This window comes from Callospermophilus lateralis, chromosome 2 (assembly GCF_048772815.1).
Source record: "Callospermophilus lateralis isolate mCalLat2 chromosome 2, mCalLat2.hap1, whole genome shotgun sequence".
NCBI lineage: Eukaryota > Metazoa > Chordata > Mammalia > Rodentia > Sciuridae > Callospermophilus > Callospermophilus lateralis.
In genome coordinates this window covers 131093301-131381658 of record NC_135306.1, presented here as the reverse complement: position 1 = coordinate 131381658, position 288358 = coordinate 131093301, and the positions used below count along the sequence as shown (strand labels likewise).

Below are 288358 nucleotides of genomic sequence, written 5' to 3'. Positions count from 1 at the left end.
TCCACCCTGAGCACACAACATTCTCCATTGCTCTTCTGGGCTCCAAGTTCTGGGGCCCAACATAGAAACTTCTAGCAGTGTGGGGCAGAAGAAACAGCATTAGCTTGATAAAGCCATAAGTCAAAACCAAGAAATTGCTACACAATGATTGAACTTAACTTTATGAAAAAAATCACTCCCCTTTCCTCCCTAAGGTGATCAAGATGCGTCCCAGGGAATGTAGGATTGGTGTGTGATGGATGCTAACGGTGGCCATTATCTACTCAGATATGTTCTTCTCCTCAGTAGTCTGAGGCAGGGGTGTAAACTCAGATGACTTTATAGGCTAGGTAGATAAAGGAGGACTATCTGCCCTGGTATAACCTTTAGGGAGTGGTGGACACTGTGGGAACCTGGAGATGCACAACCTACTAATGGCATTCTGTTCACTGTAAAGCAAAAACAGACATTGTGCCAAGCAAACTCAACCAACTCTCTGCTGGTTCTCAAACTCTATGGAGTCTTACTGCAGATTGGGTGGGAATTACATGGCATCTGGTGAAAGGAGAACCACAGTTCTAGGATTAGGCAATGTGAGTCTTCTGGGCTAGGGGAAGAGTATGCTGGGTTTTCCTTGGGATAGTATTGTCTTTGGTGCAAGTGGGTGCACCTGATCATCACAACTCTATGACTCTAGATATAAATATTGTTCAGCCTGATTCCCTTACAGCTGCCATTTCATGAACACTAACCACACACCAACATGGTACAAGTCATTCTCTATGTGATTTCAGACAATGCTCATCATAACCCAAGGTGCTGACCATTGTCAATATCTCCATTTTACAGAAGGGAAAACTGGGACTTAGCGAGGTGAAGTGCTTGACCTAAGGTCTCCCAGTTGGCATGCTGTGGAGTGTGGCTTCCAACCTAGCTCTGTCTGGCTCCCTTTAGCTTGCGTGCCACTTCCTATAAAGACAGAGAAGGGAGGGCTGGGTTTGTTTTGCCCCTCTTTCTGGCAAGAATATTTCTCTTTGAGATAAATAAATGGATATTTGGTTTGTCAGTCAAGTTTTTTTCAGTCAAGTTTTGGTGGGCTTAGTGTTATCCAAGGTTCCTGAGAAATTTTACATTATTCCCAGACAAAATTCAGGTCCTGATCTGTGATGCTGCACATTAGATCATGGTCAGAACTAACCCATCCAAGGCATGGCCCATCTGAGCTGCTACCATCTGTCTTGGACTTCTATTAGGCTTCAACAGATGAAGAGTCCAAGACCTCCTCCGATCCCTTGCTATGTCATAAACTAGCTCTAGGCCATAACCTGACCCTATTGACTTACATCTAACTGAGCCTTTTTAAAGTCTCAGTTTTAAATCTCTAAGTAAAGGATTAAAATATATAATATTGTAGATTCTTTCCGGTTCAAGCAATCTGTTCCAAGAGTCATATACAGCATATATATATATATTTTTTTTTTCACTCTGAGTGAGTTTGCTGTGTGGGAGGGCTGAGAAGGTGAGAGAGGAGGGGAAGAGAGTCTTTAGGGACTGAGAATCCACTCTTTCCTTTTCTCTTGCTTGTCTTCTTGTCACATGGCTGAGATCTTAAGCCCAGAGAAGAAGACTGGGAGGATGCTGAAAACTGTGTATGATAAGGGTGAATGTCTGTGGAGGACAAACAAGAGCTGTTGGAGATGAGGTAGAGAGGGAAGATGGGAGGGGAGGGGAGGGGGGATAGTAGGGGATAGGAAAGGCAGCAGAATACAACAGTCACTAATATGGCATTATGTAAACATTGTGAATGTGTAACTGATGTGATTCTGCAATTTGTATTTGGGGTAAAAATGGAAGTGCATAACTCACTTGAATCAAATGTATGAAAGATGAAAAAAAAAAAAGAGCTGTTGGAACCATTTGGAAGAGATGAATGCTAATGATTTCTCCAAGCACCACCTCGGGGCCTTGCTTGGTGCTACTAGCATGCCGGGATCCAAGGCGAGACGTCCAGAATGTAGCAATGATCTCAGGACAGGACTGACAAGGCTTCATGTCAACTGGTCACGCTGCTCTACTGCTTATGAAGTTCTGGTGACTATTATTTCTCTCTCTGACCTCATTTCCTGTCGATTCTCCCAAACATTTTCCACACAGCCTGGCTGCACAGGTTTCTTTACTGTCTTGGAGTCATCAAATATGTTGCCAACTCAGGACCTTAAAAACACACCATTCTCTCTGTTGGAAGTATTCTTCCCTAAATATCAGCATGGCTCATTCTTTCACATTATGTAAGTGGCTGTTCAAACACTGCCTTCTCAGATAGCATTTGACCACCTGCCTCTTCCCTTACTCTATTTTTGTTCTTCATAGTACTCACACCTGATGTGACAATGTACAATGACTCATCTATGAGCCATTAGAATGTATGTCTGGTGAGAGAAGAAATTTTGTCCGTTTTGTTCACTTCTGGGTCCTATTAGCCAGGAAGAGTACTAGCCCATAGTACATGCTCAATACTCGAGGGTTGAACCCCTCAAGGGTAAGAACCCGGCTCAGCGATGTGTCACACGGCTTTGCTGCAATCTGTGTTTTAGTACCATTCCCTACCTCTTCTTCACGTGAGCAGCTCATGCTCCAGCCATACCCAGCTACAGGTTTTCCCTGAGCACATCTTGCTCTGTGATGCTCCTGTGCCTTTGCAGAACTGCTTCCTCTTCCTGAACACCATCCTTCCTTCTCTGCTTGGTGAACTCCTACCAGTTCTATATGTTCCAGCTCAAATACCTTCTTATCTGGGTTGCCTCTCTTGGCTTCTGAAGGTAAAGCCAGTTCTTTTCTCTTCTGCAGCCCCCGGACCTCTGCTGCATCAGAAAACACTTCCAACTGGACTAGGATTATTTGCGTGTCTGTCCTTTGGTCTAAAGGAGCATAGATACCTCTGATAAGTTAGGCATACCTCCACCTATTGCAGTCCTTCCATCCCAAATCAGACCCACACTTAAGTTGGGTCTTAAGTTGTCTTTCCTGATGGGTTTGCTGAATTTGCAGATAATATTGATGGAAAAGAACCATTGGTTATATGTAAAAAGAAGTTGTTGCTCTTGTTCTCAGTCTATAGGGTACCCATTTCAATTTATTGCAATTCTGATTTGGCTTGTGGCTCCAGAAAAATAGCATTGGCATTGGCTAGGCTGAGATATCCACCTTGCTGAAGTCAGAGGCTGCCATCCAAAAATACTAGAGGGAGGCTACAGGGGACTTCCCCACTGAGATGATGTCCTATTGGACATGTCCCTACACATCATGGTTATGACTGATGAAGGGCTCACCCTCAGTGGTTGTCCACCCAGACGGGAGGGGTTGGGAGTGGTGGCTCAAGTGGCCCTGGTTTTTGTCTCATCTGAAAGCAGAGCAGTGTCTGGAGCTGCCTTCTCATGCACCACTGTGCCCTGTCTCTCTGAGTCATGGATATGCAACAGGGCTTCTGCTGACATGTGCTTCTCATGCATCAGATGGTGTAGAAATGGAGAGAGAACAGGGTTTGGAGTCAGAAAGGCAGTGGAGTCCCAGTTCTGCCCTGAAATGCCTATGTGACCATGGCCAAATGACTTAACTTGCCTGGACCTCATTGCTACACTCAAAAGATAGAGGTAATGACACCTAACACACAAATATGGGGAGCAAATGAAATAATATGTGTGTGAAGATATAATACATTATAAATATTTGTGCAAATGTCCATTATTATTAATACTATTCACAACAACTTTATATATCTTACATATTTTTTTTAAATCAGGGATTGAACACAGGGGTGCTTAACTACTGAGCAACATCCCCAATCCTTTTTTTTTTTTTAAATTTTGAAACAGCATCTCATTAAATTGCTTAGGGCCTTGCTAAGTTGCTGAGGCTGGCTTTGAACTCACAATCCTCTGTGATCCTGAGCCACTGGGATGATAGGTGTGTGCCACTGCACCCAACTTTTATTTCTTATATCCTTAAATAGTTGTAAGCAGGGAACTGATACTAAATATTGGAGCTGATGTGTGTTATATTGTTTTTGGAGTATTACCCCTGGCTTGCTCAGGCCTTCCTTATGTCAACCCACTGCCCTTTCTTCCTTCATTTAGAGTTGGACTCTGTAGAGATGGATGTCACACCTTGCCCCCAGCCCCATGCCTCCATTCACTCCTCAGCACTCTGCAGCCTAGGGCCATTTCCACAGGACCCATCCACTTGGGACTGGAAGTGCTGAGATGCAGAGATGTGGAAACTTGTAGCCTGTGAAAGAGGCTCTCTCTCCATATCTGGGATTGTGCCTGCAGGGCAGTCTCAAAGCTAACAGCCTATTGTTCCTTGGCATCTTGATGCCACAGCTATTACTGCTGCATTCACATTCCAGAAGAACTACAAATCTTCATAGGAAGAAAGAGAGTGTGGGGGATCTGGGGGACACATTTGTAAAAGGCGACTATGCAGCACCCAAGGTTGGCACTTTTAATAAAAATATGAGCAGACAGTTGTTCTCTTGAGTCATAATAGAGAATGTTAGGGCTGCAAAGGGCTTTTGGAATTCAATCCTGTCATTTAGGTAATATAGTCTCAGAGAGTTGAAATGATCTTCTCAAGGTTATACAGCTAGATAGTTGAAAATAACAGAAAAATGTTAAGTCATGTTCACAGACATTATGTTGACTCAGTTGATCCCTCAATGGTCCAATGATAGAGACATCATCAATATATACCTGTTTAATGCATTTGCTGCTGAACATTCTCATAGAGAATAACTTATCTGTCTGAAGCCATACAGCTTGTAATGGGGCAGCTGGTCCTTGGAATCTACCATTTCTAATACCTTTTGGCCTCAAAATGTTTAGCAGGAGAAGCAATCCCAAGTGCAGACTTTATTTCACACAATCTGCCCCTTGTTCCTCATGTGTTCAGACTTGCACATGCTAGACACACACCCTAGGTTTGAGTTTGGACAGCATGGCTGCTGCACAGAGGTTTTTAGGCCAGCTGTGCAGCACCAGGTCATGGGGACTTGCTTTCCACACTAACTCTGCCCTTTCTTACACAGAAGCACACAGACTTGCTGCTACCTGGTCAGCAGGGGCTGCAAGTGCAGACACATTGCATAGTCCCTCCTAGACATGGCACAGGTAGCCTGTAGCAGTGGAGTGGCCCTGTGGCAGGGTTGCAGTTCTAGAGAACACTGCCGTTCAGCCATCCATGATTCTGGGTGATTCTGGATGGGCTCTGTTTCCTTCCAGAAAGCAGAAGATGAACTTTCAACAGCAGTAAGTTCCAGGCATACTCCTTATAGGACCGTGTAAGAATCTAACCATGGCAAATTTGCTTTTCCCTGAAGCCCCCTTAGTGAGGAAGTCATTTGTTCTTTAGATCTGAAGGTAGAACCCTTTCCAGACTCCTCAGAGGCCCCTCCGTGCAATGGTATGCCTGGACTTTAAGGCAGGGAGCTCTGGGCTCTTTCTTTCTGGCTCTGGATTGTCTCCTGCCTCCCTTAGTCTGGAAAAATTGGTTCAAATATCCTCAACAGGAGTCAGCATTGCCTTCTCTGGAAGGCGTCCCCAGAGAAGGAGGAGTCAATCACCTACTCACAAAGTTGCATCTACTATATTTAGGTCCTCTCTGGGTCACGCCTGACGACCTCTGGTTGGTGTGTTTCCACTGAGCTCTGGGAGAGGGTTGTGAGTGATGTGGCTGCTTGGAACTAGGCCTGCTGGACAGGCCACCAGCAGTGTGCCAATGTGTGCGAAAGGCCCAGGTCACTGAATGGGGAGGCTGGAATGTCCCTCATCCTCTTGTCTTGTACTTTGCAGCTCTGCTACTCAAGGCCCTGGGACTACTGATGAGTCACCCTGCGTCATTGCTGGGGCGGTGGGGCCTCCCAGTTGTGCTTTGGTCTTTTCCATCTGGCCCTGGTCTCTTTGTGAGGCAAGGAAGGGAGATAGATGGTCCCCTCTTCCTTATCACCTACCTCTCTGGGTCCTGAAGCTGTAATGTGACAAGAGATAGATGAGGAGCAGCCACAGGGCACTTGCCCGGAACCTGGTCACCCATCACCTAGTGGGATGAGGCAGTGGCTCTGCCCCTAGCTCTACCTGTGCCTGTGATAGAATGCCTCCTCTGCCTTTGGTCTTGCTGCAGTCCTTTTCTGCTTGAGAGAGCTCATTTCCCTTTGATCATCTACCAAGTTTAATTTTTCCTAGATGGTGATGACCAGTATCTTTCTAAAACCTCTTGAGAAAGTGGAACCCTGTCATTCTATAATGAGACACTGGCTCCAGAAACCTAATTGTATCATACTTTGGAACTTGTGTTGGCTTTGAAGTGCTCTCCTGTGCAAGAGGTGAACATCATAAATCACTTCTTTACTTTTCATATTGTGACAGGTACCAGTCAACATGGCTCACCTGGGACAAGCAACAGTTAATGGTTACTTTATTTTTCCTTCATTCTTTTGCCTTAAGACCCCCTCACGTTGCTTTTTCCTATTTGGTACTGGAGTTTGGACCTAGGATTGCTTTACCACTGAGCCACATCCCCAACCTTTTTTATTTTTTGAAATAGGGCTCACTAAGTTGCTGAGACTGGCCTTGAACTTATGATCCTTCTATCTCAGCCTCCCGAGTGACTGGGATTACCGTGCGCTGCCATGCCCGGCAGAGACTCCTTTACTTTTTGGCCATCATACCCAACCTCCTCCCAGGGTTCTCTGCTTAGTTAACAGTTTCATTTAGTGTGTTCATTGATGAGGCTTGGGACCAGTGGCAGCAAGAAGGAGTGGGCAGTAATGGTGACAAGGAGGAGGTGAACTTTCAGTCTTTGGGTCACTGTGGTTGTGATTGCTAATGTGGAGTACATCTGCATGTTGTATCTGGGCACGGTTTTGCCAACAGAACCTCTGAATTTTTTCTCAGTCTTAACTGGAGATCTTTCCTCTATCAGTGTCCTTTATCAAACTGTCACCATTTGTTCAGTAAACATGGGCATCTGCTAATGCAAAGGTGCTGTGCTAGTTGCTTTAACTGTGTTATTTTACTCCTCCTGATTGCAGTTTGTCTATGTAATAGAAACAACGACACGGCTTACCTACTAGAAATAATTATTTTTTAAGAGGTTATTAGTTATTTGGTCCCCCAAGCCCTTGACAGGTCTAAATAGTCTTTGATGGGGAGGCAAGAGCCCCTCAGCTACTCTGTGCTCCCCTTCTGCTTGAGGATTCTGCCCTGTCTTCCTGCAGCTTCTCCTTCCCTGGAAGTAATTTTGAAGAAGTCACAGAGCCAGCTGTCAATATGGGGACTTTTTTCATCCTGGTACATTAGAGTGTGAACACATCAGATTGCCAGCCCTTTGAATAAGGCTTGTATTTGGTGGCTTTGAACCTGATGCCCACAACTAAGACCCTGTGATCTGTTCTTTGGTGACTGATGTGCCAAATATCTCTTTGTACTATTTGATGGCTCCCCCCAAGAGCTCACAGTTTATAAGGATCAAAAATAATGGAAATTTCCTCCAAAGAGTAGCGTTAACACCATTCCCCAAGAACCTACCAGGAGAGATGGAGAAATCTCACTCTCCATTTGTGAAACATGGACAGAGGTAACAAGACAAAATTTCAAACAGGTCATTTACATAGGTGTTTTATACATAGATACATATACATAAGACGATTTACATTTTTAATCAAATTTTCTGATCTATAGGAAGAGATTTCAAATATGTTTAATATAGAATATAGGATCCAGTGAGTATATCATTCTTTTACATAAGAGAAACATGAGCTTATATTGAATAGATGGAATATATGGAGCTTCAACCAAAGTGTGTATTTTTTTTTCACTAAAATAGGAGTATTACACATGCACATGATCATCTCATGTTTATATATGTTGGCATGTGAAACACAAGGCAGACCCACAAATTTTCAACTTGTTAGAACATCATGGGGGCAGGTCTGCCCCTGCCTGACTTCAGTGATCCAGGTCCTTTGTGTCCAGACACTGATCTCAGTATGTGGAGGAACCTTAGAGAGGTAACAGTTAGCTGACAGAATTATTAGCACAAACACCAACATATGCAGAGCTTTACCTGAGTTCTATAGAGGTCTCTCACATTTCCAGTTCCACCTCTCTCAAGAAGTGGAACACATGCATAGTCAGGGAAATGGTTTCACTGGAGTCCAGTCTGTTTTTCTTCTATCAGGACTTCTTGATACTCTTCTACATTTTCCAAGCTGTGCATGTTTTATGTGCCAAATGACATATCTTTAGATAGTACAGCTTAGCTCTGCCAATTACTAGCTGTATGATTTTGGATAAGTTACTACACTTCTCTGAGCCACAGTTTCCTTATCTCTAGAATGGGAATCATAATAATGTCAGGATTACCTCATAATTCATAGGATGGTGGTGAGGATTCAGGCTTCCCTTCCTGATACACATAAATTGTATTTATCAACAGAAAGGTGCTAGTCACAAAGCATGAGGTGCAGATAAATGCTCAATAAATGCTACTACCCACTTATATCATGCTTGGTAGTGCTGACGACTAAGTACTTAATAGTGCTTTCTGAGGAATGGTTTATGATCATCCATAGCATTGACAAGGGTTGACAAGGGGGCTGGCTTTCCCCAGTGTGCCCTGTATACTGTTGGAGCCTGACCACGGCTCTAGGAAGGTAGCTCTTTAATCAGAGTGATTGGCATCATGATAGCATTCACTGCTGTTGTGGAAGGAATGTTAAAGCTTTATGGACAGAGAAGAAACTTCCTGGTTAAGATTCAAACAGAAAATGCCTACTGCACCATCTAGAGCCTTGAATACCAGCACAGCTCTCAAGAAACATACTAAATACCTGCTTCCTCCTTACTTGAGACAACTTAGGGGGCATTTCTATGCCTCCTGTATAGGGTCAGTTTTGGGTGGTGGAATTTAGGTTGAGCATGAACTCTGAAACTGTGGACGGGTGATTTTGCATCTCAGTTGGCCACTTAGTTGCTATGTAATCAGGATTAGTTAGCCTCTCTGGGCCTCAATTTTCTCATCTGTAAAATGAGGATGATAATAATATCTACAGGGTTATTGTGAGAATTAAGTGAGATTACATATGTGAAGCAATTAAAACCATGCCTGACACAAACACTATAGGATATTAAGATTAAACATCCATAATAAGGTCTCCAAGGGGTGGTGTTTTATGCTTCTAGAATTCAGTGAGCACTCCCTGTTAGAGCATTGGGAAGGAATAGTGAATGTGTGCAAGTGATGTTTTCATTGCCTAGGGTTTATGATTCCTTTTCTGCCTCTCTTGCAGGAAGGCACACCCATGGGATTAAATTCTGACCTGGAGGATGCAGGCTGATGTGATGTATGTATGCTCCCTCCAGGCCAGACCCATAGCAGTTCCTTACATGTGATTCTTCACCCACCTCTTTTTTTTCCCCCTTGTCTGCCATCTAGGAGAGCCACAGAAGTTCTCAGCTCTATCCTTGGTCCTACCTTTCAAACAGAATCACTGTAGTTCATAAGCCTTTCCAAGGTGTGTGGGTGGACTCATGACATTCACATTGCTTCCTCCTCTGCAGGCATTTAGAGTTTAGCTTTTGGAGTGGGGATATAGCTCAGTTGATAGAATGCTTGTCTTGCATGCACAAGGCCCAAGGTTTGAATCCCCTGCACCAAAAGAAAAAAAAAAGGAGTTTAGTTCTTTCCCTGCTGATTGCCTCCCACATTTCCATTTGCTTTCCGTCTTCCCTAAATGTGTTTATATCATTATAATCTGTGATCTCATCTCCTCTTCTTTTATCTTTAAAAATTATTTTCTGCATTTTCAGAGAGAGTTTCCAGGAAGCAGCTGAGACAAACAGGTACAGTTCTTCATGTTTAAACAGCAGTCCTGTTGGATCATTTTCAGAACCAGTGCTGGAGATGCAATACTTCAGAAATAGCAACTTTTCTTTTATTAGTTACTCTTGGATTTTTAAAACAACAATAAAATGGCAGGTTATTTTATTTTGATAAAACTATTGCTTGGAAAATATTACATTGTGAATGTGACATTATGATTTAATCTTCTTTTTAAAAGAAAGTTTTCTAAGGAAATGGTTTGGAGCCTACCACATTTATCAGGTATTTTTCATTATTGCAATTCTGTATCCAAATTGCATAGCCCATTTTGGCAGAAGAGCAGAGATTATAAGACTAAGACCCACAGCTGCAAGATACAAAATTAGTTTTTCCATCAGTTCCACAGGTTAAACTCCAGTTTGCCTTTTTCCAAACTGGTAGGGAATTTAGAAAAGGAGACAGCATTTTCATCCAGGAAAGTAAATCTTACTTCTTTTCCATGATTAGCAATGATTGCCAACACAACCAAGGTTTCTAGAAGAAATTCAACCCCATTCCATTGCTATTTCCTTATTGAATCCTTCCAGTCCAAGTGTCTGAAAGCAGACGTGATGATGAGAGTGACCTGAAAGTTGCTCATCTGCACCGATTCCAGAGAGAATAACCTTTCTCACTGCTCTGATACGATTTCACTTCATCCTGGGTTACTAACCAACCTCTTCCTCTAGAAGCAAAGCAAACTGCAAGTGGTTTGAGTTCTTGAGAAATGTTAATTTCAGCAAAACTTCAAATGTGAGAAGGATTTACAGATTGCAGTTCCTTTAGTCCTGTTCTTCCTCTGACACTATCTGGTACATTATCGTCGGGATTATCAACAGTAGCAGCAGCAAGAACCTTAGAGAATTCTTCAGAAGGTATTCCACAGTGATTTTTGTGTTCATTTCTTTTTCTTTCTTTTTTTTTTAAATTAAAGCTAGTTGGTAAGGCCTTATCTTTACTCATGAACACTACATTAAGAAGGTTGATTGGTTCACCTAAAGGAATATGATGATCAGTAAGGATTGCAATCATCATGGAATTGATGCCTCCAGAAAATAAGATTGCGACATTTGTTTTTCAAGTTTTCGAAACTTCACTTGGTGCCAGGTTTTTGTTTCCAGGTAAATACAAGACACGTCTCATGATTGCAAGACGTCAATGAACTACCGAATCCATCTCTAAGAAAGACCTGGGGGCTGGGGTTGTGGCTCAGTGGTAGAACACTTGCTTAGCATGTGCGCACCCTAGGTTCGATCCTCAGCACCACATAAAAAGAAATAAAGGTATTGTGTCCAACTACAACTAAAAAATAAATATTAAAAAAAGAGAAAGACCTAGAATGTCTCTTTTGAAGGTGGTATGCTGGAAAAGCTTCTACAGGGTTTCCGATGGAGCTTGTGGCAACATCATATCTAAAGGAACAGATATGAGTTTGGTTTCATTGCACTCCTTCTACCATAAATGTTGGTAAGTTGCTAACATTTGAGTCAGTCTATTAATAAATAATTCAGTAACATTCTCCTTAGAAACACATTTCCAAAGATGCAGTAATCTTTTCCGAAGATCCAATTATCTCACTCTTCAGTATATATCTGAAGGACTTAAAAGCAGGATACTACAGTGACATAGCCACAGCAATATTTATAGCAGCTCAATTCGCAATAGCTAAGCTATGGAGCCAACCTAGGTACCTTCAACAGATGAATGGACAAAGAAATGTGATATAGATACACAATGGAGTATTACTTAGCCATTAAGAAGAATGATATCATGGCATTTGCTGGTAATGGGTGGACACTGAGACTCTCATGCTAAGTGAAATAAGCCAATCCCTCCAAAAACAAAGGTTGAATGTTTTCTCTGGTATTTGAAAGCTAACACACAATTAGGGGTGGGGGAGAATAGAAGTTCATTAGAGTAGACAAAGGGGAATAAAGGGAAGGGAGTGGAGAGGAAAAGGATAGACAGTGAAATGAATCTTACATAACTTTCCTATGTTCACGTACACCACAGTGAATCTCACCATCATGTACATTCACAAGAAACTAATAAAAAAATCAACTATGGGAAACTGGCAGAAAGATAATAGAGGAAAGGGAGCAGAGGGAGGGGGAAGAGAACGGGAAGGAGTGGTACTTGGGTCTGAATTAGAATAAGATTATATTCATGTTTGTATAATTCTGTCCAAGTGGATTCTACTATTATGTATAACTAAAAGAACCGATAAAAAAGAATGTATGGTAAAAAGAAGAAAGACATTAGAATCAGTAAAATGTATGTAAATTTGTCATTTAGATGGGCAAACTAACCCATGTACCCTCTCTGATCTCAATTTTATCATCTGTAAAATGGGAGTAATCATGATTATCTTGATGATTGCTGTGACAATAAATGTTACAAGGAAAGAAGGCAAAACAATTATTATGGTGCCTGATGCACAGTCTTTACTCAATAAGCAGTAGTTTCTATTAAGTAATTATTTTTGCTAATCCCAGTGACTCAGAAGGCTGAGGCAGGAAGATCACAAGTTCAGTGCCAGCCTCAGCAACTTGGTGAGGCTCTGCGAAACTTAGTGAGACCTTGACTCAAAATAAAAAATAAAGAAGGCTAGGAATGTGGCTCAGTGTTTGAGTGGCCCTGGGTTCAATCCTTGGTACCAAATAAATAAACAAATAACAACAACTACAACAATTTATTTTTGCTTCTTTTAAAGATTAGTAAAGACAAATTTAGAGTGAATTTGACCTTTTTAAGCTCTAGTACTCCCGAGTAAAAGAAGATACCATGACTGAAAGGCCACATCCCATTCAAGTCCTGCAAGGAAGTAGATCATACTTGATTTCTGGGTGATGAGACCATAAGAGGGAGCCTAGGTCTTAGAGAACAAAGAACTCTGGAAAGGTGACGAGAATGTCTAACAAGCTCAGCAGAGCAAATGTTTTAAATTTTACTAATATGGAAATATTATACCCAAGAGACCACATTTCTATTTCCAGAGGGCTCATGGACAAATCCATTACCTCATAAGGGTTCTTATGAAGCAATTAGTCAAGTTTATTATCATTTGCTTTCACTGTTATATAAGTATTTATGATGATTTGGTAATATTAATTATAACTAATAAAATATTTACTATTAATGACTTATTAGTAATCATATCTATCAACCATCTGTTTTTAGGAGAGCAGAGAGACATGTGACAAGAGTCGATAAGAGGGGACCCTGAGCCGTCCTGTTAGATTTGTGGGAGGGTGGTGGCTGGCTCCAGCACTCAGCAGGAGCTCTGCATGGATGGGATCTGCTTAATTTGCTTAGTCAGTCTGGTCTTGAGTGAGGAGTTTGGATCTTTATACTTATATGAATGAGTAAAGCAGATTAGTAGAGGGAGGGCACAGGAAATCTGGGGAAGTCTAAAGCTTTCAGGATGGGTACAGCACGCAGAAAACACTGCACCGTGCTCTCACATGTGCCTCCTATTGTTCTTCCAGCAAAAAAGGAACCAGGGGCCCATTTCTTTTGATGTGTGGAGAAGGTAGGTTGTAGTGATGACATGCATTAATCCCTGTGATTTCTTTTGATCTGGCCCAGACTTCTAGTTGGAGGCCAGTCAGGGCCTTGGTTCTCAAGCTGAGTCATAGCACTGGCCCTCTGTCTCCTGCTCTCTCCATGGGCTCCAAGGGAGCCAAGACGTAACACTCTCCCTGCTTGGGAAATCCAAGGCCACATGGATTTTTGCTGTCTGGGGTCAACTTGTTGCTCTACTGCTTCACAGTCAGGTTGGCTGCAATTCCATCTGGATCCATCTATTGACTTACACATTCAAGATGTAACTTCATGGTGCTAGAAGCAATTCATGTGCAAAAATGTAAATATTTCTAGTAAAAAATTATTTAAAAAAATACTGAAAGATGGACAGGAGGTTTGGGGAGCAATAGGCACACTCTGGGTGCCATTGTTGAAGGTACGGAAGGCAAGAGGAAGAAAGGGAAGTTGGAAAAAGACCCATTCAAGCCCTTGCTCACGGTGCTTTCTCCTAAAATCTCATTTTACTCTCTTCTCTCTGTCTACCTTCCACTGTACATACTGACAAATGACACTAATTATGTTGTTCCTTGTATTCTCCCTGGCATTGAGTATAGAACTGAAAATTGACAGGGGGCTTTATAAAAACTGTCTGATCTATTAGTGAATGTGTAAGACTCCGCCCACATTAACTATGCTTCTTTTTTCTCATGCCCACTATCCTTACCCATTGACTTACTCCCTTCTCCCATGGCTCTCCCCCTGGCCCTGGATCACTTAGCTAAGATGGGGGAAAAGATGATGCCATTAATTAAGTCCATTCAGAAAGAATCCTCTTTATGACTTACAAAACAAACCAGGTTCAATCTCCTAGAATTTGCTCTTCCTCTCCTGGTCTCAACTGCTCCTGGAGCAGTAGCTTATGGTGCATTATGTGGCCAAGTCCAAGAACCACACCGTGCACAACCAGTCCTGAAAATGGCACAGAGATGGCATCAAGAGACCCTGATCACAAAGAAATGAATCTTTTAATGGGGTAGACTGCAAGTTCCTGAGAAATATGCATTTTTCTAAGAAGCACAACAAGAAGGGCTTAAAACAGATGCAGGCAAACAACATGAAGGCCACAAGTGCACATGCTGAGGCTACCAAGGCCTTCGTAAAGCCTCAGGAGGTAAAGCCCAACGTGCCAAAGGGTGCCAGCTGACAGCTTGATCGCCTTGCCTTCCTTGCTTACCCCAAGCTTGGGAAGTGTGATCATGCCCACATGGCCAAGGATGGCAGGCCCTGCCAGCCAAAGGCCAAAGCCCAAGCCCAATCTCAAGGCAAGGCCCAGGCTGCAACTCCAGCTCCAGTATTGGCTCCAGCTCTGGCTCCTGCTCCTGCTCCCAAAGGTGCCCAGGACCTTATAAAGGCTTCACAACAAAAGCCTCTGTCTACAAATGTGAGGACAGAGGGACAGGTGTGGCCCCCTGGTCCCCTATCTGAAGGGCACTGGTGTCCTCCTGTGCTGTTTGAACAAATAAATTTGAGGCAAGGAAAAAAAATCTCCCAGACTCCCTTACAAGGGTCCTGAGACCCCGTAGTTATCCCCTTAATTCTGAGTGATAGAACCAACCTAGCAGGCTGGTTATGAGAGCCCTTTTTCCTCAGTCTTCCCATATGCATAATGGTGTTAATGGCACCTGTCTCTTACTTTCCTCATAGGAACACGGTGAAATAATGTTGTAACGTGCTTTGCAGTCTTCAGATGAAAGCTACCATATAAATACCAACTGTTATTAAAGGCCCTTGACCTACAGAAGACCATGGAAACTTCATGATTGTGGTGTTCACAGCAAGATGGATAAAAAATCTCAGGTTGTGCCCAAGGACTCCTTGTTGCTGGGGCCTAGGAGCAGCTCATGAGAATTAGGATCTGTACATCAAATAAGAGCTTAAAGGAAATTTGGAAGTGGGCCCAGAGGAAACTTTAGAATCTTTTAAAACAACTTTATAAAATAACTTACCCTGCTAATAAGTCAATGGTACAGGGCTCTCTCAGTGAGAGACTGTGGTTTCTGACGTCATCCTATCCTCACTGCCATCCTTTTCCCCAGGGAAGCTGCTTTTCAAACTTTTTATTGTTTCTTTTGATGTTAATTCTCATATCTCTAAATAAAATGTTTATGCTTTTGGTTTTTGATGGATCCATTTTAGATATTAGCTATTTGATTTCTGCACTGATCGATTTATTTACCACTCTATCTCCTCATTCTCTCTACTTTTCAATTTAATTACATTTCTCTTTCATTTATTAGCTTCCTTTGAAGTGTTGCACCATAAACTTACCTCTTTCTTTCTTTCTTTCTTTCTTTCTTTCTTTTATTTTGTACTGGGGATTGAGTTCAGGGGCACTCAAACATCCCTAGCCTTTTTTTTTTTTTTTGTATTTTATTTAGATACAGGGTCTCACTGAGTTGCTTAGTGCTTTGCTGTTGTTGAGGGCTGGCTTTGAACTTGTGATCCTCCTGCCTCATCCTCCTGAGCCCCTGGGATTACATTACAATTTTTCACTATGATTACATTTTCTCTCTTGCAGGGCTTTAGAGTTTTCCTATCACTTCACATTCCTTTTTATTCTGGCCTTTTAAAAATTACGTTCTTTTTAAATATGCATGGCAATAGAGTGTATTTTGATATATCATACATACATGGGGTATAACTTCCCATTCTTGCGGTTGTACGTGATGAGGAGTTATGTTTGTTTTTATTACATTCTTAACTCACATTTGAAGACTTGGTCCACAAAGGCATTCTGTTAAATGTCCTTCCCTGACCTACAGCTCCTTGAATGATGTACAGCCATTGTTCTAGAACTTCCTCACTGCCTCAGGATTTTAGGGTTTTGTATCTTCCTTGTTTTGGGGGTTTCTCCTTCATTTTGCTGAACTTCCCCCCCCCCAAAAAAATGTGAGTTTTGAACACTTGGACACGTTTTTATTCTGTGTTCAACTTACATGATAGTTTGGGTAGAGAATTCATAATTGAACATATTTCTCCCCTTGGACTGATGAAGCTATCATTCCACTGTCTTTTACCATTCAGTGTTGCTGGCAGGAAGACTTGTGAGAGTCTGGATCTGTTCCTTTGCGGGTGATCAGTTTTTTTTTCTTCTCCTCTTTAAAATACTTTAGGTCTTTTCATTTTCCTTATTATTTGAAACTTCACAACCATGTATCTAGGAAGACTGTTTTATTGTGCTGCAGGCTTGGTAGGCCCTTTCAGTTTAGAAATGCCTATCTTTGATCTCTAGCAAATTTTTTCATTTAAGTTCTCTGATAATTTTCTTTCCTCTGTGTTTCTGAACTCTCCTTTTAACTCTTACTGGTTATTATGGGCTGAATGTGTCCTTGTAAAATTCATTTGTTGGCTCCCAACACCTGATACCCCTGAATGGATGGTATTTGGAAACAGGGCCTTTAATGTGGCGACTAGGTTAAAATCAGGCTGTTAGGGTGGGATGTAATCTAATCTGGGAGGAAATTTATACACATAGAAATACCAAGTATGTACATATAGAAAAATGACCCTGAGGATGCAGCAAGAAGGTGGTCATTGGTAAGCCAAGGAAGGTGGCCTCAGGAGAAACCAAACCTACTACCACCTTGACTTTGGAATTCCAGAACTCTAAGAAAATACATTTATACTGCTTAAGCCACCCGGTCTGTGTTATTTTGTTATGGCAATCTTAAAAAAATTTAACACACTGGTCAAGTTCAAGTGTTAAATGTACAAATAAATAAACTCAGATGGATTCCATTTAATAATGAGAACTTATTGGCCCACAGAACTAATAACTCAAGGGTGGAAGGGCCAGCTTTGGCCGTTGCTAATTTTAGGGAGCCAAGCAACATCACTGGGTTGATCTTTCTTTTGGTCTTCTGTTTTGTCATTCATAGGCTCTAGGATGGGATCATATGCTCTGATGTTTAAGTCCAGTGGTAATGAATCCCTACTTCTTTTTCTATAGCTGCATTTAAAAAAAAAGTCTTCTTTTTTTTTCATTGTTCCCATTTGAGGCATATGTTCTCAGCCAATGACTGAGATAGAAATGTACTCTGGTGATCTGGTTTGATATCATATACTCCCATTTTGAGCTGGGAGTGGAGACAACACCATCCAAACTCCACAGAGTAAGAATGGGCGAGGGATGATTGCTTCACAAAAGAATAAATACCAGAGAGCTAAATAACATCAAAGGTTGTACATGCTAGGTTAAAATGTGAGTTTTGATTTTAAATGCATATAGTAATAGGAGCATAGTTTCATTAAATTAAAACAATTCTAGGAGTTTAATAGTGAGAGAATGGTGCTGGATGGAATGAATTTAATTAAATTAGTATTTAGTGATCATCTACTGTTTAGTTTAAAGGTAAGTGAGGATGAGGACAGAGCATATTTAAAAAAAAAGACTTCAGTGAATGTGTGTGTGGACAGTGATTGTTACAGTTTCCATGTGTGACCAACTGGATCATCATATACGACACTAGCCCATGACCACCACTACCTTTGTAATGGGGTAGGGAGTTAAGGCCCAACTTATTATTATTATTATTATTAGGGTTTGAACCAAGGGCCTCATGCTTGTGCTTTACCAGTGAGGTCTCAGCTTATTCAATCTATACTCCAGTGATCCATGAGAGCAATCTGGGAAGATAAATATTATTTTAATAAGCTTATTCTTGCAAGTTGTCATAATGTTAATTTTTTGTTTTATTCTAATCCTTATGTAACCAGTGGGCATGCCCATGGGCCTTTTTTTGGTCAATGACCTTCAAACTGATGTCAGGATAGAGAAAGTGGGACACTTTCTTGCTAGGAAGCCTCATAAGACTTAAGATTCTAATAACCTTTGTAACTATCCTCAAGAACTCCATTTCTTGGCTTGGTTCCAGGTTCTACTACTTACTCACTGGGTGACCTTTGGTCTGCAATCCCATAGCTCATTGCCTCAGTTTCTCCATTTGAAAACAAGTTTCAACAAGACCTGTTTTTTTCCTCTGTGATGTTGTGATATATAATTAGAGTTTTACTTTTCTTCCTCTCCTAAATTTGCTTCTTCCTACAAGCTATTCTCACTGTTGACTGATCTCAGGTGGAAGAGAGATGGTAATAACAATAATTAATAATAATAATAATAATAATAATAATCTATCAACAATAATAGTAGCTTATACTTATTGAGTACTTTTTGCATATTAAGAACCCTGCTAAGTGATAATTTTTAATACTCACAACAACATTTTGTGGCAAGTGGTCTCACTGCATTATCTCCATTTAAAATATTGGGAAATTGAGGCATAGAGAGGCTTATTTGAGTCTGTGCTGCTCTGACCTTAACTATTGTACATTGCCATCTTACTAAATGGCATCAAATCCAAGAACTCGTGGATCAACACCCTGCTGCTAATCAGCACTGTTCAAATTTAGTGGACAGAAAACTAGAACTACTTGGGGGATTTGGAAAAAAACTTTGTGGTCATGGGGCCTAACACTCAGTTCACAGTGAGGAAATCGAAGGAAAGAGATTGAGTAACTTACTCAAGCTTATACATATCAGGACTCCCTGTCAACAATTATTTCAAAATGCCTTTTATAGTCAATAGAGCTCATACATTAATTGTTAATTAGCAAAGGGTTTTGCTTCTCTAATATGGGTTTTCAGTCACAAATAGAAATATTGCAAGTACTTCTTTTTGATACGGGTACTTTCCATTTCAAGAGCTGAAGCCTGCTTTTCATATCAGTATCTGTTATCCATCTCTTAATCAAATTTGCTAGTGTGAACATGGGCTTCTCATTGTTCTTCCAGAGTATATGTGGATGATGTCATCTGATACCAACAATGTCATCCGATATAGGAACTTTGTCATGATCTCCTCTGCTTTTTCTTTAAACATCATGTTGTCTTTCTGAACTTTTGGACCAGTTTATAAACTGTTGGAAGTATTTGACTGATTATTTTTGCTATGAGGAATACAAATTTAAATCATGCCTGTGTAGTTTTTTTTTATCTTCTTCAATGATTAATAAATTTCTTTAAAACCAAGGTCTCTGCATTTTGAACATGGAACAAGAGCATGGAAAGCCTTTGTATCTGAAAAGTTTCATAATAGACAGTGCACCAGGTACTGGAGTTGGGTGAATTGCCCTGCCAGGAGGTTGACTTCTCAGATAGCAATGATGGGATTTCATATCCATTAACTTCCTCTTTCACCTCTTGTGGAAAGTCATCACATTCAGAGACTCACCCATGAACCAGAGCCTATATTTATACTAGCATCTTTTCCATCATTTATATTTATGACTTTATTTGAATAATAACTTTTGTTATTATTTTAATCATGGCTTTTATAATTCTGTGAGCCACATTTGAGGCTTTTAAAAAAATATGAACTTTTTAATTGTGGAAACTTATAACATAAAATTTACCATCTCCATCACATTTCAGTGTTACAGTTCAGACATGTCAAGTTCATTGACATTGTTCTGAAACTGACCTTAGACCTTTTTCATTTTGCAAATGTAAAATTTTATATCCATTAAATAATGACTTTCCTTTTGTCCTTAGCCCCGTCCCTGATAGCCACCATTCTACCTTCCGTCTCTATGGATTTGATGACACTGGAGACCTCAGATAATCATATAGCATTTGTCTTTCATATTTGAGGTCTTGATCCAATTTTAAAATTATGAACATGATACCATAATTAAAGTAAGCTAATTTGGCAAATATTAACTGTAGCATGCAAATTATGTACAATACTTTATCTGTGATAACCACTTTCTGTTGAACTAATTAAATCCTGGTTAGAACAGGTCAATAATCCTTGTAGAGGGTGAACAACCTTGAAAAATCTAACTTTTATTGGAGATGTTATGAGATTCCTATGACAATAATAATCAATCCTTCAATCACCAAACTTCAAAAAATAAATAAATAAAATCCATTGCTTTTCCCTTCAAATGACCAAACCATCTTCAGTCAACTTGACAGAATGCTGGCTGACACCTGTGTCTGGTGGGACCCACTTTAAGACACTGTGAGTGAGGGGTTTGTTCTGGAAAGTTCCAATTGTCTTTTGGGAATTCAATCATACATTTTTTGCATTTTTATAATTTTTATTAGTTCTAGATGACAATAAGATGTATTTTGACACATCATACGTAAATGGGATATAACTTCTCATTCTTCTAGTTGTACATGATATAGGATTACACTAATGAAATTATGACATTTGCCAGTAAATGGATGGAGTTGGAAAATATCTTGCTAAGTGAAATAAGCCAATCCCAAAGAACCAAAGGCTGAATGTTTTCTCTGATATGCAGATGCTAAATCACAATGGAGGGTGGAAGTCTAAGGAGGATTAGAGATGCTTTGGATCAACCATGGGTTCATACACCTCAAACATCCTGGGTTTTTTCACAATGTCATTTTAATTTGTCTCAGAGAGAAGTTTTATTCCTTTAAATCTGTGACTAATATATAGGTGCAGGTGGGAGATTCAAGTAAAAACTGTAATAATCCTGAAACTGCAAATAGTACTAAACCCTGTATACCATGCCTATATTCTTCCTGTGAAAAAACAAAAACCAAATCAAAACAAAAATAACCCAACTAGTTTCACTTAAAAAATCCTGAATACTGATTACTAATTTTGTTAAATCATAACCTTTCACTATTCATCTTCTTCATTTTCTGTGTGATAGAATAGGATATATGCATACAGTATTTCTGCTGCATATCAAATTACAATGGTTGACTCAAAGAAAAACACCTGTATTATTATTTGAGGTGCAATTTGAATTAGCTTCTTTATTTCACAGAATAACTTTTACCCCCACTGGGGGTTTAATCCAGGGGTGCTTTACTACTGTAGAGTTATATCCCCAGTCCTTTTTATTTTTATGTTTTATTTTGAAACAGTGTGTCACTAGGTTGCTGAGGGCCTTGCTAAATTACAGAGACTGACCTTGAACTTGCAATTCTCCTGTCTCAGCCTCCTGAATGGCCGGGATTACAGGCATGTGCCAGTATGCCTGGATAGGGAATAGAATTTAAAACAAAATTTTTGGTACCAGGGGTTGAATCCAGGGTTGCTTAACCTCTGAGCCAATCCCCAGCCCTTTTTGGATTTTATTTTGAAAAAGGGTCTTCTAAGTTGCTTAGGGTCTGCTAAATTGCTGAGGCTGGCTTTGAAGTTGAGATCCTCCTGCCTCAACCTCCTAAAACACTGGGATTACAGGCATGGAAGGCCTGGCTTGAAATACCTTTTATACATGAAAGAATTACTGACAGTCAAAGTATAATTATGCTGACTTTGAGACATAGCAGGCATTTTCTTTAAAATGATCAAAGTAAGTTTGTTACTTCAAGAAAAACAAGAGTGATTTTTTTTTTCGCCAATGGTAAAATTCAGCTTTGTAATGAAAATTGAAATTTTGGAAAACTGATAGTTATCATTGTGAGTTTCACAACTTTACAAAAATTAAAAGACTCTTACAATGAGATTAGTTATATTAGTAAATGTGTATTTTTGATATCACATGGACTATGTCAAAATTTAGAACATCATCATAACTTATTGAACCAATGTTTTCCAAGTGATTAAACATGTATGGGTAAAAGATCCGTTCAAAGTTAAGCTAGATTAGTGGATATGAAAAGTTCAATAATATAGTTTCAGATTCCACACTGAAATTAACCTTAAAGAAATTATCCCTTCCGCAGCTTTGATTGTCAAAGAATATCCAAAATTCTCCAGAGATTAGGATAGTGATTGCCAATGACTGGGAGAGAGAGCCACAGGGTTATGCTATTCAACAGGTTTAGTTTCAGTTATGCAAGATGAATAAGTTCTAGAGATCTACTCTCCAAATTATGCCTATAGTTAGCAATACTGAATTGTGCACCTAAAAATTTAAGAGGGTACATCTCAAGTTAAGTGTTCTTACTCTAATACAAAAGTAACTTAAAAAAAAGAAAACACAGGAATTCATGTGGATTTACTTTATATACAACCAGAGGTATGAAAAATTGTGCCCTATATGTGTAATAAGAATTGTAATACATTCTGCTATCATATATAAATAAAAATAAAAAAGAGATAAACTATTATCCAAGTCAAAAAAAAAGAAAACAAAAATTTTACAAGAGTGGAATTATCTGAGAGGCAATTGAAACACTTTATGACATCTTTTCTTCATTTTTTTCAAATAAAAACATATAGCTGGTGAGGTGGTACACGTGTGTAATCCCAGCTGCTTAGGTTGAGACAAGTGGATCACAAGCTTGAGGCCAGCCTTGGCAATTTAATGAGATCCTATCTCAAAAAATATAAATTTAAAAGGGCCGGAGGTGTAGCTTGGTGATAGAGTGCCCCTGGGTTCACTCTCCAGTATAAGCAGGGTGGGGAAGGCATGTCACAATGAAGTGTTTTTATGTACAGTATTTCTAATATCAAATGTATGGGGTTTTTTTGTCACACACTAAGAACCAGTTCTACAACTTTTGGACACTAGCTGGGTGTCCTACAATTCAAGTCAGTTTTGACATTAACTGCCCAGTTAGTGCCAGACTCCTCAAGTTTAATGACTTAGTCCCACAAGACAACCCTCACTTCAGATTCTAGTTACAAGTATTGGGTGCCAAGTTATCAAATTTCAAGTTGGTTATAATTTTGGGGTTCCCATAATCCCCTTCTCAAGTTTGACAAGTGTTTGACATGACTCACAAAACTCAGGAAAGCATTTTGCTATGGTTACTGACTTATTATAGAAGATACAACGCATAAATAGCCAGATGGAAGAGGGCAAGGACTGGGTGAAGTCTGGACACACCACCTCCCAGCATTGTGATGTGTTCACCAATCTGGAAGTTCTCCAGCCCTCTTTGAGGGTTCTTAAAGGAGGTTTCACTATGTCCATAATCATTGGCGATTGGTGATCAACTCAATCTCAGTCTCTTTCTGGTGTGGATTGGAAGCTTCAACCCTCTAACCATGCCTTAGTCTTTCTATGACCAGCTTACATCCTGAAGCTCCCCAGGGCCCCAGTTACCAGTCATGCCATTGACATATAAAAGACATTCATTACTCTGAAGATTCCAAGGGTCTTAGGAGCTGTGTGTCAGGGACTAGGAACAAAGACCAAATATATATTTTCTATTGTCCTAAACAAAACAAATGGAATTCAGTAGCAGATATAACAATCCATTCATTATCTATCACATCAGACATTAAAGAGACTTATACAAATACAAAATACTACTCATTAATTTTGTTTAGAAATTACAGTTATTTTCATTAAACATATGCTATTATATTAGCATGTATGAGTTTATGATTTTTATTTTCAATGGATTTTAAATGTCTCAGTTTTAATTTTAATAGAATAATAGTAACAGATTAAAACTGCATAAACAAAAACTCTTTAGAGTCATCAGTACTTTTTAAGAGTGTAAAGGGGTTTTGAGACCAAATTGTTGGACATCCTTGCTTTCAGGGATGGTTCTTATGCCCAGGGAGTGGGCTTCCTACTGTTTCAGGTGGACGCTCAAGGTGTTAACTAGACACTATGGAGGTCACCACTGAGATCGCTGGTAGGACACTGAATATTCTTCTTACTCCAAATTGCTTGACTTCCAATCTACCTGTTCCTTTCTCAGACTGGTCAAACCGCTCTCTGGTAAGCCTTGTGTAGTGTTGCTCTGCACACACCCTCTTCAAAGCATGACAGCTCATGAGTTGGATTCAGAACAGTCCTGTCTTCAGTCAACTTCTATGCACTAGAGTTTGTTTTGTAGTGGGGCGTCACAGTTAGTCCCAGGAGGTGTCCTGGATGTTCAGAAAACTTTCTGGTGCTAACTTGCCTGATATCAGGAAATAACCCAGGAAAGCAGGCACTTGAGGCTTGGTGTCTTTGTTCATGAGGCCTCCTTACACCCAAGAATTCTTTATTTTTCTTACTAATATGCTTATCAAACTGTATGTGATAAAGGATGGTTCTTATTCATTTTAAAAATTCTCCACTAGACTGTGAGATCCAGGAGGGTGGGGTCATATCGAGTTCCCTGTTCCCTCTGTCATTAGCACAGAACCTGCCATATTGTTAGGACTTTTTAGTCTCTTTTTTGACTAAATGAAAAAAAAAAAGGGTGTGTGTGTGTGTGTGTGTGTGTGTGTGTGTGTGTGTGTATTTGAGGTTGAGAGACATGTTTTTGGACTGAAATTTATAAGAAAACTTGTTCTAAAACCATATTAGCTCAGCACATCCATTAAAAAAGAAATTCCAGTGGTGAAGACTGATGTTCTGAGAGTGCTAATGGCATCTAGTGAAGGCTTGCTTGGACATGGAGAAATGCTAAGTCATCTTTTAGATAGAATGCTGACAGCGCTGCCTATATAAATAGCTGCTTTGAAAACAAGAGACCTTTATTGTAAAATGCTTTTAGGTAAATGAATCCTTTGATGAAGGTGTGTCCTTTCCACAAATGACATGGAAGATGACATGCCAGATGTGGTCTCACACCACATGAAAAACATCTGGAGGGAGAAGTATCAATACACGAACACCCTATTCTCATCTCTACGTCTCTTTCATGAGGGTTTATTATAGTATTGACTGCTCGTTCACAAGCATTTATGAAGCACAGCAGAGGTGTTGTTGGGAGATATAAAACACTGAGCAGGCTCAGCCCCTATTCCATGGGAGCTGGCTAGATAGTGGGCACTCAAGTCCTGGGCCCAGAGCAGCTTACACAGAATTATGGCTTTACAGTGAGCATCGATGAGGGCAGAATCCTATGGCAGGGACTGAAGGCTCAAGTCATTTGGGGTCTGGGAAAGGGGAGGCAGGGCTGATATTGCTGTGGAAATATTTCTGGAAGAGCTGGATGTGGCTATGTAACTTGAAGAGGTAGATGCTGTGACTAGAGAAAAGAAATCATGGGACTCAAGGAAAGGAGTGTTGGGGACAAGAATAAAAATATAAAAGCATCCAAGTGGAACTGACCAAACATTTGTGTGATTAGAACATGGGCGGGGTGGTAGAAGACAGATAAGAGAATGGCTGAGGTGTGGGTTGTTGACAGGCAGGGGCTGCATGGGCCAAGACAGGGTTGGGGAGTCCTGACTACAGACTGGGAAGGTTAGACTGGATATGACAGGTACCTGGAAGGTACTAGGTGGAAAACTGAATATAAATAATAGAGTTTAAGAAGGGTCTTGAGAAGGGATAGAGAAAAGCTTGGAGTCTCTGGAGTTAAATGACAACTTGGAAGTTATAGTCACTGTAGGACAGTACTGCCTATTAATATAAATAGAGTGCAAGCCCACATATTTAAAAAGTAAAAAAAAATGTGAAATTAATTTAAATAATGTATCATTATATCCAAATTTTATACCGATTTATACAAATAAGATAAACATTCAACCCACATACAAATTATTAATAAAACACTTAACAGGTTTTACATACTAAGTTTTTAATTCCAGAGTGTCATTACACTTATGGCACATCTTAATTTGAATGTTAAATTTTCATTAGAAATACTTGATCTGTGTTTAGATTTTATAAAATTTTCATTTAAAAAAATATATTCACATACTCAATCCAAACATGCTTAAATGTTTCACAATAACTGAATTGAATATTAGTTATTAATATCAGTTGTTAAGTTAAATTAATTAAAATTCAAAAATTAATTTTCTACACTGTACTAGCCATGTTTTATTTTTTTATTTATTTTATTTTTTTTAAAGAGAGAGTGGGGGGGAGAGAGAGAGAGAGAGAGAGAGAGAGAGAGAGAGAGAGAGAGAGAATCTTTTAATATCTATTTTTTAGTTCTCGGGGGACACAACATCTTTGTTTGTATGTGGTGCTGAGGATGGAACCCCGGCCCTACGCATACCAGGCGAGCACGCTACCGCTTGAGCCACATCCCCAGCCCCTAGCCATATTTTAAGTGTTCCATAGCTTATGGAGCTAGCAGCTACCACATCGGACAACTCAGGTGTAGAAAGAAGCTTGTCCTGGCGCTGTAACTGGAAATAAGAGCATGAGTGGAGGAAGTTTTCGATTAGAATTGTATTTATCTCCATACACTGAAGAGCAGAGTTTCTTCACATGGCCTGGATGGGGAGGGATTAGGTAACTATTGAAGGTACGGGCAGGTTGAAAATAACAGCTAGAAAGGTAATATTAAGAAATAATCAGAAAAGACCAGGAATATATTAAAAGTGAGGGCATGACGGGTGGAAGAAACCTGATGGGTTTGATCCTAACAAAGGGAAAGGCCTGCAAATGCTTTATTTATGGTGGAAAACAGCAGAGGGATGCAGTAAGGAGCTTCTTCAAGAAAACGGGATAAGAGTGGGGAAAATAAGTTGTTCGGGGCTTGGCAGGTTTCGCCTATCTCCAGGCTGCTGCATTTCAACCCAGGGCTGTGAGGGAAGGCAGGGCACCAGCGTGATCTGGGAAATTTTACCCAGTAGTTCCCAGAAAAGCAGCTTCCCTGCCTAATGATGGCTCAAACAAAATCCCTAACTCATACACGGCTTCCAACAGCAGAGGGAGTGAGTTTTTCCTTTGTGCAGAGAGAGAAAGAGAAAGAATAAAGGAGAATAAAGATTTGTCTTTTTATATCTAAAAAGGTTACTTCATAAGTTCCCTGAGACAAGGGGAAGGTTCTGCTCCTTTTTATTTTTTTTAAATCCTTACCCAGCACGGTGCCTGATATATGGTGTTTATAGTCCGGTACTAACTGAGCTGAGGAAATTATGTTGATCAACTCTTGAATTATTTTTTTTCCAATTTTTATAGATGAATTGTAATTTTACATAGTAGTAGGATTTACTGTATTCAATATAATGATATTATTTGGTTGTTCCCTTTTCCCTCCTTCCTCCCTCTTCCTGGTCTATTTCTTCTATTCTAATGATCTCTCTTCTATTTTATTATTATTATTTTTATTTGTTCTTATTAGTTATACATGATAGTAGAATGTATTTTGAATATATGGAGAGAGAGAGAGAGAGAGAGAGAGAGAGAGGGAGAGAGAATATAACTTCTCATTCTTCTGGTTGTACATGATGTAGAATTACATTGGTTGTGTAATCATATATGCATATAGGATAGTAATGTCAGATTCATTCTTTGCTATTCCTACCCCTCCCTTCCCTTCATTCCCCTTTGCTAATCCAAAGTACTTCTCTTCTCCCGCCACCCTCCAACCCCTTTGTAAGTTAGCATTTACATATCGGAGAAAACATTTGGCCTTTGGTTTTGGGGGATGGTTTATTTCACTTAGCATGATAGACTCAAGTTCCATCCATTTACCAGCAAATGTCAGAATTTCATTCTTCTTTAAAGCTGAGTAATATCACATTGTGTATGTATACCACAGTTTCTTTATCCATTCATCTGTTGAAGTCAACAAGTATTATTGTGTTGTGGTCTACTTGAATCTTGAAATCGAGAAGGATTTGTTTGATGAACATAGATGCTCCATTGTTTGGGGCATAAATATTTATGATTATGCCTTGTTGACATATAATTCCCTCAAACAGTATGCAATGTCTCTTCTGATTAACTTTGGCTTATCTGATATTAGAATAGAAACCCCTGCTTGTTTACTTGATCCATGTGAGTGGTGATGTTTTTTTCCATCCTTTCACGTTCAGTTTGTGGGTGCCTTTGCCTATGAGGTGAATCTTTTGGAGACAGCAAAAGATTCCAAGTGGTGTGGTGTGGGTCTGTTGTAATTTTGTATATTTAGGGTCCAGTAAGTCTCCTCTATTTGATTTTCCATTTCATTCTTTAGGTTTGGGAATTTTTTTGATATTATTTAATTGAAAAGATTGTACATTCCTTTGGTTTGTATTTCCATGCCTTCATCTATCCCAATAAATTTTATTTTCAAAATTATATAATTGTCTTCATTGTCTGAAACTCTCTCTTTCAAGTGGTCTAGTCTGTTGGTGATGCTTTCCATTGAATTTTGAATTTGACTTATTGATTCCTTTATTTTGAAGATTTCTGATTGATTTCTTTTCAGAATCTCTATCTCTTTATTGGAGTGATCTTTCCCCTCCTGAATTTTATCTTGATTTCACTCCTTGCATTTACCTCATAAATTAGTTTAACTGTGTACATTCTAACCTTTTTCTTTTACATTTTTTTCCCTCTGTGGTGTCAATGGATTCTACTATTGGTTTGTCTGGGGTGATTTGTTCCCTTGTTTTTTCATGTTGTTTGTGTGTCTACCCATCTAGTGGTGTGGATCTGAGGCAGTACAATTTCTACCCTGTAGACTTATAGTGTCCCTGGAGGTTTCCATTACTTTACCTTTAAGGAGGAGACAAATAATGACAGTGACCAATGCAGACAATACACCACCTTAAACCAAATAGCTCCTACTAAGATGTCAACTGTTTTGTCACAATAAACAAAAATAATGTATTCCTTTATTGCTTACATTAAAAGTAGTAAGTTTGCAAAAGGGCTTACAATTTCAAATGGTGGACAAAGTGAGAGGAGAAGTAGAATATGATGTGATGTTTTTGAGGAAGGAGGAGAGAGAATCAATGTAAAAAATTAAAGGAAGAGTGAAAGATGGAATAATAGAGCTTGGCTGTTATCAGGAGATAAGAGAAAGAAACAAGGGAAACAGATAAGTTAGAGAAAATGTATACATAAAGTAAAATTTAAAAAAAAAACATTAAAAATAGAAAGAAAAAAGTAAAAATAAAAGAATATAAAACAAAACTGAAATATACTATTCAGACTTCTCAGTCCTCAATAAACTGATGCATGAAAAATAATTGGTTTCAAAAAAAATGATAGAAATGTGAGTTAAGAAAGAAAAAGAAAAGAAAAAGAAAAGAAAAAAAACCTCAGTGAAAAATTGAACAATTGTTACCATTAGAGTTCAAACATTTCTCAGCTTCCCTTCTCAGCAGTTAGTTGGGAACTGTCTGGTGTATGATCCTGGCTCCAACCTCAGGGTGGCATTGCTAGGTTGAGAGGGTTAACCCTGGAGGTAGAACTCCTGGAGGTGGGGTTCAGTCTTAGGTAAGCTCCAGTCTCTTTGCTGAATGCCAATTGGTCTGGAGATTTTAAGTCAGCATATCTCCAGGGTCCAGCAGTTGTCTGTCCACACTGGAAGACTGCACCCCAGGAATCTCCTTTGGATTCCACTTATGTGGTGAAGGAGACAATTCTTAGCCCACTACATCGCCTGTGGACCCCACCCCTATCTTTGATTCAGTCTCCAAACTCAATCTGACTTGTCGCTGACCTTTTGTATTCTCAGTCAGATGCTTCTCTCTGAGCTGGTCCTAAAAGCAGCTGGATTAGGAGGGGAGGAGAAAGCCAGGGGGGGTTTCCATGATCAGCATTACCCCGGGTAAAACCTCTGTCCATGCTTACTTGATTTTCTCCTAGTCACTTAGGCACACTCTATGCCATGCAGCATGTGTTTCCCTGAACTTGTGTTTTGAGCCAGACTTGGCTCTGTCAGAAATCAACTCTCCACACTTCAGCTGCAAAATGGTTCCTTCCACTGTCCACAACACATAGCAGCCGGAGATGGTGGCTTCTTTCCTGTACAAGGATATTGTGCAGTGCGACTTATTGTTTATTCAGGCAGTGAGTCTCATCTCTAAACTCTCCATGCCCGACACACCTCAGTCCTCCTTAGAAGGGGGTTCCTTTAATTCCCTTATTGCTTTACTGCTTTTATGGAGGGACCAATCTGGCTTGTGCCTCCAGCAGCTACTGTGGCTGTGGCGCTAAGGATTTCTTTCTTATTATATTCAATCTCCTAAGTTCCTCATCTGTTTTGAGTGTCCAGCATTAAATTCTAGTAAAGTTTCCCCAATTCTGTTCACTCACCCATCTTACCAAAAAGCTGCCTGACTGCTTTTGTTGGTTTCACAATGGAACCTCCATGGAAGGGACCTCTCTATTCCTCTGCCTTCCTCGCTGGCCCAGTCTCCCTTCTATTTTCATGATATTCCCACTCCACACCCCCTTTTTTCTCTCTAGCTTCCACATATGAGAGGAAACATGTAATGCTTGATGAGTATGGCTTTGTTGCTTAATATAATGTTCTCAAATTCCATACATTTTCCTGTAAATGACATAATTTTATTCTTTTCTTATGGCTTAACAACTCTCAAAGGCTTCATGGCTTTTTCGGAGTACAGTGATTTGTCTGCACTTACAAAACCACGTCTACCTTATAGTCATTACCAGCCTCTAATCATACTGAGGACATGGAAGTACACCTGAGTTCAGACCTTTCAGGTCTCAGAGAACCTGGAGCAGAGATTCAGAAAAGCAGGCTGAACTGAGGTGGGTATTCCCAGTTTTCTTCTTGTGGCCCTTTGTTACCTCCTACCCTGTTTCTTCCTTGTGTTATGACTAATCTTTGCAATGAATGTGGAAGATTGCTCCACAACTTTATAAAACTGAGATGTCAGATCTCATCCAATTACATCTGCAGAAAGCCCTGGATCCTGCTCTGTGAGAGGTCAATGATAGGATCAGGACCCTTCAGAAGGTTCTTCTGTCTTCTCAGTGACTACAGAGTGTGAGAAAGTGTCCTTTACATTAATGCCAGGCTATTACAATCACTGTTGCATCCAATTAAATGACTGTACTACCTGTGGTCTGCTATTGGAATTTACTGAGTGGTTTTCAAAGAAACCTTCAGGGTAAATATTATACTTTTTTGAGATTTTTCTTAAGTACAGTTTCTGATTTACAGAATAAACAGGTAGTTTTAGTACACATCTCTCCCACTCCATCACCCTTAGCACAGTTTCCCACTCTTAACATCTTGCATTAGTGCGATACATTTGTTAAAAATAATAAGCCAACCTTAGCACATTATTATGAAAGTCCATAGTTTCCATTTGGGTTCACTTTTTGTGTCACATAGTTCTATGAGTTGTGACAAATGCATAATGATATGTTTCTACCTTTATAGTTTCATACAGAATAGTCTCACCACTCTAAAATCCCCTGCATTTAACTTATTCAAGAAATTGAAAGGATGAAAATATTCCATAACTTGAAAATTACATGAAATTCAATTTATAGTGTCCAAAGATAATATATTCCATAACTTGAAAATTACATGAAATTCAATTTATAGTGTCCACAGATAAAATTTTATTGGGACACAGTCAGCTCCTCTCTTTACACCTTGTCTATGGATGATTTCACTCTACAAGAGAATTGAGTATTGTCACCAGAACCTCTGGCCTGTCAAGTTGCAAATATTTACTCTCTGACCCTTTTCAAAAAAAGTTTGCTGATCCCCTAATCTAGTTCTGAGAAGTTCTAGTTGTCTCTTAGCACTTGTTGAGGGCATTTGAACATAGCAGATGTTTACTATAGCTCAATTGACCTAAGATACAAAATGTCCTCTCTAAAATGTTAACCATTAACTGGGGATACTAGAATTCCTTCTACCATTTTGCTGATGAATTTTTGTCACTTACCTCTTGACAAAAAGAAAAGTGAATCTTTGACAAAAGGATGAATTCTATATGTTCATAAACAATAAAATTATAGACTAAGGAATTCCTGCATTTGTTCATACATTGTTCTTCCATCTCTAAGACATTCTTTCTGTTGTGCGCAGTGCTGGGTAGCAGAGATGAAAAAAGCAGCCCTAGTCTTTAAGGAGGTCAGAAACAAGGGTGGCGGACAGACAGATAAAACAACTAGAATGCAATGTGGCAAGCAATTTAATAAGGCTCTTGCACCAGGTAATAGAATCACAGACCCTCCAATCATTAATTTACAAGCATTTAGTAGGTACCTGTTAATTTCCAGGTATTATGCTCCGTGTTGGGAATATGATGCTGGACAAGAAAGATCTTAAAGAGCTAAGTATAGCTTGTACTTATCATAAATACAGGAGGATTTTGGGGGTCATCTGATGCAATTTTCTTATCTGCTGGCAGAATTCTTGCTATAGCACTCTTGAAAAATGCCATTTACATTAAGGGGATCTCTCTTTGGTGATATGAAAATCATGAATTAATTTATGTCTAATGTTGGATGATCATAAATGTTGGTTGTTATACTTTGAGTGAAACTTAAATAGAAATTATGCATTTCAGGGCTGAAAATTGCCTGCTAGAAAACCTCAACTCATTTTTTTTCACATATGGAAAAAACATACTATCACTTACTAAAATACAATCTCTAGGAGTATAGGGATTTTGTCTTTTGTTTGCTGTTTTACTCATAAAATCTACCTTAGAGTTTGGCACATATATTAGGATTAATTCTTATATTAAGGTTCATTTCTGAAATGAACACAGAAAGTTGTTTCAAAGGTTTAGAAAACTCTAAAAACTTCTGATCTTTCCCTATTATTTCTGTAGAGGGACATAAATAATAGATTAATTATTTCCATTAATAAATAATAAAGCATGTGTGTGAATGAGTAATAATAACTATCATATACTGAGCACAGAGGATATGTCAGGCTCTTTACATAATCTCTCATTTCTCATGATGAGATGAGTGCATTTGTTAATTCCCACCTAAGTGGTGGGTTGGCTCATGTTTATGTGACTTGCTGAGGCTAATAAACTTGGTACATGGTAAAGCTTAGGCAGAGGCTTTCTTTTTCTTTTCTTTGGTACCAGGAATTAAACCCAAGGATGTTTAACCACTGAGCTTCATTCCCCAGCCAGCCTTTTTTATATTTTATTTTGAGACAGGGTCTCCCTAAGTTGTTTAGGGCCTCACGAAGTTGCTGAGGCTGGCCATGAACTTGTGATTCATCTGCCTCAGCCTCCAGAGCCAATGGGATTACAGGCTGCACCACTGCGCCCAGTGGTGGACTTTCTTTGCACTGTGTTGTGGCCAGTTGTCCTTCTTGCCTATACTCTGGAGACTTTAATACCCTGACACAGGAGGGAACTGGACAAAGGCAGGCAAAGGAACAGTAAGGAAACAGTGAAGCACCGGTTGAACCATCTTTGTGGTACCACTGAGCCTAGATGTGCTCTGTGGAGATCATTTGCATGCCACATACACTAAGGGCAGTAGTGTACCTGTGGTAAGAGACCATGGAGGCCACTTCTCAGGTTGCTCCCAAATCCATCTTCTGCCTTTTGCCTGGCGTTTTTCATATTACAGAGAATTACCTTTCACAGTATTCCTTTGCTCCTGGGTGGGGAGGTCAATAGGATGCACAGGCAGAGGAGGGCAGAAGTCAAGATATTTCTGCTTTTCCTGATCTCCCTTTGGTGCCATTTTTTGGCAGTTGCTATCTTCTCTGAGCCCTGGCATTTACAAGACTGCCTCTTACTTTTGTGTCCTAGATCACTAGCAACTTTCACTGTGGTTCTTGCTTCAGCCAGATCATCAGAACCAGCGTTCAGGTTCTGATGACACCACCCTCTACTATCCTCTGACAGGCGGAGATGCAGCAGTCCCTGCTGTTGATAATCGCAAGGTTGCCTCCCTGCCTCCTGTTCAGCTTCCAGTTCTTGTATTAAATTCCCTCTTTTCTGAGATTTAAGAGTTATTTCTTTTCCCTGACTGGATCAACTTGACTGACTGATATACAGTTAAGTCCCTAAGTTTCAAGGGCTTAGTACAACATAGACTTATGTTTTATGGGCTTAAAGTCCAATCAGTGCTCTGCACAATTCAGGGCCCATGACCATTCTTCCCTGTGACTCTGCCTTTCTCTGGGGCATTGCATCCTTCTCACGGACACTTTAACAACATAGGAGAAAGTGTGAAATCATATGTGGAGGGGTTTTATGGATCAATCTTGGAAATAATGAACACTTCTGAAATTTGAGGGATGTTGGCTGATAAACGTAGTCTTGCCATGGGTCAGGAGGAGGAAACAAGTTGCATGATCAGCTAGTCAGTCTCTACTCTGTTGGGGAAGACTGTCTGGATACCCGTTCAAGTTGGTCTGTATGTGTATAGATTGCTCTCCACTCCTTACCCCTCCCATTTTCCTTTCTCATCTTGCTGTGTTCATACATAGCTCAGTTGGAAGACAAGCTGATATCTAGTACAAGGGGATGCCTATTTTTAAAAGGTCAGGATGAGGTATATATATTAACACTTTCTGAAACAATCTGTGAGACTAAAACATGCCTCATGCTGTCTGAGAAACTGGTACTTGGAAGTAGCCATAGGCAGACTGGCAATATCTAGAAGATCCTTTCATATACTTCACCAAAAAGGGTAAGCATTGCTCCCCTGTGTACTGGTATGGTGTGTGCTTTGTTACTCAAAGATGGGATCCCATTGACCATGGACATCAGCAATATCTGGGGGCTTATGGAAATGCAGAAAGTCAAGCTCCATCTCAGCTTTACTGAGTCAGAACCTTTAATTTAACAAGATCCAGGTGATTTGTATGCACACTAAAGTTTGGAAGCACTAAGGTAATTCATAAAGTTAAGAGTTTGCTCAGCTGAAATCACAGACTTTCCAGGTGGAACTTCTGCATGTGGGACATACTGCATTGCTTCCTGGCTTAGGGAAAACTTGTTGAGTTCCCAGGGGGTGAATACATCTTGCTTTATCTCTTTTTTTTAAAAAATAATTTTTTAAATATTTATTTCTTAGTTATAAGTGGCCACAATATCTTTATTTTATTTTTATGTGTTGCAGAGAATCGAACTCAGTGCCTCACACATGCTAGGTGAGCACTCTATCTCTGAGCCACAACCCCAGCCCTTGCTTTACCTCTTAAACTAAGAAATTGGACTTCTAGAGCATGATTTTGGCATATCTAACAACAGAAAGAGGGAGGAGGATGAGGGGGTAAGGAAGAGGAGACGAAGGAGGAGGAGAAGGAAAAAGGAGAAGAGAAGGAATCAGAAATACACACACACACACACACACACACACACACACCACTCACACAGACACACAGACACAGAGGAAGGAGGCAGTCAGGCAAGCCAAATTCATCAAACTAGAGTGGACTCCAGGTCTGACATTTCCAGACTATCAAGAGTTGGAACTTTCTGAGAGAAACCCTTCCTATGAAGCCAGTGGCTTTTTGCATAAGGTAGTATGCATAACTACCTATCTCTTGCTGTCAGATTTGGGTTGTGAGCAATTGGCTAATTACTAGCAATCTCTGAAACATCTAAACTCTGATTTTTATTTATTTCTGCCTTCTCTGCTTGTATGCAAATTCATATTTATTCTTAAGCTCAGCTGAAACTCTCCTGTCATTCCCTGAATCCAAAGCTCACCCCAGGTCTCAGTATACTCCAAGGTCTTAAGCTCTTTAGCTTTTCCAATGTCTGCCTTTTCTGTGCCCTTTCAGAATCTAGGCTGGCCCTCTTTGTAGGAAGGAAAGTGCCACCTAGATCAGATTGACCTTAATTAATGTGGTTGTCCTTTGGCTGTGTGCCTCAAGGGTGAGAAAGATCCCTGAAAACTGTAGCTCTCAATTCAGAGTATGGGGGTAGTGAAACAGGAATGTGTTCTTAGTCTTATGGACTCAAGCAAAAGGACTAGTAGGTTTATGTGTTTTGAGAAAAATTCCTTGGTGTTTCTAATCTACTTAACTATTGATAATTGCCTTAACATATCACAGGATCAGTTTCTCTCACATTTCATCTACTCTTTCATTCATATAGCAGATAGAGTGCAGTGTGCTGTACATACAGAGATCACAAAACAGTCCTAACCCTGTAAGTACTTACAGTCCTGCTTGTTTTAGCCTCAACCATTTATGAATTTGTCCAATTCTTGCCTGTGCTGCCTCTACCCTACTCCTACACTGGGAGGATTCTGCAACCTCCTCTTCTTTTTTAAATTAATAGACTTCATCTTTTTTTTTTTTTTTTTTTTTTTTTTAAAAAAAAAACAGTTTGAGTCACAGAAAAATTGAGCAGAAAAGTACAAAGTTCCCATATATTCCCTCACTCCCCACCTGGTTTCCTCTATTTTTAACATCTTGCATTAGTGTGGTACATTTGTTACAAGTCATGAATCAACGCTGATATATTATTATTAATTAAAGTTCATAATTGAAATTAGGGTTCTCTGTATTTTGTATTCTGTGAGTTTTCATAAATACATAACATAACCATCATTAGGGTAGCACACAGAATGTTTCCCTGACTAAAATTCCTCTGATCATGCACTCTCTGGCTTTGCCCTCATTCCTCCTAGGCCCATGCAGTAATAAAGGTCACACTCACTTGGGTTGAAATCAAGGTGGAGCATATATTTAGGTTACCTTGCCCCACCCCAGGATCTTAGCCAATTTAGATACAACTAAATCATTACCAAACTTGACAAGAAATCCACACTGCTTACCTCTGGAAAAATCCAAAAGATGAGGGGAATGTGTCTGTAGATTCAGAAAGTTACAAAGAATCCAGCCCACCAACAAAGCAAGTTAATTTGCTGCTCAGCTGCCTCGGGGAATTTCCCAAGAAATACAGAGATTTTAGAAATGACTTTTCTTTAATCTTCATGACTCATTCCTCCTGAAGGAGCCGGGGCCCTTTAATGGAGCATTTTGGGGATATAATTTTAGTGGTGCTACAGTGTGTCTAATGAAGTGATAATTTATGGATGCGTAGGGTATATGAGGCAACAGTGAGGGCCAGTTTGGTGAGCTCCAAGGCAAAGCCAAAACATCAACCTGATTTAGAAGCTGCCCATTTCTCAGGCCCCACACACTGTTGTATGCTGGTGCTGGGGAATCTATGGCTGGGAAAGAACTTAACAATATATTATATTTCATTTTTGTTATCTTTAAAATCATTATTGCAAGAAGGTAGCAGGATTGACATCCATCAAAATTTATGAGATTTTTATATGAATTTGCTGACAACAGGTTCTACCCAGGTCCCAGCTGGGCAATCCCTCCTTAGATGGGCACTGGTTTTTGGGAGGTAATGACAAGGTCCCCTGGGTGCTTCTCCTTCATATCTGCCCTGCCACCATAGAGCTCAAGTACTTGTTTCACCTGTCTTCTCATTTGTCCAAGGGCTCCACTGAGCTTTAAGCTCCTTACTCACTGAGGGCTCTCTAGCTCCTACAGTACTAGGCACAGGGTACAAGTTAGGTGAATGGTGAATGGATGGGGGGTGACTCTTAGTTGCCACCAAGGGCACATCCATTTTAAAACAGAGTCTCACTCCATTTGGTTACTAAGTCCTATTAATTTTAATCCTAAAATATGTCTGGAATCTTCTTTATTTCTTTGTACCTAGGTTGAGTTGCTGAGTATCTCCTGTCAGAATTGTCAGATAAAATACAAGATGCCCGGTTACATTGAATTTGAGGAAAGCAACAAGTGTTGTTTTTTTTTTTAAATTTAAGTCTGTCCAAATATTTTTCATAGAATATTCTTAAGTTAAAATTATTTGTTGTTTTCCTGAAGTTCAGATGTAACTGCATGATTCTGCCTTCCCTGCCACCCCCACCCCCAACTCTTCTCTTTCTTTCTTCCTTCTAGTACTGGGATGGAACTCAGAGCCTTGCACATACTAGGTAAGAGCTATATCCCTGAGCCACATATATCCCCAGCCACAAATATTTCATTGTGGTAGAATACGTAAAACATAAATTTTTCTGTTTAAACCCCTCAAGTGTATAAGTCACTGACATTAAATATGTTGTTGTGCAACCATCACCACTATCCACTTGCAGAACTTTTCAATCATCCCCCAAAGAAATTCTGTACCCATTAAAAAATAACATCTGTCTCCACCTTCCATGAATTTTCCCAGTAATGGCAGGATATATCCTCTCAAGCAGTGGTTCTCAAATTGTGGTCACTGGCTCATTATCACCAGCAGTACCTGGGGAGTTTCAATTCCCAGGTTAGAATATGGATAATCTGGCCTCACCTAGATCTACTGTGTCCGAAGCTCTGGGATGGTGCTCAGCAGTCTGTTTGAACAAATTCTCCAAGTGTTCATGATGCTAACATCATGATGAGAACTACTGCTTCATAACAATCCTGATGGTCTTCTTTCTTAGACATGCCAGGCATGGCAGTTCAACATAATATTAGAGTATTCATTTAGTTTTCATGTAATTTTAATTGTTGTAGAGTTGCTACTTATAATTACTAACCTCTTATCCATGAGGGATAACTTCCAAGTTCCCTAGTAGATGCCTGAAGTGTAGAATAGAACTGTATATATATATACACATATATATCGCATATACTGTATATATATTCCATATACTTAAATGTGTGTATATATATATATATATATATATATATAGAGAGAGAGAGAGAGAGAGAGAGAGATATCTATCTATCTATCTCACATATACTGTATATATATTGCATATACTTACATACGTGTGTATGTGTGTGTGTGTGTGTGTGTGTGTGTGTGTGTATATATAATATTTCCCCCTATATACTCATGATAAAGTTTCATACATAAATCAGGCCTAGTAAAGAAATAACAATAATTTAGAAAGAATCATTATAACAGAAACTCTAATAAAAGTTATGTGAAAAAATGGTCTGTCTTTCCAAATATTGTACTGTAGTTACATTTCTTAGGATGAAGTGAGATGATATAATGTCTATGTGATGAGATGAAGTTCAGTGAAAGACAGCCATTGTGTGAGGCTACTGCTGACCTGCTTACTTGAGCATAGGCACTGTGATATTGCAGTGGTCCACTTGAGAGCCAAGAGGGCTCTTAGGTGACCAGCAGGCAGTAGTTTTTGTTAATACACTGGACAAAGGGATGACTAATGTCCTGGGCTTTATAGAGTGGGATGGTATGAGATTTTATTATCTACTTGGAATGAAACACAATTTACAACCTAATGAATTTCTTTATTTCTGAAAATTTTCATTTAATATTTTCAAATCATGATTGACCACTGGTAATTGAAACTGCACATAAGGGAAATGAATGTGTGTTAGACCAAAATCTGTAGCCATTCCTATCTATTGACCTACGTCTGAATTCTGGGGCTAGACAGAATAGAAGTCTACACCAGAATTCTCTATGTATTGATGAGGCTAAGTTTTATTTATGAATAGATATATATGTGTATATGTATATATACACTGTACTTTTGAATATTTAAAATATGCATAAATGGCATAATCTTGCAATATTCTTTCACCTCTCTTTTTTTTCATTCAACATTATGTTTTCAGACTCTTCCTTATTCATATACATAGTCTGTTAATTTTAACTGCTGTATAATACTAAATTAGATTTTAAATGTTCTGTAATTCTCTTTTAACTGACAAATTTTACATTTATTTACTTTTATTATTGATTGTATATAAATTTCTACTATCTTGTTTTGCTCTTTCTATTTTCTATGGGAGTTTCTTTTTTTTTTTTTGCTCCTTTCCTGCCTCTTCTTAGATTAATCAAACTTTATTTATTTCTGTTACCTTTCCTATAGTTCCTCTGATTCTGCTTGTATTATTTTTACAATTGCCATTAAAATTCCCTATGTATTCAATATCTCTTCTTTTCACTTTAACAGTACAAGGACATTAAGTCACTTTACCTTATTCTTTCTTTCCATTTATACTAATATTTGGAAGCATTTTTGTTCCATATTAAAAATATATCCCCAAATAGTCCTATTATTATTATTTCATTCACATAATCCTTGTTCAGTGTTTTCCTTTTATTCATTTTAATTTTGATCATTATGTATCATTCCTTCCATTTGGATTCACTTTCTCTACTACTCAAGTACATACATTCCAAGTTCTTTTTTTTATTGCCTTTTAAAAAGAATTTTTATTGTTGGTTGTTCAAAACATTACATAGTTCTTGAAATATCATATTTCACACATTTGATTCAAGTGGGTTATGAACTCCCGTTTTTACCCCAAATATAGATTGCAGAATCACACCGGTTACACATCCACTGTTTTACATATTGCCATACTAGTGTCTGTTGTATTCTGCTGCCTTTCCTATCCTCTACTATCCCCCCTCCCCTCCCCTCCCATCTTCTCTCTCTACCCCATCTACTTAATTCATTTCTCCCCCTTGTTTTTTTCCCCTTTCCCCTCACTTCCTCTTGTATGTAATTTTGTATAACAATGAGGGTCTCCTTCAATTTCCATGCAATTACCCATCTTTCTCCCTTTCCCTCCCACCTCTCGTCCCTGTTTGATGTTAGTCTTCTTCTCATGCTCTTCCTCCCTACTCTGTTCTTAGTCGCTCTCCTTATATCAAAGAAGACATTTGGCATTTGTTTTTTAGGGATTGGCTAGCTTCACTTAGCATAATCTGCTCTAATGCCATCCATTTCCCTGCAAATTCCATGATTTTGTCATTTTTTAATGCAGAGTAATACTCCATTGTATATAAATGCCACATTTTTTTTTAATCCATTCATCTATTGAAGGGCATCTAGGTTGGTTCCACAGTCTAGCTATTGTGAATTGTGCTGCTATGAACATCCATGTAGCAGTGTCCCTGTAGCATGCTCTTTTTAGGTCTTTAGGGAATAGACCGAGAAGGGGAATAGTTGGGTCAAATGGTGTTCCATTCCCAGCTTTCCAAGAAATCTCCATACTGCTTTCCAAATTGGCCACACCAATTTGCAGTCCCACCAGCAATGTACAAGTGTACCCTTTTCCCCACATCCTCACCAGCACTTATTGTTGTTTGACTTCCTAATGGCTGCCAATCTTACTGGAGTGAGATGGTATCTTAGGGTGGTTTTGATTTGCATTTCTCTGACTGCTAGAGATGGTGAGCATTTTTTCATGTACTTGTTGATTGATTGTATGTCCTCCTCTGAGAAGTGTCTGTTCAGGTCCTTGGCCCATTTGTTGATTGGGTTATTTGTTATCTTATTGTTTAATTTTTTGAGTTCTTTGTATACTCTGGATATTAGGGCTCTATCTGAAGTGTGAGGAGTAAAAATTTGTTCCCAGGATGTAGGCTCCCTATTTACCTCTCTTGTTTTTTTTGCTGAGAAAAAACTTTTTAATTTGAGTAAGTCCCATTTGTTGATTCTTGTTATTAACTCTTGTGCTATGGGTGTCCTATTAAGGAATTTGGAGCCCGACCCCACAATATGTAGATCGGAGCCAACTTTTTATTATGATAGACACAGTGTCTCTGATTTGATATCAAGCTCTTTGATCCATTTTGAGTTAACTTTTGTGCATGGAGAGAGAAAGGAATTCAGTTTCATTTTGTTGCATATGGATTTCCAGTTTTCCCAGCACCATTTGTTGAAGATACTATCCTTCCTCCATTGCATGCTTTTAGCCCCTTTATCAAATATAAGATAGTTGTAATTTTGTGGATTGGTCTCTGTGTCCTCATTTCTGTACCATTGGTCCACCCGCCTGTTTTGGTACCAGTATCATGCTGTTTTTGTTACTATTGCTCTGTAGTATAGTTTGAAGTCTGGTATTGCTATACCACCTGATTCACACTTCCTGATTAGAATTGTTTTTGCTTTTCTGGGCCTTTTATTTTTCCATATGAATTTCATGATTGTTTTCTCTATTACATTACAAAGCTCATGATAAATCATCTTTCATACATTTGACTCAATTGGATTATGAACTCCCATTTTTACCCCAAATACATATTGCAGAATCACATCGGTTACACACTCAACTTTTTACATAATGGCATATTAGTGATTGTTGTATTCTGCTACCTTTCCTATCCCCTACTATCCCCCCTGTATTTTATTTTATTTTATTTTTTTTTGAGGATATTGTGAATGGAGTGCTTGTCCTCATTTCCATTTCAGAAGATTTGTTGCTGATATACAGGAATGCCTTTGATTTATGCATGTTGATTTTATATCCTGCCACTTTGCTGAATTCATTTATTAGCTCTAGTAGTTTCTTTGTCGACACTTTTGGGTCTGCTAGGTATAGAATCATGTCATCTGCAAATAATAATTTAAGTTCTTCTTTTCCTATTTTTATGTCTTTAATTTCTTTCGTCTGTCTAATTGCTCTGGTCAGTGTTTCGAGAACTATGTTGAACAGAAGTGGTGAGAGAGGGCATCCCTGTCTTGTTCCAGATTTTAGAGGGAATGCCTTCAATTTTTCTCCATTCAGAATGATGCTAGCCTGAGGCTTAGCATAGATAGCTTTTACAATATTGAGGTATGTTCCTGTTATCCCTAGTTTTTCTAGTGTTTTGAACATAAAGGGATGCTGTAGTTTGTCGAATGCTTTTTCTGCATCTATCGAGATGATCATATGGTTCTTATCTTTAAGTCTATTGATGTGGTGAATGACATTTATTGATTTCCGTATATTGAACCAGCCTTGCATCCCAGGGATGAATCCTACTTGATCATGGTGCACAATTTTTTTGATATGCTTTTGTATTCGATTCGCCAGGATTTTATTGAGGATTTTTGCATCTAGGTTCATTAGAGATATTGGTCTGTAGTTTTCTTTCTTTGAAGTGTCTTTGTCTGGTTTAGGAATCAGGGTGATGTTGGCCTCGTAGAATGAATTTGGAAGTTCTCCCTCTTTTTCTATTTCCTGAAATAGCTTGAAAAGTATTGGTATTAGTTCTTCTTTAAAGGTTTTGTAAAACTCTGCTGTATACCCATCCGGTCCTGGGCTTTTCTTAGTTGGTAGTCTTTTGATGGCTTCTTCTATTTCCTCAATTGATATTGGTCTGTTTAGGTTGTGTATATCCTCCTGACTCAATCTGGGCAGATCATATGACTTAAGAAATTTATCGATGCCTTCACTATCTTCTATTTTATTAGAGTATAAGGATTCAAAATAATTTCTAATTATCTTCTGTATTTCTGAAGTGTCTGTTGTGATATTGCCTTTTTCATCCCGTATGCTAGTAATTTGAGTTCTCTCTCTTCTTCTCTTCGTTAGCATGGCTAAGGTTCTGTTGATCTTATTTAATTTTTCAAAGAACCAACTTTTAGTTTTGTCAATTTTCTCAATTTTTTTTTTGTTTCGATTTCATTGATTTCAGCTCTGATTTTAATTATTTCTTGCCTTCTACTACTTTTGCTGTTGTTTTGCTCTTCTTTTTCTAAGATTTTGAGATGAAGTGTGAGATCATTTATTTGTTGTTTTTTTTTCTTTTTTAAAGGAATGAACTCCAAGCAATGAATTTTCCTCTTAAAACTGCTTTCATTGTGTCTCATAGATTCCGATATGTTGTGTCTGTGTTTTCATTTATCTCTAAGAATTTTTTAATTTCCTCCTTGATGTCTTCTATAACCCATTGATCATTCAGTAACCTATTGTTCATTCTCCAAGTGATGCATGATTTTTCCTTCCTTCTTTTATCGTTGATTTCCAGTTTCATTCCATTATGATCAGATAGGATGCATGGTATTATCTCTACTCCTTTATAATTTCTAAGAGTTGCCCTGTGATATAATATGTGATCTATTTTTGAGAAGGATTCATGTGCTGCTGAGAAAAAAAGTGTAACTTCTTGATGTTGGGTGGTATATTCTATATATGTCAATTAAGTCTAGGTTATTAATTGTATTATTGAGTTCTATAGTTTCTTTATTCAACTTTTGTTTGGAAGATCTGTTCAGTGGTGAGAGAAAATACATAATTATTAATACATAATTATTGTATGGTGGTCTATTAGACTCTTGAACTTGAGAAGAGTTTGTTTGATGAACATAGCTGCACCATTGTTTGGGGCATATATATTTATGATTGTTATGTCTTGTTGGTGTATGGTTCCCTTGAGCAGTATGTAGTGTCCCTCTTTATCCCTTTTGATTACCTTTGGCTTGAAATCTATTTTATTTGATATGAGTATGCACAATCCTGCTTGTTTCCGAGGTCCATATGAGTGATATGATTTTTCCCAACCTTTCACCTTCAGTCTATGTATGTCTTTTCCTATCAAATGTGTCTCCTGTAGGCAGCATATTGTTGGATCTTTTTTTTTTTGATCCATTCTACTAGCCTGTGTCTCTTAATTGGTGAGTTTAAGCCATTAACATTTAGGGTTATTATTGAGATATGGATTGTTCTTCCAGCCATATTTGTTTATTTATGTTACTTAACATGGTTTGTTTTTCCTCTTTGATTATTTTTTCCCTTTACTGTACTACCTCCCGCTGTTGGTTTTCATTGTTATTTTCCATTTCCTCTTCCTGTAATGTTTTGCCGGGGATGTTTTGAAGATGTTTCTAGCTGCAAATTCTTTTAACTTTTGTTTATTGTGGAAGGTTTTAATTTCATCTTCCATCCTGAAGCTTAATTTTGCTGGATACACAATTCTTGGTTGGAACCCATTTTCTTTCAGCGTTTGAAATATGTTGTTTCAGGATCTTCTAGCTTTCAGAGTCTGTGTTGAAAGATCAGCTGTTATCCTGATTGGTTTACCCCTAAATGTAATCTGCTTCCTTTCTCTTGTAGCTTTTAAAATTCTCTCCTTATTCTGTATGTTAGGCATCTTCATTAGAATGTGTCTAGGTGTGGATCTCTTATGATTTTGCACATTCGGCGTCCTGTAGGCTTCTAGGATTTGGGATTCTGTCTCATTCTTCAAGTCTGGGAAGTTTTCTTGTATTATTTCATAGAACAGATTGCTCATTCCTTTAGTTTGGACCTCTATACCTTCCTGTATCCCAATGACTCTTAAGTTTGGTCTCTTTATGTTATCCCATATTTCTTGGATGTTCTGCTCATGGTTTCTTAACAGTCTTGCTGAGCTGTCTATGTTCTTTTCAAGTTGAAATACTTTGTCTTCATTGTCTGATGTTCTATCTTCTAAGTGTTCTACTCTGCTGGTAGTACTCTCATTTGAGTTTTTAATTTGGTTTATTGCTTCCTGGATTTCTAGGATTTCTGTTTTTATTGCTTCCTGCATTTCTAGGATTTCTCTATCTCCCTGTATAGTTGATCTTTTGCTTCTTGGATTTGTTTATGTAATTCATTGTCGAAGTGATCTTTCATTGTCTGATTTTGCTGTCTAATATCTTCCTTGAGACTCTAGATCATCTGAAGCATGTATATCCTGAATTCTTTATCTGACATTCCATCTGCTGCAGATATTACCTCTTCTAAAGTTGAGTTGATCTACATTGTTTGTGGTCCTTTCTTTCCTTGTCTTTTCATTCTGCTCGTGTTTCTTTCTGCTTTGTGAAACTGTTGAGTTTTTTAATTTTTCCCCTATATATTTATATTGCTCTTGTATAGTTGCAAAGTCTCCCTTTTATGGAGAAAGACAATGTTAACAGTTCTCAATATCAATAGTACATCATCTAAGCACACGTTTTCCTTATTACTACATTTATAGCCAGACTCTATGTCTACAAATGTTGGTTTCGATTATCGTTTACAAATATAGTCATTAGTTTCATGAAAGGCATACCGTTTCTGGTAGTTTGAAGAAAACTGAATTTCAGGTGTAGGATGTTATGTTTATGGGGAAAGGAGTGAGGGTATGGGGTTAATCTAACTTAGTAACTTTGGAGAGCTCTATCTAATAGATGGGTAATTTATGGAAGAATTTATAGATTCAAATTCCTATCTGTATTTATAAGATTACCCTACTTATGAATATTAAAATTTAGGGGGTTGCAAGTGGGATAGAGGGAGTAAGAGGGAGGAAAACCAATAACAAGGAAAGGAAAAGAAAAAAGAGAGCGGGAAAAAGAAAATATGAGAAAAAAGAAAAGAAATAAAAAGGGGGAAGGGAGGTGGGGCATATGCAATTCCTCTATAGTGTATTATTCTCATGATTCAGTTGTTAAAGACCTTTTTCGTGTACAATTTTTGGTTTCACATGTGTTGAGTTTTCGAAGACCTGAGGGGGAAGGGTAGAGGAGACTGGGTGAATGGCTGAAAAGAGAGAGAGAAGAGAGAAAAAGAAAGAAAAAAAATGTCTCTCAGAACTCTGTTTTCATTTCTTCCAGTTGGTGGCGTTGTCTATTCCTAGCTTGAGTCTCTGGGTTCAGGATGGTGGTGGTAGTCAGTGTGAGAGGACTTGAGCTTCCACCTTGGCCTCTCTACTCTTATTCTCTGAGATGTAAACCAGGTGCCTGATCTGTTGCAGAACCGCACTGGTAGCCACGCCAGCCAACCGGTTGGTGTGTTTTCAGGGTTGGTGGGATTTTCCAAGAAGATTCCATCAGTTTTTCTCATAAGGGTTTGATGAGGTGGGGGTGTTGGGGAAACCTTATGTTTGTCAAGAGCTTGGTCAGGTGACCGCATGGGCGGGCGGCAGGGCCCCTCCTCCAGTTGGAGTGGTCTGTCTACCCCACTGGCAGGAGGCTGGAATCCTCCAACTGGGGAGGTTTGTCTACCGCACAGGCGGGCTGCTGAGCCCCTTCTCCGGGTAGTGCGGTCTGCCTATTGTGCAGGTGCAGGCGGCGGCTGGGCCCCTCCTCCAGTTGGGGTGATCTATCTACCATGTAGGCGGCGGGCCGCTGGGCCCCTTCTCTAGACGTGTGGTCTGCCTACCTTGCAGGTGTCAGCTAGGCCTCTCCTCCAATTGGGGTGATCTGTCTACCACACTGGCAGGCCGCTGGGCCTGTTCTCCAGGTTGCAGCACATTCGAAGTTCTTTAAATACTGCTCTCCATTCATCTGAAAATGTCTTAACTTTAATCTTCATATGATAGTTTAGCTGGGTATACTCTAATTTGACAGTTTTTTAAAAAATATATACTTTGTTTGTTTTGAGATGGGATCTTCCTATGTTGACCAGGCTGACCTTGAACTAATTCTTTTGCCCCAGTCTCATAAATAGCTGGGTTACAGGCCTGCACCACTGGGTTAACTGTGTATTTTCAAGATATTTTTTAGCTTATGTTGTTACTGTTTGGAAGTGTACTGTCAGACTAATACCATTCCTTTTTAGTGATTTGTTATTTCTGATTTCTTTAAATATTTTCTTCACATCTTTGATGTCTTATGCTCTCGATACAATATTCCAAGATATAATTTTTTAAAAATATATTTGGATATGTCATATTCATTGTGGATTTATGTCCTTTTTATTTCTGGAAAATTTCAACCTTTATAATCAAACATTTTTATTTCCTTTTAGCTGGGACTTCTAGTAGATATATGTTAGGCCTTGTGTTTCTATCTCAATCACTCTTTCATATTGATCATTTTAAAAATCTCTTTTTGATGCATTTTGTTAGCTATTTTTATTTCCAACTATTTTATTTCTTTAACATCTTTTTAAAAAGATTCTCAAGAATCTAAGGACCATTGATAAACATACAGTTTCTCATTATTTACATATCACATGAGTATAGGTAGCAATAATATTATAAACATTGCTATTTAATTTTTTAGGATTGGCTTATTTCACTTGGCATGATATTCTCCAACTCCATCCATTTACTGACAAATGCTATAATTTCATTCTTCTTTAAGGCTGAGTAATATTCCATAGGGGGGAAAATATATATATATATATATATATATATATATATATATATATATATATATATATATATATAAACATGTTCTTTATTCATTCATCTATTGAAGGATCCCTAGGTTAGTTCCATAGTTTAGCTATTGTGAATTGAGCTGCTATAAACATTGACGTGGCCGCATTAATGCAGTATGCTGATTTTAAGTCCTTTGGGTATAAACCGAGGAGTGGGATAGCTAGGTCAAATTGTGGTTTCATTTCAAGTTTTCTGAGGAATCTCCATACCGCTCTCCACAGTGGTTGCACAATTTGTAGTCCCACCAGCAATGCATGAGTGTACCTTTTCCCCGACATCCTCGCCAACATTTATTGTTGCTTATATTCTTGATAATTGCCATTCTGACTGGAGTGAGATGATATGTGGATGCTAATTCACAATAAAGGGGAGCACTAGGGAAGAATAGAGTTACTTTAGGTAGAAGGGAGTGAGGGGAGGGGAGAGGAGGGGATATGGGGATAGGAAGGTAAGTAGAACAAAAAAGACATTATTACCTTATATACATAGATGACTGCATGACTGATGTGATTCTACAACATGTACAATCAGAAAAATGAGAAATTATACCCCATTTGTGTATGATATATCAAAATGCATAAATGCATTCTACTGTCATGTATACCTAATTAAAACAAATTTAAAAAATAAAAAATAAACATTGCTATTTAAGAAGCAGGATCAAAGCATTATGTCAATCATTGCCTCTTAAACATCAAAGGGAAATGGACATGCTCTCATATTCCAATTCCCCATGTTACTTGTTATGCTAAGAAACAATATAGGCATCTGAGAGATTGGAAGACTTTACCAATCACGAATTCCAACACTTTCTATTTTATGTTTGATCTTATTTATTGTTTTCAAATTTTTTCATATTAAAAATTTCTTTGTAACTTCATTCATAGCTAAACAACATTTGCACTGTTGTTATTATAAGCCATCAAACATAAACCATGTGAGGTGCTAATGTCCACAGTCTAAAATACAAACAAAACTGTCAAGACTAATAGTACAGGATATCTATTTAAATCCACAAAATTTCTCAATGTCCCATGAGTAATCTAAGTTTTATTTAATGAAGATATAAATTCTTTAATTTTCATACTCTGGACAGTTGTTTTTTGGAAAAGTATATGAAAAAAAATGACTAACAAAAGTTGGAGTAATTGATATCTTGTAAATTAATTAAGAATTATAGACAAAAATTTTAAACTATAATTTTATTTGTATTTGAAAATACATTGGAAATTCTACATATGCTCATAATCGAGCTCATTTTCAACAGATATTACTTCCATTTTGATGCTGTTGTTTGTTTTACATGTACATTTTCAAGTTGACCATCAAAATGGGAAACTCCCATAGATTTCCAATTGGCCTTGATACCAGTGATTCATTACTGCTTCCTTGCTAATAATGAGGGATAGCTTTCCTCAGCCTATTGTCTCCTGTTCAACTTTCTGAGCACAATAGTACCTACAAGCCGATGCAGTGTAAACATATTGGTATCTGAAGATAAACACTACCCACATAATTGAAAATCAGAGCTTCCAAATAAATTGCTACCAAGATGAACTGACTGTTATGTTTATCTTATTGATAAATGTTGGCTTTAATTTAGTGGTGGCACAGCAAGGATTGAAATACTTAGCATGTGTTCTTGGTGTTGGAAGGGTTCAATGTCTGACATAAAAATGGCAGCAATCAGCTTTACATCTTTTGAAATTATCATATAATTAAGTGAATGTGGAATAAGATCTGCATAAGTCAAGATGACATGTGGTACCGATAGGTATTTTATCATCAAGTAGATAAAGAACACTTCTCAAAGCTTATATTTGATTGGCCTGATTCTGAGCAATAAATGTAACCAACAAATCAGCTCACCCAGCTAAAGGAAAACTTATAGTGTAATAGTAAGGTCTCTAATAATTAAATATCCCAAACTGAGGCTAAGAAAATCCTACTCAAAGGCAAGATATTTGGAGCTGTCTATGGGTTTTCATGCAGACTTGGTGTACTCCCTGGGTCCTTAGCAGGGTAAGGAGACTACCTTCCCTGTGATTGGGTTGTGGTCCCTCCCAGTTAAAATTTTAAGGGTTATTTTTTTTTGTACCAAGGATTGAACCCAGGGGCACTTAATCACTGGGCCATATCCCCTGTCTTTTTTATATTTATTAAATTTTGAGACAGGGTCTCACTAGGTTTCTTAGGGCCTTGCTAAGTTCCTGAGGCTAGCTTTGAATTCATGGTTCTCCTGCTAAAATTCTCACATGAGTACCTAGTCCAGAATCTGGCATGTGGTAAGTAGTAAATGGTCAAATAATGTTCACTTTCTTCTTAAACGTATAATGTACTGTGGCTACTTTATACCATACTCTGCACATGTAACTGAAGGAAGAATTCAGGGTAGCAAATACATGATCCATGAAGGCATCCATTAGGCAATATGAATTGATATTGCTGCTAAGGGAAGTGATTTGGAAGGTGCATTTTTAATTCACTCTGAAAAGTAAAAGTAAGCACTTAGAAGAATTATAGAAGTAATTCTAGTTGGCAAAGGTAAGCAGTTAGGAATAAACCAGGGCTATGTCAAAGTAAGCTTTTTTTTTTCTTTTTCTTTTTAAGAATTTCCTCGTTGATTTGATCCTTGAGCCCTCCCAGAAGATGGAGGTATTGTTGTGCATTTTCTTAAACTTATCTCTTATGCCTTCCTTTATTCAAATTCTGCATTTGAGAGTAGGGGTGCAGATGATCACTTTCTAATTTTATATATATAGATATTTTTAGTTTTAGGTGAACACAATATCTTTATTTTACATTTCTGTGGTTCTGAGCATTGAATCTAGTGCCTCATGCATGCTAGGTGAGCACTTTACCACTAAGCTACAACCCACAGACCTTTAAATCTTTGTTTTAAATGACATTGAAAAATTAGACAAACATTATTAGAATTCTAAATAAAATAGAAACTATATTCATGTACAATTCCATAGTTCTAAAACATAATTTTAATTGTTTATGATCCTTGTTTACTTCTTTTTTATTTGCATAAATTTTCCATCATTTTAAAATATAGTCTAAATATCATATTTCACTCTGCTCCTTTATATCAGAAATATTTCTCAAATTATATAAAAAAGACTACATGAGAAAATGATTGCATATGCTCAGTCCAATTCTGGGAGGACACAGAAAGAAAAGATGAAAAGGTTGCCTCCAGGAGAGGTAACTGAATAGCTCACAGACATCAGTGGGAAGGAAGATTTACATATTGCTGCACATCACTTCTTATAAATTTTATACTTTTTTGCATAACCAATGCTTATATTCAAAACCCTTTTTTCTGACTTTTTTTGTGGTGGTAGAATAAATATGTTTAACTTACTGTTTTAAGTATACAATTCAGCAACATTAAATACATTCACTTTTTAAAAAATATTTATTTTTTAGTTGTAGATGGACACAACACAATGCCTTTAGTTTTTATGTGGTGCTGAGGGTCGAACCCGGGTCCTGCCTATGCTTGGTGAGAGCTCTACTGCTGTGCCACAATCCCAGCCCACATTCACGTTTTTATGCAACCATCACCACTGTCAATCTCCAGAACTTTTTTATCATCCCAAACTGAAACTCTGGACCACTTTGGAACAATAATACCTATTATCTCCTCCCCTTAGCCCTGATAACCACTATTATATTTTCTAACTCTTTGAACTTGTGTGTTCATGTCTGCGTCTGTCAGCTTTCTGATTCCATAACAAATACCTGGGATTATCAACTTGTATGGAAAAAAGGTTTATTTTGGCTCATAGTATTAGAGGTTTTAGCTCATTGCTTTTGGGCCTGTGGTAAGGCAGCACATCATGGCAGGGAGTGTGAGGTGGAGCAAATTCCTCACCTCATGGCAGGAAAGTCAAAGAGAGGCAAAGAAGAGGCTGTGGTCTCAATATCCCTTTCAAGGACACACAGCCAATATCTGGAAGACCTTCCACTTGGCTCTACCTCTTAAATGTTCCACCATCTCCCGATAATACTATGGACTGGGGACCAAACTTTTAACCCATGTGCCTTTGGGACACACTTTTACAAGCCACAGCGTAACATTCTGTGATTGAAGAATGCAGTTTACCTCTGGAGTGCCCCTTAAGATCTCATGTTTTGGAGGTTTGGTCCTCAGCTGGATCAAGGTGGAAACTAGGAGGTAGTGCCTAGTTGGAAGAGGTGGGTCACTGTCAGTGTGACTTTGGGGGTTTATTTTATCCCTGGCTCCTTCCCTTCTCCTTCCTGGCCACCATAAGGTGAGCAACGTTGCTCTCCCACCAGCTTCCCTCCATGAGGTTGTGTCTCATCAAAGACCTGAAGCAACAGAGCCAAGTGACCATGGACTTAAATTCCTGAGACCGTGAACTCAAATAGACCATTCCCCCTTTAAGCTGTTTTTATCTGGTATTTTGTCAGCACCAAAAAACCTGACAAATACATCAGATTATTGTATTATAAAAATGATTCCCTTAATTATTGTTTCTTATGATTCTTGGTTATGATAAATTACGCTGTGTTGAATATAATTTTACATAGTACTATCTCATTTGGGGCTGATTTGGATGCTTTTTTGGGTGTGTCTAGCAACATGCTCCCCTTATTACAGTCTCTGAGGCATTATGCATATATTTAGTAACACCTCCCCAACGTGAACTGTAGAGTACATTCTCAGTATTCCTTGCTGCTTGAGAGATTTGGGTCCTGCCACAGGTGTATTTGTGAGGGACTCTAATTGGAAGGGGACATTGTGAGTGGGTGGTGTAGAGTCTGCCCCTTGGAGTCAGCAGCAGCGTGTGAATCATCTGTGAAGGCAGAACCCAGGGAGGCTGAGCAATGGTCACTGTAGTGCTTTTCCTGAGTATCCCCTGGAGGCCCCAACATGCGGTCCACTGTTACCCCTGAATGCTCAACCTCCAAGCCTTTTCTCTATTATCCCAGAGATTCTGGAAGTTTTCAAATGACCTTTAATAAATTTCTTCTTTTTTCCTTTATGGTCTTATGATCTTCATTTTCTCTTCTTTCATCTCAAAAACACATTCCCCTTTTCATTCTCTTCTCAGCTACTGCAAAAAATGGACATTGTCTAAAAACAAATGATCTTCTCACAGTAAGGAATCTTTTAATAGAATCTTTGATGTTGTTTAATCTGACAAAAAAGAAATCACTTCTTAATAGAACTTTAATAGTATAATGCTATTTACTATAATTAATTTTATTTTCACAAACATTGTTTGCCAATATTCATCAAAGGAAATAACTTTCATGATATGGTATTATTTACCTGAATATTTTAAAACATACATGTGATTATTATCAAAAATTCTTCTAATCTGGAAAACCTGAGGACATTATGCTAAGTGAAATAAGTCAGTCACTGAAAGGCAAATACTGCATGATTCAACGTTTTGTGTTATTATAATGAAATACTTGATGTACCTGATTTATAAAGAGAAAAAAGTTATTTGAGATCATAGGTCAGGAGGTTCCAGCCCAAGGTCAAGTGGCCCCCTTGGCTTTGGGTCTCTTTTGAGGGTAGTACATCATGATAAGAGTATGTGCAGAGAAGCAAACTTCTCCCTTCATGACCCAGGAAGCAGAAATGGAGGGAGGAAGGGAGGGAGAGAGAGAGATACCCCACAATTGCTTTCAAGAGCATCCTCCCAATGACCTAAAGACCTCTCACTAGGACCAACCTCCTTAAGGTCCATGGAACTTTCCAATAGTATCACCCTAGGAACCAACCTTTAACAAATGGATCTTTGATGAAAACAACCTATATTCAAACTCTAGCAATAGGTATCAAATTAGTAGGTATTAACCCACCCCAACTGCTAAAAGTCTAATCAACTCTAAGTTTTGAAGATGCCACACTCTAAAGCAAGGAATGTACCTCTACATTTCAATTAGAATGAGATCAGGAATATTTTGTTAACCATACTGGAATTTGATAAAAGTCATAGCCATAGGGTCATTTTGTGGGTTAGCCTTTTGCCTGTCTGTAAGCGTATGTTAACAATAACTTCGAATCTTAGAAAGAAACAAGGCTCTAGAAGCACAAATGCTGGCCACATATTTTCCAGTGGTCACATAAAAAAGTAAAAGGAAATATGTAAATTTAATTTTACTAGTATATTTTCTTTAATCATACTGAAATACTGCCATTTCAACATGTATCAATGTAAAATTATGAATGAGACATTTTATATTCTTTTTTTTTATACAAGGTCTTTGAATTTTACTTTATACAGTGCATTTCAGTTCAGACCAGCTGCATATCCAATATTTCATGGCTACAAGTTGGCCACTGGCTACCATATTGGATCCTTTCTCCTTCTCTAGACACCACAGAGGAGCTATGGAAGAGTGTCTAAGAGCTCGAATTTCAGATGCTTCTTAGCTAATTCTTGTTTTTTTTTTCCTAACAAACTTTTATTGAAGTATAACACACCTGTAGAGAAGAGCATAAATCATGAGTGTGTGACTTGATTTTTTTCAACGTTCACACACCTGTGTAATCAGCTCTATGATGAAGAAACAGAATCAGCCACAGCCCAGAAGAGTCCCTTTTGCTTATTTCTGGTCATCTCCCATCCCTGCCCACCCAGGATAACAACCACCTTGTCTTCCAACACCACATAATTATTTTGCCTGTTCTTGAGAGATCCCAAATGGAAATTTACATTCTGTTTCATTTCTGCCTGTTTGCCCTCAACTTTAGTCATGCTATTGTATGTGTTCTCATCTCTGTACCATATTCCACTATATGACTACCACAATCTTTTTATCCTTTATATGGTCAAAGAGTATTTGGATTGTCTTTGGTTCTACTATAAACATTCTTGCATATGACTCTGGGGGAACATAGGTATGCATTTTTGAAGGGCACATTCTGATTTCCTTCCTGATGTAAGAAATAAAGGTTTGCCACCATTTACTTTTCTCTCTTTTTTCTGGCACTTGAGAGTTTGTTTTAGTAAACTGATGGCAGCAACACTCTTTATTATTTTTGTAGGAAGTGATTATTTCTTTCATGCTTTGAGTCTTTTTAATTTTGTTTAATATCTATTGAAAGTTTTTTATGATACTTCATTAAAGTGGATCAAGGACCTAGGAATTAAACCAGAGACCTTGTGTCTAATAGAAGAATAGAAATAGGTCCTAATCTCCATTATGTTGAATTAGGCCTCAGTTTCCTTAATAAAACTCCTATAGCACAAGAATTAAAATCAAGAATCAATAAATGGGTTGGACTCAAACGAAAAAGTTTCTTCTCAATAAAAGAAACAATCTGTAAGTGAATAGAGAGCCTACATCTTGGGAGCAAATCTTTACCCCTCACACATCAGACAGAGCACTAATCTCTAGGGTAGTAAAGAACTCAAAAAGTTAAGCACCAAAAAACCAAATAACCCAATCAATAAATGGGCCCAAAACCTGAACAGACACTTCTCAGAAGAGGATATACAAGCAATCAACAAATATATGAAAAAATGTTCATCATCACTAGCAATTGGAGAAATGCAAATCAAAACCACTCTAAGATATCATCTTACTCTAGTCAGAATGGCAGCTATTATGAAGACAAACAACAATAAGTGTTGGTAAGGTTGTGGGGGAAAAGGAACACTCATACACTGCTGGTGGAACTGCAAATTGGTGCAACCAATATGCAAAGCAGTATGGAGATTGCTTGGAAAACTGGAAATGGAACCACAAGTTGACCCAGCTATCTCTCTCCTCAGTCTATACCAAAAAGACTTAAAAAGAGCATATTACAGGGACACAGCCATATCAATGTTTATAGAAGCACAATCCACAATAGCTAAACTGTGGAACCAACCTAGATGCCCTTCGTAGGTGAATGGATTAAAAAAATGTGGTATATATATATATATATATATATATATATATATATATATATATATATATATACACACAATGGAATATTACTCAGCAATAAAAGAGAATAAAATCATGGCATTTGCAGGAAAATGGATGGAGTTAGAAAAGCTAAGTGAAGTTAGCCAATCCCCAAAAGCCAAATGCTGAATGTTTTCTCTGATATAAGGAGACTGATTCATAGTCGGGTAGGGAGGAGGAGCGTGGGAGGCTTAGAAGAACTCTAGATAGGGCAGAGGGGTGGGAGTGGAAGGGAGGGGGCAGGGGGTTAGAAATGATGGTAGAATGTGATGGACATCATTATCCAAAGTACATGTATGAAGTCACAAATTGGTATGAATACACTTTATGTACAACCAGAGATATGAAAAATTGTGCTCTATATGCATAATATGAATTGTAATGCATTCTGCTCTCACATTTAAAAAATTCAATAAAAAAGTAAAAAGAAGAAAGTGATTATTTCTTTCATGCTTTGTGACTTTTTAATTTTGTTTAATATCTATTGACAGTGTTTTATGATACTTCAATAAGGCAGACATTAATAATCAGTCCAATTTAGTATATTATAATGTACATTTTAAAATTGTTTCTTCATTAAATAAGAAAAAGATGCTGGGCACATGATTACAGGCACATGCTTGTAATCCCATGGCTCAGGAGGCTGAGGCAGGAGGATCAAGAGTTCAAAGACAGCCTCAACAATGGCAAGGTGCTAAGCAACTCAGTGAGACCCTGTCTCTAAATAAAATTTAAAAAAGGGATGGTGATGTGACTCAGTGAGTGCCTCTGAGTTCAATCCCCAGTAACCCCATATATATGTGTGAGTGTGTGTGTGTGAGTGTGTGTGTGTGTGTGTCTTTATATATATATGTATAAAGACTTCTCTATGTAAGTATTATTTGTTTAGCCTGAAACATTTTAGCAGCATTGCCTCAGGCTATGAGGTAAATCTTGTCATCTCAGCCTTCTCAAAATAAATATAGATAGATAGAGCTTGACAGCTCTTGGTAATTCCAGTGACCTGTATTTACCTATAATTTAGAAAGCAGAGCTTTTTATAAATTAGATCCTTATCTGAAGAAGAGTTCTGTCTATCTGAGTGGGAAAAGCAGGTATTGGAGCTAAGAGTACTAAATACAGGTGTCTTTGTTAATGAAGTCTGACTTACAGCAGAAACCAATTAAGGGAGAGTATTGGCATGGCTAGCAATTCAACAGACCCCAAACAAACCCTTGATCAATGACAAGGGACCTGCCAGGAATGTGGCCAGCATTTGGGGGTATGGTAAGCTGGAGTGTGGGCCCTATTAAAGTGGGGCCTAAGGTGCAACTTGGACTCTGGGCTCCTGACATGCATGCCACCAGACTCCCAGCATTCTATTTTCTCTAACAATAGTTTTGAAAGCACAAATTTGCTACTGGTAATATTTTGTTTGTTTTTGTTACTGGGAATCTAACCTAGGGCTTCACACATGATAGGCAATGGTATAGATTTCATTCAATAATCAGGAGACCCTGCCTTGTGCCAGGCTTTGTGCAATGGGGTGGGAATGAAAAGACCAACATAAGCTCGCCTGCCGGCAGAGAGCCTGAAATAGCAAAGGCTTCCCTCAGGGACAATGGTTCCAGGTAATCCTTTCAACAATCTGATGAGATAAGTATGAAAGACTGAGGATCTCTTATCCAAAATGCTTGGGGTCAGAATTGTTTCAGATTTTAGAATATCTGCTTATATGTAATAAGGTATCTTGGGGATACTAAGACATACTAAGGAGAACTAAGTCTAAATAGGAAATTTATGGCTCATATACTCCTAATACAGTCTGAAGGTAATTCCATACAATATTTTTAGGCACTTACATTTTGACTATAACCTGTCATGTGATGATCAGATGTGGAATTTTGAGTGTTTTATGTCATCATTCAAGAGAGTTCCAGATTTTAGAGCATTTCAGATTTCACATTTTCAGATTAGGGATAATCGACCTATTTCTCAGTTAACAACTAAAGAAACACCAAGTCAGTTGTGCCATAACAACCGTTCACATAACTCCTGGTATTAGGCCAGTAACAAAACTGAAATAAGTAGACCAGAGGAAAGACCACAGGAATTGATGAGCTTGTAGAAGGTGTGAGCATGCATGATTTACCTGACGACATTCAAGTTCAATGCAGATCAAAAAAAAAGTAACCTTCTAGTATCCACAAAGCAAGACTGCAGGTCAGATCGGGGGCCAATTTCTAATGTCACAGCCAAATGCTGAAGATGGGAAAGAACATTCAGATACCCTGACCACTGTAGCTCTCATTGTTCTCATGAGAAGTGGGAATGAACATATCAAAATCATTTTAGATGAGTAATAATATTCTTCTCACTCTAACAAATTATAAGATGTTTTTAAAGTAACAAAGATCGAAACCATATAGCTTGTAAATTAAAAATTCATTGATGCAATAGAACAGAACTTGTAGAATTTCAAAATTCTATTAGAACTCTGTAACATGCTAGAAATGGCATTTAAATAGGGAAAGAATCACTATTCAATAAGCATTTTGAAGAAACTAGGTATCAGTCAGATATTAGGAAGAGAATTAGCTCAGACAATAACTCAGACCTAGACTCTTAAATAGATTCTTGATGTGTCAAGAAAATGAGCTATTTAAAATAATTTTCAAGAAGGAGCTTGAAGAAAATAGATTATCATAATCAAATATGGCTTAAGACTGTCATAAGGCAGCTTAAACATTAGGATCTCTAGGGGCATTATTCATACACAGAAATCTGTGGTAGCAGAGAATGCTGTAAACTATGTATTAAAAATAAAATGAATATATTGTGAAATGTGAGTTTTTGTTTGTTTTTGTTACTGGGAATCTAACCTAGGGCTTCACACATGATAGGCAAGCACTCTACCACTGAGCTATATGCCTAACCCTAGATCTTAGAAATTTATATCTGAAGAAGTGTTAAGACTTGGTAGAAATGTATAATATTATTACTTGGTTTCTACTTTATAGTAAAAAATGAATAGATGTTTTGTTCTTGGTAAAAAAAAATGATAGTGTCTCATCATATGATAAAATGTTGCTCTTTGCTAGTAACTAAAGACAGGTGAATGAATAAAAACAATTCAGAGGTAACATATCCCCATTAAACAACAAAACCAATGAAAAAATCTGATTAGGACAAATTTTGTAAGAAATGAATTCATGTGGGCTAGAGGCGTACCTCAATATTAGAGGCTTGCCTAGCATGTGTGAGGCACTGGGTTTGATCCTCAGCAATGCATAAAATAAGTAAAATAAAGGTATTGTGTCCATCAACAACAATAAAGAAATATTTAGAAAAAAAATGGATTCATGAGAAATTGTGTATCAACCCTGTCTTTTTGGAGAATAGTGAAAGAATCTCTCTCAAAGGTTGTAAAGGTGTGTGTTTTGACCAAAAAATTCCTGCTGCCATAAGGAGACACTTTTTTATAAAATTCAAAATGTTGTCATTGTTTTTTAACAAAATCAATTATAAAAGTATAAGGAGAATAGAATAAACCTGCATACGGTTGTTAAAAATAAAACTGTGGATGATGTAAAATGAAAGATCAGAATGTGCAATGATGTTCCTTGCTGACTACTATGGCAGTAACCTGTGCATGTGCACTGACAGATAATAGAATTTTGAGTGATATAAAGGGTTAATTCAAATTTTAGAGCACTTGCTAGTGACCAGGAAGTCTGCCAGGTTCTTGGAGACAGAGGAAAAACAAAAGATGTAATCAAACATACATAGGTCGGTGCCCAATAATTTTTTGGTTGTAAGTGCTACAAAAATAAATAAATGGATAGAATGTAGGAAGTGATTAATATGTGACAGGCACTATTTAAGTAATATATCTATATATAGACATAGACTTATCTATATATCTTGAGCAGTTACCCTGATATTCTGAGTATATGAAACTGTTATTCTGCTACAGATGAGGACTCTAAGGTAAGAGAGGTCAGGTCCTGTGCCCAAGGACATATGGCTGTGGTAGAGTTAGGCCTGGGTTCCATGGGAGCTCTAAGGTGTAGCAGGTAAACCAACCTGGAAGGAATGGAGATGTTTCCAGAGGAGGTCTCACCTAGTCTGTGTCTGGCAGAACAGGAAGTAGGTAGAGGGGCCAGGGACTTCCCAGCAAATATATGGGGTGAGTAAAAGCAAAGAAATATGAAACAGCATGGTACTGTGAATGCAGGAAACCAGACTGTATTGCTGGAATAACAAGTCTCAAAGAAAGAGTGGCAAAATTCAGACGAGGGCAGGAATCACATCAGTAGGGACCAACATGCTGTGCTGAAAACATTGGACTTGTTGAAATTGACCTTAATGGTAGAAGGCAGAAGAACTAGCATTTATTGTTCATGCCCACGTGATAAATCCTGTTTGAGGTGTTCAACTTGGATTATTTCAATATATTTTCTTCTTCCTGTGAATTTTTCTTTATTACTAAGAAGTAGGGAGCACAGAATATTTACTCAGGCAAGGCTCTGTAGATAACCTGTCCTATTTCATGTTGACACTATTAAAGAGATGCTACCAGAATTAATATTACAAAGGGGTACTGTTTCCAATTAAAGTGATGAGAATATTATCCTTGCATTATTTATATTAGATAGAAGCTTTATTAATATCATGTTGTTAACCTCAAAGTGGCAGAGCCAAATTCTACTCTATGATTCTGTTTTAAAGGAGAAATAAACAGAAGACAAATGGCAGTTATTTTAAAGATATTCTAGAGAAATATAACTTCAAGATCAAATCCTGAGATTAATGAGCATTCATCCCAGGTCAAGATCTCTACCCTTCAGAGCAGAGTGAGACCTGGCATCTGGTTGAAGACCCCTGGCAGGACTGCGATCCTCAGTGGTGTTCATTATGCTATACTAATAAGGCAGAGATATTTAATAGGCAGCATAGAATGATTTTTTTTTTCAAATAAGGGAGTCATTCATTTATTTAACAAACACTTATTGTATGCTGAACTCTGTCCCAGGCCTTTCCAGGAGCTGAGGTTTCCTCCTGAAAAAGGAAGTTCTTCACTGAAACAGTGTGGAGTTGTTAGGTAGCAAGAGGAAGGAATGCATTCCAGGCTGGGAGAACTCCAAACCTCTGCTGCAGGGCCTCTGAACCCCACTGTGCAGGCTGGGTTTGGAGACATACAAGGAGCTCTCCATAGTGGAGGACAAAGTTGGAAAGAGGTGTGTGAGTCGGTGAGGCAGGATAGGTGCTCAGGGAATGGAGCTCGAAGGGCCTTTTATGCCAAATAGCAGGTTGAGTGGGATAGATCATGGTGAGATTGCACAATAGGAATATTACTCTGGGGCAGAGCAGAGCCATGATGGAGGGCACAAGAGGGGCTGTGAGATGAGTGAAGAAATGAGGATCATCTCCTGAAGTGTGAGATAATGACTGTCTCAATGAAGGCCTGTTACAGAGAAGAGTGGTTAGGTGAACATGCCAGAAAGCAAATGGAGAGGGTGTAAGAGGAATTGAGATTCTGGCCTGGGCTCCCTGTGGCGGTACCTATCACTAGGACGGATGCAGGAGGAGCAGGTTTGGGAGTTGAGATATAAATGCAGATAACATCAGTTCCAAAGTCACCTTTGGATAATCACAGAAGTCAGTTCCTGTTCCCAGTGCTTTTTGGTGGGTAATTCAAGTCCACCTGATCCTCTGTGTAATGTAAAGGACTCGCAGGACCCTTCACACTCCCTGGCCCACTTTCTGTTTCTCTCCAAGGAGCAAAAATGGAGTCCATTTAAATATATATATATATAATTATACAACTTATAGAAGACTATACACATGTTGCTCAAGTAATATAATTTATCTTTTCTAGGTTTACTAGGTCAGTAGTTCTCAAACTTATACATTCAAGACCTCTTTATACTCTAAAAAAGAGCTTTAGTTTATGCCAAATTGTACCTATTGATATTTACCACATTAGAAATTAAAACTGAGGAGTTTATAAAACAATTCATTTAAAAATAATACAAACATTAACATTAAACCTATTAAACATTGACCTCAATAGTGCTGTTTTTAAATAAAACATTCCCCCCCACGCCCCGCAAATATTTAACTGCATAGACAGACAGCTATAGTGATCTGTTCAACGAGAGGATTACTTGTAACTGCTTCTGCTTTCAGTCCCTGTAATCTCACACATCACTTACCTCTGGAAAACCTCAGTGAACCCTGGTGAGAGAATGAGAGTGAAAAGCAAACAATAGCTTTTTATCATTATAAAAATAAGTTTAATTTCACAGATCTCTGGAAGCATCTTGTGGAGCCCAGAGGCCCCAGGCTGAAGTTTGAGACCCCTTGAACTAGTTCCATTAGGAGAGTGACATAGTCACAGTGTTACAGAATTTGGATGAGATGCTGGGCAGGCTTAAGTGGGTCCTCCAAGTCCGGCTACCTGCATTCCACTGACTGCAGCCGTGCCTTGGAGCAGCTCTGTGGTGTCACATAAATCAAGCAGCTCTCTGGGCCACGGTAACACCATCTGTGAAATGAAGTGGCAAGACCAGAACATGCCCAAGCACTCGTCCTCCTCTCATATTGTGTGTTTATACCTCTGCCTATAGTAGGTGCTCTGTATGTACTTTAAAAATAATGTATGAATAAACAAATAAGTAAATAATGCGTGATATCATTGAAGGGACTTTTGCATTAACTGGAAAAATGTCCTAGAATTCAGGGGTTACAAATACAAATACCTGCAGGCCAGGTATACTGAACGGGTGAAGCAAAACTGCAGGGAGTGGTAGGGGCCTATGGACTGGATGAATCATATAGAATTCAGATTTTTATTAGACATCATTTTAGACTAAAAGAGCAGGGTGGAGTTAATCTGTGGGCTGTGGATCAGGACTTCTGAACTAGATGGTTGTCTGGGTTCCTTCTGACTTGAAGCAGAGTCTTATTCGTTCTGCTTCCTGAAATGCCAGGTGCCTCATTCTTCCTCTGTTCTCCCTCTCAGTCTAAACCTATTCATGGGAAAAGACCTAATAAACTCATCCATTGAAGGCAACTGCGACCAGTGAGACCAATAAGATACTTTAATTTTTACAGGGTAAGTCTTAAGTCAAAGTAGGGATGCTCTGATTGTGGAATTCAGGCATCAGTGATCAGACCAGACAGGCATCCTTGGCTGTGATCCAGAATCCATACCGCATGTGTCTACTTGTCCACTCCTGGGAGACAGGAGCTGAAGCCCTACCTACAAAGCCCTCTCTATAGAATGGCTGGGTACTTTGATCATCTGGAGTGCTTCTCTTGGGAATCCATGTGCCTGGGAAGTGTTTGCTAAAACAGCTCCCAACTGGAGCTTGGACCTTCATTCTAACAGAAATTCACTTCCTATAGCCACCCACACCTGGAAGTTGGCCACAGCTAACCAGCATCTCTGATGCCACCCAATAGGTTTCCCAAAGAGCTCTGCTACTCAGGTGGCATTTTTAAGAAGTGCTGAGATAAGAAAGCTGGTATACAGAAAACAGATGGGGGAGTCTGTGAGCCCCTTCCTGAGTGTCCTGCCCAGTCCCTCTGCATCCCACAGGCCTACGTCAGGAGGTGTACTAAGAGCAGCTCTATGGAGCCATCGCTGGAAGAACATGGCCAGGTGGGAGAAAGGAGAGCTCCTCCTTCTCCTAAGAAGAGGGATCTAAATCTGGGTTGAATTCAATTGATTAAATCTAGGTAGTGTTGACTTACATTTATAGAGACATTTCTCTGAATTCTGGTCTGGGACCTCAGACAAAAAAAATAAAGAACTCTTTCTAACTCTTTAACACTTCTTCTCTAGCCACTAATGATAAAGGTTGAAATTTCTGTACTAGTATGAATTAATGAGATTAAAAGCAAGATCATTATAAAACACGCTCTGAGGACCCAGGAGTATCCATCTATTTAAAAGGGGTATTACATTCACACACAAAAGAATTCCAACAAAAAATTCCAAGATTTCTGTTGCAATGAAATCCAGGTAGTTGTTTCTGAACTGTGAAAAATAGGAAGCCTCAAGAGCTCTTGGTGACAGGGTTTAGAACAAGGTATGACCATATTGTGTGCCCACAAGTTACAACACAGCTGGTTGTGAGATTTGACCTGAGAGCTAGCAAGTCATAGTTAATATATGCAGAAGATTTTGAAGGATAACCCTGTCCCATAGAGGACTGAATGAATGCCTGACCTTTCCGTCATATAAAGAGACTCTAGATCTTTCCAGTTCTTTATTTTGTGTTTTCTCTTTGATAAGAAGCATATAGTCCTAATGGCTCCAGAAGTATTACCCATGAAATGCCATGGAAAACCTCATGTCTAGACCTTAGGGAGCAGCTTGGGCTTGCCACACCTACCCTCTCCTTCTCTTAAACAACAGCTCCAAGCCCTGGACCTGTGAGGAGAGCTGGATGGCTAGATGCCTGAACCCAGTCTTGCCATTAGGTCAAGACAATGAAGTCTCTGTGGCAAGCTGCAGCCCTTGGTGGGTCTCTTTCTCTGAGTGCCTCCCTCAAAGGTGTCCTTCTGGTGGAACTGTCTGGGCCTAGAAAGGTCGAGTGGGCAGGTTGCTCTAGCCCAGACAGGATGTCCAGATAGGCCTTGGTCTCCATTCTCGTTTTTTCCTTGGGGGAACTCTGCTCCTCTAGCTTGTGCACAGGGTTGACCAGGGCCTCTGCAGCTATATTATGGGCTTGTCTCGAGGTCTTCTAGGAGATGCAGCTTCCACATAGGGTGGTTTTGTAAGTGGATTGTTCTGATTAGCAGACATGATGTTCCTTTTATGGGGTTGCGTATGATTGGATTATCAGAGTGGTACTGATCCTCAGATTTAAGGCTCCCTCTGGGTATATATGGGCCAGAGGAGGCCTTAACCTACCAGGATCCACATGTAAAATATTAGTGGGGGCTGGGTACAGTCCTGAAATTCCAGATCCTTGGGAGGCTGAGGTAGGAGGATTTCAGCTTTGAGGCCAGTCTGGGCAGCTTAGCAAGACCCTGCCTCAAAATAAACACTAAAAGGGCTGGAGATGTAGCTCAGTAGTAGAGCACCCCTGGATTCAATTTCTGTACCACAAAAACAAGAACAAAACAAAAGCAACTCCCTCCCTCTGTATGCTGTGTGTGTTTATGTGGAAGGAGGGGAAGATGGGGAATGAAAGGGAGCCAGTTCCCTCTGCTTTTCTTTTCACTCTATGCATAACTGAAGACTGGCTTTTAAAAAAATTGATTCATTTAACATTAGAAGACATTTGGACATAATCACAAAAGCAAAGAATATATTTACTCTAATTCAGTCCCTAGCACTTTCTTTCTCCTCCCCTTCTCCCTCTCCTGATGCTCTCCCTTTACTCCACCGATCTTTTTGCAATTTACTAATCTTTTTTTTTTTTTAAATACAGTGTCTTGTGGATATACTTGATGTTGAGATTCACTATGCTCTATTCATGTATGTACATAGGAAACATTTGGTCAGATTCATTCCACTATCCTTCCCTTATCCCATTTCTCTTTCCTCCCCCATATTCCCCTTGTCTACTCTACTGATATTTCCTCTATTTTGATGGAATTACCTCCCCACTTCCTTCCCCTCCTTCCTTTTTTCAAACCACCACCCCCTGCCCCTATTTTGGATTAGCTTCTATATATCAGAGAAGACATTTGACCTTTGACTTTTGGGGACTGGCTTATGTCAGTTAGCACGGTAGTTTCCAGTTCCATCCATTTACCAGCAAATGCCATGATTTCATTCTTTTTATGGCTAGGTAATACTTCATTTTCTTTATCCATCCATCTATTGAAGGGCATCTAAGTTGATTCCATAGCTTGGCTATTCTGAATTGTGCTGTTAGAAACAATGATGTGGCTGTATCCCTATAGTGTGCTGATTTTAAATCTTTCAGATATATACCAAGGAATGGGACAGCTGGGTCATATGGTGGTTCCAGTCTTAGTTTTTTGAGGAATCTCTACATTGCTTTCCAGAGTGGTTGTACTAATTTACACTCATACACTGTATGAGTGTATCTTTTCCCCCACATCCTCACCAACACTTATTATTATTTGTATTTTTGATACTTGATTGCCATTCTAATTGGAGTGAAATGAAATCTCAGTGTAGTTTTGATTTGCATTTCTTTAATTACTGGAGATGTTAAACTTTTTTTTCCTGTATTTTATGACCATTATATTTCTTCTTTTGAGAAATTACTTTTTAGTTCTTTTACCCATTTGTTGATTGAGCTATTGGGTTTTTTGGTGTTATTTTTTAATTTTTTAGTTCTTTGTATATTCTGGATATTAATGCCTTGAGGATCAAATGGCAAAGATCTTTTTCCATTTTGTAGGCTCTTCAGGCTCACACTCTTGTTTCCTTTGCTGTGCAGAAACTTTTAAATTTGATGCCATCCCACTTTTTATTTTATTTTATTTATTATGCTTTAATAGTCTTCATAAGGAAGTAGATTTCTGGGCTATATGCTGGAGTGTTGGGCCTACATTTTTTTTCTAGAAATTGCAAAGTTTTGGCCCTAATTCCTTGGTTTTTGATCCACTTTGAGTTAACTTTTGTTCAGGGTGCAAGATAGGAGTCAAATTTTATTCTTCTACATATGGATTTCCAGTTTGCCAAGAACATTTGTTGAAAAGGCTGTCTTTTCTCCAACATATATTTTTGGTGCCTTAGTCTAATATCAGAAAACAGTGTTTATGTGGTTTTTGTCTCTGTGTCTTCTATGTTATTCCACTGGTCTTTGTTTTATTTTGATGCCAGTGCCATGCTCATTGTGTTACTGTAGCTCTGTAGTATAATTTGAGGTCCAGTATTGTGAGGTTCCCTAGCATCATTCTTTTTGTTCAAGATTGCTTTAACTATTTGGGGTCTTTAACTATTGGGGTCTCTTATTTTTCCAAATGTATTTCAGAACTGCTTTTTATAGTTCTGTGAAGAATGTCATTGGTAGAGTGATCATTTTGGCAATATTAATTCTGCCTATCCTAAAACATGGGTGTTCTTTCCATTTTCTAAGGCTTTCTTCAATTTCTTTCTTTAGTGTTCTATAGTTTACATTGTAGAAGTAGTTCACCTCTTTTATTAGATTGATTCCCAAGTATTTTTTTGAGGTTATTATTGAATGGAATAGTTTTCCTAATTTCTTTTTCAGAAGATTAATTATTGGAGTATAGGAACTCAATTGATTTTTGTATGTTGATCTTGTATCCTGCCACTTTGCTGAATTCATTTATCAGCTTTAAAAGTCTACTGTGGAATTTTTTGGGCCTTCTAAATATAGGATCATGTCATCAGCAAACAGATAATTTGAGCTCTTTTCCCCCCTATTTATATACCTTTAATTTCTTTCTCTTGCCTGGTTGCTTTGGCTAGAGTTTCAAGGACTATGTTGCATAGGAGTGGTAAAAGCTAGCATCCTTGTCTTGTTCCTGTCTTTAGAGGAAATAATTTCAGTTTTTGTCTATTCAGTATAATGCTGACCTTGGGTTTGTCACATATAACATTTACAATGTTGAGATAAATTTCTCTTTCCCTGGTTTTTCAAGTGTTTTAAGCATGAATGGATGCTATACTGTGTCAAGTGATTTTCCTGCATCTATTGAGATAATCATGTGATTTGTTTGTCTTTAAGTCTATTTATGTGGTGAACATTTATTGATTTCTTACAACCCTGGATTGAATCCCACTTGATCATGATGCACTATTTTTTAACGTGTTTTTTGTATGTGTTTTCCAATATTTTATTAAGAATATTTGCATTTATGTTCATTAAGTATATTGGCCTGAAGTTTTTCTTCCTGGATATGTCTTTGTCCAGTTTTGGTATCAGGGTAATATTGGCTTCATAGAATGAATTTGGGAGAATTCCCTCTTTTTTTTTTTAAATAGAATCATTTGAGTAAGACTGGTATTAGCTCTTCTTTTAAGATCTGATAGAACTCAGTTCAGTCTTCTGTATACTCTTGGTCCAATTTGGGTAGATCATATGTTGATAGAAATTTCTTCAAGATTTTCTAGCTTATTGAAGTATAAATTTTCAAAATAGTTTTTGATAATTTCAGTAGTGTCTGTGATATTTCCCTTTCATCTCTAATTTTGTTAATTTGAGGGTTCTTTTTATTTTGGTTAGTTTGACTCAGGGTTTATCAATCTTGTTTATACTTTCAAAACATCAACTCTTTGTTTGTTGATCTTTTGTATTTTTTTAATTCTCAATTTCATTGATTTTGGCACTGAACTTAATTATTTACTGTCTTCTACTGAATTTTGTTGTTGGTTTATTCTTCTTTATCTAGGGCCTTGAGGTGTAATGTTAGATTATTTATTTAGTATCTTTTTATTTTTTGGATGTATGAAATCAATACTATAATCTTTCCTCCTAGAACTGTCTTAAGGCTGGCTCTCTTGAGTCTTGGATACCAGTTTGCCTTAGGCATGTGGGATATAGGATAGCATCAGGAATTCCCTAATGAAGATCAAACCATTGCTGAAAACCACCACAGGTAGTGGCCCATTAACTTTCCTCACAAGGTGTCTCTCAGGGCTGTCTTTCTCTCTCTCTCTCTCTCTCTCTCTCTTTCTCTGGCAGTGGGTGGGGATTTTAGGGCCAAGACTTCTATATGCTTTATTCCACTCTATAAAATATAAATGTGCTTTAGAACACTGCTGGGTCACCTCCCTAAGCTCCTTGACACTCCCTGGGCAAGGTCCTGAGGCTCTCCCTAGACCATTCACACTAGGTTTAACCTGAACTTCAACTTCACTGAATGTATCACAACATTTAATTAACATTTAAAATTTGTCTGTTGCTTACTATTTATTTCCTTCACTAGAAGGAAGGACTCTTTGAGGACAAGGCTGTCTGTCTCATTCCCAGAAGACCAGCCCAGTGTTTGGCACAAGATGAGTTCAGCACAGAGCTTTCATTTGGTGGAGTGTCTGATTAGCTGCTTTCTTCAGTCTGTTCCTTTAAGATTCTTAGATTTTGTTTCTGTTTGAGGAAACCTCTTGAATACTACTAACATTTCTTTCCTTGAAAGCGTCTCTGGACCTGGCATTGGCTTTCAGTTCTGTCCAATTCTGCTACTGCTACTTGAGTGTGATTATCTAGAGTGTAGGCTTTGGGGTCAGACAGAAGAGTCTGTGGGTCAGCCATTTTCAGGGCATGTGACCTTGGCTAAGTTATTAACCTCCTGAAAACTGAGTGTATAATATCTCCCTTGCAGGGTATTTTGGTTGCGAGGATAAAGGAGTTGACATATATAAAATAGTATACTGCCTGACACACACTAAATGCCACAGTTGTTAATATTATTTCCTGTATGCTTGGTTTCATGCTAACCACTGAAGATGGAGATGAATAAGATGCCTTTTCAATCTCCTGGTCAAGATAAGAAATATCCCAAGCACCAGCCCTGGACATGAGGATGAAGTATGGTTGACTCTCAGATTTCAGCTTGGAGTTGAGGCTTGCATGAAATATAGCATTGTGGGGGCATGGGTGAGGCTAACTCCCCCAAAAGTGCAACCCCCCCTTTTTTTGCACTTTTTGGGAGGTTAAAAGGGTAAAAATTAAAAGGGGGGGGTGTTAAAAGGGTAAAAAATCTTGTTAAGAGCAAGAGTACAGAGCCTGGGGACCCACAGCTGAGAAAGGGAGGCTGAAGCAGCCCCTGAATTTCAGATTCTTTTAATAAAACTATTAGACTGCAGGTGAAATAGGAACCAGATATGGCAGGCTGGTGGGTCATGATTTTCAAGGAGTTTACAGTTCATAAGAGAGAGTAACATGGAAGTCATCAATAACATAAACAGGGATGAGCCTGTGCCAAAAAGTGATTAACTACTGGGGAGCAGGAGGGAGGGTGTGGTGGGTGTGGCATTAACCAAGGAGAGAAAGAGCATATGAGGATTTGGGAGGATGAAAAGGAATTGGTGTAGGTGGAGGGTGGGGTGGGAGAAGGGGTGGGACATAAAGTGAAGGAATGAAACAGAAAGTATGTTTGGGCGTTTGTAAGATTCTGTGATGATGAGAGTTTATCTGAATGGTCGTTAAGGGGGTTGCTGGGCTGAAGGGGCATTTGCGCTCCTCCTTCAATAGATAGTTCTTGAACAGCCTGAGCCCATGTTTCTTTATAGAGGTGCGTCCCAGCAGTGATATGGAGCAGGCAACCATAGTCCCTGGTGCCCAGTCTCCCTCACTGGGTGGCCTGTTGGAATACTGACTTTGGGGATGCACAGAACTTCTTTGTTTATCAGTTTTGGGGCACTAAGCAAAGTCACCAACCTTTCCAAACTGGAGCTTCTTCAACCATAAAACAGGAATCATCAGGCTGTTATAGTAAATAAATTAGATAACACCTATGTGAATGTCATCAGAATCAAAATGGAGTCACTTATGTTAACGCCCCCTCCTCCAAATAAATAAAGTCAGGAGGTTCAGAAGGGAAGTCCCTCATGCATATTTATTTATCTGATAACAAGACCTATCATAAGAGACTCTGCCAGAACTATAACTTAGCACAGAGGCTCTCCTTACACAGAGAATACATCTACATAGACATCTACCTTGGGTTGATGACACCCTTGTGATTAAGTCTTATGGACTTAATTTTGTTTCAAAAAATTTATGTAATCCTCATATTTGTCTTTAGAGTGTACCCTTAGTAGTAGAACCCATTTTTAGCCTTGGTTTGGTCCCTAGAACATACCCCAGAGAAAAGATAAAAGATGTCCCTTGCCTCAATCTTAAACTCATACAGGATGTGCTTATGAACAGTCATAGCATGCATATCCCAGAATTGCAAATCCCTGGCTATTTCTAATTACATTCTTTTTTGTTCAGAGATCCGCTCTCTGCATTTGTTATTTAGGTTGACAAATATAAAGGACTTGGTACAGAATCTGCTACCAAACACGTAGTTGGTGCATAGCAGTAAGCACCTAGTGTTCATGTGTTCATCCGTTAACTCACTCAGACATGCATTATTTTACCAGCGCATATTTTTCAAACACTAGGATACTGAGAAGAACAAGACCCAGTCCCTGCCATAGAGGCCTGTGTTGAGTTGTGTGTCATGGGTGTGGGAGGGCAGGCAAATAAACAGATGGTTAATGTACTCTGTGATAAGTGCACGCAAAGGCGTGCACAGCACTGATGGGAGCGTAGATGAAGGACACCCCAGTTGCCATGAGGAGGATGGTGATGATGATGATGATGATGGGAAGGTGAAGAGTCGAGGAGAAGCCCCTAGACCCCAGGAGCCAGCCAGGATAAGCCTTGAGAGTGAATTAAGGCCACCTGCACTTATTCTGAAGGCTACTTGGAGCCCCTGAAAAACCTCAAGCAGAGAGAGATCTGGTTCTGCCTGCATTCAGGAAGGTCACTCTGGCCCCAGTGAGAGCAGTTAGAAAGCTGCAGGGCTTCAGGTGAGAGATCATGAAGTACCATCAACAACTGGCGGGCTTGACGAGGTCCAATGGAGTTTGAAAGCTATGATCTACTGGAACAAGGGAGTGAGAGGGTTGGGGCTGATGGAAGTTTATAGCTAGAATTTTGGATGTCAAGAGTCCTTTAAGGATTATTTAATGCGTATCTCAAAAATTGCAAAGTCTCAAGATGGGTCAGTCAATTTTGTCACTCATATTTTAAATTGTTCTTTAAAAGGACAAAGAGGCTAAGGCCTCCTAGAAGATTATTTGTCTGATTTGGCTTCTTTTATTGAAAGTTTTATTTAAATGTCCTGCACTACATTTCAGAGAAATATCATTTGATCCAGGTTTATCTTTCTTTTCTATTAATGCATGATATCATATTATCATAGCTCAAACTGGGTGAGTGTATTGAGAAAATCATGGACTGAATACCTGTGTAGGACGGGATACCTCACAGAGTAGGTCCTCCCTAGTGGTGCGTTTCTCTACTTTATTTCTGTCCAAATGAGACTGAGGAGTCCAATGGAATTGACAGTAATTATTAACTTTATTATTCACAGGTTTCCTAGTCAACTTCTAGATATTCCCAATCACATCTTGTGTGGTCAATCACACCAAGTTTTCAGATGAGTGCTCTTGAAATGCTGCATTCTCTTAGATCTCTCTTTGCTTTGCTCTTATATAATTTAGGAGGTGATCTTTGAATACTGTTTAGATCTTTGTCTACTGTCTAGAGTAGGAAAGACTCTAAGAGGGTTTTCCAGCGATCCCACTTCATTGTTTAGGTTAAACACTTTCCCTGACTCTTTTGCCTTTCAGTAACGAATTTCTCTGCTGCAAATGCGTTAAATGTATTGATTTCATCTTCTATAGAAACTCTCAAGTTTTGAGTCAGAAGTTAGTTGATCCCTCTCCAGTACTGTCGTGATATGTCTTCAGTATCCTGAGCAGGAAAGTTAACTCTTTTTTCTTTTTGATTCTGTATAATTTATGCTTCTTGTTTCTCCTATCTAAAAGAATTTGGGTAGAATATATCCTCATAAAGTTTTTGATAAGCCCAAAGTAAACTGCTCTCCTGATTATAACCCAAAAGTTATTTGGTTGGGGATGTTTCCAGATTCCAAACAGTCTAAGCCTCTACTTCTTTTTGAGGTCATACTCAGAGATCATTATGTGAGTTCTCTACAGAGGCTGTTGATGTGCCAAACTCACATAAAGCTTCCAAGCTCATAGACTGAAAAGCAGATTTGAGTTAAAGGAAAACATGCTAGGGCAATTATTCTACCACTGTCCTTGACAGAAAAACAAATCAATAAAGCAAAGACATTAAGAGCCTGGCAATGAAACAAGAGTACTGATGTATATTTTATTTAGAGAGATTACTTCAAAATCTGTGCTATGGAACATCTATAGGTTATCTACAACTTAAAGAAAAAAGAACTCCCTTCCCGGAAACTGGTGGAAGGAATGGTGGATGGGACTTTGGGAAAGAGAGGTGAAAAGAAAGAAGAAGGTTGGTGGAAAGGCAAGTCAACAGGCACACAGGATGCGTGGTCTTCCTCCTAGAGGGTGTGGGTAGAGATGAGGACTTTAACATCTACTGAGCCCCACTCTGTGCTAAGAGGCTGTGCTTGGTGCTTTGCAGCAGGCATCATCTTTTAGATCTTAAGAATCCCTCGATTTCAGAGAGATTAAGTGATTTCTCAATGCCATGACATTGGTAAGTGGTGGGACTTAGAATTAAATCCAAGTCTGTCCAACCTTAAAGCCCATGAGGCTGTTTCCGTCACTCTGTGACTGCTGCCTCAAGAGCAATCTGCCTGAGGATCAGACTGGCTCTCTTCCAAGGTTGAATCAGGTCTCTTTCAACACTGAGATTCTAGGTCACGGATCAGAACACATGGAAGCATGGCACACCCTTCACCTCTTTACCCAAGGACCTGCTGGTGCATCTTGTCTTCATGTGCCCGAGGGGTACTCCTCCTCTGTCATCATCACTCATCCTGAGAGAGGCAGCTCATTGTTTGGGGATGATGATGGCTTCTAAGATTTTGGCTGAACTGGGTAGTTAAGCCCCTGGGTTTTGTCAGTGGGGTTGGAGAGGATTTGGGGGACATGGTGCATGAGCTAATGTAGCAGTAGTGGGGTTTTACAGTGTTGTTATGAACTTTATGATGTGGCTTGATCGTTTCATGTAGCCTCATAAAACAAGCTGCAGGGTGAATACAATACTCCCTCTGCTTTCCCGACAGAAATGAGACCTTCTTTAGTGCTTAGAATATTTCCTGATGCTCCCACTCAGGTTAGCCCACTTTTCAGATAGTAATAAGGTTCTGTAATAGTGGGGAAAAATAAAAGAGGTAGGGGGAAACCCATCAGCTCAAGTTGTTACACTACCATTTCTGGCAGAGATGAATAACTCATGTCAGAGCAGAATACCAAAACTCACAGAAACAGGCCTGTTTAGGTTGGGCAGTAAATAAATAAGTCAGTTACACATTTCTTGGATGGTTGGCAAAAATGTTGTCATCATAGCAACTCTCTCTTCAGGCTCACTCTGCTTACACAAGTTATCAGCCTCTGTTCCAACTCTGAACTACCTCAGGAGGAGGAGCTGGGCCTGGTCCATTCCTCATTTATAACTAGGTCTGAGTGAGGGGGAGGGACCAACAGGGTTGTCTCCTGTGCAGGCTGCTGCCTGAGTTACATCCACCAATGCCTCGGGAGCAGCCGGCTGGCTGCATCCTTCTCCTTGCATTCCTGGGTCTGTCTGGGCTGGTTGGTGCAGTTACCAGAACGTACCACATTGGGATTCTGGAAGAATACTGGAACTATGTACCCCAAGGGAAGAACGTTATTACGGACACAAGTTTTTCAGAAGACAAGTGAGTGAATTTGGGGTGCCCACAACCTAGATTTGGCCTCTTTTTGTCTCTGTGGGGGGAAGTTTGTATTCCTTGGGTGGTTATAATGGAGGTGGGCTGATTGAAGAACCATAGTATGGGTGGACCTTCAATTTGTAAGAGAAATTCTTAGCTCCACATATTTGTTGAGCCATCTATTAATGTTGTCTGTGAAGAGACAAAATTTACCATGTGTTTTGAATAATAGCTTGTTCTATAAAAGGATAATTTTCACTAACAACTTCTAGGGGGTTCAGGACTCAGTTTGTTTTAAAAAAGGCAAAAATAATGGCAAACTTGGAATGAAAATCTGAGAATTTTCATGAATTATTTAGTGTTAAAACAGGTAGTGCTCTTTTAGTTTTCATTTTTAGAATGAAGCATCATAATTGGAAACAACTATGCTGTAAGTCGTTATGTTCAGGTTTTATTTTGCAATATTTAAAATAGGGGGAAGTTACAATAGCTATGACTGGTATTTTAAGAGTTTCCTTGAATCTACTTAGAAATGGCTCTGGTGAAAGGTTTGGTCCATCTTGGATTCAATTATAACAGTGGTTCAGAAGATGTTCTGAGAATCACAATATCCTGAGGGCAATTCTGAGGGCAATATCCTATCAGAGCCTGTGGCATAGCTGGAGAAGATAGTACTGGAATATTCTATGCCCCCAATTTTTAATTTTTCCATAAAGTTCCCTTCCTTCACCCTCCCTGCAGAGTCTAGCATCTTCAATGTCTTATTTGTTTCATGGATCTCCCTCTGAGGTTACCTCCTGCCTCTAGAAACCAGCATGTGCATTTTCAGGTTTGTGGTTCTCAGAACATCTTCTGAACCACTGTTGGGTAATTGAATGCTTGCTTCTTTCTTGACTGGCAGAGCACATTACATCGATATTCTCGTTCTGTTTCCTAAAGGTGAGCTTAGTTGATAAGATTCAGGAACAACCTGGTTCTGCCAATAAGACTTTAAGAATCGTTCCCCCTCCTCTGGAAGAAAGAGCTAAGATCCATTTGGCTTGGATACACAACTTCTGGTTTTTCTAACCACACAATGGTGGCATAGTCATGTTACATTTATAAAAGAACAATGATGCTCCTGTCAACCAGGTTGCCAAGAGCTTTTCCTTGAGCTTTGTACTGGGAAACTTAATGTCTGTAGGGTTATTTCTGAAGAAAGCTCTCAAGTTCTTTCAACCTCACATCTGCTGACCTTTGTTGGTGGTAGTCTTTACTGTAACAAGTGGATATGGCACTAAAAAGTTATCCTAACTGCGCCAGCAGCTGACTCTAAAAATAGAACTCTGTGGCCTCATAGAGGGGTCACTAGAAAATGCTCAGCATGAGCAGCTATAGACAGAAGAATGCTTAAAATGTGTACCTTGAGTGCAGTGAATTCAGTCTTCAAGCTAAATGTGATGGTGGGCTGTCTCTCCATACAATCAGTAAAAAGCACAGAAATTGTATCTTTCTACAAAAATGTCCATGTCAGTATTGCTGTTGTGGGAATTTATTCTGACCCAAGAATTCCACTAGGGACTTTCAGTCCACTACTGCTTGTAGGTGTTATTATTCCCATTTCATAAACCAGGAATGGAAGCTCTCAGGTTAAATTCTTGCCAGAATTTACTGAGAAAATGGACACACACCAAACTCATATTGCTTTGGTCCCAAAGCTTATATTTATTCTTGCCATGCAACCTGTTTCTTGGTAAAGGTGACCCTTTCCCACTGAATTAAACCTAGCTTTGAGGGAAGCCAGAGATCCCAGTAGTAAGAATCTTCTAGAAAGTCCCAATTCTTACCAAAGTCACATTTAGCCTCTCTTCCCTGGGAGTTGTTGAAAATAATCACTAACGATCTTTGACCAAACCAGCTACTTGGTTTATTCAAAATCCCAAAGCACTTAAAATACTCCTATGCTAGAATACTATTTTCACAAAGGTGGCTACAGGAAAAAACTGAGGGGCTCTCTGATGAGAGAACCAGAGAGGAGGTGCTTTGAAGAAAGTACAACAAAACATATGAAAATTCTTGGGGTGAAAAAGAAAATAGGCATGATGAAAACAATTAGGTATCCTAATAGAATGAGGTGGCTTGGAATGCCTTGGTTCCGTATGAATAAATCTCTGTCTTTGGGAGCAGCGGGCATGCTAAGATGTCACACTTATAGTGTTAAAGTTCCCAAATGTATCCTTTTGGAGTATAGAGGGACAGTATTTGTGGGGGGCTGACTACTGACTCTTGAAGAGGGAGTCTCAGTGAGCAACAATATATGCTGGATTTTATCAGTGACCACAACAGGGAGATTCTAGTCATTGTGGCAGATGATTCAGGGAAGGTCCCTAGAAAGTTGGTTGCTATAGGCTGCTGACCTTGCTTGTAGACCACAGGATACACATGCCAGTTGCACATGAAGATGCCCTGATGGAGGATTTCACATGGAGCTCGGCAAGTGTACTATGCACTGTGCCACTTTCCCCAGAGCAGGAAGGAGCCATCTTGGGTGATTCATCGTCCTTAGCTTCCTGCAGTTTGAGTAGACTGCTTCGTGACAGTCTGCTGTTTTGGATATTGAGACCCAGACAAATGCTGTGATACAAAGAGGACAGACAGACAGGTGCCCAGTATTCCGCAGAGAGTGAAAAGACCCTGAAATAGAGATCTGGAGGCCTGCCTTCTAGTTTGACTTTGCCCTAACTTGCTGTGTCGTCTTGAACATGTGACATTATCTACCTGAATATCACTCACCTTAATTTGTGTAACATAGGAACTGAAATATAGCCACTAAAATCACTTGAGAAGTATAATTTCAAATGCAGTTTTGAAACTGAATGAAAAACATCTTATCCAATCAGAAAGATTTTTGCAATGTTGAATAAAAGGAAAATGATTTAGAAATGTTCAGTCCTAGGAATGGAAGTTGGAGAAAGCCTGGGATGGTAGTGGTGATATGTGACAATTTTTAAAGTATTCTGTAATTTCCATTTTTTTCTCGTTTTTTAAGACCCCCGTCCCCCGTCATTTATGCATAAAACTTTTCTGCAACTCTGGCTTGTTCTAAACTATTTCCTGACATTTTTTTAAACTATGTACTTGGTCTTTATCATTTTTCTCATCTCTGCGTTACTCTCTAAGTGATTTATATCTCTTGCCTCTTAGCTGGAATAAAAACACTGTGGTGATAGGGAAGAAGATCCAAATATATTGAATAACCTCCTTTCTCTACAGAGAGCTTTGTCACTGAGAGTATCCCATGGAGGACAGAGCAAAAAGCCAGGCATTTGGAATCACTAAAGCAAAGACTAATCATTTTATCACTTTAGTTGTTTTGATTGTTTTATTTTTGAATAAGGGGAACAGGGAAAATAAGAGAGTAGGTGCCAGTGTTTCAATTATATAAAAACAACTGGAAACAGAATTTGGCAGTATCAAGCACCTAAGAGAATCTGATGCATAAGAGCAAAATGGGAAATAAACCATTCCACCAAGACTCTGTAACAAAGAGATGATGCGATTTCACTTTTTAACTTGGTACCTTTGCTTGATCTCAAGGTTCAAAAATATGATTCAGACATTAGTCACTCATATTTCCCAAAGAGTGCAGGGTTTTGGAGTTATATGCTATTTAGAAGTATGTTTCTCTACCTAAATATCTTCCTCCTCCTCCTCGCTGGGCTTAATGGGGACACCAGATTCCTTTGATTTGCCTGGGGATGGTGTCAGCATTTTGATCCACTCATGCCCATCCTGCTTGGGCTCATAAAGTACTTAATTAGAGTGTGACTGGGCTTCAGTGGTAAAGCCTGGTCTTTATTGGGACTAGAGTGGGGTCACCTTAGTTAAAGCCACAGTGTTCACCATAGATCTCATTAGGAACCAACACAAACACAGATTATTTTTTCCCTTTAATGAAATGCAGGGTTCCCATGGATGCTAGCTGCTGGGCAGGACTGGCCTTGGACATAGTGAGGCTGACCCCTGCTCAAACCCATGGCTGCAGGACCTGTTAGAGTTTACCTAGCGAGATCACCACATCAACCCAGTTGGTGGGAAGGGATTTTGAGCACTCCCTAGGAGCAGGCTCTGTAAGGAGTGTGAGGGAGAGACCCACATGTCTCTGAAAAAAGGGCCAACTGAGGGATGCAAGTAAGTGAGATAGAGTGGCTCTTGTAAGCTTTAAAGTGAGGACAGGATATCATCTGACTAGTCCTTAGACTTTCTAATCTGAACTTCTATCTGACCTGCATCAAAAATCATGTGTGGATCTAATGCTGTGTGGATCTAATGCTGTGTGACTCTCTTGGAGCTGCTGTCATGCCCTATATCAGTAAGCAATTGCTTTTAGCTGACAGGAGAGTATGAAATGTAGCAACTTAGACAAATTAGGATTTTGAATTTGCTTGATTAGAAGCCGAGAAGTGGGTAGCCCACAGCTGGTGGATAGATATGATAGGGTACTCGGAACTTTTTATGTCTCTGACTCAGCCATCTTGGAATGTGGTTTCCTTCCTTAAAGATATGCATAATCACAAGAAGGCTTTTGGTACTCCAGCCATCATATCGATGTTCCAGAAAGAAAGAGAAGAAAAAGTAAGAGGAGCATAATTCTTGCTGTTTCATCCCTTTAAAGGGCTTTCATGGAAACCCTGCCCAACCAATTCAGCTCATACCTCCTTGGATTCTCATAGCTGCAAAGGGGGCTGAAAAATCTGCTATGTGTTTGTCTATTAAAAAAAGGGGGGGGGATTCAATTCTGTCACTAAGAATAAATGGGAGTGTGAGTGTTGCAAGGTGGTTGTAGCCCTCTCCCACGTTCTTCCTTCTCTCCTGCTTACCAATATTCACAAACATCTTCTTAGTCTCCCTCTTCCTTTTTTCACCTCCACATAGAAGGGCCCCCAGGCCTGGTTGGTGGTTTCTGGTGAGCTCACAGACACTGTCACAGCATCCTTACTGTGCTCCTTACATTGTTCTAAAAGCTTTACATGCCATGCAGAAGGGTGACTGATCTGTCCCTGGTCAAGGGGATGAAGAGGTGGGAACAAGGAGGGCTTCCTCTGCCAAGTGTGGTCCCACAATGGTCTAGCAGAGACTCGAAGGCAGCCCAGTTTTCTGATGAAGTCTGGAACTCTGCCATCAATTGAGAAATTCAGAATTCTTGCTCTACTTTCTAGACAACTGACCAAATCTCTCTTTGCTTCCGTTTTCTCCTCAGTAAAATGGAAATAGTGATATATTGGGTTCGTGGGTACATTAGTGTCCTGCTGGCTGCTGTAGCAAATGCCTAAAAACTGTGGCTTAAAATAATAACAATTATAAAATAAAAACAAACAATGTATTCTCTCCTGGTTTGGGATACAGAAGTCTGAAATGAAGGTGTTGGCACAGCACACCCTCTGGAGACTCTGAGTGAAAAGCTGTTCCTTGCCTCTTGTGGCTGCTGGTGGCTTTCAGCATTCCTTGGCCACTCTGATCCCATTTATTTTCATTTATAATTCCCTTTCATCATATGGCAGTTCTCCCACCTCAGAGAGTTCTAGAGAGCAGGAGCTTTGTGGAAAGAGATGCCAAGTGGTCACTTTTTTGCTAAGAGAGCTTCATCAGAAACAATCGCGACTGGCATGGACCGAGCACCAGGCTCCCCGAGGCTGAGTGTGGGCTGCACACCTCCTCTCACTTAATCCCCATGACAGCTCTATCCTCTATGCTGGCTACTGGTTTGCAAAGAGGCAACTGGAGTTCGGAGAATGCAGATCACTTCTCCAGGTGGAAAACTGGGATTCAGGCTCATTTCTCCTTCACAACGTGGATGTGTTTTTTGACACAAGTTGCCTGTGTTCAGCTGGATGGTGGTGGTAATGAAGGGCGAGAGTGAAGGACCCAAGGCTTAGGTGGTGCTGGGCAAATCAGGATGAAAGAGCTGTATAGGAGTACATCACCTGGATGGCTTGGAAAATTATTAATCTAATTAGGGAAGGTGTGGCTGCACTGAGTTATAATGTGTAATCTCCATCTCCACCCTTTTTGTCAAGTGGCATTTGTCCTGGATCTGGTCTTGTTTCCTCTTCAATGAGCACCATCTCCTCTCAAGCTCAGACAACGCTGCAGCTTGCTCTTGCTATGACTGTAATGATGTCACACATTTGTTTCAACCACACCTCCTGCTGACGTTCCTTCTTTCCTGGCTTCTCTTCACTCCATGTCTCCCCACCCCAGACATTCAGGCTCTTTACAGCACAATTGGCAATTAACATATAAAACTGTGTGTTGCTATTTATTCTCCAACGTGTATGTTTTGATTTCCCAACCAGATGGGGAAAAAGTCTCTTGAGTTCAGGGACTGAGATTAATATCTTGCTCACCTATTTCTAGTTTCATGTCCCATCAATAGTAGATGTCCAACAGTTGTTCCATGGTGAGCAATGGGGAACATAATCCTACTGAAAGATCTAGGGGAAAGGATTGCTGGTGAGGTGCACACCTCGTGTATCTAGGAACCCCTCAGGATCTATTCTGGAATTCCACTTGCACTGTTGGGATGATTTCCATTAGGCTGGTTCTTTCAGATACTGGTTCACCTCACCTGCTTTTGGAAGGTATCTGACATCATGGTGTTGTCCCTTGATGATGTCAGTGTGGTAGTAAATCCCCAGCTGTCATTAAGGCTGTTGCTAGTGGGAAACTTCCCCTCTTCAATGGATTCCTTCACAGCAGGAAATAGACACCTCCTTAGATTAAGTCAATGTGAGACTTAAGTTGGGGATGTTCTATTCAGTGCCTCTTATGGCTACTGGGGGTAACAAAGTTCACCGGGGCAGGCATTCTAAGAGTGCTCTCTAAGTGAATTGGAGGTTGCTTCTTATGAATAGCTCTTTGGAAGTGACCCCTCTGCTCTGTTTCTTGGGCAAGACTTGCATCTTCTAGAAGCTGGGGCTTCTCACCTACTATTTCAAATGTATCATGTGTTCTCAGAGGTAGTTTGCTTGAATAGACACTAAAAACTGCTTTATCTTTCTTTTGACCTCCCATTTTTAAATTTTGTATTATTTTTATTAGTTCTTTTCAGTTACTTACAGCATTAGCATCAATTTGGACATAATTATAATAGAATGGAATATAATTTGTTCTAATTCAGTCCCCAGTCCTTCCCCTTTTCCTCCACTCCATCCTCCCCTGTTCCTTTTTCTCTATTATCTTCTGTTTTTACTTACAGTTTTTTTTTTAATTAGTGACTTTTGGACGTACATGATGGTGAGATTCACTGTGGTGTATTCATACATGTACATAGGAAAGTTAGTTGACATAGCTAACTATGTTCTTTATTTTGTGCTATATATTCTAGAAATGTGATCCCCAAACTTAGGTAAACACCAGAATTGTGTTAATCCAAATAGGCCAAGTTTATGTGGGAGCAACAAACAATCCCCAAATTTCAGGGACTCAACATCAGAAAGGTTTATTTCTTGCCCACTGGAGTTCATAGAGGGAACTAACTGTCTTCCAGGACACTCAGAAGTCCTGGCAGCTTTGGTCCTGACGCTTCACCATCTTAACAGGAGATATTCATTGCAGCAGAGGCACAGAGGGTCTTGCAGTGACAGATAAAGGCCCTGACATACTTCCACTCCAGACCTTCGGCAGGGAACCTTGAAGCTCCAACTAACTCAAAGGACAGGTTATTTGCATTCTCTTTATGCTGGGAAGAAAGAAGGATCAGAACCAACAAGCCCTGGACAGCTCTACTATAAGAATTGCTTGTGAGCTTAGAAAAAATACAGATTCTAGGTCTTGCCACCAGGAAGTGTGATTCATTGGCTCTGAAATGGGGCCTAGGAACCTAAACATTTGGCAAATATCCCCAATGATTCTAGTGCAGGTGGGACTTGGGTGGACATTTGAGGAAAACCAGTTTAGAAAACCTAGTCCCCTCTTGGGACAACCATTGACAGTTGGGGCAATGAGATTGACACATCTCCAGGAATGTGCAAAACAAGCTGTTTAACTCAGAGATAAAATATGCAGCATGTATAATAAGTGCTGTGGGAAGTCAGCGAACACTTCACCTCCCTCAGATGCTCCATTTCGCCTCTTGTTTGGGTGGCTTTGCCAGACAAGTCATGGTAACACCTGGAGGTGATGGAGAAAGGTCTCAGACGGGGGTGGGGTCAGGACATTTTAGAAGTTTAAAGGCGGCAGTATGTGTGTGTGTTCACGTGTGTGTGTGCATCTTGAGTATGTGTTTTCATGTGTGCTCACGTGTGTGTGTGTGTGTGTGTGTGTGTGTGTGTGCTTATGCATGTGCTGGGAGAACAAGGTAGAAAAGTTCAGAGGGTCTTCCCTGTAAAGGGAAGCTGGGGTGAGGAGGACCTATAAAAATAAATTACAGCTTTTGATCCATCAGGCCAAGCCCAGAGAGCACATCAGGGGTTCTGAGTCTAATACTTGCTCCGTCACTATCTTATTGGGTGGCCCAGTGTCACCCATAAAACTAGACAACTCTGCCTGTTCTGGTGCTAATTAGGTAGCTTGTGGATGATTCATTTCTTCCTCTTGCTTTTTCCTTCTCCTTTTTCTTCTGAACAATCTGTTCAATCAAGAGTTGTACTCATCTGCTAGTTAATTAACAGAAGCCTAAAGACAAGGGGTTTAAATACACTGGAGATCTTCCTTCCTTCCTCCCTCCCTCCCTCCCTCCCTCCCTCCCTTCCTTCCTTCCTTCCTTCCTTCCCTCCCTCCCTCCCTCCTCTCTCTCTGCCTTCCCTGTCCCTCTCCCTCTTATTCTTCCTTTCCTTACACAAAAGAGACCCAAATGCTGGCAATCACCTGGTCCCAGATTCCTTCCCACTTGACTGTCTGTAGGGTGTGACCCTCTTCCTCATTATCTTGAAATAGTTCCTGGAACTCTAGTCATCATATCTTCATTTCACATACGAATAAGAGTAAGAGCAAAGGACAAAAGTGTCTCTGCCAGCTACATCTGGAGAAATGCCACCAAATGGTGTCTGCTTATATCTCATTGGTCTTATGTTGCATGACTAACCTAAGCTATAAGTTAGACTGACGAATACAACAGAGTCTATTATAAAGCCCCAGGATCAGGCACCCAGACTTTTTTTTTTTAATCACATTCTTGTGCACATGGAAATATAAACCTCTGCATCATAGAGCAGAAGAGGGCCAACTCCTGCTGCTGGGAAGACCCCATGATCCTATGACCCAGAGGCTACACTTTTATGGCTTCTCTGGTCACCTTTCAGTTATTTACTTTTCATATGCTTATACAGATATTGCTTTAAAACCCACACAAATAGGTCATACTTTGCATGCTATTCTACAATTTGCTTTTTCCAAATCATGCTGTACTGGCGCCTATGTGGTGTGAATATGCCATCATTTATCCACTCAGTCACCAGTTGAAAACCACTTCTATCTTTCCAAACTTCTGCTATCACAACCATTCTTTTTCCTTTTTCACATGATTCCTGTCTCCAGATGGGAGAACCCAGGAAGTTGGGAGGGAGGAGAGTTTCATAGCCTCTGTGAGGTCTGGCATTGGATTTCCTGGGTTGCCAACCTTCTCCAGGCACATATACCCTTGGCAACTCCATGAGCAGCCTGAGCCCATAGCTCCCCACTTCATCCCAGGAACCCCCACCCCCCATACTGATCACATCACAAGGAGGTCATGGTTGATGCATGCTGAGTAGCCTGGACAAGTTAATAATCTGGTGTTCCAGGACATAAGTGATACAGGGCTCATTCAGCTGATTATGTGAATACTTCTTCAGCTCCTACTTGGTTCAGAACAGTGGAGAGGAGAAGGTGGTGACAGCTTTCAACCTCCCTTTGGATACAGTAGAAAAGAGCCCACCTTACAGTCTACTGGACCAACCCACCCTCCTTGGGAAAGGTTTTAGTGACCACCTGCTATTACTGAAGCACAACCCTGGGTTCCCCACCTGTCTCCTAAACCCCACATCAGGCAACTAATCCAATCTCACACAACACTCACCTTGAAAAAGTTCTAGAAGTTGTAATTTTCTCTGCCTTCAAAATCATTTCCAGTGAATTTTATTCACCGCCTCTGTGATGCTTCTGGCTTCTCAGTGATGTTTCAGGGCCCTTTAGAAGTGAGATCCAGCTGCTTCACCATCTGGCTCAGTTGGGGACTCCTGAAGGTTCTCCAGCCTCTGAGCCCAAGGCCAGCTTTGTTAAAAAGTATTTAGTTGCTGGTGAGTTTGACTGGCCTGTGATCATATCAGGTGGTCTGGTGCATGCCAGATGGCTCAGCTGATTAGAGAGGAAGTGATGATCATTTTTTTAAGCTTGACCTTGAAACTGTGCTATGCTCTGTTTAAATGCTTTTCTTTTTAAATTTTGTGGTTCGGTCAGCTTCCATTTATAAATTACAAAAAGGCAAGGTGGCTATAGCCCTTCTTGCCAGTGGGTCCCTGGGAAGAAGTGAACTGTCTTTGGAAGACAAGTGCAGCACAGCCAGGCTCATAAGGGCACATGCTGGAGTTCTGAGACATGATCACCACATTTTTTCCTGATAACTACAAACTATACCCTGGAGTCAGATATCACTGGGTAAATGCCTTGATTAGATTGATTATAAGGGGGGCCTAGTAAATAAACATGGGTGAATTATTCCATGTGAGAAAAAGTGTGTGTTCTGCCAGTGCTAAGGTGTTATGTCACCCAGTTACGTCAAGGGTCACTTCCTAAGGCCCTAGAGTGTTGTGCTGCCTGACTGTCTGCAACGAGTGAGAGGGGCAGCTGGGTGTCGGGTGTGCTCAGTGCCACCTGCACAGAAGATGTCCCCATCCACTTTAACTCAACTGCGACTCCTTTTCCAAGTAGCCACTACCAATCCGTCAGATTTGGTGCATAAAATGAAGCCTATTTGCTATCCTAGGCCTAGAGAATACTTAGAGTCAAGCATGGGAACATATGATTTTCTGCAAATACAGTTTGCAAAATGATACCAGCTTTAACTCGCCAATATGGGGCAAGTTCAAAGCTTTTAAAATGTGTTTTCTTTAGATTCCAAAGCCATTGAGTTCCAAATCTTTCAGGCAATTGGAATAGGAAGTTAGGTAAGGCATTAGGAATAAGAAAGATACCTGAAGGAGTTTTGTCTTCAACAAGCTTCCAAACCAGAGACGTACACATCTCCCCTTAACACATTTTGGCAAGTGCCGTTGCTAGTACACAACAGAGTATCATGTTTACAGAGAAGAAGAGAAGAGGGAGTTTGAACTGACTTTGAAGGATGCTTGGTAGGTGGACAATGAGGAAGACAGCTGAGGCATGGGGGAAAGAGTATGTGGAAGTCCTGGAATGCTGACAGGACCTGGGAGTGGGACAAAGAGGAAGGCAGTGAGTCTGGAAAGGAAAGCAAGGTCTGGTTGCTCTGAAGAGGACTTCTCTGCTTTAATTTGAATCTCTGAATCCTTTCCCCCAGCTTAACTCAGGTACCCTCTCCACCATGGGCCTAAATGGTTCTTCTACCATTGAGAAGGCATCCCATGATCTGTCTTCACTGCGGGATGGATTCTGGGCCATCTGACACATTGGCCATCTTCAAAGTCCACCTAAAAATTGGGAAGGATGGGCATCATTCATATCTGAGACTGCTGGGGAGCTTCATAGTAGGAACTGCTCAGGTGCCTGAGTCTGAGTTGCTTAGGTGCTTGTGTCTGAGTCGCTGATGTACCAACAGGTCTGTATCATGCTTCTTTGAGAAAATGAAGATGAAACCCTGAAAATCTCTCTCTACTGTTGGCTCTATAGTGCATTTCCCAATCTTAATGGTTTGGGAAATGAAAATCCATTAGTTAACACCAAGACCGTCAGACCTAGTGTGACTCCATCAACAAAAGAATGTCTCTGCTTGGATAGGACCCAGAAAGAGGGGAGAGAAATCAGGAGTAGATGGCATTGAAGTGAAAGGAGACAGTGAAATTTGCCAAGTTGCTGAAATCTAACCAAACCAAAAAGCAAATCCAAACAAAGAATGAAACAAAAACAAAGCAAACCCCAAAACACCCAGGTTAGATGATGCAAGTGAAAATTACATCTGGGCCACTAGGAATGGGAGATTCAGCTGAATCAGTTGCCAAATAATAGAATTTCCCAAGTCAGGCATGGAGTTAGATGGGGCTTTAGTCAGCTGTACAGTTGTAGTGACTCAGCACGCAGAAGTGGAAGGTTGGGAAAGGGATTGGTCTGATGAGCAGAAAGCAGATGGAAAAAAAAAAAAAAAAATCACATGGGCAGATATGACGAAAAGAGGCCAGACTGGGATTCTGCCAAAATTTTCTTTTCCAAACACAGATCCAAATTTCCCTGCTCATGAATCTTCAGAGACCTTTAATTGCAGGTATAGTTATTCCCCCCCGCCCCCCTAAATCCCATAATGCAGCTCTCAGATTTCTCCACAGCTCTAAGTGTTTTGGCCATATAAAGCTGCTTGTGATTCCCTCGCTGACCTCCAATCCCTCACCTTGGCACCTTGTTGAAGCTGCTCCTTCCACTTGGAGTGTCCATTGTCTCTTCCTGACTCCAAAATTTCCCAGAGCTTGGTATTTTCTTCTTATATTCTTAACAGTCTCTTGGGTGTAAATATCATCGACTCTTCCTCTTAATCATAAACATACTTATTCAGGGCTTGTATCTTGTTCATTTTCGTGTCTGACACACCTATCCCAGCACCTTGCATGCTGTGAATCCTTGGTGTGTATTTGTTGGAAGTCATCAGAATAGTTTTCAATCTCATCCCAGGATTGAACCAGGGAAACGTGTGTGAGATCTGCTGGGAGAGTGCTCAGAGGACTTCTGTGTGCTGATGGAGGCAGAGCCTAGCACAAGGCAAAGCTTCACTGGTCCCCATCCAGAGTGGTCAGGTATCTTTACATTTGTCCCAGTGTGGTGACTCAGTCACACAGATGTATAAACTTTATATATTTTGGTCTAAGAAATACATCTACTTCAGGAGGAGGACTGTCCTTGGTTCTATCTTTGAGCAGAAGGGGAATGTGTCTATGTCTAGCTTCAACCTCCACCTATTAATGTCTGAGTCTGGGGCCTGGGGCAGCAAGTGCTTGGATCTTCTTAGGATTCTGACTCAGAGAGGAGAGAGAAGAGTCAAAGGGTATCATCGTGCCCTGTGCTGAGAGAGATGAGGTGGGGGAAGAACTGATGCAGATCATTCTGGGAGACTTGGGTTATCGCGTAAGGCTTCCGGCTGACGTTCCATAGGGCAGATCTTTTAGGGTCTTCTAGATGCCACTGGTCTACCGCTTCTAAAATCACTGGATACTCATTGCAAACCTGAAGTGATCAGAGCTGCATGAAGTGCTCATCCTTGGCCAGAGTGGACTGCCTAATTGTTCTTTTAAAGACACAGGGGCATATCCCTTAGGAAAGGTTGGGACAGATTTCACTGGAAAAATAGTGGGGAAGGAAAAAAAAATAAATCATAAAGGATTGGGGGAAGCAGAGAAATAGAAAATAAATGTTGGATATCACCTGATAAGCATTTGTCACATTTTTTTGAAAAATGAATTAGATGAATGATTACATTCTTAAAAGTGAGTAAAATAGAATAGGAGGTATAAGAAACGGGAAAGGTAAAAATTAAGAAAGTAGTCATGATAATGGAAGCAATTAGAGGAAGTGAGAGGAGATAAAGCAAGTTTAAGTGATGAAAGAAACACCCACCTCTCAGGCAGACTCCCTTTGGGCCTGGCCAATTGGTGCCCCAAGCTCTAGAGCCACGTCCTCGAGCATGAAATAAGGAGCTCCTTCACAATTTCTAGATCCCCTAGATTGCAACCAGCAGCCACCCTGTGCTGTCCTTGAACTAATCAGTGTGGTCCAGGGTGGGCTGGAGAGGGCATGATGGCACTGATTGGCCAGGTCAGGATCACAAGTCCTGCTCCGACAATGATGTATTAGGGGAACATGGGGTTCATGGGTTAGGCCCAGTCACCTGCTCCATCACAGGAGCTGGAGCTGGAGTTCCAACCAAGCACACAGGATGAGAATGGGGAGGCTGTGCTCTTAGACCCCAGAATGGAGTATAAGTGCTGCATTTCCAGAACTCCATAATGCACACTACTTCAGTCTTTTCCATCTTTTTGGAATTTTCAATCCATCTTTGTTCTTTGAGAGTACATTTAAGCATTGCTTCCTCTAAGAAACCCCCCATGACCTGTCTTTCATTCCAGAGTGAATGCCCAGAACGTAATCTGTGCATCTACTCTGGAGTGGACTTATAATTCTTTCTTCCAGAATGGGAGCTCCTTCAAGGCAAGGACTTTGCTTCTCTCTCTGAATCCCTAATACTGAGTACAGGATTCAACATAATCAATGTTTGTTGAATGACTGAGAAGGAATGCATGCATGGATGCTTGCATCCTGTAGCCCACTGTGTGCTATGGCCTCTCATTCCCAGAGCGTACAACAGCTACACCAGGAGCAACAGAGCGCTCGCTCAAGCAGAAGCTGACACTTCTAGGGTTGCAACTGCAGGCTAAGCATGAAGACTGAGTGGGAAAGGAGGCTCACCACTCTCATGGCATGGTCACTCTGAAGTGTGTCACCAGTGCTGCTACTGTCTTGGAATGCTAGACCCCAAGCACTTTGTCTCCTCCCACCCCGAGGCCCCAGGAGGGCATCTGGTTACATCAAGTCATAGGATTATGTTTTCATTTTTCCACAGCCATTCCTTTCTTTCTATTGCACCCTCTTCTAGACTCCTAATAGTCTCTCTGCACCTCATCTTTGCTCTCCCTTTTGCCTGACATCTCTAAAATTTACACAATGCTGGCATAAGAATGGTCCTTAAATCCCAATTATTATGTCTCTCATTTCATGAGAAACCTCTGTGTTTCCAAGGTCTTTTAAGTTCTTGAACTTGAAATTAACATTCATTCTCAGTGCATCTCTAGAATTCACATGCATGCACATGTCCTGCTCTTCCCCTTCTCTGGCCTGTGCTCAGCCTCTAACCCCCTTCCCCCTGCTACGTGCATGTTTGTCTTCATGCTGCTGGTCCTCTGTCCCTGTGTCTCAGTGTCCTCACTTTCTCCTGTTGTTATCCAAGCCTACTCCTTAATACCTACATTTGTTATGAGTATTTTCTTATATCTTCTACTCACACTGATATTTTCCTTCTTTGAACTATTTTATCTCTAGAAAAGTTGAGCCTGTATCTGTTGTATCAATCTATCAATCACTCAATTGGCACTTAATCATACACTGCTTTTTACAGGTATTTAGTCTCTCCATTATTAGGTTAAAAACTCTGTTGTTTCCCTCCACAGCACTTAGCAAAGTGCTGGGAATGCACTAAATGCACAATAATTGTTAAATGAAAAACTTAAGGCTGTTGAATGAAAAAGGAGCAAATGAGTAGAGTGACTTTAGAATTCTTTGATTTTAGTTTGGTTGTGAATTCTATTTGTACCTTTTGTCACTTAACTGAGCCTCATTTCCACATTGGTAAATCACAGATAATCTTACCAGTTCTACACAGGGTAGATTATGTTGAACACTAAATAAGAAGTCATACATGCAATCTCTAAAGGTAAGTGCTTAGTGTTTCTCTTTAAATCTTAATTTTAAAATATTTTTCTTCTTACTTTTAGACTTGCAACCTTGTTTCTTGAAAGAGGGCCCAACAGGATAGGCAATATTTACAAAAAGGCTGTTTACAGACACTTTACAGATGGGACCTATTCCACGGAGATCCCCAAGCCCTCCTGGCTTGGGTTCCTGGGCCCCGTCTTGAGGGCTGAAGTGGGTGATGTGATTGTCATTCATCTGAAGAACTTTGCTTCTCGACCTTACTCTTTGCATCCACATGGTGTTTTCTACAATAAAGACTCAGAAGGTAAGTACCAGTTCTCTGTTATTGAGGTCCTGTTTCCATTTCAGAGGAAAGGTAACTGTCCATTACAAGTAAAGGGATTCTAAGAGCACAATGATTACACACATTAATTTGCCTTCCTCTCCCTCCTTCCATCTTTCCCTATCTCCATCCATCTGTTCCCCTTTTTTTCCTTCCTTCCTTCTTTCTTTCTCTTCTTTATGTTGACACAGAGCAGGTAGGTTGGGTGCAGACACATGTCCCAGGGCAACCAAGCTTGTCTGGCAGCTGGACTCCCTTGGCATATGTTCACTCCACTATGCCCCCAGAAACACAGCTTTCTTCTTTCTAATGCCCCTCAGCTGCACCTAAACGGCAAGCAGAAAAGCAGCCCGCGGCTGTCACTAGTTGCACCCTTGGCTGAGGGGTGGTGTCTCAATATGCTGATCTCCACTGCTCAGCTAGGCAGTTGTCTTGGTGCTTGCTTTGTGAAACAGGCCTGTTTTCTTGAGTTTTCAGGGGGTAGTTTCTGGATTCCTCCCTAATTAAAAAAATTCTTTAATACTCTTAGACTTTTGAGATAGAAGCACTTCTTAGACATCAGAAGTATTTTCTGCCTGTGTTATTTAGTTTTCCATCATTATAACAAATACCTGAGATAAATAAACTTAACAAAGAGAAAAGGTTTATTTTGTCTCACAGTTTTGATGTTTTAGTCCATGATCAATCAAGCCTATTGCTTTTGGGGCCATGGTAAGGCAGCAAGCTCATCATGACAGGATTGTGTGGCTCAGCAAAAGTGATAAGAGAAAAAGGAGATTGGACATCTCTAACTAGTGCTTCCCTGGGGAACAAGTCTTTAATATTTGGGAGACATTTCGGATTTAAATGACAGCAGCACCCCTTGGAGCAGTCTTGCTCATAACCAGGTGGAATGGGTTGAATGATGCTGCACCTGCTGGGTGACTGTATCTGGGAATGTGTCGACACAGTACCATTAACTCTGATTCCACCCACCTTATCGTCAAGGAGGAGTTTGGGTGCAGACACATGTCCCAGGGCAGCCAAGCTTGTCTGGTTGCTGTCCCCTCCAGGTCTGGCTGCTTATACCCTACCAGGTATACACAGCTAGAGGAGAGAACTCTGGCAGTAAACATGATTTTTCCCTTTGTTCTCAGTTCTTTGCTAACAACTGACCTGTAGCAAAGACTTGGTAGTTCTTAGTTGTTGAGGATGAACACATTAAATTATGCCAGGTAAATTTTAAGAAGTTTTGCAAATATAAGGGATACTTTTATGACTTTTCTTTAATTTTTTAAAGTATTATTTTTGCTGCAGGTTGAAAGTAAGGATGTGCCAAGATAGCTGTGACTGTTTTTGTTTTTTAATATGGAGGAAATAGGACATCTTTGAATCTTTGTCTTCATCACTCCATGTTTCTGGAAAGCATACCTTTATAGAGCTGATGGTGTTCTAAGATCCACTAGTCCACTGCCACAAATCCTTTAAAAGTTGTAGTTAAGGTAAACATAAGAAACAACTTACCATTTTAACCATTTTCCCAGGTACAGTTTGGTGGCATTAAGTACATTAAATGTTATTTAACATTCAATACTATCCACTTCCAGAACTTTTCATTACCCCCAACAGAAACTCTCTATCCATTATGCAAGACCTCCTTTTTTTCCCTCTCCTTCCTTGGTAATTTCTATAGACATCTGTCCAAGAATTTCTAGGGATCTCCTGTAAGTGAAATTATTCAATATTTGTCCTTTTGTGTCTGGCTTATTTCACTCAGCATACTACTTTCCAGATTCATCTATACTTAAGCATGTCAGAATTTTATTCCTTTTTAAGGCAGAAAGTATTGCATTCTATGTATATACTTCATTTTGTTCATCTTCTCATCTCTTGGTGGATGCCTAGGTCATTTCCACCTCTTATCTGTTGTGAATAATGCTGCTATGAACACTGATGTGCTACTGATCCTTATGAGCATCTGTGAAAGTCTGGAACCTTTGCATTGGAAAATATGTATGTGCACAAAATCTGGAACTCAAAGTTTAGGGATTCTTAGAGTCCTTGAAATCAGCCATGGATCCCTAAATTAAGGACACTTACATATTGTTTACCCAAAAAAAAAGCCTTCTCTACACCCTGTTTCAAGAACATTTCTCCCATGTTGAGGAGCCTGTTGGTTTATCCAATAGCACTTATCAAAATGGCATAGCAAAAGGAAACTTTTTTCTTTGCTTCTTTGTTAGTGTCTGTCTCTACATTAGACCATAGATTTCCAGGGAGCAGAGATTATCCTGGGATGTGTTGGACACTGTCCCCAGTGCCTGGCCTAGGTCATGGCATGTACCAAGTGCTCTCTCAACACTTTAGTACCTCCCAGATATATGATGTTGGAATCATAAAGGTAAGAAGTCAAGACCCAGAGAGGGAAAGTGCCTCCACAAGTTCTTCCAACTGGTTAGGTGCTGAGTTGTGATAGACATAGGCTACTTGTCACCCATTCTCTCTTCCATTCTGGGCTCTCCCTAGCACTCCATACTGATCTTTTGCCCTTTCTTTACTATGAACAAATCTCAGTAGGCCATCATGAGGCCTTGACCCTTAACCTTACTGGATCTGCCAGAGGAGTGATTGTTAAAATTCAGAGCAATGGCCAGGTCCTTACCTCATGTGACATAGGGGCTATAGATTGACTTTTACTTGATACCAATACCAATACACATTTTTAAAAAGGTTTGCATTCAATCATAAGTCTTCCATGAAATACCCGGTAGGTGTTAGAGATTGACACTGGGTCTTGGCAATAAAAGATGAATGAATCTTAGATTACTGTAAAAATTAATGATAAGTGTAAGGGATTTATTTTAGGGTCTGAGTTCTATCCCACTGATCTATATGTTTATCTTTGCACTGATGCCACACTTGGTTTACCCAATAGTACTTGATAAAGTTTCCAAGTTGAGGAGTGTAAATCCTCCATCATTGTTCTTCTTTTTAGGACTTTCGGCTCTTCTAGTCCCTCTGCATTTCCATATACATTTTAGATCATCTTATTAATTTTTACCCCCAAATAATTTTGTTAAACATTTATTTTTTTAGAAGTAGTTGGGCACAATACCTTTATTTTATTTATTTATTTTTATGTGGTGCTGAGGATTGAACCCAGGGCCTTGCATGTCCCAGGCAAGCGCTCTACCTCTGAGCCACAACACCAGAAACTTGTATCTTGATGAGGATTGCATTGAATGTATTGATCAATTGTGGAGAAATTTCTGTCTGCATTTTAAAAATGAATTGACATATTAACAATATTGAGTCTTTCAATCCATGAAATGAACACGAAATTTGGATCTTTAATATTTCTCAAAAACGTTTTAGATTTTAGTGTCCATAATTTGCATTTTTTTGTTAAATTTATTCCAAGGTATCTTATTTTTTTCTGATTCTCTTATGAATGGAATAATCTTCTTAATTTCATTTTTGGAGTGTTTTTACCAATGCATAAAAATACAACTCATTTTTGTGTGTTGATCTTATCTCAGCTTGTTAAACTTGTTTATTAATATATGTTAGTAGGTTCCTTGGGATTTTCTCTATGTAGGTCATCATGAATAAAGACAGTTTTGCTTTTTCTTACCAATCCATATCCTTTAATTTTTTTCTTTACCTAATAGGCTAGTACCTGTGGAGCATTACTTAATAATAGTGACAAGAGCAGACATTCTTGCCTTTTTCTCAATTTTAAGAAGAAAGCACTTAGTTTTTCCCCGATTGAGCATGATACCAGCTGTGGATTTTCTTGGTTACCTTTTATCACATTGAGGAAATTGCCTTCTAGTCCTAGTTTGTTGAGAGTTATAACTTAAGTTCTAGATTTTGTTGAATGAGTTTCTGCCTCTGTGACCCATGTAATATTTTTCCTTGATTTTCTTTCTATTCATTGATTTGCAACTTTAAAATCTGATTTTGTCATGATATAAATCTTCTTAAAATGTTGCTGGATTTGATTTGCTCATATTTTGTAGAGGATTTTCATGCCTGCCTTCATGTGGAGTGCTGGTCTGTAGTCTTCTTGTGATGTCATCATCTGCCTTTGGTATCAAGGTAACACATCATAATAAATCAGGAAGTCTACCTTCTTCTATTTTCCAAAAGACTTTGTAAAGAATTTGCATTATTTCTTCTTTTTATCTTTTTGTAATCAGGGATTGAACCTAGGGACACTTAACCACTGAGCCACATCCCTAGCCCCTTTTTATTTTTTATTTAGAGACTGTGTTTTGCTAGGTTGCTGATGCTGGTTAAGAACTTGTGATTGTTCTGCCTCAGCCTCCTCAGCTGCTGGAATTACAGGAATGCACCACAACCTCTGGCTTCTTTTTTCTAGTTTTCTAAGGTGAAAGCTGAGGTTATTGATTTGAGATGACTCTTCTAACCTAGGTGCTTAAAGATCTAAATTTACTTTTTAAGCACTGATTTTCCTGAATCCCATAAATTTTGATATGCTTTGTCCCCATTTTATTTCAGTTCCATTTTTTTTACCATTTCTTTCCTGATTTTCTTTGACTCATGGTTATTTAGATATGTATTTTCTTATTTCCAAATATTTGGATGATTTCCAGGATTTCTCTCTATAGATGATATCTAATTCAATTCCATTATGATTGAAGAACATATTTTGTGTGATATCAATGCTTTTAAGTTTACTGAGACATCTTATGCTTGAAATATCATCTTTCTGTGAGAATGTTCTGTGTACTCTTGTAAAGAGAGTATATTTTCCAGTAGCTGGGTAGAATGTTCTATAGATATCATTTAGAGTTGTTTTATAGTGTTGTTTGGTTTTCTGTATACTTGCTGACTTTCTACCTAGTTGATTTATCACTTATTGTGAGTGGAGTATTGAAATCTACAAAATGTATGTTTGAGTTGTCTATTCATCTTTTCAGTTGTGTCAATTTTTGCTTCATGTATTTTGAGCTGTTTTGTTAGGTGCAAATACATTTACAATTGGTAATTTTTTTCCTGATACATCTATCTTAACAAAATAGCTATCATTTTCTTTAATAATATTTTTTGCAATAAAATATATTTTGTTTGTTATCAGAATAGTCTCTTATTGTTTCTATTTGAATTACTTTACTTTCAACACATTCATGTCTCTGAGTGTAAGACACAAATATAGACAGTGTAAAGTTGGATCTTGCTTTTTCCTTCAGTTTGATAATTTCTGAATTTTAATTGAGCTGTTTAGACCATTAACATTAAATGTGATTGTTGACTGGGTCGATTTATATTTGTCATTTTGCTAATTGTTTTTATATGTTTTTTGTCTTTTTTGTTCTTCTGGCTCTTATTTAATGTCCTCTTTTGTGCTTAATACATTTTAGATATATTATTTTATTTCTTCTGCTGATTTTTATTTTTTTATTTGTTCTTTTTAATGATAGTAGAGTATATTACGTATACATGAAATATAATTTTCTGTTGAATTTTAAAAGCTGTATATCATTAAGTAATTTTCTTATTGGTTAGTCTAGGAATTGTAATATGCACCTTTACTTATCACAATGTATTTCATATTTTTACCAATTAAATTTTGATAAAATATATAGGCTTTGCCTCAATAAAGTTCTTTTCCTTTCCTGTGAGATTTATATTTTTAAGATATGCATTTTTGATATATATATATCCTATGAGATATATATTTATTATGTACATATAATATATTGTACTTCATACTTTGTATTGCCTTATGACTTTTAAGGAAGTTAAGAAATGGAAAATTTGCTGTGTGATTTTTTATATTAACTCACATATTTCCCATTTCTATTGCTTTTTAATTCTTATTTTGAATACAAATTATTTTCTCTAATGACATTTTCTTTTATTCTGAAGTGCTTTTTAAAAAATATTCCTTGGAAGGCAATTTTGGTAGCAACAAACTCAGTCTTTGCTTTTTATAATGTCTGTATTTTGCCTCTATTTTTGAGGACTGGATTTCTGGATATAGCGTTGTCTGCTGATTTCTCTTTCCCAGTACTTGAGCAGTTCCCAATGAGCAAATGACAAATCAGCCATTAACTGTGTTGATTCTCCTTGTGTGTGATGAGTCTGGTTTCAATATTATTTGTCTTCTTTCTGCAATTTGACAATAATGTATCTATGTTCGGATCTCTTTGTATTTATCAAATTCCCCACTCTATTAAAAATAAGATAATTTCTATTGATCTGTCATCAAGGTCACTGATTCTTTTGTCATTTTGAATTTGTTAGTAAGCTCCTTAATGAGTATTTTATTTCATTTATAGTACTTTTCAATGTCATAAGTCTAATATGCTTATTTTTTAAAATAATTTCTGTGTCCTTACTGAGATTCACCATTTACTGAATCATTTTGTCTGACTTTCCTTTAATTCTTTAAATATAATTCTTTTTAGATGTTTGTATGTACTTTTTAATAGCTGTTTTGAAGTCTTTATCTGCTATATTCCACCTTTGTGGCAGTTAGGAATAGTTTCTGCTCATTCTTTTTCTTCTCCTGACTATGAGTCACACTTTTCTGTTTCTTGAAGTGTCTGCTAAATCCAACCTAGTATTTACTGTGAACCAGACACTGCTGAAAAATTGGGTTGCAAAGATGAGTAAATACACTGTTGCTGCCTCCAAGATATTTGTCCAGGGAGGGGTAGAGAAAGGAAATTAGAAGTGGATGAGTGAGTGGAACTAATGCTGATTGAACAGCTACTGTATGTCAGCACTTACACTACAGTTCTTATATACAGTCTTTCATTTAATGATAGAATGAAATAGTATTTTCTTGATCTTCTTGTAAAATTTGTTCAAGTATCAGGACTATTCTAGTATTTTAAAACAAACTTTATTGTTTTTTAAAAAATGCATGACACTATAAGGGGGGATGTGTAACACAATCTGATTCTTAATTAGTTCGAAATTTAAACAAAATTGAAAAAAAAATTGCATAAAAAGGTGATTAAAAATTCTTGAGAGTACAGAGAGGTATATATATATATATTTTAAAAAGTCATTTCAACCAAAGATTGTGAGGTACAATCTTTGTATTTCGAGTATTTATATTTTCCTTCCTCTAAGGAGAATAAATATCTTCACATACTCAGAGGTCTGGTTCAAATTGGCCTGCAGAAAGTTTCATTTTTTCTTCCAGTTTTCTATTGTGTGTTTGAAGATCATATAGATTTTGCACTCTGTAACATGCTGCTGTAGTATGGATTGGTTTGAGTGTGTCACCTATGGTTTCATGTGTGGGAGGCTTGGGCCCCAATGAGGTGGTGTTAAGAGGTGGTTGGATCTTTAAGAGGCAGAGCCTAGGAGGAGGTTTCAAGATTATCCCCTTCCCCTCATTTTGTGTTCCTATCTTAACATGTGATCTCTCCCTCTCTCATATACTCCAGCCATTGTTGTGCCCTCTGTCACAATGTGGCACAGTAAAGGGGTCTTTTGCTAGAGACAGTGCTATGTTGTTTGTTGTTTGTATTGTTAGCCTCCATAAAAAAAGAAAGAAAGAAAAGCAATCTCCAGTCTTTTCTCTCTTCTCCTACCCAAAAAGCAATCACCTTAACAGGTGCTTTTAATTTTTTATGAAGAAATTTATATACATATTTTTGCATGTGTGTATGCCTATGTATATGCATGATCATATCTTAATTAAGTTATACATAATGGCTTAATCTATAATACTATGTTCTTTCTGTTTTTCGCTTTTTACTTTCTTAGAGATTTTCTCACATTAGTACATTTAATAGTTGTGCTGTATTTCACTCTATGAATATGTAATTATTTGAGATGTTTCCAGTTTTTATATTTTGAAAACATTTTCAAGTATGTTTTTAGGATAAATTCTTAGGAGTGAAATTTATGCTATATATTTTTTTTTGGTAGGGTGGATAGGAGTTTACAAGTTGTCCTTCAAGAAATTTGCATTTTGTACTCTTCCACAATTTATGAACAAGCATTTCTTCCCAAATGTCACTAACCCTCAAAATTCCCAGATTTCATGGGTGGAAAATTATAATTTTTAAAAGCCCACATATCCTAGAAGATACTTAACTAAATGTATAGTTTATTTATTCTCTTTTATGGTTAATGTTATCAAACTCTGTTTTTGGGAATGACTTTCAGAACAACTTAATATACTATCCATCCCAAATCACTTTGCTACTTCATATATGTACTTTATTTTGGATCCCAAATGATGTTCTTCATCTTGAAAAGTGACATTGAGGATTTGCATGGAACTCTAGCTCCTCATTTCAGTAACAGCCACCAGCAACTCCCAATAATAATAACAGTAATAAGAGTAATAAACAGTTTATTCAATGAATTATAAATAATTTCTAGAAAATTTGATGTTTGTATTGATTTGTATCATACAATCAAAACAAAATGAACGGTCTCAACTGAAGTTTCAAGTCAAGTCGTCTACCCATCCAATTTCCCCCAATTCTCTACCCTCAGCCTCTCTATAATTAAATTCAGATTATTCCAAACCATGCGTTTCATTCATAAGACTTTTGAAAAAGAGAGTATAAGATAATGCCACTTATTTATTATTTTACTCAACAGGTATGTATTGAGCACCCTCCATGCCAGACACTGGGGAAGACCCTGTGCATACAGGTCATGATACAAGGAAAACTGGAACTTGCTTTCATGGAATTGTTGTTATGGTTTAGATAGATTTTAGGTGTCCTCCAAAAACTTATGTGTGAGACAATGCAAGAAGATTTAGAGGTGAAATAATTGAGTCATGAGAGCCTTAACAGAATGAGTGAATTAATCCCCTGATAGGGATTAACTGAGTGGTTGCTGTAGGCAGGCAGGGTGTGGCTGGAGGAGCTGGGTTGATGATGGTGTGCCTTTGGGGTATATATTTTGTCCTTGTGGAATGGAGTCTCTCTGCTTCCTTATCATCATGTCCTGAGCCACTTTCCTCCATCACACACCTCTGCCATGATGTTCTGCCTCATCTCAGGCCCCAAGGAATGGAGTCGGCCATCTATGGACTGAGAGCTCTGAAACTATGAGCTGCCAAATAAATCTTTCCTCCTCTAAAATTGTTCTTGTCTGGTCTTTGGTCATAGCAGTGAAAAAGCTGACTAAAACACTTAGAGTTTGACATGAGAATAGAAATTAATCAAGCCATTACACACACATATGTGTATAAGAAGTACACATATAAGTAAACACTTAAGCAAATACTAGGAATAAATGATGACCAGTGTTTATTGAATGGGTGCTATTCGTCAGGCACTTTGATAAGTGCTTTGTAGATATTGTATCATGGCCTCAACAACTCTGTGAAGTAGGTGTTAAAATTATCATTGTCTTCTAGATAAGAAGCTAAGACTCATGGAAAAGAAGTGAATTCCCAGATCATATAACTAACAATTCATGGAGATAGGATTTGCTTCTAGTCAATCCAACTAATTTCAGTGGCTGTGAGGTTAACTACTGGCTATCAGCTGCCCTCTCTCTGTATGAACGCACTTTAGAAAACTGACCTAGTCCAGAGAATTCACGATTGCTTGAGTCAGACCATACTGTAACTTGAAATCCATGGCACACATATTTGACCTTAATCCCAATACTATGGGGAGCCATAGAATGAATGACTAAGTAGGGAACAGCATAATTGGACTTGAGATTTGAAAGATCACTCTTGCTATAGCTTTGGAGAATGGATCAAGAAGCAAGAGATGAATGGAAACCAGCAAAGAAGATACTTCAGAAGCACAGGTGAGAGATGATGGCAGTTTGGGTGAGAGTTGTGATGGTGGAGATGGACAGACATCAATGAATTTGAGAAGCAGCAGGAACAAGGTCTGGTGGTGGTTAGGAAGTCGGAGGGAGGAGGAGAAGGATGACAAGAAAGTTCCCTTTGCTTTGGCTTGTGGCATTGAGTGCTGATGGTGACTTCCCCTGAGAGAGGAGGCAGTGACTGAGGAACAGGCTTGGCAAAGGAGAGGTGAAACTCTCAGAGAAAAGCTATGTTGAGATCTTTTGAGATTTCCAAGTGGAGATGTCACATAAACAGTCAGGTATCAATGCAAAGATGCTCTTAGATAATGTCCAGGCTGGAGATTTAAGTTGAAGCCACTTGCGTGTGTGGCTGATTTGATGGAACTATGTGAATAGGTGCCTCAAGGAGGAAGCACCGGGCAGGAAAGGAAGGAGCCAGCATTGTAGCTTGACATTAGTTTAACCTTGAATAAAAATTGTTTTTTCAATATGTTAATCAGTGTTATACTCTTAGCTCGTATTGAGAGAAAAATGTAAGAAATTATTTAAAAAAGAATATTTTTGCATCTTTTGGAAGCCATTCTTGAAAACATTGAAGACCTAATTCATTACATTATTCAATAATGTATATATAAGGTTTTCTTGAAAATATTCTTCCACAAATCAGTACTAGCAAAATGTCCTCTCTCTTAAGATATGGTTAAGTTTCCTTTAATGCACAAAGAAATAATGAAACTTAATTATATTAACCTAATATACATTAAACATATATCTAACAATGTAACCTAAATATAACCAGAAATTTAGAGCTATACTTAATGCAGAAGGATTATAAATAATTAAATTTATTTCCTGCTTTGTCTGTACAGGTTTTTTTTTTCTGAGTTTATCAATATAGGTGTCTCTGACTTAATTTTAAATATAATTTAAAATTAGTAAGTATTAAAAATACTTAATTTGTAAAATGATTCATATTCTTTTTAGAATAAAAGTCATTAAGAGCTAATATGTGAAAGAAAGTGAAGTGAATAAATAAGTTTTTTTAAAAAAGTCTGTACACTCTATTCTCAATAATTTTGATGGGAAGTCAAACACAAATAGATCTGAATGTGCCTCAGCCACATGTTAGCATTGTTAACTTAATCTATACAGTGGATATGAATACCTACCAAATCGAGTGGCGTTGAAAAGTAAATGTGATAATACAGAGTACCCTGTACAATCAGCACATAGTAGGGGCTTAACGGCTATTGTTTTCTTGTGGCATCCCTCTCCAAACAGCAAGTTATGTTTCCATGGTGGAATGTGCTGACAGATCACATTAGATTTCTGTTCGTGTCTTTTCTTGGACTTTCCTTGGCTACACTGGGGCTTGCTGTCTTATTCGAATTTTCATTCTTGATGCCTTACATTTATTAGCATGTGGTTTATGCCTAATTCATGGTGTGGAAAGAATAAATTGGAAGAGTGAGTAAGTGGTGAACAGACCAGAAGTGCATCCAGTCCTCTCCGTCCCTCACCCTCAACCTTCTTTTTAATAACAGTCCAGTTGCTCCCAGTCCTTTGATGCCCCTCAAATGCCACCTCCACAGGGAAGCTTGTGATAATTATAATGTGCACAGAGTGCTCACCAGCCTTCTACCCAAGTGGGTTTTGCACTATTTTTAGCAGTGCAGTTTCCTAATTGAAAAATCATGCCGGGCAAGATGGCTCACACCTATAATCCCAGTGGTTCAGGAGGCTGAGACAGGAGGATGGGGAGTTCAGATCCAGTCTCAGCAACAGCAAGGCACTAAGCAACTCAGTGAGACCCTGTTTCTAAATAAAAAATACAAAAATAGGGCTGTGGATGTGGCTCAGTGGTTGAGTCCTCCTGAGTTCAATTCCTGGTACCCAAAAGAAAAAGGAAAAAAAAAAATCACATGTGATTCTAGTTTATAAGACAGAGCAAGGAACTTCCCTGTCTACCTGTCCTAACCACTCTGTGAAGGCCCTTTACCTTGTTACAGGTCTCCTCCATCTTGCTACAGGTCTTCTCTGAGGTCCTCTAATTTGACCCCAAATTACATTCCACACATGAGCATGCTTTTTTCGCCAGTGGTCCCGTGAGTTCATAACATACTTTTTGGTCTGCCCCACAGAACTGTAAGATCCCTAGAAGCAGAAAGAGATAATACCCTTGCTTTCTATCTCTTGTGAGACCTACACAGGTGCAGAATGTAAAATAAGTCTTTAAGAACTGTTCATTATTTCTTCCTGTGGCTACTTCTCCTTCCTTCTCCAGTTAATACCAAGTAAGGCAGATGGAAATCTTTCTGTCTGGTGCAGTAGGCCTAGCAGAAAATCTTTATCATGAGCATTTATTAAGTTCGTATTTCTGGGCGAAGCCCTGTGTACACATTGCATCATTTAGTTTTCTTCACTGTGGGTAGATACTAATATTTTAGTCTCACTGATGAACAACAGAGGCGTTGAGAAGTGAAGTGACTTGCCCCAGGTCCCTTTGAAATACTTTTTAAATTGGTCATGTTTGATTCCACAGGTCTGGTCCTGTCCACTACAGCAAGGGAGCTCTGTGTTCTAACTATGCTTTCTCTTCCCTTGGAAGGAGCCTTATACCCAGATGGAACATCCGGAAGGAACAAGGATGATGACATGGTTCCTCCCGGCAAAAACTATACCTATGTCTGGCCAGTGAGAGAAGAATATGCACCCACTTCTGCAGATGCCAACTGCCTGACCTGGGTGTACCATTCACACATTGACGCCCCTAAGGACATTTGCTCTGGGCTGATTGGCCCCCTACTGGTGTGTAAGGAAGGTGAGGATCCCCCAACCCCAGGAGCCTGTGCCTACCTGGTGTGTTCAAAGTGTGAACAAGATTCAGGCCTTGGTTCACTTTCTTTTCTTGTTTTACACAGAATGTGCTTCTTCTTCTGAACTTCCTTTAAGACTTAGACAATTATTCTAACACAGAAAATCAATCTGACACTGTAGCAAAGGGCAATACTTCAGATTCTAAGACTCATCACATTCTTCAGCATTCTGAAGCAGATGGTTTTGTTTTTTTTTTTAAAAAAAAAAAAAAAAAGATAGAAATGAGCTGGGCCTCCTGGCACATGCCTGGACTCCTAGCTACTTAGGAGGCTGAGGCAGGAGGATTGCAAGTTGGAGCTAGCCTGGGTGGTTCAGTGAGACCCTGTCTCAAAAAAAAAAAAAAAAAAATTAAAAGGGCTTGGGATGTAGTCCAATGGTAGAGCATCTCTGGGTTTAATCCCCCGTACCACAAAATAAAGTCTACCTTCTTGAGAGACAGCCAGGTTTCTAAGACCATGACTGTGAAGGGTTCTGTTGTATGATTTTTTCTCTTCTATGTTTGTCATTTCCACCAAAGTCTTAGGTCACTTTATATTGTGGTCTATCCTTGGGTATTTAGGTCTTTGGCAAGCTTCAGACCTACCTGATAGGAAGGAAGGAAAGCTCACTTTGATTTCATTCACCTTGAACTCTTTACTCTCTTGAATGTACCCAACAGGTATTCTGAACAGGTACTCAGGGACGAGGACTGATGTGGATCGAGAGTTTGTTATAATGTTTACACTCGTGGATGAGAACCAAAGCTGGTACCTTGATGAAAATATCCAGCATTTCTGCACTAAACCCAGTTCAGTGGACAAAGATGATGCTGTTTTCCAGAGAAGCAACAAAATGCACGGTGAGTATCTTTTGTCTTCAAACACAAACCAGGGACCCTTGTGTTGCAAGGTACTACCCAGGAGGCAAGATGCATGGGAATGCCAAACCTGGCTTGGCAAGATGTATAACTCAGTGATGGTAGTGATATGGGACATGATATACACTGGAGCCTGCACAATCGGAGGGAAGACAGGCAATAGATGTGAGCTAATTTGTTTATGAAGAATGGACAAGGCTGTGGGAGAGATAATGGAGAATCCATGTTAAACTCAGGAAAGAATCAGTGCCTGATGTGAGCCCAGAGGATTGACAGAAAGGAGAATAAAATCTTTACCACATAATAATCCAACCTCTTGCCTTGTCCATCAAGCATTTTATGAGTGGCTGCTAAATTTTAAGATCTTTCCTGTACATGGAGTTTAAGTACACACTTGCGAATTTGTTATGTGTCCCAGGCATTCTTTGAAAGTGCAAGATTTATCAAGCATTTGTTGTCTACCAGACTTTGTATTTGTTCAAAATAGTGAATTTCTGTAGTTATGCTGTCAGGTGAAACAGAAAAATTTCCCATGTCTCTTTTGCAGAGCAGTGGGTTAATGAATCATCTTAAGATGTTGGGAATCCAGTGATGTCTTTCAGTCTTTTCCTAGAGAGTGCTAGTGAGCATAAGGGAAATCTTCAACATAAACATTTCGCTTCATTTGTTGCTAATGATCCCCATCTTCTGCTTGCCTGTCTCTCAGAATCATCTTAACAGAGGCAGCCTCAATGTAGTCCTAAAATCATAAAAGAAAGGGAAGGAACTGAAGATCATCGGATCTCCCCACAACAGAACATCAATGACTTGTATAAAGTCAAAATGATAATTAGTGACAGATTGTTGCCTGGGAGAACCTGAGAGAATTCTCATAGTAAATAAAGTTTAATTTGGCTATGCTTGGGTCTAAAGCTGGTTGAGACATGATCGTGGGTACTCTATGTCCATTGTACAACATACCCTTTGAGTTGTTTGGAAACCATTTTTGGATGAATGAAAGTGAGGGAGAGGAGAAAGGGGAGGGAAACAGAGAAACATTGAAGATTGAAGTTAACGAAGACCTAAATTCAAATCATTGCATGATCAGCTTTACTCCTGTACTTTACAAAATGGAAGTGAAGGTCTCAAATGTTGCTGGAAACTACTAGAGTAACATGATGGCTGCAGACTCGGTTCCTCACATAATCCTTCCATAGTGTTTATTTTTTGAAGTGAGAATGCACCCCCCCTCCCAAAAAAAGAATGAATTACATAACCAGATATAGACCATATTTTACATAAAAACCAGCCTGTGTGCAAAGAGGTGTTGGAAAACAATCAATCCTTCTTCAAGACTGGCCAAGGAGATTTGACCAAGTATATTTAAGAAACAAAACAAAACAAAAAACCTAATCCATGTAAGATGTTCAATTAATACAAGATTTATCAGTCAATTTATTTAAATTTACTAAAATGACTTAGAATTAAGTGTGCAACCTAAGTCATTATTATCTTAGTAACAATAGCTTTTTATCTCAGTTTGAATTTAAAAAAAGAAGGGATGCAGTGATTTTTCCTAAGATCTGAATTAAGTTCTTTACTGCACTGGTCAAGTCCTGGCTGGCATTTAGATGTTTTAAAAGCATTCAGTGCTGGCCTAACGGCATAAGCTCAACTGATAAGATTCTGCCCCACTATTGTCTAATAAAAGCTGCCTTTTCCTCTCTGCTTTTTAAAGTAATAAAATATAAACATCTCATACGAGTCCTCTAACCATTTCCTTTCCTTTTTATCTTAGCATGCTTTTGTCATTTAATTAATTATCATCATAGGAAAGTGGGGGAGCTAAAATGCCAAAACTCGATTCTTGTGTTCTGAAAAGAGAACATTTAAAGTCAGACACTAAAAGCCATGCAAAAGGAATGCAAAGTAAAAGCAAAGTGAGGCTTAAGCAGAGAGCAATCTCAAGGGAGAATCTCTCAGCTGAGACAAAGGAGACAATGCTGTCTCCAAATCTATTACTGTTTGATGTTTACCAGAAGAACTGGGGACAACTTTCTGTACTCTTTGCCAATCAGGTGTTTAACTCCTCCTTCGTGTTGGGCAGTGGAGTTTTTGACATTAGTTGGTCCTCTCTGGAACCCTCATGGTGGCCATCCTATTTAGGGGGGCTGTTGTCTACAAATCAATCCCATGTTAATGTGGGCACTAGGCTCAAAAGCTGATCAGAAGTTACTTTAGTGCACCTGCATTACTAAAAGACTCTTCCTTCCCAGACAGATGGAGACACCCATAGCCATAATTCCTAGCTTCACACCAATCTCAATGGACCCCATCAAGAGTTAATCCCATTAATTCTTTTCTTTTGATGTATTTTTCCTATTAGCTCCTTTGATTCTGTTTTCTACAAATAAACAAGCACCCTTTGCTTTCTCAGCCGCTTTGAAAGTAGCTCAGAGAAGATCCTAAAGTGATTTAAAGTACACTTGTGACCTTGCTGTGCATTTCACAGCTCATTGCTAGCTATACCTAACAACACTATGCCCCAGCATTTCCTGCTTGGTTGCATAAGCCGTAAGATGAGCAAGACAGGTTTCTTGTTCCAAGGAACATAGAGTCCAGTGTGGATGTCAGAGTAATGGAGAATCAGGCTAGATGGTGACTGGGCCATCCGAGAAGTGTAAGCAGGACTGGCTTTACGCTTGACCACATGACTGCTCAAACAGAAGCTCCAAGGCTATTTTTAATGTATGCTGATTTTCATCTTATGAGGTACTTTTCTCTCAAAAAAAGACCAATACAAAGATTTTCATTCCTTTCTAAGGCATTTTTTTTAAGATCCAGAATTTCTGCCTGAAAACATTAGAAATGATCTGCACTGATTTCCCAGCTGTGCTAGAGTACATATTACCAACATCTCTGGTCCTGCAGGGGAGTCTCTTCCACTAGTGTGTTTCTGTTTTCAGCCCTCAATGGATACCTCTTTGGAAACTTCCCTGAGCCAGAAATGTGTGTTGGTGAATCCGTGTCCTGGCACCTATTTGGAATGGGGAATGAAATAGACATCCATTCTATCTACTTTTATGGAAACACCTTCATCAGCAGAGGGCATCGGACTGATACTGTCAACCTCTTCCCAGCCACCTTCCTTACGACAGAAATGATAGTCAAGAACCCTGGGAAATGGATGATAACCTGCCAAGTCAGCGATCACTTACAAGGTAGCAGGGATGGAGACCTGTGAGGAGATGCTTAGAATGGTGCGGTGGAACCGCACAGCCGCTGGTGCCTGTCTAGGGCTTGCTGTTGTGTAGGTTCCTATAGGTATTGTGTCTACTTAAACATTAAACATAGGAAAATACAGTGTGTATTGAGTTGGCATTATGTCAACAGATATTTATTAATCACCTCCCTAATAACAGGATGAAGGTGATGATGGAAAAAATGGTCAGAACTTCAAGGAACCTGCTAGTAGTTAGACATGGTTGGATATTTATGAAATGAGTAAAATGTGAAGCAGAATGAGAGACACTCTTTGGGTGTTATAGTCACTATTTTGGATCAATTGCATGACTTCTGAAGGGCCAAGCTTTGAAATGTGGGTAGGAACTGAGTAGATGAGCAAGAAAAGAAAAATTTTTCCAGGTATAAGAAACATGAACTGAGAAAAGCACATGTTCTCTTTCAGCGACAGTGAATAGAATAATAATTTTTTTTTCCAGCCCTGGAAGGTCCTTTCTAGATAATCAGGACCAATTCCCCATCCAATTCTTGAATTTCCTTTAGAACAGTTCTTTTAAGTAATGATATCAGTTCATCTCATCTCCAGGCTACTTTATAAGCACATTCTTCCTAAACAGAGACATTGACACACAGCGTTCTCCAGGACCAACCATAGGTGGATGAAAAACATTTATTGATTAAATGCCTGTTGAAAGACTTGGTCCTGGTTCACTGGGACAACATAGAAGAGGTCCTTAGTTAGCTGGACCATGAGGTCCACACTAGATAGAGAACCATAAGTGAGAAGGCTAGGGAGGCAGGTTGGGCCCTGGTGGGAAGGGCACTGAATGGTCAAGTGAAGGAAGTGGCACTGTGTCTGGAAAGGTAATTGTGATCCTCCTAGATCCTCAGGCACACTAGGCAACATACTGTGATCATTGCAGCAGTTTGGGAAAGTTGATATGATGTATATGTGCAGAAAGGATTCTATGTGCAAATTTAGGCCACTAAAAGCTAACTAAGAAGCACCAACAACATTAGAATTATGACACAAAGGGTCTGGCCTAAGATAGTAAAAATAGGAAGAGAAAAACGTGTTAGCTCAGAAATAATGTCTGATTAAATTTAGATACTACTGACTACACACAGTCACTTAGGTACAGAAATCCAACTGTTCAAGGCTGCTTTGATAGCACATTCTTTTTCCTGTTAACTGTATGCAACTAATCTTAGCATTAGTCAACTGGGTTATTCCAGTGAAATTCAACTCAAGAGGTGATCAGTAGGTGTGTACCAGATACTGGTCTGGGAAGACAAGGATGAATAAGACAAGGTTTCTATCCTGAAAAGGTTTCATGCTGCTAAATCTGGAAAGGAACTCTCTGACCTAGGAATTCCAAATCTAGATATAACATCAAGAAAATAGGGAATGTTTGAGACTAGTGAGATTGCTAAATTTGACCAGTAGTTGTGGACATAAGCTGGTACTTGTGATATAGAATATTTCCTAAAATGTCCATTCCTTCAGAAAATAATTGTAAAAAATTAGAAAATAAACCAGGTGCAGTGTCGCATACCTGTAATCCCAGAGGCTTGGGAGGCTGAGGCAGGAGGATCACAAATTCAAAGTCAGCCTCAGCAATAGCAAGATGCTAAGCAACTCAGTGAGACCCTGTCTCTAAATAAAATACAAAATAGGGCTGGGGATGTGGCTCAGTGGCTGACTGCCCCTGGGTCTAATACCTAGTACTACTCTTCCCCCCAAAATTAGAAAATAAATACCACTCAATTTTAATCAGTAATCGTACCTAGCAATACTGATAAATTTGTCCCCTCACTATTTTCTGTACCCTTATATATAAATACACAGGTCATTTAGAAAATAAAATTAATCTGCTAATTATCTGTTGGTACTGCTTTATAACTTACTTTTCTCACTTACTAATGTATCATAACAATATTTTCATGTCAGTTAATACAGAGCTACTTCATAATTGCTAATACTTCCAGTGTCCATAATGAGGTGATTGCAATGTACTTAACCACCACTTTATTGCTCAACACTTGTACTTTTCTTCAACGTTTTTGCTATTATAAACAATTTGCATGTATGTTTGCAATTTTGTCTAAATATTTCTTTAGGAAAACATCCAGATTTGGAATTCCTGCCTCAGAATTTGATTTTTTTCAAAAAAGCTATATTTCTGAATTCCCTTTTAAAAATTGTTAATGTTCCAGCCAGAGTGTTAGCAGATCTCGCCTCTACTCATCTGTCAACACTTTGAATTATTAGAATTATTAGTCTTTTTAATCTTTACCATGAACAATGGTGATGTTTGATTGCTATTAAGGTTAAGTTATTTTTTAATTAGTTTATTACTGATATTATTTCTTTAATGAATAATCCATTTAAGCCCTTTGCTTACTTTCTATTGGAGATTTACTTTTTTCTTCTTTATTTTAAAAATGTTTTATATATGAATCTTTTATCATATATATTACAGATATTTTCCTCCTTATCATTTACCCTTTGTTTTAAACTTTGTTTATAGTCCAATTTTCTCTATAAAAATTTTAATTTTCCTGAAGTCAAATCTATCAATCTCTTACTGTATCATTTCATCTGTACCTTAGCTGTGGTTTCCCTCTGTTCTGCAGCTGGTATGCTGGGACAATACAACGTTGGTAACTGCAAAAGTGGTGTTTCTCACCCCAAGATGAAGGGTCAACAGAGGCGCTACTTTATAGCAGCAGAAAAAGTTCTTTGGGATTATGGTCCTCTAGGATATGACAAATTCAGTGGTCTCCAGCTAAATGCCTCTGAAAGGTAAGTACTCTTTCCTGATGTTTCTAAGCTCCTCTCCCTAGAGGCATGTGTTAGGTTCTCCCTGTGATCTCATTTGTATCTCATTTGTATTCTGCTGCTCTGACGACAAACAGCAGAGATGGCATAATGTCACTGCTGAGAGTGGGTGGAGGATTTGATGCTTTGTGAAAGGCTGGCTAACTTAGAGCCTGAGATTCATTCATCAAACATTTCTTGAGTAGCTCCCATGCACAAATTACAGTGCTACACGCTACAAGAACTACTAAACTGACAGAATGAATAAAGCCTTTCCACACATGGAGCAGGCCAGTCTTGAAGAGGGAATAACACAGGACATTTTTCCAATGGAGAAGAGTTCCTTTTTTCCTGCTTTTTTTTTTTTCCTTTTTTAAGGTGAGCTCTTTGCTTTAGGGTGACCTACCATAAGTTATGTCCCCTCTGTAGGCTATAAATGCCCTTTTCCTCCTGTGCAGTAAAATGCCATTTTTCCTGAAAGCCTGGCTCTAATGTTGCCTCTTAAGTGAAGCCTCCCCTGACTTCTAAGTCATAATTAATTGTTCTCTAGGTGCTCATAGCACATATTATTTTTCAAATTGGATCTGGAAATTCATTAAGTTGATGTGAACTCTGTGACTTACAGAATCATGTGCAATGATGTCTGTGAAAGCACTAAAAATGTTCAATGTGATATTAAGAATGATTGCTATTACCCTATGATATATTTTCCCATTTAAGGGAATATTTAAGAAATTTTCTTTGTGATCAATGAGAAAACACCCTGTGTTTTTAAATTGCATATTTCATTCATTCATTTCATATTTCATATTTCATATTTCATTCATACATACATATGTACATGCATTCTTCCGTCAAACTGAAGCACTTGAACCTTGCCTAAAGAATTTATGGGAACCGTATATGAAAAACTCTTTAATATTAACATTCTCTATTTGCCAGTATTTTTCCAAACAGAATAATGAAAATCAGCATTAAATTGTGTTTTAGCACCCTTCCAGAATCCTGGCATACTTTCTAAAATATGAACGATTAGATTATATTCAGTCAATATTTAACATGATAGATGAAAGCTCAATGTACTAAATGGCGTGCAGGATGCAAAGATTTCTAAGACAGTGTTCTCACTTTATGTGGAGGAAGTAGCTGTGTACACAGGGCAAGAGAAGTAACTTTGCAAATTACAAATAAGAGTGAGTTCTCTGGGTGTTCAGAAAGAACAAAGATAGCCAAAGAACTTCACAGAGGAAGTGGGATTTAAACAGAATCTTCAAGAGTGACAATTGATTTAAGTGAATAGTAAAGAGGGGGGAATTTTAGATGCAAAGGTAAGGGCAAAGCACCTACTGTACAGGAGAGAGTAAATACATTGGAATAACAAGTGGATAGGGGAATGAGCATTTGCCTAGAGCATTAGGAAGAGAATTAGAATAAGCTGAATATAAAATGCAGAGGCCCTTTAATAATTTTGAACATTATTTGATTGGCAACTGACAGCAGTTGAAGATTTAGGGGCAGGTATATAATATTGAAAATTACCATTTTGGAAATTAATGTTGCAGGAGTGTGCACCCTGAGGAAAAAAAAATGAGTGAGCCAGTGTAAGATAGAGGATGCAGAGTGTGCAGTTAGAAGGTTCATAACACATTCTAAACCCAAGATGATGAGGGCATGAGCTGGGAAAAAAGGCAAAAAGAAAGTGCAAAAAAGAGTGTTGAAAAGAGAGGCTATAACATTTTTACAAAATAAGAATGCATGAGATAAGGGAATGAGGCATAAAAAAAGAGGAAAGAAAAGCAATTTAAATGACTGTAAGAATGATACTACCATTGATGGAAATAAGATAGCAGAGATGTAGTATTAGTCAGAGGTTATATTATTATATTTCACAACTTCAAAATGTGTTATTTTATGTGTATAGTTTCTATAAAAAATCCTCCATTAATTAAATAATTGGATTAACTAGACATCCCATTCCTTAATCATGCCAGATATCAAAGAGCTTACAATATGCAGAGACTATTCATATTGACATCAGCAAGAGGTGAATGCTTACTCTGCAGAGAACCCAGTTAGCTCTTTATTACTTTGTAGGAAATCATTTCGGGACTCCAATATTGGTAAGGAGTTTACCTGTGACTTCGTTTATTGCTGGACCTCTGGGGAAGAAAGGGTAATGACTAAGAGAAAAATGAGCATGAGCACCATGCAGACTGGTCAGCTCTTCCTAGGAATTTTGTTGTAACTTGTGCCATTTTTTTTCTGGGGAGACAGGTGGGTGAGTGGGATGGTAACAACGTGAAGCTCCATAATTAAGGACTTTGGTGGATATGTTGAGAACCTCAGCTAGTTTCCTATGTCTTTCCACAGTAATTCTGCAACCTACTTCACACAAGGGGAAAACAGAATAGGAGGAAAATATTGGAAGGCTCAATATACAGAATATGCTGATGCAACTTTTACTCAGAGAAAGAGACCCTCTGGGACAGAAGCCCATCTTGGAATCCTTGGTACAGTAAAACTGTCCTTTTGAATGGTTTTGAAGTGGGAGATGTTTCCGCTGCACACAGAATGACCCTCCTGCTCCTATTCACTTCTTTCTATCCCTTCTCCTCCTCTTCTCTTTCTTCCTGTTGATATTTCCCAGGTCCTGTCATCAAAGCAGAGGTGGGTGATACCCTGCTCGTGACCTTTGCTAACAAAGCTGACAAAGTCTACAGCATTTTGCCCCATGGGGTGCTCTATGACAAAGCGTCTGATGCAGGCCCAAATGTAGATGGTAAGTCTCAGCCTGGACTTAGGAAATAAACAGAATGAGTGAGCAAAGGATCAGGAGCTAAGCAGACCTTGTCCATATCCTTCTCCATCCCCTTACCAGTCCTGAGAGTGTGGACAATTAAACTTTCTGAACCGTATTCTTCTCATCTATGAAATGCAGATAATAACACTCACCTCATAGGGCTTTGGAAAGGAATGGAGGGAACAGAGCACAGGGTATAGCCCACCTTAGGTTCTTAGGAAATGTTAAATTCTTTCCTTTCCTGTCAATAATGCAATAAATCCAAAGTGAGCTATTTTCACAATCACTTTCCCTTCTCTACGATGGAGAGTGTTCCTGCTACCTGTTGCATGGGATTCTGCTGGCAAAAAGCTGAGGGGAAAGTCTGATTTCCATTGTTTTGTTAACATCAAAATCTTAGAGCTTTGCTCTACCAGCAAACCTTTATTTCAAATCAGCATGGTATGTTGAGCATCCCACATGGCCTCCCTCCCTTAGAAGGCAGGCAACACAGGTTCTCTGCACATACAAGGGGCAGCTTTTTTCCTTTGTCTTCAGGAACTGTTCTTGCACTCATGGTGCTACTTTTGGGAATCTCCTGGTTTCTCCATAGCTGTCCCCATCACTGCACCAGACATCACGGCTGCCTGGGATATTTCCTCATGCCTGAGTGTGAGGCCAGGCCCAGTGGAGAGCAGACTTTGTGGTAATGGAGAAGGGATGGAGAAGGAAGGAATGGAGGGAGAATTCCCTCTTCCAGACCCATCCTCACCCTCTCCTGCCTCAGGAGTATCTCCTGCACCTGTACTCTCTTCCTTGGTCAAAATGTTCAGAATGACTTTTTGTGTGTGGATACAGACAGAACAGCAGGGACAATAAAAATGGTTTTATTTTCCATTTTTTAACTCAGCAAACATGTTGGACATGTATTTGAACAGCACAGGACAAGATGGAAAATGAGTCTGTGGCCTTGTCTAGCAGAAGAGATTTGCTGTGTTCTTTGGCAATAGAATGTGGGAATCAAATGCACAGGCTTTGGAATCAGACAGACCTTAGTATGAATCCTGGAATTGCCATTTATTAACTTAGACTTGGACACTCACATACTTTCTCTATCTTGTAGTTATCTGGGTTATTTCCTAGTTCAATCTCCCAGGTTTCAAACTCTTTGAATGTAGTTCTCTTTCTTAACTTTCTTTGGGTATCTTCTATCATACCAAGTATATTTTACATAGAAGACACTCAAGATATTTTATGGATTTGCATTTAATTGTTGAATAGCCTATTATCACTCTTTCAATATTTGCTAAACTGGTATTTGAGTACAAAATAGAATACAGTCTACAAAGATAATTCTTGGATTTAAGCTTCTGTCTTATAAAACAGCAGAGGATGACAGTGGTCTCTCCTGGTAGAGAAAACAACTGACCTACAAAATATGTCATCACCAATGAGAGATGCTCAAGGATGAAGACCCAGTCTGACACGTTTAATGTTCTTGGCTGTTGCTTTGAGTAACTGTTTGATTTGTATCCTCAGGATTTCTGAAACCAGGGGCACATGTTAAGCCAGGTGAAACCTTCACATACAGGTGGACGGTGCCAGAAAGCGTAAGCCCAACAGTTGATGACCCCCCCTGCCTGACCTATGCATACTTCTCAGCAGTTGACGCAATCAAGGACACCAGTTCTGGCCTTGTAGGGCCTTTGCTAGTCTGTAAAAAGGGTGTTCTCAATGCTGATGGGACACAGGTAGGCCATCAAATTTCCCTAGGTTTTCAGAGTTGTGTAAGGGAAGGATCAGTGATGTGGCCAGAGATTAGATAAGTGATGCAGGGTCAGTTGCAAAAACAATTTCTCTTGAAATTCATGTCTACATAATGAGGGTTATTTTATTTTATTGTAAATTTAATTTCTAAATATCCAAAGTTACCAGTGCCCACCCAGGAAGCTATCCGTCATTGTAGTTGGAATTCTGTGGAACTCACACTCTCTGTCTTGCTTCAATTCTGGAATCTTCAGAGATCTACATGTAATGCAGCTGAGATCCTTCTTTGTGGACAAGGTTTCCCACACTGGCCATCTCCTGTGATCTTTTGAGCATTCAGTGTGCAGGCAACACTGAAAACACTGTAATTACCTGCTGGAAACTAGAAGTTACTGTCTGTGGCTGAAGGAACAAAAAAAAAAATTGTAGATAACTTGTTGTGAGTCTCAACTTAGAGGCTTGGATGGTCTCACTGAGTAGTGGGGGAAACCATAACACTTCAAGCTACATCTACATGCTATTAAACACATTATGAAAAGAGAAAATTCTAGTCATTTCACCATTTGCTTCACCAATTACATCACCATTCACAAATTGCAAGGCATTTTATTTAAATAGTATGTTTTATAATATTGAGCATTGTGTGGAATTCCTTCTGGGATCAAAGGAATTTCTAGGTTTAGGGAACACAAAGTATCTTGCTCTATCTAAGATTTATATTTCTCTGAATGAAGGAATGATCCTGGAAATGTCTACTGCACATATAATAAACAGAGTCTTTGTATTGTACCTCAACAAGAATATGAGGTAAAGCAGAATGATTATTCACATTATAAAGCTGAACAACCTGAGGCTCAGAGACATTGAGTAATAGTCCAGAAAATACACCTAGAAAGTAGTGAAAGTTGGCAGAATTCAGGACTTTGAGCATATAATTGTCCTTTTCCCAGGACATCAACTTGCTTCCTACCAGTTAAATACTTGAGCCAATGAGATTAAGTGCCAGAAAATATTTGTAAGATAATTCTGATTTTTTTCCCTGTTGTATACATTCAATGGTAACTTCAAGGTTTGCTAGAAGCATCTTACAGTTTGTGGAAGTTGTTGCCCAAGTCAAATACTACTTTTGATGAGACCACTTACACAAGATTCATGGGAAATAAATAATATGAAGCACTTCATACCTAGAATTTGGTTGAGAGAGAAATCCATTTGGCCAGATAGAAAGTTATGTTTCAATGCAAGAAATACTTAAGAAACATAGCCAGATGTGGTAAAACAGCTTAAAAACATAACTTCAGCAACTTGGGAGGCTGGAGCAGCAGGACCACAAGTTTTAGGCCAACCTCAGCAATATGAAAAGGCCCTAAGCAACCTAGCAAGACCCTGTCTCAAAATAAAAAAATAAAGAGGACTGGGGATGTAGCTCTGAGTTCAACCCCCAGAACCAAAACAAAACAAACAAAAAAGACCTACTATATGTCAGTTTCTCTAGGCAAGTGGAAAGATGAACATGAAAAGAGATGTTTGCATCTCCATGCATCTCTATTCTAAGGATGTCATAGCATAAGGCCAGGTGCTATAAGACCGTATTTTAATAATCATAAAAATAACCCTGACAATGGAGGCACAGTGAAGAAAGGTTTCTGAGCAGGGACATAGTTTCTTGCAAGAAGTCACATGAAGAGGGGAGAGGATAAAATGAGACAGACGATTTTCTGGGTGTCAAGTGAACTTGTTAGAGTCATGCCCAGGATCCTGTCTTACAAATTGATCTGGTGGATCTATAGTTAATGTTAATTAGCCCTACCCACTTTGTGTGAATTTTAAAAGGGAATCAGTGCTCTGAATTCCTGCAAGCTGTACTTTTTATGTATTCATTTCTTTCCTTTTTTAGAAAGGAATAGACAAGGAATTTTACCTACTGCTCACAGTGTTTGATGAGAATCTGAGCAGGTATCTTGATGAAAACATTCAGAAGTTTACCTGGCGTCCCTTCAGTGTTGACAAGGAAGACAAAGAGTTTGTGAAATCTAACCGAATGCATGGTATGATGAATGGTTTTCCCCTCCTGTAAATGAAAGGTTTAGTTGCATTTGAAGTGAGTGTATTTGGAATGTTTTAACTATCTGAATTTTGGTCTCTTGAGTATTGCTCTTGGTCATGAAGTGAATTATTCCATGCTTTGCAAGTTATCTTTTAGAGATAATTATCCTTAATTATCACTTTTAAAACACTTTATCAGTCTTAGATCAAGAAATACAGAATTTGAACTAGCAAAGATCACAGTACATCAGAAATGAAGAAAATCGCTGACAAAATTCCCTTGTGTTCTCAATAACATCCAGTTGATAACCCAAGATATAATAGGAGATAATCTTACACAGCAACATATCCTAATCAAGTAAAATAAATGACTGCTGAAAGGGCTCATTTGTAAAAGACTAGCAGTTCCTATCCAAGATCTTCATTTGGGAGGAATGACCTAATTCTCTCTCCCTGTCTCTCTTTATGCCAAGTGTTATAATAGCAAACCACCTGATAATTGGTTATGACTAACAAGATTCTCATTAGTCTTGAGCATATTACCTAAGGTGGCAGAGTAATAAGCTAGGGTCCAAACTCACTGCCTTCAAGAGTGTGCAGCTGACCAAGTGCTAAAGTAAGTGCTGTAAGATAAGAGATGCTGAATTGTTCATTTTAAGACCAAGCATAATATCTAGGCTATAACATGGCCTTTGAAAATATTATGGAAGAATTTAAAAATAGCCCTGAGCCTCCCTCCCAGCTGAGGAATCCCCAAAAGTCAGGTTAACAAATGACCCACAGCAACCAGGTCCTAGACTCCCAGGGTCCCTTGCCGGGTTTCTTGTCTAGAGACTAAAAGGCTCAGGGGTCACTCCAGTTAAACTGGGCTAACTGGGCTGCACGAAATAACCACAATAACACAAATAACACAGGAGACACAATGGCTCCTCTGACCTTAAGGGTCTGCAGGAAGAGAGAGAGAGAGAGAGAAAAAGAGAGAGAGAGAGCGCACGCACACACACACACACACACACACACACACACACACACACACAGAGACCCCTTTTATTGAGGAGAAGCTATTCAAATGAGGCAAGGGGTCAGGTTTCAGGGGGCTGAGTCTATCTTCATGATGTCCACTGTCAGCAGGTTGACTGACACCTGGGTAGGCCATACCCAAGGGCACAGTAAGAGAAGGGGACACACACAAGGCACTTCCATGGAAGATTCTATCCTAAACAGGGCAAGGGGTTATATTACAAAGGAACAGGTGAGCATAGCCTCACCCATGGGGCTGTAGCAAGACACACCCATGCACAAGACATCCACCCTGTACCCAAGAAGGGTGGGAAAAGCTCTGCCACATTTCTGGGACTGAGCGCCTCAGCACCCAGCCGGGGAGTGTGACTCAGTCACGTGTAAGGTTAGTCTCCCTCAGTCCCTGATGTTCAGTTCCAATAGAGTCCCCTCTTGGACCAATGTAAAGCATGGACCAATACATTTTCAGGACCATCTCTGAAAACTTCTGCTACAATTAAATATGAATTCCTTTCTGAACTTCTTAGTAATATAAAAAAAAAGGAAACTAAACTGGAAATAAGGAAACATAATAATTCCTAATGGAAAATTCAAATTATAAAATGAATTTATCATCAGAAGGTGATTATACAAAATATAAAACAACTGAATGGACCATGTTGAATCCAGCTCCAACCTGGTTTGACAATACAAAACTCATTTTCATATTTTGGAAATGCAGGACATGTTATTCTTAAAGCAAAGTCCAAGAAAATAATATGTCTCAATATGATCAACTATAAACCAATGTCTAGTTCCAATCTTTCTTGACTGCAGTGGGAGGAATAAAGCAACAAAGTTAACCTGCCCCTCATATGGAACAATGCTTTGAGTTGCATTTATTATATAGGATGTATTAAAAATGTGTTTGCTGAACAAGTCAATGTCCTGGAAAGAAAAGCTTAAAACAAGAGTGCTAAGTCAAGAAAAGAGTCTCTACCAAACCAGTCAAGTACTAAACTTTATTAGCACCATGGTTTACACAAGTATTCTTTAATATTTGAAGGACAAGATTTAGATTATTTATTTGCAAAAGCAGTATCAAGGGTTCCCTCCCACCCGAGAATATGTGATCTCAGGAGCCCCAGAGCTTCTTGAAATTTCTACTAATAATCCAAGATTTGAAGTATGATTACCAAGCACCACTAGTTCTGCAGACACAGGAACCAAAAGTAATTTTATTTATTTGACAGCAAGATTATACCAGGAAGCCATTCATGGCCTTGTTGTTCTTTCTAACCCCAGGTATTAGTAGGGAGTAGGAAGGAAGAGAACAGAATATTCATCTCTCTAGGGTTCATCAAGTATGAGACATAAGTATGTGCACTCACCCATCAGACACTGCTATTAGATCATGACATTTATCCTCATAGAGTGGGAATGTCATTTCTAAATTCTTGTCAAGACACTGGTCCAGAGAGCTACTGTCAATGGACTAGGGTTGATGTAAAAGATAAAATCAGTTTGTTACTCTGGAAGCACAGAAGGTCTTCAATCATATCTAAAAAAAAACTGTTAAATATGCTTCAATTATTTTATTGGGGCGAGGAAGCGAACATTACTATAAAACAAACTTATTTATTTCAGAGCTAATTTTTTATGAATTTAATGTTCCCTTACTCCCCCTCCAAAAACTCCTTCCCACTGATCAGACATGCAAACCATGTCAATTCATTGAAAGTATTTTAATTTATGCAGAATTCATGAAAAAAGTAAAGGGATGTCTGGTAACTTCTAGAATTGAATGCAAAGCCATTGCAAAGAAGGTCTAGCAGAGTTAAAAGAATTAACATCCAAAGGAAGAGATGTTTACCAGAGGAGATGACAGTGTAAGAGCCTCAAAAGAAAACTATTTTTATGTCAAGAGTTTTAGAGAAACATTTGGAGAGAACAGTGAAGTCAAATATTTTTACAAAGAATGATGATCTTTATGGTTGGTAAAAGTAAAATGTAAAGTGAGGGGTATTATATCATGCCATTAAACAATTTTGACAGGAATATTATGCAAGAAAACAACCTTATTTATTCCTTATTGATTCTTAGAATTAGTGCCCTTGTTTGTTAATTTTTAAAATAATTTTAGTGTATTTTTATTACTCATTGTTAAATTTGGTCTCTTTTAAATTGATTCCACATGTGGCTTCTTCCTTAGTACTATTTATTCTCTGATAATCAGGGTCTTTTGTACTTCTGTACTCTTCACTAACTTGAAACATCCTTCCCCAAACATCCTGATAATTGTTCATTAAAGTAGTGTGGTTTCAATATGTGGACATAATTATTGTGGGCTCTGACTGTCCTCTCCCTTGCATTTAGCTATCAATGGCTATATGTATGGCAACCAGCCAGGCCTAAGCATGTGCAAAAAGGACAGAGTTTCCTGGCATTTGATTGGAATGGGCACTGACACTGACATGCATGGAGTTTATTTTCAAGGCAACACTATCCACCTACGAGGGACTCATCGCGATTCCCTGACTCTGTTTCCCCACGTGTCCACAACAGTATTCATGCAGCCAGACCGTGCAGGTAAATTTGGCAGGTCCATCTCAGGTGACCAGATTCCTACTCAGTCTCAGAGATTCCTCCCCCAGAAGCAATTGTAGATGTTAGGCACTTTGAAAGGTATAGAAGTAGTTTTTATTCAAGTCAGAGAATACTGGCTATTTTAATCTGAATACATAGTGTAAAGGACAGAGGCATCTACAAAGCAGAAGTGGGTGTCTTCTAAATGACTTTGCCACACAAATCCCTAGTGAATGCTCTTAATTCATATGTGTGAAAATTCATCCCTCAGAAAAGACATATTTTGCTTTCATGAAGCACGAACATCATTCTAGCTGCTGCTGAAGCACCTCCAGGTTTGGATAGCCCAGTAGATGACTCGAGTCTCTGTAGGTATATATGTAGCCATAGCTTTAGTTTGGTATCCCGTCCCTAGGGACTTTTAGTGGCCTTTGTATGAGTTATTTTGGGACCTTTCTATTTTTAATCATTTGGGCACCCTTGGTTTTCCAAGAGGGAAAGCTGCATTGTGTCTATAGTCCAGGGAGGTCCCTGTGAAATGCCAATGTGAAATGAAACTTCTTCCTTTAAAGATTTCAAACTATTTAGATAATTGGAACATTTTTACTAAAAATGTAGAACAACACATGGGAGTATATGCTAGCTGCCACATTAAAAGTGAGGACAGCAAGTACTCTGGGCATTCAATATGTTTTTCCAATCCAACTTTTTCATCAGTCTTAACAAGAAACCAATATGCTACCCCAAATGAGTAACTGCTGACTCTCATTTATTAATGGACCTCTTACTTCTTTACTGGAACTGCAGTTTAGATGCCTGTGTGTCATCAATTAATAACCTGAGGCTTGAGTTTCAAAACCTTTGTCCAAGGACTGCAGACACTAGGAATGCTACAATCTTTTTTCAGGGAGTGGGGGAGTGGAGTGAGTGGGTCCTGGGGATTGAACTCAGGGGCACTCAATCACTGAGCCACATCCCCAGCTCTATTTTGTATTTTATTTAGAGACAAGGTCTCACTGAGTTGCTTAGCACCTCACTGTTGCTGAGGCTGGCTTTGAACACACAATCCTCCTGCCTCAGCCTCCTGAACTGCTGGGATTATAGGTGTGCACTATAGAACCTGGCGAGTGCTACAATCTTTGCCTTGTAAACTTGTAAATTTCCTGTAGTGTTCAACCTCTCTACGTTACTATAGGTGATCAATTATGAGTCACCCAATCCAAACCAAAACAAAGGATGCCTTGAACAACACAATGTTTTTGGTTTTTTGTTTCTTTTTTTTTTTTTTTTTTTTTTTTTTTGATACTAGGGATTGAACTCAGGGGCATTGACCATTGAACCAATTACTCATATGCCCCACAGGCTTCTAAAAAGCTTCATAACAATGTTTTCTGGTTTAGTTTGGCATTGAACATAAATCTGTAACTACCTAAAAGCTCAGTCATTTCACTAATTCCTTTTCCTCATCTGTAAATTGGGAAGAGTGCTCAAAGAGTGGGTAGAGCAGACAGTGGCCTGCAATTCAAATGCTTTCTCTTTGCTCTTAGAGAAGATAATCCCTTGACTACAGAAGAACCAGGAGGAACACATACCTCATGGGCTGCTTGGGAAAAGCACATGCAGAGGGAGGTCTTTCCAAGTTTGCCTTCAGAGGTGTCTTCTCTGTGTTTTTGCAAAGACCCTTCTTTATGAGGGTTCTATGCAATGGGGTGTCTGAATACCCTTTGAAACAACTGTTGTTGCTTATCTAGAAGGGATAATAATATAGCAATATTTGGAGTTACATGTATAGCAAGATTGAAGCTCTCTTTGTGTTTTAAAGATGGTTAAGGATAGAAATTCTAATCACCACTAAGAGCAGTCCATTAAAGAAAGGGAAGATCTATTGATCCAATAATTTCTTTGAGAAGTGATAACCTCAATAATTTTGTTCCCAATGATATTATGGTGAGTTCAGTTAGGATATATCTATCTGATACCAATGCCTAAAAAACTCAGCTTAAAAAAATTACCTTCACTCAGACATAATTGCTGATTTTATTTATTTTTTAAATATATATATATATATTAAAAATAAAATTGTATATATATATTTAGCAATGGGGCTTTATTTTCTTTTATTTACATGCAAAGCTGAGAATTGAACCCAGTGCCTTACACATGCTAGGCAAGCACTCTACCACTGAGCTATGACCCCAGACCATAATTGTTGATTTTAAATAGAGAAATTTAGTTGATTTTTTTCCTTTTCATCCAGAAAAATGTAAATACTACCATTGGACATGAGAACCTCCTTTGCCCAAGATCTTAATGAAGTAATACATTTGGCTTTAATGATAATAATACCTTACAGTTTTATTGTGCTTTATAATTTGTGAAATCCTTGAGGGGAAAATCCATGACTTCAGAAATGTGGCCTAATTTGAGCTTTGTCTGGGATATTCATCTTATGGTAATTAGTTCTTTATAAACTGGGCTGGACTAAGATAGTCAGTCACACCTATCAGTGATTTTCCAGGAATGGCTGATTTCTTGGTAACACTGTGGGTTTTATTTTTACATTAAAATTAATTTCAGATGTATTTTTCCTCCATAAATAAATACCATCAAAGCATTTTATTATCTTTGAGTCTGGTTTTAAAGTATTTAGAGCTGATGCTTTAAAAGTTCACCTTACTTCTGGGTGGTGCAAACTAGTAATCCCAGTGGCTTGGGAGGCTGAGGCAGGAAGATCTCGAGTTCAAAGCCAGCCTCAGCAACTTAGCGTGGCCCTAAGCAACTTTACAAGACTCTGTCTAAAATAATATATATGTATATGTGTGTGTGTGTGTGTGTGTGTGTGTGTGTGTGTATAAATTTTAAAAGGTGCTAGGGTTGTGGCTCAGTGATTAAGCGCCCCTGGGTTCTACCTTATTTATGACTGATTTTGGAATAAGATATGTAGGTTTGTTGAGAGCAGACCAACAATAACAAAACCGAGCGCTGTGCACAGTGCCAAGCCCTTTCTCTTTCAGGTATTTTCAAGGTGTTTTGCTCCACCTTGCATCACTTCAACAGAGGCATGGGTCAGATATATGAGGTCAACAGCTGTGGCAACAGGGACCCTTCTGAGCAGCCGTACGGGATGATAAGAACCTTTTACATCGCTGCTGAAGAGGTAGAATGGGATTATGCCCCTAACAAAAACTGGGAGTTCGAAAAGCAGCACTTGGACGCAGGAGGGGAAAGGTACCGCTGGCGAAGCCAAGTCTCTTCGTGGGAATGCGCATGCTCTGTAGGCATTTATCACTGGTGGATCCCTGAAAAGGCCCGGGTTTTTTCCGTCAGACAGAAGCTTTTACTTAGGAGCACAGAGTAGGGAAGCTGCCAGCCTCCACCCCTGGAAGGGAACCCCAGGTCGTCCTAAGGGCACTCCGCGACAGGCTCATACACCTTCCCAAGTGGTGACCGGTCTGCTATGACCCCTGAGTAGATGCGCAAGCAGAGGGGAAAGGCTGGGGGAAGAGGTGGATCCCAAGCGATAATGTGACTGGGAAGACAGAAGGGGCCTGAGGAGGCAGAGAAAGTGTATAGATTCCAGGTGAGGGGCCGGGCTGCTGAAGACTGAGAAGGCAGGGAAGGGTAAGAAAAGATAAGCCATTGTCTGAGCCGATCCAGGTGGGGGAAGCCAAGGAGGGGTGGGAGGCCTGTCCTGGGAGAGGTCTCTGAGTCAGGATGGGAAGAACAGATTTCTCTACTGGGCCCTGTACCCAGAATGTCTCCAAGATTGACCCTTCTTGGTAAGTGATGTCAGCCATTGCTGCAAGACACAGAATCAGCAACGCTCCAGCCACATGCAGGCTTGTGAGTATTGGTCTTCTATTGCCCTCCTAGAGTCCTGTGGCCAAGCTCCCCAGGGTATCCTGGGATGGAGTGAAATAAGGAGGAAGTCAGGCACAGACTGCAGATCTCCTCCCCTGAAGATAATACCCTCCACTTTGCAACAACCAGCTGCTTGGATATTAATCTCATATGCAGATGAGGAAACTTGGGTGCAGAGTTAAGTTGTCGAGCTGGTCTTTGGCAGAGTTGGAATTGAACTTAGATCTTTTAAAAAGCAAATTCATTTTCTGCAACATACTATGTTCTTTTGTGGCCCCATTTTACCACCTACCCCCAACTGCTCCCCACGGTAGTCCCTATGGATACCTCATATAATCCCTCTCTGACTGTGATGCACCCAAACAACTCTACACACTGCTATTCCAAATCTTAACTCATTTGTTTCCTGTCTTGTTAGCCTTTGTTTTGAGGTTTCATATTCCTGGAAAAGAGAGTATAACAGTGCCACCTTATGGATAAGTGAAAACAAAACAAACAAAAAAATTAAAATGTCTGTTGAAGATTTGCCTGGGGGATAGAAAGATTTCAAACACCCTCCATTATTTGATTACTTGTTAGTTAAACCAAATACCCATTCTCCAAGAAACTAGTGGTGCTAGTACTTGGAAAAATAGAGGGTGCTGAGGGAAGGAGGGATGAAAAGAAATAATCAGACCCCTTCCCTGCCACTCACTCTGGTTATTCCTCATAGATGATAAGGCAAAGTGAGATAAGGCACATGTTTCACATATTCAAAGTACAAGTTCTATGGATAAACTCTTAGCAAAGAATTGAAATGGTAAGTTCTCCTAGTGGCACATTTGTAGCACCTCTTTAAGTAGGATCCCAGTGACAAATGTCCCTCTGTACTCGATTTCTATGCCTCTGTATTTTGCCCCAAGACCATGGTGGGATCATATTTATTTTCTGAACCACCTCTTGATACAGGTTATTTCTAAAACATTTATTGTCCTAACTAGTACAGACTCTCTTCCCCACCTTAGGACCTGAAAATCTTTCTTTGAGATTTCCTAAAAACACACTGGGAAGGTTTTAGGATCCCAGAAAGGACTAATGGGCCAATCAGCACAATTCAAAGAGGGAAGTTTGTGAAGTGGGAAGGAATTTGAAAATGGAAATTAAGTTGCTGGTGCTAATATGTGAACTAATGTGTGTCTACTTGAACCATATTGGGATTCACCACAATAATAATCAGCTATTAATATATGATGAACCCAGCATTTTGTTAAGGTTTTTACAAACCATATATTTTGGGATCTTTACAACACATTTGACCCATTTAATTAGCTTTTTCTCAGCATCCCATTCAACATCCTCATGAAATGATGATGAGATGCTTATATAGCACTTAAGTTGTGCCCAACACAGTTTTTACGATACTAACTCACATGATCTGTGCATTAATCCTGTGGTAGGTACATCATTACCACCCTACTCTGCAGGTGAGGAACCCACAGAGCATGGCTCCAGGATGTGTTCGGGTCACCATGCAAGCATTATTAGACTCATGGAAAATAAAACTAGAAGAAAAATTCTCTATATTTTGCAAAGTATACAATCTAGGGTAGAAGATGTATATGTATTTATTGAATACCTACTATGTGCTAGGCATTGTGCTTCACTTTTGGAGGTGAAACAATGTGGAAGACAGACAAGTTCCCTTCTTAAATCAAATTCATGGTCCATGAGAAAGATACAGAACAAACATCTAGAGTGAAGCAATTTTAAGAGAAGGGAACTGCAGGGTGCAATGGGAGATCACAACACAGCCTGTTTGGGAAAAGGTGGGGAGAGGGCAGGTGGCCAGGGAGTTTTCTGGAGGAAGTAATCCTGGAGCTGGGATGTGAAGAGGGTACCGATTGAGAAGGTGGGAAGGATTTCTTGATGAAGGATCAACATGTATGAAAACCTGGATGGAAGAGAGGGCACATCATGTTCAAGAGAGTGAATGTTTAGAATAAGCAGAGCAAGTCGGGGGGGGCCGTGGGCAGTGATGGGGAATTAGGATCAGGAGGCTGCAAAGCAGATAATGGAGGGCTTAAGAGCCAAACCAAGGAGTTTTGCAGTGGGAAGCCATAAAACTATTTTCCATGAGGAGTGACTTGGTCAAATTCATAGCTTAGGGCTACTCTCCCTGCAGTGGAGAGCATAGAGGAAAGGGAGCTGCATGGGAGGCAGGAAGTGATGAAGAATGATTCCAATTAATTCAGGTAAGTGGGGCAGGTGGCTCTGTTTAGAATACAGCCAGTTAATGGGGTTGTGGGGACGAAACTCATCATATTTGGAAACAAAATTGATATATTTTTCTTTTTCTCCCCTCTCTCCTTCCCTTCTTTCCTTCCTTCCTTACTTCTTTTATTTTTGAGACAAGATCTCACTCTGTTGCCCAGGCTGATCTCAAACTTGACACCCTCCTGCCTCAGCCACCTGAGTAATTGGAATTACAGGTGTGAGCCACCACACCCAGCTCTTTTAGATTTTTTTGAATCAATCATTAGTAACAGTCTACCTTGGTGATAGATTAAATACACATGTAAATCTTCAGTTGATCCTCATCGTGGATTCCATATTTGTAAACTTGCCTATTTGCTAAAATTTATTTTTAACACCCCAATCAATTCTGGCTTTTGTTCTGGTTATTCAAAGATATTCACAGGGTGGTGAAAAAATGCTGATGCACACATTTCCAGAGGTAATCAGCCAGAACATTCCTGCTTTCCTGTTTCAGCTCTCCTACTGTAAAAAGTGCCTTTTCTTTCTTTCCTTCCTTCCTTTCTTTCTCTTCTTTCTTTCCTTCTTTTGCTTCTCCCTCCTCCTCCTCTTCTCCTTTTTCTAATTATTCTACCCTCCTCTTCCCCTTCCCCTTCCCCCTCCTCTTCCTCTTCCTCTTCACCCCCCTCCCTTCCCCCTTGCCTCTTCCTTCCCCCTCCCCTCCCCTCCCCTTTCCTCTTCCTCCTCTTTTAATTTAGTGCCATATCTTCTGCATTTGTGTTCTTTATTTTGGCTATTTAGCTGTTTAAGATGGTCCCCTTAAGAGTAGCACTGAAGCACTGTCCAGAATTTCTAAGATCAAGAAAATTGTGATGTGACTTATGGAGAAAATACATGTATTAGTGAAGCTTCATTTGGGTATGAGTTATAGTGCAGTTAACTATGAGCTCAATATTAACAAATCACCAACAACTATTAAATAAAGTGTCCTCAAATAGGAACACACTTGAAACAAGATAATTCAGTGTTCACCATGACTATCTAGAACATAAGAGCCATGAATAAGAAGAATCAGCTGTAACTATATTTGCATATAGGTACATACACAAAATATAACCTGCAAAGATCTTTACAAGTAAAAAAGAATGAGGTATAGAATGATATATATGAAACCTGGAGGAATTCAGGATGGTGAAAATGTGTGCACACTCATATATATGTGTGTCAGATTAGGTAGTGCCACAAAGAGAAGACTATCTCAAGGGGACCTTAAGAATCTCTGAGGTTGACCCCACTCAACATCTGGCAACAGTGGATAGCAATTGTTTTCAAGGGTGGACCATGGGCCGTACTGGGATGAAATTATCAGAACCTGAAGACCTTTGAAGTGCCAATTCCTAGCCCCACTCCCAGAGGCCAGTTCCCTAGAGAGACCCTGGTTACAGCCAGGTTTGGGGAGCATTAATCCAGAGTACCCCCAAATCACTCTGAAAAACTTAATTTTTGATTTGCAGACATGGAGATATATTTATGAACCACACTGAAAACTGGATTGGCTCTCAGTACAAGAAAGTGGTTTACAGGGAATATACCAATGGAGAATTTGTGGAGATCAAAGCTCGACCACCGCGAGAGGAGCACTTAGAACTCCTGGGTATGGCACAGATTTCAGCCATGCACCGTCAGCCCCAGGCGTGTGCACATGTCTGAAGACACACACACGCTCACACACACACACACACACACTTTCCTGTAAGACTGAGAAGGGACAGAGTAGCATGACTGCATTCATTCGGTGCAATATCTTCCTTATCAGGGAGTGTCCTGGGTCCTCAGCTCACACAAAGAATAGCATAATAAGACTACCAGATAACACTCAAACAGGAGCCCATTCCATCAGGGCAGTCTACTCAGTGTCCAATAATACTGAGCTTCTTTCCCATTCCTTTACTGAGCTAGGGAATTTTAATTTAAAACAAGTTGATGTCTCACAACACCAGGCAGTGTGTTTGTATGAGTTCTCCAAGGTCCTAGATTATCCATGCACAGTGCCATACTAACGCACCATAAAAACATTTATGACAAAGGAGGAACCCCCATGGGAGATGGGTGCCAAGGGTGAAAGGTCTAGTTTCAGTTAGGGAGGCCCCGACCCATGCCCTCCGAACATACCGGGTCTGCCTGCAGCCTCTGCACTGCCTGATGTCCAGCTGCCTGGCCTGGCCCTCAGATAAGCTCACCCTGCTTTCTGTCCCCACATTCCTGCACCTGGGAGACGTGACCCCATCTTAAATACAGGATTTTAAAACAGAGGGCTAATCTAGAGGACTTCTTGAAATCCTTTGCTGCTTTAAAATACACAAGTTAACATATAAACAATATGACTTTCCACAGAACCATGACTCCTAGCTTGATGAATTATTAAATGCTCCACCCACCCTCCCCCTCACCTATTAACATTGGCACGCAAGCTTGTTTGTCATATCAAATGAATGAGTCATTCCCAGTCGAATCATTCATTTGGGCCCCATGTGTCCAAAAACCTCTTAAGGAGAGGTGCTGGTCCTCCTGAGGCATTTGGGTTATGCTTGCAAAGAGCCCCTGTTTGATTCCACTCAGTAAAATGAAAGAAATGAGTGACTTCATCAGAGGCAATACCAGCAGCTACGGGTGGGTGAGGCTCATCCACTTATTTTCTTCAGTTCAGGGAGAGTCCTGGGATTCTAAAATACTCAGAGGGCATGGAAGGCATACCTGGGTCCAATCACACTGTAAACTAGAAGCCATCTTCTCTTACCAGTACAGCAAGTCATGTACACTTCCAGTGGTATACAAATAATGATTTTAATAAATGGACACACACACCTATCTCTGTAGCTATGCTCACACTGAATGTTTAAAAACAGTAGAAATTTTCTTTTCTAGTTTTTTTCATTAGAAAAGAGTGCTTTTCAGAAACTTCTGGATTCATGCTTAATGTTTTCTGAAGATATTTCTAGTTCAACAAATTTTAGATTTATTTACTCTTTTAGTGGTGTTTATCAGAAAAGCAATCAAACCCATTTGAACCAGTGAAGAATGAACAGGTGTTGAATACCACCAACCCCAAGTATATCCTCCCCTACCCATGCACATAAAATGCACCAAATGCCCAAGAGAGAACCATAGGGATCTGATTTGAGGTGCTTCCTTATGGCAGTCTACTTACTTGTAAGCTGGGTAAGGTCTCATGAAGACCTTTTTGAGTGCTATACTCTGCCATTGTGGGGTGTCATGTTCTGAGCATCTTGAGGTCACAGGCATCTGGCATGGTGAGGGTCATTGCATCATAAGGCTAGCACAGGCTCTCTCTAGAGGGTTGTGGGCTCATCTCCTTGGGCATGCAGGCTGGTTGCTTCCAACAGAAAATTGCACAACTGAGGGTCCAAAGAGTATATGGCCCCCTCAAGGTATCCACACATCCAAAAAATGCATTAGACATGCATTGTTGAAATGATTGTGTTGATCATAAATCAATGCATAACTTCTTATTCCACTCATCTTATTCCACTCATTCCAAATATTTTAATATACATTATTTCATGAGATCCTCCTCATTATTATTGTATTCATTAGCCAGAAAATAAGCAGTTTCAGACTCACCAAAGGTCACACACAAGGTGACAACTGAAAGTCACCATTTCATATGAATATGCCTTTTCTTAGAGATTATTTTTTAGTAGTAATACAAAGTTAAGCTTATTGATCCTTACCTGTTCAATGCAGTGAAGCAAGCATTTTACATATGTTATTTTATTTCACCCTTACTATAACCCCATGAGAAAGGTATTATTAAGCCCATTTTATTGATGAAAATTTGAAACTCAGATTACATGACTTGCATAAGGCCCCTCTAGTAAGTGGCAGAATTTGAACTAGGTTGGTCCCATTACTACACACTTCATGATATTTAATTCTGTGCAATATTGTCCTCTAAAGGAAGTGCACTAATGAAGAAGCTAACCCTTGTTTTATTCTCTAATACTACCTACATTTAAATTACTTTGATGTTGGAAAGATCAATGATAATGCACACAGACCTGTGTTTTGCCTTTAGGTCCAATGATTCATGCTGAGGTGGGTGACACCATCCTGATCATATTTAAGAACAAAGCCAGCCGGCCCTACTCCATCTCAGCCCAGGGTATAGAGGATATGGACAGTGGGAAGCGACTCGATGTGCCCATCACAAAGCCAGGTATGGAATGCCAGAGGTCTGCTTCATCCTGATGGGGCCACAAGACCTCATTCTTTTGTGATCTATGAAGAGTCTTGAAGAGCTCATCTTAATGTCAGTGTCCTGGCCCCTCCTGGTATGAAATCTTCTTTCATCCATTGACCAAGTATTTAAAAAATGTCTAGGGCCCATTAGGAAGCTCGAAGGCTAGTAAGAAATAATAATGGCTAACACGTACTGTTAACCTTGTGCCAAATGCTATGCTTTATGTTTAAGCCAAAAAAAGCAACAAATGAAAAACCCTCCATTTATCTTTACAACAGCCTGGCAAGGTAGGTGCTAACTTATTTAATCAATTCTGACACCATAATTATCCATCATTATTTTATCTATTATAGAAAACCACGATGCCAATTAAACCTTAACATGCTACAGATTGAACAACACATTTGAACTTCAGATTGAACAACACTTTTGGACTTCAGACAAGTTAAAATGTAAAAAATTTGCATCCTGTAACAGACAAAATATGGTATTATTATGTCGATTTAAAAAATAACTAAAGCAAAGGATGGTCAAGAACTTGGCCAGGTCCCTTTTTTGTAATGGTGGAATCTCAGTGTGCTTGACTCTAGGACCTGAGCTATCAATCACACATTTCTCTCAAGGTGTTAAAAGTGAGGGGTTTTTTTGGAAAAAAGACAAGATGAATCATTTCAGTTGTTATGCAGATTATACATGATAAAGTTCTAAGTGGTGAAAAATTTCAGGGATATTCCTAAAAATATTTGTAAAAGTTTCAGAGAAGGAAAATTCATGAAGCCTAATTGATTAATTCATAGAAATTAAGGAAAGAAGTAATTGAGAAAAGCTTTTTAAAGGACACAGACCTCTGGTCTGTGGTGTTTCGGTCATCATTATACAAAATTCATGTATGAAGATGTGAGTTTGGTGTCAACATACCATATATACAAACAGAGATTTGGTAAATTGTGGTATAAAGATGTATTAAGAATTGTAATGCAAAAAATTATGAATGTAATGCACTCCACTATTGTCATGGATGTAAGAAATAATGAAAAAAAGAAAAAAAAGTGAAATCCTCTTGTTATATAAGGAAGTCAGTAGATCATATCTAAGAAACATCTAGAAACCTTAAGCATATTAGTTAGAAATATCAAGGAAGCTATCATAAAAAATAGCTAAAGGAGCTGGAAATGTTTGCTGCTGAAAATTTATTTTTATATGACTTTAGAATTAGTTTCACTTTTTTTTTTTTTTTGCAGCAACAGAACTTGGGGATTTTATTTTTTTTATTTTTTATTTATTTTTTTTTTAATTAATTTTTATTGTAGGTTGTTCAAAACATTACATAGTTCTTGATATATCATATTTCACACTTTGATTCAAGTGGGATATGCGCTCCCATTTTTACCCCATATACAGATTGCAGAATCACATCAGTTGCACAACAATTGATTTACATATTGCCATTCTGGTGTCTGTTGTATTCTGCTGCCTTTCCTATCCTCTACTATCCCCCCTCCCCCCTCCCCTCCCCTCTTCTCTCTCTACCCCCTCTACTGTAATTCATTTCTCCCCCTTATATTTTTCCTCCTTTCCCCTCACTTCCTCTTGTATGTAATTTTGTATACCCCTGAGGGTCTCCTTCCATTTACATGCAATTTCCCTTCTCTCTCCCTTTCCCTCCCACCTCTCATCGCTGTTTAATGTTAATCTTCTTCTCATGTTCTTTGTCCCTACTCTGTTCTTAGCTACTCTCCTTATATCAAAGAAGACATTTGGCATTTGTTTTTAAGGGATTGGCTGGCTTCACTTAGCATAATCTGCTCTAATGCCATCCATTTCCCTCCAAATTCTATGATTTTGTCATTTCTTAATGCAGAGTAATACTCCATTGTGTATAAATGCCACATTTTTTTTTATCCATTCGTCTATTGAAGGGCATCTAGGTTGGTTCCACAGTCTTGCTATTGTGAATTGTGCTGCTATGAACATGGATGTAGCAGTGTCCCTATAGTGTGCTCTTTTTAGGTCTTTAGGGAATAGACCGAGTAGGGGAATAGCTGGATCAAATGGTGTTTCCATTCCGAGCTTTCCAAGAAATCTCCATACTGCTTTCCAAATTGGCCGCACCAATTTGCAGTCCCACCAGCAATGTACAAGAGTACCCTTTTCCCCACATCCTCGCCAGCACTTGTTGCTGTTTGACTTCCTAATGGCTGCCAATCTTACTGGAGTGAGATGGTATCTTAGGGTGGTTTTGATTTGCATTTCTCTGACTGCTAGAGATGGTGAGCATTTTTTCATATACTTGTTGATTGATTGTATGACCTCCTCTGAGAAATTTCTGTTCAGGTCCTTGGCCCATTTGTTGATTGGGTTATTCGTTATCTCATTGTCTAATTTTTTTAGTTCTTTGTATATTCTGGATATTAGGGCTCTGTCTGAAGTGTGAGGAGTAAAGATTTGTTCCCAGGACGTAGGCTCCCTATTTACCTCTCTTATTGTTTCTTTTGCTGAGAAAAAACTTTTTAGTTTGAGTAAGTCCCATTTGTTGATTCTAGTTATTAACTGTTGTGCTATGGGTGTCCTATTGAGGAATTTGGAGCCCGACCCCACAGTATGTAGATCATAGCCAACTTTTTCTTCTATCAGACGCCATGTCTCTGATTTGATATCAAGTTCCTTGATCCACTTTGAGTTAACTTTTGTGCATGGCGAGAGAAAGGGATTCAGTTTCATTTTGTTGCAAATGGATTTCCAGTTTTCCCAACACCATTTGTTGAAGATGCTATCCTTCTTCCATTGCATGCTTTTAGCCCCTTTATCGAATATAAGATAGTTGTAGTTTTTTGGATTGGTTTCTGTGTCCTCTATTCTGTACCATTGGTCCACCCGCCTGTTTTGGTACCAGTACCATGCTGTTTTTGTTACTATTGCTCTGTAGTATAGTTTGAAGTCTGGTATAGCTATACCGCCTGATTCACACTTCCTGCTTAGCATTGTTTTTGCTATTCTGGGTCTTTTATTTTTCCATATGAATTTCATGATTGCTTTCTCTATTTCTACAAGAAATGCTGTTGAGATTTTGATTGGCATTGCATTAAACCTATAGAGAATTTTTGGTAATATCGCCATTTTGATGATGTTACTTCTACCTATCCATGAGCAGGGTATATTTTTCCATCTTCTAAAATCTTCTTCTATTTCTCTCTTTAGGGTTCTGTAGTTTTCATTGTATAAGTCTTTCACCTCTTTTGTTAGGTTGATTCCCAAGTATTTTATTTTTTTTGAGGATATTGTGAATGGGGTGGTTGTCCTCATTTCCATTTCAGAGGATTTGTCGCTGATATACAGGAATGCCTTTGATTTATGCGTGTTGATTTTATAGCCTGTCACTTTGCTGAATTCATTTATTAGCTCTAATAGTTTCTTTGTAGACCCTTTTGGATCTGCTAGGTATAGAATCATGTCATCTGCAAATAGTGATAATTTGAGTTCTTCTTTTCCTATTTTTATGCCTTTAATTTCTTTCGTCTGTCTAATTGCTCTGGCCAGTGATTCGAGAACTATGTTGAACAGAAGTGGTGAGAGAGGGCATCCCTGTCTTGTTCCAGATTTTAGAGGGAATGCCTTCAGTTTTTCTCCATTCAGAATGATGCTAGCCTGAGGCTTGGCATAGATTGCTTTTACAATATTGAGGTATGTTCCTGTTATCCCTATTTTTTCTAGAATTTTGAACATAAAGGGATGCTGTACTTTGTCGAATGCTTTTTCCGCATCTATCGAGATGATCATATGGTTCTTATTTTTAAGCCTATTGATGTGGTGAATAACATTTATTGATTTCCGTATATTGAACCAGCCTTGCATCCCAGGGATAAATCCTACCTGATCATGGTGCACAATTTTTTTGATATGTTTTTGTATCCGGTTCGCCAGAAGTTTATTGAGGATTTTTGCATCTAGGTTCATTAGAGATATTGGTCTGTAGTTTTCTTTCTTTGAAGTGTCTTTGTCTGGTTTAGGAATCAGGGTGATGTTGGCCTCATAGAATGAATTTGGAAGTTCTCCCTCTTTTTCTATTTCCTGAAATAGCTTGAAAAGTATTGGTATTAGTTCCTCTTTAAAGGTTTTGTAAAACTCTGCTGTATACCCATCCGGTCCTGGGCTTTTCTTAGTTGGTAGTCTTTTGATGGTATCTTCTATTTCCTCAATTGATATTGGTCTGTTTAGGTTGTCAATATCCTCCTGACTCAATCTGGGCAAATCATATGACTTAAGAAATTTATCGATGCCTTCACTATCTTCTATTTTATTGGAGTATAAGGATTCAAAATAGTTTCTGATAATCTTCTGTATTTCTGAAGTGTCTGTTGTGATATTGCCTTTTTCATCCCGTATGCTGGTAATTTGAGTTCTCTTCGTTAGCGTGGCTAAGGGTCTGTCGATTTTATTTATTTTTTCAAAGAACCAACTTTTAGTTTTGTCAATTTTTTCAATTGTTTCTTTTGTTTCAATTTCATTAATTTCAGCTCTGATTTTAATTATTTCTTGTCTTCTACTTCTTTTGCTGTTGTTTTGCTCTTCTTTTTCTAGGATTTTGAGTTGAAGTATTAGATCGTTTATTTGTTGGTTTTTTCTTTTTCTAAGGAATGAACTCCAAGCAATAAATTTTCCCCTTAGAACTGCTTTCAATGTGTCCCATAGATTCCGATATGTTGTGTCTGTGTTTTCATTTATCTCTAAGAATTTTTTAATTTCCTCCTTATGTCTTCTATAACCCATTGATCATTCAGTAACCTATTGTTCATTCTCCAAGTGATGCATGATTTTTCCTTACTTCTTTTATCGTTAATTTTCAATTTCATTCCATTATGGTCAGATAAGATGCATGGTATTATCTCTACTCCTTTATATTGTCTAAGAGTTGCCCTGTGACATAATATATGATCTATTTTTGAGAAGGATCCATGTGCTGCTGAGAAAAAAGTGTAACTGCTTGATGTTGGGTGGTATATTCTATATATGTCAATTAAGTCTAGGTTATTAATTGTGTTATTGAGCTCTATAGTTTCCTTATTCAACTTTTGTTTGGAAGATCTGTCCAGTGGTGAGAGAGGTGTGTTGAAGTCTCCCATGATTATTGTATGGTGGTCTATTAGACTCTTGAACTTGAGAAGAGTTTGTTTGATGAACATAGCTGCACCATTGTTTGGGGCATATATATTTATGATTGTTATGTCTTGTTGGTGTATGGTTCCCTTAAGAAGTATGTAGTGTCCCTCTTCATCCCTTTTGATTAACTTTGGCTTGAAATCTATTTTATTTGATATGAGTATGGACACTCCTGCTTGTTTCCGAAGTCCATATGAGTGATATGATTTTTCCCAACCTTTCACCTTCAGTCTATGTATGTCTTTTCCTATCAAATGCGTCTCCTGAAGGCAGCATATTGTTGGGTCTTGTTTTGTGATCCATTCTACTAGCCTGTGTCTCTTAATTGGTGAGTTTAAGCCATTAACATTTAGGGTTATTATTGAGATATGGGTTGTTCTTCCAGCCATATTTGTTTATTTATGTTACTAAACATGGTTTGTTTTCCTCTTTGATTATCCCCCCCCCTTTACTGTACTACCTCCCGCTGTTGGTTTTCATTGATATTTTCCATTTCCTCTTCCTGTAATATTTTGCCAAGGATGTTTTGAAGAGATGGTTTTCTAGCTGCAAATTCTTTTAACTTTTGTTTATCATGGAAGGTTTTAATTTCATCTTCCATCCTGAAGCTTAATTTCGCGGGATACACAATTCTTGGTTGGAACCCCTTTTCTTTCAGTGTTTGAAATATGTTATTCCAGGATCTTCTAGCTTTGAGAGTCTGTGTTGAAAGATCAGCTGTTATCCTGATTGGTTTACCCCTAAATGTAATCTGCTTCCTTTCTCTTGTAGCTTTTAAAATTCTCTCCTTATTCTGTATGTTGGGCATCTTCATTATAATGTGTCTAGGTGTGGATCTCTTATGATTTTGCACATTCGGCGTCCTGTATGCTTCTAGGATTTGGGATTCTGTCTCATTCTTCAAGTCTGGGAAGTTTTCTCGTATTATTTCGTTGAATAGATTGCTCATTCCTTTGGTTTGGACCTCAGTACCTTCCTGTATCCCAATGACTCTTAAGTTTGGTCTCTTTATGTTATCCCATATTTCTTGAATGTTCTGCTCATGGTTTCTTAACAGCTTTGCTGAGCTGTCTATGTTCTTCTCCAGTTGAAATACTTTGTCTTCATTGTCTGATGTTCTATCTTCTAAGTGTTCTACTCTGCTGGTAGTATTCTCAATTGAGTTTTTAAGTTGGTTTATTGTTTCCTGCATTTCCAGGATTTCTGTTTGTTTGTTTTTTATAACCTCTATCTCCCTGTATAATTGATCTTTAGCTTCTTGGATTTGTTTATGTAATTGATTGTCAAAGTGGTCGAAGTGGTCTTTCATTGACTGATTTTGCTGTCTAATGTCTTCCTTGAGACTCCAGATCATCTGAAGCATGTATATCCTGAATTCTTTATCTGACATTCCATCTGCTGCAGAAATTACCTCTTCTAAAGTTGAGTTGACCTGCATTGCTTGTGGTACTTTCTTTCCTTGTCTTTTCATATTGATCGCGTTTCTTTCTGCTTGGTGAAACTGTTGTGTTATTGATTTTTCCCCCTATATATTTATATTGCTCTTGTATAGCTGCAAAGTCTCCCTCGCAGGCTTTGGCGGTGGTTCTGCCCCTTCCTCCAATTGAGGCAATGTGCCTACCACGCCGGGAGGCCGCTGTGCCTGTACTTTCAATGGGCCTGTTCTTTCGGTGGTCACAGGTCCGCCTACCTTGCAGGCGTGAGCAGCGGCTTTGCCCCTCCGCTGGCCACTAGGCCTGTTCTGTCTGTTGGTTGCAGGTCTGTCTACCTAAAAGGCGCTGGTGGCGGCTCTGCCCCTCCCCCAACCGGGGCGATGTATCTGGCGTGCCACTGGGCCTGTTTTGTCAGTGGTCACGGTTCCGCCTACCTTGCACGTGCGTGGAGCAGCTGTGTCCCTCCGAGAGTTGCTGGGCCTAACCTGCCGGTGGGTGGCAAGTGCGCCTACCTTGCAGGCCCGGGGGTAGCTCTGCCGCTCCGCGGGTTGCTGGGCCTGATATGCTGGTGAGACGCAGGTTTGCCTACCTTGCAGGAGCCTGGCGGCTCTGTCCCTCCCCCAACCGGGGTGGGGCGATGTGTCTGGCCGTCCTCTGAGCCTGTTCTGTTGGTGGTCAGGGTACTGCCTACCTAGCAGGCTCGTGGGGCAGCTGTGCCCCTCCGCAGTTTGTTGGGCCTGACCTGCTGGTGTGTGGCAAGTGCGCCTTCCTTGCAGGCCTGGGGGTGGCTCTGCCGCTCCGCGGTTGCTGGGCCTGATCTGCTGGTGATTCGCAGGTCTGCGTAACTTGCAGGCGCCCGGCGGCTCTGCCCCTCCCCCAACCTGAGCGATGTGTCTGGCAGTCCACTGGGCCTGTTTTGTTGGTGGTCACAGTTCTGCCTACCTTGCACACGCGTGGAGCAGCTGTTTCATTAGTGCCTGGGCACACTCTCCTTGTTTGCCTCCCTCAGGCCCTTAGTTTGTAGACCTTGGGGCTGAGCACCCCCAGCAAACTTGCTTACCTTCTGGTAGCCACGCCCCCTTATCTGATGCAAGAGACCTCAGTTGTCAGCACTGGTGGGAGCGGTAGCCGTGAGTCCCACGCCAAGGCGAGTCGGTGCAAGAGACCTCAGTTGTCAGCACTGGTGGGAGCGGTAGCTGGGAGTCCCGCGCCGCGCGGTTCCCGCCGGCTCCTGTGCCAGCACCGCCGAGGCTCCCACCGGCTCCCTCGCCGCAGCCCCGGCTCCCGCCGGCTCCCTCTCCGCAGCCGCCGCTGCCGCCGGCTCCCTCGCCACAGCCGCCGCTGCCGCCGGCTCCCTCGCCGCAGCCGCGGCTCCCGTGCCGCCCTCGGTCTGGCTATTGCGCTCACAGGAGAGCTGGGAGGGGCCCTTAAGTTTTCCCCGCTGATCTATAGCTGAAAGAGCTGTTCCATCTCGGATCCACGCTGATAGCCACGCCCACCCAGTTTCACTTTTAAACTTATAACTTTATAACTTTGAGGACAATAAACTTTAAAAAAATTCTAAAAAAGAAATTAATAAATATTATTTTGTAGGGAAGTCTTAGGTTCACAGCAAAACTGAGGTACAGAGATTTCCCATATACCCGCCACCCCACACATGCATAGACTCCCTAACAACAATTTCCCCATCAGAGTGCTACCACTGGGGGTAGCTACAATTGATGAGCTTGTACTGACACATCATTGTCATACAAAGTCTGTAATTTACATTAGGGTCCATGCTTGGTATGTGAACTCTATGGTTTTTTTTTTTTTTTTTTTTTTAGTACAATGGCGTGTATTTACCACTGTGGTACCACACAGAAAAATTTTACTGCCCTAAAAATTCTCTGTGTACTGACTGTTTATCCTGCCTTGCCCCTGAACCTCCAGAAACTACAGATATTTGCACCATCTCCAAGCTTTGTACTTTCATGAATGTCCTATATGTGACCTGAACATCCAGTATGTGTGACCTTTTCACTTGGTGATGTGCACTTAAACTTCCTCCATGTCTTTCTTTTTCATGGTTCAATAGCTTGCTTCCTTTTAGCATTGAATAATATTCCATTCTGTGGTTTGTATAATTTATTCACTCACCCACCAAAGAACATCTTTGTTGCTTTCATGTTTTGGCAATTGTGATTAGAGCTGCTACAAATATCCATGTATATCTTTTTTGCCTGGATGTAAATTTTGAGCTCCTTTGGGTGAATACTAAGGACCACGTTTACTGTGATCATAAAGTAATAGTATGTATAGTTTTTAAAGAAATTGCCAAATTGTCTTCCAAAATGTCTGTAACAATTTGCATTCCCATAAGCAATGAATGAGATTTCCCATTGCTCCACACTTTTTCAGTACTGATGTTTTAGATTTTGGCCATTCTAATAGGTGCATAGTATATGCAGTTATTTTAATTTGTAATTCCATAGATGACCTGTGATGTTGAACATCTTTTTATATATTTACTTGCCATCAAGTAAGGTGTGGCGAGGTATTTCTTAGGTCTTGGCTTTTTTGTTTTTTAAAGTAACTTTGTTTGCTTTCTTATTGTTGAGTTTTGACAGTTCTTTGTATGTTTTGGATGACAGGTCTTCATCAGATGTATCTTGCAAATATTTTCTCCCCGTCTGTGGCTTGTCTCCTAATTTTATTGACATTGTCTTTCACAGAGCAGAGGTTTCTATTTGTAATGAAGTTCAGCTTATCAATTGTTCCTTTCATGTATTGTGCCTTAGGCGTTACATCTAAAAATCATGATTATACCAAGGCTGTCTAGGGTTTTCCTTATATTATTTATGGCTTTACATTTTCATTTAGGTCTATCACTCATTTTGAGTTAATTTCTCTAAAGGGTGCAAAGTTTTTTGTTTTATTATTATTATTATTAGCATGTGGGTGTTCCAGTACAATTTATTGAAAAGACTATCTTCTGTATTGTTGCCATTGATTGACTTTACTACTTTATCAAAGATCAGTTGATTGAATTTATGTGGTTCTATTCTGAGCTTTCTATTTTTTCCACTGTCTGCATTTTCTTTAACTAATACCACAATGTCGTGATTACTGTGGCTTTCTAGCTTGTTTTAGTTTTGATTGACAATAATTTTACTTACGAATAGGGTACAATACAATGTTTCAGTACATGTATATATTGTGTAATGACCAAACCAGGGTAATTATATCTATCACATTGAAAATTTATCATTTCTTTATGGTGAGAACATTCAAAATCCTCTCTTCTGTCTTGAAATATATAGTGCATTAATGTTAACTATAGTCACCCTACTGTGCAATGGAACATTAGAACTTCTTTCTCCCACCTGGCTGTAACAGTGCACACCTTGACCAGCTCTCCCCCTCCCCCTCCCACCAGTAAGCCCTAAAGTTGAGAAGTGCCAGTCCTCCCACTTTGTTCCTCTTTGGTATTGAGTTGGCTACTATGGTACTTTTTGTCTCTCCCTATAGACTTCAGAATTGGTGGGTTGATATCCACAAAATAACTTGCTCGGATATTTTTATTAGATTGACTTTAATTTAGGGATCAATTTGAGAAGAACAGAGAGCTGCAACATTGAACCTTCTTATCCATGGATACAGAACATCTCTTATTTTCTGGTATCTTTCATCTTAGTTTTGTAGTTTGTCTCATAATGGGTTTTATACTTTTGTTTAGATTTGTATTTACTTATTTTTTCAGTGCTAATGTAAGTGGCATTATGTTTTTAACTTAAATTTCTGCTTGTTAATTGTTAGTATGCTGCAAAGTGATTGATTTTTGTATATTAACCTTGCATTTTACCATCTTATATGATGGCATATTAATTCCAGGAAGATTTTTTGGCCAATTCTTTCAGATTTTCTACATAGAATGATCATATAATATTAAAACAAAGACTGTTTGATTTCTTCCTTCTCAACTATATATAGCTTTTATTTCCTTTCCTTGTCTATTACATCAGATAGGACTTTCAGCAAGATTTTGAAAGTGCTGGTGAGAGATCTTGCCTTGTTCCTTTCTTGATCTTAGTGGGAAAACTTTTAGTTTCTCATTATCAAGTCATCAAGTAAAGTTACTAATTTTTAATGGTCAAAAGGTAACTACAAAGCCGGGTGCAGTGGTGCATGCCTGTAATCCCAGAGGCTCGGGAGGCTGAGGCAAGAGGATCACGAACAAGTTCAAAGCCAGCCTCAGCAAAAGCAAGGCCCTAAGCAACTCAGTGACATGACACCCTGTCTCTAAATAAAATACAACAAAGGTCTGGGGATGTGACTCAGTGGTGAAGTGCCCCTCAGTTAATCCCCAGTACCCACCCCCCAAGAAAAAAGCAACTACAGAGGGAGGAAGAAAGGTGTCCATTGGGCATTGTTGGAGACTCTGGTAGGGGTGTGGGCAAGCTGTCATGACCACTGACAGGCTAATGATAATGGATGACTAACGTGATGATGATGGATGACTAACCCAGTTCACAGGTCAGGAAACTAAATGTCAGTGAGGTTAAGTAGCTTATCAAATGTTGGTTAAATAGAAATTCCCATAAGGTTGGGATTTGGAAAGAAGTTTCTCTGATTTTCTCTGGTTCTAAAGGGATCTCTCTACCCACCTGAAAACTTTCAAAACATACTGGTGCTCTAATCCTAGATTCAAAATTTTCTGATTTCATTGGTCTGAGGTGAGGCCCAAGCCAAGAGAACTTACAAAGATACCTGGTGATTCTCAAAAGAGTTGAAGACTGAGACCCTTGATGACTGAGGTGTGCTCAAGGATAGTTTTTGGGACAAGGACACAAATTTTGAGGAGGAAAAGCAGTGTAATGTAAAACAAATCATTATTTCCTGAACACATTGTAGTTGACAGTAGAAGAAGGCACACTGGAAGGAAGTCTGCAGTTGCCATTTCATTTTGAAACCATAGAAACCAAGATGTAAGTTGAATAATGAATGGGCACTACCTCCAGCAATAAATCATCACCAAAACATATAAAGACCCTCTCCAATTTCTGCAGGTTAATCATCTGCAGCAGAAGCAGCTGTAAAAATGTCTTTCAATTTCTTCTCATTCATTTCAGGAGAAGTAAAAACTTACAGATGGAATGTCCCAAAAAGATCAGGGCCAGGGCCCTCTGATCCCAATTGTATTCCATGGGTTTACTATTCAACAGCAAACTTTGTGAAGGTAAGGTGAAGAGAGCAACCAAGATGCTTAATGTAACACAGCTGCAATGTAAACTCTGAGTCATCACAAGTCTGGTGGGTGTCTGAGGAGTGGGGATGACTTATAGCAGGGGAATTGGATGATGTATGGCCCACTGGTTAAATTCAGCCACCCCTACTCATTGACATTGTCCTATGGAGATGACAAAGACAATATGGGTCACAAACTAAAAGAAAAATTTACCATCTGATACTTTCCCACAAAAAAGTTTGCTAACCCTTGATTTCAAGTAAGAAGTAAAAACATCGCCCCAATATTTCAATTACCAGATTTAGAATCTACATAGTAACTTGAAACAAAAGAAAATATATCGATAGGTAACAAAAGAGTATCACAATGTACTTTATTCATGGTTTTGGCTGTGTAAAAATCTATTAATTTTAAAGGCATTACCTTGTCTTATAGACAAGCCCTTATAGGGCTCTAGGAAAGAAAGCACATCTCAAACATAGTAACTGAAACTATAAAACTATGAATGATAGATAACTGAGAAATAAAAAGCAAAGATTCAATACTGATTTGAGTCAGGTGTATGTAAAATTACTTTGGTCTTTAATTATATGTCATAAACCAAAGTCCAAACTAAAATCAAATCTGATATGAAATGTAAGCATCATCATTTATTTTTAAAAAGTGAGGAATTATCTTAACCTTCCTTTTAGAATAGATGACTTGAATTGTTGTCCTGGAGATTACAACATTTCAGGAAATAGAAACATATAAAACAGTTGAAAAAAATACATTTACAAATTCTAATTATGGAAAAAATATTTGTTTATTCATGCATCCAAATACATTTATTGAGTACTTGTAACATGCAACGATGCTACTCAAAACTATGATAATGCAAGTATCCTTGTCTTAAAGAAACATAACTTGGTAAAAATATTACATGTCCACACCATGACTCTGAGTCTGGTAAATTCCTTAGCTATTAAAAGCACTACAGGAGACCTTGGAAAGAAGGTGTAGGAAGAAAGAACAATATGAACAAAGCTGAACATAGGAAAGTGGAAGGTGTGTGGGAAGTGTTGAGTCCCGTTTATCTATCATACAGGGTCCAAAAGGAAAGCAGCAGGGAACCTAAGCCAGAAAGTTCACTGGAGGAGCAGATAGGAGCTTAAACACCAATCAGGGATTTGTATTTTATTCTGAAGGCTATGGAAGATCACTGAAGACTTATAAATAAGGAAGTGAGGAGATTAACCAGATGGTGGTCAATAGCTTGAGCTGAAGGTGAGGTGAGACAGACCAGAGAGGAACCAGTTTCAGGATTCTACACTAGAATGGTGGCCGATGGAATGAAATGTTACTAAATTATTTAATGGCTTAGCTGATTTGGTTTGCTTTTTCTTTCAGGACACATATAGTGGTCTGATGGGTCCTTTGATTACATGCCGAGAAGGAGTATTGAATGAAAAGGGAAGAAGAAGTGATGTTGATTATGAATTTGCTCTCTTGTTTTTGGTATTTAATGAGAATGAATCCTGGTATCTGGATGACAATATCAAGAAGTATCTCAATAAAGATCCACGGGATGTTAAGCGCACTGATGATTTTGAAGAGAGCAACAAAATGCATGGTATATTGGAATTCAAAGAGAACATTGTTGAGATAGGCTCATAGAAATTCCCCTCACTGTAGGAAGCATCCAACCTCTTTCTCTGTGCCTTTCCCTCTTCCTAGGGGCACCTAAGCTGAAGAAGTTCCTCTAAAGCTTTTTTCAGCAAGTACCAGCCTAGCCAATGGGGACTGGTAGCAAAGTCTTTGAGGCTTTGGACCAGCTATTTAGGGTCATCTCTCTGAATGCTGAGATCTTTTAAGCTATAAAAAAGTAATTTTAAAAATATGTCATTACTTATTGGTATGTTTTTTGCATGAGTCACCATAACGTTCCATTTGATCAATTTAGGGATTTGTGTAATTTACTGTGGAATAAAACACCATCACCGAGTTTCTGTTTTAATGTTTTATTTAACTCAGTGTAATTTCAGGTAGGTTTTTTTTTTTTTTTTTTTTTGTAGTAGTAATATTTGAAATAGACACTCTGGCTAAGATCTACTTTTGAAGATGGCCACAAAGTTCGTTATTAATATGGATTAGAATATTGTGGCCTGATTCCCAGTTCAGCTGTTCTTTCCCTTACTAATTTTGCTCTCTTTTTTCAGAAGCTTCTCAGAGTGCTCTCTCTTTCTTTCTTTTTTTAAGAGCTCACCCTTCCTTCTCCCTTCTTTCCTTCCTTCCTGTACCAGGGATTGAACTCAGGGGTGCTCGACCAGTGAGCCACATCCCCAGCCCTATTCTGTACTTTAGAGATACAGTCTCACTGAGTTGCTTAGCGCCTCACTTTTGCTGAGGCTGGCTTTGAAATCTTGATCCTCCTGCCTCAGCCTCCCCAGCTGCTGGAATTGAAGGCCTACACCACCATACCCAGCTGAGAGCTCTTTCTTTTTAATGCACACACTTATTTGGTTATACCACGGTGCATAAAATAAAAAGTTAGTGGAGGACTAAGAGTCACCCTCTCATAAACCCAATGTGTTTTGGTCATTGTTGGGTTATTGGTTCAGCCCTAGGAAACTGTCGTTTCGGAGAACCAGCCAGGCTTAAACTTGTTCTCAGAAAGTGAAATATTAAGGAAATATCTTCTAATTAATTCAGTGTTTATCTAAGTAAATTTGATTTTTTTTTGTGTGTGGCTGAGGCCACTCATTTGCAGAAAGGTATAAATCAGGATTCTCACCAATGAGCCTGTAATCCAATTCACAAGAAGGTTATGCTAAATAAACAAACAGTGCCACCCAAGATGCGGCTTTGAAAAACAAGCTATTTCTCTTTCTTGCCTCTCTTTATATAAAGATTCCTGGTAATCTGGATTTTGGATCTAGAATGGCAGGGTTGTTTTAAGTGTAAGTGAGACTCTTACCTGTTTCACAGGTAGCTAAGAAGGGTGACCTAAAGATTTTGGACCATTTCTAAACTCAAATTAAGGAGTGTCTTCTCACTGACCAAAGACTATTTTCTTTTTTGCCTTCTTAGCCATTAATGGAAAGATTTTTGGAAATCTCCATGGCCTCATAATGAATGAAGACACAATGACAAATTGGTACTTGTTAGGAATAGGAAGTGAAGTGGACATACATACCATCCATTATCATGCGGAGAGCTATATTTTCAAAGTAAGTATAAGGAAAATGTTTGGGGGAAGATTTTTTGAACTAATGGATTCAATGCAGTTCCACTGGGAAATAAGGGAATTCCTTGGCATGTGATGCTTGTGAGGGGTGATAGTTCATATTACAAGCGGAGCAAAGAAATGCGATTGTACCTTCTCCTTGAAGATATTTCCTAACAGGTACGTGCATATTACTGTGTTGTAAAAAACTCTCTCAGTCTCAGAGGAACATTTTCTCATCAATTATATGGCCATGGTTATGACCACCCTGGATTATTCTGTTAATATTGCATATGGAAGCACCCAAGGGTTGGTCTTTTTTCCTTTCCCATCCTTTTTCATCCCATTTTTCTTTCCTTCCCACCCCTCCTTTCTTTTCTTTGTGATCATTTTAGCCCTATCCAACAAAGGAGGCATTTTGAGTTCTGGCGTGGGCCCCTCAACTTTACCTTGACTTTTGCCCTGAAGAGCTGGGCTGAACCATGTGTGACCTCCTGCTCTCTGGCATCAAGTTGTACCCTATGGGTGGTGCTGTCTGTACAGCAGAATCACCTGGAGAACTGTTTAAAGAATAGACTGCCTCTGTTCTGCCCCACCTCAGACCTGCTGAATCAGGTTTCCAGGGATAAAGTCCAAATAGCCTCTCATCTCAAGTTCTCAGTGCCATCTACAAGGAAGCAGGGTAGAGAGTGATAATCATATCTAATCTGTAAGGTAAACTACTAGAATTGCTTCTAGTTTGTTAGAATTATATTCTACTTAAACTGCAATAAGCAGTAATTTAATAAAATGTTTACTATCTTCTCCCCTCTGTGTATTTCAAAGGACACCAAATATTAGCCTACAGTGATTAGCATTTCATGTGTTAAATGGCTATGCTGCTTTTCAGATTTTGACTTTATCAATAGACATTTTAAAAATTTAATTAAAAATTTATGAAATTATCAAAGGTTATACATACATATATAAATGTTAAAAATTAAAATGTGATTCACATTGCATACAAGTCACCCTAATTATTATACAATTTTGTTTTGTAAGCACAAATAGTATTGTAAAGAACAAACAATAAAACACAAGATACAGAATTAAAAAAAAAAAAAAAAACCAGAATACTTCCATCACCTCTCAAAATTTCCCAGTTGCACCCTCTGGTACCAATTATTTCCCTCTGCTTAACACTTAGCAACCGATGATCTGTTTTCTGTCTCTGCTATGATTTGAATGTGTTTCCTCAAATTGATGTGTTGGAGACTTAATCCCCCTTCCAGCAGTGAGGAGATGAGGCCTAGTGGGGGATGTTTAAGTCATCAGGGCCTCTCCTTTATGAATGGATTCATGCAGATTAAAAATAGGCTGCACTCTACAAATTGGATCTCCTGATCTCTGGCATGGGCACTCTTGCTCTTCCACCTTTTTGCCATAGGATCATGCAGCAAGAAGCCCTCGCTTATATTATTTGTATTCTCGATAATTGACATTCTGACTGGAGTGACATGAAATCTTAGTGTTGTTTTGATTTACATTTCCCTGATTGGTAAAAATTTTTATTATTTTTCATAGATTTGTTGGCCATTTGTATTTCTTTTTTTGAGAAGAGTCTGTTTAGTTCTTTTGTCCATTTATTAATTGGATTGTTTTATGTTAAGTGTTTTGAGTTCTTTATATATTCTGATATTTTAAAAAGGTGGAATGGGAGATCCCATGAAAATAGAAGAAAAAACACTGAAGTCGAAGAAGAAGGAGAGAGGGAGGGAGGAGGGATGGAAAAAGTGAATAACAATGGAATGTGACTGACCAAACTTTCCTATCTACATATATGAATATACCAGTAAATTTTACCTTTATGTATATTTATAAAGCACTAATTTAAAAACCTATAAATAAATAGAAGACTGGTAGAATAGATGAAAGGGAACAGGGAGATAGAAGAAGGGAGGAAAAGGGGAAGTACAGGAAACTGAATTAGAACAAATTATTTTTCATGTTTGTATAATTATGTAAAAATGCACCCCAATATTAAATACAGCTATAATACACTAATAAAAATGTTTTAAAATGTTTGGTAGAATTTGCTAATGAAGCCATCTGGATCTGTTGGAAGGTTTAAATAAAATTTTAGTTTATCAGATATAGTCCTATTCAGGTTATCTATTTCTTATATTCTTTCTCTTGGCAGTTTATGTCTTTTTAAGAATTTATTCCTACCTATAAATTGAAGAATTTTTGGAGACAGCGCTATTGTACAATATTCCTTTACTATCCTCTTTAATGTCTATAAGGTCTTAGTGACTTTTTCCTTTCTTTTTCTTCTTCTTGGTCAGATTTGCATTACTGAACTATTGCTGCTTAACAAATTACTATAAAACTCAATGGACTAACACAACAAACACTTATTATCTAATAGTCTCTCTGAGTCAGGAATCTGGGGGTAGCTTGTTAGTTTAGATTTGGCATCTCTCATGAGACTGCAATCAAGATAGCTGGAGTGCAGTTATCAAAGGTTTGACTGGAGCCAGAGGATTCTCTTTCAAGCTCACTCATGTGGCTGTTGACTGAATGCATCTGATCATTATCATACAGGTATGGCATGGGAGCTGCTGGATTCCCCCAGAATGACTGATTCAAGAGGAGAGAGTACAAGAGGGACTAAGGCAGATGTCATAGTCTTTTATAGTCTACTTTTTACAAGTGGAATGCCATTTCTTCTGCCATATACTATTGGTCGCACAGAACAACCCTCATGTAACATAGGTGGGAATTATGAAGGTTATGAGTATTAGAAAATGGGGATCGTTAGGAACCATCATGGAAACTGGCTGCTAAAAGATTTCTCAATTTTATCCATCTGTTGAAAGAACCAGCTTTCAGTTTCTTTGATTTATCTCTATTGTGTTTCTGTTCTTGATTTTATTTGATTTCTGCTCTTTATTATTTCATTCCTTCTGCTTACTGTGTTTCTTTGCCTGTCTTTTCCTACTTGTTGTGCTGAAAAAGAAAGCCCCAAGCTGTTTTTTTTTGTTTTGTTTTTAATTTCTGCAGATAGATAGATCTTACCGAGAAGATGTTTATGATCTCTTTCCCGGGACATTCCAAACCATTGAACTCTTTGCGGATCACCCAGGGACATGGCTGCTACACTGTCATGTGTCTGATCACATCCATGCTGGCATGGAGACAACCTACACAGTCCTCCGGAACATAGGTAGTGTTGCCTGTCAATGATGCCAGATGATGGCACCAAGTTTCCTGTAGACCTAGAAAATAGGAGGCCTGAAGAAAACCCAGAAAAGCCCCCAAGGAGCTTGAAGTCAAATAAGAGAGACAGATATGTAAATATGTAACCATAATGGAGTACGGTGTGTCATAAATGAGGCACAGTATAGGCATCAGAGGCAGTAATAGGAGGGCTAACAGTTTAGGGGTGAGAACCAAGGTTTCTGAGGCCAGGATGATCAAGATGGATGTCAGTGGGTGAGTGGGAGCTGGGAAGTGGGAGGAGTAGAATACATGTGCACTGGTATGAAGCTGCCCAGTGAGAATCCAAGAAAGATGGCAGATAGTGGTGGGGTAAAGTCCTTGCTGGCAAAATGATATAACTTATGTCATGAAAATAATCTCTTTCTCTTGTTCATAAAACAATCAACTTACTTTCCCTGTCCAGACAACAGGATTCCATACTCCACCAAGTCTCCTGGAGGGGCATCCCACCCGGCCACAGTGCCCTCCAACAGTAAGGATATTCTCTCCTGCATCCTACATGTGAATGCCTCAGTGTTTCACTCCTCAGAGAGAGGCAGGTACCTGACACCTCACTTTTCTTTTTTCACAGGTAGGGAGGAGCTGTATTTCTTTGGCAAGAATCTGGGTCCGAGAGGAGCCAAGGCTACTTTGGTCATCCTTTTCATCATGGGACTCCTCCTCCTGGTTACCACGGTGATTCTCTCCATCAGACTGCGCTCCGCAAGGAGGCAGAGGCCTTATCAGGAAGTCCAGTCTTGTGCGCTCCCCACGGATGCTTTGTGAATCATTTGGTCTTCCTCAGCAGGAATAGATGAGGTTCCACAGCTGGCTGGATGGCGGTCAACAGGAAAACTGGACCAAGGCATTGTTCACCAAAGAAGGCTGACAATTGAGTCCTGCGTCAGGCTTCTGATCCTCTGGAACATTATCCAAAGCAATCTGCTTTTATTTATTTATTTCTAAATGGGCTGTGAATAATCCTCAGGTATAAAATGCCAAAAAAGGAGAATATATGGGACCAAGGAAAGCCAACACTTAGTCTGTTCTCTGAACAAATCTGCTGAAGTGGGAGACTCTGTGAAAGATATTTTCATATTCCATCTTTCATAATTTTTAGATTAAACAGTGCTTCCTTGGTTAATTGCCAAAGTTTCTAGACAAATAACTTCTAGAAAAAGCTATAGTGCCTTAGACATTTTTCTAACTGGAATAGCACTGATTTTTCAACACTGTTACATAAGATGCATCCCTTAGTTGTCACAGGGAAAACAAGTTTCTAAAGGGTTCATGGAAGTGTCTAAGTTAGTATCTGCCGATAGAATTTTTTGGAGTCTTTAATCAACTCTCCTGGCCTTTCTCCCCTTAATATAAATAACCTGTGTGTTGTTTGCTAGACAAGGCAACGTGATAAGGTTTTTTTTTTTAATTGCTGCTGTTTTATGCAAACCTGTAGAAATACTTGAATGTTTACAATTCACTTCATTTTATATGTTTTTACAATATGTTTCCCTGGCAATGTCTGCATTTTTAAAAATCAACTAGAGAATTTCTGTTTCTGTTCCAGACTGCAGGAAGGCTGGAATCTGTGAAGGAGCAGGTTGGGTTTTCTCACTGTGAGTCAGAGTTTAGTGTGAGCTCTCAGCAGCAGGGAGAACTTCAAGTCTGGGCTTGAATCTTTAGTCTCATCTTTTCATTCAGTTAGGGGGACTCTTCCCAGGTCTCCATCTTCTATGAAAGAGGAACATCCTCAGTATTTGAGAAGCACCAGGAGGAATTCATCAATGCAGCTTAGTGGTTGGGAGAAGAGATCATTCAAAATCCTAACAGGTTGCCTCTTCAACATATAGTCCTTGAGAGGAGGAGAAAAAAGGAAAAGGAAAGGTGAGAAAAAGAGTCTCAGTGGCAGTTTTTTAAACTATTAAGTTAGCTTTGAAGATAATTTTACAGTTTTCAAGGCTCACATACAGAAATAAAATATTGAGCAACTAAACTCAACCCATTATGAGGCAATCCACCCTTTCTGAAGGCATGCCTGGACATTAGGTATAAGATTGATAAAAGCAAGTTGTTTATTGCTAGACGGAGAAATTTCCCTTAGCTCAGGGCAAGCTGCTCTGGGATGCCAATGCCAAATGAGTGATACTAGAATATCTGCCTTAGAAGTGGATCCTTGAATATCCAGGTGAACGAGTAGGACTAATAAATACTCTGGTGGTGGGACCTTTCACACTTTCTCAACTTCATCTTGGTGAGGGGAAATGGGTAATTTGGTAGAAGCTATAGTCTTACATAAGACAGGATGCAAATGCTAAAAATTCTGTTTGTAGTTTACTTGAATGTCACATCAACACAGTATCCAAAAGATTTTGAATTCCTGCCTACTAGTGTGATTTTGTAGTATATGCACTACGGTTTTCATATGTGTGTAGGCTGTATAATTACATAATAATAATTATGATAAATGCCTTATTTATTACTTACCTTTCATAAAACAACAAATTATTTAGTTTTTTTCCTTTTCACTTAGTTGATTTTTTAAATGAGTTTGCACTATTTCTCTTTTTAATAAAGTTTCACATATCATAAAATGGCTAGTTTCATGTTGTTTTTTTTTTTCCATTCAAAATTACCTTTTGTTAAACTGGGAGGAGGAGAGGTTAAAAGAAAATTATCCTTTAGATATTTAAGGAGTTTTGACTAGTTAATTTTTGGTACTGGGGGTTTAATCCAGGGGCACCTAACCACTGAGTCACATCCCCAGCCCTTTTTAATATTTTACTTAGAAATACCATCTTGCTAAGTTGCATAGGGCCTCACTAAGTTTCTGAGGTTGGCTTTGAACAACAGATCCTCCTGCCTCAGCCTCTCAAGTTGCTGGGATTCTAGGCATGCGCCACTGGGCCAGGTTGTGATTATTCTGAAGAAGAAAAAATAGAAAGCAATGAAAGCTTTTATACAGTGCTCATCAGTTGCTGGGCACCGTGATGGCATTTTACATGTGTTAACTCACTGGATCCTTGCCATAATCACAAGAGGTATGTATAACCATGTTACACATGAGAAAGTGGAGTCACAGGAGGGTCAAGTAACTTCCTCCAAGACCCACAGCTAGTAACCTGTGGTGACAGTATGCCAAAACTATTTAACAAAGGGACCTAACTTAGTGCAGTCTAGCCAGGAAGGCTTTTCTGGGCAAGTGACACTGAGCTGAGAACAGGAGTTGTGAGAGTGAGACAGGCAAAGTTGCCACTGTGGGTAGTGTTTTGGACTGGGGAAGGCCTGAAGAAGGCCAAGCAAGGGGACCAAATAACTAAATAACTAAAGAACTGAAAGAGGAGGAGTGAAAATAGTGGATAGGTAGTGAGTGGTCCTGCTACGGAATTTGAAAAGAAGAAAAATTTTTAAAGTCCTAAGGATTGAACCCAGAGCTTCCCACATGCTAGGCAAGCTGTCTACCACTGGGCTATATCCCCAATCTTTTATTTTATTTTTATTCATTTATTTTTGAGATTGGGACTTGCTAAATTGCCCAAGCTGGCCTAGAACTTGGGATCCTCCTGTCTCAGTTCCTGGAGTAGCTGGAATTATAGACAGGAGTCACCACACCAGGCAGAATTTTGGATTTTAACCTAAAAGAAAATGTACTTTTAAGTAGAGAAGTAATATGATGAGATTAGAGCTTTAAAAATCTCTGTTTGGCAGCTGTGGAGGAGAATGGCTTGGTGGGTCTGGGGAGACATTTTTGTATGTAGTTAGGAGAAAGGATGATGGGCTGAATTGGGGTGTTCCATTCAGGTGGAGAGCTGTCAGATTTGCTATATTTAGAGAAGCAAGAGAATTTGGAAATCAGTTGTGGCAGCTGGGAGAGGTGGATGAGTTAAAGATGGCAATCCAGGTTTCTGCTTGGGCACATCAGTGGATGGTGGTGCATTTAATAAGATGGGGAAGAGTTCAGGTTTAAGGAGACATTATGATTGAAGTCCTGTAAGCAACCCAGCTGAAGGATTGTGTAGGCCCTTGGATGTGTGTTTAGAGGACACCAGGGTGGAGAGGAACATGTGAGAGTTTTGAGGCTTACATTCATGGATGTGCGAGTACACAAAGAACAGAGAAGGCAGCCTCATCTCCAGGATCCCTCAGGTTTAAAAGCACTGCCTGGTCCCAGTGTTGGTGATCAGAGCATTTCCTTCCTTCTTTCTCATCATCCACTCCCTATTAGGGGTTCAGAAGCAGCTTTATGTAGCCCCCACGCACCAGTAGACACTTCTCTGCTGGCTCCCAGACTGCGGCTATGACTTGGAAGGCAAAGGATACAGGCTAACCCTGGTCTAAGACACAGTCACACAGCGCTTACTCCCAATCCAGGTCTCCCTCTCAAGCGGAGCTCCTGGAAGGGTCCAGCGCCGGCTCGTTCCATTTGCCTTATTTTGGAAGCGTCGTACGATGAAGTGGTTACAGTCCCCTTTAACCTGATTTCACCGTGTAGACATGTTGGGGATGGAGCACAAAAGGGGGCTACCTGTGCACAAAGGAAGGGGCCGCTTGCAGAAATGATTTGAAAAATCTCAAATGCCAGGAAGTGGATGGAAGGGAGGGAGATTTTTCCAGAGGGGCCACTACAGGGATGAACCCTTGGCTTATTCCCCAGGACTCTGGCAGGGGGCGGGATGCAGCCGCGCCCACTCCGCTGCGCGTCAGCGCGTCTTCCGGAAACTCCACGCCCCTGGGTACTCGGTTTCCCTCCAGGTTCCGGAAGAGCGCGGCGCCGCGGGCTGAGGGCGCTGGGCCTCCCGGAGGCAGCTTTGGCGGCTGGGGCGCGCGGAGGGGCGGGGAAGTGAGGGAAGTGCTTTGTTCCCGAGTTGGTGGTAGTGCCTGCGGGCGGCGTGCGCTAGTGGCGCGGAGCCCGGGTGTCGCCCGCCCCCGGGGAGAAGCGCAGGCTGAGCGCGCGGGGGCGGGACTGCAGCACCTGGGAGAGCTTGGGATCCGGACCCCCTGGCCGCGGAGGTGCCTGGCCAGGCGCTGATCCCAGGCAACTGTGGCTCCAGCCGAGTCGCTGGGAGCCAGACACACCAAGGCACAAAGGCTGGAAGGATGCGGGAGCCAGCAAAGGGAAAGCGAAAGCCTCCCACCAGGCCGGTGACGGGGTGAAGGCGTCGTGCGGCCCTCCAGGCGCCGCCGGTACCCGGACCTGCCCCAGTTAGCCCGCTTGGACAAACCCAGCGCGCCGGAGCCATGGCTATTGCCCACCTGGCTACGGAGTACGTGTTCTCAGACTTCTTGCTGAAGGAGCCCACCGAGCCCAAGTTTAAGGGGCTACGGCTGGAGCTGGCGGTGGACAAGATGGTCACGTGCATCGCTGTGGGGCTGCCGCTGCTGCTTATCTCTTTGGCCTTCGCGCAGGAGATCTCGATTGGTAAGGCCCCTGACGGGAGAGGCGGCCCCAGGCTGGGCCGACGTTATCTAGGTCTGCCCGGGTCTGGTGAGGTGTGATTCAATTTCACAACCGCCTGAATCTCAGCAGGCCTCTGGAACGGCTTCTAGCATCAATGGACGTGAAAGTTGGGAATAAAGGTGGCCCTAGTTTTGTGGTCCGAAGCGTTCTTTGCCCGCCTGCATTTTTATCCGCCTTGACCCTGTTTGCATCCCCACTGATCGGACTGTGGCATCCTTTTGACTGAGGCCCTTGCCACCAGATTTGCCCCAGGACAACTGTTTCCCCCTTTTAAATCTCTCCCCTCAGTATTTGTTCATTCACCTGTAATTTTGTGCCAGAGAGGTTCCTGAGTGGCCAAAAGTAGGATGTGAACACAAGTGTTTCATGGAAAAACCTGTTCTCCTTTTTATTGTTTTACATTTAATTGATACTTATTTTAGTTCTGTAGAGTTGTGAATGATGGAAAATACTGCACTAGGTACGTGTTAGGTCCTTCACTTGGAGGGCCTTCATATATAGAGAGCGAGATGAACAAATGCCCCTTATGTCAATTTTCATTTTGTCTTAATAGTCCTATGAGAGTCAAAAGTCTGGAAGTTTGGACAAGGTCACCTGAGTGACTGGTCTTCCTTGGCAGCTGTCCTAACTTTCAGCACAGAAGAGATTGCCAATGAATCAACTGGGAAGTAGTGTAGGAGGGCTAAAGACTGTTCTAGGGGTGGGCTGGAGGACAGTGGGGCTGGACTTTGGGGAAAATTTATGTCAGAGGATGGATGAAATTTGTATAAGCAGAGGTTGAGACTGTTGCAAAGTTTTGAAATGGCAGAGCATGTTACATGTTCCTGGAAGGGATACAGCAACTGTCCTAGCCAAGGCAGGAGGATTAGTCTGAGTTCTGGGAATCTCAGAGTGAGGATGGGCTTGTGTCAGATTGTAACAGAAGAGCACAGACTGACAGTCTCAGGAGTAGGAAGTATTGAGCAGAGGACAGACTGGTTGAAAATAGCACTTAATAAACAATAGCCTGATGATGGCATGCAGGATCTGGATGTGAAGGAGGAGAGAGGTTGGAGTTAGGAAGGCCAGGTGCCTTATGGTGAAGCTTCAGTTGAGGTCTTGTGCATGGATGGTTTGAAGAGTGAAAGGGAAACGAAGTGTTACTTCTGAGAGATCAAGGGACAGTAAGAAGTACTTGGGAACCTGGATTTTTAATAGGCCAGAAAGGGCAGAGACTTGTTCAGCTTGTTGTAGATCTGGATAAATGGATGTGTTGTTCATAGAAGTAGTGAAGTTGAAACAGGTGTTTAGAAAAAAGGTGGTAATGAGTTTAATTTTGTGAACTGCAGCACTAAGTTGTTTAGTTTGGCAGGAAGTTGCCAAATTCCATGTTGAAATTAAGTTTTTAGTTTTACTAGTCTTTGGGCTGGACATAGTTAGTCTTCGGGGTTTCCTTTTGCCTTCTAGATGACAGGGAATTTAGCCTAAAGGAAAACCACTAAGTTGCATGGGTCTTGGAGATAATTTCTCCATTTAGTGACTGCTCCTTGAGTGCCAGCTGTGTGCTGAACCAAATGCCAGAGACCAAGGACCCAGGAATAAATGAGGCATGGTCCAAGTGCTGAAGAAGTGAGTCTTGGGCCCCTCGTCTGGGCGGAGTCAGGAGGGAGATCTTGGTCACTCTGACCAAATCTACCTTCAGCTCTAGTCCCATCTACTAGAGGAACTCTTAAGACATCTGTGCCAGAGGTGCATTAGATACTTCCAAATTCCAAAGAGATGGCTTGTCTGAGAGGCATTTGCAGGGAGGTTGGGAATGGGTTTACCCAGCAAGGGTTTAATCTCACTGCTGTGCTTTGAGGAGGATATGAAAGGATTTTTTGAGACAGGGTCCTTTCCCTGTTTTGTGGATATTTATAAACCCCCTGGACACTAGAATGAAGCTGCTATTAAGTAGCGTCATTCAGCAGTGTGTGGTTCAGTAACAAGACAAGTATTGAACTCAGGTCCCAAAGAGTGAAGGTTGGCAGGTAGTTTGGTATAGAACTTTCAAGCAAATTCCCATATCTTCTAAAGTGCTTCAGGAATTGCAAGGGAAGGACAGGCATGTGGGATGCAGCCAACAGGATCAGGGAAGTCGTATCAGATATATCTGAGTGTTCATGCACATAGAATGATGAGGGCTTTAGAGAAGAGAAAAGGTACATAAATTAATATGTGAAATTTGTACACTGGGATCATGTCATACAATATTTAGTTTTGTGCAGTTTAGCTGTACTCAGACAAGAACAAAACAAAGAAATAAAAGAGAACAATCACAACAATACAGAGTGGAGTAATTTAAATGGAGCAAGCACTTTGCCCACCACATTTGGTCCACGAGCACAGGCCTAGAAGAAGCATGAGATAGCCCCTGCAAACTCCAAACATGGCTTTGCCTTCCTGCTCCTAATAATCATTCCTTCCCTCTTGGGTGTCCAGGACACTCTCATTGATACACTTTACACTTTACATTATACATTACCGTGTGGCTGCCTCCCCTACAAGATACTTAATCTTCTATTGATCCTTAGAACCTGGTGTCCTACATTGCACATGGAAGTCACTTCACAAACACTGGTGAGAGAGTGAAAGGTGAGAGCTTTTAGCATCATTAACTGTTTATTTAGCCAGGTGTGCATGGTGGTGTTCCTTGATATTGGCAGGGTCAGACACATGAGATGTAGAATCTGCCTCTTAGAAGCATCATCTAGCAGAGCAGTTGGACGTGGAATCCTCCTAATACAAGATTCGTGGAATGTGGGAAATGTCAGGTGTATACTAAAGCCTATGCAATGGGAGGGCAGAAGGAGGGGTTTCTGATGACTCACAGGAACAGTGAGGTATTCAGGGCAGAGAAGAGTTTGAGTTGAGCTCTGAGGCTGGATTCCAAATATATAGAGCAGTGTGAGCTAAAGCAAGGAGGTGTAAGGTGGTTGAGCTTGAGAGAATTAGTCTCACCTTAGGCGGGAGGTGAAACTAGTGTATGGCGGCTCTATGTGAAAGGGGGTACAGAAATGTTCCTTGTTTTCTTCTTTGCATTGGGGTGTATACAAAATTAGAAAGGAGAAGATCATCTTTAATGATTCATGTCAGTTTTCCTTTTGTATTGATAAACTACTGCATATAGTAGTAAATTGATTGTGATTAAAAGCACTGCTCTCCAGGGCTCTGGCCCTTTTATCTCTATAGCTCACATGGGCCCAGCATGGTGGGTGCTGACTTGGGGCTGTCTGAGAGGTGAGGATCACAGCAGGGACAGAGAGCAGAGGGGACTCTGCTTATTCTTTCACTAAATCTTGCTCTCCTGTGAGTTGTAGGTCATCACAGAAGTGATGTGGTCCAGAGGGGCAGAGTGGAGTTGGTGCCACTGTCAAGGTGGAGGGAACTTCTGGTAGCTTTTGAAGCAGCTTGGGGCCACGGCCACTCATTGGTCTTGCTCTGCCCTTTGATGGTAAGAATTGGAAGCAGAAACACTCTGGAGGAAGTGGCTAGGAGACTCTTAACTTCTGAGTTGTGGCTTGTGTTTTGAAGCCTATGGGACAGTGGAATACTAACTGTTGAGTTGCATTTAATAACACAAGTGGGCACTTGCTTTGCAAGGCCTGATATTTCTACTTTGCCTTTCCAAAATTCTATGCAAGATCCAGTTGGGGGTGTGTGTGGCAGAGGGTGGAGGGGATCTCATCACACATAACTGGCATACCACAGAAGACCATTTAAATTCAATTGTGACTCTGGACTAGGGAGAAATGAGAGTTTGCATTTCCCAACTCTCTCCTTTTCCTCCTCTCACCCTGCATTGCATCTTGCATGCGGCATGATGAATTCAGTAGAAACTTAGTGGAGATACCAGAACACATTAGAGATCCATCCTGGGTCCTTCCTGGAAGAACAGCTGGGCTGAGGGAAAGGAGGGGATGTATATCCTCCTAAAGTCTCAGTTGCTTGGAAGTGCTCCCACTTCATGCCTTTTGGTAATACCATTCTGTCCTGTGTCAGGCCAGGCATGCTTCCTCATAGACATTTGCATCTGATAAGGATCATAAAGGATGAATGTCATTATGGGAGGGAGGTAGGTTGTACCATTGGATCTAGAAGCTTAGATTATATGGCCCATCCCCTTTTGTGTTATTTTTGTAACAAGGGAGGGATCTGTGTGCAAAATGCTAGAGGATTGCACTGTGGAAGAAGGAAGGGTGTCATTCTGTGTGGCCCAGACACCACACACCTGCCACACATCTGTCATTGTTGTGGAGACTGCAGGAGGCAAAGTTATACCATCGGCATGACCCCTCAAATACCTCTAGAAGTGTAGCACATTTTACCCATAGAGAGCGGGAAAAGAGGTCCAGGAAATAGCTGGGTGACCACTTGTTGTAGAATATGAGCATGATTGTATTAAATGGCTTTCGAACTCTGAAATTCTAGAGGAATATATCTAAACTATTAAAGAAATGAACTCTCTTAAGTTTGCTACTATTATGGCCTAAATGTTTGCTAAAGCCCTAACCCCCAGTGTGATGATATTTGGAGATGGGGCCCTCAGGAAGTAATTAAATTTAGAAGAGGTCATGAGAATGGATCCCCATGATGGGTTTAGTGCCCTAATAAGAAGAGGACAGATCTGTCCACAAGTGTGACTGATAGGAAAGGCTTATGAGCACACAGCAATAAGTTAGCCCTCTGCAAACAAGGAAGAGAGCTCTGACCAGACACAGATTCTGCTGGTACCGTGATCTGGTACTCCAGATCTTAGACTCCAAAACTGTGAGAAAATAAATGTGTGTTGTTTGAACTACCCAGTCTGTGATATTTTGTTATTGCAGCTGGAGCAGACTAAGACAAAATTTTCAGACTCTGAATGGGACTTATGATCTTGGGCCTTCTGACAAACAGAATCTATAGTGCTCTGGTTTAGGGCTGTGCAAAGCCCAGTACCTCAGAGACTGCTTTGATCCTTTGATATCCTAATCTGGCATGTAGCTCCAGGAGAGGAGTGCCCCAGATTCCTGCCAGGATGTTTCTTGCCCTGAGCCAGGCTGGCTGGACCACTGGGGAAAAGGGCATCTAATCTGTTAGGGATTCTTCTCTCCTGTTGCCCTTCCACACTGCCCTCCCATTGAGCAGCCTCATTTCTGGACAGAAAGGGATATGGGTCTTCAAAGTTAGCTAGTGCTGCTTTTTTTACTATCATTAAAGGCATTGGGCCAGGCCCAGTTAGCCAAAGGGCAGATAAAATGGCAGCTGCTTCCAGAACCATAGTTCTTGTGTTTCCTGTAACTGAGTCAGCAGCTGGAAAGTCATCCACTGCCTTGTGGCTGAATTTATGCACATCTTTGGGAATATCTTCAGATTGCTTTTCAGCTTGTATCAAATGGTAAAGCTGGTTGCTTCATTTCAGTGGTGTCTGTAAGAGTGGGCTAGTATTTAAGGTCTCATGGCATAGATCCCGTAGAAAAGCACATGCCTACTCATGCCCAGAACCAAAGAGCCGAGAGAAGGATGCATGCTGTCCAGAGAGGCTGCTGTTGCACAGATATTGCCTTGCTAGTGTATTGTAGTGTTTTTAGTGTACAAGCAGTACATAAATATGTTCTCATGGTAAAGGATTCTTCAACTTCCTTCACCCTGTGCTAGGGGTAACCATTATACTGTGAATAGCCTTGTCGTTGCCTTTCTCTACATTCATATAACATGTATATATCTTATTTTAATTTTTAAATAATTGAGTCACGATGTCATAGTTTATGTTTCCTGCTTAGTATGTTTTGAGGAGCTTTCTGTGTCAGTACACAGGCCTTACAGTCAGTTTTATGAAGGGCAGAACAGCATTCCATGGCACATTGTATTCTCATAGCTCATCTAAGCAGGCCCCTGATGATGGGTGGTTACATTCTTTTAAATTACTACTTTCACACATACAGCTTGTTTGTATAAAATCTTTGCAAATGCTTTTTTACTCCTAACTTTGAAAGTAAAAGAGATTAGAACATTATCAGTTTCCAGAAGATGAAATCATTTTCCAGGATGGCTTTGCATTCTTGAGTTCCTCTTTCAAGTAAGTAAAGGAAAACAACAACACTGCCTTGTGTTTTTAGAGGGAGTCCTGCTGAGTCCCTCTAAATGTAACCTTTGGAAGTCTGGAAGGGGCATTGATGTGCTCTTGGTTTTAAGAAAGAAATTAACCATTTTAGGGTAAAATTGCAATTTTAAGTTGACCTCTTTAAAAAAAAAACTTTATTTTCTTTATTTAGTTTTTTATGTGGTTCTGAGAATTGAACCCAGTGCCTCACATGTACTAGGTAAGCGCTCTACCACTGAGCCACAACCCCAGCCCCCTGAATTGAACTTCTTGATACAGGTTCTCATTGCATTTGCCCTTTAAGTTTCCCTCCTATAATTAATTGTTGAATTCTATCTCCCCACCCTATAATAAACTCACTAAGGGCAAAGGTCTCTTGTAGGCATTCAGTAAAGTGTGTGTAAACATCAAAATGAACAGGGATGTCAGTAGGATTTTACCATTTTTAGATACTGAGTGTTAGTATTATGTTGTCTCTAAAAGGAATTTTATGTGTCTTGATATAATCAGTTTCAAAAAAAATCTCCATTAAAATTACTTGAAAACTCTGTAGTACCATTGGAGTTGACTAGAATAACAGTAATAGAGCAGGAGGTAGGACAAGACAGACAATAAGCAAACATTTTAGTAATTGTGAGAGCAAATAAAAACAATACTAGAACCACTGAAAAAAGAAAAAATATCTGCAATACCAGAATTTAATTACTTTCGAATTTTGTTTCTGGTGAGGGTTGTTTTGTTTGTTTGTTTGTTTGTTTGGTCTGGTAATTTTGATGAGAGATTTGTGGGGTTTTTGTCAAAACTGTGCATGCATTAATTTTTTTTTTAATTTCATCGTGGTTAGACACAGCCCATCCTTGGAGCAGATAAATATTCATTTATTTTTTTCTGATTATCTTTAATAATTATATTTAAACCTTTACCACTTTAGTCTGTTTCTTCTTTTGATGGGACATCAAAACTGTAGCCAATAATTCCCCCATTGTTATGTATTGGAAAACCCAGTCTTAATTCATTGGTTTTTGATTTCCTCTTAGGAAAATAAGCCCATTTTAGGACTGTTTCTGTTGTTCTGCATGTAAATCTGTTGATTCACATAAAAACATCTGATCATTCTGGTCAGAAGAGCTTATACTGGATTGTTTCCAGAAGTGAGGAGGTACCTGATAAGTTAAATGAACTTTATCATTCAACATCAAATGTCATTCTCTAGAGCAGTGGTTTCAATTTTTTTGGCCCAAGAGCCTTTCATACTTAAAATTTCTTAAGGATTACAAAAATCTTTTGTTTGAGGGTTTTATCTTTGGTATTTACCATATTAGAAATTAAAATTGAGAAATTTTTAAAAATATTTTTAAATTTAAAATAGTAATCTCATTGCATGTTGACATGTAATATATAGAAATGTATAGTGTCTATATATATATATATATATATATATATATATATATATATATATATTTTTTTTTTTTTTTTTCTGTATTGGAGATTGAACCAGAGCATGTTAAGCAAGCTCTCTACCACTGAGCTATACCCCAGCCCTATAATAAATTCTTATGAAAGGCAGATAACAATGTGATATTATTGTGAATTAATGACTTAGACCTCCTTCTGCAAAGTGGTCTCAGATTCTAAAGTTGCCACACTGCACTTTAAGTTCAAAAGCTCTGGAGTCAAGATCCAAGGTGGAGTTCAAAGTCAGCGGGTCAAATGGTGTGCACCATTAAAATTTAAAAAGAACTTTCAGAGGCCCTTCAGAATATAGTTTATACTTTTCTATCTACAAGGTAGGGAATGCCCCTTTGTCCACTTCTTTACTGACACTTAAAATCTTCAGTTTCTAATTTGCCATTCTTATTTGAACTGGCATCTCGAGGTCTTGGTTTGTAGTTTCTTATTTACACTGGGATTTCACAAGACATATTTTTGGGCTCTCACAGCCACCCTTAGCCAAGTCTGGAAGCTGCTCGTTCTGTTGGGCTATTTATTCTTTCCTGTTGGGTGTGTGGTCCTGGAGAGATTGACACTTCTTACTTGGCTTATAAAACCCTTTTTCTCACCTCTCTGAAAACGATCTTAACTGCTTCTCTTTAACTTTCTTTTTAAGCAAAAAGGTTAACAACATTTTATTTCTGAGCCCTGTTTCCTGTTTAAATTTAGTCAAAGCATAAAACTTTCAAATATCATTTGTTATGAAATGTGAAAATACCTTTAAAACGTTTCTTATAAGTAGTAACATATTCTTCACACTTGAAGATCTAGCATGAGGGTTCCTGAAGTTCCCAGAAAGCACAGCACTTTCCCATGGGAAGGCTGCTTTTCAGAAGGAGAAACACTCTCTCAGTTTTTCCTTTGCCTGAGGAAGATTCCCTGTCCTCTCTGACAGCCCCAGGTGTTCATTTGAAAGGCAGGCAGTACCCATTAAATGACATAATACATAGAGGCCTGACACATGGTTGATATTCAGTAAATGTTGGTTGACTTAGTACTGAGGATGAATTAAGCTAATACAGTCTGAGGTACTTTGCAAAATTATCAGCCTCCAGCAGACCTGAGACAGTCTTAGGCTTGTCTCCAGCTGCCCCTCAGATTTAGGGCCATTCAACAGGCTCTGGAGGCTTAGCTGGAATAAGTTTTGAATGGTGATGACTGTGACTTGCCTCCCTTCCTTTCCCCAGTGTTCTTGGCAGGAGGAGAGACCAGAGACTGATGGTCATAACATTCTTCTTAATAAGGCCTCATTTTTTTCTAAAAAGCAATCTAAGCTCTGGGTTCTCAGTTTGTTTTCCTTATTGAGCTATTGAAGTGAATAATGGAACAGAAAGATGATCCCTTTATTAATAGCAAGGAACAGCTGTGTGACCTATGTGTGGGCAGAAGGCATCTCCCCTGAGATCAGTCTCACCCTGTAACATGAGGGCACCAGATAAAATTAGATATTGCATGCACTCCCATGGCCGTCTGATTCAGGAACTGTGGTTTGTTCCTCCCTTAAGGTGATGATTCTTTTTCTTCTTTCATTCTTTTTCTTCTCTCCATTCATGTACTCCTTTGTTGGACACATATCTGTTGAGCACTGTGGTTCACCCTAGGATCTATCAGTGAGAAAGCAGACATGGTCCCAGGAGCTTGCCATCTCCCTAGTCATTTCAGAACTCTGGCTGATCAGTGCATTGGAACAAGAGAGGTAGAGGAGGACCTCATCTAGTATGGGGCCTCAGGAATGACTTTGCTAAGGAAGAAAGAAACACTGCAACCAAGTGACACATCAGCATGGTTGAGACCTCTTAGGAAGAATGGATGTGCTTTTTTTGAGAAACTGAAAGAAAATTAGTATTATTGGTACCTATTGAGAAAGGGGTAAGAGGAAGTGGTGTAAAAAGGATGCACAGGTGAACAGGAGTCTGGTTGTTGAGGGCCTTGTGGGATTTGGATCTCAGAATTTATTTGGATCTCAGAGGGTTTTTAACTGGGAGCATTTTATTTTTTTAATTGTTTTTTATTGGTTTTATTTTTTAAAAGTATGTTCACCCAATTTATGTCGTCATACATGTACTTTGGATAATGATGTCCATCACATTCCACCATCATTGCTGACCCCCTGCCCCCTTTCTTCCCCTCCCATCCCTCTGCCCTATCTAGAGTTCCTCTATTCCTCTCATGCTCCTCCTCCTTACCACACTGTGAGTCAGCCTCCTTATATCAGAGAAAACATTAAGCATTTGGTTTTTTGGGATTGGCTAACTTCACTCAGCATTATTTTCTCTAACTCCATCCATTTACCTGCAAATGCCATGATTTTATTCTCTTTTATTGCTGAGTAATATCCATTGTGTATATATGCCACATTTTTTAATCCATTCATCTACTGAAGGGCATCTAGTTGGTTCCACAGTTTAGCTATTGTGAATTGTGCTGCTATAAACATTGATGTGACTGTGTGTCCCTGTAGTATGCTCTTTTTGAGTCCTTTGAGTATAGACCGAGGAGAGGGATAGCTGGGTCAGAGGGATAGATGGGTCACATGGTGGTTTCGTTCCCAGTTTTCCAAGGAATCTCCATACTGCTTTTTATAATAGTTGCTCCAATTTGTAGTCCCACCAGCAATTTATGAGTGTGCCTTTTCCCCCACATCCTTGCCAACACTTGTTAATAGCTGCCATTCTGACAGTAGTGAGATGAAATCTTAGAGTAGTGTTGATTTGCATTTCTTTAATTGCTAGAGATGATGAACATTTTTTCATGTATTTGTTGATTAATTGTATATCCTCTTCTGAGAACTAAGAGCAGTTTAAAATCATACCCCAGATACTTTGGGGAGAGATTAATTAGGGGCATTGCAGGAAGTTTCAGCTTACTAACTTGGTGCACTTTAAGTACCAGCAGAATCATATATATCTTGGAATTGCTGTGGTACATTATATGGGGTAAAAATTTATCAGAAACCATTGCTGGAGCTCTGTGGGCATGCCTCTCTATTGTCCTGGGGATGCTGGAATTGATTCAGGAAGAACTCAAACTGGTCACATTCAGTGAGTGTGCTTTGAAACTTTGTGATCACTTATGAAGCTCGGCCAGTACAGTGGACAGTGTGGAATAAGACTGGCTGGCAGAGGTGGACCAGGTGTGGTGTGATGGGGTCCCAAATGGCTCCAGCACTTGGCTCTCACGATCTGGCAAAACAGAAAGTCCTGTCTGCTAAAGTCCTGTTCCCTAGAAGGGAACAACTAAGTGGGGATGTCCCAATGGGACATGTTCCTCATGCCTTCCTCTGTCCTTATTGCTAATATTAACAGCCACTGTGTGCGTGCTACATTCATTAGGCCTGATATTTTTCTCAGCAGTAATTCTTCAAAACATTTATATTTTTCCACTTTTGAGAGATTGTGTGGAATATGTAGTGGTTTAAGGCTTGAGGTTTGGAGTCAGCATGCATGGGATCTAGTCTAGACACAACACACTTTCAGTGTGAGGCCTTGGACAGGTTATGTAATTTCTCTGCGCCCCAGCTTCCTCCTTAGTGAAAGGAGTCATAGAAAAACCTATCTCATGGGGTGGAGAGAATTAAATTAATTAATTCACAGGAAGCACCAGAACATACTGTGGAACATAGGGCACATTCAGTGCAGGTTAGGTACTGAAATGCCCCTAATCCTGTTGTGACCCATTGACAGAAGATGAATGGGCTGACAGGGGTCAGGAACTGTGCCCAGGCACACAGAGCAGGGCTGGAGTGCAGCTCTCATTCCAAGGCCTGGGTTTTGGCCAGTGTTGTGTGCTTTCTACCCCTTTGTTGTACGTATGACAGGGCAGTACACTTAAGGCGGGAGCTTGCTCCCAGCTCAGAAGGCTGCTGATTTGCATTAGGTCTCTTACTCTGCTTCTGTGGGATCTTCTCTCCTATTCTTTGCATTCCTGCTAGGAAGGGTGCTAATTCTTTAGAGTCCCAGCCAGTCTTACCCCAGCTCAACACTGTAGCCCCAGCTGGTCACCAGAAATACTTGTGCATGTATTTCAGCACCTAAAATGTGGAGACAACATGTTCCTCCACGCCACACTGCTGAACCTCCTTGCCACTATTCAGAATCAAGTCTGTGCTTTCCAGCGTGTGGTCCCAGCATGTCCTTGCCCTGATCCCCAGCTGGTCTCTGTTCTTCAGACACAGTAGTCTGCTCCCTGTCCTCAACACACGTTCAACTCCACATACTCAAGGTATTTCTTGTGTTGTTTCCCCAGTCTGGGTTCTCTCCTCTCCTCGCTTTAAGTGTGAATATCTGGTGAGTATCATGGTTCAGCCCTTACCCTCAGCAATGTTTTTTTTTTTTTTTTTTTTTTTAATCTGTTATCATTAGTAGTTTATTCTTGGCCTCCTCCACTGGACTGGAAGCCCTGGAAGGGTGGGGACTGTGCCTGCTTTATCTTTGAATCCTCTGCATCACATACAGTACCACATACATAGTAGGTGCCCTGTGAATGCTTTTTGAGTTAAGCTCTGCCTTTGGGAAAGGCATCTGTTCCCATCTGTTGCCTCTGGTAGAGATGGGAAGGATGGAGCCCTTGGGAGGCCTGAACCCTTGGCTCTCAGTGGTTTGCTGCAGGCACAAAGGCCATGGGGTAGTAAATACCCCACTCTAATGGACAGCTTGGAAGTCCCTTTTCTATTTGATGTTCCTTGAGAAAAGAGCTTTTGCCACTTCAGCATCTGCCTCTGTCACGTGAAACTCATGATGGTCTATTTAGATTGCCCTTGTTTGCAAAGCAGTCTCATGACCAGTTGTCTACATAATAGTAACAGTCATTAAGAGTTTTTCTCATTTTGTGTAGTAACTAATGTTTGATTCAGAACTGAATTTAGATGCCCAAGGCCTTCTACATAAAAAGGTTTCTTTGTTTCAGAAGCTACAAAAACTAGCTTTTAAAAGTCATCTTTGAGGGAGAGATGATACAAAAAGACTTCATGAAGTTGAATCTAGTTTCAGGCTGTAGACATTTAAAAATTCAAGGTCAGCTTTTATGGTACATTTTAGAAAATAAAAAAGTAAATAAATGAGAAATTAAAATAATTATAAATGCACAGAAGAAACAATACATGATATGACAAAGGGACCTTCCATCCATATATCTCCTGGGCTTACCATGGCACCTGACTCCTAGAAATAAACATCTTAGCTACCATTTATTGAGCTCTCACTGTGTTCTAGCACTGTGGCAGACATTTCCTTTGATATTTATAGGAATTTTATGAAGTCTTAAGAGTGAGAAAAATTAGGTTTAGAGAGAGCAAGTAACTTGCTAGGAAGTAAAAGAAAACCCAATGCCTGTTGAATATAATGGAATTTTTTGTTTTTCTTTTGGTTCCAAGGATTGAACTCAGAGGCACTTAACCACTGAGCCACATTCCCAGCCCTTTTTTATATTTTATTTTGAGTCTCACTGAGTTTCTTAGGTCCTCACTAAGTTGCTGAGGCTGGCTTTGAACTTGTGATCCTCCTGCCCCAGCCTCCCTAGCTGCTGGGATTACAGGCATACGCTACTGCGCCTGGCTTGGCTCTATGGTTTTTGATGACACATTTTGGTGAACTTGGGTGTAGAGCTTAGGACCAGGTTGCTGGGAGAGGATGTTGTTGATTCCTGTGTATTGGCCAGCCTTGCGTTCTGCAGTGTCCAGTCATCTTCACTCTGCCTCTGCTTTCCTTCCAGGGTATCATGTATGTCCCACACCTGGGGGTGAATCCTAGCTTGGCCAAGTGTTTGTTGAGTCACCTAACCCTCCCAGCCTCTATTTCCTCATCTGTAAAATGGGTATAATAGCTAGTTGAGAGGTTTCTTTTGTTGAATTGAATGAGAGTGGCAAACTCCTATCTCAGTTGAATTCAGTAAATACTGTCTCTCTCAAAGAGGTGATTCTGTGCTGGGAAGGAACTTCGAGGTGATCAGTACTTAAGAGAACATCAGAATGATGTGGAAGTCATGTTGGCTCACATGTGATTTTTTTTTTTTCCCCATGGAGTGGATGATTTGTGTCACCAAGTAACATTGGATGAAGCATGCTGAAGAGGAAGGAATATGAAGTATACATGATGAAATATTTACATGGTCTCCCAGGGTCTCCTCTTATTCACAGGGAAAAGATGCTTGTGCAGTGGAGAGAGTCCTGGTGGAGGCACTTTAGCCAAATGACTATGGTGATAGATGAGATCAGCAGTCATGGGGGAAACTATTATCCACTCAGTGACTCCCAAGGTGGTGTCCTGAGGAGGACCTACAGCCTGCCCTTGGGATTACTGCCATTCCAGAAAAGGTAACTAAAAAGACACGACAACTAAATGCAGTGTGGATTCTGATTGAAGAAAAAATAAGTTTCTGTAAAGAATAGTTTGGCAAATCTAAATATAGGCTTAGCATCTTTAATCTGAAATCTGAAACTCTTTGAGCACCAAGATGAAGCTCAAAAAGTTTTAGGGTTTAGAGCATTTTAGATTTTGAATTTTTGGATTACGATAATCAACCAATAAAGTCCATGCAGATATTCCAAAATCTAAAACACTTGATCTCTAGTGTTTTGAATAAGAGACATTCAATCTTTACAGATAGCAAACTGTACCACATATGCTATTTTCAGTTCAGTCTTTGCACTGGATTAAGAGAATGTCCTTGTTCTTAGAAGACCATTCCTTCAGGATTCACAATTCTGATTCTAAAGGGTCATGAAGTCGGCAGCATTTTCAAGTGGTTCAGAAAAATAAAAATAGAATGTATATATCATATTATACATAGAGAGGATTGTGGCAGAATGTTGACGGGGGTTGAAGCTAAACCTTGAATATACATGATGTTGTAATATTCTTGTAACTTTTTTGTAGGTCTGAAAACTTTTGAAAATAAGTATTTAATTAAAAAAAAAAAAAAGAAGATGAGGTAAACTGGGAATGGGAGTGTGCCCCTATTAGTCCTAACTATTCGGGGGGGGGGGAGGTGGGAAGATCATTCGCACCTAGGAGTTCAAATCCAGCCTGGGTAACATTGTGAGACCCCATCTAATAATAAAAAATAAAAAAGATGAGGTAAATGCAGCACTGTGTTAGTATCAATATGGCTTTATAAAACTAAAACTTTTTGAGCTTTATGTTAATATCAAGGTGGCAAAATTTTTTTAAAAATTTAAATACTTTAATCCTCTTTTGCATCTTTAATGTATTGTTGGGTCCTTCTGATGCCTAACTTTACACCATGGTAGTCATGGATATATTACTTGTGGAATGGTTGCCAGGTTTTACTAGATTTATTCAAGTTCTTCTTTTGTGTGGCTTAGACCTTCCTAGTATGCTAAGGAACTGAACTTGCTACCACAGGAAGAAGTCCCTTTGTTCCCCAGTCTGTCTGTTCCCTAGATATAAACCAGGTCTCGTGGTGACTTGTGGCTGTCACCACAGTCTAGTTTCTTCTTCTGCTCTGGCACTTAGCAAGCCGTGCTCTCCCACCATTGTTCATAGGATTAAGGGGTTCTGGTCAGCTCCTTGCTGAGGCTCACCACCTGGTGTCTTCTTCTCTGGCTGTGGGGCCATGTGGTCACACATCCTGGTCTGTGTGGTTGGTAGGTACACAGGGAGTTGCTATACTAACAGGGCCTTGTCTAATCCATGAGGGAAGACCTTCTATTCTAAGACGGGGAACAGCTATTTATTGCTCTGTACTAGGTGATGGGTAGTGAAGAATCAGGACTCCTTGGAACTCTAGAAAATAGCATCGATGTGTGCCGCTGTCTGGCTGGGCACAAGATCACGAGCCACTCAAACAGGAACAAACTTTATTTGAAAGAACCGCCAATAACACGTCCGCCCGGGAAGCTTCCCGATCCACCCACGCGGCGTTCTGCTGCTCCTTTCCGGACCTCCAGCGCAAGCGCCTCCCCGGAATTCCCTCCTACTGTACTTTCCCAACCAATGGGAACTCTCCAGGAGTCCCGCAGCAGGAGTCCGGTATCCATATGAATGTAATTTTTAACATAATCATATCATCTCAATGGCTAGCTGGCATCACCTTTCAATCAAAAATGCCATGCATCATATTAATTGGCTGTGGCTCCCAGCATCTCCCCCCTTCTGTTTAATTAAGAAGCAAGTAATGTGGCTAGGGACCGTGCCTGTTAGGTTTGTCCAATTCAACATATGGTTCTTACCCGTCATTGGAAAACTGACCTTTAGGCGTCAGCCTCCTGTCTTAGGTTGATACCATTGCAATTGGATCATACCCGTCACTGACTACCGGTCCAGCAAATAGCCATAATTGTGGATAGGCCTATGCACCAGTGGGGGGGTGAGGTTCTTTGCCTCACCTCTGTTGGCCCCCAGATTTGGCCTTGGTGCCAGTGGGGGGGTGAGGTTCTTTGCCTCACCTCTGTTGGCCCCCAAAATTAGACCATCACTAGTAGAAGGGAGGAGGATACAGAAATGCCACAACACCACATCAATTGACGACTCCTAGGGAAAATTGCATCACTGGTGACACATCAGCAAAGATACGCCAGCATTACCATAATTTGTTGTATCAACGGATAGATCACAGTGCATACAAGTGATACATAGTCCAGGCAAGTTTTGTAAGCAGTTCAAAGTGGAGGAATCTATCAATATGTCCATTTCCTCCCAAGATCATTGATATATCAGTTTATACAGTTTGTTGTGATAATTATCGAAGAAGTTGTAGTTTGGTTTCATCTTTGTCTTCACCGGCACTGGGATGAAAAATAAGAATTCTGACAATGATGTTAAAGAGAAAAAGAAAAAAAAATGTAACATTTTAACAGGTACTAAGAAAACATTTTTTTTTTTTTTTTTTTTTTTAGAACAATTTACATTATCTTGAACAGAATTATTAAATATAATGAAAAGGAAAGATGAAAATAAACAAACAGATTTGTTAACCTGCTTATTTGTACACATATTAAAATAATTTTTAACAGCTGTTTACCCAATTTAAATTAAACCATTAAAATGACGTGAATAATAAAAAGTACTTGGATCCATTTTTTTTTTTTTTTTTTTTAGAGCACTCCTCATATATGATCTATGGACATACGCACATATAGACACATAACACAAAACAGAAGTGTGCACATATAACATACAACACATAAGACAATAGTAAAGGCCTTGTAGTTTCACCTAGGTGAAATCTCCATTGCAATGTTAAAAACTCCACAGTTAAAAAATAAAACTGATCAGAAAAACATCAACCTAGGTCTGTATGAGCTCAAAAATAAAATAGAACCTATGATATGGAAAAATGCAATAATAAAATAGATATTGAAAAAAGCATCCTGGTTAATCAGTCGCAGATGTAAGAATGGCCAAGCTGGAGTTCTGGATATCAGCTGTTATGGATTTGAGTCAAATTATCTTCTTTTTGATCTGTAGAAATCGTTTTAGTTAGTCTTTCTGGAATCCAAATCGGCTGCTGTTCTCCCTGTGGAAACACGCAAACAGAGCCCCGACTCCAGACAATTACTGGGTCAGGACCTTTCCATTGTCCTGTTAGAATATCTTTCCAAAGAACTTTAGGCTTATGCACATTTTTTGGATACATATGCCTTTCCGCAGCACTAAGTCCTGATGAATCCAAATTTAAAAAGTTTAGAGTAAAGAGGGTTATTTTAAGTTTATCTTTGGGGGATATATACCCCTTTCCAATTCCCTCCTTTTGTTTTAATAAGTACATTTTAATAGTTTGATGAGCTCTTTCAACTATGCCTTGTCCCTGTGGATTGTATGGAATTCCTGTTATGTGAGTAATGCCAAATGATGAGCAGAATTGTTTAAAAGAGGTAGAAGCATAACCGGGACCGTTATCTGTTTTTAACTGTTTTGGAACGCCCACAGTGGCAAAATTTTGTAAGCAATGAGCTATAACATCTTTAGTTTTTTCTCCGGCATGAAGGGAGCCCATCAAAAATCCAGAAGAAGTATCAACTGTAACATGCAAATATTTTAATTTTCCAAATTCTGGCAAGTGTGTGACGTCCATCTGCCAAATATGGTTAGGTATCAGTCCTCTAGGATTGACTCCAAGATTAACTTGTGGTAAAAATGTCACACAATTTTGACATTGTTTTATTATATGTCTGGCTTGTTCTTTAGTTATTTTAAAACGTTTTTGTAAAGTATTAGCATTGACATGAAACCTTTTATGAAAATTTATAGCTTCTTTTATTGTGGAGAAAATATGTATGTCATGTGTAGATTTATCTGCTAATTTATTGCCTAAACTAAGGGCTCCAGGCAATCCTGTATGTGCCCTGATATGTCCTATAAAGAATGGATCTTTTCTGTCCCAGATTAGACTTTGTATAGTGGAAAACAAAGAGAAAACAGTAGAAGAAGGGGAAATCCTACCTGCATCTTCAAGGGATACTATAGCATTAACTACATATTGACTATCAGAAAATAAATTAAATACAGAATCTTTAAACATCATAAAAGCTTGTAATACTGCATTAAGCTCTACCTTTTGAGCTGATTGTTTGGGTACTAAAAATGTAAAAGTTTGATCAGGGGTAACTACTGCTGCTGTACCATTATTTGACCCATCAGTGAATATATTTGGAGCATTCATGATAGGGGTCTTTCTTGTCATTTTTGGAAAAACTACAGGATGCTTAGACCAAAAAGACAACAAAGGATTAGATGGCAAGTGATTATCAAATGAAACATTAGATTTACACATGATTATTGCCCAAGTATTTAACTCATTGGCTAACTCATCAATTTGATCCATAGTATATGGAGTAATAATTTTATTGGGAGAAATCCCAAACACTCCCTTTGCTGCTTTTATTCCTTTGAGTATTAATTGTCCTACAGTCTCAGGATATCTAGTAAGAATAGTATTAGGAGAATAAGATAAATGTATCCACAATAATGGACCTTCTTGCCAAAATACTCCTGTAGGAATATTTTTTGTTGGTAGTACAATAAATAATAAAGGCAAACTTATATCAATTCTATCCAAGTGCATATTTTCCATATATGTTTCAATGATTTTTAATGCCTTTCTTGCTTCAGGCGTTAGCATGCGGGGTGAATTTGGATCTGATGGACCTTTTAGGATATCAAATAAAGGTCCTAGCTCTCCTGTTGGTATGCCTAGATAAGGCCTTATCCAATTTATGTCTCCCAATAACTTTTGAAAGTCATTAAGTGATTTGAGTTGATCTACTCGTATTTGAATTTTTGGTGGACGGACCATGGTTGAGGATAACAGGACTCCTAGATAATTAATTGGAAGATTTAATTGTACTTTATCTATTGCTATCTCTAGATTATAATTTTTTAATAAGTTTGTAAGTGTGGCATAACATTCCAGCAATATGTTTTTATCTTTATGTGCCAATAATACATCATCCATATAGTGAAATATTTGTAGTTCAGGATTTTGATTTCTAAGTGGTTGGATTGCTTTGTTAACATAAATTTGACACATAGTTGGACTATTAGCCATCCCCTGAGGGAGTACTTTCCATTCATATCTCTGATCAGGACCTTCATGATTTAGTGCAGGGATAGTAAATGCAAAATGTGGACTATCCTCAGGATGAATAGGAATTGAAAAAAAACAATCTTTAATATCTATAGCTAAAACATACCAGGTTTTTGGTAAAGCAGACAATTGGGGAATCCCTGATTGAGCAGGTCCCATAATAACCATCTCATTATTAATGGCTCTTAAATCTTGTAATAATCTCCATTTACCAGATTTCTTTTTAATAACAAAAATGGGAGTATTATGGGGAGATATGGAAGGTTGTATATGTCCTTTCGCTAATTGTTGTTTAACCAGATCATGGGCTACTTGTATCTTTTCTTTAGTCAGGGGCCACTGAGGAACCCACACTGGTCTTTCTGATTTCCAAGTAATTTTTATTGTCTCAGTGGCCCTTTCTGAAAATCCAACCCATGTCTGTCTGTTCCTTGATCTATTTGAATTGGTGCTGCTATATTTTGTCCTTGTTTTCCTGATCTTTTTTCTTTTTTAAAACCTTGTTTAGCCCTAGTAGTGGGCGCATTAGGATTGATGTTATTTGTTAACGTTAAACCTAATTGATCTAGGACATCTCGTCCCCATAAATTTATAGGAAGATGATCCAATACATATGGCTGTATAGTTCCCTCACATCCTTCAGGATCCTTCCAATCTAATACCATTGCACTTCTATGGGGATTAGTAGCCACTCCTAGGCCTCGAAGCGTTTGAGTGGCTTGTTGTAATGGCCAATGTTTTGGCCATTCCTGACTAGATATGATGCTAAGGTCTGCACCTGTGTCCAGTAGCCCATTAAAGTCGTATCCTTGAATATTTAGTTTTAGCATGGGGCGAGAATCTAAATTTAAAGACAGCATAGCCCAATCTACACCTGTGGAGCCCAATCCCCTGGTACCTCTTTCTACAGTACGACTAGAAAATTTATCATGTAGGCTGGGTATTATTAGTAACTGTGCTATTCTATCCCCTGGTGAGATAACTGATATGCCTCTTGGAGAACTAGCTATAATTTTTATTTCACCTTCATAATCGGGATCAATTACCCCGGGACTTATCATAAGTCCTTTTAGTGTGGAAGAACTGCGTCCCAATAATAAGCCTACCGTTCCTTGGGGAAGAGGTCCTTTTACTCCTGTGGGAATAATTTGAATTCCCATCTCTGGAGTTAGTACTGCTCTTGCGGAGGCGCAGATGTCCAGCCCTGCGCTCCCTCTAGTTTGTCTGATGAGGGATTTAATGGATAATGTGTCCTGGGCACTACCTTGATGGTGCTGTTGGGTTCCTCCATTGCCCCGTATATTTGTGGTTTTGGGCCCCGGAGCATTGGGCCCTCCAGTCCGTTTTTTGGCAATGGAGCCTGATGCCTTTCTCCACGATATCGTGGGTAAACACTTGATCCTTGTCCGTTTTTTGATAACGGAGTGCCCTCTATGGTAGTTTGAGAACGGCATTCATTAGCCCAATGTCTCCCTCTACGGCATCGTGGGCAAATACCTGGTATTCTATTTCTTTGATACCTAGCTTTGTTAAACCCTCCTCCTATGGGACAATTCCTTTTAAAATGTCCTGTCTGATCACAATTGTAGCATGTTTTTGGCCTGGCATCTAAAGCCTGTTGTACTGCTGCTAAGACTTGTCCTTGTTCATTAATGTCTCTACATAATTTAATATATGTGTTTAAATCTTCATGTTTCCATGGTCTAATGACCTCTCTGCAGCAACGATTTGCTTGGTCATAAGCCAGTTGTTTTATAAATGGCATTGCTTGTTCTACATCTCCAAATATCCTAGAAGCTGTCTGAATAAGCCTATCTACAAATTCAGCGTAAGGTTCGTTAGTTCCTTGTATTACCTTAGATAACTGTCCTTGTAAATCTCCATGCCCCTGTAAAGTTTTCCATGCCCTAACTGCATCTGCAGCAATTTGTGCGTATACACCAGGATCATATTTAATTTGTTGCCGTTGACCCTCATAAGGTCCCTTTCCTAACAACATCTCCAGATTTCTTTGAGGGTAACCGGCTGCTGTATTTCGCCTAGCTGTCTCCATGCAGAATTCCTCATTGGCAACCTTCCATAACAAATATTGTCCTCCATTTAGCACAGATCGACACATGTTAGCCCAATCTGCTGGTGTCATGTCTAAGTTGGTAATAGATTCAACCATGCTTATGGTGAAGGGTGCTTGCGGGCCATAGGTTGTTACAGCCTCTTTTAATTGCTTTACTGTTTTGAAATCTAGAGCGCGATGAATTCGTTGCCCTCCTGCCTGCTCAAGTACAGGGCATGCTAGTCTTTGGGATCTTGCCTTAGGATTTTGTGCATTAACTACAGGAATTGAGGGCCGCTCAGCTCTTACGCCCTCTGGTGATAGAACGGAGTTAGTAGCAGCCTCCTGTTGTAACTCCCCAACTGATGGTCGTTTTTCCTCTAAGCTTTCTTTCTTCAAATTTTCCTCTGTCTGACTAGCTGGAGAGACCTTCTCTTTTGCTTGACCTGACATGTTTTCTACCACAGTTTGGACCTCTAACAATTTACTTAACAGTTTTTCGGTTTGTTTTTTACTAGTTTCTAATCTACTATAAAGGTAACGCAACCCAGTTAGGTAGCATAAAACAAACCCGAAACAGAATGAAACAAAAACGGAGCAAAGAATAGTTGTATCAATTTTCTCTTTCTCCGGGCCAAACAACTTCAAGCCTTGAGCCAACCATTTTTCCCAGTTTGCCTGAGAAAATTCTAGGGATAGGCAGCTTGAAACAAAAACAAAATAAATCAAAAGAAGAACACATTGTTTTTTGAAATGGTCACCCATTCTGTCGCCTTCCCTCAGGGGCGAGCAATTTTACTCACCTCCAAGCTTCAGGCGCTCCCCGTACAGGGCCACCAGTTGCCGCTGTCTGGCTGGGCACAAGATCACGAGCCACTCAAACAGGAACAAACTTTATTTGAAAGAACCGCCAATAACACGTCCGCCCGGGAAGCTTCCCGATCCACCCACGCGGCGTTCTGCTGCTCCTTTCCGGACCTCCAGCGCAAGCGCCTCCCCGGAATTCCCTCCTACTGTACTTTCCCAACCAATGGGAACTCTCCAGGAGTCCCGCAGCAGGAGTCCGGTATCCATATGAATGTAATTTTTAACATAATCATATCATCTCAATGGCTAGCTGGCATCACCTTTCAATCAAAAATGCCATGCATCATATTAATTGGCTGTGGCTCCCAGCAGATGTGCCCATCTTAGCAAAGGGATAGGTGTTAGCTCTGGTGTGTTCTCTTGAAAAGTCAGTTCAGCTATGAAAAAAAAAAAGGGGGCCCAGTGAACCAGCTTGGCTTAAAGGGAAAGAAAATTATTTCAATTCCGTTTTTTAGTTTGGGCTGTAAAGAGTACTTGTATTTTCTCACTATTTTGAAATACATCTGAGCCTTGGAGTCATTTTCTGCAAAGGAGAAGTGGAGGCAGTCATGGATAAATTGGGACTTCAAGGATATGTAAATTTTTTTGTATTTAGAGTTGGAAGATGGGTTTAGGTTGAAGTCTGCTGGGAAGGCAAAAAGAGAGGAATGGGGTTCTTTCTTTAGGAAGAAAGTTATCATGAGATTCTTGTAATTTTATTTTGTGATGGTTGGGATCTATGAGTATTTGGCAGGAAAGAACCTTCTGGGGCAAATGTCACTTGGTCTTCCTGTGTTGGAGTCAAAGGTACTTTAAGCAGACTCAGGCCTGCTTCATTGTCCTAATAAGGCTTGTTGCTGTTCTGTTGATGTTTAAGAGCCAAACATTACTCATCCCTTCTCTTTACAGCACAAATTCATGATCTTTTTTATGTAATTGTTCTCACTGAACTTAGAGTTTATAGTAGAGCAATTTTCAAATTTTCCTGGCAGCCTTTAAATAGAGACAATCCTTTCAAGTTCAGTGCTTTGTAGGTTGTTTTATGATGTACCTGGATCCCATATGTATGAGGGGTGTGTGTGTGTAATTTACATTGACGTGTACAGATTTGTTTTTAAAAATGAGATGTTTTGTAGACCCTTAAAATATCATGTAGATACTAATGACTGTTATTGATATAATCATTATTATATTCTCTGTTTTGCCTCTGTGCCTCCCAGAACAGCCACTCCGGAATTGATTTTCTTTTCCCCTCCAAAAAATTCCCTTGCTTTGTTTCTTCTCATTTCCCCCATGTCTGACCCAATTTTCTTCAATCACTTGTGCCTTTTGGTTCATCTTTCTTGAGTTTGGAAGTGAAGATGGAGACCCAAGTGGATGTCCCAGCTGTCTCTCACCAGCCAGGGGATCTCAGTGCCTCAGTTTCCTGTCTCTCACATGAAGGTGAAAGTACACAGCATGGGTCCATCCCATTAGCAACCATGTGCTGCTCCCTGCATTCTCATTAGCTTAGAATAGCTTCCATTTGCAAGTTCCTCTGAAGTTTTCCCAGCTAGTTTACTGCAGCTCACCATTTTCTATTCTTGTATTTGTTAGACTTGTGATTTTGTTGGTTTCATTAACTCCAAGGAGGCCTGATTTCTGTGCATCCCACAGCACTCTCAAGTGGAAGCAACGCAGAAAACTTGGTGCCTGGGTCCATGCTCTGGGTCCTGGAAGGCAGGGTGGACATAATTGTCAGAGGGCAGCTGGGGTCTTGCTCAGCCCTCAAGATCTTCAGTGTCCTTCTGACCAGCCCAGGACTGTAGCAAAAGTAGGCCAGAATCCCTCCTTTGCAGTTAGATAAGAGTGGAGAGGTCCTGGACTGGTGTTGGTGGCATTGAGAAGCCTCTGTCTGGCTCTCTGCTCTCTCTTCCCTGGGTCTTGCTTCTCCTCAGGCATTGCTGCTGTCTGCTTCTCTACCAGCTGCTGTGGGACAGCCACAGTTACAGGTCTAGGCTACATGAAGGGCCAACTGGGCTGCCACTCAGAAAGGTGTGACCATGCCCTGGGCTCCAGGTAGAGGTACCTAGAGGGTGTTTGGGAGAGACCTGGGGTCCAGGCCACTCAGCAGATGTTGTGACTACCTCCACAGGACCCAGTGAACACCCATTTCTACTGCAAGGTCTTTTGTTATATTTAGCCAGATGAATGAGTGTAAAGCCCACAACTGCCTCAACACTTCAGCCAAGTAGGAGTGTTCTTTATCCTTTAGGGTGTAAACCTGAAACTCACAACTTCTGTGCATTGTGAAAAGCAGTGCACATCTCATTGAAGCTGTTCCTGGAAACCCTGGAGTGCTCGTTCAGCTGCTGCATGGCCTCGCAAGCCCAGGAGTCTGGCTGAAGGCTCTCATGGGGCTGCTTCCCCAAATGCCCAATGGGATGGTGAACACTTGCATGTTAATTGAGACATTACTTCTGGTAGTACTTTGAAACTTTTCAAGCACCAGACAGATTTTGTTTGGCACAGGATGGTGTGGAAGTTGAGAGAGATGGGGACGTGTCCTGCCTGTGAAGACTTCTATTACTAGAGGAGATAAGATACGTGTGGGTGTTTAAAGATGATTTTCTGCACATCTCTTATGGCTTCAAAGTTCTGGGGAAGGTCAGTGGGGAGGAAGCTTGTGGAGCAGGTGATGTCTGAGCTGGGATTGGAAAGATGGCTCCTTGAGGTAGCCAGTGTGGATGGGGCATTGACTGATGATTTTGAAGGTCAAGCCCTCCAGGCCAAGGCAGTAGTGTGAGAAAAGGCACAGGTTTGGAAACATGTCAGACTGTATATGCCAACCAGTGAGCTGGATTGGAGCATTGGTTTGGATTTGTACCCTGGGTTGGGAGGACCTGTGGGCAATGTTGAGCCAAGGGAGTGCCAAGGTCAGAATGGAGTTTTAGGGTGAGTCATCTGGCAGCAGTTTAAATGGGTGGAGTTTAAAAAGACTGGAAACTCTCTTTAGTGGAAGACTACTAGAAAACTATGTAAACACCAAGTTTGTTTATCTTCCAATTATTATTTTAAGAGTAAATGGGATAGAAGTATGTACTTCTACATAGAAGTACATTTGGAGGCACCAGTCAGGGAGGTACAGGTCCCAGGCTTCCCAGTCCAGTAGCAGCAGCAGCCACTCTGAAACAGTGCCTATTCATTAGGCAGACTGTCAGGAGTGAAGGCATAGTGCTGCTCAAGCAGCATGTGCAGGTCCCTTGCACCCTCTGACTGTGTCCTCCCTTTGCTCTTGCTTTTTACTCTTGTCTTGGATCCTGCCGGTGCCTGGACTTGACTTCCTTAACTTAGTTTCCCATTCAATACTTAGTACTGGGGCTTAATCTGTTTCTTTTTCTAGTTTGTCCTTGACCCTCTCTAGGAAGCTCTCCCCCTCCTGGTGATTTGGAGAAAACACCTTCTGAGACCACCCCATTCCACCAAGACTAAGTCCAGGGACCTCCTCTGTTGTAGCCTTGCTGAAGGGACCAGCCTAGAGACAAGTGTTGAGATGGGTGGAAGATTCCTGACTACTCTTGAGCTTTGGTCCCCTCCAAGGAGAAAGGGAGACAGGTTTCTCTCTCCCCGTTAGCCTGGGAAGCTTTAATGTGGTACTGATGGAAAGGACTGGCTGTATCCAGGGAATATTGGTTGCCTCCAGATTTTTTTGTTTTGTTTGTTTGTTTTTCCTGACCTATTCCAGATGAAAAATATTTCATGAGCAGCTCAATATGTTCTCAATCTCTTCCTCTCTATATATATATCTTCTCATCTCAGTTATATTTTCCTTCTTCCTTCTTTGCAAAAACTTTGGTATAAAATGTTTAGCATTTTTTATTTTCTACTCCAAAAGTTTGTACTATTGTCTTGAGGAAAGCCCCTGAAATCCCATGATAGAACTGGAAGCATCATTACCTACAGAAAGAATTTTACTTAATTCACTATGAGAACTTTACTTTAAGAACATTTTGGTCTGCACAGGCTTTTAGGAAATTCTAACAGCATTGTTCATTTTCATGAATAAGTATTTGGACAGATGTTCCCAAGCTGGCAGCTTATCAACAATTTTACCAGAAGCTATCTATTTGTAACCTGAGAACTTGCCATCCCCTGTTGTGTTACTGTTATACTCCTAAGCTTGGTGGTGAATGATACATAGGAAGCATTGATAGTCACACTGATACAAAAGCAGTGTGAGGTTAGCCCTGAGCCTTGTGCCTTCCTGATTGCTAAAAACGCAGGATCTCAAGTTCTTGAAGTCTATGGCATGGAGGTCTCTGCCCAGGAAGAAGAGGTGCTCAGAGCTTTTCCCATGCACCTCCTCCTACTGTAAGCATCTGCTCTCCTGATGACCTACCCTTCACTTCCCTCTTCTGCCATAAGTGTGTAGGCCACACTTCCCCAGAGGAGGTGACCTATTAAGACCTTTTATGTGCCAAAGTCTGGGGAAGTCTAGTCCCTGCCCCTCTATGGGGTGGGAAGGCAGAATGGCAGGCATGCACTAGTCTTTAAAGGAATACCAGGAACTACTCATTACTTTACCGAGAAAAGTATGACACCAAGCACCTAGTGGGAATCAGACGCTATAATAAGTGCTGTCAAAACTGCCCCCCTTTTTTGGTCACCACAGTGAATCTATAATGTAGATGTTAATGTCAATCTCATTTTTTTAGATTCAGGCTTTGGAAGTCTAAGTGACTTAACAGCTATGAGTCACTCAATTATGAATGGCAGAGTCAGGTTTAAATACAACTTATGTCAAAGCCCAGGCACTTAGCACTCTCCATGCTGCATAGGTTGTGGGAGAGACTATGCCTACAAGGCACCCAGCAGCTGGTCCCTATGCCTGTGACACACCCACTCCATGCATGCTTGATGTGGACCAGGAAGCATGCTGGACCAGTGGCTGCAAGTGGAGGCTCAGTGCCAGGCCCTGTGCCTGCTATGAGACACAGCTCTGCCCTGGCCCCCAAGGTCCTGTTTGCTAATTGCCTGCCATAGTCTTGCAGAGAGTGGGTAGTGTTGGGAGGGTCCAGGCTCTTGCATTTTAATTCATTCCAAACAATCTGTTTTGCTCCTCAGGTACCCAAATAAGCTGTTTTTCCCCAAGTTCTTTCTCCTGGCGTCAGGCTGCCTTTGTGGATTCTTATTGCTGGGCTGCTGTTCAGCAGAAGAACTCTCTGCAGAGTGAGTCTGGAAACCTTCCACTGTGGCTGCATAAGGTAATAGAGAAACTTTCCAATCTGTCCTACTCATTTTATAGATGAGCAAGTGGAAGCCTAGAGAGATTGTGCCTGTCCACAGCGTTGTGGATAGGTATGGCCAACAGGACTATTTCTCAGATTATAAAGCCACAGCACTTTCAATTCAAAAGATACCTCAGAGCTTCCTTGGTCCTGCAGCTTTGCATAGCAGATGGGGACACAGGTGCTTTGGATTTTTAGCTGTATAACAGAAGACCTTGTTGGTCTCTATTACTTTCCATTAATACCCAACAGAATGTCTGGTTCCTAGGAGGTTCTCAGTACATTCTGAATGTTTGAAAGAGCAGGGCTGAGAGTAGCAGAGTCAGGATTTAGCAAAACTCCTTCACCAGTGACTTTTCTGTCACATACAGGGTATTTGGAAAAAGTGAGGACCAACATAGAATTTGGTTTCTTCTAGCATTATTGGGGCATTCAGAAGCCCAAAAGTGTGACTCCTTCTGGGAGTGCTAGGTGCAGCACGGCTTTTGGAGTAGATTCCTTTGCTTTCTGATGGGTCCAGGCCTTGCAAGGAAGGAGAGGTACTACACAAGAGACATCAATATTAGGTTCTGTGTCCTATAGAGAAGAGGGGCAGGTCAGGAGCTCTGTGGTCAGGGGAGTGCTATGGAGCAGGAGCACTTAGAGATTGGAAGCGAAGAACCTGGGCTGGAGTTAGCAAGTTTGTGAAGAACATTCTGAGTAATAAAGTAACTACATTAGGTTTTCTCTGTGCATAGGAAAGGAGGACTTTGTCTTCCTTTCAGCCTGTCATTGTTTCAACCCCTGGTTCTTTTGTCATTCATGAAATGAGAAGATGTTTGTATATCTTCTGGTATTCTCATCTATTGAGGAAAGCAAAAAATTCTAGCTCTGAAAACCAAAAGACTGAAGTTCTGTTTGACTGACTCTTGCTTTAAGCTACTGCTGGATGACCAGTCACTATCCTCCCTTTTGAAAAGAACAATTGCAGTTTGCTGTAACTCAGGCCTGTTTTCCATCATATTTGTTTATTGCATGTAGTTTGGCATTGTGGTGCCCTACAGTGACTCCTGTCTGTATTTGGGTTGGGCTTTTCTCTTTGATGTTCAGCCGAGCCATTGGATGAATCCTTGCCAGCTTTGCTTGGCTTTGTAGCCAAGGCAACATAACATAAGGATCTGTGGCACAAATAGACACAGGTCCTGAAGTTGGACAGCTTTGTAAATGTCCGTCTATGCTGTGGAAATTTACATCCATGTGTTAAAAGCAGTTATGGAAATGCAGAGTTGTAACCAGCTACTGTGTTGGGCATTAAGGCAGCCACTGAAGAAGATTGTATAACTGGGATTGTTTAGTTTAAGAGCTTGCAGCAATATTTGTGATTGTGAAACTTCTGGAACAAGAAGAAACTCAAAAGGTTTTTGTCCAGATGCATTTCACATGTTAGAGAACCTTGAGAGATCAGGCCCAAGAGTCAGGACTAGTTGCCAGTCCTGACAGGTAAGAACTCAGGCCTGCAGACTCCCATCCCATTCTCCTACAAAGGTGGGGGGTGTGGTAGCAGTAAGTGGGTAGTCAAGCTTTGGATTACCTGACATCCAGGATAGACTAAGAAGTTCTTTCTCAGTAGATTAGCTTGTTTGGACAGATGAGCAGAGTTCTTGCCAGATTCACAGGGCTGGGAACAGAAACTGAAGTCAGGATCTGCTGCATTCGAAGGTTGGGACCCTGAAAGGCCATTCCTTGGGAGTAAGGGGTGATGCAGAATTAAACTAGCCTTCACAGGAACTAGAGTCCTGGTTTGCATCATTCAGTGTCGTTGGAATGAAGGAGGTCTGGCATTGCCAGTGTCTTTAGTTTGTCTACCTGTCTGCTAGAAGAAAAAATAAGTCCTCTCTGGAGGAAGGTGTCACTGACTACAGCCTCAGATTTGTGCTCTGGTTTTTCATATAAGGTATTTAGAACTTAACTCAGAGATTCACATGTGCAGGAAAACCAAGGGAAAAAAAATCAGAATGGAAACAGACCTTTAGGAAATCCACTTCAGACACCCATTTTAAATCATTACTAATGAGTTCAAAGAGTTATGAAAATGTGGAGAATTTCACAGAACTGGAAACTTCATAAAAGAGTCAAACAAATTCTCAAACAGCAGGTGCAAAAAATTTTTTTTCAGCTGACGTTCATTGAAGGCCCTCAGTAAGCGAGGATGTGGGCTTGATTGCAGAGAGCTGCCAAGGGACATGGTCCCTTCCTCATGGATCTCACTCCTTGGTGGCAAAGCAAACACATAAGATGATACTGAGGATCAAACCCAGGGCATCACACACTACAGGCAAGTGCTCTACCACTGGGCCACAACCCCAGTCCTTAGGTTTTATTTTGAGACAGGGTCTCATCAAATTGCTGAGGCTGGCCTTGAACTTGCTGTCCCCCAGCTTCAGCTTCCCCAGTCACTGTAATTACAGGCATGCATCTGGCTATATTGAAATTTTTAAACCTGTATCTGGGGATATTTTTTTTTTTTTTTTGGTGGTGGTGGTTTTTCTTGTTTTTATTCTGATTTTTTATATATGACGGCAGAATGCATTACAATTCATATTACATATATAGAGCACAATTTTTCGTCTCTGTTTGTATACAAAGTATATTCACACCATTCGTGTCTTCTTCATACATGTACTTAGAGTAGTTATGTCTTTCTCATTCTGCTGTCTTTTTTTTTAACCCCCTTGCCCCCTCCCTCCCCTTCCCTCCCCTTTGCCCTGTCTGGCATGTGTGAGGCCCTGGGTTTGATCCTCAGCACCACATATAAACAAATAAATAAATAAAAATAAAAGATTCATTGACAACTTAAAAATAAATAAATAAGACCTAAAATGAGCTGGGAATATAGCTCAGTGGGAAAGTGCCCCTGAGTTCAATCCCTAGTACAGGAAAGAACAGTTTCTGTTCTCACTTAATCTCACCAGACGTACATGATCTGCGCAGCATGGCCCATAGCCATTGAGATAACTGGAGTCACCTGATACAGTCTATTACCCTAGGGTGGACAAAGTCAAATTGTTATTTTATCTTTGGAGGAATAATAAACATTTGGTTGAGTATGGCTTTTTTTTTTTTTTTTTTTTTTTTGGTTTATGTGTTCATCTGATATTTTATCATTTAACTTTGTCCCTCAGCACTGTGTGTCAACTCTAACGGTGTCTGTTTTAGAGCCAATACCTCTTAAGTTAATGGAAAAAAAAAAAAAAGATGATACTGAGAGGGAGTAATCAGAAAACTAGATAGGAAAGCAAGAGTGTGGTTATTCTGGTTATTCTAGAAACCAAGGAAGGTGTTTCCAGACGGAGCAATAAGCTCTGTTATTCTCTGCCACTATGATTAGGGTGGATCAGAGCTTACTGGATTTAATTAAATCACGGGTGATCGTGGCAGGAGGGATTTTATTGCAGAAGTAGGAGCCAGATGGCCGTGGGTGAAGAGTGAATGGGAGGTGAGGAAAGGAAATGATGCGAATAGACAATTTCTTCAATTTTTTTTTTCCTTTTCAGAAAAATCTCTCTTCCCAATAAGTGGAAGAATGAGTAGCAATCTATGTAGTAACTGTAGGGAAGGTTGAGGTCCAGAGAGATTTTGGAATAGGACAGTTCTGAACAAACTTAAATGCTGATGGAGTAAGAAGGTAGAGGGGAGGCTGGGGTGTGGAGTCCAGCCAGCTCGAAGCACTGCCTGGGGAAGGTACAGGGGTTCTGGGAGAGGCCTGTCCTGTCAGGAAGCAGTGGGGCCTTGACTGACTGGAAGGTGGGCTAGGTTGTAGAGGATCTGTGAGAGCTAATGAGGTGTGCAGGCTAAATGCTGGAACATGGGAGCCATTGCAGGTGCCTGAGCAGGATGAACCCAGTGGTTCCAAGAGTTCATCCTTAGGGTGGTGTGTTGGCGAGAGTAGAGGCAGGGAGAGAACCATTAGCTGGGCACGGAGAGAGGGTTCTGATCAGGGAACAGAAGGGAAGAGAAGCCTGAGAAGGCACAGAACAAATAAAAAGCAGCACTTTTTGATTAGAAGATTACCCTAAAGGATGGTGAAAGGTGATATCAAGTGCTTAGGTCAGGGGTCAGCAGACTTTCCTGTGAGGGCAGGATAGCAGAGTCTTTCTGTCATTGTAGGTTACACAGTCCCTCTGCCAAATTAAACAATATGTACAAGATGGGTTGTGAACAGATTTGACTCAGGGGCAGCAGTTTGCCTACTCCTGGGCTAACACTAACAGTGGAGGTGTTAGGAGGTGGGTAGGTTCCTAATGTCTTAGAAGGTAGAACCAACAAAAAGTTCTGACTGGATGTGGAAGAATAAGGGAAAGATTAGAATCCAGGACACAAACAAGGTTGCAAGCAGTGGGTGGAGGTGAGGCCATGCACTGCGTTGATGAAGCCTAATGAAGGAGCAGGTTTTGAATGACAACCAGATAGTCCTGCTTGACCATGTTAAATCGGAGGTGCTCTATGGCTTACAGGATGTGCCAAGTATATAGTGGGGTATGGTATCTGGAGATCGCAGGGTAAGTTGGAGCTAAAAATATTGTGGTCTTTCAAAAGAAAGCTGCAGGACTGGAGGGGTTTCCAAGGGAGTGAGTTTTAGTGGGGCAAAGTCTACAAGGGGACTCAACATGGAGAATAGAAGAGATAGAGAGCTGGGGGTGGAGAGGAGAAGGAGAAGCGTGTGCTACATGAATGAAGGGCAGGGGATCCTGTAAAGCAGTCCTGTGTCAATATAATAACCTGTGTTAAATGTTGCCAAAAGGGCAAGTGGGGTTAGGATTGAGACTCAGATAAACCCTACAGTTGGGGTGTCATAGTTGGGGTGTCAGAGTGTCCCCTAAAAAGTGCTGAACTCTTTACCCCCTGGACCCTAGAACAAGACCTTATTTGGAGATAGAATTGTTGAAGATGTAATAAGTTAACATGAATTCATTCTGGAGTAGCATGGGCCCCTGATCCAGTACAACTGGTGTCCTCCTACAAAGAAAAAAATGTGAACAGACATGCGCAGAGAGACTACACTCAGGAGAAGATGGCCACATGGCCACAGAGGCTGAGCTTGGAGCTGTGCTGCCACAGGGAACTCTGTAAGAGACGAGGAAGGGTCTGGGAGGGAGCAGGACTCTGGCAACACCTTGACTTTGAAATTCTAGCCTCCAGAACTGTGAGAGAAAATATTTCTGTTCTTTTAAACTATCTAGTTTGTGGGATTTGGTTGCCACAACTCTAAGAAACTAATGCAGGTGTATAGAGATAAATCAAGATTCAACCTAATTAGAAGAATAAACCTCTTCCAGGTGTGAATATTAATGTGGTTTTCTTAGCCAGGCCAGAGTTGGTAATCATAACTCCTTTATTCCTACATTGATCTTTTTCTTGTAAAATATACACAACATAAAATTCTACCTTTTAAACCATTTTTAGGCATGTAGTTTTCTGTGACATTAAGTACATTAAGTTCATGTTGCTCTACAGTCACCACCATTATCCATCTTCTGAACTCTTTCATCTCCCAAACTGAAACTCCAAACCCTATGCCCATTAAACAACTGCTCCTTCCCCAGCTCCTGGGAGCTGCCATTTCCTGTCTGTAAGAATTTGTCAATTTTAAGCCAGGTGCAGTGGTGTACAACAGTAATCCCAGTTACTTGGGAGACTAAAACAGGAGGATTATAAGTTTAAAGCCAGCCTGCACAACTTTAAGTTGTGAGATCCTGTTGCAAAATACAAAGTACTGGTGATATAGCTCAATGGTAGAACACCCCTGGATTCAATCCTAGTACAAAAAAAAAAAAAAAAGCATTTATCTACTCTGGATAGATCACATAGTTAATCATACATTTGTCTTTTGTGTTTGGCTTATTTCTCTTAGCATAATGTTTTTAAGGTCCATTTATATTGTAGCTTGTTTTAAGATTTCATTCCTTTTTAAGGCTGAATAGCATTCTCTTATAAGTTTATGCCATGTTTTATTTGTACATTCATCCATCAAGGGACACTTGAGTTGGCCCTTGTGAATATTGCTACTGTGAACATCTGTACAAGTCCCTGCTTTCAGTTCTCCTGGACATATACCTGGAAGTGGAATTGCTAGATTCTTTTCCAAGTTGAAAAGGTTTTCCTTTTAGTGGTCTTTTAGCCTCTTTACCTTCAGCAGACTTAAGGCTGTTGAGTTCGTTTGGGGTCATCTCTCTTCAGGCTCTTCATCACACAGAGGTGAGGCCAAAGCAGAGAATGCCTTATCTGAGGTCCCACAGCCACTTGATGGAGGGCACAGCGTCTCCCTCAGACTTCAGATGTTTTTCATATGTGAAAAGATACAGGTTTAATTTCTGTGGCTTGAGAAACCTGGAACCACCTGTGGGTGAAGTTGCCAGTTGGTAAGCTTTAGCTGTACCCAGGGAGGGAGCCCATAGTTGACCAGGAGGCCCTTAGTTCAGGATGATCATGGAGGTTTGTGTTTTCTTCCCTTGTCCTTGTTTCTTACCCTGATTGCTCTTCCTTCGATAGAAGCCCAGCTCCTTGGATGTTCTGAAATGCTGACTGCACCTTCCTCAGTCCTCCTCATATTGTCATCCTCCCAATCACCCCTTTATCATTTGTGCAGGATTTTGGTAGTGACGCTTCCTTCCCCACCCTGAGGTGACTTCCATGGCATCCTGACGCCCATTCTCTGCATCATTTCCAAGGACTTGCACCTCCTCTCACTTCATCCATGTACTCCCGCTGCTTCCTCCCTCCAAACTGGTTATCTGGAACTAAAGTCGGACAGCCTACTCCTGCCTCTGCCATCTACCCTCAGAAGACCTCCCCCACTGCTTTCAGAGAAAATGAAAGCTTGGCATGAGAACATTCTCAGCTTCCTGTCATCAGACCTACCAGATGTCCCCGTGACAGGACCAGCTTTTTCCCCTTTCTCTTTCTACCTTGTGAATTCTGTATTTAGAGGTCTATAAGTCCCATGCAAACAGCCCATGCCCAGATCTTGTTCATTATATGCCTTGGAATAAAGCATAGCGTGGCATAGTGGGTGCTCTGGATGCTCATGCAGAAAGGAGGAATGGGGTGGCTTGTGTGTTCTTGTGCAGAACCAGACTTAGTTCTCCAGGGCAGTCGGACTAAGGACGGGGAATTAAAGGCACAGTGTTTATTTAAACACTCCTCAGTTCAGTTCTGATGTGGAAGTTAAAACCTGGAGACTCAAATTCTACCGAAGACATTATTCAGGGTAAAATAGAAGTGAGAATCAGTGCAGAGAGGTCATGGCACTGGTATAGTCAGTGGCACAATGACTCTCCACCTCCATTGTTTTTCTTTTCTCCTTTTCCTGCTCTTCCCCCATCTCCATTCAGTGCTGATGGCCTCCAGTAGAGTGGGAGAGAGGTCTTCACTGGAGCTGTGGGTGCGTTCAGGAAGACCAGCAGGTGGTGCTCTGGGGCTGCTTTAGTACTAGCCTTTTTTTTTTTTAATGTTCTGTTCTTGAAGTTTAGAGTGTAGACAAGTAACTGTTGGCAAGATTTCTGCCTGAAACAGAAAACGAAAAATAAAACCCACAAAAATAAAAAATGTTAAACAAAGTGGGCAAATCTTTCTTTATTTCTCTTAAGTAGTTTCACAGAAACTTAGTTAGAAGAGTCCTTGAGGCTGCCAGACAGGTTTCCTTAGCATTACCTGAGGGGGCTTGAGAAAATACAGGGACCTGAGTCCCATCAAGACCCTTAGGTGGGAATCTCTGGAAAGTTTATCATTTTTTTTTTTTTTTTCATCAGCTTCACAGGAGATTCTGCTGCTTCTAGCCTGGAATGGAGTCCAACATGGGCACCATTCTTGCAGACTGCTGTTTCTCAAATTCTGTGTTCATGCAGATCAGCTGGGCATCTTGTGAAAATGTAGACTCCTCCAATTTTGCATTTCTAACAGCCTCCCAGGAGATAACTGAAGGTACTGGTCTGTGGACCATACCAATCTTTGAAAAGCAAAAATCCAGAATCAAGGTCCATTGATACCCATGCTCAGGCCAAACCTATTCTCTTTATGTAAATAAAGCTTTTTTGGACACAGCTTTCCTCATTTATTTATACTTTATCTGTGACTGCTTTTATACCATAATGGCAGAGTTGAATAGTTGTAACAGAAACTGTATGGCTCACAAAGCCTCTAGTATTTACTCTTCAACTCTTTAAAGGAAAACCTTTGCAGACCCCTGATCTAGATCCTAAAGACACTCACCACCACTAGTTGACAAGACTCCACCCCTGCCTTAATTTCTGTTTTCATGCAGACCTGAGTGAAGTTTCTTCCTTTGCTGCCCTGTGGGAATCCATCCTCCCCTGCTCAGAAGCCTTTTATCCTCTGAATTCTCAGCCATCTAAGACATAAAATAAACAAACAAACTCACAAATGAGAAAGAACTGAGGCTGGAAGAGTGTTCTGGGTTGAATGGTGTCCCCTAAAAATTCATGTCATTCTTGAACCTCAGAATATGATATTATTTGGAAATGGAGTCATTGTATATGTATATGTAATTAATATGACATTGTCATAGCAATTAGAGTGGTTTCTAATCCAATGACTGAGTCTTAACACAGTAATATTTTGTTTTGTTTTATTTTTGTTTTAATTTTTATTACCTACCTATACTTTAAGACATAGTTGAGGTATTGGTTACCTCTTTTATGAAGTTTTTGTGGCCTTCCCAGAAATTTTCTATTCCTTCAGTGTTCAGTACCTATGTATTCTAGGTGCCATTAGCTCTATGCTTTGGCTATTTAATTCTTCATCCTTTGTGTTCTTGGGACAGATCTTGCACTTGGTCTGAGAGAGCATGTGTTCTGTCTGCTTCATGGCGCAAAGAAGGTCCCTGGGAGTTGCTTCTGAGTAAATTCACCTATCTGTGTTTAAACCCATAAGACAAGACCATATGCATTCCAGAGAGAAGTGATTCATCCTACTTGGATGGTTCTCTGCCTTAGATAGAGTGGCAGGGATTTACCATGGAGGGAGGGTATACTGGATCACCTTTAAGGATCCTTCCACCTAGGGGTTCTGTTATTCTAACTATAGCCCCTTCCAGAAACAACAGAAATTTTTAAGCAAATAGACTGAAATTGTTGGAACAACTGCTTAGTGTCTCACTGTCTTAGAAGAGCTCAATACTAACTGATACATCCTACAAAATAGTACAATCACGGTTTTAAGAGATGCTGACTCCTAGAGATGGTGAGCATTTTTTCATGTACTTGTTGATTGATTGTATGTCCTCCTCTGAGAAGTGTCTGTTCAGGTCCTTGGCCCATTTGTTGATTGGGTTACTTGTTATCTTATTGTTTATTTTTTTTTAGTTCTTTGTATATTCTGGATATTAGGGCTCTATCTAAAGTGTGAGGAGTAAAAATTTGTTCCCAGGATGTAGGCTCCCTATTTACCTCTCTTGTTGTTTCTTTTGCTGAGAAAAAACTTTTTAGTTTGAGTAAGTCCCATTTGTTGATTCTTGTTATTAACTCTTGTGCTATGGGTGTCCTATTGAGGAATTTGGAGCCCGACCCCACAATATGTAGATCGGAGCCAACTTTTTCTTCTATCAGACGCAGAGTCTCTGATTTGATATCAAGCTCCTTGATCCATTTTGAGTTAACTTTTGTGCATGGCGAGAGAAGGGGATTCAGTTTCATTTTGTTGCATATGGATTTCCAGTTTTCCCAGCACCATTTGTTGAAGATGCTATCCTTCCTCCATTGCATGCTTTTAGCCCCTTTATCAAATATAAGATAGTTGTAACTTTGTGGATTAGTCTCTGTGTCCTCTATTCTGTACCATTGGTGCCCCCGCCAGTTTTGGTACCAGTACCATGCTGTTTTTGTTACTATTGCTCTGTAGTATAGTTTGAAATCTGGTATCACTATGCCGCCTGATTCACACTTCCTGCTTAGAATTGCTTTTGCTATTCTGGGTCTTTTATTTTTCCATGTGAATTTCATGATTGCTTTATCTATTTCTACAAGAAATGCCATTGGGATTTTGATTGGTATTGCATTAAACCTATAGAGAACTTTTGGTAATATCGCCATTTTGATGATGTTAGTTCTGCCTATCCATGAACAGGGTATATTTTTCCATCTTCTAAGATCTTCTTCTATTTCTCTCTTTAGGGTTCTGTAGTTTTCATTGTATAAGTCTTTCACCTCTTTTGTTAGGTTGATTCCCAAGTATTTTATTTTTTTTTGAGGATATTGTGAATGGAGTGGTTTTCCTCATTTCCGTTTCAGAAGTTTTGTCACTGATATACAGACAGAGAAATGCAAATCAAAACCACCCTAAGATACCATCTCACTCCAGTAAGATTGGCAGCCATTATGAAGTCAAACAACAAGTGCTGGCGAGGATGTGGGGAAAAGGGTACACTTGTACATTGCTGGTGGGACTGCAAATTGGTGCGGCCAATTTGGAAAGCAGTATGGAGATTCCTGGGAAAGCTGGGAATGGAACCACCATTTGACCCAGCTATTGCCCTTCTCAGACTATTCCCTGAAGACCTTAAAAGAGCGTACTACAGGGATACTGACACATCGATGTTCATAGCAGCACAATTCACAATAGCTAGACTGTGGAACCAACTCAGATGCCCTTCAATAGATGAATGGATAAAAAAAATATGGCATTTATACACCATGGAGTATTACGCAGCACTAAAAAATGACAAAATCATGTAATTTGCAGGGAAATGGATGGCATTAGAGCAGATTATGCTAAGTGAAGCTAGCCAATCCCTAAAAAACAAATGCCAAATGTCTTCTTTGATATAATGAGAGCAACTAAGAACAGAGCAGGGAGGAAGAACAAGAGGAAAAGATTAACATTAAACAGAGACATGAGGTGGGAGGGAAAGGGAGAGAAAAGGGAAATTACATGGAAATGGAAGGAGACCCTCATTGTTATACAAAATTACATATAAGAGGTTGTGAGGGGAAAGGGAAAAAAGAACAAGGGAGAGAAATGAATTACAGTAGATGGGGTAGAGAGAGAAGATGGGAGGGGAGGGGAGGGGGGATAGTAGAGGATAGGAAAGGTAGCAGAATACAACAGTCACTAATATGGCATTATATAAAAATGTGGATGTGTAACCAATGTGATTCTGTAATCTATATTTGGGGTAAAAATGGGAGTTCATAACCCACTTGAATCTAATGTGTGAAATATGATATGTCAAGAGCTTTGTAATGTTTTGAACAACCAATAAAAAAAAAAATTAAAGAAAAAGAGATGCTGAGCATCTCAGACCTAACATGGAGTAGATGAAGCCTATGAACAAATCACTCTCAAAGCACTGCATGTCTTCTATGTTCCTTGTTTGGATGAAAGGATTCTAAAGACTATAATTTAATGCTTTCTGGATTTCTATTTCAGTTGAATTGATGTTACTGCCTTATTAAAGACTCACTGAAAGTTGGCTGTCTTATTTTTGGTGGGCAGGAAAGCAGTTTAGCTTGGGGAAAATCAGGAAATGGAGTATTCAACTACATTCCTAAGAGGTGATCAGGGTATAAGATGATTTAGGAAAAAGGAAAATACTCAATATGTAATACCTTTAAATATTTGTTTTTCTAATTACAGTAATCTTTTCTGAAGTGTTCATTGGTACTAATCATTGCATAGCTTGGGCATGTTAGAAAAATTGCCACAGACCATAAACAGTCACTTTTTAATTTAGGAGAACAGTTTGAGGTAAAATGCTGTTATTCAAATAGCTTTGAAACAAAAGTGACATACAAAACATTTCACAAGCCCAAGTTAGAAATAAATTTCCCTGTGGTTCCCAGAGGAAATGCCAGGCTTTCTTAGTTGTGAAAGCAGCACAGTCATGCAGTTCCATTTTTATACTAATGGACAACCATCAGAGTAGGCGGGGATTGAATGAGCATTGTTTCTCTTTAGAGTCAACTCTGAATTATGCAGCCAAAATTCAACTAATCGTAGCCTGCCACATATGACTTGGTGTACCCTTTGCAAGTTGGGTTAATAATTCTGAGAAACCCTATTCCATGCCAGAACCCCACAGTAATTCTGCCTTGGTGAGAGGGCTTTAGTTTCAGGGTCGTTTTGTTCATTTCCCCCTTTTTAGGGATTCCTAATGTGGGTCCTAATAGCATTGGGTGTTCATGAATGGGGACAGGAAAATAAATAACAGCTTTATTTTTCATTCACTTCTCACTAAAATTTAGCATTAAAAAATTGCATGTAGGTAACAACATATAGTAGTGTCACCACCAAAATCACAGGTACCCTGGAATATTGTTTATTCTTCACTGCTTTAAATGTATGATAGTTATTAGACCATCTAGTGGATCCTTCGTGTGTTTTTAAAATGTTTTGAAAACTTCACATGAATGTAATCCCATTTTCCCTGTGAATATATGTGTATTATTTATGCACTTAAAACATTTTAATTAACTTTTTAATTGGTGCATTATAATTATACATAATAGTAGAATTCATTCTGACATATTCCTACACATACATAATATAATTTGGTCAGTTCTGTTCCCCAGCACCTCCCCTATCCCTCCTTACCTCCCTCCCTCTGGTCTTCCTCCTCTAATCTACTGATCTCCTTTTTGTTAAAAAAAAAAAAAAAAAATTGTTTCCATGAAACAATGACTGAGGAACTTTCACAAAACCAAGGACAGCCAGGAGACAGGACAACTAACTACTTTGGGTGCTGGCACTGTGTCTTGGGACAGAAAGAGGACAATGATGGAAAAACTGTGAAATCCAGATGAAAGTCAGGACCATGGTTCACAGTGGTGTGCCAATATCCATTTCTTACAGGGGGAGTGGTGAGGAGGTCGTGGGAACTATACTGTCTTCTGTGCAGCTGCAGTTAGTGAGAGCTGTCGGGTGGGCTCTGATGGCCACTCCCACAGATGCTGGGGTGGGGGTTTGCATCATCTCAAGGCCATCATGGCCTCTTCCAGGTACCACTCCAAAGAACTGTGGAGACAGGCCACTCCAAAGGTAAGGAGAGTTTTTCCAGAGAAGTAAATTGAAGTAGAGTATATTGGGGTGCAAAAGGCATGGTTCTAGGGTGAGAGGTATTACCAGCTTACCAGCTTTGGGATCTGGGGCCAGAAACTGCTCTGAGCTTCCTCTCTTCCTTTGGGCAATGGAGCAATCCATATAGCTCTGCTAGGGTCATTGTGAGAGCTAAAAGTAACCACCCACCTGGCTAGCCCTTCTGTTGGTTTTGGTGTATTTGATGTATTTGCCTATTACATGCCAGGTCCCATGTGAAGCATTTTTCATAAGTGATCTGATTTAATCTTCCCCACATCCATATTCATGTCCATTTCATGAGGAGTGACACTGAGAGTTAGAGGCTTAGTGACCTCACTGTTCCTGAACACAAAGCTGAGTTTCAGTCAGGCTCAATGCTAGCTGTGGTCAGATCTTCCTTAGCCTTCCTTCTCTGGCAGGCCAGGCTCCAAGTCGCCCCTCACATTTGTTGACTCCAAATCCCCTCTCCTCTGTTTTATGTGTACCTCATATCCAGAAGCCCTCTTCTCAATTCTGTTGCCCGTAGTAGTTGGCTTCTCTGGACTTCAGGTTGTTCAACTGTAAAATGAGGGGGCTGGATTGTTGGATCTTCCTGGTTTGTTCTAGCACTAATGGTTCCTTCCATTTCTGTGAATTTGCACTGCTTTTTCCAGCTGTCTTATTGAGATAATCACTGAAGCCAGAATTTTTCTAATTTGTTTTGGGTGAAGTTAGGTGTTTCTTTGACATTTTACCAGATTCCAGAGAGTAAAGAAAATCAGAGTTTTAATCCTTAGTTGCTTCTTAAACCTATAATAAATGATTTTTCAAAAAAACCCAGCAGTCTGTTATGACACTCACTTGTTTTGTTTTTTTTTTTTTAGAGAGCGAGAGAGAGAGAGAATTTTAATATTTATTTTTTAGTTTTCGGCGGACACAACATCTTTGTATGTGGTGCTGAGGATCGAACCCGGGCCGCACGCATGGCAGGCGAGTGTGCTACCGCTTGAGCCACATCCCCAGCCCTCACTTGTTTTTTTAATTGGAATTTTTTTTTTTTCCAGAGATTGATCTTTAGGGAGTGATTTTATTTATTTTTTTCTTTTCCTTCTGTGATTAGAAAGAAAATACTGTGTCACATTGTTGTTGGCTATTTCAAATTAATATCTGTCAAATTAAGTTTTGGTTACATTTTGCCTGGACAGGTGCATTTAGCCATAAGCAATTGTCACTAAGTAATAAGCGCAGTTTCCATAAGTGACAGGGGCATGCACATTTGTCTAAAAATGAGAAGAAGTGAGCCACACATAGCAGATTAGGTGAGTGTTACTACCAGGCAGGGGCCTGTTAAGCCCATGTTTTGCTCTCTTGTTTTTCAGTTTTTCCCCTACATCCTGTTACTATTTGCCATCCTCCTGTACCTGCCCACGTTGTTCTGGCGTTTCACAGCTGCTCCTCATCTTTGCTCAGACTTGAAGTTCATCATGGAAGAACTTGACAAAGTTTACAACCGAGCAATTAAGGCTGCAAGGAGTGCACGTGACCTGGATCTCAGAGATGGTGCCTGCCCGGTTCCAGGTGTTAATGAGAACATAGGGCAAAGGTAACTTAGCCCCTAGCAGGTAGCTCAACAGGTTCAGTAGTACTCATTCTCTGCCTTTCTCCTGCCAGTCTGCCCCTAGAGTGCCCACTGCTTGTAAATGGAAGGGGAGAGGCGTCATCCACCCAGTGTTCAGCCTATGGGAGCCAAAAACACCCACTCTCCCGAAAGTGTATCCACCCATATGTTCCTAACATCTATCCTATCAAGACACCATCCTTATTAAGTAAAATTTCAGCATCTCCTTTTTATATGCAGTTCTCACAGGGGCAGCCGATGAAGGTACTGTATACAGCTTCCTCTGTGGAAAAACACAGAGGATTTTGAGAATCAAACTTAGAGAAAGAATTGTGAAAGAAATGGAAAAAAAAGTTGGTAGTGCCTTGTCTTCTTGTATTCTTCCTCTAGTTCTTGTTATTAATAGTAACGATAATAGCTATACTTTTTTTTTTGAATACTTAGTATATTCCAGACACTGTGTTGTGGTCTTTGAGTACATTTTCTCATGTAACTTTCAGAACAACATTTTTAACTAAGTGCATTTATTTACTCCACTTACCTATTTTTTCCAGATAAAAGCACTGTCCCAATAGCTGTAAGTGAGACAGCTGGGCTCAGAACCATCTCAGTTGGGTCCCACAGGCCTGTGCCCGCAAGTGTCTCCAGACCTTCTCTGCTTAAGGCTTATGTGTTGCAGTTGAGCTGAACATTTCTTTAACTTATTTTGTGGAATAATGAATTCTGTGAAAAAATTGTAGTTAACCAAAGCAGTAGTTCCTACTTAGGAACTGATTATTTAACAGACAATTAAGTTCCAGTATTATTCTAAGAATTTCTGAGTACTAACTCAATTAACTAGACTTTCTTTAAAATATTAAGAGGAAAGATATTTTGTTATTTCTTTTCTTACTCCCACTTTTTCAACTTGAATGTTATTCCTTACTACCCTGATAAAGTGATAGGTAGAGAAGTATGGGTGTTTGAAATTTTTAGTGACATTGTTGGATGTTTTTATGTCTTTAATATTTGAGTATCTAAATTATCTTCATTTGTTTCCTTTTCTTTTTAGTTTGTGGGAAATATCTGAAAGCCATTTCAAGTACCCAATTGTGGAACAGTACTTGAAGACAAAGAAAAACTCCAGTAATTTGATTGTCAAGTACATTGGCTGCCGGCTGATAACACTCACTGTCATACTGTTAGCATGCATGTACCTGGGGTATTACTTCAGCCTGTCCTCACTCTCAGATGAGTTTGTGTGCAGCATCAAATCAGGGATCCTGAGAAATGACAGCACTGTCCCCGATCAGTTTCAGTGCAAGCTCATCGCAGTCGGCATCTTCCAGTTGCTCAGCTTCATTAACCTTATGGTGTATGTGCTGCTGGCCCCTGTGGTTGTTTATACACTGTTTGTTCCATTGCGACAGAAGACAGATGTTCTCAAGGTGTACGAAATCCTGCCCACGTTTGATGTTCTGCATTTCAAGTCTGAAGGGTACAACGACTTGAGCCTCTACAATCTTTTCTTGGAGGAGAATATAAGTGAACTCAAGTCATACAAGTGTCTTAAGGTACTGGAGAATATTAAAAGCAGTGGTCAGGGGATCGACCCAATGCTACTGCTGACTAACCTTGGCATGATCAAGATGGATATTGTGGATGGCAAATCTCCCATGTCGGCAGAGACCAAGGGAGAAGCCCAGATGGCAGAGCTCAAAGGTAGGGTTGACTCTCAGGGCAGAGGCTGTGGAGCCACAGCGTACTCTGCAGCAGCCCGTTATGAATATTGACCATCTTTACCCCATCTGTCATCTGAACCATCATTGTCCTATTATGGTCCCTGGGGAGTCTAGGACTGGAAGGGAGAGGGAATGAATTGGTGCCACCCCAAATTTCCAAAGATGATCACTTTGTGCTTTTTCTGGTTTTTCTGTCTTCCTTCTCTGACTCTCTCTCTCTGTGTCTCATATTCTGCCTGCTGCCCCAGTACCCCTCCTTATTGTCTTTCTTGCTTTTATTTGTCTTGTCTTATTGGAGTTTGTCTCTGTACCTCTGACCCATTTGTTGTTCTCCAATTTTTTCTTTTAAAAGGAACCAAGAGAGTTATTGATTCAGTTGTTGCCTTGACCTAACTCACTGCTTTGAAATTACGCTAAGGAGTAAAAACCAAGTAGATAAAAAGGATCTTTTAGAAGTTACTTAGTATTGATACTTCTTGCTACATGCCTTTCATAAATATTTGCTTTCAATTTTGACAGATTTGGACATACACAGTGAAACTAAAACAAGTAATGGAGAGAAGAATGCTCGACAGAGACTTCTAAATTCTTCTTGCTGATGATTTTGTTCTTGAACTACCAATCTGTGACTTCTGTGACATGAATTCATTTTGGCTAAAGCACCCTGGTCGGGTTTACAGCTGATCTGTGGTAAACGAATGGGTCGTGGTAGAGAGATTGAGCTTGTCTTACCGAGGAACATAATGGGCAGCAAGATATTATGAAGAATGGATTGTGACTTTCTTATGAGAAGCAACATGAAGATTGCAAACTCTAGCACTATACATGTGTTAAGTCTTCATCAGTGAAAAGAGGAAGGATTAGTAAGAGCAGTGAAGAGCCATCAGAGCTTCGGAAAAACAGCTTTCAGTACCCATGCTACCACAAGACCGAGAGCTACTAGAAAGCGGGCACTTTGGGAGGTTTGTTTTATGAAATGATAATAAACATGTCAGAATACAAGTTAATATGAATCTTCTTACATGCCCTTACTGACTTGGACAAGAAAAGCCTTCACTGGCTAATTGAGGGCCACTAGGTTGACCTGAGCCCGGCAGGGTCCTCAGCTGGGTATAGGTCTGGTGTCTTGGCTCTCATCCACTTGATCCGTCTCCACAGTTCCTCGTCAGCCTTGGCCAGATGTGGCCCTCTCACCACTGTGGGTTTCCCTCTGCTGTGAAGGGCAGCGGGCCCAAGTGCTCATCTGGCTGAAAACTTAGTTAATGAGATAGATTATAAAGGGTGCTCAGTTAATACCACAGTGACCTCAGTTCAAGAAAAAAGGCTTTGGAAGAGAGCCCAAAGGACAAATCTGAGATTATAGAAGAAGCAAATTCAGTCACTTTCAAAGAGGTTATCTACAGGGCGTTGTCAAACACATCTAAAACAGAATTCTGCTCAAATATTATCAGAACACAGGAATGTTTACAGTCAAGGACACTTGGCCTAATATGATTAGAGCACATAAATGACATTTGACATATGGTGTTCTTGGAGCCAGCAGTGTATTTTATTTGTATTTAAGCACAGCTTCTAAAAATGTATTTTCACTCATACTATGTCAGAATTGAGACTTTTTGAGAAGAACATCCTAGTATTGATGGAAAATTGTAACATAAATGTTACAAATGGTTGAATAAGAATGGACACAGTATTTCATAAATATTTAAGGCTAACTCATAAATGTTAAAAAAAACTTCACATTTCTGCCATGTAAATATATTGTATGTTCCCATTTTATACACAAAAATCTCTAATCTTTGGTTCTTCCAATTTAATTCTTACAAAGTTAATACATGGCTTACACGAGTAATCCTCAGGAAGCTCAGAGTTTACTTTTGGCCCTCGAGGAGAGTTGTTTACCTAATCTGATAGCATTCTGGTGAAGAACAGAAGTTGTATAAGCTGCTATCTGCCTTTCAGAATATACAGAAAAGCAGATTTTATTTGTACTTCTGTGACAGTTTCTGAAGAGGACGGCTAATGACACAAAATATCAAGGATGCAATCAGTGCTTTAAATTATTGTCCATTGCATGATATTTATTACTCTTAAATTATAGTGTGACTTAGAAATGGCAGTAACCTAAGTCACTGATTTTGCTACTTTTATATTGTTGTATCTGAGATAATCTACCACAATTCTCTGCTTTCTTTATTGAAAATTTGAAAAGATTTTTTAAATATATTTTTCTAAGTTATGATTTTTTTTCAGAAGCTGCATCTTCCCTGTGGACTACCCCTAATTTGTATTTTGAAATGGTAAAAATGGATATTTTGGGAAACTAGGAACTCTCCAAGTCCTACCACGTATAATCCTTTCATCAGAGTTCAAATAATTGGGGGCCTTGACCTCTGCTTCACTTAATTTTCCCAGTCTCACTTTCTGAATTCCAGTAGGACCTGCAGTATCCCAGGAGTCAACCAGGCACTTAGCCATGCAGATACAAATAGGAAGGACCCATGTTGGGAGACTTGAGAATCTCATAAAAGGCTACAGACTGAGGCAGGTACTAAGAAGAGAAATATCACCCACAATAAAAGCCCTGCTAGAAAATTATCAAACGCTCCATGTTCTTGGGAGACACCATATTGTCTCTCCCCCAACCCCACCTGCCCCCACATAGCTGATGTTAAGAATATAGTTATAATTTTTCCTAGAGGCAGATGAACCTCTTAATAGTCACAAAACCTCTAGGTCGACGTTTGGGCAAAACAATATCATAGATTGTGGTTTTGAACAATTGCCCTCTCTACCTTCCTTCAGGGGAGCAGGGAGAAAAGCTGTGGAGTAGTTGATGATGAGCAATAGCCATAGCTCTGAAAAGTTGGTGTGGATACTTGGCGACATATCTTGGCCTTGAAAGTTAATTCTTCCAACCACTGAATTGTTGGCTTGGCGGACCGCTTTTGGGAGCCCATCTCTGAGGGCGAGGAGGAATGTATTCATCAGCACTCACTGCTTTATGAAGGACACACACAGACCCTTAATGGCCACTCCAGGACTGCTGACTTGGTTTCTGGCTCATGTCTCCCTCGGGAACTACTGTGAAGCTGCTGAACCGACTCACAACAATAGTGTGGCAGCTGGGACCAGCACAGATATTCCTAAAACAGTGTTCCAGCACACCTTTAATTTTATCAAGCAACAGGCAGAGGCTTCTAATATAGAGGTTCTTAAACTATGGGGGGCTATAAACTCCTTTGCAAATATTTTTAAAGCTACAGACCCTCTCATACAGACACCAAAAATTCTATATATGCTTCTACATCATTTGAAACATAACTCCAAGAGGATCTTACCTGTGTATCTGAGGAGAAGCAACTGTGGCCTAATGGAAGAGCCAGCCCCTTGTAGACAATAGGGCTCCTCTGCTCTTGAGGACCCTACTTCTGAATCAGGCCTCAGATGTGGGTTTGCTTAATTAAATCTTATTTGTGTATTTTTAAGTAACTGCCTTCATTTACTAGAGTTAGTCCAAAAAAAGTCAGTAAAAGAGTGAATGGAGCAGCAGCGGGCCTGGAGTGAGCAGGCCGCTCTGTTGACTGCTGTTTTTTCCAAGTCACGAGGCTAATGCCTGTTGTCTTCTTTAAGTCATTGTCCCATCCAGCCTCACCCAGGTGTGGAGAGGGTGGACATAGCATGGATAAAATGTGTCGTCCTTCTTCAGAGATGTGCTGTGAGAAAGCTAGAAACTTCCATCTGTGTGGTGGGTCTGGTTTGCACATTTATGCTTTGTGTGTGGAAACTCCATTTATTACATACCCTTTCCCATCCAGAGTGAGCTGAGGTGGCCTTTGTTCCTGTGAAAATCTGAGAAACAGATTGTTACACACCTTTCCTTTCTAAAAGCCTTTGGGTTTGGTTTATTTTGCTTATGTCAGTCTAGGTTAAATAGGAGATCTATGGGGGTGTGGGGATTATCTACCGCTGTATCACCACAAGTTCCTGAAATAGTGACTCATACATAATAGTTATCCTATAAATACTTGTTGAATAAATGAGCAAACTAACTGTGAGAACCAACCCTAGTTTGTTGACGACTAGTAATGTATTTTTAAAGGCATATGGTCCTCTGCAAGAGACAGGAGGGAGGGCAGGCTCATTTAACCTCTTGGTAAAGAGAAGTATTTCTGCAAATGACTAGCTCTCCACTGTAAGCACTGATAGTTCTAGCTTATTATTGTGGAGTGAGTCATGACCACTTTCCAAGTTCAGTACAAGTTTGATATTATCTTGCAGTGATTAGAGAAAATGAAGTTTTAAAAGTCCTGGTCTTAGTGAGTCTCCAGAATAAGTCTCTTAAAAGGAGATGTGGATTGAAATTTGCAATTACCAGTAATAGAGGTTTTACCTGAGGGTGAGGTTTTATCTGGGCAGTCGCTGGCATTTGACCCTATTTCTCATATTAACAGTGAACCCTTTTTAAAAGATTGACAAAGATGTTATCATGTTGTGGAATGTGATAGATGTTAATTCGTGATTGGTTTTGCTACCTGCTTATTAAATGTATTGTGTTTCTGGGTCCCCCTTAGCTGTAAAAATACTTTGTCACTAAAGCATGCAATTTGAGCAGTCATTATTCTTCAGGTTCCATAAAGTTAAAGTTTCTCACGTATTGAAGAGTCTTCCTTTTCCCCTGCCCATCAGAGGAGAAAAATCCTTGTAGGATTCTACAGTGTCATTAGTGTCCCCTACACAAACTGAAACAATCAGCTCCTCTTTCACAAGTTGACTTCTTTAAATCACCACAATTACAATTTAATGGCTTTCAGTAGAGTGATGCTGATTGTGCAAGTTAAATTCTTTTCAGTGGCTGAATTTCTTCAGAACTTCTGAAGAAAAAAATACGCACTTTTGCTGTGTCATTTGGTAAGAATGCTGCCAACTGATGAAGAACAATTTGAAAATTAAGATCATGAATTTTATTCCATGAATATCTGAAGATGAGAACAAATGATGTGTTAGAAAATGATTATTCTTGAAAACACAGGAATTTTGAAAGTGGTGCATTTTGTTGGCTGTCCCTGTTATATTTCATATCTCCATGTAAGTCACTCAGCCAAGCTCTGCATCTGACCAGGCTGACTTCCATGTAAAGAGGGTTGGAAGCCGAGAGTTTAAGCTGGTGTGAGACAAAGGTGAAACAATGTTTTAATTCTGCACTGTGGTGTCCCCCCCCAAATAAAACTTCTCTAAGTAATAAAAAGTGTCTTAATGTTTCTTGCCTTATCCCCCCCAAAAAAACCAAAGGCAGAATATTCTCTCTGGTATGCGGATGCTAATACAATAAGGGGGGCAGGGCGGGGGAGAATAGAAATTCACTGGATTAGACAAAGGGGAATGAAGGCAAGGGAGGGGGGATGTGATAGGAGAGGCAGTAGAATAAATTGGACATAACTTTCCTATGTTCATATATGAATACATAACCAATGTAACTCCACATCACGTACAACCACAAGAATGGGAAGTTAACTCCATGTATGTATAACATGTCAAAAAATGCACTCTACTGTCATGTATATCTAAAAAGAACCAAAAAAAAATTAAAAATGAATAGACAAAATTCTTGCTTTCCCTTTAGTAGTCACTTCATGGAAGGTGTAATAAGACATCAGGTATGAAATGTCTTGAAGCTCCCTCCCCGCTGGCTGGCTGCATAAAATTGAGTAGGCTCCATGGAATTTGTTAAAATCCAGCTGGCAATAACTAAAGGAAGAAAGTGCTTGATTAAAGGCCCATAGACTCTGGAGTATCTTAAGCAGAAATCACATGCATTCTGAGAGTTCTTTGCCTGAGTTCGGGAAGGAAGGAACAGGGACCATATGCGGATAAATGGGTGATCCTGCCCACCTTTTACTGTAATAAACCAGAGCCATGCCATGCACCAGAGCATAGTACAGTGCCTCACATATACTAAGCACTCCATAAATACTACTAGCTTCGGTTATCCTCAGTACTCCCTGCTCCCCAGCTGTTCCTCAGGGGGCCATCCCCAGGAACCTTGGATGTTATATTCATTTTCTATTGCTTCATAACAAATTGATGCAAACTTAGTAGTTAAAAGCAACACAGCCTATTATCTTGTGGTATTCTGGGTTAAGAATTTGGACAAAGCCTAGCTGGTCTTTTACTCAAGGTCTCACGGGTCACAATCAAGACGTGGACAGGTTGTAGTCTCATCAGGAGGTTCAACTTGGGAAGCAGTTTCTTGTAAGCTACTTTGCGTTGTCAGCAGAATTCAGTTTGATTAACTTAAAATCAACTGATTTGGGACCTGAATAAGTCATCTGCAAAATTTCTCCTTCCATATTCTGTTGGCTAGAAATAAGTCTCATGTCCTACCCAAACTCAGAGGAGATTGTATAGGGCAAGAACTTAGAAGAAGCATGATCCATCTGCCTGGATGTTATCCCATACTGTCTCTGAAACTAGTTCCTATGCCTCCTCATTCATCTGAGGCTGCTCCATTCCTAGTGCTGACTTCCAGGCCCTTGTCTCTTCCTTAGTGACTGCCTCAAAAGGTCTTATGGGTCTAACCCATCTTCTGCATGCCTGTCATTGGGCTTGCTACAATGCAAATCTGATGATGCCAACCTGTCCTACCACATTCTCCATCACCACGTTTAAAGCCCTTAGGACTCTGGATTTCAGGATAATGAGCATTTTTTTGTGGTCTAGGCCATATCAGGGGCCATGGTCCACCCCTCCCCACCTCTTCAGGATCACCCCCTACCTCCCTCTTCTCACGCAGTCACACACAATGGTCCTTAAAGGCCTCTGCTTTCTCATTCTTCTTACTGTCCCCACTTCCCCATGCCTTCTGTTCAAAAACCAGCACCAGCATCTCCTTCAGGACATTCCCAAGCTCTCCTTCCTCTGGCCTGGTTTTGGATGGTCCTCCTGTGCTTACCATCGCTCACTGCCTCAGTGCTTAGAACTCTGCTGCATTTTTATGCCTTTTCCTCTGTCCCTCCCCCAAGACTGGGAGGCCAGGAAGCAGGCTTCCTCCTTCCTGTACACCCAACACCCAGACACTAAGGAATTACTTACTTATGCCCCCACTCCCTGTGAGTACCTTCTGACAATGCCCCCATGTTAGGGACAGCATCAGATTAGAAGTGAACTCTACCCTGGGCCAGTCTTCCAATGCACACTCCTTGCATTTGGTCTGGTTTGAGGGGGCCAAGTATACCTCATCTTCCAGTTCCTTCTCCCACTTTAGGCACTGAGGATTTAACCCAGGGCTTTCTGGAGTATTTCTAAGTAACTTTCCTTGGCAGTGTTTTCTCCCATGTACATACATCCACACCAGCTGACCCTGAGTAGCCAGCTCATTTCATTTTCAATGGTTTCTCACATACATCACCTTGTTTGAGTGCAGCTGGGTGTACTGTTGATTTAAGGTATTGATGGTCATTACAGTCAGAACAGCAATAGAGTTTTTGTTTATAAGAGGTTTATTCTGTGGCCCCCCTATCCAGGCAGGGGAAGAGAGAGATGTTGAGCTGGAGGCTTCAGGCCCTTCCAGAGAAAACTGGTTATGGTATCCAAACAGAAGAACAATTGAGAATTTGCAGATTCAAATCCTACCTCCTCCCCCCTCCAATAACATCAGTGTGCTAGGATCCCCCCTTTGAAAACAACAGAAAAAGAGAGAATATTGTGGGTTTTTTGTTATAACAGAGCCAGGGCAGGTCCCTCAGGGAAAGAAATAAGAGGACCCTCTGAATGAAGAGAACTAAGAATACGTTTTCCAAGAAACTTGTATCAATATGTCTTTTCTCAGACACAGGAAATGAAAAACAAGGGAAACTAAAGTGTTATCAAAAATCACTTCCAAATCCCCAGAAATGAAATTTGCATTACCACAGGAAGCAAAGAAACTAGACAGTACAACTTGAGCTTCCATGGAAACTTCAGGAAAATAAAAGGTAATGTTCTAACAGTAATTTCAGAGGTAAAGAGACTTGAAGATTTTAACATTCATCTCCATTTGTTCACTTTGAATATCAAGACTGCCTGCTAACAAAGGAAGCATTGTTAAGTACAGAGGCCCTTGAGGCTCCTTACCATCTTGCTAAGTACTTTATAAATAATATCCCCCCTTGAGAGAAGGAAAGCTTCATTTTAGAAAGAAGAAATTTGTACAAAATGATGGCTTCTGCAAAGAGGAGCAAAGAAAGCCTAATCTGTAGATAGAGTCAGAATGGTCTGGACCATCTGGCCAACAGAATATAATGCAAGACACATGTAAGTAATTTTTAAACTTTCTAGCCACATATAAAAAAAGGAATGATTGAAATTAAAATTAATAATTACTTAACAAACCTCTCCAAAATATTATTTCATCATGTTATCAATATAAGAAATATTTCATACCAAATTTTGAAATTATATATATTTTTTACTTATAGTACATCTCACTTAAAATACCCAGGAGTCACATTTGTTTAGTGGCAGCTATATTGACACATGTCTACTCCCACCTAATGGTATGTACTTTAGTGTCCCTGCATCCTTATCAGTGCCTTTCTTTTAGTATGGGATTTTCTGTCCATAAAGCATATCACCTTTCTGAAAGATTATCTGTCCTTCTACACAGAATTAATTGACTAGGTGCTTATTCTCTGTTGTTTTTAAACTCAACAAATCTGTGGGTGCTTACCATCAGCTCACAGCAAGTTGCACATTAACCCATTAAGTCCCAAGTTTTCAATTCTGTAAATATTTCAATGAAATTGACACCGATGAATTAAAATATGTTGGAAATAACAATCTAGAGTTTATTGTGTAATTTATTCCCACTAGTAACATTAAATACATTAATATTATCATGAATCATTCACCTATTGCTTTTATCAAAACCACAGAACTCTAAAAACATAAATATTTCAAAGTTACAATTAGTGTTATATTTGTGGCTCTATTTATTTTTTTTTAAGTGTTCCATAAATGAAACAAAAATGGAATGATGGGCCGGGCGCAGATGGCACATTCCTGTAATCTGAGCAGTTTGGGAGGCTGAGGCAGGAAGACTGCGAGTTCAGAGCCAGCCTCAGTAATGGTGAGACGCTAAGCAATAATCAGTGAGACCTGTTTCTAAATAAAATACAAAATCGGACTGGAAATGTAGCTCAGTGGTCGAGTGCTTCTGAGTTCAATCCCTGGTACCAAAAAAATAAATAAATAAAATAAAAATTGAATGATGGGCTGGAATAGGTTAAATACCTCCTAGCTTTGAAGCAGCTTTGGTCTAGAGTGAGAGCTGGTGGTTGCTTCCCCAGCCCCTACACAGTTTTGTCTGAAGTGTTGTCTTGTTTGCTCATTTGCTACGTATCCCTGTTCTCTTCAAACAGGTTTGTGAACTCTGATAAATTCAGGCATCTTGTGTTAATGTCTTGTTAGTAGACTTTGTTACAAAATTATTCAATGCCAATTGGTAAAGCATAGTAAAAACATACTGTTCAAGACCATCTCAATAGGTATACGAGGCATTTCAATGGGATTATTGCAGTGGAAGACTGGGCTCAACTCCCAGTACAGAGTAACTGGAAATATATAGACAAGAAGAATGGGCATCGGTGGTAGAAAGTAACTAAGGTGAATCATCGGAGGTTAGGGGGATTCTGGGTCCCTGGACCTGACAGGGTTCTTGCTAAAGACAGGCCAGGGTGATTGGACATCATCTGGGGGATAGTGGAGGATGAGAAACCTGATCAGATATGGAGATTAGGTATTGATAGTAGAGGGTTCTTGCTAAACTGATTTAGCAGGGTTCTTACTAACAACTGTATAAGGAAGTTCCCAGATGAATGTAGGAGAAGACTCAGGAGACTGACTATAGTGTGTTCAAGGGAAGAATCTTTGTAAATCATGCCACCCCCAACCTCAGTCTACCACTTGCTAAGCACATAGTAAGTTGAAGGGAGATGGGAGAGGACCTAGGGAAAATCAACAAGTGGCTGATGAGTGTGTTTCACTCCTTGAGATCAAACTGCAGATGCTCAGTCATTCTTTATTCTTTAACCAGAGCTTTGATGGATAGGCCTAGGGTTAGATGTGTAATAAAAGGGTATGGTAGAAGAGTCCCTCTGAAATGAACTGACTGTCATAGACTCCCACTGCCAAGGTGGGAAAAAAAGGTCACACCTATGTGCTCTCTTGAAGAAGTGGAGATTTTGAGACTGTATAGGCCAGCTTCTGGCAATTCCTTTTCATACCCAAAGCCCTGGGATGGAGAAAGAAGCTCATGGCTTTTGGGTCAGAGAAATTAAATCAAATCCTTACTCTACTATTTAAAGCTATATGACCCTATAGTCCCTCTGCGATTTTCAGATCTTTCATTTACAGAATGGGATAACAATATCTCAAACACGTTTTTTTGTTGTTGTTTTTTTTTTTTTTACTTTTAATATTGAAGTAATTGTGGACAAATAAAAAGTTGCAAAAATAGCGAAAAAGGAACAGAAGTCCCTCTATCCTAACCCAGCTTTCCTCAGTGGTAACACCTTGCATAATGAGAGTACAATTGATCCAAACTACAAACTTTATTCAGATCTGACTAGTTTTACATACACTCATATGTGTGTGCATGCACACGTGTGTGTATAGTTCTATGCAATTTCACCACATTTATTGATTTGTATGACCATCACAGCAATCAAGGTAAAGAACATCATCATGGTTTAAAAAAAATAACAACAACAACAACAAAAAAAAAAACCCTCCCTCAAGCTGCTTCTTTATAGCCATGCCCCAACCCATAACCTATTCCTCATCCCTGGCAACCACTAATCTGTTCTCCATCTCTATAATTTTGTAATTTTGAAAAGCTATAAAATGTAATCATAAAACATAATGTGAGATTTACTTTCTTTCTTTTTTTTAACTCAGGATAATTCTTCCAAGAATATATAAGTAGTTTGTTCCTTTTTATTGCTGAATAGTGTTCTATAAAACTTGTTTGGGGGGACTCCACAAAAAGTGTATAAAGGTAAGTCACTAACACAATACTTAGTAAATGTCAGGTCTTCTTTCCTGGCCTCTAATTCTGAGCTCTTGCTGAAGATAGAGAACAGTTAGGGCAGTAGTTCTCAGTGGCTGTGAACTCACCCTCCTCCTCCCCCCATTGCTCTGTCTTTTCTGTAAAGCCCTGTGGTGTGATCACAGTCCTGTCTCTTCCTTTTAGAGTCAAGGATAGGAAGGTCCAAAGAGGAGTGGCCAGGAGTATCAGACCCTGGGTCCCTGACTCTCAGCCCAGAGCCCTTTTCATTGTACTGTGCCTACTTCCTGCCCACAGTCTATGCCAGCTGGCGAATTCTGCACTTAGCCTGGGATATAGTCTTTGGGTAGCATGTCAGCTGGGAAACTGGGCTCCTAACCAAGCTGGTGAATCATCCCTGAGCACTGATCAAGTTGGCACAGGGAGCCAAGGATGCTCGTTTTCTCCCAAGATACAAATCTCCTGTGCAGAAAAACCCTTCAGGACTTCAACTTTTGCCCAGTTGAGGTGAGATTGGCATGCATCTGTCAAACAGAGGTTCTTCACCTGGGTCAGGTGGTAGCATATGGAGAGAACATGCAGCAGGCTACTAGGCTTGTGGAGTTTCCTAGGAATGATAGTGGCAAAAAGGAAGGGGAAGGTCAGGGAGAGGAAAGCTTTGTTTCCAACTATAACATCACCACTGACTCATTGGCCCAATTAGAGTCTTGGACTAAATAACCTCTAAAGTCTAACAGTCTGTACTTCTCGGGTCTCCTTCTTCTCCCAGAGTGTCCTACACTAGCTCCCCAGAACCCAGACAGAAGGAAAAAATGGAATTAATAATTCTTGAGCACTTACGTGCTAGTCACTTAAAAATACACCTCAGGAGTCGTTGCCCTGGCCTGAAATGGATGTGCATTCTACTTCGCGGTTTCCGCCTTGTTTCTGCCCTGCTGCGCACCGGCAGCATGGCCCCTAAGCAGACCTACTACTCAGACAAGTAGTTTGACAAGCACTATGAGTACCAGCATGTCATGTTACCCAGAGAACCTTCCAATCAAGTACCCCAAACTCATCTAATATCTGAAGAGGAGTGGAGGAGACTTGGTGTCCAACAGAGTCTAAGCTGCATTCATTACATGATTCACAAGCCAGAACCCCATATTCTTCTCTTTAGACAACCTCTTCCAAAAGTGCACCACAAATGAAGTCTCTCTGGGATCATCAATTAAATCTTTTGCAAATTTAATGTACATGTGTATATAAGGTAGTATTCAGTGAATACTTAAAAAATGTACAAATCATTCATCCAGACCTGTGCATGAGCTGTAATCTTCACAGCAACAGGGCTCAGTTAAATGCACCTGCAAGTAGGTTATTGTAAGGTGTTTAAGATAAAATTTCTTCTCATCAGTTTTTCTCTTAATATAAGTGCCTGTTTGACATTACCTGTTACTTTTGTTAAATAAAGTTTGTATGTTGCATTTACCATTGCTTGAAGTTAACAGGGTATATTTTCTTACATTTAATTCGTGACTATTGAGATCAATTTTCATTTTATAATTTTATCCCTGAGGAAATAAACTTACATGAGAGAAAGAAAGAGAAAAGAATACACCTCAGTTCACAAATCTTCAGAATGCAGGAAGGATGCTCCCTTAGTTGTGGGATGAGGGACACTTAAGGAATGGCTTCTCAAGACAAGCTGCCTGGATGCTGATGTCAGGCTGCCCCCTGACTGACCTTGACTCCTGACACTGCTACGTTTTGCTTTCCTGGCCTGTAACAGATGCGTTGTGGGGTTTGGGTAAATATTAAATTTGATTAAAGGTACTAAGCACAGTGTCCGGATATGATAAATAGACTTTTTATTTGTTTTTAAAGTCCAGTAGTATTTTCTTTGCTCACAATGTAAACCATATTTGATAAATTAAAATCCCAAACTATGGGAGCTTAAGAGAAAGGCAGCCGGGTGCATTGAAAAAAAGATTCAGTTTGGGTTTTGATGTCAGAAAATCTGGTGTGGAGTCTTAGCTCTGATCCTCACATGGCATGCCCTGGGGGTTACTTATAGTATTTTTCTCTGTACCAGTGTCTTCCTTTTGGGGTTGTTCCTAGGATTCAATTAGATAATACACCTGACACTCAACGGGAGCTCAGAAGATAGTAGCTGTTTTTCTTACCTCAAATAGAAACACTCAACAGCTAAGTGAAAGTGAAGTCATTTAGCCGTGCTTCTTGGAACTCAAAGGTGAGAAATCAGCCGGGAGCATCCTGGAAAGAGCAGTCGCTAAAATAGGAAAACCCCATGTTTTTCAAGGGTAACCCTCTGCCCTGCTCTTCAACCCTAGGTTTTGTCCTTGGACCCTGTGGAGTGGCATCAAAGACTGGGCAGAGCTGTGAGGGTGAGGGAGGTATTTTCAAAACTATTCAGAAATGGGAGTAGGAAAGATAGTGGAGCGAGATGGACATCATTACCCTAGGTACATGTATGATTGTAGGAATGGTGCGTCTCTACACGGTGTACAACCAGGGCATTGAAATGTTTGCGCTCTATTCGTGTAGGAAGAATTGAAATGCATTCTGCTGCCATGTACAATTAAGTAGAAAGAAAGCGGGGAGGGGGAACCCTACTCAGGAATATTTTTGACTCAGAGAGCCCCCAGAGGATGAGCCAGATGGGCATGGTGGGCGTGAACCTCCCCAGCATATGGAGCAGAGGCTGGAGAAGCTACCCCGGGAACCCCAGCCCACAGGCCACTGCGCAAGATGGCGTGGGCTCTGCAGACGCACACGGCTCCCCAGGCGTCAGCGCTCTATTCTTGGGCCAGGGGCACCAGCTCATCCTCCCCGCCTGGCAGCTGCAGGTGCCAAAACTGGCTGTGGCTCTTTTGTTTCTATTCCCGCCTTTCTCTTTTGTCATTTATTCATGTTATTTTTAATTTTAAGAAATGAAGCAGGCTATTCATGAGAGAGAGAGAGAGAGAGAGAGAGAGAGAGAGAGAGAGAGATTCAAAGAGAACAGATATATATGGAATAAAAATCCACCTTCCATTGCTGCCTCTACCCGACAGAGTCGCAATGGTGGCTGAGTGACCAGTCTCTTGCTTCTTGCTGATCTTGGGTTCCTACTCCCCAGGTCAAGCTACATCTCCAGACATCTGCCTTGTTCTCCTGCTTAATGATTTAGGTCTGAATTGTTCCAAAAGGGAAAGAGCACCATAGTTTTCTAACACATATATTTAAGAACATCTGTCCTTCTTTCTTTTTGTTTTCAAGATGCTAGTTGTTTGTTCTTTTTAAAAAATTATTTTTTCTTAATTGGTGCATTGGAGTTGTCATAATGCTGGGATTTGTCTTAACATATTTGTATGTGGACACAATATAAAAATACGATTTGTCCAATATCACTCCCAGAATTTCCCCTTTCCCTTCGCCTTCCTCCTTCTCATGGTGCCTTTCCCTGAGATCTGCCTATCCCCACCCATCTTCACTTCCTTTTCCTTTTTCTTCTCTATCTACTACATACAAGAGAAACATGACCTTTGACCTTCTGAATTTGGCTTATTTCACTTAACATAATGTTCTCAGGTTCTAACAATTTTCCTGTAAATGACATGATTTCATTTTTATTTGTGGCTGAATAAATAAAATGTATGTATATTTTACATATATATGCTACATTATGTGTATATACCACATTTTCTATATCAAGTCATCCCTCAATGGACACTTAGGCTAAGCCATAGTTGGGCTGTTGTGAATTGTGCTGCTGTTAACATGAACAGCTATGTATCACAGTAGTATGATGACTTTAATACTTTAGGATAAATACTGAGGAGCGGTATAGCTGGGTCATAGGGTGGTTACATTCCTAGTCTTTCTAGGAATCTCCATGCTGATTTCCATAATTATTGTACTAATTTATAAAACTACCAACAATGTGCAAGTGTTCCTTTTTTCCCATGTCCTCTCCAACACTTTTATTACTCGTATTCTGGTTGTCTGCCATTCTGGCTAGAGTGAGATGAAATCTCTATAGTTTTGATTTATATTTCCCTAATTGCTAAGAATGTTGAACATTTTTTCATATATTTGTTGATCATTTGCATTTCTTTTTTGAGAAGTGTCTGTTTAGTTCATTTGCCCATTTATTAATTGGGTTATTTGGGTTTTTAATGTAAAGGTTTTTGAGTTTATTATATATTCTAGATATTAATCTTCTATTAGAAGAGTAGCTATCAGAGATTTTCTCCCATTTTGTAGGTCTTTTCTTTGCCTTAATTGTTTCCTTTGCTGTGCAGAAGCTTTTTAATTTGATGTTATCCCATTCATTAACTCTTGGCATTATTTCCTGAGCTTTAGGGATCCTATAAAGAAAGTCTTTGCCTGTGCCTATGTACTGGAGTGTTGACCTTATGTTTTCTTCTAGGAGTTGCAGTTTCTGGTCTAATTCCTAAGTTTTTGATTTATTTTGAGTTAGTTTTTGTGCAGAGTGAGAGATAAGAGTCTGGTCTCATTCTTCTACAGAAGATAACCTGTTCTCATAGCCCCATTTGTTTAAAAAGTTGTCTTTTTTCCAGTGTATGTTTTTGGCACCTTTATAAAGGATCAGATGAATTGTATCTGTGTGGGTTTGTCTCTATGTCTTCTACTTTTTTTTTTTTTTTTACCATTGCTCTATGTATTTGTTTTTAATGCCATTACCATACAGCTCTTGTTACTATAGCTCTGTGGTATAATTGAGTTTAAATCAAATGCACTGCTTTGAGAGGAATTCTGTGGGTGGAGAGTTAAGGAGCTTTTAAGTCAGCAGACCAGCTCCTGTTTGTAGGTTGGCTGCATGACTTGAAATTGCTCCATCTCCATAGAAATTGACTGAAAATGAGGATAAGATCATTGACCTCAAAAGACTGTGGTGAAGATGAAAGGAAGGGGCAGATGTGAAGAGTTGTAGTGAGTGGCACAGATGTCCGTTTTTATTTTATCAGAATCTATTGTGTTTGCCTTGTAATCTTGCTCTTGGACAGTAATCTTTCAGTGCATTTTCAGCTTCTTGCTGGTTATTCACAAAAATAAATCCATAACAAGGAGCATGATGCACTTAGGCTTCTGATGGCGTATGATTCAAGTCCAAGGAGTCGGTTCTGCAGGGCAGGGATTAACAGCAAGTACATGCACGTTTTTCTGGGTTAGACTAGTCTGTTAGTGATTTTTTTGTTTGTTTTGTTTTGTTTTTGTGGCTGTGGCAAATAACTGAGAAAAACAAATTACAGGAGGAAAGTTTCATTTGACTAACAGTCTCCATCCATGGTTGGCTGGCTCCAAGGTAGAAACACCATGGCAGAAAAACTTGGAAAGCTGCTCAGCTCATGGCAGCTGGGAAGGGATAAAGGGAGAGGGACCAAGCACAAGCACAAGATACAGTACCCAAGGGCAAGCCCCCAGTGACCTACTTCCTCTAACCATGCCCCACCTGCCTACAGTTTCCACCACCTCCCAATAGTCCATTCAGCTGTCAATGGTTAATCCACTGAGGAGGTCAGAGCCCTCACGATCCAATCACTTCCCCCAAAACCCACCTCTGAACGCTGCTGCATTAGAAACCAAACCTTCAATACAAGAGTCTTTGAGAGACACTTTATCTGCAAAAATAACAAGTAGTAATATACGTTAATATGGGAGAATCTAGAATGTACATATCAGAAAAAAGTAATAATAAAATTTCCGTGATGTGTATGGCTTGATTAGGGCTTGGTGAGGGTCATGCTGGGGAGTTGTTGGGTACTCATTTTGTGTCAGACACGATGCCGAATACTTTACAGGCACTGACTCATTTGAAAACCATATAAGATAGATGCTTTCACTGTGATGGATCCCATCCATCCCAATTGTACATATGTAGAAAGTGAAGCTTATAGAGATTAACTCACCCCAAATTAAGCAACTTAATAAAATAAGAAAAATCTGGATTCTAAACCCTGTGCAGTTCACCCCTGAGTCAGGCTGATGCTCCTCTTTGAAGTGTAAGGACTGAGGCTCTTGCAACAAAATCAACTCAGCATCATCCGTTCCCTTATTTATTAAACAAATATGTTATATGCTTCATCTTTGGTGCGACAGACACTGGGGATGAATCAGACCTAATCGCTGCCCTTGAGGGCTTACAGTCTAGAAGTAAAGGAACAAAGGGAGAGCGAAATCCCAACACAATGAGTTGTCAGAGAGTATGTGCAAAACACCACTGGGATATTGCTTTGGAACAGAGAGAGCAGAAACAAAGAAGAGATCACTTTGGGGTTGAGCCTAGCAACAAGGCTTCTAAATTACCAGATTAAGGAGCTGGGACAGTGGTGACAATCTAGGAAGGGAACTACAAAAGCACAAAAGTACCAAAGGTGAGAGATGCAGCCTGTAGTTCAGAGAAAGATCAGAGACCTTTGGGTGAAAAGGAATGAGGGGCAAGGCAGGGCTGGGCTGAGGGCTCTCTTTCTCCTCAATTTAACTCCATCATAGGGCCATTCCATCTCCCTCTTCCTGCAGCCCCCATAATAAGCCAGGCCTGCCTTCAGAGAACCCACCCCCATGAATTCAACAGAAGAGACATGTGCTCAGGTGGTGGTGCACAGGCCCGGGAGACAGGAAGGAAGTCTTGCCCAAAGAAAAGAGTTGCCTTCATTAAGCACCTGCCTAGATGCTGAAGTCCTGCATTCGTCTGTTTTCCATTACTATAATAAAATACATGCAGCTAGAGAAAAGAGTTTACTTAGCTCACGGGTTCTAGGGCATGGTACTGGCATCTGCTCAGTTCTGATGAGGACCTCATGGCGAGAATATGAGAGAGATCACATGGCAAGACAGGAAGACAGAGAGCAATCCAGGGGTCAAGCTCAGGTTTTATAAAAACTTAACTCTTGTGAGAAATAACTAAGGGGTCCCTCAAGAAGTATGTAATTCTTTTAGAGGGTAGCACCTCAATGACCCATGTACCCCCCACTACACCCTACCTCTTAAGAATCCCACCACCTCTCACATCACTGCACTGGGGACCAGGTTTCTGGCACATGAACTTTTGAAGAACAGACCACGTCCAAACATAGCAAGCACTTAAGTTGTCTAGTTTACTCCTCACTACACACTAAATTCCATCACCCTCCCCAGATGAGGCAACAGGCCTGCCTATACCATGCTGTCAAGATCTCATCCTGGGCCAGCCAGACCCCCAAACCCAGGGTATGTCAGTATCAATATGGCCTGAGCACCGACTCCATCAGAACTCACAGACGTGCTTGTTAAAAGGCAGATTTCTGGGCCTCTTCACAAATTCACTGATCAGAACCCTCGGGTGGGGCCTGGGGATGTGCATTTGTTGTTCCTTCCTGGTGATTCAAGTGTCCATTGTTTGAGAATCCCTGTGCTGCCCTGCTTCTTCTGTACTCAACCAGGAGGACAAGGGGGAAACAGCTGGAAGAAGAGGCAACTGTTCCAGCCAAGAGAGCACAGTCTGGTGACACTGGCTGATAAAGAAGACCATGGAGCTTTTAGGAGCTGCAGGAACAATGAAGGTCCCAGGGAACACCTCCACTTCAGGCCTCCATGTTCCCTTATGCAAACACCACTAACTTCCTTCACCAGTCCCAAGGAAAGGCAAATCCCCAGTGCTCTCCAGAACCACTTGCATTCAAAGAGACAGCAGGGCAGCACCAGTTTTGGTCCACTTCTCATTCTCAGCTGACCAACTTGACCCAAGGGACAAGTATCCCTGATGACCCTGTGCGCCACAGCTCTAATCTGAGAGTAGCCTGCTCTGAACTCTGGCAAAGTGCTACTACCAATGTGGTTGGCCATCCTTAGTTGGAAGTGGGAGAAAAGGGCCAGAACATCCTGTATGTGTAGGAAGCACTTGACAAAGTTGTCTATGTCACTTTGGGCTGCTAAAGCAAAAACACTGTAGTCTGGGTGGCTCAAACAACGGGAACATTTTCCTCATGGTAGGGAAAATCTTGGTAAGGAAAATCTTGGATTCCGCTAGGGAATCCAAGATCAAGGTGTTGGCGATTCAGTTCTTGGTGAGGACCCTACCTCCTGGTTTGCAGAGGGACATCTCTTCCTGGTTTGCAGAAGGGAATCTTCTCACACTGTGCTTACATGACTAAAAGAGAGCTAACTCACTTTCTTACCTCTTCTTTTAAGGGTACTCATCTGATTCATGAGGGCTCCACTCTCATGACCTAAACACCTTCCAAAGGCCCCACTCCTAAATGCCACCATATTGGGGGTTGGGGTCTCAATATAGAAAATAGAGTAGGGGCATAAACATTCAATTCATAACACTGGTGTGATATCATTTTCCCCTTAAACAGCAGGAGAAAGAGAGTTGAATATGTCCATTTTACAGAAAGGAAGATGAGGATTGAGACAGGAAGTGTGGAGGTAGAGTTTCCACACTTCCTATGTTGGGCAAAGGGAGTCATATCTCTGGACCTGTCTTTTGATAGGGAGGAGGAGAGCTGATAGCCATCAAATAAGTGGCCACTGTATGAAAAAAAGACCATGGCTCATCTCCAGCAGTTCAGGTCTCAGAAGCACTAGCAGAAGGCCTGGCCAGAGATGGGACTAAACTTCATAAATTATCCTCCTGTAATTACTTTCTGATCAACCTTTTTTTGGACATCTCTTGAGTATGTCCTCTCTGGGCCATGCACTTCTCATATGTCCTCATGGCCAATGCACCCCAACTTGGCCTGTGAAAGCTAGAGACCTGGAAAGGGGTCATACTGCAGCCTCTAGATGTCTTCTGGAATACAGGCCAAGCACAGCTTTAGGGTCAATAAAGTTGAGTGCAAGTCTGCTCTGCTACTTGTGAGCTGCAGGGCCACTCAGTAGCCACCTGGCAAGGTGCTCTTTTCCCCACTTTAAAATTGAGAGGATGGGACTTGAGAGATGAAGCACAGACTTGCCTGACCACTGTGCACCTTAGTGTTTCCCAGGGTGGTTTCCTACAGGCTTCGGACTCTTCTGGAGTGTTTGGAGAAGGCAGATTCCTGGCACCACCTCCAACTCACAGATTGAGTCTCCATGGTGAAGCCCTGGAAACTGAGTTCTTCACAAGCTCTGCAGATGATTCTAACTACATCAAAGATCAAGAATCATCTCTCCCCTCTCTCAGTGCCAGTCTTTAAATAGGTGTGCACACAGCAGCAGGCAGCAGCAGGAGCTGATACTCTGGCAATACAGTTGGCAAAGGCTTAGTCTCCTAAAGCTAATGGGGAGCAAGCTACCTCCATGGCTGGAGGTATGACATCTGTGATCAAACCACCAAGAACAACTGTGCATCAGCAGGAGTGAGATGACTGGCCTTTCCTGCTGAGAGTTTTCCTCTTGGCCTCATCAAAAGGAGCTGGAGAATGGCAGCAGAGCTGCCCTGTAGTTATTCTGGAGTATTTCAATTTAACAATTTATATTTAAGCAATGAGTGCATTAAATTCACCATTTCTTAGAGTGTATTCAATTCTTCTCAGTTTTTGTCCTACTTATAAAATACCCAGTGAAAAAGCACAGTGATAGATACTTTAAAAGTCTTTGATAAATACTTGTTGTCAAGGGCAGGGTTGGTGGCTTATTCCCCAGTAATTTTCATCAGATCCACCTCCCTGCAGGCCCAAATCATCATGCAACTTAAGTAAAAGTCAGTATGCTTTCTATATAAATGCTGTTTCTCAACAAAACCTTTAGTCCATGCCCATCTAACTCAATAACTACCCCCTAATTCCTCTTCTTTGGACATTCAGGAGCAGCCAGGGGTTCTGTTAAAATGCTTAAATACAATGAATGAACCAGCAGTTGCTACAGGGGACAGAGTGGCAAACCATGGCTGAGAATGATGTCTGTCTGTCTGAATCACAGTCAACTTCAGCCTCTCAGTGCAGATTTGATGCAGGAAACCAGCCAAACACACACACACACACACACACACACACACACACACACACGGCACCCCACTGTTGCCTTCACCTCTGTTGCTGCTCCCACCCTCTGCCTATTCCCCACCTCTCAGGTGTAACACCAGGTTGAGTTTATAAGGAACACTCGATAAGTTCATGTGGACTGATTGATTGATTGATTCTGTTGCTAAGGGAACCACCAGACTCCGGTGTAACTGTGAGATCCTTTCCTGACCTTATGCTTGACAAAAAATCTGATTCTCTGGGCTTGTTTCTCCATCTGAGGCAGGAGGAGCAATTGAAAGCAGAAGCTCCAAGAGAGGTGAGGATAGTGGTAGACCGCAGTGGAAAAAAAGCAAAGAGGAAGGTGCAAGTCCCCTGAAATATGGAAAATTCCATCAGAAGCAGCTTATGCAGTGGTTATGGGTATTAAAACTTTAAGTTCACGACAGGCCTGGGCACAAATCTCCTTTCCTTCACCAATTTAAGTTTCCTCCTTTGTAAGAAATAAATGAAATGATGCAAGTAAGATGGAAAGTAGAGTGCCTAGAACCTGTGGAAGCCCTGCCCAGGTCAGGAGGGACTCAGGGAATCCTACTTTTTAAGGCTCTTTGGTAGAAAATGAAAAACAAACAAAATTACTTAATTTGGGAAAGAGCTTAAATGTGTGCATTAATGAATTGTCACTTTTAGTATTAAAAATACAGTGCAAGGTGATTACAGGAATTCTAAAAAAATACTAATTCAGAGTCCTCATGGACTCTGTCCAGAAGTTAGATGCAAGCATGTGTGATGAACAGGCTCTTTCTCAGGAAATCTCTGTGAATTTCTCTATAATCTTTTTGAACATGACACAGTAGTCTAAATTCATGGTCCTTTGTGAATAAGCTACCCAGGTGAACTGTCTGTCCCCAGGTTTTCCTGGGCACAGAGAAGGTACTCAGTAAACATAATCATGATGTCTCTAGTGAAGCTGTAGATTCTAACAAACCCAAATCGCTCACTACTGCAGGTGGAGTTATGCCCAGGGGAATACCTTCAGACAGCACAAAGGTGACTGAGCCAACAGCTGACTGGCCTCCTAGCTTCTGTACTAGTGTTGGACTTCATGACTCAGTTCAAGTGGCAGCTCCTTTGTGAACAGGACTCTCTAGCTACCTGCTCAGAGCAATGCCCTTGTTGATGCTCCCAGTATAATTCACTCATACCTCTCTGCAATAACCACAATAGTGATCGCCAGATGTTTTGTACTCTTCCTCTGTCTGCTTGAAGTTAAATTACTCCCTGTCCCCTTGGAATTAGATATGTTCAGGTTACTTTGATGAATCAAATGTGAGTAAAATGACATTCTCTTAAGGAGCTAATGAATAGTATGCCAGGCTCCCCGTCTCTGCCATAGCAACAAGCAATGGCTGCTTAAGTCAGCCTGGGCCTTAGTGTCAGAATAACGTGAGTGGAGATTAGGGAGATGAACATGAGCTTATCAATTAAAAACACTGAAAGTTGGGGATGTTTGTAACTGTAGCATTAAGTGACTTATCTTGCTTGATACATTGTATTTTAAAATCCTTATATTGTAATAACTCTGTTTATACATTTGTCTGTCTTTCTAATCAAGAGCATTTTAAGGGAAAAGATTATGTTACTAATTTCTGATTCTGAAGGTCTCACCAAAGTGCTAGAATGCGCGCACACACACACACACACATACATACACACACTCACACACACAAATATAATGGGTCCTGAGGGTGGTCTTGTTTAGGGAATTGCTGAATCCATCAATAGATTCATGACATCAACACATCTCTATCTTTACCAGAATAAGGTATTTATAGTGCATTTCTGTGGGATGAATTATTTAAGCTTATTTGAGCGTCTTCACTCAGCCTTGATCCAGGGAGATTTAGGTTTGGCACCGGCAAACTATTCTGTGGCTCCTCCCATTCAATGGATTGCACAATGCACGTGACCTCTGTCTTCGCTCTGCTAGGGAGACCACTCTTGTAGCTCTGGAATGGGCGCAACTTGTTGGAAACTGGACAGCCTACCTCCTACCTTATTTGACAAGAGACCATTCCATGGAAATCCTTTGATGCTCCCCCCCCCATATAAATAAAGCAAGTGCAGGCTCTTGCTCTCTCTTTCCAGTATGGAAGCTTGATCCCTAAGATTGGAGAGCTGTCCTGCTCCCCCACTTTATAAAATTACTTCCTGTGTCCTGTAGTTTCTTCACTGTTTTCTCTTTCTTAGCTTTATTTCACAGCCAGCCCATTACATGCGGAGGAACCCCAAATTTCATCGCCTGCATGGGTCATGGGCAAGCCATTTCTTTTTCTTTTCTCATAGTCCTTTGGATCAAGAAGTTATCCAGTATCCCATTATAGATTATTCCTACAATTTTATCAACTCTTCTGATTGTTTCAGACCTCCATCCATTCCTTCACTCATTTATACATTGATTTATTTATTAATCAAATATCATCCAAATGTCTACTGTGTGCCAAGTACTATGTTACAGTGTGGGAAGATGAATATGTATAAGACTCTATCTTTGTCTTTTTCATTCTTCTCTGTCTCTGTCTTTCTCTTTTCCCCATGAGAGGACATAGCAAGAAAGTGGTTGTCTATAAGCTACGTAGGGGCCTTCATCAGACACTGAATACTGCAACTCCTGGTGCCTTAATTTTGGGCTTCCTGGCATCTAGAACTGTGAGAAATCTTTTTTTTTATTCTTTAATCCATCCATCTATGGTATTTTTGTTATAGCATCCCAAATTGACTAAGATGGGGTGGGGGAAACAAGCAAATAGATGTGAAAATGCATTAATAAAATGTACCAAGTGCAGTGGCGCATGCCTGTAATCCCAGAGGCTCAGGAGGCTGAGACAGGAGGATCATAAATTCAAAGCCAGGCTTAGCAACTTAGCAAGGCCCTAAGCAACTCGGTGAGAACCCTGCCTCTAAATAAAATATAAAATAAGGCTGGGGATGTAGCTCAGTGGTTGAGTGCCCATGAGTTCAATCCCTGGTCTGTATTTATGTATGTTGTATAAATAAATAAATAAATAAATGTAATTTCTGGGAGTCCAATGTTTTTTCTTATGAAAAAGTCTCTAAGCTTGAAAAACGACTTCTCTTGTCTAATCCTCTTATTTTTCAGACAAAAAAACAGGACTTACTGGGCCAGGGAAGCAACAACCTTTTGCCTAGCTCCCAGCTAGGTGGCCTACATGCTTGAAAAACATGAGGGTCTGACCTCATCCAAGAAAGACCAGCAGTGAGAGCTAGATCTCAGCCTGAGCTTCTCAGTCTGGTTCTCTATATCCCCTTCCCTGAGAGAGGACAGAGGGTTTCTGTGGAAATTAAAATCAAGGGCCAAGTTGCTCACTGAGTAAGTTCACATCTGTTAACAGACCACAGAGTGTCTCTAATTAAGCAATTCTAGGGACCTGACATTGTTCTCCCTGTGTATGAATCAGCTAATAGGAACTCTGGCTGTCACAGGGCCATAATGCATGTGGCTGAGTGCCTTCACCCAGTGTACTGAGGTGGCAGAGGGTATTAGAGCTGGACATGCTACAATCTTCCCTTTGAGGAAGTCAGAGTGGCCTAATGGATAGAGGTTTGGGCTGAGCCTTCACGTGGTTAGGCTGAGATTCAAATTCAGGTTCCGTCACTTAAAAGGAGTGTGCTGAGTTTCCACAGTAAAATGGGAACATAGAGTAGTGGAGAAGATCCATTGAATAAATGACATAAAACATGGAGGCTAGCCCATGAAATCTACACGCAAGGCAGATGTTATTGTTCCCAACATCAGATAACATATACAAAGTTCCCAGGCCAGAGGCTGCTCAATAAAAGTTATCTACAGAAATCTATTAGAATTTTATTATCATTACATACAGAGCATATATTCTTAGAAACCAACTTTGGGATGTCAGAAATTGGCAGAATAGGCTATTTTTTACTGTTATTCCCATCACATATATACACACACACATACAGAAGCTTCAATTTAACAACTGCTTACAAAAAGAGCACCTTTGTGTGTGTCTGGGAGTCCGGTGGAGAAGCACACCATTGGGGGAAAAATCTGAGAATAGATACATTGCTGTAAGTAAGATGAAAGTTTCACTCGGTCCACATCAGTCTTCCCCCAAGGTGTCACAGGTCAACACCAAGAGGAACTACCCCTCAGCCTGCATTTTCTGAGAGCTCAGTGAGTACCTGTACCCAGCTACCTCAGTTATGCAGGGTGCTGCCCAAGAGACTTAATTCTTTCTTACCCCAGCTCCAGAATTTGGGGTTTTTTAAAAATTATTTTTATCCCTATCAAACTTCTAATTTTGTTCATGTCTTGTTTTCCTGAGATCATTGTGTTGACTGTGTTCTCTTATAGCTTGCAACCTCCCTTAAAACAATAATTTCTGAATTCTTTGTCAGGCATTTGTAGATATCCATTTCCTTGAAGTCTGTTATGATGTATTCTTGTGTTCCTTTGGTGTACCATATTTTCTTAATTTTTTCATGTTCCTCTAAGTGGTGCATTATTGTCTATGCATTTAAAGAAATAGCTACTTTGTGCTGTCTTTATTGACCTTCATCAGTAGAGAATCACCCATATTAGTCAGCCTCACAAGATATTCTGAGACTCTCTGAAACATTTTGTATGGGTGTGCCTAGTCCACATCTCTTGTTCCTCTTGGGAAGGAATTCTTATGTTTGCATTTCTCTCTTGATTCCAAAAAGCCAAACCAAGAGCTAAGACTTTCCCATTTATCTTTCCTAAGGTGGTGCCCTGGAATGTTCAAGTGTATATTTTCTCCTACAAAATTGAACCGGCTATTGCATAAGATCCATTCACCACTCACAGAGGCACATTTGAGGAGATGCTGCCCTGTGCAGAGCATTTTGGTGCCTGTGGGTCATTTCTCTGGGGGAGGCTCCAGAGGGGCCTTCTCTTTCTTGCTCCCAGAACTCAGCACAGTTGAATTCATAGAAACATGAAGTAAAATGGTTGTGATCATGGGCTGAAATGGAGAGATGGCTGGAGAGATATTAAACAAAAGATACAAAATTTCAGTTAGATAGGAGGAATAAGTTTAACAGATATATTGCACAACATGGTAACTACAATTACTAATAACAACGTGTTATATTCTTGAAAATCATTAGGTGGATTTTAAGTGATCTCATCACAAAAAAAGTAAGTATGTGAAGTTAATGTGTATGTTATTTGGCTTGATTTAGCCATTCCACAATGTATGCATATTTAAAAACGCATAGATAAAAATACTCAATTTCTATTAAAAATGGTAACTCTATGAGGTGATGGATATCAATTAGCTTGACTGTGGTATTGTTTATACTGTATATCAGAATATTATTGCTATGATTTGAGTATGTCCCCCTAAATTCAAAGATTGGAAATTTAATGTCCAGTCATATTAATGACATTTGGAGGTGGTACTTTTAGGAGGTAATTGGGATTAGCTGAGGTCAGGAGGGTGAGGGCCCATGAGGGTATTAGTGACTTTCTAAGAAGTGGCTGAGAGACTAGGACTAGCATGCCTGTCCTGTCTCACAACGTCATGCCCTCCCACATGTTCTCAAGCAGCGAGAAGACCCTCACTAGATGCTGGTACCGTGCTCCTGGGCTTCACAGCCTCCAGAACCATAAACTAAATAAACCTCTAGTATTCATAGTTCCCAGCAACAGAAAATGGACTAGGAGAGAAAATATATCTCATATATACATAATTTATGTTTATCAATTTTACCTCAAAAAGTTGGGGTGAAAGGAAACCAATTTTGGGTTTGAGTATGCCCAAATTAATGGCCAAACCAGATTCTTTTGTGGACAGCTTTGTGTAAAATTCTTTCTTTGTATATATAATTGAAGCTACTAAGGAGGTAGAGTGATTTTCTTAAAGCTCATTGCAGATCCAGCACATCTTGTATGGATGAACAGCTTGCCTTCAGAAAGAGACATGAATTGTAGCCAGGCATCCCCTGGGCAGAGTTAACAGAACCCATTAAGGTAGTGAAATACTAAAATCAAATATAAAAGGTCTGCTCTACTTCACTCAGAGTTTTATGGGGCTCTGAATCCCAAAATGCCTGCAGAAATCACATCTTGCAGCCCAAATGTGACCCATCAAAAGGAAATGATGAAGATAAAGATTTGGCAGTTCTGAACCAGAACCAGAGGAGACTAGGTGGCAGAAGTCCTCTCTCAGCTTTTAAGACATAAGCAGCATAAAACAGATATAACATCCAGAAACAATGTAGCCAGAACTTGAAAATTATCTTCAGGGGAAAAGATCATCTTCTTGATTCTTCGAACTGGTAGATGCCAGTTTTCATAGTATCAGGAGCAGGTGAGGTAGAAACTATTGGTGAAGGGAGAACTCAGTGAGTGTTCTGGTGATAGCCTAGATTCAGGGGTGCTCCTGTTTGGAAAGTTGAGAATCAGGATGAGGAATGAAGAAAACAATCAGAAGAACCCCACTCTCCAAAGGCACTCAGAACCAAGACCCAACGAAGATGACAAGGGCAACTTCTCACCTAGGCAGTTTCCTAGAGCCATTAATTTCCTCTCAATCTTTCTCCATGTTTCATGTTTCTCAGAGAAACACGTGACTGCTCTTGCAAATATCCTGCTATGAGTTGAGAATAGCTCCCATTTGTAGTTCTAAAGGGTCTGCCCTAGAGTGAAGAATCAAATCTATGAAGAATTTTGGAGACCATCTTCTAAAGGAATCCTTAGGAGCTCTTCAGAGATGGGCTTTATACAGTTCATGTCACTCCTGAAGTTATTAGCAAAACTCTACTATGAGCATATACAACGTCTAGACATAGAGATATCCCAGTATTTCATTAAATATTCAGAGCAGTTCACACCCTCAAAAGGCTACCCATTCTTTTTATATAGGATCACCACACATAGTCATTTAAATGCTTACTGAACTTGGTGGGTTGGGGAGTGGATTAATTGGGACGGGAGTAACACATAGACTACAGCATCCTCTAGACTTGTGTAGTGCACAACCCATACAGCCATGCATGGTGGGTCTGCATCCTAATGTATACTCGCTTTGATACCACAGATCTGTTCGTTCCCTGCTTCTATGGCTCTCAGCAGATATTTATATTATGCTGAAATGACTTAAAGGACTATATCTAATTCTAGGATTCAGTATTAACAAATCCACTGTTGTGTACACTAATGTCATGTTTTCCCATATGCCAGCTAAATTACAACAAAATGGTATTTTATTTTCCCTCTGCTTGACTCATTTTAATTTTTTCAGTTGATTCCAAACTCAGGTAGAGTAAAGGGATGCTATTTATTTTCCCTTAAATCTTAAACATATACTTGAAAGTCAATCAACAATTCACAGATGGATGAACAATAATATCGGTACAAGGCACTGAAGATGAAGGAGAAAATGAAGCTTAATTGCTTCTCTAATCCTAGCAGCTAGAAATATTTCCCCTGAGGGTATTTTTGTACTTTTTTGTTTCTCTATTTAGAAGCCTTAGCACCTTCTTGTATTAAATTTTGTGAAGATTTCTAATAGTTCTAGCAATTAATAACTAATATTTACTTTCTCAAAACACTTGCAAGCAGCCAGGTGCAGTGGCATATGCCTGTAATCCCAGTGGCTCCGGTGGCTGAGGCAGGAGGATCACAAGTACACAGCCAGCCTCAGCAAAAGTGAGGCACTAAGCAACTCAGTGAGACCCTGTCTCTAAATAAAATACAAAAAAAGGGCTGGGGATGTGGCTCAGTGGTCAAGTGCGCCTGAGTGCAATACCTGGTACAAAAATAAAAAACAACAACAATAACAACAATAAAAAACTTGCAAGTACATTAGTTTACTTGAGTCTCAACAATAAGAACAGATATCATCTCCATTACACAAGGAAACTAAACTCAGGGAGATTGAATGTCTTGTCCTTAAGAATGGCAGGACTAGGACTCATTGTGTGTTTAACCTAAATTCATTGTATCAAGTTGCTATGTCAGGTAGTGTTCTAGATGACACAAAAGATATCAATATCGATTCTCCTCTACTTTCAGGTAAACGCAATATCCTTTCCAGGACTCTTAAAAGTGGACATGGTGTGTGACTAGATGTGGCCAATAAAATGAGAACAAAAGGGATGTGTGCCACCAAAACACTTAATTCTTGGTGGCAACTCACCAGTTCACTCTCTTCCAATACATAGAAGCACTTTTGGAGACTGAGGTTCTATAAGGAAAGAGTAGCCTGGAATTGTGAACCAACACATGAAGGATGTTGACTCTGGGGACTCTTCTGGTCCTGCAGCAGACTTTGCTTGGGAAAGAACTTACCATGTCCAGCCAAGAAGACTGTGCTGGTTACCACAGCTTAACCAAACCTGTCCTAATTAATACCGACAGATTCCATACATGCCTGGGCTTCTCTCCCTTAGAGCTCAAACTGAACTCTTTCGGTAATCAAAGCATGTTTCATCATGCCCAGCTGATCTTCCCTCCCCTGATTCAGAAACTCTTTTGGCTCTTTGTCCCTTAAACCTTTAGATACCACATTTTTAGCTATTAATCTGTAGGAGATAGAGTCCAGAGGAGGAGAATTGGGGAGGAGCACATTCCTATATGGCTGAGGCAGACACCCTCATATGTGATGAATGTTGCCAGCCCAATGAATGTTCTGGACTAGGTCACATATGAATTTGCCATGATTGATTGCAGTAGGCTGATAAGATGAGGTTAAGTTCATCATTCTAAGACCAGTTTTAAAAAGGAAAGAAAGAAAGAAAGAAAGAAAGAAAGAAAGAAAGAAAGAAAGAAAGAAAGAAAGAAAGAAAGAAAGAAAGATCAAAATAACAGGTTGGGACCAAGTAAGAGAAGATGGGCTCAACCTGGCTGGGAGATGATTCAGCACCATAGATAGATCCCATCCCCCCATTTCCCCCTCCTCACACCTCCCCTAGCACACACTGATTTTTTTTCTTGGGCAGCTCAATTTTCTCAGGTTAGCTCTGTATTAGAAGTATCCTTGCAGGCCTTCAATTGCTCAGTGTCTTATAAATCAATCCTCATAATAACTTAGGCCAGGGACCATTTCTTTGTTCATCCATACTTCCCAACTTCTTATTCTCCACAGTATGTCATGCATGAGGATATTTACCAGGCACCCTGGGATAAATGCTTGATACTGCTTCTGGTTACAGGTAACAAACCTGTGATTTCCAGCTACCCTGGGCTCTGCTAAAGGTCTTATGGGATCAATCTCACATACTTATAACCTGCTCTTGAGAAGCTCTGATTGAGTGATCTTTTCATTACCCCTTCCTTGTCAGATCATAGGTGGTCAGACCATAAGACTTATTGGGTGACCTGGAAACCAAACTGCATCTGAGTCTTCCAGAAATTCATTCTGGCTCTTTTGGATGTTCTTCCCCAAATTTCTTATGCAGGTAATATAATGGTTAATTTGAATTATCAACTTGATTGGAATAAGAGGAGTCAGGGATTAAGGTGGTTATGGGTGTGTCAATGAGGTATGTCTATGAATGATTGGCATGTGGGATAGTCAACTGAAATGGAGACCCTCTCTAAGCATGGGCAGCACCAACCAGTAGGATGATGGATTGTTTGGAATAAAAGTTGGAAGAACAAAGAAGCAGCAGCAGATTCAAGCTCTTCTTGAACAGGTTCTTGACTGCTGCTGTGATCATCTTAAGATATCAGATTCTTACTTCTTCACTCTTCCAAAGCAGACTCTGACAGTGATCTCAGAAGGTGTAGGTCTCAGAGTAGGGTAGCACCATTGATTCCTCCTTGTTCTGGGGCTTCAGCCTCTTGGAGTGTGTAACTACTGGTTCTCCCAGCTCTCTATCTTGCAGTCAGCCATTGTGAACTATCCAGCTTCAGGTCGCTTAAGCCAACCTAATAAACTTAAGCCAACCTAATAAGTCCCCTTCTTATAATACTTCCAGTTGATTCTGTTCCTCTAGATAGCTCTGACTAATACAGATAGGCCAACAATCTAGAGGACCTAGGGGTGCTGACTCTCCCATACTCTTTCCTCTGACAAATATTGAGCACCTATTCTGTGTTTAGCCTATATACATCCACAAACACATTGTGGAGCAAGACAAATATGGTCCCTGCTCTCATGGAGCTGACTTTTAATCAGGAAAGCTCAATGTCATTTAACTAGCAACTACAAGGAAGTATGATTAGTATTATGCCAGGGTATTATAGGATGCTATAGGAGTACCTAGTTGAAAAAACTAATTTATTCAAGAGCTTGGGGATGAGTTCAGGGAAGACTTTTCATAGCTTTTAGCCCCTTCTGAGTGTTTCTTTTGTGTATGTCTAACTATGTGTGTGAAGAGTTGGGAATAACACACAGTAAATTTTCTGATTTTAGAATCAGGTGTTATATTGGGTTTTTGTCCCTGCATTACCTCCAATAGACCTTGCAATGATCCTAGGAGCCCCCACAGCTGGTGTGCAACAGACTCAAGTACTGTCTTCTTTCCCATGCTGCACTGAACTGGGTGTACACCCACTCTGTCTTTGTCTTGCTTCTGGATACATACCCTTCCAAATTCTGGGAGCTCAGGTCTTGATGCCCTTGAAGTCCTCTACTAAGAAGACTTCTGTGTATTCAAGACAATTGGAATTTACTCAGATGATTGGTGCTTTAGGAAAGTGTTCATTGCACATCTTGGCAGCAGTGGACTTCCTTCACTGTCTCCCTGTGCCAGAAGTGGCAAATATCACTCCACTTCACCTCTAAAGACTTTCTTTCTGCCAGTGATGTGTTCCATGGAAAAAGCCTAGTGGTACTCCAATCCTCAGACCATTCTAACCATAGGGCCAGACAATGCCTAAGACAAAGGGAAGCTCTCAGGGGCACAACTCTACCCTGTCCTGCTGTAGAGAAGACTTGGCTCTACCTTATCCTGAACAGGAGAGAATGGTGTGATTTTGCGTCAGATTGATGAGTCTGGCTGAGTTGCCCACTTTTTCTCTGATTTTTTTTCTCCTTTTCCCCATAGCTTTATTGAGGTAAGATTGAAGTACAATAAAGATGCACATATTTGAAGTATGCAACTTAATCAGTTTTGATGTGTATGTAACCAGTACAATCAATACAAAAAGCACTTATCTTACTTTTTAAAAAGACTATGTTTCCTGCATGATTTGTTACATTAGAAATTGATCACCTTAAGATATGTAGAACCATACCCCCACATGCCAATGATTTCAAAATTAGATAACATGCTTATAAATATCTCAGAGGTCAAGGAAGAAAGCACAAGAATAGTTAAAAAAAAACTGCTTTGAACCAAGTGCAAAAGCTTAAAACATCAGGATATCAGTATGAACATCACAGTACTCAGATGAACATTTATAACTTAAAGCACTTGTATCAGAAAGAAGCTAGAATAACAATTAAATTATTTTCAAATTATGCAGTAGGAAGGGAAAAAAGAGTAGGAGCAGAAATATATAAAATACAGAAGCAATAATACATCTAAAATTTGATTAAAATCAAACAAGTCTAATCAAGAAAAAATCAAGAACACAAAAATTAATATCAGTGAAAAGGAAGCTTTCAGATAGCCCTTCAGATGCTAAAAATATATTAAAGTAATATTAAATTTGTATACCTGCCACCACCGACCTGTGCGGGCAGCTGAACTTAAGGTCACCTGTGTGAACTTGTAGGGACACCAAATAAAACACAGACACACTTTACCTTTAAACAAGCTTCAGGAAAGCTTCTCCGCTCTCAGCCTCAGGCTCCCCAAAAGGAAGAGCAAGAGAAAGTCATGAGAGGCTGGCGAGAGAGAGAGAGAGAGAGAGAGAGAGAGAGAGAGAGAGAGAGCGCCAGCACGTTCAGAAGTGGGCTTTTATTGGGGGAACTCTTGTTCTTAGAAACTTCTATCCAAAAAAGGACAGAAGGGGCAGGGTTACAAGAGACACATGAGTGTAACTCAACCCTGGCGTGTAATGCCTACAGCTGAAGACAGGCCTTTGCTATCCCAGCTGGGACAATGCCCAAGTCACCACAAATGTAGTGATTGGTCAGAGTCTCTTGCTTCAGGACTGGAAGGCCTGGGTCATTTAGAGTGGCTCCCCACAGTACGCCAACATATGTTATAGCTTACATAACATGGTCTTTATTAGAGAAGAATCCCTGTGCTGGTGAGAAGAAAGTGTAGTCAGTCATCATGGATGAAATAGTCTATATATTACTATTAGTTTCTCCTTTGATTGACTATTCCTTTAGTGTAGTCCCTCTTTTTGCTGGTTTTATTTTTCTTTCATTTCATCTTCATGGAAAGTTTTGTTGAGAAGGTTCTGTAGTGTAGACTTTCTAGTTGCAAATTCTTTTAACTTTTGTTTATCAAAGGTTTTTATTTCGTGTTCAAATCTGAAGCTTAATTTTGCTGGATTCTTAGTTGGCGTTCAGTTTTTTTTCAAAGCTTGGCATATGTTATTCCAGGACCCCCTAGCTTTGAGGGTCTGGGTTGAGAAATCAGCTGAGATCCAAAGTGGTTTCCCCTATATGTAATCTGATATTTTTCTCTCATAGCCTTTAAAATTCTATCCTTATTCTATATGTCAGGCATTTTCATTATAATGTGCCTTGGTGTTGGTCTGTTGTAATTTTGTACATTTGGGTTCTATAAGCCTCTTGTATTTGATTTTCCATTCTTTAGCTTTGGGAAATTTTCTGATATTATTTCATTGAAAATATTGTTCATTCCTTTTGTTTCTATCTCCATGCCTTCATCTATTCCAATAAATGTTAAATTTGGTCTTTTCATGTTACCCCATAGTTCTTGGAAGTTCTGTTCATGGTTTCTTAACATCTCTCTGTGGTCAACTCTATTTTCAAAATAACATATTTTGTCTTCATTGCCTGAGGTTCTGTCTTCCAAGTAGTGTAAGTCTGTTGGTGATGCTTTCTATTGGATTTTTAATTTGGTTTATTGTTTTCTTCATTTCCAGGGTTTCTGCTTGTTTTTCCCCCCAGAATTTCTGCTTCTTTATTGAAGTGATTTTTCACTTCCTGAATTTTCTCTCTGATTTCATTTCTTATACTGTGCTTTAGTTCATAGATCAGTTTAACTATGTACATTCTAACTCCTTCTCTGACATTTCTTCCACTGTGGTATCAATTGATTCTGTTATTGTATCTTGGTTTGTTTGGGGCAATTTGTTCCCTTGCTTTTACATGTTGTTTGTGTGTCTACCCATCTGATAGTATGGATAGAGTTTCTACCCTGTGGACTTCTTGTGTCCCTGAAGGTTTTCAATACCTTTCTGTCTAGGGGGAGACACATAATAACAACAATGCAATGCAAACAATGTGCAGCACTAAACCAAATAGTACCTACTATGACATCTACAATGTTAATTATCACAATAAACAAATTATATCACAATAAAATGATACAATCAGTTATTGTCTACAATAAAAACAGCAAGTTTGTAAAAGAGTCTATAATTTCAAATGGTGGATAGGGAGAGAACAAAGTGATACAGGATGTGATGATTATGATATAGGAGGAGAGAAGAAGAAGTAAAAAATTAAAGGAAGAGTGAAAGGGAGAACAATAGAGATTGGCTAATAGCAGAAGAAAAGAGAGAATAAAGGAAACAGGTAGGAGAAAATATATATATATATAAAGTAAAAATTTAAAAATAATTAAAAAAATAGAATAATACAAAACTAAACTAAAATATACTGATCAAACATCCTAGCTCACAAAAAACTAATCCATGAAAACTAATTGACTTCAAAAATGCTAGAAATGAGAAAAAAATATGGATACATATGTAAATTTCCACATACCACTAAGGTCACAATTAAACACAGAAAAAAATTCTGGAAAAAAGATCTTAATATAAAGAGTTAAAGAATTCTTTCCATTGGAGTTCAAAAGATTCTCAGTTTCTCTTCTTAAATGTTTTAAGGTCATCGGGAGTGTGATGCTCCATCCTCGGGATTGCTGGAGTGAGAGAGGTAATCCCGTAGGTGGAATTCCTGGAGGCGGGATCTGGGTTAGGTGGGCTCCAGGGTCTTTGATGAATGCCAGTTGGTCTGGAGATTTTAATTCAGCTCACCCCAGTACTTGCAGGTTCAAGCTGGAAGACTGTGCCCCAGGGATCTCCCTTGGGTTCCACTCATGTGGTGGGGTAGCCAATTCTGAGTCCCCTGTGTCACCTTCAGACCCCATGTTTCCTGGTCTTGGGTTCAGTCTCCTAACAATCTCTCCCAGTGCCGCCCTCTCAGTTCGGGGCCAGATGTGTCTCTCCCCCAGCAGGTCCTGCAAGCAGTCAGATTGGAGGGGAGGGATAGAGCTGGGTGGGTTTCCACAACCACTTGTCCCCTCTGTAAACCTCTCTCCATGTTTGATTTTCTCCTGGTCACTTAAGCACACTCTATGTTGTGCAGTACGTGTTTACTGGGCCTGTATTTCAGGCCAAACTTGGGTTTGCCAGGAGTGGATCCCCTCAGCTGCCAGCCCCCATTTAGCTGCTGTAAAATGGTTCCTTCCTTTGTTCTCCCCCTGCCACCTGGAGAGATGGTGGCTTCTTTCCCCTCACACAGATCTTATGCAAGTGTCTTTCAGATTTTCCAGGTAATGTTCCTGACCTTTAAACACTCCATACCCAGACATGCCTTGGGTCAGGTTCCTTTTATTTCCTTATTTCTCTACTAGACTCACAGAGGGACCTCTCTGGCTGGTGCCTCCATCCTGGCCACAGCAGTGACTATGCCACTGGGGCTTTCTTTCTTACTTTATTATATCCAACCTCCTAAATCCTGATTTGATTTGATTGTCCAGTTTTAAATTGCAGTAAGGTGCTCCTGCTTTTGTTGTTGTTGTTGTTCACCCACCTTGCTGAGAAGCTGCCTATCTACTTTCTTGATTTTACTTCATGTAGCAGCCAGGAAAGTGACCTCCTCTATTCTGCCATCTTGAGAACCCCTTGTTCTTCTATGTTTAAAAGCTGAGGTGGGACTGTGGCTGTGGCTGTTAACCTCTTAGAGCATTTGCCTTGCATGTGTGAGGTACTGGGGTTGATCCTCAGCACCACATAATAGTAAATAAAGATATTGTGTTCATCTACAACAACAACAAAGAGCTGAGGTGCCTCTTTTCTTTGGGTTAGTGAGAGGTAGTGGTTCTCAAGATAAAGTCAGGAACATGGGATCCAGAGGAGCTCTTATGTGTGGGCCTCCATTGCTTTTATTGCTTATATAGTAGTTCTCCTTATCCAAGGGATATAACCCTCAGTGGATACTGGAAAATGTGGGTAATATCAAATCCTATATACACTATGCTTTCTTGTATACACATAAGGCTACAACAAATTTATAATTTATGATGTAGGCACACTAAGAGGTTAACAGCAATAGCTAGGAGTAGAACAATTTTAACAACATGATTTAATGAAAGCTATATGAATGTTTGCTCTCTCCCAAAATATCTTATGCCTTGGGGCTGGGGTAGTGGCTCAGTGGTAGAATGCTTGCCTAGGCATGTGTGAGGCACTGGGTTCGATTCTCAGCACCACATTCACATAAATAAAAGTCCATAACAACTAAGAAATATTTTTAAAAATATCTTATGCTTTCACATTTTCACTTAAAGAAAACCTTTGCAGCTTCTCTTTGGCATATCCTAGTTGGTAGCATTACTGCTTTAGTGTTTTGGGGCCATCATTAAGTAAAATAACTCTTACTTAAACTAGCAGTAATGAATGACTACTAGTTGACTAATACAGGGAGGGGGTAGTGCATACACTGTAGATAACTGGATAAAGGGATGATTTATGTCCCAGGTGGGAGAGAGGGAGACAGAACCAGATTTCATCATGCTGCTCAGAATTTTCCATTTAACATTTTAGACCACAGTTGACTTCATGGAACTGAAACTATTTAAAGCACAACTCCAGATAAGGGGGAATTACCATATTATGAAAAGCTCTGTGCTTTCTGGAAGACAGATCTTCACTCAATCTTCTTTCTCTTCTCACCTCAAGTAGTTCTGCTTCAGGAATTTGCTCTCATCATCTCCTTTCTCAGTGATGCCTTTCTGCTTGCTGACCCCCTGGCCAATATCAGCACATTTTCCAAATCTCATTTTCACTTCCCTCACGAGGCCCCCCCTGACCATGTACCTCTGTGAGGCAGAATTGGCCTTCTGACTTTGTGCCTCTATTGCACACCACATACACATGTATGACAACACATATCACACTCCACATCGTATCTCTCATGCCCCACAGGGGCAGGAGGGAAAGTCAGAAAATACTTGTCCTGGGAGATCATTCATTGGGTCCTATGGAAAGAGCCCTGTGCTGGGGGCCAGGTAGCTTGTGTTTGGGTGCCTTCCTTGTCATTTATGAATATGTGAGCCTACATCATCTACACACTGAGCCCATTTTTCCCCTCCTCTAAAATGTGGAAGCTAGAGTTGATAAGGCATGAGATAACTGTTCTAAATGTATATGTGTGTGTGTGTGTGTGTGTGTGTGGTGCTGGGATTGAACCCAGGGCCTTGTGCAGGGGAGGCAAGCACTCTACCAACTGAGCCATATCCCCAGTCTGTCTAAATGTATTGTGTAGAATGCAAATTGGAAAGAACTTTGTGATGGACTTTTGGTGTGTCAACTTGTATATAGTCCCATGTATTTAATTAAACACTAATCTAGATGTTGCTGTGAAGCTACTTTGTGAATGTGATTAAATATGTAATCAGTTGATTATTTTAGAAATCTGGGCAGGCCAGGTTCTCCTGAAATGTTTTAAGAGCACAGCTGAGGCTTCCCTGTGGAAGAAATTCTGCCTGTAACAGCAACATCAGTCCATGCCAAAGAGTGTCCCCTACCTCCTAGTAGCCTGTTCTACATGTTTCCCACTTGCCAGCCAATCCCCACAATTTCATGAGCCAATTCCTTGCAATAAGTCTCTTAATACACGTCTTTCATTGATTTTGTTTCCTTGGTCAAACTCTGATACAAGTTCATGGACACCTTGGTTTAAAACGTAGTTCTATGACTCAATAAGCTATAAGATCTTAGGAAAGCTACTCACTGGCTCCAATCCACTGATTTCTTATTTATTAGAGGAGAGTAAAAACTTCTCCAGAGTTAATTATAAAAACTATTTTTATTTTCTTTAAATGTTTTAGAGTACTTTTTTGGGGGGGTATTTTCTATGTATCGTTTTTGGTGCTAAGTTAGCATTTCACTTTCTCAAGTATTCTCTCATTTATTCCTTTTTTTCCACTATCGTATTAAATGACATAATGCGTATAATAAAAATGAATACCATCATGCCTGGAATGCTAAAGATATCTAATAAGAGTTAATTATGATGTTTTGTTTTGGAAAAAAATATTTATTTTTTAGTTGTAGTTGGACACAAAGGTATTGTACCTTTATTTATTTATTTATTTTTATGTGATGCTGAGGATCTAACCCAGGGCCTTACACATGCTAGGCTAGCACTCTACCGCTGAGCCAAAACCCCAGCCCCTAATTCTGACTTTTTCTTTTTTTTTGTCTTGATATTTCTAAATGACAAGCTATTTTAAGCCAAATTTATCCTGGGCAATGGTTTAAACTGTGTATGTAAATTAAGAGAAGCATTTATGGATTAGAAGACAACTAATTTGGTTTGCCTACATTTGTCTCCAGGTTAGTTCACAGGACACCCCTCCAAACACATTGCTCTAGAATCCCACAGTACCTTCTGTAGGAGGATTTATGGAAATAGTCTATATGAAGTATGGAGAAACAAATAGATGGAAAAAGTGAGACATTTGATAGAAAGAGAGGTAACTAAAATTTATGAAGTCAAATTAGAAAATACTAGTGCTGTAAAGAAACCATAGACTCATTTTGGAGTCAAATTTTTTAAAGTTATAGGTCAAATATAAACTGAAATGAATAAGTGTATGGAGGTACGCTAGGACTCATATGGGAATATAGAAACGAAGTCCCCATTTTCCCTGAGTTCTGGGAACTGAATACCATCTACATACAATCTACCACACTTCCTTATCCTTGAGCAGGCTTCCCCATCCCCTCATGACTTTGCACTCACAGAGAAGAGAAGGAAACAGAGCAAGTGGTGAATGAGGGACTGATGAGAGGGAGGAGACAGCGATTGTTCACGTAGCTTGAGGCGGGTGGCTGTGGATTGGCAAGTAGGTACACAGGAAGAGATGTGAACCAGAGAGGAGGCAAGGGACCCCAATCCTGCATTGGCATGGCTCCTTCCCCAGCTCACCCCCTGAATAGCTGGCCTCACCAACACCACCCTCCACAGCCTCTCAGGCCCTTTTATCCTACACCAGTTCTCACAGAGGTAGGAATACTCTTTAATTCTTTATTATAAAATTTTTAAAATGTTCAAAAGTAGAGAGAGTAGACCTAGACCCCAGTTTCAATGATCTTTGTCTTGTGTCCAGCCTTCTTTCAATTATGCTTTCAACTACCTCTCTCTGTTACAGTTTGGGTCTGAAATGTCCCACGGAAGCTCCTACATTGAAGGCTTGGTCCCAAGTGCACAGAGGTGGTGCCTTTGGGGAGTGATTTGATGATGAGGGTGTTAGCCTCACAGACAGGTTCACAGCTTAATGGGCCACTGGGAGATGGTTGTAACTTTAGGAGATGGGCCCTAATTGGAGGAAGTATGTCACTGGGTGTGTGCCTATGAAGGATATATTTTGTCCCCAACATCTTCCTTCTCTCTTTTTGCTTCCCAACTGCCATAAGGTGGGCAGCCTTCCTCCTCCACGTGTTTCCATCATGAGGGATTCCTCACTACAGCCCCAAAGAGACCAGAGTCAAGTGACCATGGACGGAAGTCTCTAAAACTATGAATCAAAAAAAATCTTTCTTCCTTTTAAGTTGTTGTCTCAAGTATTTTGTCACAGTGGTGAAAACTGATTAACTCTGGTGTTACCTTTTGTCACTGTGACCAAAATACCCTACAAGAACAACTTAAGGAGGAATTTTTTAAAAAAAATTTTGGCTCATGGTTTCAGAGGTTTATTCCATGGTGGGTTGACTCCATTGCTCTGGGCCCAAGGTGAAGCAGACCATCATGTAGAAGGGCATGGTGGAGGAAGGGGAAGGGCCTCAGGAAAGATGAACCTGCCAGAGCACACACCCAGTAACCCACCTCCTCCAGCCATGCCCCACTTGCCTGCAGTTACCACCCAGTTAGTCCATTCATACCGGGTTAGACTGATTAGGTTGTAGCTCCCATAATCCAGAAATTTCACCTCTGAATATTCCACAGGAGCTTTGGGGAGACACCACACACCCAAAGCATAACAACCCCCTTCAATGGATTAGTTTTAAAGGAATTCTCAGATATATAATTTCATCCATCATTATTTAAAAATGTCTTCTAAAAGAAAGAACTCTAAAACTGATTGTAGTACATTCATTATACCAAATAATCATAATTTATTGACCATAAATATATTGCCCATGAATAGTCTCTTTTAGACAGATTGTTTGAATCAGGTTGAATTATAATCCATTCATTGTCATTCATTGTTATATAGCTTATGTCTTTTTTGATCTAGTAATACTCCCTACATCAGTTTTTCTCCCCTTAAAATTATTTGTTGAAAAAACAAGCTGTTATTTCTTTAGGGTTTCCCTCAGTCTTGATTTTGCTGATTCCATCTTTATGATGTCATTTAACATTTCTCTCTGTTCTCTTTATGTCCTGCCACTATGTATCAGATTCATATTTGTGTGTGTGTATTTGTGTGTATCTGTGTGTTTGGGGGAGTCTATTTCACAGGTGGTGGGTGATGAACACCTCCTTCAACAAGCACAAAGGTCCTGGCCTTCTCTCCTTTTGTGATGCCAGTAGTTGCTACTGACCATTATCTATATCTATATCTTCCTCAGGGGTTACAAATGGTGATACTTTAAATTTCTCATTCTTTATTTGCTTACAGAAGGAGAAACTTCCCCTTATTGACTATTTGCTACCCAAAGGAAAGAAAGGAAAAATGCTTGGTGGTTTCCTTTTATGCCAGTTATCAAATATTGAGTTGGGTTTAGAGAATCTGAAGATGATCAACAGTCAATTTTGTATTATATATAGTAAATTATGGATTAAAGCACATTTTAGTTCCAGGGATGGTGGTGTACACCTGTAATCCCAGCAACTCAGGAGGCTGAAGCATGGGGATCCCAAGTTCGAGGCCAGTGGGGGCCTCCTCAGCTTCATGCCTGAGTTCCCTAGTTTCTTTTCATAGCTTCTTTGCTGGTATGGCCACGTGATCCAGACTGTATATTTTGAAGGACTGTTAAAACATAGTACCACAAACTGGGTGACTAAACAACAGAAATTTATTGTTGAAAGACTAAAAGGTCTGGAAACTAGAGTCCAAAATCAAGTTGCCACACTTCCTCCAAAGGCTCTCGGGAGAATCTTGCTCTGCCCTTCTTAGTTTCTGCTGGTTGCTGGTGATCCTTGGCCTCCTTTGGCCTGCAGCTGCATCTTGCCTCTATTGTCACATGGCTCTCTTTCCCGTGGCCATCTCCCATTTTTTTTCTTCTTGTAAAGGTACCAGTCATGGAATTTGAAGCCACTCTAATCCAGTATCATACTTTAGTTTAGCTCATTCTATCTGCAAAGACCCCATTTCCCAATGAGTTCACATTCGGAGGTTCTAAATGGACATGGCCTTTGGGGTGGCCAAAGGAGAGTTTTACATTTTGGATCTTAAATGTCCTTCAAAAGGCACACACATTAAAGAACTGCTCCCACTTGATGGCACTATTGGGAGGTGGTGGAAAGTTTAGGAAGTGGGAAGTGGAGTCCAGTAAAAGGAAATGAGGTCATCATGGGTGTGGTGTTGAAGGGACACTGGGAAGCCAGTCCATCTCTCTCTCTCTCTCTCCCTCTCTCCCTCTCCCTCTCTCTCTCCCCCTCCCTCGCTCCCTCTCTCTCTCTCCCTCTTTCTCTCACTTCCTGGTTGCGATGAGATCAGCAGCTTTGCTCCACCCCCTGCTCACTGTCATGAGTCCTTCTCCACAGGTCCAAAGCAATAGCACAAAGGGACCACAGACTGAAATTTCTGAAACTGTGAGTCAAAATAAATCTTTCCTAGATATTTTGTTGCAGTGACAGAAAACCGACCAACAGAAGGAATACCCAGAAGTACACACTTAAAATTCTACAGCTGAGCTCTGTAGAGCCCAAATATAGATAGAAAAAGGTCCGGCAAGAGCAGGAGCAGCAGGAGCAAAGCTGGGTCTGGCATTGAGGTCTGAGAAGCATCTCAATGAGTGAAGTGACCACAAAAGGGACATCACAGGGGTTGGGGTTGTGACTCAGTGGTAGAGCACTTGCCCAGCATGTGTGAGGCACTGGGTTCGATTCTCAGCACCACATAAAAATAAATAAAGGGCCACTAACAACTAATTATATATATATATATATATATATATATATATATATATATATATATATATATTTTTTTTTTTTTTTTTTTTAAGGGACATCACACACAGGGGAGCAGGCTCCATTGCCCATGGATGGTCCATCAATTCTTGTTATCTCCTTTGTTGCAAAGTCTGTCACAACTAAGATCTTTCTCTTCCTTGTGACAGTGCTGGGTGGCCAGCAGAGTGTGGTTTATTCTCCTTTTTTTTTTTTTTTTTTTTTGCAAATGAGAAAACAGAGGAGAAAGAAAAGAATAAACTAGCCACAAATGTAGTTTATCTTGTAAGAAGGAGAAGAGGAAGACAGAGATAGAAAAATGGAAAAACACCGAGGAGGCGACACTTTGGGGGCAGGGAGATTAAGGAGTGAATCCTTCAGATTGGAACTGGAAGACCGTAGAAGTTGTCAGAATGGTCTTCTACTACTTAAATATTCTGCAGTTTGGGATAAGTTCCTTAATCTCTTTGAGCTTCTGTTACTTTAACTGAAAAGCAATAATAATAATATCAACTTTGTATATCCATGCCTATATTTACTCAAGATGCAATTAGCATCTTCTATATTCTAAAGCACTATTCTAGGTGCCAGTCACATGGCAGTGCAAAAATTAGACAAAAATCTCTGCTCATGGAACTCCATTTTAGTTCAGGTAATTGTGAGGTACAAGTCAAATATCACATTAAAGCACTTGGCAACTACTAAGCATTCCAAAATCGTTAACTTCTTTCCCCCTAAGCTCTGAACCAGAACCATCCCACCCAGAGAGCCAGCATGCACTCAAAGAGTAGGGCCAGGAAAGGGCCACTTGGAATCAACCCCAGTGCTTGTTGTCTGAGAGGAGATGGGAAGTCTGTTTTCATCTTAGGAAATTATTGTTTGTTTCACTGTCCTAGTGTTACTTCTGAGAAGGAGGGATCCAGGAAGTTTTCCTGGTGAGATACTATCACATTAATCTCTCTGAAAAATATATCAATCACCTTAACTTGGCTGCTGATATCTACTGATGTGCTGCTAAGGTGGCACCCCCTTTCTCCACGGAAAAGCCCTCTTCACCATGGCTGATTTAAGACTGTCAGCAAAAGAGTCTCTGCAAAAGAGTCCATTGTAGATAAGCTTCCTATTTTCATGTTGCCCTGTTTACTTGGCCACTGGCCGAGAAGATACCAGCACTCCAGGTGCTGGACACCCCCTTACTAGTTTTTCACAAATGTATCCAGTATAGTACTTTGAAAAAAAAATGTGCAAACAAGGCCTCTGGCCTTGAGCTGGGCTTCACAGAGATGTCTACATTTTTAAGATAAGTTACCAATTGGGCTCCATGGTAACAGCTGGCAGGGGGAGGAAAGAAAGGGGAGAAGAAGCTCTCCCCTTCTCAGGTGTTGTCCTTGAAGAGTTAACTTGCCCAGAACAGTGAAAGAAAAAGCTACTTTTATGTGAACATCTGCAAACTGTGAACTTCTGAGCCCCTCGCCTTACACACTGCGTATAAAACTCTGAAACTCCCTGAACTCAGGGTTCAGGGAATTAATTGATTATAGCAAAAGCTTGCTCTCTGAACCTGGCTGCAGCCAAATAAAACTGTTTCCTGCTATCTTTGGTGCCTTGCCTCATTTGTCCCTACAACACTGACTCAGTTTCCCCCTCCTAAAACTGCTGAAACTCCTAGGCTTCTCACTGGTGAGCATGGATCAGGAATTAGAGGATGGGTTTTGCATTAAGTACCCACATGGCAGATAGTTGAGTTATCGCTGAGGTTGAAGGAGCATCTCCTCTCTATGACCTTGATGTATAAAAGAGTTTCTAGAAACTTTGGGTGGAGGTTCCAGGATTCCTCAGCAGGCATTCTGGCCACAAAATACCAGTTACAAAAATGAGTCTTGGTGGTACGACCAGTAGACATAGACAAGGGCAGTCCTCATTACTGCGGATGACATCTTTTGGAACAGGCGAGACTATGAACTTCTCTCCAAGGCAGCGCTGTGGGAAGCCCCTGAGCCCACGTGGACCTGTGACACCTCACACTGGTTTAGTGGTGGTCTCCCAAAGACGGAACCCTTTGGATGCAGGTTGAGAGAAAACAATAGGCCTCAGCTTCTTGCTTCCAGTTTGAAAGTCACATTTCAGGGATCACACAGACTAGACGAAGGTCCTGATGGGGATTTTGCTACCCTGGAAGAATAAGGGATGACAGAGAACTGATTCCATGTGCAGAAAAGGTGACAACTTGGAACACCAGGGCTTCATAAACTTGAAATTTATAATAAAGAGGATTGATGAGGTAGCAGAAAGCACTTTGGTTGACACGGGGGATAGCCTTTGACTCTGAAGTCAAACTCCTAAATTAGCAGTTATAGTGGACAGCTGCTCTCTGTGTCTGTTTGAGCATTTAAAAAAAATATTTATAAAATTGTGGTATAAAATTTGTGTCTAAAATCAAGAAAGTAAGAAGCCCACTTATGAAACCACTGAGGAACCTAAGAGTTTAATGAAGATGCTGCTTCTCTGATAATTTTAAGAAATCTGATGGGAGGAAAAATTTCTAGTATGTTATCGCAGCCCACTCCTGGGAAAACCAATAATCAGAAAAACTCAATTACCAGGATGCACACTACAGATATGTAGGTATGTATTGTGCTTTCAGTCTTGTCTTATCCTCTTGTTTCGACCTTAAGGAAAACAGAAAGCAAAGAAATTGGTAGAGCAATCAAGGCCTTCTTTCTCTTGAAAACATTTAAGCTAGCATCTAAGACTCTGCTTTTTTTTTTTTAACCAGAGTAAGAAACAAAATCACAGAGTAACAGGATACAGACTGGAGACAGCTCCAACTGTGCCCCCAAATCCTCTTTAAAAAATTATTATTCTAATGAAAAGGTTCAGGAGGAGTTATAAGAACATGTTCTTCTTGGCTTTGGGAAAAAAAAGCAGTTGATTACATTAAATTAATGGGCATTGTATCAGTTGACATCCCATCATTTATATTTAATTCTTGCTCTAAATTTTGTACCACTTAACCATAAAGTAATTGTTCGTGGTAGGTATTTAGTAGATTTTCTCAACAGATATATATATTTTTTATTATGTATCTGCTATGTGCCGCTCTGCTATGTACTGAAACAACCATCAGGGCCCTTCCTTCAGGGACCTTATAGGCAAGAACCTGTAGTAATCTGATATTGTGCCTGTCATGGAGGTCCCTGGGGAAGCGCTATTATAGCAGTGCGCTAAAACATGAGTTGGGGTTCACAGGGCTGAGAAGGAAAAGGTCCTAGCAGAGGAAACAGAATCTGCAATGTCCTAGGCAGGAAGTCAGGGAACCAACCTAGAGAGAATGGAAAGGAGATTGTTGTAATAGCAAACAGAAAGCAAAGAGCCCAGTGGAATGGTAGCAAGACAGGGAGGAATAGAGGAGATAATGCAAAGCATTTGCTCTCTCTGCCTCATTATCTTCATCTGTAAAATGGGGGTCAATAGTGGAGTCTAAATTTAGGATTGTTATGAGAATAAAATAGTAATGTCCACAGAGCATTTAGAACAGAGCTGTGTTTCCTGCTCTAGCTGCTGTTATCCCTTCTCACCTTCTACTTATTGAATTCTGCCTTGTGTTATGATTGCTACAGATCCTAATTTATCCCTCACTCTATTATCAATTTCCTGAGGCTAGGGACTCTGCCCTGCTCATCTTTGGATTGCTGGGATCTTGAACACAACAATGGCCAAATAAATCTTTTTTTTGAATTATTTTTTCGGGAACTATGCTGGGCATAGTGTGACCTCAAGGTCCTTTGGGCTTTTGTGGTTTGATGATCCTCATTTCAAAAAAAAAAAAATATATATATATATATATATATATATATATATATATATATATATATATAAATAAACAGTTCTTGTCAAAACACAATGTACACCGAAAAAAGAGCACAGCCATAATTTTGACTTAATAAGGGTTCACAAACACATCCCTGTAACCAGCTGTCTGATACAGAAACAGCATTATCTGCACTCAGGAAACCTTTTGTCCCTGTTTCAGTTACTCTCTGTCTCTCATGGTAATCACTGTCCTGACTCTAATGCAAATGCTTTTGTCCTTTCTCAGACAATATGTACTCTTTGGTGTCTAACTTCTTGTATCGACATTTGGTTCTGAGACCCTTTGTGGTATTGTGTGTAGCCATAATCTGTTCATTTTCTCTGTTGTAATCGATACCATAATTTACTTGTCTATTCTACTCCTCATGGGCATTTTAGTAGTGTCCAGTTTTGGACTACTATAAATAGTAGTGCTTACAACTTTCTAGAACATGTAACGTGGTGAATAGACCTGTGCATTTCTACTAGATGTACACCCAGGAATGACAGTGCTGGGTCACAGGCTCTGCATATTTTCAGCCATAGTAGATATGACTGAGCTGTTTTCCAAAAAGATTGTACCAGTTTGTATAGCCACCAGCAGTCTGTGGGGGTTTAGTTCTTTCACAGCTTCTGCAACACTTGGAATTTTCTCTTTTTCACCTTAATTATGTTTAAAATGCATATTTGATCAGGTTGGGATGCAGGGATCAGTGGTACCACCCTAAGAACCTGAGGTCACAGCTGTGTTGTTCATCCAAATGGTCCCCTGTCAGAGATCATCTTGCATTCAACAAGCAGTGACTAAAAGCCTACTCAGTTCTAGCTCCTGGGGGCACCAGGTGAAAAACAGCATGGACTCACCTCAAGAGCCTTCAAGGCTCATGTCGAGAAATAAGAGTGAGAAGTTAAATTCTCAGATATGCAGACAAGTGAGATGTGCTGACTGCCTGGGCACCTCAAAGAAAGCCCACTGAGGAGAGGGCATTTGAGCCCTGAAGCAGGAGTGCACCACATGCTTGAGTGGAGGAGGGTCCTGAACTCCACAGGAAGAAACATGTGCCCAGCCTCCGAGGCACGGAAGGAAGGTCACATAGAGCTCTATGTTTGGATATCCGGGGGATCCATCTTCCTAACAGAAGCACAAATCCTCTTTACATATCTACTGTAGCTGCTTGGTTTCTTCTTGGTAATCTCCAAGATAGCCTGCTTCCCACTCCAAGATTACCTTCCTATTTTCATGGAGCGTCTTTAATAAAAACTAATAACAGTAAACCAGGCATGGTGGTACATGCCTGTAATCCCAGTGACTCAGGAGGCTGAGGCAGGAGGATCACTAGTTTGAGGTCAGTCTCAACAACTCAGACCATGTATCACTATCAAGACAAAAAAGAGACACACACACACAAAAAAGAGTTGGGGATGTAGCTCAGTGGTAGAGCACCCCTGTGTTCAATTCCCAATACAAAAAATTTACTAATAACAATCACTACTACCCAAAACTCATCATATGCTAGATAGCATTAAATATTTTGTTGAAATTACCATATTTGCTCCTCCAAAAAGTCCCACGAATTAGGAACCATTGTTATCCCCATTTTATAGCTGAGGAAATTGAGGAAAAGAAACATGCCAAATCACATTGTAGAGATTGGTAGAGACATGGATTGAACCTGGATTCTTCTGAGTTTTGAATTCATGCTCTTCCCCCACCCCCTTGCCTATTTTTCATTGTCTGTAATCTCCTTTTCCCCACATCCTCACAGCTAAAAAATAATAATAATGATTTTCAGAAAAAAATGTAAACCTATGACTCTCATACACATATAAAAATGAGCAGATGTGAAAGATTTGATTCTATTCATGTTCTAAGTACTTCAAATGAGAATATGAAGAACAGGCACACTTATGAATCAGGAAAATTTAAATTAATGCACAAATGGAGGCAAACTGGTACAGGGAGGTGGGAAGTCCACCAAATCTTCAATTCAGGGCAGGAATTTCAATTCAGTGAAAGGAATTTGCATGTCTCTAAGAATTATTTTGCATAACTATTAGTTATCTATAACATACAGAGTTGTAAAACAGCTAAAAGATGATTATAGACTAGAATCAGATAACCTGGAAGAGGTTTCTTTTAAACAATGCTTAGCTTCCAGTGATGTATGCTGTTGTTGTTGTTTTTCAATTACAAATCTTCACACATTTCAAGATAGTGGTCAGCACACAGTTGCAGTTCCGCTGATAGTCCTCTCTGACCTATTGGCAAGTGTCCTGTCCATCCTAGTTTCTCATAATCTTAGTTTATTCCGGCTTCTAAAAAACAGCATAAACTGGATAATGTATGAACAAAACAAATGTATTGGAGGTGACACCAGAAGATTCAGTGTCTGGTGAGAACTCACTTCCTGGCTCATAGATGGTACTTTCTTGCTGTATCTGCACATGTAGAAAGGATAAAGGAGCCCAGGGATTTCACTCCAAAATATGGGACCTGGTATGCTGATTGTTTTAAATTAAATGCCCTTGGAGATCAGTGTATGTTAGAAAGGGCTTTTCTCTGATAATCCTTTGCCATAAAGACCTGACCCACCTGGAGAAACCAATGGCTTTTGGTCAACTCCCTGAAGTCTCATTAACTAAGCCCATGTCACAGAATGGGAGACTGAGGAAAGTCACCACTTAAAAACAGACATTTTAGAAGTTGATTTTTCTCCCTGGTCCATTCATTCATTTAAATATAATAATTTACAGACTCTTGTTTCCCCTAAAAATTACTTCCTACCCCTCAACATTGCCACACCCCTGACGTTCCCCTCTTTCCTATGAAGAAGGGCACACACTATCCAGACCTCGCTGGGTTAGCAGATATCACTCCCCTGTGTTTTCCTTTGTGCACATTAATACGTTGATATGCCTTTTCTCCTGTTGAATCCGGCTATTATCAGTTCATTCCAACAGTGTTCAGAGAGTGAAAGGAAAATTTTCCTGTTGTGCCTAAACCAGTAGCTGATTCTCTACAGCCTCTTTTATAAGGACACTAATCCTAGTCATGAGGGTGCGTCTCTCCCAAAGGCCACATCTACTAATGACACATTAGTGATTAGGTTTCATCACATGGATTTGGGAGGAACACATTCAGACCATGCCACTCATTTTCTGGGTGCATTCCAATGTCTCAATGTCTCCATTAAAGTGTGACAACTGGAACTGAATAAAGTACTTAGGAGTATTTTAACTAGCTGGAAGTGAATGGAGACATCAGCATTAAATTCCAATCCCTTCATTTATACTGAGGTGTCTTTATCTCAGTTAGCTTTATATATTTGGCTTGCCGTTTGTCACATCAAGCCCATTCCCCTTTCCTCCTGGGCACACAGCTGGACCACAGTCCCCGTGTTCTTGCAGTCAGGAGTGGCCATGCGACTGAGACAGTGACTAGCCACAAGTGTGATGTGTGTCTTTTCTGGGCAGAAACAGGTGGATGCACCTTTTTTTCATTGTCTGCGTCTCATCTACCAGTTGAACGGGAAAAACTGACCATTATGAGGCATGTGGAGCCACAGTTGAAAGGAGCCTGGGTCCCTGAATGCTAACGTGGAAGGCTGCTGGGCCATATCATCCAGAGTTTTTCAAAGGCAGAGATAAACCTGGGCTGTGTTAAGACCCTGAGAGTATAGGGGTCAGTGTGTAGTCACCAGCATCACCTTCACTAAAATAGATAGGATCACAGCGGCCTCCTTTGCCTTGAACTTCTCTTGCACCCACTTTCCCTGAGGAAAACACTAACAAGGTATTCACAATTTCATCTGCACACTTTCTCAGCACAATGAGAAACATTCTATCAGGAGAGTTCAAGGTCAGATGGGTAAATTGTGAGCTCTCTTATGAACTTTGTTTCCCCTGGATCTCTGGATAAAATGACCCCACACTTTCTATCCTGACAACTATTTGTTCTTCTTAAGAGACAGAATGAATTGAGGCAGGATTTGGGAAGTTCTGCATTCTCTCTGGATTGATAACACTGCAGCATCTGAGAGTTGTTGGTTTCCTTTGAGGACAAAACACAAAGCATGTGTCCTTCTTCCCACTGAGTTAACAGAACAAATTGCCCACCTCACATACTATCCAAAAGCAGCAGGCCCTCACAGTCTGCTCAGAAGAGCCAGCAACATGAAGAGAAGAGGAGGGTCAGCTCCGGCCAGTTGTGTCTTTCCTAGAGCGAGTGCAGCATTGGCCTGGAGGAAGTCCACAAGCCTGCTGACATGTCTGACAGAGTCCTTGAATTACGTCATTAATGTTCTGAATGACTCAGGTAACATTGTTTTCTGGTAGGTCATATTGACATAAAATTCTCATGATTACTGGCCTTATGAAACACGCTGGCCAAAACATTCATTTCCTAAGCAAAGGTTGCAATTAGTAGCCAATCAATGAAAATAATCACTCAGCACTCATACATAACCATTTTGAGAGTTCTGACTCTCTTGGTCACTTTGGTCACTTGATAGAAGCAGGGCTGGTCAAGTAGTCAAAATGCCTGGATTTCAACTGATCTAACAATACCTACCATTTGAGGGGTACTTGCTATTTGCCAGGTCATTCTAGGCACTTAACTTATATCCTTCAAAATAGAATATAAATTTGCATGACTATTAGTTCTACAGATGCCTCTATTTTACAAGTAATTTTACAGAGGCACCCATTTTGCAGATAAAGACTCGTGTTCTATCTGCTTTATAATCAACAGTGTGCAGGTCCCTCCTGGAAAAGGGTTATGACCCTGTTATGTTTGGATCTGGAATGTCTTTCAAAAGCTCCTGTGTTGAAGCCTTGGTTCCAAGCACAGTAATGTTCAGAGGTGGGGCTTTGAGGAAGTGGATCATGAGGGCTCTGACCTCATCAGTCAATTAATCCAGTGATATAGCAGAATAGACGATGGGGAGGTAGTGCAAACTGTAGGCATTTGGGGCATGTTTAGAAGTTGGTCACGGGGTGGGGTACCCTGGAAGGGTTTATCGTCTCCCTGCCCCTTCCTTTCTTCTCCTTCTCCTTCTCCTTCTCCTTCTCCTCCCCTCCTCCTCCTCCTCCTTCTCCTCCTCCTCCTCCTCTTCTTCTTCTCCTCTTCTTCCTCCTCCTCCTCCTCTTCTTCTTCTTCTTCAGCTAAAATATTTTTAGTAGAAGAATTCATACACAAAACTTCTTTTAGTTGAAAAGAAGATATATTAGGAAAAAGAATTAGCATGCACTCAGCATCTTCTGTAGTCTCACTCAATGCATCAAACATTACTGATTGAGGGAATGAAGGTGCAAATGTTAACACACAATGGTCTTGTATCTCTAGAAAGTACCAGGTTAGTGGGACATTAGGTACATTATTTTAATGTACAACTACTTCTTTTTTTTTTTAAAGAGAGAGAGAGAGAGAGAGAGAGAGAGAGAGAGAGAGAGAGAGAATTTCAATATTTATTTTTCAGTTTTCGGTGGACACAGCATCTTTGTTTGTATGTGGTGCTGAGGATCGAACCCAGGCCACACGCCTGGCAGGGGAGCGCGCTACCGCTTGAACCACATCCCCAACCCTGTACAACTACTTCTGTCATCATGTCATGTATATGTTTCTGAAAAATTTTGTATGTCACAAAATTACACATTACAAAACCAGGGCTTAATGGAAACATGGGATTGCATACACCATTCACAGTTTATGTAACTTTGAAGCCAGAGCATTAACAAAAACAATAACAATCTTAATAAAAACAGAAGCAAAGCTATAACTTCACTGTCCATTTCACGCACACCACATTTGCACCAATAATAAAGTCAGTTAATCCTTTGCTGACTTAATCCCTAAGCTCATCATTCTCTCTAATAGCTTACATTCATTTATTATACAGAAAAAGTATATTACAGTTAAAATTTCCTATCCAGTGTATTTAACTCAAGAGATACAGCTTCACAGCTACTTCATCTGCACTTTCAAATTCTCTAGATGTTTAATATTGTGGAAAGTATAATAGCTCTTGAAGCACCTAATCCTATAACTAATGTAAGATACTTCTTACATTTTCAGTTTTTTCCGTCTAAAATTTTTTTCCTTTTCCCCCTCTAATATTACTTACAGATTTCCTGGTACTGAGAAAGTTTGCTCTTAATCTTTTTTTAAAATTTGTTATATATGACAGCAGAATGCACTACAATTCATAATACACATATAGAGCACAATTTTTCATATCTCTGGTTGTATATAAAGTATACTCACACCATTCTTGTCTTCATACATGTATTTAGGGTAATGATGTCCATCTCATTCAACCACCTTTTATACCCCCATACCCCACCTTCCCTTCTGATCCCTTTGCCCTATCTAGATTTGTCTAATTCTCTCATGTTCCCCCTCCCAACTCAATATTAATCAACCTCCTTATATCAGAGAAAACATTAAGCATTTGGTTTTTTGGGATTGGCTAACTTCACTTAGCATTATCTTCTCCAACTCCATCCATTTACCTGCAAATGCCATGATTTTATGCTTTTTTAATGCTGAATAGTATTCCATTGTCTAAATACCACATTTTCTCTTTCATTTATCTACTAAAGGGCATCTAGGTTGGTTCCAAAGTTTAGCTATTGTGAATTGTGCTGTTATAAACACTGATGTGACTGTGTCCCTGTAGTATCCTGTTTTTAAGTCCTTTGGGTATAGACCAAAGAGTAGGATAGCTGGATCCAAAAGTGATTTCATTCCCAGTTTTCCTAGGATTCTCTACACTGCTTTTGGCTGCACCAATTTGCAGTCTAACCAGCAATGTATGAGTGTGCCTTTTCCCCACATTCTCCTTAACACTTATTGTTGTTTGTATTCTTGATAGCTTCTATTCTGACTGGAGTGAGATGAAATCTTAGAGTAATTTTGATTTGCATTTCTCTAATTGCTAGAGATGTTGAACATTTTTCATGAATTTGTTGATTGATTGTTTATCTTCTTCTGGGAAGTGTCTGTTCAGTTCCTTGGCCCATTTATTGATTGTGTTATTTATTTTTCTGGTGTTAAGATTTTTGAGTTCTTATAACCCAACCAACAAATGGGCCAAGGACCTGAACAGACACTTCTCAGAGGACATACAATCAATCAACAAGTACATGAAAAAATGCTCACCATCTCTAGCAGTCAGAGAAATGCAAATCAAAACCACCCTAAGATACCATCTCACTCCAGTAATTATGCAGCCATTATGAAGTCAAACAACAACAAGTGCTGGCGAGGATGTAGGGAAAAGGGTACTCTTGTACATTGCTGGTGGGACTGCCAATTGGTGCAGCCAATATGGAAAGCAGTATGGAGATTCCTGGGAAAGCTGGGAATGGAACCACCATTTGACCCAGCTATTGCCCTTCTCGGACTATTCCCTGAAGACCTTAAAAGAGCGTACTGCAGGGATACTGCCACATCGATGTTCATAGCAGCACAATTCACAATAGCTAGACTGTGGAACCAACCCCGATGCCCCTCAATAGATGAATGGATAAAAAAAATGTGGCATTTATACACCATGGAGTATTACGCAGCACTAAAAAATGACAAAATCATGGAATTTGCAGGGAAATGGATGGCATTAGAGCAGATTATGCTAAGTGAAGCTAGCCAATCCCTAAAAAACAAATGCCAAATGTCTTCTTTGATATAATGAGAGCAACCAAGAACAGAGCAGGGAGGAGGAGCAGGAGGAAAAGATTAACATTAAATAGAGTCATGAAGTGGGAGGGAAAGGGAGAGAAAAGGGAAATTGAATGGAAATGGAAGGAGACCCTCATTGATATACAAAATTACATATAAGAGAATTTGAGGGGGAAGGGAAAAAAATAAGGAGAGAAATGAATTACAGTAGATGGGGTAGAGAGAGAAGATGGGAGGGGAGGGGAGGGGGGATAGTAGAGGATAGGAAAGGTAGCAGAATACAACAGTTACTATTATGGCATTATGTAAAAATGTGGATATGTTACCGATGTGATTCTGCAATCTTTGTAATGTTTTGAATAACCAATAAAAAAATAATAAAAAAGAAAAATATCACAAATATGGTAGATAATAATCCAACTATATTACTAATCACTCTAAATGTGAATGGTATAAATACACTAACTAAAAGAAAAAATTGTTAAAATGGATAATTAAAAACAAGGCTCAGCTATATTTTGTCAATTTTGATTACAAAAGATATGGATAGATTAAAAGTAAAAATGTGTGAAAAGATATACCATGTTTTAGCACTAATCAAAAGAAAGCTACAGTATCTATATTAATTTCAGAGAAATAGGCTTCAGGAATAGAACACTTACTGGGATAAAGAGTACATTACATAATGATAAAAAGGTAAAAAAAAAAAAAAAGATTTTTGAGTTCTTTATATACCCTAGAAATTAGTGCTCTAACTGATGTGTATGTGGTAAAAATTATAGGCTCTCTATTCACCTCACTGATTGTTTTGTTTGTTTGTTTTGTTTTTTGCTGAGAACAAGCTTTTTAGTTTGAATCCATCCCATTTATTGATTCTTGATTTTAATTCTTGCATTATAGGAGTCTTAATTAAGAAAGTTGGGGCCTAATCTGACATGATGGAGATTAGGGCCTACTTTTTCTTCTAATAGGCACAGTGCCTCTAGTTTAATTCCTAGGTCCTTGATCTCCTTTGAGTTGAGTTTTGTGCATGGTGAGAGATAGGAATTTAATTTCATTTGTTTGCATATGGATTTTCAGTTTTCCCAGAACCATTTGTAGAATAGTCTATCTTTTCTCCAATGTACATTTTTGGTGCTTTGTCTAATATAACTGCAATTATGTGGGTTAGTCTCTGTGTCCTCTATTCTGTACCATGAGTCTACAAGTCTATTTTGATGCCAGTACCACGCTGTTTTTGTTACTATGCTCTGTAATATAGTTTAAGGTCTGGTATAGTGATGCTACCTGCTTCACTCTTCTTGCTTAAGGATTGATTTAGCTATTCTGGGTCTCTTATTTTTCCAGGTGAATTTCATGATTGCTTTTTCTATTTCTGTAAAGAATGTCTTTGAGAGTTTGATTGAAATTACATTAAATCTGTATAGTGCTTTTGGTAGTATGGTCATTTTGACAATATTAATTCTGCCTAACCAAGAACAAGTCCATGTGAGTGGTATGCTATCCATTTACTAAGGTCTTCTTTGATCTCTTTGTTTACCATTCTATAGTTTTCATTGTAGAGGTCTTTCACCTCTTTTGTTAGGTTGATTCCCAAGTTTTTTTTTTTTTTTGCCTTCAATTTTTCTCCATTTAGAATGATGTTGGCCTGGGGCTTAGCACAGATAGCTTTTACAATGTTAAGATATATTCCTGTTATCCCTAGTTTTTCTGGTCTTTTCAACATGAAGTGGTGCTATATTTTGTCAAATGCCTTTTCTGTGTCTATTGAGATTTTCATATGGTTCTTATCTTTAAGTCTATTGATATGATGAGTTACATTATTGATTTCCTTATGTTGAGTCAACCTTGCATCCCTGGGATGGTGTACTATCTTTTTTATATGTATTTGTATTCGATTTGCCAGAATTTTATTGTGAATTTTTGCATCTATGTTCATTAGAGATATTGGTCTGAGGTTTTCTTTCTTTGATGTGTCTTTGCCTTGTTTTTGAATCAGGGTGATTTTGACCTCATAGAATGAGTTTGGAAGTTCTCCCTCTTTTTTGATTTCCTGAAATAAATTGAAGAGTATTGGTATTAGTTCTTCTTTATGGGTCTTGTAGAACTCAGCTTTGTATCCATCCAGTCCTGGGCTTTTCTTGGTTGATAGGCTTCTGATGGTGTCATCTACTTTATCACTTGAAATTGATCTGTTCAAATTGTGTATATTCTCCTGATTCAATTTGGGCAATTCATATGACTATAGAAATTTGTTGATCCCTTCGATATTTTCTGTTTTATTGGAGTACAAGTTTTCAAAATAGTTTCTAATTATCTTCTGTATTGCTGTAGTGTCTGTTGTGATATTTCTTTTTTCATCATCTGTGTTAGTGATTTGAGTTTTCTCTCTCCTTCTCTTCATTAGCATGGCTAAGGGTTTGTCAATTTTATTTATTTATTTTTTCAAAAAAACCAACTTTTTGTTTTATCAATTTTTTGGATTGTTTCTTTTGTTTCAATTTCATTGATTTCAATTATTTCCTGTCTTCTACTGCTTTTGGTGTTGATTTGTTTTTCTTTTTCAACAGCTTTGAGATGTAATGTTAAGTCATTTATTTGTTTACTTTTTCTTCTTGTAAGGAATGAACTCTATGCAATGAACTTTCCTCTTAGTACTGTCTTCATAATGTCCTAGAGATTTTGATACATTGTATCTGTGTTCTCATTCACCTCTAAGAATTTTTGATCTCTTCCTTGATGTCTTTTGCAACCTATTGTTCATTCAGTAGCATATTGTTCATTCAGTATCTCCAGGTGTTGGAGTAGCTTTTATTTTTTATTTTATCATTGGTTTCTAATTTCATTAAATTCATTCTAATTTCATCTGATAGAATGTAGGGTAGTATCTCTACTTTTTTATATTTGCTAAGAGTTGCTTTGTGGCATAATATATGGTCTATTTTAGAGAAGCATCCATGTGCTTCTGAGAAGAAATTGAATTTGCTTATTGAAGGATGAAATATTCTTTATATGTCAGTTAAGTCTAAGTTACTGATTGCATTATTGAGTCCTATAGTTTCTTTGTTCAGCTTTTGTTTGGAAGATCTATCCAGTGGTGAAAGAGGTTGTTAAAGTCATCCAGAATTATTATGTTGTGGTCTATTTGACCCTTGAACGTAAGAGTTTGTTTGATGAATGTAATGTAGATATTGTTTGACATATTTATCAAATAGATATTGTTTGATATATTTATCATTGTTATGTTTTTTGATGAATGGTCCCCTGTTTGCTTTTGCAGTCCAAGTAAGTGGTATGCTTTTCCCCAACCTTTTACCTTCAGTCTGTGGATGTCTTTACTCATGAGATGAGTCTCTTGGAGGAAGCATATTGTTGGATCTTTTTAAAATCCAACCTGCCAATGTATATCTTTTGATTGGTGAGTTTAGGCCATTAACATTAACATTCAGGGTTATCATTGAGACATAACTTGTATTCCCAGACTTTTTTGTTTATTTTTGGTATTTAACTTGACTTGGTTTCTATTATGATTAGTTTTTCCTTTAGTATAATACCTCTCTTTGCTGATTTTCATTATTTTTTCAATTCCTCTTCATGGAATATTTTGCCAAGGATGTTCTGTAGTGCAGGCTTTCAAGTTGTAAATTCTTTTAACTTTTGTTTATCATGGAAAGTTTTTATTTCATCATCAAATCTAAAGCTTAATTTTGCTGGATATAAGATTCTTGGTTGGCATCCATTTTATTTCAGAGCTTGGTATACGTTGTTCCAGGATCTCCTGGCTTTGTGGGTCTGGGTTGAAAAATCTGCTGAGATACAATTTGGTCTCCCCCTATATGTGATCTGATTTCTCTCTATTGTGGCTTTTAAGATTCTATCCTTATTCTATATGCTAGGCATTTTCATTATAATGTGCCTTGGTTTAGATCTGTTGCAATTTTGTACACTTGGTGTCCTGTAAGCCTCATGTGTTTGGGTTTCCAATTTATTCTTCATGTTTGGGAAATTTTCTGATATTTTCTCATTGAAGAGATTGTGCATTCCTTTGGTTTGAAACTCTGTGACTTCCTTATTTGGTCTTTTCATGCTATTCCATAATTCTTGGATGTTCTACTCATGGTTTCTTACCATCTTCACTGTGTAGTCAACATTATTTTTTCCAGAACATATACTTTGTCTTGATTATTTGATGTCTTCCAAGTGATCTAGTCTATTGGTGATGATTTATATTGATTTTTTTTGGATTATTGTTTTCTTTATTTCAAGAATTTTTGACTTTTTAAAAAAATATCTCTTTCTGAAGTAATCTTTTGCTACCTGTATTTGTTCCCTTATCTGTTTATTGGTGTCACCAATGGTTACCTGTATTCGCTCTTTTATCTCTTTGTTTTGAGTAATCAATTATGCCTGTATTTGCTCATTTAAGTCATTCTTTAATTCACAGATCATTTTAATTATTAACCTTCTGAACTCCTTCTCTGTCATTTCACCAACTGCGCTATCTATGGGTTTTCTTATTATAGTATCCTGGTTTGTTTGGGGCACTTTCCTGACTTATTTTTCATGTTGTCTATGTAATTTCCTTTCTTGAAGTGTGGATCTGAGCTATTACAGTTTATACCCTATAATCTTGTAGTATCTGTGCATATTGTCTGTACCTCACCTTGGTGTTGGGCTTCCAGACCCTACTGTGTCCCAGGATGGATGCTACTGCAACAATAGGTGGTGGTGACAATAGCAGGAGATAACTTGAGATAGCTGTGGAGGTGTCCCGACCGGCAGGACACATCAACGACAGCAGTGAACCTAGGTGGGGAGGAATGAAGGGACAAGAGACACATGATAGCAAGACAGGAGTTCTGATCAAGCTGCAAACTTTTATTGTTCACACAGGGGTATTTATATGCTGGGGATAGGGAAGCTCTCTAATCAGCAGTTGCTGGATGTGGGTGGTGAAACTGCCAGCTGCAGGATGTCTGATGACCCTGATAACCGCAGGATGTTTCAGGAAGATAGGTAGCTGCAGGATGTCTCCCAGGGAGCTGTTTCTTGTAACTGTCAGGCTAGTCTTTGAAGGAGAATTTCCTTCTAGCCCCTGACATTTCCCCTTTCTTATATAAAATATTTGACCACACCTTATTGGCCATGTTTTTTAGGGGGTGATAGAGGCTCTGTTCCTCTAGGAAGCCTTAGAATATCTCCTGATCTGAGCGAGCGTCTTCACTAGGAGATTTCGTGGTGGCCTTAGCATGTTTTTGGAGGAGACGGCTTTGAGGGGGAAGCATGCCAACTGCCATGCACCAGAAAGCATGCCAACCGCCATGCACGTGTCACTCAGAGGTCTTGGGTTTTGGGATCTGTGGATCCATCCTCCTGCAGTCCTTCCTGCACCCTCCGTTATTATGGCCTAAGGTCCTCACTCCATGGGTGCATCCTCCCCCAAGCGGAGGGGCCATGGAGGAGCGAACCCTTATGGCAAGGGCAGAAGATGGTTGGTCAGAGCTGTTACTTATACTTTTATATAAGAAAGAGAGATCTGTGGGGATGTAAACTTAAGAAATCAGCCTGTGAGAAGGGTAGAACATCCTTTTAAATGTTGGCAGCGCGGTCTTCCATCTCCAGACAATGATAGTGGACCTGTATGGGCTTAGAGGCCAAAATATTAATCTGTTCTTTAATAAATTGTACCAGCCTGTTTATAATGCAGGGTCCTATGGACGCCATTAAAAGTAAACCCAACAAAGGGCCTAATAGGGGAAAAAGGTAGGGTAGAAATCCATTAAGCCCGGTCCAGAGGGGATTTTCAAATAGTTCCCTTCATCTCTTTTCTAAATCTTCTTGAAGCTGCTTAATTTTAGTGCGTACTATGCCTGATTTATTGGCATAAAAGCAGCATCGTTCCCTTAAGGCCAAGCAAATACCTCCCTGGTTAGCTGTCAGCAAATCTAAGCCTCGTCTGTTTTGAAGGACCACTTCTGCCAGGGAGTCTATTTGGTCCTGTAAATCTTTAATGGTTCCTGATAGAGTTTGTACATCATCTATAAGTTGTTGAGACAGGCGACGATAAGAGTGTATAGCCATGCCTAAGCCAGCTGTACCTGTGCCCACAGCAGCTGTTATTCCAAGGCTGGCAAGGAGTGGTAAGGCCTGTATTGCCCGCCTGTGTCTTTTGACTAAGGTGTCTAGGCTAGGAATGGGTAGAGGTTCATCTCCTGGGACAATAGTTATATCAGGGAGTAATAAGGCAAGAACACAGCCACCGGTCCAATTCGCTGGAAGCCTGGGGAAGGCTGAGTTTCCTCCACACATAAAAACTGTGCCATTGGGGGGACAAAGAGGTGGGGTGGGTGAGGAATAATTTTGTACTGTTGAGCAATTTCCAAAGGAAGTAACTCCAACATCAATATCATAGGTATTATTCTGCATCACGCCTAAAAGACATAACGTAAAAGTGCCTATAGGCTGTACTTTAAAAGGAAATCTGGGTTGGCATGTATTATCACTGTCTATGATAGAATTAATAGGAACTGCCATAGGCATGATTGCCCCTGTGGTCATGCAGAGCCAGCAATCACCAGCAAGGGTGGGGTTGGAATTATTCAGCAAGGAGAAGGTAGTTTCCAAAATATCTAATGTATTGGTATCTAGATCTGGGAGCTGGGATTTAGGCAGCATTAAGGGATGTTATGTGAGCTCAGGGATCCGCCCAATGTGGGGCTCGAGCCTTTGACTGAGGGGGAACGCTGTCCTCCGGGAAGACTTGGCCAAGCGGAGCTCGCGATCGCCTCGGCAGACACGACCGAGAGACAGATCCAGGAGGAGAGTGGGGACGACGCACGGTGAGTGACCCACCATGGGACAAGCAGTCTCGTCACATGATTTGTTTTTGTCAGGTCTCAAGGAGGCCCTCAAGACACGAGGGGCGCGTGTTAAGAAAAAGGACTTAAAATTATTCTTTTCATACATAGGAGAATTGTGTCCGTGGTTTCCCCTTGAAGGGACCATTGATGGTAAAAGATGGCTTAGAGTAGGAGACTGTTTAAAAGATTATTATGAATCCTTTGGCCCAGAAAAGGTGCCTGTTCCCACCTTTTCTTACTGGAACTTAGTTAATGAAATTCTTAAAAGTTCACCCTTTGACAATGGTACCTTAAAACTTGTCAGGATTGGGGAAGAGGCTATGTAAAAGACCTCTCGTCCCTCTGGTCCCCCCTCGGCATGCCCTTCAGTTAGTATAGACATAGACCCTTCTCAGTCTCCCCAGGACCCTGGGAACCTTCTTGGTCCCCCTCAAAATCCCACCCTAATGAATAAGGCTCCAACGGTTGACCGCCTTTATCCAGTTTTAAATCCCGGAGACACATTGACCCCTGGGGAGGAGGCTACCTTGGCAGCTCGCTACCATTCAGAAGACCCGCCACCTCTCAGGACCCCGCCACAGCCTATAGGACTTACACATCCACCTCCCTCCTATATCCCTCCTGCCTTTTGTGCTCCAGCCCTTCAGGGGCCAACTGCCCCCTCAGATATTTTTTCCCCACTTCCCCTGCCTAACCTGGCTCCCTTGCGAGAGTCTCTCCAACATAGACGGGAACAGATCCAACTTTTAAAAGAATTAAGATCCCTTGACTCTGAGCTCCACTCATTAGCCTTAGGTACGGAGTCAACCCGAGCTGGCCCAAAGCGGTCTAATACAAAGGCTAAGCCACGCCATCGGCCTGTTCTCGCCTTCCCAGTCACCTGCAGTCAGATAGATAAGCCCGCCCAGGCTGAGGACAAAGAGGAGGATCAAGAGGAGGAAGCGGGGGAAACGGATCAAGGGGAGGAAGCGGGGGAATGGCAAGAGGAAGATCAGGACGCAGAGGATGAGGGGTTCACCCCTAGGCAGGAAGGAACCCAGAGTGTCTAAAAAAATCAAGCCTGCATTTTCTTGAAAAACTTAAAAAGGCTTGTGCTCACTATGGCCCCACGTTGGGCGCCAAATGTCCCGACCGGCAGGACACATCAAGGACAGCAGTGAACCTAGGTGGGGAGGAATGAAGGGACAAGAGACACATGATAGCAAGACAGGAGTTCTGATCAAGCTGCAAACTTTTATTGTTCACACAGGGGTATTTATATGCTGGGGATAGGGAAGCTCTCTAATCAGCAGTTGCTGGATGTGGGTGGTGAAACTGCCAGCTGCAGGATGTCTGATGATCCTGATAACCGCAGGATGTTTCAGGAAGATAGGTAGCTGCAGGATGTCTCCCAGGCAGGATGTCTCCCAGGGAGCTGTTTCTTGTAACTGTCAGGCTAGTCTTTGAAGGAGAATTTCCTTCTAGCCCCTGACATGGAGGTACCCTAAGATGGATGCAATGTCTTTCAGAGATGGCGTTGAAAGGATGGTTCTGACACTGGCTTTGTGATGCCTGCTCCAAGATACAGCTGCTTCTAGGCCCTGTCTGTTGTCCCCAAGAAGAGGCTACTGTATGGGGAAGGATATAGGGATGGTTGCAGTGTCTCAAGATGGAAGTGGGTTAGATCTGGGCTCCCAGGTTGTGGGAAGGGACAGACCCAGGCTTACACTGGGCCTGTGCTTCCAAGCAGGTCATCAGAGGGGCCTGAGCTCTGGGGGGGTCTGCAGGTGGTGGGTGGACCCAGACCCACCCTGGGCCCTGCAGGTTGGTGAGGCAAATCTGGGCTGAGCCTGAGCTCCAGCAGGGGTCTTCCAGGGATGGGACGGACCCAGGCCCACCCTGGGCCCTGGCTCCTGTGTAGGTGGGTGAGCAGGGTCTCCTGCCCCTTCCTTTCTATCCCTGCTTCCAGCTGCCATGAGCTGGGCAGCTTTCCTCTGCCATGCCTTTCTGCTACATGTCCTGCCTCACCTCAGTCCCAGAGCAGTGGAGGCAGCAACCATGGACTGAAACCTTTGAAATCGTGAGCCAAAACAAAACTTTTCCCCCTTTCAGTTGTTTGCGTCAAGTTTTTTGGTCATAGTGATGAAAAGCTAGAATAGACCCTGACTTTGATAAGTTTAAAATCCCCTTGAGGAAGGGCGGATTTCCTGAAATAACTGAGAAGTTCATACAAAGCTAGGTGAGTCTCTTTACTGTTTAAAGTCAAAGGGAGACTGAAGGTCCAGGCTAAATTAATGGGGATGAGAGTCATCTCCAGCCTAAGAGGCCAGGCTGGGATTGCAGAGTAAAATCAACCCAGTTACTACATAGACAAGTGGACCAATATCAGGGGCTGAGTGGGAATATGGCCCGCATGGAGGTATGCGTGGGGAGACGTGGACAAGGCCAGCCTGGAGTCGGGAGATGGGGTGTTTGTGATGATGCTCAGGATAGCTTCATTTTATTCTGTTGAGGGCTGGACCAGGACTATCCTCTGAGCAATTCTGAACCTTGGCTACACACAAAAGATGCCAAGGGGAACTTTCAAAAAATACTGATGCCAGAGCATTATCCACGAAGATCGATTTAGTGAGTCTGGGGTTGGGTGTGGGCCTCGGGACTTTTCAGGGCTGCCCAGGTGAATCTAATATGAAGTCACGTTGAGAACCCTGCCCAAAGGCTCCACCACACACCTGCCCATCATCCCTGTGCTATCTTTTATGCACCCCCCCACCCTGCTCTGCACTTGCTCCTTGCTGATTCTATCCTCTTAAGGGTGCTTTACTGAGAATTTCAAAGAATTCTGGCTTTAGGAAGAACAGGTTTCCTGGAGAGACATGACTCTAGTAAGGCCTTGAAGGACTGAAGTTTCGCTCAGGGCTCAAGAGTTGTGGAGTAGTAGAGCAAAGAGTTGGGGTGCCCAAAGTCTCTCTTCTAGGTGAAATCTTGCTTCCATCTAAAGGAGAGAAGCTAAAAAAAAAAAGTTTTACACCTCAACTGAGCTTTGTTTTGCAAAAATGTAGGCCTCCTTCAGAGACTAGCATTTACATTTGCAGATTGAACAAACATTTATGGAACCCTTTATGTGTTCCAGGCACTGTGCTAGCTGCTTTGTCATGTTGTCCCACATACTGTATGAAGTTTCTTTTAAAATCCCTTACCTTTCCTCCTTAAGTTCAATTTAACACCTAAATCAGCTGAATTATAGAAGAGGGATTAGATTTACCCTTTGGAGCTTCAAAAGATAAAAAGAGAACTAGTAATAATTATTATTATAATTAATTGAGCATTTACTATATCCCAGGCATTAGGCTAAGTACTTCAGATTTATGCCATCCCAATTAATTCTCACTAAGCCTGGGCATCTATTATTCCCCTTTTATATATTAAAAATAAATATGCTTCTTATTTGAAGTAGTTTTAGATTTTCAGAGAGTTACAAAGATAGTAAAAAGCGTCACCATGCACCCCTCACTTGGTTTCCCCCATTGTTCACCCCTTACATCACCATGGTGCTCTTGCCAGTGCTAAGAAATGGACCCTGGCACATTACTACTGTCAACTAAACTCCACATTTTATGTGGATTTCACCAGTTTTTCCAGTAGTGTCTTTTTTTCTGTTCCAACATCCAATCCAGGGTACAACATCACATTTACTCTTCACATTTCCCCAGGCACCTCTGGTCTGCAACAGTTTCCTGTTGCTGATGTGCAATCATCTTGACAGTTAAGGAATAGCAACTGGGCAGCCTATATTCCCCAGAAGGATTCATATAATGATTTTCTCACGATTAGACTGGGCACTAGTTTTGGAAAGAACGCCAAAGAGGTGAGGTGTCAGTGGGTGCATGACCACCATACGACATCACTGATGATGTCAACCTCCCTCACTCGGTGAAGGTCATACTTGCCAGATTTCTATTTTTCTCTTTCGCTACTCTATTCTTTGAAAGTGAGTCACCAAGCTTACTGTGGTTCTTTTTCAAAATACGCATTCTGGGATGTATCTCAGACCTGCTTTATTGAAACAATTTTGGTGGCTTACTGGATTGAGAATGACACATGTATGATGAGACCCGATGGGTGTCCTAAGTGATACCACTGAGGATTCAAGGTTAAATCCTCCTAATGTCTAATGCAGTAGACCACAGAGAAGACACTGCAGACAGAAAGGACTCAGCTTCTCAGGAGCCTGGCCTTCCTGGCTCATTCAGCTGTGCTAAGATTACAAAATGGGCCCCCATGGAGAAGTCTGGGCATGCATGTGGCCGAGACGATGTAGGTCCATGCACTGGACGGCATGAGTAATAAGGTTCCTTTCACCTCTCAGGGAATGAGATGCTATCCTTCTATTCTAGTTAGTTGTTGTCTCTTTTCACAAATATGGGAGAGGGAGAGGAGCAAGGGAAAGAACTAACATTTATTCTTGCCACAAAAATACACAGAATTCTCACTATGTGTCATGTGGGGATTGGAAAAATAATGGGAAGCAGAGACAGCAAACAACTAATTGCAAATTTTATTATCTAATTATAGTTGGGTAAGAATTATAAAGGACAAACATGTATTGTAAGGGATTTTATCAAAGAAACAGTACAAAAGAGACACACATATGTGACTAGTCAGATGATTTGGGGTGTTTGAATAGAGATATGAAAAACTGCTAGAAAGAAATAATTTAATTCCATTGGGCTTTTGGCTATAGATGGCTGGCTTCACACATTGTCGATAAGTCCTAAAGGAATGAATAGTGTTTCAGCAACAGAGCAAGAAGCAGGAAATGTGTCTTGGCATCAAGAATGTAATAAATGAAGGCAGAGCTGCCTGGAGATGCGCTGACTTACCAAGCACAAGTGAGTTCCAAGGTGAGTCTTAAGTAAGAGCTCATGGTAGAAAGCAGTGGAAAGCTAGGTAAGGGCCAGGAAGGTAAGGAAGAGGGTCATAAAATATTTTTGAGTGATATAATCAGATGTGGACATTAGAATGAACATGTCAGGCTACAGACAGGGTAGACTGGAGATGAATTGATCTCTCCAGCGTTTCTCATCCTGGTAGCTGGTGCTGACCTACCATATTCCGTCAGCCTTCGGGCCTGTTGATCTTACCTTTTAAGGTTCCTCGTGGGACCTTCTCACCATCCCCACCGTCACTGCCATTTAACCCTTCGTCTCCTGTCTGGAGCTTACCATTGGCCTCCTCCATGCTCCCCTGACCATGGCCTCCCCCTTTTTTTTTCAATTCACTGCCTCCGCTGTTGACAGAGTGATGTTTCTGGCAGTCAAAGTTGCTTTATGCCACACCCGCTACTAAAAATCCTTCATTCGCTCTCATTGTTCACACAATAAAAACTGAAATTCCATCCCATAGTTTATAGGAACTTCCACTTTAGGACTGAGCCCTACATCCTACCTCCTGGCACCCACTGTAGTCCTCCATACTTGAGCCACATGGAGTTGGGGGTGCCTCGTTACAAATGCCAAGTTCTCTTGAAACCGCTGTTGACCGGTGACGAGTTCTTGCTTCCCCAATGTTGAAGAATAACACCAGAAAGCACACGCCGAGGCAAGGTCAGAGTAGAAATTAGAAATTTATTAAAGGACAGCAGAAAAGACTTCTCCCGGAGGAAGAAGGGGACCCAAGAGGTGGAATCCGTGGAAGGGCTGTTCTTTCCCCTTTTTATAGTTCTTTCAGTGATGGAATGTAGGTTGGAGGCCTACAGGTGGGCTTAATTATCACCTTTTGGGATGGGCTATCTCCAAGTCTGTTGGGGCTGTTTCCTGGGCTCCATTAACATTTCTTTGAGGTGGACTTTGGCCTAGGGCCTTTTCAGGACTTCATTAACATTCCATGAGTTGTCCTGCGTTTTCCCTGAGTCATTCCCAGCATGGCCTCCATTTTAGATTTCACTCGATATTAGACCCGATTTACCTGACTACACTGACTACCAAACTTTAAATCTGGCTTCATTCCCCCCTCTAATTTGGGAACTCCTTACTGCTGTAAGGATGGGGGGCGAAGAAAATCTCTCTGGCTTCTTCAGGCTGAAAAGGGACGGTGTGGGGCAAGCAGTTTGGAGTCCCCCTTTAAAAATCGGGTCTATGTAGTGATAGATGATAGAAGTCTGATTGAGAAGTAATAGACTGGAGGGCCATTTGAGTGATGGGTGGTCTATAAGAGAAACAAGAATTCATTAGTACTGGAACCAGATTGATGCAGCAATAAATCCCATAGCACAGGAATATGCCAGTGAGTTTGATGGCAAAGACAAAGACTAACAATGTTATCCACCAGGAAGTACCAAGAACCAGGAGCCAAGATATTGTTTCCATGACAAAGTTGCTGAGGACATGGCTTCATCTGAGCATGTAAATCTTTAAGGATATTTGTCACATTGCCAGAATTGTCAGGGATGTAAACACAACATTTAACTTTTAGGGTTATAGATGTCCTTTTCCTTAAGATACAGTTTAATAACTTAATGTCATCTGACTTGCAAAATCCTTTTACTAGTATGACCTCTGTGTCTAATAGAGAAATCTTTAATTCTGTTACTTAGGGCTGGATAACCATACTAGCAAACACCATGCCTACCTGTGTAGGTTAGAAATAAAAGCCTTGAACTAAAAACTACTCTGGCAGTTCCTTTTGATAGTTATCAGGCATTCCTGTCTGAGAATCTCTTTTGAAGCCTCCAGTTTACTTATTTATGGAAGTTACATTTAACTATTATTTTATTTAAAATGCCCAGGAATAGCTGTGTTTTGGCTTTGACCGTCTTTGCTAAGTGTTTAAGATGAAGCAAGTCAAACTGACTTTTGTTTCTATCTATTGTTAACAGTCAGCTGAGTTTCCTTGGGAGTCCTCGGGAACTTTACAGCAGCTTCTCAGATCTGCTAGTGCCATTTGCGCTAGGATGGGTCCAGGCCTTGCTTGACCATGTGGCATCAGGCATGTCTCCCTTTTCTGATGACCCTCCTCTTCACAGCAAATGCACTGATTGGCTTTCTGTCCTCCACTGGTCTCATTAATCTCCCTGATCCGGAGGTTATGTGGCCTAGAGTTGCAAAGCTCTTTGGAAAAGTCCCCTATCCCCTGACTCAGACTGACTCAGAGGGCAAGAGCCAAATTTTTAATTTTAAAACTTAATCTTAAACATCCAGCAAATAAGTTTTAACAGCCTTATATTAAGAGCACTGGGCTTTAATGTCTATCTCTCTATCCTGTAGGTGATAACTCCTTATCTTACAAAACCCAGGTTGTGAGTTCTTAAATCAGTACCTCTGCAAAACATTAACAGGCAATCTTTAAGCCATTTTGAAAACTACAAGATAAAATTATCAAGAGTAAAAACATATTTAGTTCATGTAATAGCTACCTTGAATTTTGGTGGAGTTAAACATTATATCCCCTGTTTGAGATCCTAGTAATCTTGACAAAAAACAACTTTTGGGCACAACTTTAAATGTACTGAAATCTAGACTACTTCTTTCATAGTCACTTTCACATGCAGTGAGATGGGACACAGAGCCTTATCTCAAGTAAGGTGGGGCTCTTCATAGATCTTAAATACTATAGTTTTGAAACTGACCTTTGCTTTTTAAACATTATTTTACAAAGCCTACATAAATTGTTGTGAACTTGAGCAAACATAACATAATATCACATCTAAAACATGAATTAAAGAAAGACTGAAAGCTTTTAACCTTTTGTAGAAAAGTAGCAAAGTACTTTTGTGTTTTACAATAAAACCTTTACATAGATTAAGCTCTCATTAACTTAGAAATACATTTGTTGTATCTCAGTGTAAAAAGGTAACATAGAACTGTACATATCTTATTGATAACAAGCCCAGTTATAGAACACAAATGATTTAATTATATCTCCAACATGTCTTTCTTTTAAGCCTAAAATTACCATATAACTTTAGAACACCAGCTTGATATAATGCTCTTTCTAAGGCTTCTACCTAACAGACTTGTATACCTGGAAGATGTGAACATATTAATAGCACCAATTACATTGATGTTTTTATATTAACCAAGTTTAGCTTTTAAAGAGATAACATAGCACAATTCTCTAAAACAATAGCACTTGTTTAACCAGCTGTTTAATTTCTTTAAGATTACTTGCTCAAAAACTTACACTTATAAGCAACTTACACAGACCTTCTTATATCATTTACTTAAACCCTCTTAATTACTTAATCATATAGACTCTTATCCAGAAACACATTTTCCCTCTATGAAATCCATACCTAGAACCTTCTAGTTTCTCTTTTTTATCTGTTAACCTCCTTCTGTTCACATTTTGAAACAATACTTGTAAATTTTGAATTTAATCAGATTATTTTATAGACATCAACATTTTGTTAGGTTTTATTTTTGAACACCTAGAAAAACTTATAAGCTTAATTTTAAAGACATCTTTACTTTCATCTGTTTACCTAATTTAAATTGAGCCATTTGAATCACGTGAATCAAAGATATTTGGATCCATTTTTAAAATTTTTCATGAGCGCTCCTCATCTGTCAATTGTTATATCACTGCATGATATATGAACATACATACACACATACAGACATACTGACATACAACACGTAACACAAGTGTAACACAACACAATAGTAAAGGCCTTGTTGCTTTCTCAGGTGAAATCTCATTGCAATGTTTAAAAACTCCATAGTTGATCAAAAATAGAACTTATCAGAAAAACATTAACTTGTCTGTAGGATCAAAATCATGAGCTCAAAAAAAAATACAGAATCTAAGAAAAAAGCAAAAGTCCTAGAAAAAATTGACCGGCCTGTAATTACTCTTTGGTTTAATCTAGTTTGAGTTCCCATAAAAAGACACTTTTACCCTTTTTTTTCCTTGGGTCTCAGATTTGTCTCCTACTGAGTGCTCCAGGCTTCTTCTATTTGCATATCAATTTAAGTCCTGGCTGAGGTCTGGAAGAAACTGGGAAAACTGGAATTCTGAGCACAAACCTCATGCCTAAGGCATTTTAACCATAAGTCACAATTTTCAGGTTTGGATGTTGAAAATTATGATACAAGTTTAAGATACAATTTATAAAATTTCATACCTTTACATTTTCCTACACTAGAAAAACTTGCTCACACAAAACTGAAAATAGGATCTTGCTTAATAATATAAAGCTACCATCAGAAGCGATCCCTTCAGGATCATTAAGCCACTTTCTTTGTTCTGAAGTTTCTAAAGTAGTATTAAGTTACATTAAATCACCTGAAAAAATTTTAAAAGAGAACTACACACTACCATGTATATCCAAAATTAAGCTTTAAAAATTTCCAAGACTGTTGCTATTCAATGTTATTTCAATAAGCCAGACAAACGTCCCAATCCAACATTTTCTTTTCCTGAATCTTACACACTAAGGGGAACAGATACCAAATCATAATTTACTATCCTTGCCCAAATTAATGCACTGGTACACCTAGTGAAATCTTTTCAGGCTACCCAGTTCAAAATTGATGAAAAAATAAAACTGAATGATTGGGAGTTACTTGCCAACTTGGAAGTAGAGTTCTTTTAATTTTCTATCCTAAGTATCTAAGTTCTCTGGCATGAATTATCTGAAATCACAAACTAAATAATTACCTAACCCTAACTTTTAACTGCAAGATTGTGCAATGCCTCAAACTCATTTAGATACCAGATGTTACAATGAAACATCATCTTTTAGACACATTTAGCCTAGATTATCCCCAAGAAACAATCAGACAACTAGATAAGAAAATATCTCTCCAGGTTTTGAACTTCCATTTAATTATGACTCCTATCAGTGGCACCATAGATTTCCCCACGAGTGGACCAGATGTTTTCACATAGGGGCAACTATAGGTGTAAAATTAAGGGCCTCAGTGTGACTGACTTTACTGCATTCAGGTGGAGTAATCCTTACAGCGCAGGGAAGGAATGAGGAATTTCCCCAGAGCGAAGGTGGCTCTGGCAGCTGCTGGGAAATCCTCAGTTTCCCCTTTACTTACAGGATTAACTTCTTTGGATAGACCCAATCCCAGGCAATCTGGCATATCTCCTAACTTTCCAGTAGAGTCAGTTTTTATCTGCCTTAGGTCTTGAAGGGGGAAGAGGGTATGTACTTTGATCGGCTGAAATTTCTCTCTTGATTTTTTCTCAGTGAGTCCAAGATTTTCTCCCTTCATAGCAGATATCATAGCTAAGTCTACTTTACACTGTTGGCATAATTTAGGATTTTCTCTTAGAGCAACGAAAATCTGAACATACAGCACCTCACACCATTTCCTTTTTGTAAATTTTATCAAACTGTCCCAATTTTTCAATACACAGGCTAGTGGTGCACCTGGCGTATTGGAGAGAGAGAAGCTCCCGTCTGAGTGAGAAGAAAACAGGACTCAGGCGCCCACGCTGCGCCAGAGAAAACTGTTCTCATTAGGGACGTCTCCCTAGGTTTGAGCTTCCTAAACGGTCCAGAAAACCCGTCTCTCACCTTGCTTTGCCAAGGGGTTTCTGGTCCCCTTTAGCAAAGTGCTAGGGTCTCAGTTTGCCCTGTGCCAGAGACCCTGGGAGGATTCAGACTTAAGGGCATTACTGTATCCTCCTGGCCACTAAAAACCCATTGGAAAAGAGAAACATGCTCTCTTTTGTTGCCTTTGCTCTGTGGACTAGCAGATTACCTGAGGAGTTGATTCTAAAAATGCCTCTCTAGCAGCTTAAAGAGAGCACAGCTCATTTTAAACATTGGGCGGTAAAACAGACTATTGAAAGTTACCTATGCACCTTAGGGAACCTGGGCAGATTTTACTAATTATCTCATGCCTTTCTCAGTCTCAACCCGAATTGCTAACATTTCTGACCTGTGAAGGAAGGGGAGCATCCAGGAGGGATTGGATGCGGGGTTTGGAGTGTTGCGTAGCCCATACGGAGGCAAATGTGATTGGGGCTTTCCCTCAGTGCTATTCATCTACCGATCACCCTAGATACCCCTGGGGGCTGTCGGGAGGAGGCTCAAGAGAAAGGAACCTTAAGAATCGTCTGAGAGTAGCCCAGACCGGAATTCCGCAGTTGTTCCAAACTCCTTCCCCCACCTCCACGCATCCGAGGCAGATCGGGATTCGGGACACCGTGTACTCACGCCAATTGCTCTCCGGGCCCAGACAGAAAAGTTGGAAGTGGCTTTGGCAGAACCCAACATGCCTGCTCTGTATTGAACAGGTGATTGAGAGCTGCCTAGGCCGAGAAACCTCTCACCCGAGTCTTGAAGAGTGGCGGCTGCACTAGTTGCGTTTAAGTAGCCGTCGGGTGCCCACCTTACCCTCCAGAGAGAAAGAGAGAGAAAGATGCACCTCAAACAGACATGGGGTGCGTGCACTTACCTCGGTGTAGAATCTCGGTGGAACCTCCAATATGAAACCGCTGTTGACCGGTGACGAGTTCTTGCTTCCCCAATGTTGAAGAATAACACCAGAAAGCACACGCCGAGGCAAGGTCAGAGTAGAAATTAGAAATTTATTAAAGGACAGCAGAAAAGACTTCTCCCGGAGGAAGAAGGGGACCCAAGAGGTGGAATCCGTGGAAGGGCTGTTCTTTCCCCTTTTTATAGTTCTTTCAGTGATGGAATGTAGGTTGGAGGCCTACAGGTGGGCTTAATTATCACCTTTTGGGATGGGCTATCTCCAAGTCTGTTGGGGCTGTTTCCTGGGCTCCATTAACATTTCTTTGAGGTGGACTTTGGCCTAGGGCCTTTTCAGGACTTCATTAACATTCCATGAGTTGTCCTGCGTTTTCCCTGAGTCATTCCCAGCATGGCCTCCATTTTAGATTTCACTCGATATTAGACCCGATTTACCTGACTACACTGACTACCTAACTTTAAATCTGGCTTCACTCTCAGTCCCTGTGCCTTTTCACAGGCCATTACCTCACCTTGGACACCATCTTTTCCTGCCCCTCATATCCACTTGGAACTCCTTGTCGTGAGTGAAGTCTCAGCCTAGAAGGCCCCTCCTCTGTGAAGCCTTCCCGGACCCCTTCAGGGATGGGCTAAGCTGGCTTGGGGGACTTGTGCTGCATCGAGTTCATTCCTTTGTTGACAAAATGATTTTCTCGTTTGTTTCTTTTCTCGCACGTTGATGTTTTCCCTGTTTCCATCCCTATCATGGTGCCAGTATACCTTTGATGCTCAAGAAAGATATTTGAGGAAAAAGAGGGAAGGGTGGAAAGATGGGAGAGGGAAAAATATAGAGAAGGGTAGCAGGAGGGAAGGAGGAAAGGAAGCCAGAATGGGAAAAGGAAGTAAAGGAGAGAGGGAGGAAGGGAGGGAGGGAGGGGAGGGAAGAAAGGAGGGAAACAGAGAAGGGACAGAGGGTAGAGAGAGGGCTCAAACCGCAGGTGGTAAGAGGCATGAGGCTAGAGTGACCTGGGCCTCCATTTTCTCAGAGCAGCAGGACTGATCTCTAGCCAATCCCAGAGATTGAGTTTCAGAAGGAAAGGCAATAATAGACATGGAATCTGAAGTGTAGCTTTGTAAAGCAAACAAGAAGACAAAGCACACTGAGACACAAAAAGAGTCTCCCATTTTGGGGGTTTTAGATCATGACACAAATATCACTGAAGTGGACCATCTATGTAGAAAAAATAAAAAGAAACTGCTTTGTGAAAAAAAAAATTTTTGGTTTCTAAAGCAACCTATTTCTTAACAGAACAGTAGTATCTCTATGTTTGGGGCCATGTTCTTTCTTGGAGGACCAATGAAAGAAACTAAAAATATAATTGAAATTCCAAGTAGGCTTTAGAAAAGAAAAGAAAAGGAAAAACAAAAAGCCACAGAAGAACACTAAAGGCAGGCCTGAGTGAAGTGTCAGCAGACAGTAAACAGAGATCTCGATGGAACAGCCTAGAAAGATGGAGGTTCCTTCTGTGCCAACCCAGAAAATACCAAAAAGCTGAGTGTCCTCCTGGTACTTTCTGTCAGAACTTTCAGGTTTCTGTGGCATTTTGGATCCACATAGCAGAATGGGGACTAGTCCCCAGGGGTCCTTCTCCCCACTGTGCCATACTGGCCGGAGTCTTAAAAAGGCACACCTGTCGAACTGCCACCTCCACTTGGGATCTCTTCAGGGCAGCCCATTCTCCCCAGGTCTCCATTTCTTCAACTTCCCTGAAAACAAGTAGTTTGGGGCCCCTGCTCCTGCCTCCCTTCGTCAAGTCATCCCTAGAAGTTTGTCCTCAGCATGGCCATTCCACTTATGGACCATGGGACACCCAGTGGGCAATAGAGCTCCTAGCTCCCCTGTGATTCTCAGGCCAGTGAGCACCTCCTTCCTAATATCTCCAGGTCAAGGCCCAACCACTACCCCAACTCACCCAGGATGTCCTGCTAAACAAAGAAGGCAATTTCTAGCTGGCCCTAAAGTTTCTTTCTTTTTTTTATTATTATTATTCTCTGAAGTCCTCAAAATGGGAAGTTTTGCATTCCAGGGTTTTTGATTCCAGGCTCTAGAAATTTCCCCCTCATCCCTGGCCACATTCTCTCTTTCCTTTTGGGTTCTCTGCAGCATGGTTGATAGTGATTAAAGTTGGTTTTTACTTAAATGACACCTTCATCTCTTCCTTCTGTTCCTTCCTCACTACTGGTTTATAAGTAGGACAGAGTCAACCAGGATCTCTCTCCCCCACATCTTTGAAATCAACTGAGAAGGTGAATGTACAAATGGACAATAGACAGACCGTATATTGAAGTAAAACCCTGACCAACAACCTGTAGCAACCAGTCCTGGAAATCAAATCATAATCTTTCTAGCAATTGGTCCCTAAAGGTCAGGATTTGATCAATAATTGACAACTTCCCTAATTTTTCCCTTACTTCTAACTTAGGGCCAACTGGATAAAGCAGGGTATTCTCTCCCTAACCCACTTCCCACTTTTCTCTGCCAGAAACCTGACTATAGCAGACCTTGAGCCCTCTCTCCTTCCACTCTAAAGCTTTCCCACAGTTCTGCTTATCTTTGAGTTTTTATCAAAGTCAATTGATGGTGGCTGACACCCTTGGTGTAGCAAGTTGTGAATAAATATCCTTTGCTTGTTCTCATTTGGGTGCTTTTAATTTATTTCAAAAAAGCCAATTTCAGTGGAAAGAATAAGAATTAAAAATCAACCTGAAGGATTCCATTGATAGAAGTCCACAAAGAGGCAAAAATAATCTATGGTGGTAGAAATAAGAAAGTGGCTTGCCGTGGGGAGGGCTGAGGAGAGAGGGGGCAGTGAGGTTGAAAGTGGAATTAATTAACTGGAAAGTTCATCAGGAAACTTTTTAGAGAAATGGAACTGATCTAAATTTTATTGTGAGTGATGATTCCATGGTATAGAGTTGTCAAAATTCATCGACCTAAATACCTTAGGTGTGTGCATTTCATGATTTGTGAATTATACCTTATGATAGGCAGCTTCTAAGATGATCCTCCATTCCCGGGGCTACCATGTTTGCATAATGCCATGCCCTAGAGCGTGGGCTAGACCTGGTGATTCAACTCTAACAGTTAAATACAGAAAAAGTGATGAATTGTCACTTCTAAGAAGAGATTGCACAGACTGTGAATTTCAGGCCACTCCCCTGCTCTCCTGGTGTCTTACTGGCTCATTCCGGGAGGTCAGCTGATGTATTATGAACTTCCCATGGAGAGGTCCTCACGGCAAAGAACTAATGCCTCTGGACAACTTCCAGCAAGAACCTGAGGCCTGTCAACGGCCACTCACAGGAGCTTAAAAGCACATCTTCCCCCACTTGAACCTTGAGATGAGACCACAGTATCTTCTGGTGTCTTGATTGCAGCCTTGTGAGGAACCCTGAGCCAAAAAAAAACCCAGTTGGGCTGTGTCTAGATTCCCAACCCACAGAAACTGTGACAGAATAAATATTTGCAAGTTTCAGTCACTAAATTGTAGGATAATTTGTTCTATGGCAATGATAACAAATGCACAGATGGAATCTTATCTATACTAAAATTTCTAAGATGCTCATTAAAAAGAAAGTAAAGTGCATTACTTAGTAGCATATGCTTCTGTATTTTTGCTAGCTCAGAGGATCTGCTATGACCACTGTGAATCACTCAGTTGACCACCACAACTCTTTCTCTGGAAGCCCCTCTTCCAGAATAGCAGTTTTACCATTAAAAATAACTAGGACAGGGGCTGGGGCTGGGGTTTAGTGGTAGAGGGCTTGTCTCACACAGGTGAGGCACTAGGTTTGCTCCTTGGCACCACATAAAAATAGATAAATAAATAAAAAATATTGTGTCCATCTACAACTAAAAAAACTATTTTAAAAAAACTAGGACATATTTATAGAAGTCTTTCTCCACTCATGGGGAGAGAGATTCTCCACATTCTGTTATGGGAGCACTCCTAGCTCTGAGGATTCGTAGCATATGGAATTCCAACATCCTGACATCTGGCAAGGCTTGCAGAGGGACAGGCACCTATCACTTCACTCAGATGAATGGTCTTTGCCCTGAAGTCCTCCCTTATGTCCTTATCTCCCTTAGCTGGTGAACACAGAGAGGAATGCAGCCTCCTTGGCCAGCATTGCTTTCCCTGAAGGGATAGTGCAAAGTGCGGGCTGAGAACCACCACAGACCTGGGTTCGGATCCCAGGCTCACTTCCACGTACCAAGTGAGCCTTAGTGTATCATAGATTCTCTCTAAGATCCTTGGGAACCTCCCTTATTAAGATAACTACTGCCTTGAGGAACACTGTGAGAATTAAAGACACACATCAACATGGATGAGTCTCTGCTATGGTTTGTATAAATGTCCCCCAAAGCCCCCGTGTTAAAGGCTTGGCCTCCAGTTTATGGCACTGTTGGGAGACTGTGGAACCCTTAAGAGGTGGGGCCTAGTTGGAAGCCACTTGGGGGTGGGCCTTTAAAGAGATATCAGAACCCTGATACCGCTTCTCTTTATTTTCTTCTTGGCTGCCATGAGTCTGCCATGAGGTGACCACCACATGCTCCTGCCATGATTTGCTGCTTTCTCACAGGACCAAAAGCGATGAGTTCAACCAACAATTGAATGAAACCTCCAGAGATGTGAGCCAAAACAACAACAACAACAAAAAAAAAAAACCCAAAAAACCCTGTCCTTTTTAAGCTAGTTATCTCTGATGTTTAAATATAGTAACAGAAAGATAACAGGATCTCAAGTGCATTAAGGGGAAAAAAACAGTTTCAAAAGACTACGTTATATGACATTCTTGAAAAGAACAAAACCCGTAGGCATGAAAACAGAGCAATGAATGGCAGAGATGGGAAAGAGAGGGGTGGATCACAAAAGGACCTGAGAGAATTTGGAGGAAGAGTGGTAAGGGAACTGTTCTGTATCTTAATTATGGTGGTGAATACCTGAGTGTATGTGTGTCAAAATTCATAGACCTAAACACTAAATAGGATGAATTTTACTGTATGTAAATTATACCCTGATAAAAATGCTTTTGGATATAATGGAAGGAAGTCAAAAGTGCAGACATAATGGCTCTCTCAGTCTAGCCCACCACAACAGTCATACAGGTTATGTCACAGTTCCAAGCTTGCTGAGGTTAGTCCAGGTGCCACATAAGCCAACTTCATCTTTCCAAAAGCCTCCCTTCCCAGCCTCTAAGGCTGCCTGCCAACTCATCTCTACCTGGAGGGAACTGCAGCTTTGGGGTACACAGATTCAGTTTTGGGAAGTCTAAGTGTGATCATGTGGAGCACCAGGGCCCTGCAGAGCCAGCATGACTGTCCACAGCTGTTGAAACAAAGGTAAAGTCCTCCCCTGCTTCAGGATCACAACAACTAGCAAGGGAGTCTTGGGGCTTATCAATTACCAGCATCTATGCAGGTGTTTATATCTTTTTTGCTACATGCCAGTAAGTATGGTATCAATGTGATTGCAGAGAAGTGGCCCACAAACCAAACATGGGTGTTATGTGTAACCTACTAACAGAGTGAAAAATGTCCCCTCCCTTGCACTGGGGATATAAGAAGCTAGCATTGTGAGTTTTTATCAAACCAAAAAAGTGAGAAATGAACAGGGAATGGGAAGGCGGCTATTAATCTCCTTAAAATTGCCACAGGGATGGGCCCAGCCAGCAGCCTTCATTTCTATGGAAACCACAAAAGACAGTTTGGACAAAAGGAAATGAAACCAGGGAAAGGAAAGGATTGGCTGTGTTCTGAAGAAGACTAAATTCCAAGGTTGTTCAGCTGAAAGGCCAGGAGTTTTGAAAGTGCCTGAGGAAAAGCCCTATGTTACCCAGCACTGGCCCAGAACATCTCTCAGCCTAGGGGTGGGGGGTGGGGTGGGGGCGTGGGTTCGCAGAGATGGCCCTATTTCTTTAGTTCTGATGACTGCTAAGGAAATCCAATGAGGCCAGGGGGAGGTGGGTGGGGAGTTGCAGGCAGGGCAAGAGGCTAGCAAGAGAAAAGAAAAGATATAGGGGAACAATATGCTAACCCAGGAGGTAGTTTGGGACACCATATTTGGGATGGCATCCCTCCTCTGCGATCCCAAGGACACCCTGTATTTGTTTCTACTATCACAATACCCTGCTTACATGCCATCCCAACACTGGATTCTGCATTGCTTTTTTAAAATAAGAGGATATAAGCCAGTGGCACCCACTTGTAATCCCAGCAGCTCAGGAGGCTGAGGCAGAAGGATTGCAAGTTCAAAGCCAGCCTCAGCAAAAGTGAGGTACTAAACTCAGTGAGACCCTGTCTTTAAATAAAATACAAAATAGGGCTAGGGAGGTGGCTTAGTGGTTAAGTGCCCCCGAGTTCAATACTTGGTACCACCCCCAGCCCCAAAAAAGAAATAAGAGGATATAAAACTCATTATTGTATTAGCATAATCTACCTCAGGGCTGAGACATCACCACCACCAGAGAATATCTTACTCTTTCCCAATATCAACAACCATCACACACGCACCTAGAGTGTGGAGGGCATGTGCTCCAGTCTTTATGTTTATAACCTGTCTAAAAACTCATTGTTAATAGCATTAGCATAGCCATTTTATAGATTGCGGCACAGGGAGTTCAAGATGTTTTCTCAAGGCCAGACTGCTAGTAAGTGGCAGAGCTGGGATGCAAACCAGGATGTTTAATCCAGACTGTGTTTCTGAGCCTATATAATGTTTTCAGTAAAGGTCTATTGAATAAACAGCTTGCCAACATTCTGTCCTTTTTCTCTCTGACACTTTTTTTTTTTTTTTTTTTTTGGCTACAGTCCCATTTATTTCCTCAGCTTTAGCTATTACAGATCTGCAGGTGGATCCTATATCCTTCTATAGCCCTGATCTCTCTCATTGGTAGTGCTGACTTCCAATTGATGGAAAGTTATCCCTGCCTTCCATATGGTTTAGTAAGGAGAAAGATAATAATTAGGTGACAGTAAATCACTCACCCTTCCACTACCTATTACCCCACCGTCTTTCCCTTTCCACATGCCCTCTGACAAACACACATGCATGTACATACATACAAATCCCAGAAGTCCATGCTCAGATGCCTCTTCCCTTGCAGGATATAATTGAATAGGAACAATGTCCTCTCCCCTTGTCACTCCATGTCCCCAAAGGCTCCCTAGTATTCCTGCATTGAAAATGAAATCATATTTGCTGAACAATTTCATATGGGAGACAGATTAGCAAAAGCAGAGTTTTAATTCCTCTGTCACATAAGACCATGTCTTAATTAATTCAAAACAACCCCAATCCTGATCAGTATCTTATATTTTTAAAAAATTTGATGTCAGTTCTGGCTCTGGACCCACAAGCTAAAGTGGTAAGCATTTCCAAATAAGATTCAAATTATTAATGCCTGATGGAAATGTTCCTGATGCCTGAGCAGCCTCGTATCATTTTTCTCTTTAGTCTCTCCCGCCAGGAGAAAACACTCTTTGGAATAAGCACAGGGTGTTAAAGAATGCAGACAATCAATAGCAATATCCTGTGCATTCCTTCCTAACAATCAGCTTCTTCCCTGCCTCTCCTTGACATGGAGATTCCTAAATTAGGCTCATGCATAATTCATAAAGCATAAGCCCAAACTACACAAACTCAGATTCATGTGTTAGTGACCAGCCTCTGTGCCTTTCTGGATGAAGAAAGAAGGCTTGTATTCAATGTGGCAAATGTCCACTGTGAGCCCACGACAAGCCATGAACAGGGCAAGGAATGTGGGCAAAAAGACGTGGCCCTGGATGCTCCCTGTGTATGTATGGTTTCGTCAAGGAGCTAGATAAACAAATCAGAGGGGAATGCAATGTATGTTTAACAGTAAGGAAATAATTCTGCTCTGGGAAGTACATGGAAGCAGGGGAAAGATTGGCAAATCTTTGTAGGGTTGAAGTCCCCTGAACTGGGATCTCTAAATACAATGTCCAGAGATCATCACTGAAATTTTTACCAGTAGGAGGGGTGGAAATACCATATGCCTATTTGAATTTTTACTTTCTGATGATTTACTAGTCAATGTCAACATCTTTTCGTTTATTTATATGGCCATGTGGGTTTCCTCTGTGAATTGCCCAATATTTTATTTTATTGAACTTTTAGAAATGTTTTATTTGAATTTGTGAGTAAATGTGTTTTAAAAATTTTCTAAGTCAGGGCTGGAGCTGTAGCTCAGTGGCAGAGTGCTTGCCTTGCACGTGTGAGGCACTGGGTTTGATCCACAGCACCACATAAAAAAATAAACAAATAAAGACATGCTGTCCATTTATAATTATAAAAAGAAATTTAAAATTTTTTTTCTAAGTCAGTCTTTGAATTCTCTTTTCTTTAGAGTACTGTTTGCTATAGAGACATTTCAACTTCAGTGTAGTAAGATTTAGCAGTCCTTTCTTCTCCGGTAGTATCTTCTGTGTCTTATCAAAATTTCATTTATACTCTGATACGATAAAGATTTTCTCTTATATGTTCTTTTTCACTATTTCTGAAATTCTACTTTATTAAATTTATTAGCAAGGTTATTTACACAGATATAAGATGAAGCATGATATTGATTCTACTGCTACTCACTGTCCCTTGGACATACCTTCAAACTCTTTTTATTTTTAATATTGTTTTAGTTGTCATTGGTTCTTTATTTTATTTATTTATTTTTTATGTGGTGCTGAGAATTGAACCCAGTGCCTCAGACATGCTAGGCAAGCATCCTGCCACTGAGCTACATCCCAGTCCACCCTCAAACCTCTTGCTTGCTATCTCGCTCTCCCTTAGCTAAATTAAAATCTGGTTCAATCTAAATTTTTACTTCTGCTGTTTTTCCATCTGATGGGTTGACCAATGCTGAAGAAGAATTAATCATGATAACTGGGGGTAATGGTTAATCTCGATTGTCAACTTGACTGGATTGAGAGATGCCTCTAAAAATAGTAAAACACTGTTCTGGGTGTGTCTGTGACAGTGTTTCCAAAGACTGTTGGCATATGGGACAGTAGACTAAGGGGGAAGACCCACCTTCACGTGGGTGGCACTGTCCAATAGGCCAGGGGCCACAAAAGTGGAAGTGGAAGAAGGAGGAAGCCCACCAGCAGGTGCAAAATGAAATCTTCTTGAACAGGTGTACCTTTGCAGCTGTCATCACTGGAGGACATCAGACCCCAGCTTCTTCTGCTCTTCTATGTGGACTCATCCTAGGGACAATAGGAACTTCCAGGCCTTTAGCCTCTGAGACTGCATCATTTGTCCCTCTTGTTCTGAGGCTTCCCGTTGCTTGGACTGAGTAGCTATTGGTTTTTCAATTGGCTTACATGATCAGACAGCATCTGATCATGTAAGCCAATTGAATAAATTTAAACACACACACACATTTTTTCCCATTGGTTCTGTTTCTCTGGCAAACCCTAATACAACTGCTCATTCCTTAAAGGATTGCTGACAAGTGTTTCTTTTTCTTTTTTTTTTTTTTCACTTGTTAAGAGATTTATTTATTTTTTACAAGTGTTTCTTAATACTATCTGGCAGTTATATCGTATGTCCCTCCTCAAAATCTTCCAGAAGACTTCTTCTCTATATATCTACCCCTGCCTCTTTTCACTCTAAAAATGTGATAAAAAACAGACAAAAATTTATCATCTTAGCCATTTATAAATGCACAGATCGATAGTATTAAGTATACTCAGATTGTTGTATAATGGAAGATTTTCATCTTGCAATCCCAAATCTCTATTCCAAGTAAATTCTAATTTCCCCTCCTTCCTGTTCTTGGTGGCTACCTTTCTACTTTCTGGTTCTTTGATTTCACTGCTTCAGATTCATCATATGTATGGGATCATTCAGAATCTTTCCAGTAGTGACTGGCTTCTTTTGCCTAGTTTGTCCTTCAGGTTCATTCGTGTTGCAGCATGTGACAAGATCCTCTTGGTTTTTTAAGGCTACACAGAATTCTATTGTAATATATAAGATTTTCTTTGTCTGTTCATCTCTCAGTGGATCCACAGCTTGGCTGTTATGAATAATGCTACAGTGAACACGGTGCTTTGAATTCTTTAGGATATAATATACCCCAAAGTGAAATTGCTAGTTTATATAGAAATTCTGATCTTAACTTTTGAGGAACCCCCACACTGTTTTCCATAATGGCTACACCATTTTACATTCCAACCAACAGAGTACAAGAGTTCCAATTTTTCTACCTCTTTGCCAGCACTTATTATTCTCTGGATTCTGGTAGCAGCCATTTTGATGGGTATGAGCTGGTATCTCATGGTGGTTTTTATGTGCATTTCTCTAATGATTAGTGATATTAGACATTTTTTCATGTGATTATTGACCATTTGTATATCTTCTTTGGAGAAATGCCTACTCAAGTTCTTTGCCATATTTTAATCAGATTATTTGTGGAATTTGGGGATTTGTGTTGTTCTACTCATAGGTAGAAGTTCCTTACATACTCTAGATATTAAAACTTTACCTGATAAAGCATTTGCAATTAATTTCTCCATTCTATAGTTTGCCTTTTCACTCTGCTAATAGTGTCTTCTGACACTCAAGTTTTTAAGCTTGGCATAGTCCATTTGCCCACTTTTTATTCTGTTGCCTATGCCTTTTGAGTCATATCCAAGAAATAATTACTAAGTTAAATGTCCTGAAGTTTTCCCCTGAATGTTTAGTAGTTTCAGGTTTAACATTTATATCTTTGATATATTTTTAGTTAATTTTTCTATATAGTGTAAGATGAAAGTCAATTTTATTCTTCCGAGTGTGGAAATACAGTTTTTTTCCAGGATCATTCATTGAAGAGACTGTTTCCCCATTCATAATCTTGGCTCCCTTGTCAAAAATCATTTGATGATATATACCATATATGCAGGAGAGTAATTTTGGACTCTATCCTGCTATATTGGTGTGTGTATATATATATATATATATACACACCAACATAACACCATCTTAATTACTGTTGCTTTGTTGTATGTTTCTAAATCAGCAAGTGTGAGACTCCACATTTGTTTTTTTTTTTTCAAGAATACTTTGGCTATGCAGTATTGCTTCAGATTTCATAAGAATATGGAATATGAATATGCTTTGAATTTATAGATAACTTTGGGTAGTATGGATATTTTAACAATATTAAGTCTTCCAATCCATGAGCATGAAATGTTTTCCCTTTTATTTAATGTCTTCTTTCATTTTTTCAACAATGTTTTGTAGTTTTTCTGTATGCACATCTTTTTTTTAAACTTCTTTTGTTAAGTTTACACCTAAGTATTTTGTCTTTTTGACCTATAATAAATAAGATGATGTTCTTTTAAATTTTTTTTCAGATTGATCATTATTGGTGTATATAGACATGCAATTAATATTTTCAGTGTTGATTTGCATTCTGAAATTTTGCTAAATTATTAGTTCTATTTTTTCCATATGTGGACTCTTTTTAACATTTTCTATATATAAGATCATGTCATGTATAGAAAGATAACTTTATTTTCAACTTTATGTCTTTTATAGGGATTAATGCTAATTTTACCAAATGGGTGTCATATACTAAATAATTAATTTTTTTCAACCTATTTGTATATCATCTCTTTCATACAGCACAGTCCTACTTAAGTGTGGGGTCTGTTTCTGGGATCTCTATTTTCTTCCATTGGCTTATTCATCCATTGTTCCATTGCTATGTTTATATTTTTTTAAAAAAAATTTGTATTGGTTCATAATAGATATCCATAGCATTAGGAGTCACTTTACCATAATTATAAATGCATGGAATATAATTTGCTTCAATTTAGTCCCCAGTACTTACTGTTATCTGCGTCTCCTCCTTCCCCCTCTTCCCTTTTGTCTACTCTACTGATCTTTCCATTTACTTACATTTTAATGACTATAATCATCAGAATAACAAAAATTGTAAAATTTTTAAATTCTACATGTGGCAAGTGTGAGCATTAAAAACTCTCATATAGCTGGTAGAGATACACCTAGATATAATCACCTAAAAACTCTCATACAGCTGGTAGAGATACACATAGATATAATCACCTAATTGAACAATTTGACATTAATATGCATGAGATTTTTTTTCTTTTTTATAGCTGAGAAGTATTGAATTGTATAAACATACTGCAGTTTGTACATAGATTTACCTGAGGATGGATATTTTGGTTGCTTCCAGGATTTTGTTGGGAAAAGTAAAACTACCTTGAGAAGTTGGGTAGTATGCCCTTTTTGTGGGCATAACTTATTTCTATAGGTAAATGGACAGATTGCTCATATAATAGGTATATGTTAAACTCTATACCAAGGGTCCAGACTGTTTTCCAAAGTGGTAGTACTATTTTAAACCCAGCTAGTCATTGTGAGACTTCCAGTTTCTCCAACATCCTTGACAATACTTAGTGTTGTGCATATTTTTAATTTTAGGCAGTTTAGTATGCAGTGATATCTTATTGTAGTTTTAATTTATATTTCTTTGATGACCAGTGTTGAGCATAGTCTCATGCGCATATCGGTCATCCATTTATCTTTTCTTTGGTGAAATGTCTTTTCAAAAGAGGGGCAAATTCTATGAAAATAGAAGAGAGATATCAGTAGAGTAGAAGAAAGAGCCTGAGGGGGAGGATGGAGGAACAAGAAAACAAAGAAACAGGGAAATTAAATTGACCAAATTATGCTATGCACATATATGAATATACTACAGTGGATTTCACCTTTATGCATATCTATAAAGCACTGATTTTAAAAACTATATTAAAAAATAAACAAGCTCAAGTAATCAAAATTATTCTTTGAACAGATTAGATAAGCTTAATACATTTTGATTTGAAGTCACCTTCCACCATGTTTTCAGCATGTTATATATTTTTTTACTTTTTATAAAATTTGGAACTGTTAATTTTAAATTTATAAACTTCTTATACTGTTTTACTAATAAACTAATATTATGCTCACATAATGTTCAGAAAAATGCAAAAGTATGTGTTTAAATAACAAAGTAAGAATGAAAATTCTAAAAAAAAATGCCCATATTCAACTGTGTTATCTCCTTATTGTTGAGCTGAACAATTAATTACATAATCAGGATGCCAATCCATTGTCATAAAGAAGTATGCATTGTTAATATTTTCCTCAGTCTGTAGGCTTCTATTTAATTTTCATAATGGTATCTTTCAAAACACAGAATTTTAAAATTTTGATGAAGTGTAATTTAACAGCTTTTTCTTTTATGATTTGCCCTACTTTAAAAATTTTTGCCTACCACAAGTTTGCAAAGATTTTCTTTACTATATTTTCTTTTGGAAGTTTCTTAATATGAACTTTCACATTTAGTCTCTGATTAATTTCAAGATAATTTCTGTGTATGTTGTGAGATAAGATTCAGAGTTCATTTTTTCAATAGATGGATCCAGTTGTTTCAGCTCCATTCATTTAAAAGACCATTCTTTGTCCACTGGTACTGTATAGTGTACATCTTTAACTTGTCACTGTCTGCCTTCAAGTAATATAATTATGGTAGATGAGCCTCACAAGAAAATATGTTTATTTCCATTTTCCCAGCTTTTAATGGTATTGTTATCATGTTTTACTTCATTATATGTTACAAACATCATAATTTATTATTTTTGTTTAGATAGTCAGTTATGCTTTAACCATGTTTTTAAAATGTATTTCTAGGTTTGAATGTAGGAAGTTCTTCTCTGATGGCTTTAAATTTCCCAAAGTAAGGGTAGCAACACTTTGGGGAAGGTGGCAGAACACTAGCCAAGTCAACAGTTTAATCAGAGTAGAAATGTCTGGAATACCTATTGAACTACCTAAGATTATCAGGTCACAATAACAAGGCCTATGTAATGTGAAACCCCATGCTGCGTTTATAAACATATCAGTCTTGATATTCAATTCTGCATCTTTACTTACAACCTATAGCTTTAGAACAACATTCTAGATCAGAGTTGTCCAATAAAAATATAATGCAAGCCACAAAGTTGAATCACATATACAATCAAAGTTTCTAGTAGCTACCTGAGAAAAATTAAAAAACAAATAAAATTAATTTTAATATATTTTATTAAATCTACTACATCAAAATTAGATCAACATTTAATAAAGATAAAATTATTAACAAGATATTTTATATTTTTATACATTAAGTTTTTGAAATAAAATGTATATTTTACATTTATATACAATTCAGGCATATCACATTTCAAATTCTCAATAGCTTCATATGGATAGTGGCTACAATTTTGGACTTTTTCCATCCAATAGCAATATGGTTTGGTCAAACTCTATCATGTATCTTTCTTTTAATTGAAGCCACACTCTGCAATTTAATTAAATAAGACTGATATGATGAGACACAATGAATATTTCACGTTGCCAGGTGAACCAAAAGAATTATAGGAACTGAAGGATAGAAGGTTAGTCAAATTCAACAAAAGGTGAGTAACACATAAAACAGAGGGTTAGTAAAAGATCCTGTAAATGGAGCAGGTTAAGTCTATCCCTGCCTTTGAAATTCTTTTTTATTTTGTTTTGTTTGCATTTCTTTGCTTCTTTCAAAGATTATTCATAATTTCCCTGAGACCTAAAGGACATGAGCATTAACAAAAGAGGTACATGTAATTCCATTTCCTAGACAATACATTTTAGACCTAACATTTAAAAAGGGAACATTAGAATGATGAACATGACCTATGAATAACAAGTTATATTTTTAAATGTAAACTAACTGATCATAACCAGTTTTCAAAAGGGAAAAAAAATTATAGTTTCAGAGATACAGTCAAACATATAGCTACAGAGATTAGGTTCACATACATATGAGTGAAGGTACATACTTGTTTGGGGTATCTATTGCTACATAATAAAATTATCCAAAACTTAGTGCCTAAGAATACCACTGTTCTATTCATCTGCTTATAATTCTGCAGTCTGGGAGAACTCTTTAGGGTGAGCTTATCTCTGCTCCACATGATATCAGCTGAGATGGCTCAATTGGCACTGAAGAGTCAAATTCCAAATTCCAAGATGGCCTCACTCACATGCTGGCAGTTATAGCTACTGTGGACTGAGCTCAGCTGCAACTCTTGGCCAGGGGTTCAGTTCTCTTCTACGTGGCCTTTTCACATGGCTAAATTGAATTTTTCACAGGGTATTCTTTTACCTCCTTAAAGTCAATAATTCTCTATGCTGATACCAACCAAATTAGGATTTCGGCTTATGGTTCCTGAAATACTTATCTTTTTTATCCCCATATTTTTACTGGTGCATTATAGCTTTACATTATGATGGGATTTGTTGTTACATGCACAATATAATATTTGTACATGCACAATATAATTTGGCCAATATCATTCCCCAACACTTCCCTGCTCCCTCCCCATCTCTACCCCTAGTTCCTTTCCTCTACTGATCTCCCTTTGATTTTCATGAGATCTTTCTTTTCCCTTTTCCTCTCCAGCTTCCCATATGAGAAAAAGATATGACCCTTGACCTTCTGCGTTTGACTTATTTCACTTAACATGACGGTCTCTAGTTTCATCCATTTTCCTGCAAATGTTACAATTTCATTTTTCTTTATGGCTGAATAGAACTTGTAGAAATAACAAATTCTTACACTAGACTCTTAGATATTTCCACCTAAATTTCCCATTGATATCTCAAACTCAACATTTGCAAACTGAACTCCTTATCTCCTCAGCTCAAAAATTTCCCCATTTCTAAGTTTATCCATCTTAGTGAATGTTATCACCAGGCACACAAGTTAATACCTTAAGAGGGCCCCTCAAGTCCCATGCCCCCCTTCTAAAGGATAAGATCTAAATTCAAGGCCCTTCATGATGTAAATATTGGCTTCCTCTCCAGCCACATCTCTCGCATATACACGTCACACCTCAACCTGTTCAAGTTTATGTTCCATGCCCTTTTTTGCATGCCACACCTTTCTACATGAGATGCTTTCCACACTCCTCATTCACCTTCAGTCCTCTGTTGGAATAACTTTCAGTCGCAGCTAGCAGCTATGAGCAGTTCAAAAGTGCTTGAAATATCCACGTTCGTTCAGGCCTGACAGGAGGGCCTGCAGGATGGGGTGAAATCACATACTCAGCACTTGTGGTTAGTGTTGCCAAACTAGCAGGCCAGGAAACCGAGAGCCAGGGGCTTCAGGGCATGAAACCCCTGATTCAGTCAGGGCCAAAGACCCTTCCAGATTGCTTTCTACCATGACAGCAATATTTAGAGTTTCCTCACACAATGTGGTTACATTAGGCAGAAGATGATTGGCTTATGGATATTGTCTTGCTCATGTATGATTGACAGGCATGCCCCACTGGAACCCTATAACAGTTGTGAGCATTCCAAAAATAAACTGAGCTACTAGATGACGACTTGAGGTGGGTCTCCAGCCAGTTCTCTCACCAGCTCCCAGAGTCTGTGTGTTGATTCCACTTTTCTACCCCCAGTGACAAGATAGCTGAGTGACCATCGACCACGAAAGGACGTAGGAACACATAAAAGTCCTCTTCCTCTATTCCACTGATCTCCCCTCTATTTTTGTAGGATCTGCCCCGCCCCTTCCTTATTTTGCTTTAGCATATGAGAGAAAACATTCAACACTTGACTTTTTGAGTCTGGCTTATTTTACTTAGCATGATGTTCTCCCGTTCTCTCCATTTATCAGCAAATGCCATAATTTCATTCGTTTTTTATGGGTGAAGAAAAACTCCATTGCCTATATGTGGAACACATTTTCTTTACCGTTCATCTGTTGACAAGCACTTGGGCTGGTTTCGTAACTTGGCTATTGTGGATTGCACTAATATATATTGGTATATATGTATCATTATAGTATGCAGATTTTAGTTCTTTTGGATAAATACCAAGGAGTAGAGTAGCTGAGTCATATGGTGGTTCAATTCTTAGTCTTTTGCAGAATCTCCATGCTGCTTTCCAGAGTGGTTGAACTAATTTGCAGTCCCACCAATAATGTGTGAGTGTACCTCCCCACCCCCACATTCTTGCCAGCATTTATTATTATTTGTATGCTTCATGATTGCCATTCTAACTAAAATGAGATGAATTTCATTTACCTGATTGCTAGGGATGTTGAAAATCATGGGTTTTTAAATCTTGTAAAATTATACATTTGCCTTTGATTAGGTAAGTAACAATGATTTTTAAAATTTAATCCAATCTCAACCACAAATCCTGCTAAATCATATAAATGAATAACAAGTGCCTGTCCACCTGTACTATCCCAGAATGATACTTGTCTTGGCACATAATCTGTTTGGAAACATCTATAACAAAAGGACAGGGACTGGGGGCTGGGGTTGTGGCTCAGTGGTAGAGTGCTTGCCTTGAATGTGTGAGGCACTGGGTTTGATACTCAGCACCACATATAAATAAAAAATAAAGGTCCATCAGTAACTAAAATTTAATAAAATAAATAAAGGGTTTTTTTAAACTTCCTAAGAAGAAAATTCAGTGATAAGCTTGTTTTTTTTTTAAGAGAGAGAGAGAGAATTTTTTAAAATATTTATTTATTTTTAGTTTTCCGCAGAGACAACATCTTTGTTTGTATGTGGTGCTGAGGATCGAACCTGGGCCGCACACATGCCAGGCGAGTGCACTACCGCTTGAGCCACATCCCCAGCCCAATAAAGTTTGTTTTTAAAAAGGACAGAGACTAACACACCTTTATTCATGTAACATTATTGAGTGAATCAGACATGGGTCTGCCTTCAGAGAAAGAAGCCCATTTCCCTCTGTGTAACATCTGGAAGATCTCCATACTAACAACTGGCTATGGTTCTCTTGATCACCATACCAAACTGAATTTGTTCCAAATAAACACAAAAGAGACTATTTTTTGGGGGGGGTCTTTTCTAGCAATTAGGTTGATAACACTTTAGATCCTATTAAGTACTTACTCCTTAACTATCTTCAATATTTTACATTGTTTGCTTATCTAACTATAAAGCCATCTGACATGAAAAGAGTGTTTCCTTTTAAGGAAAAAATTTCCTAAACAAACTAAAAATAACTCTTGGTATTTGTGTCTAGCAGGCACTTTAAGAACCTCAAGAAACTTTGACATCAAATGCAATTGATATGGCTTTTTCATGTATGGGTTGATGAACACCTCTTTTTATTCATCCCTTCAAGTAAAGTCTGTAGACCTGGGCTGAGCCACTCCAGGGTGATAAGGTAAACAACTTACCTGGCATTGTCTAGTCAGCTTGCTAAAGCACATGCACCACTGCACTGTAGACAACTACCCCTGGACTGACCCACTGGACACACACCTTCCCCCTCTCTGCCTGATGGGTTTTGACTCCTGCCAGATTCTGGCCCTGAGTCCTTCCTT

At 40.0% G+C, this 288358-nt stretch overlaps 2 protein-coding genes and 4 pseudogenes across 3 annotated transcripts; 4 read left to right on the top strand and 2 right to left on the bottom strand.

The window, feature by feature from the left end:
* Nucleotides 1-10048: 10048 nt before the first annotated feature.
* LOC143387882 (asparagine synthetase domain-containing protein 1 pseudogene) lies at nt 10049-11037 on the bottom strand (annotated as a pseudogene).
* A 3301-nt stretch (nt 11038-14338) lies between these two features.
* Nucleotides 14339-34012, top strand: LOC143387871 (large ribosomal subunit protein eL29-like; annotated as a pseudogene).
* Nucleotides 34013-49358: 15346 nt separating this feature from the next.
* Nucleotides 49359-51906, bottom strand: LOC143387859 (cardiolipin synthase (CMP-forming) pseudogene; annotated as a pseudogene).
* Nucleotides 51907-74031: 22125 nt separating this feature from the next.
* On the top strand, nt 74032-149249 carry Hephl1 (hephaestin like 1). The gene is made up of 20 exons (XM_077108684.1): nt 74032-74201; nt 89876-90120; nt 102503-102715; nt 103430-103609; nt 106573-106827; nt 109487-109655; nt 112041-112180; nt 112318-112449; nt 113989-114200; nt 116114-116264; nt 119638-119850; nt 122862-123075; nt 127455-127594; nt 130037-130177; nt 141903-142009; nt 143408-143630; nt 145088-145227; nt 148266-148428; nt 148888-148956; nt 149020-149249. The coding sequence occupies exons 1-20, from the start codon at nt 74032-74034 to the stop codon at nt 149247-149249; spliced, it is 3507 nt and encodes a 1168-aa protein (XP_076964799.1).
* A 4014-nt stretch (nt 149250-153263) lies between these two features.
* Nucleotides 153264-202824, top strand: Panx1 (pannexin 1). Of its 2 annotated transcripts, none has more exons than XM_076846515.1 (5): nt 153264-153879; nt 181059-181198; nt 195649-195872; nt 196939-197440; nt 198128-202824. In XM_076846515.1, exons 1-5 carry the CDS (start codon nt 153699-153701, stop codon nt 198191-198193), a joined length of 1113 nt encoding a protein of 370 aa, XP_076702630.1. In that variant the 5' UTR covers nt 153264-153698; the 3' UTR covers nt 198194-202824. The 2 variants fall into 2 exon arrangements, with proteins under 2 accessions (XP_076702630.1, XP_076702629.1); XM_076846514.1 differs by having other exon boundaries at nt 196939-197588.
* Nucleotides 202825-209602: 6778 nt separating this feature from the next.
* Nucleotides 209603-209842, top strand: LOC143391230 (cyclin-dependent kinases regulatory subunit 2 pseudogene; annotated as a pseudogene).
* Nucleotides 209843-288358: the final 78516 nt, after the last annotated feature.

Bases quoted from the DNA above. Each gene is read 5' to 3' on its own strand.
- Hephl1 (XM_077108684.1), top strand. From the start codon at position 74,032: ATGCCTCGGGAGCAGCCGGCTGGCTGCATCCTTCTCCTTGCATTCCTG. The intron at 119,851-122,861 runs GTAAATTTGGCA...TTTCTCTTTCAG, and splicing joins CATGCAGCCAGACCGTGCAG to GTATTTTCAAGGTGTTTTGC. The intron at 145,228-148,265 runs GTAAGTATAAGG...TAATTTCTGCAG, and splicing joins CGGAGAGCTATATTTTCAAA to ATAGATAGATCTTACCGAGA.
- Panx1 (XM_076846514.1), top strand. From the start codon at position 153,699: ATGGCTATTGCCCACCTGGCTACGGAGTACGTGTTCTCAGACTTCTTG. The intron at 181,199-195,648 runs GTAATAGAGAAA...CTTGTTTTTCAG, and splicing joins TTCCACTGTGGCTGCATAAG to TTTTTCCCCTACATCCTGTT. The intron at 197,589-198,127 runs GTAGGGTTGACT...CAATTTTGACAG, and splicing joins CCAGATGGCAGAGCTCAAAG to ATTTGGACATACACAGTGAA.